Source organism: Acipenser ruthenus, chromosome 6, assembly GCF_902713425.1.
Source record: "Acipenser ruthenus chromosome 6, fAciRut3.2 maternal haplotype, whole genome shotgun sequence".
NCBI classification, from domain to species: Eukaryota; Metazoa; Chordata; class Actinopteri; order Acipenseriformes; family Acipenseridae; genus Acipenser; species Acipenser ruthenus.
Genome location: NC_081194.1, coordinates 69,161,844 through 69,381,305, shown reverse-complemented (window position 1 = coordinate 69,381,305; position 219,462 = coordinate 69,161,844). Strand labels below are relative to the sequence as shown.

The 219,462-nt window shown below is 38.1% G+C and overlaps 3 protein-coding genes and 1 long non-coding RNA gene across 7 annotated transcripts; 2 read left to right on the top strand and 2 right to left on the bottom strand.

Moving 5' to 3' along the window:
- Nucleotides 1-5,480: 5,480 nt before the first annotated feature.
- LOC117410346 (putative Polycomb group protein ASXL2) lies at nucleotides 5,481-102,137 on the bottom strand. 4 transcript variants are annotated; one of them, XM_034016778.3, is made up of 12 exons: nucleotides 101,966-102,137; nucleotides 51,684-51,766; nucleotides 43,250-43,358; nucleotides 37,893-38,031; nucleotides 30,091-30,209; nucleotides 21,029-21,149; nucleotides 17,560-17,700; nucleotides 16,781-16,944; nucleotides 14,872-14,968; nucleotides 13,641-13,746; nucleotides 10,724-11,444; nucleotides 5,481-8,049 (listed from the first exon to the last, which is right to left on the bottom strand). In XM_034016778.3, the coding sequence occupies exons 1-12, from the start codon at nucleotides 102,020-102,022 to the stop codon at nucleotides 5,683-5,685; spliced, it is 4,224 nt and encodes a 1,407-aa protein (XP_033872669.1). In that variant the 5' UTR covers nucleotides 102,023-102,137; the 3' UTR covers nucleotides 5,481-5,682. The 4 variants fall into 4 exon arrangements, with proteins under 4 accessions (XP_033872669.1, XP_058881720.1, XP_058881721.1 ...); XM_059025737.1 differs by having other exon boundaries at nucleotides 37,893-38,028; XM_059025738.1 differs by lacking the exon at nucleotides 101,966-102,137 and having other exon boundaries at nucleotides 43,250-45,300.
- Nucleotides 102,138-109,765: 7,628 nt separating this feature from the next.
- LOC131737331 (uncharacterized) lies at nucleotides 109,766-117,507 on the top strand. The gene is made up of 3 exons (XR_009328949.1): nucleotides 109,766-109,961; nucleotides 116,944-117,051; nucleotides 117,392-117,507. It is a non-coding gene; the product is annotated as an uncharacterized LOC131737331 (long non-coding RNA).
- An 843-nt stretch (nucleotides 117,508-118,350) lies between these two features.
- LOC117410348 (kinesin-like protein KIF3C) lies at nucleotides 118,351-169,742 on the bottom strand. The gene is made up of 8 exons (XM_034016787.3): nucleotides 167,947-169,742; nucleotides 135,677-135,778; nucleotides 134,035-134,157; nucleotides 130,609-130,727; nucleotides 129,767-129,883; nucleotides 125,670-125,778; nucleotides 121,354-121,532; nucleotides 118,351-119,940 (listed from the first exon to the last, which is right to left on the bottom strand). The coding sequence occupies exons 1-8, from the start codon at nucleotides 169,354-169,356 to the stop codon at nucleotides 119,808-119,810; spliced, it is 2,292 nt and encodes a 763-aa protein (XP_033872678.2). The 5' UTR covers nucleotides 169,357-169,742; the 3' UTR covers nucleotides 118,351-119,807.
- Nucleotides 169,743-183,353: 13,611 nt separating this feature from the next.
- LOC117410356 (ras-related protein Rab-10) lies at nucleotides 183,354-205,806 on the top strand. The gene is made up of 6 exons (XM_034016796.3): nucleotides 183,354-184,010; nucleotides 197,895-197,955; nucleotides 199,035-199,173; nucleotides 200,729-200,818; nucleotides 201,728-201,829; nucleotides 204,648-205,806. Exons 1-6 carry the CDS (start codon nucleotides 183,884-183,886, stop codon nucleotides 204,732-204,734), a joined length of 606 nt encoding a protein of 201 aa, XP_033872687.1. The 5' UTR covers nucleotides 183,354-183,883; the 3' UTR covers nucleotides 204,735-205,806.
- Nucleotides 205,807-219,462: the final 13,656 nt, after the last annotated feature.

The following is a 219,462-nucleotide window of genomic DNA, read 5'->3' as shown; positions in this document are numbered from 1 at the left end:
ACTCCTAGCTACCTTTGTAACTCTTAAATTGCTGTGTCTCCTGTAATTATGTTATTATTCCAGCAACCAGGAAATCATTAACCTGCTTTGCGATTTGCACTGGAATAACCTTATCTGCATTCTGCTGTGCTGTTACTCCTTTTTTTAAATACAATTTTCAATAATTTTGAGTTGTTCTCCTAAAATCTAAATTCCTTTACTCCAATAATTAGTTTTATTCATGTTTCCCAAAACCTACATTCACTTATGCTGTACTGTTAAGCAAATTATTAAATATTGAATCATCTGACTTGGTGTACATAAACAAAAAAAACATTTTAGTTGTGAGGCAACAGTTGTTCTTTACAGTTCTCATGGACCTAAATTCAGCCTGGTCTCGACCAAAACTAATCTGACCCAGAGCCAGCCCGATTCCCTAACCTATCCAAACCTGACCAGATGACTATCAAAATTCCAATGAACATGGAAAACAACCAACCCAAACCTCGACTTTCTGATATGAACCTGCAACAAACTTGTGACAAAGCAGTCAGGTCCGCTAGCAAAGCTTCCCAGCTGGAAGAAACAAGGAATAGAAATCAATCACATCTTGTTTACACAATATATTGCCCAATGTATTACTATAACACTGAATTATATTTTTTACTGGTTAGCACTGTTTAGGGATACTGACCATTCAAAAATATTTATCTATTTTTAAAAAATTAAGATTTACTTCACTGGTATTGTTAACGAGCATTATCTGAGGCATTCAAGAATCAGAACAAAAAGAATTGCGACGTCTTGCTTTAATTGTTAATGATTTTAAAACTTTTATGATAAAATACATTTTTTTATTTTTTTTTTTACATGTGCTGATTACTGTTTTACATTCTTGTTTAACAGGTAGCTTTACAAGAAAAAAAAATGAACTGGAAGAAGACATATTCAGAAATAAAAACTTTTTTTCATTGGTGATGCAGTAAAACATTTTTACATTCTCTAAAATAGACACTACAATCGTTCACACACACACACACAAATGCACGCACACACACACACAGCATTTGGAGGACCACCCTTCAACAGCTGAGCAATGTTTGTTATGGTTGGAATTATGTTGTGTAAAGTAATGAAAAATAAACCAGGAATGATCAGACCACCTTCTCTTGAAATTCTAGTGAGATCTGTCTACTTTGAATTTTAAACAAGCCACTGTTCGACAAAACATAAGGACAACAGAGAAACACTTCAGTAGAACTCTGAAACATTGTCCAATACCTTAATAATGGATTCAAATTAGAATATATGATAAACTCTGTCAAGCGATAATATAGTAGCTGAGCGCATTTTTGTGCTTGCAATAGAGAGCTGTTCAGACAAAAACAGAGCAGCTTTTTTACAAACCCAGATGGACGAGGGAAAGAAGATGGCAGAAGGAGGGAAGGATGGACGACAATTAGAAAACCCCAAATCAAAGGTTGCATGCCTTTTAACCTTTTAATGGAGAGGTTACAAAATGGTGCCAGGAATGAGGCAAAAAAAAGACAGGGGGTCTGATTTTCAAAGCTTGAGTTTTCAAAGCTTTGGTATGAAGTAAACTGTATTTTATGTCCACTTGTTTTACAGTGCCAGTGACAAGAATAATATTACCTAATGCTAAAAGTAAAGGTTACAAGATTGTGTAGAGTAAAAGAATAAACCGATGAGGGACATGACACAGGTAAGGTTTCTGGTACTCAGGCAGCGGTGTGGAGTTGTGGTTAGGGCTCTGGACTCTTGACCGGAGGGTTGTGGGTTCAATCCCCAGTGGGGGACACTGCTGTTGTACCCTTGAGCAAGGTACTTTACCTAGATTGCTCCAGTAAAAACCCAACTGTATAAATGGGTAATTGTATGTAAAATAATGTGATATCTGTATAATGTGATATCTTGTAACAATTGTAAGTCGCCCTGGATAAGGGCGTCTGCTAAGAAATAAATAATAATACGTGGGGATTCATTTTGATTTTGCTGTGAGTAATAAGACATCTTCAGTATGTGAAGAAAAATGAAGGGAAAACGTATTTTAATATAATTTATATTTCACGTTTGCTAGTGTGCTCATTGGAAAACATTTCTACAATTTTCTGAAAACTAGGCCCTCAATAACTAAAGGATAGCATTTCACAATTATGAAGAACAAAAATAATTAACAGTGTCTAAAATCGCACCAAAGAGTTTCAAATAGGAGCCGAAGTCTAGGTAGAGGACAATACAAATTACATAATTATAATATTTCAAACAATGTAATTTTACAAAGTAAAAAAAAAAAAAAAAAAAAAAAAAAAAAAAAAAAAACTTCCTTTACATTCATCACTCACTTCATATTGTATTTAAGTTTCACAATGAGGCCTGATCACCCCTTGAAGGTTAGAGAAAGGGTTCAAATGGCTAACTCTTCAAAATTCTCCAAAAACATATTTATGGGAAACTACGTAAAATACAGTCGATATTTACATGGGGATTATGGTTTTGACAGGACGGTATATTATACAGATGAATTATTGGGGACAGAGCCAGAGCAATTCCTTAGCTGTGCCTTTTTCTGAGAATGAATGGCAAAAACAAAACAAAACACAAAACAAAAAAACTCTTGTGGTTTTCAACACCATACTTTAAAACTTCCAATGCTTTGCAATGCATTAGTAAGACCTCATCTAGAATATTGTGTTCAGTTCTGGTCACCTCGTTACAAAAAGGATATTGCTGCTCTAGAAAGAGTGCAAAGAAGAGTGACCAGAATTATCCCGGGTTTAAAAGGCATGTCGTATGCAGACAGGATAAAATAACTGAATCTATTCAGTCTTGAACAAAGAAGACTATGCGGTGATCTGATTCAAGCATTCAAAATTCTAAAAGGTATTTACAATGTCGACCCAGGGGACTTTTTCGACCTGAAAAAAGAAACAAGGGCCAGGTGTCACAAATGGAGATTAGATAAAGGGGCATTCAGAACAGAAAATAGGAGGCACTTTTTTACACAGAGAATTGTGAGGGTCTGGAACCAACTCCCCAGTAATGTTGCTGAAGCTGACACCCTTGGATCCTTCAAGAAGCTGCTTGATGAGATTCTGGGATCAATCAGCTTCTAACAACCAAACGAGCAAGATGGGCCGAATGGCCTCCTCTCATTTGTAAACTTTCTTATGTTCTTATTATGAATTTTCCATGGTAATGTGCAATGGGCTGTCATAAAGCAGCAGCTTTGGTTAGTTAGAACCTTGATTTTAGGGTATTGTCTGTATGGTAGATGCCCACTCCATACCTTCCTCACTAAGATAGGGGTATAGGTAACCTTGGCTCTCCTAGTCCAGTCTATTGCAATTAGCCTTGCTAAGATCAATGAATAACCAATGACATGTTTGGAACAATGTTTTTCAATAGAATGGACTGGAATAGCCTACCCTTGAAGTACCTGGTGGTAATAGTCTCTAATTGGGGTTCAATTACTTCATTAACAGCTGCTGCTAGCCAGAGTTTCAATTTTTAGCACGACTGCCTTAATTCTTCAAGCAAGCCCTGCTATAAATGATTCCATCTCACCCTCAAGTCATTTTCAGCAGTACTTTTCTCACTACACTCTCATGTTTAACTCAAGGGCCAAGCAAGGCTTGTCTCAATGTAACTGCCAGGTAGGATGCAAGATAATATTTTTACATTTCCCTAGTGTTTTACAAGGATATAAATCTAAGGTTGATCACCAATGAACACGATTGTCAAGTATATATAAGTAAACGTGGATTTCAGGTATCCGCCCCAAGCATAGCACTAGAATAACATACAGTTCCCAAGGAAAACAAAAAACTAAATAAAAAATGGGACAGCCATCAGACCAGATATCAACTGAACACCCTGTATGTCTCTTAAATTAAATCAGCTACTTGTAGACAAGAGTTCTTATATTAAAATATACCACTTAAAATAAATTACTTGTAAGTTTTTGTTTAACTGGTAATGTTTGTCAGCCAATATTACTATCTGGACACCCATTCACATGATTTTGGTATAATACCAAAAGTAAGTCCAATTATTTAAAAAAATACATCAAAACATACTATAGACTATTTGTTTAGTAATGACATTTGAAGTTATTTTTATATTGCTCGACAGCATGCATACCCTGGATTTTTTGTAATGCCTTGCTTATAAATAATCAATATAGGAGGCTGTGTGGTCCAGTGGTTAAAGAAAAGGGCTTGTAACCAGGGGGTCCCTGGTTCAAATCCCCCCTCAGCCACTAACTCATTGTGTGACCCTGAGCAAGTCACTTAACCTCCTTGTGCTCTGTCTTTCGGGTGAGACGTAATTGTAAGTGACTCTGCAGCTGATGCATAGTTCACACACCCTAGTCTCTGTAATCTGCTAAATAAACAAATAATACAATTTAAGTTTGAGGTAAATGACAAGTGCTTACAATATATGATCTATATTGACTTGTAATATTAAATGTGTTGCGTGGTAAATTGGGTTATATAGCCACACTGATCTTGTCTTTTTACTCAATCTATAGGCTAAAGAATATAAAGAATCAGACAATACATCCCGAATGTCACACATTTTGATGGATGATATCTTACCAGGTATGCAATTATGCTGGTGATTAAACAACTCAGATATTACAATTACAATTCTGGATATATATATATATATATATATATATATATATATATATATATATATATATATATATATATAATATTACTGTTTTACATAAATACATTGCATAAAGGTAATTTTTGTTTTGTAAAAAGAAAATCTCTTAAAAATAATGTTTTTTTTATTTGATCACAATCAAAGTTCCTTTCTAATTGTGTATCTTTTAAAACACATCTAGCACTCCCTGTCTGTACACACTCCTGCCTGCATCCATCAGTATACTGTACAATGAGCACAATCACAAACCTTCATCCACAGCCTTCAACAGCAGTTTGGACAGAAATGGCAAATATGCACATACTTTTAATTCAAACTCAGGTCTGTAACTTACCACTCCATACCGTTTCCTAAAATTAATTGGCACTACAGGAAGTGATCAGTGCATGGTCTCAGCAAAGATGAATAACTTGTAATATGATCTTCAGCAGTAAAAAATATATGCTAAATAACCCACTTATCTGAACAAAACAATGCAACCAATTTTCATTTTTAATTTACTCAGGAAAGCAAAATTAGGATGTAATTCTCAGATGAGGTCAGCCAAGAATGCTGGCTAAGCCCAACAAGCCAATTGTCAAACGCGCAAATTACATTTGACAGTAATTACCATAACAAGAACACATGCTGAGAAAGGTTTAGAAAAAAAAAGGTTTGCTGAGAAAGGTTTTGAAAAAAAGCAGGGATCTGTCAATTCCATAAGTCTGTTTTTTTTTTTTTTTACTAAATATATATATATATATATATATATATATATATATATATATATATATATATATATATATATATATATATATATTCTTTTCTTTAATAAAATATTGTGCAATAACGATGTGATTCTTTAAGTGCAAAATCTGTCACAATTCACAAACACAAGTGACTCAAGTCTAGTATAAGGTGCTGTCTTCTTTATATATATATATATATATATATATATATATATAAAATAAGAGATTACAATAAATAATCCTGATTAAAACCAATCAGTGTTTATTTTTTTTTTATTTCTTATCGCACCACTAGACATGAGACGCACAGTTTGGAAGGGCCAATGCAGTCATCGTGACAAAATGCTCCACAACCCTTGCACATGATCATGGCTTTCAGCCTGCAGTAACAGTTTGAAGGAGAGTCCTCTATGCCAGAGCCTTCTGTGAAAGCCTGCATTGGTGTTGTTTCCCCATGACTGACATGGTCTAAGGTATGGCTGGCAGGAATTGTTGTGACAGTCACTGAAAAAGACATGACACTTCCACCACTGCTTGATACTGGGCTGTAGCCTGGGGAGTTCCCAGGTGCCTTGGAACTGTGAGTCAGGGCATGTGATGTAGACACATTGATTTTCCCACCATAAAAATGTCCAACCTCTGAGCTATGGTTTTCATACAACTTCCTCTGCTGGCGAATAGACTCTTGATGCTGGTGGTTTCCTGCAGAAACTGGCATTTGATAAAGTTCTGAGGTACCCTGCGGATGATTGCCAGCTTCACTGTTAGCTATGCTAGACTTGGATTCTTGGTCAATTTCTTTGGCTATGGCCACACCATCCTTGCTGGGTGACAGGGTTGAGTCCTCCTCCCTGTTTGGTAACTGATCTAGCAAGGCAGACTCAAGCTTCACCCTGTGATTGTAACTGACGTCAAGCAATGAATCAGATTTAATGTTACTCAGGCTCACTCCAATTCTTTCCACATCCAGAGGCCTCTGCTGCTCTTTCTTGACAGCTGAAAGTTCAGACTGGCCTGCTGCCAAATCATCAGATCTTTCAAATGAGTGTTGCTCTTCACTTTCCCCAGCAGTCATATTACCCTCTTTGAATTCCTTCTTCAAGGCAGCAAAGGGGGCATTCATTCCCAGACGGTTCTCCGTGTTGGCCAGTTGAGCCCGTTTGTAGCTCTCAGAACCTCTCCCATAAGTTGAGATGTTGAGAAGGTAATGGCCTGACATGGCGGGCTTGGAGGTTCTTTTCCGGCCCATGAAACCCAATGCAAATCTTTGACTGCTGGAATTTTCTTCTATTGGGAGGTCAAAGTGGCAGAACCCCTGTTGTGAAGGATGTGACACTGGGATAAAATGTTGACTCTGGGCCCTCTCAATGAGTGTCTGCAGTATCTGTTGCTGTGTGGTCTTATTGAGCATTTCTCTTTGTTGTTGGGCAAGGTCCATTCTACCCATCATCACCTGGCTTGGCCACAATTGCCTTTGTGAGTTGACTGCTTTTCCATAGAGTTCTGGGTAGGCTCTGGATTGATGCTCGCTGTTTGCCACAGACACTACCACTGTGGTAGCATTAGACATCTTCCCTTTATCACACGAGGCCACGATAAGGGGTTTCACCTCAATTCTGGTTAGGATTTTTGGAAGTATTTGCTCAAGGGGGACTTCTTTTCCTTGTAGAAGCTGGGTGACAAGTGGGTTGTTTGCAGGGATGGAAGAGCTAGTCTTGGTTACAGGCCCGTCTGCAGGATGGGTCTCTGGTGTCTTTTGGCTTGATGCTGTGGAGAAAATGCTGCTTGAAGTCTCAAGGGTTACTGCAATGCTAGAATGCGGAGACAAAACTGTGGCAAGGGGCTTCACCGTGGAGACAACAGAAGCTGACGGCTGTTGTACTAAAGGAGATACATATTTTTCCTTAGACAAATCAACAACTTGTTCTGTAATTCCTGCTTTCCCAGTTTTGTCAGTGTCTGTCTCACCATCATCAGTAACTGGTACTGTTGATGACTGTGTTGGTGGCTGAGTTACATCTAGAGCAGAAGCTGCTGATTTCGATTGCTCTTTAAAAGTGAAACTGGATGCTCCGCCAGACTTTGATGACTGCGATGAAGTCGATAACGGACTAGCTGTGTTCTTTGTGCTGGAATCCCCTATTGGAGATGTGGTGGCTGGTGGGGATCTTGCAGACAGCGAGTTGGAGGCTGTGCTAGTATAGCAGGCTCTGGCCTCTGGTGTGGAGGTTTGCTGTAATTGTGTTCTCGAGTCACAGCCAGTGGAGGATAAGCTCTTGGCCTGGGCCTCTGGACCGGCAAGAAGAATCCCTCCCGCAGCTCCCCTTCCTCCAGCTCTTCCCAGATCCGCTGTGATCCCCCTTGTACCCAACTCACTAACTGCATCTCCTGTGCCACTGGCCCCCTCAGGGCCACCTCCTCCCCCTGGCCCAGGGCCCGGCACGGCACCCCCCGAAGATGAAGCTGTGGCTGCTGCGGCTGCTGCAGCAGCAGCAGCTGCCCGCTGGGCCCTGGCCAACTGGGCTTTAGCCTTGATGTCGGCCAAGGTGCGTGCCCCTGTACGCCCAGGACTGGTGATTGGGGATGTGAATGGGGCCCTGGGAGAGACCTGACCAGCAGGGGCTTGCAAGATCCTTGAGACTGGAATCTGAAAGAGAAAAACAATATATTTTACATTTTAGATTTATAACACTTAATACCCAATAAATCAAAATGTGTCTTTAAAATGTACACATAGTAATATCTGGGGGATACAGGTAATTATAAAATGGGTCTTTTAAATACTCTATCCTGATTGGTCAAAACAGGTCACATGTGGGTGTGAATATTACAGCATATTCCCATGGGTTGAAACTGTTTTTCAAAAAGGGGTGAATCACTTGTAGATATCCATACACCACTAGAATTTTGAAAAAAAAAAAAAAAACAGTAGCCATATTTAAATTTATATTAATAAACATGATTAACCACATTTAATACATAATTTTGAAAAAAACGGTAGCTATATTTAAATTTATAATAAAGTTGACTGATGAGGTATATCAATTTTGATCTTTTGGGAAACCAAACTCTAGATGAGATTTTGGATGAGTCTGAATCAGACACCAACACTTATTCAAGTGGTGAAAAAAAAGTAATACACAGTCCACTGCCTGGGCAACGGGTGTGCTTTTTATGCCACTGTCCGAGTATTTCAAAATGCAAACAACATCTTTGTTGCCACTGTGAAACGGTACCGCAAATCTGGCATGGATACCTCCTGTCACTACTCCCGGATCACAAAGGATGATTAAAAAAACACTGTCAAGGTCTTGTGAGAAAGGTTTGTTTTGATGTGCAACTAAATATGGCCAGACGTGGCAAAGAAGGTCAGTGTGATTGTCCTGCTGCACTTCCTCAGACAACGACAAAGACAACAGTGAATCAAACACCATGTTGCTCGAAATCGCTTGCTGCAGCTCCACCTACTGTTCAGAATGAACATCTAAAAAGGGGCCTGTAAATCTTCAAAGCTGCAATTTCAATGGCAGTGTTCAATTTAACATCTATAAATAGTGCTTCTTTAAGTTTATTATTATTAACATAAATAATAATAATAATAATAATAATAATAATAATAATAATAATAATAATAATAATAATAAACATAAATAATAATAATAATAATAATAATAATTTTTTTTTAGGTCAGAGGCGGAAGGATTTTTAATAAAAATTACTTTTTTGTTAATTAAATCTTAATTAATCTTAATCTTGGTTACTCGGCTTCGCCTCGTGAATTATAACCCACCCAGGGCGTGTGGATATTAGAGTATATCCCACACCCTGTCGTGCCTTACTGCTTACGTATATAAAACATCAAATAAACTATTCACCAATAAACAGGCACACCTCCAGGCTAAAGTGCTAGTTCTAGGGCTGTAATGAAGGGCACATATTGACCTTCGAAGGTTCGGAACACATTACCTCATTTGCATAATATACTGGTGATGTCACCATAGCTACTATTTATAGTTGATTGAAAATCCTATTATCGTACAGGTAATCCATATAAATGGAATAAAACATTAAGATGTAGTTTAACGATACGTTATATAGAACAGTAATCATGTTTTTATCATTTAAATAAAAACACACATTGTTTATGTACATGTAATTGATGCTGCTTGCGATACTCATACACATACAGTAGTGTTGGATGACAATGCAATTTTCTGCTATCGGCTGTAAATTATCATGATCCTCATGATTATCGGCAGAATAAATCAAATATATAAAATTTCTTGTAACGTGTCTTGTTCTTGCTGACTTGTTTACAAAATAAAAAATAAAACAGTGTTTCAAAAAATGCTTTCCAGTTCTCAGCTGCTGAACAGTTTCACATTCCAAACACAGATCAGATGTCACTGTAACCCCCGGTAGGGATCTTCATATACAGCTCTTGCTAATTTATTTTTTAACCCAAAAAGTAGCACTGCAACCTTTATAAAATAATGATTCATTAATACTTACACTTTTTTTGCACAATGCAGAGTACCCCGATGTATCTTTATAACATTTATTCCCCTGGTCCCACACTATACTGCTGAAAATAAATGCTAATTTTCTCCAAAATGTAACATAGCTCAACGAAATTATTCAGACTGGGAGAACATCTTTTTGCAAACTGTAGATAAAACGAGAGGTTCTTTCTGAAACCTGTTTCTTGGACACTGTCTGTCTCTGTGCTGTGACCTTTCAACTGTGGTTTGTTTATTTTTTAAAGGGGCAGTGCTTTATTAGCCTACGTATTTAGTTTTTTAAATAAAAATTATTAGTGTTAGCGTATATTTTAAGTTTTGTACTTATTCTACTATAACACTTCTCTTACGTGTTGTACACTAGGTATTAAGTGCATATTTTATTGAAGCAATATTGCTGCTATAGGTACTCCCCCAGTGCTTTGGTATTATACCTTGCTCCAATGCACGGCGGCGCGTCATTGATAAAGAGGTGCTACGTATAACAATCTGGTAGTGGATTTTAATACAACAACTTTTGTTTAAGTAATAGGCATTATACAAAGATCACATTTTGCGGTGACATTTATAGTATCCATACGTTGTCAAACGATTTCTGTTAAAAGAGAAACAAACAAAATAAAAACATCTGCCAGTGCGTGAATGCCGCCTGACGAACCTTCGAAGGTTCAGAACTACCTTTGAATTCCTGGCTAGCGAACGAACCTTCGAACACAGCCCGAGCTAGTTCAAATACAACTGACTTGTAGTAGAAGTGCAGAGCTGCAGAACAGCTGCATGTACAGAACCATCTGTGCTTACCTTGAGTGGAGGGACCTTTGGCTCTGGAGTGTTTTCCCTGCTGTTGGGAGGGCTTTTGGGAGGGGTCCGAAATAACTGCTGCTCTGACACCCGGGGCCTCTTCTCAGGGCTTGACAGCACCTCCTCCTGCTGACAAGGGGACTTTCTCTTCAGTCCCGCCTGGGCGACATCCATTTGCTCTGCCTCCGGCATCTTCCTGAGTCTATCACCCTCTTGTTTGTCCACTGGTGTCATGGTCACTTCCATTTGGTCATGACTGGGCATTTTAGTGCTCTGTGGAGACACCTTTAGTTTGGATCCACCCTGCTCCTGTGAGTCTGTCGTCAGGAACTCTATGTCTTTTGCTTCTTCCTCGGTTTTGACTTTAACTGGTGTTGAAACTGCTTTTGCTTCAGCCACAACAGGCTTCTCAACTACATGGCTTTCTGGAGTCTTTTCATGGCCTGCTCTGGCTTGTGACCTCTCTGTTTTAAGCATTTTATCTCTGGGATTTGTCTTTAAAATTTCTATTGCTCCAGAGTCTTTCTTGTCATCTTTCTTAATTTCAGAGGCAGATTTTTTGTCTATTTTAACCTTGAGTTCCTCCTTGAGCTCAGCCTTCACCGCTGTCTTCACTGCAGACGCCTGCCTGGGGGCTGAGGGGGTGGGCTGATGTATGGTGGCCTCTGGGTTCTTCGTGCCTACTGTCAGCATTTTGGATTCTTCCAAGCTTAGACCAGAACTGAAAAGAAAAATAAATTAAAGCAAAAAAAAAAAAAGAATGCCAGATGTCACTCAAACCTAATGTGGTTCCTTGGAAAATTATGAAAAATGGAGAATGGGCTGGATAGCAAATATGATTGCTCAAACAAAAAAAATATTGTTGCTACTTTGCCAACAATTCAGTTTTCAGTGTTGCTTTCCTAATAGGTGCTATTTTGTCTGGTTTAAAAAAAAAAGGGGTCTGTTTTTGCTTGGTGATGGCAGCAATTTAACATTTTGCACCTGCAGATCAATACCAGAGCACTAATGTAATCATGGTGTTTTTAAGAATAAATAAATTAGAAAAGTCAGTTCCAGTTGTGTTTTTGGGTCAACATCACATTAATAATACGTCTATGTAGTGTGTATGTATCTCTTCTAATCGTGCTAACCAAGCTAAAGATTAGAGACTAAAACTGCATTAAAAAATATCCACTGCTGACTGGTTGTTTATTCTTTGTGAAGTACAGTAAATGCTGTTGTATCATTTTATTTTATTGTAACTCATCGATCATATCAGGGAAATTGGGCAAATACGTACAAATAAGTGGAGAAAGACGAAGATGGACACACGCATCCTCCGAAACCACTTCTTTTCATTTTGCAGGACCACCATGCAGCCACCTCAGAGCTACAGTGTCGGAGGACCACGCAGCTCTGGGCAACTTACAGGCAGGCCTGCAGGCAACGACCAGTCCACAGGGGTTTCTGGTGCGCGGTGAGCCGAGGAAACCCTGGCCGACCTAAGCCGTCCCCCACCTGGACGGCGCTCGGCCAATTGTGCGCCGCCACCCGGGAATACCCGTCTACTGTCGGCAGTGGAATAGCCTGGACTTGAACTGGTGACCTCCAGGCTATAGGGCGCATCCTGCACTCCATGCAGAATGCCTTTACCGGATGTGCCATTTGGGAGCCCTTGCAACAGACATTTTTATGAACAATATAGTCTGACCCTAAAACTGGGACAGCTTTATAACTTTGTTAACCATTAGACACACTGTCAAATGGTTATCCGTAAGTGCTTGCTATAACCTGGAATTGTATTTAGTAACTCCTTATATATACTCATGATTAATTATGTATTCCACCATCAAACTGATGGTTTGTGTAGCACAGCAACCAAACGGGCAATGCATTTTAAAACATGCTGTGCTGACACAACAAGAACATTTCAGCTTGTAAGGACTGTGCCTTGCACTCAGGCATTCTGCAACAATTTTAACAGATGAATGCTCAGCATCTTGTTTTTTGTTTCAAGAAGACATTAAACTATAATATTTACTAAAGCCACCGTGGAATCCTCACGAGAAAACAAATCTGATGGAAGTCAAATCTCATGAAGTATTCAGTGTACAACTAAGTATAATGAATTTAGAGCCAATATTTTGTGTGATCATGGCCTGTCATGTTAAATTAATTATTTCTGAGTTTGTTGTATAGAAAATACTAAACAGCAGTAGATTCTCTTGTTTAAATAAGGCAAAGTACTATTATGGGTTGTTTTAAGTTCTTTGTGTAATGTTTTACATTCACCATGTAACTTCTGTGTTTTTCTTGACTGAAATTTAATCTATAATGATTAGAATGACATGTGACCCTGCTGAATTTGAAAGAACTGATTTTGGAAACTAGAAGTGCATTAAATTAAAAACAGGCAAATTAAAGTATCAATTAAGTTTGCTCATCCAGACCAAACAAACTACTACAAAGAAATATTACATCCAGACCCAATTCCAGAATCAATGCTACTTCTAAAGTATGCACATAACCAAAATAAGAAATCTGTTGTTATTGGGGGTGTGGGAGCATATTCATCTTCTTGAGTCACTCTGCTCCTTTTCACTTACCAACCTCAGGACTGCTGATCCTGCCCTGAGCCAATAACTTATACAGCCAAGATTGGCCACAGAATAACCAGTCTCTCGCCACCCACTTTGTTTTGTTTTTCTTTTGAGGATTTGAGTCAATGTTTTGTATAGATGAGGTAGAAATGTGAATGTAATGCAACTCTGCTGTTTAGATAAGAACTAGTTTGTCTCTATTATTGGAGTCAACTCCATGCTTCTAGCATTTTCTCAGCATTTTTCTATCTGTAGAACATGGTAAAAAAAAATACTTAATTACAATAAAGACTAATGCAGTAAAAAATGCAAATAGTTTATCCAGCATAGCTTACTTCTCGCCATAGTATCTCTCGAAAAAATGTTCCTTCCACAGCTCCACCTTCTTTTCTTTTTCAATCTCCTGTCGTATTCTCAGTCGCATCTCTGGTGTGAACTCACCTGTGTGAAAGGAAATGAAAAAAAAACGAAATATCAACTGGCAGTTATTTCTCCTGAGTTCAAATACATTCAATGAGGAGTCTTGGTGTTTTTTTTTGGTTAAGAAGTTGCCTACACCTCTTTGAATGTCTTCTTGCTTGCTGGTTGACTGGCTACTAAGGGAGTGCAGATAATCATGAAATCTGAGTAATTCCCTTTGACATGTTTTTTTTTTCAGCAGGTATTAAACAAAGCAATTGCCCTCATCTATACAATTTAGTACCAATGGCTCCTTTCTGGGGGGGGGGGGGGAGACATGTCACAAAACTAGCAAAAGCTACAGATTTGTTGCGTACATGTGGTCTTTCCTTAGCCCTACCTTAAGCACTAATCACACTGACAGAATTATCTACCGGTGTGTAAACTATAATAAGTAAGATGAGACGACTTCATTTCTATGTTTCAATTTAAGAGTTAGCTCCTTCTACACTACCTGCATATGAGTAAGCTCGTCTAATCAAGGTTCATTACTGGCTGTGTTGTGCTTTTAAAGCAGGCAAAGCTAGAAGATTGCAGTAGTTGTTGGCCTTGGAATACATCCTTTTTAGTGTGTTGATCAATTATCAAGAAAATTAACTACAAAAAAAAAAAAAGACTAAATTACTTTCAGCCCTCATTAGTTCTGTTAGTTAGTGTTGTACTGTAATGCTAATACTTTTACTTCTGCTTATTAGAGGTTATGAAATGTTATTAAATGTTATTACTTCTTTGGTATGATATTCCAAATAACATTATAAACACTTTTTAAAAAACATGTATTATTATTATTATTATTATTATTATTATTATTATTATTATTATTATTATTATTATTGCACAGTTAAAGTTTTCTTTTTAATTATCTTTCAACGTGTAATTCAGTTTTCAACAATTTTAAAACCTATAATTCCATTTATTAGCACAGCGGCTACTGGTGCTGTCTCACCATAAACCACTATGCTCTATAGCACCATCTACTGAATCAATGACACATTACAGACTTTTTTTTCGAAAATCAAGTAAGACATTAATAATCAAATATGGACAATATAGATACATTTTATACAAGAGTACTACAGTATAATAAGCTAAGAACTTGATACTGACCCTCTGATAATCTGTCCTTCCAGGACTGAGCTGCAGATGTAAAGAATTCATTATTTAAGGCCGAGCTGCTCAACTTCATCAATCCATCAGCACTCACCTAATAGAGGAAGAGTCAATCGTGCAATCAGGTCAAACATGTCACAGCTTCAGGGGCGTAAGTACAGTGATTAACATACGAGGTTTGGGCTCTAAAGTATAGTCAAAATGTGCTCTATTTTGTGATTAATGAATAAACATTTTATGAAAAAAAAAAGTTCTGCTATTAATTGTTCTTTATTATTTATGAATCTTGAGTTTGATTGTAAGATCCTTGTCTGCTTTTTAAAATATGTTCTCATGAGCTTTTCCAGGTAAGTTCTCGCTATTAAAAATTGCTAGCCTCATTCTGAGATTTTATATGGAGTCATCTCCAGTTCCAGAACATCCAAATTATTCAGATCACTGACTGTGTTTATGGTTTTAGTATCCAGATGCCCATTTGGCATCCCTAATACAATGTACACGGGCAACCCTCCTTCACAGTTCACTTGTTTGAAACATAGCCCTTCTCCAGCTATGAAAGTCTTCCCCTTTAACCTCCCTAAACAGATCCAGTTCGGGCTCTGATTAAATCAGAAACAATACTGGAGCTAACCTCTGTATGCCTCATGAACTGAACGTACACAATGGGTGTCTTCTTAAGAACTTCCATTGAGGTTTGTTGTTGCTAAAGACAGGCATAGATAACTTGAGATAAAGTCTCAAGGTTATCACTGGAAAGGGTGGTTATCACTTAACATGACATTCTAAAATACTATTAAGTTCCTCTGGTGTTTCACTGTTACAATCCGTACTGCATCAAGCATGATTTCAATGCCAATGGTGTATCTCTTGCACTTGAGCGACAAACTGACTATGGAGTATATTATTATAATAAAAGGCACCATTTTCTTACTGTAAACACCCTTTCACCGTTTTCTTTCTCATTTAATCTTTGGTTGATACAACACATTTTCAAAAAACATTCACGCAGCACATAAAGTTTAGTGCAATTTAACATTTTTCACCCAATAGGTTCTGCATGTTAAAATGTTTTAACATGCAGAACCTATTGCAAAAATGAACTCTTCCAACTTTCATATATTTCAGGCTACATTTGAAGGCATCCTCAGTTGAAAGGTTCTATTAGAATATAATGAATAGATATTTCAGGCTCAACCTAGAGGGTACTAAACTACAGAACACACTTCTTGGTTCAATCATTTTTCCCCACAATGCTTGGCATAAATTATTCTGAAGTAGTGCTGTAATACCATTGAGTGTTTTTAAATGTCATAGAACCCAGATATGCATCTATAATAAATCGACATTATAACATAAATAAATAAATAATAAATAATAATAAATAACAATATTAAAGAGAAATTATACAATATGTAATTTTAAGAACAAACTTTACAATTTAGAAATACAAATTTCGTCAACGGCTTGGGCTATAGACGATGACAGACCAGGCTTAACAGAAGTAAGTGGTTATTCCTTGTAAAAATAGATTGACTCTACTAGCTAAAAGAGACAAAACATTTTTAGTCCACTATAGAGAAATTTAGCCTTTGGCTGAGGAGGGCCCCTTTTATTTGCAGCTTGTTTAAAAACCCTTAATGATGACTTTTCTAAACCCTATGAATCAACCAGAAATATTGTTTTACAGCAGCTTCACAAAGGCATCCCACAAAGGCAGATTGTGTTTAACTTACCTTTAGACACAAGTGAAGGAAATGACTTGCATGGTCTACAATAGAAATTAAGTAATTTTTGTATTACACTGAACAGCAGACTCAATAATATTACTTATTTTGTTTTACTGTAAATGTGAACATTACAGAATCAATAGAATAATAAAAAATATATATTGTGTGATGAGACTAACCTGCCTATCCACCTCTGGCAGAAGGCTCAGTAAACGCTGCTGGCACTCCGGGGGTAACACACAGAAAGTGTGCTTGTTTATCAAGGCCCGCAAGTTGGTGTTCACCAAGATGGAGTCTGGAGTTTCCACGTCGATCTCTGCACATTTTGAACGCTTCAGCTGCCCTAAACCAAACAGCAAATAGAAACCATACCCTTTGTATAAAAAGGAAAGTCGGTGTGCATAAGATGTTTTTCAAAGAGAAAGCTTTATGATAGAAGCCTTTCAATGTGGGGTTTCAATCGCTATTTGTTTTATTTTCAATTGTTTACAGAAAAATATCCAGTTTATGAAGGGTTTCTTGGTTTTCTTTTACACAGTTTGTGTTCTTACCTTGACTTAATAACTGCCTTGATCATTATTACTGGGTCACTTCACAAAGCCATTACTTCACACTACCACCAACATAGTACCATAGCACCATATTAGTTCCTGAATTCCCTGTGAATATTTTTTTCTAACAAAGTAAACATCTACATGGGCACCACAGTTTGCCTGTGAAGAAACATGTGCCACTAGCCCACTAGAGCAAAAAATGTACATAGGTATTGCAATTCAAGATGAGCCTGATCTTGCATCAGAAGGATTAGGATTTGTATGAAATACCAGATTTTATTGAAGGCCCACAGTACAACATATACTTCATGCACAAACAAACAGACTCACATTAAATATGGATGAAAACAGATTTTGTGCTTGAGGAGAAAGCCCAGGTTCATTTCTAAATGCCCTACACTCACTTGCATTGAGTCTGTCAGACCTCTGAGATGTTTTCTTGCCAGCTGCTGAAGAGGACTGGTCTGTTTTCACAGAAGACGATGAGCTGGAGGTGGAGTTCTGAGGGCTGGACGATCGTCTGTCCGACTGCTTCACCTCCCACCCTGAGAAGACACAAGAGAACACAACATATCTCAATAAAGATCAAGCATCCTCTTCACAAATGTAACTGATAACTGTAACAATAAATAGTTTTTTTTAAATAAAACTGCATAAAAGCTAATGCCTGATTAAATGCAGCCTAGCAACTGCCCCTTCCTGAAAGCTAAATATCACTGTAATAATTCAATTAACAATATATATCTGGCTTGGAGCCAAGCTGGGCCAGGGGCGGGGTTAAGGATTTTTGTCATTATGTTGCATCAGTCAGTACACTCCAGAAAGACAAACAACTTGGCAGGCAGCGAGTGTGATGAGAGAAAGGTACAGCCTTGGGACACTGAGGAAGTGCAGGCTCTAGTTTCTCTGTGGGCAGATAGAAGTGTTCAGGAAGATCTGGAGTCGTGCGTCAGAAATGAGAAAGTTTATGCCCGAATTTCTGACGACTTGAAGCTAATGGACATAAACTGGGTACGATACACTTAACTAACACACTCAAAAACACAAAATTCTACCAAATTTCTCATCCTTCACCTTTATTATATTAATATAAAGAAAATATAAGTGTGGAAAAAAAAAATTCTAAACGTATTTACAAAAATATAGTAAAACAAAACACAGCTGTACCTGTGCCACACAACTACGGCTCTCGTTGCGCTCGCACGGCTTCTTTTTTTAAGCACCCAAACAAAAAACAACAATTCTCCTTAAATGGGATATCTTTGGCAAATCATATTTTTAAAACCTTCATTTTTCCCCTTCAAAAGAACTGATTGAACTTTATTAAGTTGATATAAATTAGTAAAATTTGTGGATTATAAAAAAATTCCTAAATATAGTTACAAAATATATTGATACAAGATACAGCTGTAACGTTGGTCTATTAATTTTTGAACACCATTTGTTTGCGCACCTTTTGGCAAACTGAGTTAATAACAATAATTAATAACAACTGTCTTTCATTGTGTGTGACGTCAGTAGCACGGCTCGGCTCTGCAGTGGAAAAACAACCCAGGCTCCCCTTAACCGCACAGTGAGGGCTTGGTACAGCCCCAGCATGGCTCAGTTGTACAATGGAAAAGAGGCATTAGAGAGTGTTGCTGTAAGAAAGTCAGTGTGAAGCTTTGAAATGAAATCGTTTTTTTTTTTTTTTTCATAACTGTGCCTTCTTTGTAGTTAGCTTTGACAACAGGACTGTCTTAGTAAAGCTCAAAACCTAAACATAGTATTAACAGTAATATCTGCAACTAGCTCTTTAATACTGATTCTTCCCCTTGGAAGGATTTTGTACAATTAACTGTTTTTTCGACGATGTTGTAAGTGCCTGTAGGACTCCTTATAAAAATTCTGATTTATTTTTAGTCTTTAGGCTCTAATCCCCATTTTAGCATGAGATATGCATATTTCTCAATTCTGCTAGTTGGTTAATATCCTTCCAGATTGTGTTGCACAACTAAACAATATATTATTTAAATGCATAAATATAAAAAAGAGAAACTGATGCATAAACGATTATTTACAATACTATGATTTAATTCTGCATTTACATTATGTTTAAATTAAATATTATTATTTGTTTATTTAGCAGACACCTTTATCCAAGGCGACTTACAGATACTAGGGTGTGTGAACTATGCATCAGCTGCAGAGTCACTTACTTCTCACCCGAAAGACGGAGCACAAGGAGGTTAAGTGACTTGCTCAGGGTCACACAATGAGTCAGTGGCTGAGCCGGGATTTGAACGGGGGACCTCCTGGTTACAAGACCTTTGCTTTAACCACTGGACCACACAGCCTCCTATATATATATTAAACTGATGCAAGCTTTTTAAAATCACAGAAACATAGATACCATATAACAATGCCAGTGCAGTTTGTTTTAGCAATACCAAACATTGATTCTTTCAATTGAGACAAATGTGTATGTAAAATACACATGCATAGTGGGAGCAATTAGCCACTTTTTAAGAAAAGTCTTTAAATCGACATTCTGCAATGTAAAAAACATCAGAAGTCAACATCAAATGGACTGATGGAATTGCAGCATCAGTATGCTGCCCCAATTTTTCAATCACATAGAAAAAGCAAGTCATCATACTTGCATCATTACAATAGCTGTTTTCTCAGCTGCTGTTGAAAACCATCATACTCCAAATATGCTACACTTGTTTAGTTGTATTTTCAACTACAGCAATGATCTGTACAGGGAGGGGGTTAATAATCCCTCAAACTGCAGAATTGTGTTTCTAGCAGATTACTGGGACAAGAGCCGACAGTTTAGATTTCCATTTCTGCACGGATCTTTTTAATATGAATCTGCGATATCTCAGTACACTTATGTATTCTTGACTCTGCAACAGTGCTAGGAAATGGGAATTGCTTTTCAGCTTATAACATTGCATCTAAGTGAAAGGGACAGGTGTTGAAATAGTAATACTTCACTTCAGAGACCAATATCTTACTGATAACCTAACAGTATATTCCCAAAGGAAAGCTGAAATACCTTTCTAATTGAGTAGACTGTCATAACATTAAACCATAGATAGCAACCTGTTACCCGATGTACTGTGAACTGGCTCTGGAAATGCCAATACTACTCCAGCTAAAACAAAACTAGTATTTGCATCAATGATTTTATGAGTGAGTACTAAATAAGAGTAAATTATACCAATTAAGTCAAATTTTTAAATGCTGCTATTTAATATGAATACATTTTATTCTAAAGTCCCAATGAAAGTATGTATTTTTGTAACAGGGATTCAAGACTTCTTGTGCACTCTTTGCTAAATGTGGATACAGAACTCCTCCCAGTTCAGGTGAATCACACTAGTGTTTGAAGAAGTCTTTAGAAATGACAAGCAGAACAAAAGACAAAATAAGATCATGTCCATGAAAAGAATAATTGTGTTTTAAATACCAATATTCCTGCCTGAATTCTTTACTGACATTCAATCAAAATGTTAACACAATGGCATCTGGATCAGATGCAGATATCTGCATTCAATTACTCAGTGGAAGACTAGAAGAAGACATTTACAACATGTATTTAAGGAAGCCCATTACAGTTGCTCCATAATAAGCCTGTTCAGTACCCTTGAGAACCCCCCCGTGCACTTACAGCCTTGAGCCTCGGTTAATTAATTTCCAACACCCATACGAAACTGCTTAGTGAGCAAAAAGAGGGCAACATGCTTAGAATACAAATTTTGCTAAGCTCTGAATTTGCAGGGAAAGTCACGTGGCTCTGGCAAATTCATCCTGTGCATGTAAAAATGTTGTAATACAAAGCAAGGGCACAAAATCCTACACCCCAGATATATGAGCTGCACCTACCAGTTTTGGAAGCCGTCTGGTCGCCCATGTCTTTGACGGTCTTGAGGAGAAATCGTGGGTTCGAGGAAGCAGCCACTGCTCCCTGTCTCCGCTGGTTCTTCTGCTGCTGCTGCTTCAGGGCCTACATATGTGTGAGTGTAGAGGGGGGGAGGGGAAATATGTAAATTCTACAGAACGCAGTATCAAACCAACTGAATTCTTGCAGCACCTGATGCCTGTGTGTGTTGAACTTGATGCAACAAAAGAATGCCTCTGTTTGAGTGCCACACCTGTGCACAACATCTGAACAACACTGACACAGAATCTAAACTGTTGAATAGATTAAATGCTTCCCCAGATTAGTGCTACCAAAACAAATGTAATGTAATGCAATATTCTGCTTTCAATAACTTAATGAAATAATACTGAAATGTCGAAGTCTGACCTTGAAGGAAATCTGCCACAGTTAGTCGGCAAACTAACTCCACATGACAAATCTGTTACTTTGTAGCTCGAGCATATATATCATTAACACATACATTTAGATTTTTCTTGAATGGAACAATATCTGTACACCTTTTAATGGACAGGTGTCAACCAAGAAAACAAAACTGCATTCCCCTTTAAGGGACTCCTGACATACAGATGAACTAACAACCGCAATAAGTATGGCAGGTCACATTATAGCAGATCAAAAAGCATTCAATAAAAATAGAAAGAAATTCAATTGGAGTTGAACTCGAGGTAGTTCAAGATACCATATTAGTCAAAGTCAAGGTCACAACAAATGTGGTTATACCTTCTAGGAGGACTGGGGGCTCTCAAGACAAACAAATCCCCCGGTGTGCTTTAAGTGTCAACTAGACGGAGCTCAAGCACTGATGGGCCAAATTGTCTCCTTTCGTTCTTATCTTTTCTTATGTTTGTAACACAACAATCACATTGTAATTCTGGTTTTATTATTTGTATTACATTTTTTCAAGAAATAAAATGTATGACTGATTAGAAAAAAGTACATAACAATAATAACAAAACAAATATTAAATTCATATTTCTGAAATACTTTGACATATGGTTTAAATAAGTGACATAGAATAAGAAATATAGGACAAGATTTTCAAAACTCCACTGTTAATCAAGAAATCGGTATGTAACAGATTTTGGCATTTTCAAGCAGTCATTGTGCCGATTTCATTATTAAATAATCTTCCTAATGTGATTTCCGAAATTATGCTGATTTACGAAATAATGTTAATATCTTAACGAGCAGGGCTTCTTGCGACTATTTCTTTTGTTTGTGTGGGAATTTAAAAGCAAATCCGTGTTAATTGTGACCATTTACCAGGAGTTAAATTCCACTTGGAAAAAGAGGGTTTTAATGAATGAAAGCGTATATACTGTATGACATTTTTGGGTGTTCACACCTCAGATGCAGGTGAGGGGTGGGGTCCAGGGGGCCAGCCTCAGTGGTAGAAGCAGAAACGTTTGCTCTGCGATGTCTTATCGTGGCAAATTTTTCGATTACTTTATATTAAAGTCAGGAATGTTAGCCATCATGTCTTTTTCAATTGATAACATGGCTAAAGCATTTAATCATTTGGTTTTCATACATTAAAAAATGTATATATTATATATATATATATATATATATATATATATATATATATATATATATATATATATATATATATTGTTATGAGAAAATATGCCAGTGTGCTTTTGCTTTACAATCGCCATTTTATAATCATATGCTGATAGCTTTTTCTTTTTTCACCAAAGCACGGTTCAGAAAAAAATATACTGTGATATATAAGTGAGATGTTGAAATAAGACAAATATATTAAACACACCGAATGTACTCTGAAATTTAAATGTGTATTTATTTAAATTTAAGTTGGCCCTGAATCTAATTCAATCCCAAGTTCAAAGACCAAGAACAGGAAAAAATAAGACCTTAAATGGAAGTCACAATTAAGGCCAAAAAAAAAATATATATGATTTCCATTACACAAGAGTAGATGTTAAAACTTCATGCTGATTTGAACTCGGCTCTCGCCAAGATAAGCACCAACTAAGACGTAGCTTTACAGTAAACTAATGTGATCCATATGTGTCTCCCTCCATTTACGTTTCCTTCCATATGATGATGTAGATATCCTTCTGTCTGGTGTTAATGGCTGAAGTGTAATGCTGGCTCCAGGGATCAGCTTATTTTGCCTCCCTGGCGCATCAGCACACACAACGGCTGCGATGCTGGCTCCGGGGATCAACCAAAGTGCGGCCTCCCCAGCGCATCAGCATGACAACCGTCTGGATTGAGCTAAGTAGGGTACATCTCTGGGGTTTTCAAGTGGGCACCTTCCATCCTCAGTGTTTCGTCGACTAGCCCACGACACCTCAAGAGGGCTCGTAATACAGTAATTAACAAGCAGATTTTTAAAATTAATTTTCAGAAACCAGCAGATGATTTATATAGACCTAATAAAAGACTGATCAGCTACAAACAAACAGTAAAAAGAATTGTAATCTAAAAACACCTAGCAAAAAAAAAGCCTGATGCGGCTATCAACAAGATAAAAAAGAATATATATACAGTGCCTTGCGAAAGTATTCGGCCCCCTTGAACTTTGCGACCTTTTGCCACATTTCAGGCTTCAAACATAAAGATATGAAACTGTAATTTTTTGTGAAGAATCAACAACAAGTGGGACACAATCATGAAGTGGAACGAAATTTATTGGATATTTCAAACTTTTTTAACAAATAAAAAACTGAAAAATTGGGCGTGCAAAATTATTCAGCCCCCTTAAGTTAATACTTTGTAGCGCCACCTTTTGCTGCGATTATAGCTGTAAGTCGCTTGGGGTATGTCTCTATCAGTTTTGCACATCGAGAGACTGAAATTTTTGCCCATTCCTCCTTGCAAAACAGCTCGAGCTCAGTGAGGTTGGATGGAGAGCATTTGTGAACAGCAGTTTTCAGTTCTTTCCACAGATTCTCGATTGGATTCAGGTCTGGACTTTGACTTGGCCATTCTAACACCTGGATATGTTTATTTGTGAACCATTCCATTGTAGATTTTGCTTTATGTTTTGGATCATTGTCTTGTTGGAAGACAAATCTCCGTCCCAGTCTCAGGTCTTTTGCAGACTCCATCAGGTTTTCTTCCAGAATGGTCCTGTATTTGGCTCCATCCATCTTCCCATCAATTTTAACCATCTTCCCTGTCCCTGCTGAAGAAAAGCAGGCCCAAACCATGATGCTGCCACCACCATGTTTGACAGTGGGATGGTGTGTTCAGGGTGATGAGCTGTGTTGCTTTTACGCCAAACATAACGTTTTGCATTGTTCCCAAAAAGTTCGATTTTGGTTTCATCTGACCAGAGCACCTTCTTCCACATGTTTGGTGTGTCTCCCAGGTGGCTTGTGGCAAACTGTAAACGACACTTTTTATGGATATCTTTAAGAAATGGCTTTCTTCTTGCCACTCTTCCATAAAGGCCAGATTTGTGCAGTATACGACTGATTGTTGTCCTATGGACAGAGTCTCCCACCTCAGCTGTAGATCTCTGCAGTTCATCCAGAGTGATCATGGGCCTCTTGGCTGCATCTCTGATCAGTCTTCTCCTTGTATGAGCTGAAAGTTTAGAGGGACGGCCAGGTCTTGGTAGATTTGCAGTGGTCTGATACTCCTTCCATTTCAATATTATCGCTTGCACAGTGCTCCTTGGGATGTTTAAAGCTTGGGAAATCTTTTTGTATCCAAATCCGGCTTTAAACTTCTCCACAACAGTATCTCGGACCTGCCTGGTGTGTTCCTTGTTCTTCATGATGCTCTCTGCGCTTTAAACAGACCTCTGAGACTATCACAGTGCAGGTGCATTTATACGGAGACTTGATTACACACAGGTGGATTCTATTTATCATCATTAGTCATTTAGGTCAACATTGGATCATTCAGAGATCCTCACTGAACTTCTGGAGAGAGTTTGCTGCACTGAAAGTAAAGGGGCTGAATAATTTTGCACGCCCAATTTTTCAGTTTTTTATTTGTTAAAAAAGTTTGAAATATCCAATAAATTTCGTTCCACTTCATGATTGTGTCCCACTTGTTGTTGATTCTTCACAAAAAATTACAGTTTCATATCTTTATGTTTGAAGCCTGAAATGTGACAAAAGGTCGCAAAGTTCAAGGGGGCCGAATACTTTCGCAAGGCACTGTATATACACACTACCGGTCAAAAGTTTTAGAACACCCCCATTTTTCCAGTTTTTATTGAAATTTAAGCAGTTCAAGTCCAGTGAATAACCTGAAATGGTACAAAGGTAAGCGGTAAACTGCCAGAGGTTAAAAAAAAAGTTTAGGTTACCAAAAACTGAAAAATAATGTACATTTCAGAGTTATACAAAAAGGCCTTTTTCAGGGAACAAGTAATGGGTTAACAACTTACAGCTGTTCTGCAGCAATGGAAGTAAATTAAGCCTTGAAAGTTGATGCTAACAATTCCTACAGGTGTCCCAACTTTTGTTGATTACTTACAAACCCTCTGTCTGTATAAAAGCAGTGTTGGAACAGACTGTGTTACTACACCCTCTTAAGCATTATTTGGACAGTATTGTACTGCAGGAAGTAGTATATTGCTCTCATAATGGCGAGAAAAAGGCAATTAACAAAGGAAGACAGACAGACAGACCATTATAACCCTTAAAAGTGTAGGTCTTTAGAGAAATTGCAAAGAAAGCCAAGGTGTCAGTGAGTACAGTTTCCTACACCATCAAAAGGCACTTGGAAACTGGAGGAAACTCTGACAGGAAGAGGTCTGGCAGACCCAAAGCCACAACAGAATTCAGAAGACAAATTTCTGAGAGTCAACAGCTTGCGTGATAAGCAGCTCACAGGACAACAGCTTCAAGCACAGCTTAACACTGGTCAAAGTAAGCAAGTCTCAGTTTCAACTGTGAAGAGAAGACTTCGAGCTGCAGGTTTGACAGGTCGAGTGGCAGCAAGAAAGCCATTGCTAAGATGGCAAAACAAGAAAAAGAGGCTTGCCTGGGCCATGAAGCACCGCCAGTGGACTACTGAAGACTGGAAGAAGGTCTTATGGACCGATGAATCAAAATTTGAAATCTTCGGTTCATCACGCAGGGTTTTTGTATGCCGTCCAGTAAGCGAAAGGATGGTTCCTCGGTGTGTGACACCAACTGTCAAACATGGAGGAGGAAGCGTGATGGTCTGGGGCTCTTTTGCTGGATCCAGAGTCGGCGACTTGCACAGAGTGAGTGGCACCCTGAACCAAAACTGCTACCACAGCATTTTGCAGCACCATGCAATACCCTCTGGTATACGCCTAGTTGGTTAGGGGTTCATCCTACAGCAAGATAATGACCCAAAACATACCTCCAGGCTATGTCAGAACTACCTTAGAAGAAAAGAACAAGACGGTAGGCTTCAAATCATGGAATGGCCAGCACAGTCTCCAGACTTAAACCCCATCGAGCTGGTTTGGGATGAACTGGACAGAAGGGTGAAAGCAAAGCAACCTACAAGTGCAACACATTTGTGGGAACTTCTGCAACAGTGTTGGGAAGAACTTTCCGAACAATATTTGATTTCCATTGTAGAAAGAATGCCACGAGTGTGTTCGGCTGTTATATCTGCAAAAGGTGGCTACTTTGATGAGTCAAAAATTTAGATTAAATTTTGTTAAACAAAATGATTCCATGATTTCTTTTTTATCTCCAATTGTTTATTTGTTCTATGCTTTAATTTCAGAGTACATTGAGACATTAAACTGCGTAAATTTCAATAAAAACTGGAAAAATTGAGGTGTTCTAAAACTTTTGACCGGTAGTATATATATATATATATATATATATATATATATATATATATATATATATATATATATATATATATAAATAATATTAAAATACAAATATACTGTATGGTATATTTAATAACCGATTACCCCAAACAGGCAGTAGTGGTCGGTAAAATAACAACAAAAAACTAAGAAAAATTGCCAAACACAGCAAGATATTAATGAGCTTAAGTTAAGCAAAAAGGGACAGACGGCGCAAAACAAACTGTGAAAAGAACAAAGTTGAACAAATAAGAGTATCATAAAACATTAATATAAAGTTAGACGAAGTTAGACAAAGATAATTAGACTTGTGAATTTTATTTTAATATTTAAACAGCTAAAACATTTTCTGTCTTTCTGCAAAGTAACAGACCATGCAAGACTGAGAAGAGACAAAGTCGTTGTGCTGCTCATATTTATAGCCTTTGTTGTCTTGGCACACGTGTGCTGATCGCCTGATCACCGTGTTTGCTAACCAGCTGTGCTCCATCCAGACCGGTAGATGCAGCTCATATATGTTGTGCCCTTTTTATTTCCATTTGGCTGCTGCTTGCTGGTGGGAGAGCTGCCTCCCTGCATGCTAGTAGTTTCCATAACAGCGAATTATGCTTCCATTCATTTTTCTTGATCTCGTTAACATACATTTTGATTAACAAGTTCCCCTTATCTAGTCATTGAGACAGGAAGTGATGTAGATGACCTGCGACAATTAAGCTTTTAACGAGTAATGCATTCATTAACAACCTCATCGACTCAATTTCAAAGCTTTAACGGATTGATTTAATTAACACATTTCGTTTGAAAATCACTTGCTACTAAAGCTCTCGTTACTATATCACAAATCCTGCCCATAATCTAATACATTTTAAGTTTTTCCCAAAATGCAGTTATCAGAAATTACTGTCTAATATGTTTTGTATGTTTGGGAAATAAAATCATGAATTTGATGCCAAATACAGTTAATTTCTACATAAGCCCCAAAAGCATTTAGTCTAATTCTGAATCTTGCATTTCTCACATTCTGGGTCTAATCCAGGAACACATGTACAGACCTTGTAAAATATACTCTGTTGGTGACCTTGTATTGAATAAGTCTTAAGTTTTCATTCACATTAATTCTGTGATAATGCAGCCAGGATTGTTCTCATGAATAATCAGGAATATGTGTCCACAGTCTTCCTGCCATGCTGCTTTGCTGATTTAAATTGATTGAACTGGTGGGAATATAATATTGAAATAATGCCCTTTTCTGTAGATAAAGATAATATTTTATGTTCAGGCTGGTGGGTATGGGATATAATCAACTATATATAGGGGCAGCAGTGTGGAGCAGTGGTTAGGGCTCGGGACTCTTGACCGGAGGGTCGTGGGTTCAATCCCCGGTGGGGGACACTGCTGCTGTACCCTTGAGCAAGGCACTTTACCTAGATTGCTCCAGTAAAAACCCAACTGTATAAATGGTTAATTGTATGTAAAAAATAATGTGATATCTTGTAACAATTGTAAGTCGCCCTGGATAAGGGCGTCTGCTAAGAAATAAATAATAATAATAATAATGTTGCATTTTTCTCGCTTAGTGTATAACTTGGAGAGTAAACTGCTCAATGACTCAAAACCTTATCTGGAGAGCAGCCGTTAATCACTTTTTCTTTTGGAAATACCATCTGTCTACCCTTACAGAAGTGTCTTATATTAATGATCTCATGAAAATAATACGGTTATTGTGCAATTTTCTGTGTGTTCTGATAGGTGTGCATATCAAAATGCTTTTCAAGTGCACCCAAGAGTGCGGCAAAACGAGCTATAATTTCCAGACATATCTCCAAATGCTTTCCTCAAAGCATCATAGCCCCTTTCACACTGGCATGCTATACCCGGGTCGGGTCGGACCATATCTGGGTCGCAATCCGGTGTCATGCAGGTCGGCTATATGATTTCACACTGCTTTTTGAAAAGCATTTTGTCTCGCTCGACCTGGGTCAAAATGTGTTGACCCAAATCCAGAGGTGGGTCAAGCCAGGTATGACCCAGGTACGTGATTTCATACTACGCCAGATTGTGACCTGGGTAGCCAGAACCCGGGTCAGGACCCGGGTAGGAGCACCAGTGTGAAAGGGGCTTATTTTTTGAAGAGTCGACAATTATGTTTGTATTTGTGTCCGTCCCCAATTTGGTTATGCCCAATCGTAGCATTTTACTGAACTGTAGAAACACGGTACAGTACCAAAATTTATTATTCTTTTAATCACAGGACCTTTGAGAAAATTATCTGGGATAAAAAGAAATGGGCGATAGTGATTTTTAGTTCACTGTTCAGCATTTGACCCCTGAATATATCAGAAATGCTTGCAGAATATACTGTAAATCTTCAAGCACCTCCATGAAATTTAAAAAGGAGATTGAACAATACCGACAAAAGATAAAACCAAACTGACATTTTTGTACAATGAAAAAGTGCTGGCAGTCTCTGCACTAAGGCGGCTGCATTTTCAACAGCTCATCACTCACTTTTCTGCATGTAGTTAATATAAAAATCCCTCAATAATTTAAATATAGTAACATAAATCTAAAGTTATGACAAGACATACCTCATTGATTCTGACAGCCCTCAGTAGGGATAACTGCAGCTTCATACAGTGTGTTAATAAAAGTTGCTGGTGCTAGCAGGCATATGCATACCCTAACTTAAACCTTTTAAAAAAAATACTAAGAGGTGAAAAGCTGATGATACTAATTTTGCTGTTCCGTTAAATATGTTGAGAGGCAACTGAAACACAGGAAGTGAAATGGTTTTGCTGTGTCCTATTTAATGACAAAAATATGCATAGACTGCAATTCACACTATTGCTATGTTTTAAATACAAAATCCTTTATTTTACACAACAGCACAAGGACAATATAATGTAATACAATGCTGCCTGTGAATCATGAATCATTTCAATAGGGTAGTTTCTAGTGGTAGTCTATATAGATATATCTGATCGGCCAAAACAAGACACCCTTAGTAAAAGAGTGGTTTTCAGAATGCAAGGTTTTCCAAAGACCTGGGACTATACTGGCTGTTTAAAAACACACGTCTGGTAAATATTAGGAGCAACATAGCTAAGGAAAATGTTCATATTCTACAGCTGTGTACCAAATATTAAGACAATAACTCAGTGTTTTGTCTCTAAACCCCTGAAACTAACAGCGTATAAATTATCCAAGTAAACCACCTACCTGTTTGAGTGCTTTCTTGCTGTGTTTCTGTGACGGGGAGATGACCTTACTCGCTGTAATGGAGGGCGACTGGCATCTGGACTGAGGTGATGGAGGCTGCGATTGGAGTTTGGAGGGCACTGTAAAACAATAGAACCAAAGAATTAAAACATGCCTGACAAAGGTTCAGCTCAAACCTTACCAACGGGTAATGAGCATATCAGAATATTGGCACCAGCTGTAGTCAGTACAGACCAAAGTACAGCAACCATTTCAAGATAAAGACAGTAGACAAGGTCAACTCCCCTTTGCCAAATTAAAATAAAGGATTGTGCATGTGAGGTACAAAATCTCATTCACTCTGCAAGTTTTGACAAGCACATACAGTACTTTGTTTGTACTGAAGTTCTATGTGTGACAAACAGAACATTCAAAATTATATTTTTCTTACCCTTATCAGCTCATCGGTTAGGTACTGTCTTTTTTGTTTTCTTTTACTTTTTTGTTAATCTCAGAACAGCGTATGTAATATTTCTGTAAACTCGAGACAAATTTCATATGGTGAAAGCTAATTAACCTACCAGGTGTTATCGTCTAGAAATATCCTGCATCATCAAAATCTGCTGTTCAATCTCCCCTTCGCTTCTATTACTGTATTAAATTAATTCATTGCTCACTCACATTCATTTGTAACATTATACCGAGCTGTACAGGATTGAAGATTACAGACCCTTTTAGTTCCCCAGTGGCTGAACTATTTTTATTCACAGTATTGGACTTCCATTAATTTCTTTCATCCCGCTTTGCTGGTGCTTTCCTGTGTCTGCTGCAATGAAGCAGTGTCTTATGGGATTTCTCAGGCATGACAGTTCTGCCCTGGTAATTCATTTGTTTTGTTCAACAACTGAGTAGTACATATATGCAGCGCTCCAGATAAGCTTCGTAAAAGGGTGTTTTTACACACAGTTAAAATATGAATGATGCATGTTATTTAAATTTAATGCGTAACGAATACGCATAGCAATTTTGCTGCACAGCTTGAGTTTGCATGTTATCAAGCTTCTTGTACTTCGTTGGTTTCCGGTGTCTCAATGGTCAATTGTGAATATACTGCATGCGGTAGCTAGAGAAATGATGGGACAGCTTGTAGCCTGCCAGAAACACATGACCAATAAGTCCAGGTTTTCAATTAAAAACAAACAAAAAAAAAACATTTGGTTGAATCCATTCACTTGCAATGTGTGTTTGTGACTGGTGAATAACGGACTGGATTTTTGATTTTGGATTCTGGATTTCTCTGTGCTGTCTTATTCCCCCCTCAACCCATTCTACCAATTTATCTATCTGTCAACCACATTTCTGGAAGGTAAATCAATAAAATAAATACAATGTGCTGTGTTTGGAGAGTCGGGATGCTTTATATTGCTATAGCAAGGCGATAAATAAGGAATACAGCATTATAAATATATAGTAGGTGCATCTTTTGTTAAATACATCCTATCGGCAGCGTTGGAATTTTTGTACAGTAGTTCAAAATACAATTACAGTTAAAATGTAAGGCTAATGCTTACCTCATAAGTAGTTTCCGGTTTATACCACATTTTACTGAAAAATTACAGGATTTCTTTTTAACTGGATGTCTGTTTTAACCGATTTATAGCCGATTTTTGTCTATTCGTCAATATTTTCCTGGTACTATTTTCTAGGAAATACACAATATTTTGATTTAAAATGCTCTTTTATTTTGACTCTGACATTGTGATAAGCAACCCTACACTGTATCCTAGGATACAGCAGACGTTTAGATGTCAGAGGATCAAATAACATTCAAACGTGATTCACTGCCACTTCGCAAACACATTATCACCCGAATATGTTGGCCAATCAAACTATAATTATTGTGGCAATTTCTGGGCCTAGTAACTACTAGCTTGATCAAAAACTAAATTGAAATGCTTACACGAAAATATAATAATTTTAGTGAATGAGGAATGAGGAGAAAATGTAAATCAGTTTATTAATCTTCAAAAGAAAATGAATGTTTTGAAGTATATAAAAAGCAAGAATAGGGCTGGGTCAGAAGTGGGTCAGATGAGGCAGAGGATGCATAGCGCTGCAAATACTACTGCATACTAATACTATTGAGGTACATGTTCACACTGTCAATAAAATAACATACTGAAAGTGACACATTAAACTAAAACAATAAAATGAACTGAGAGGCAAACAATCCATTTTCATCCCTATTTTAATATATGTAAAATAAATTCCCTGATTTTTTTTTTAAAGATAAAAACCGAAAACGCGGAACACTACTCATAAGTCAGCACTAACGTATGTAAGGTAGTTATTGAAAGTACTCATGAGTTCAAGGTAAAGTTGTTTTTTGCTCACCCAAAATACATTTTACTCACATATTATTATTATTTGTTTATTTAGCAGACGCCTTTATCCAAGGCAACTTACAGAGACTAGGGTGTGTGAACTATGCATCAGCTGCAGAGTCACTTACAATTACGTCTCACCCGAAAGACGGAGCACAAGGAGGTTAAGTGACTTGCTGAGGGTCACACAATGAGTCAGTGGCTGAGGTGGAATTTGAACAAGGGACCTCCTGGTTACAAGCCCTTTTCTTTAAGCACTGGACCACACAGGGGTGATGTAAGTATAGGCGCAGTGCAAATAATTGTGGATGCAAAATTCAAATTGCAATGCGACTAGGCAATTATTTTGCACTGCGCCCTATGTAAACTTAAGAGCAAGGCAAATTACTCAAAACACACAAACAATGTGCAAAAAACACTATGTCGGAGGAAAGTCTTCTTGGTGCATGCAAAAAAAAAGGAACGTTTTCTGAGAAGGTGCTGAGAGTCCTTACGGCTGAGGTCCCTTGAAACAGAGTTGTTTGGAAAAGCCTCAGCCAACATGTTATGCAAATATCCTTAAGAAATTATATGTATTGGTCTGCCCTTTTCAGCATGACATCCAGAAATTTGCCAAGCACTCTGGAAAAGGTGGATTGGGCTATCCCTCCACACATTCCAACTGTGGTCTGAAATGAACCAGAGGCGAAGTAGTGCAGAGAACACAGCACTTTCACATGTGCAGGGATAGTGGTCCCTAGACTGACACAGGGGTCTAGCTTATCTGACAATTCAGCTATTACGTCCAGGATGACCTGCAGAGTGAGCCAATAATGCTTTAGTACCGCATCCTCCGGCATCCCAAACAATGTGACCCTGGGATTGAATTTGCAGGGTCTTCTTCGTCTTGCCCTCCTCCGAACGTGTTCCTGTCTCTCCTCAACAAGAGCCAAGTGTCTCCACATCAGGAAGTGTACCACAGCAGCTATACTGAAGCCAATGACAGGTCTCTGCAGGTGTGTGCTTTTATACAGCTCTTAATTACTCGCTTCTACAATGGTTGGACCTTGTAAGAAGAGATGTAAAGTTTTTGGAGGGTCAGCAATTGCATAAGTGCAAGGCAAAATCCTTACATCACATTATAATGTTTACGCCCGCTTAGTATCCAGATCTTTTCTTCATTTGAATGCATTTCAATATAATTTTTATGGATTAATGATGGCAAAGTGCAAATTTTATAGTGGGTACAGAACGCCAGGTGAACACCATTCTTTACACACACCGCATTTTTAGTGTCTGGTTGCTAAACACGATTTATGGCAGCATTATGGGGGTTTTGCACTCACAAATCACTTTGCGCATATCCTTACATTACCCCCATAGTGTCTAAATTGGACAGTAAATTACTCAATTACCCAAAACCTTATCTAGAGCGCTGCAGATATGAATATGTTGACCAAACTCCTTTATTTGCCATGCATCAACTCAATTCAACTACTGAACCTCTGTACCTTTGCAGAGTAAAGGCTTGCTAGGACTGCTGTTCAGGGAATTCTATGATAATTCTACTCTGAGATCAAGCTCACTAAAGCAAAGACACATTTCTTACAAAGACATTAAGACATTGTGGACATTAAGAACAAAAATTAAACTCTCTCAACCGTGCTTTGGTGAAAAAAGAAAAAGCTATATATATATCAGCATCGGAAGAAAATAGCTATCTACATTTTTGTTGGCTCAAATTAGTTACAACAATCACATTTTTATTTTGTAATTTCTTTTCATATTTTTTATAAAGTAATATTAAAAGACTTGGTATTACCAATGGAGAGAGAGAATTGAGTTCCTTCCTATATCTCACTACCATTACGCACTGGACTTACATGCGCAAAAAATGCCAGCTGCAGTAAGCACACTGCGGCCTAAAAATAGTTACATATCAGTAGCAATCCCTATTGGTCTTTTAAAGATGTTTTGTATATAGGCCTGGCTTAGTACTGTGCAAATATCAATGCTCTCAAGTTATCTGTTATTGCAACATCAGCAAAATCAAGCTTCCTGTGTCAAATAAAAAAAAAATATATATATTCACAAGATACACAAGGACGCCCAAATACAGTTGTTCCATTAAACCTAAATTACATGCAGAATAATAGCAGTGAAAATGTTTTACATCGAGGTTTTGGTTGGGGCTTGGAGTCCTCTTAAATTGCAGTATTACTGCATTGCAAATCTCAATTGCTAAAACAGCATCTGACAGGTACAGGTATATTATATGCAGCTATAAAATATTATTTTATGCGTGTGGGGGGGGGGGGGGGGGAGACATCTACAAAAAAAAAACAAAAAACCTACGATTAATTTAAATATACAGAATCCTATATTCCCACTGAAGTTTCCCTCAAAAGAGTAGATATTAAATGTGCTGCAAACTGGATCTATTAAGTTGAATATTCATTTTCAATAACTTATGGTATATAATGTCAATATCAAGTTTCATGATACTAGTGTCACATACATGCTTACGCACTTAAGTACACAAGACCACTTCCACTATGTCCACTTTGCTGTGGATTTCATTGCCATCAGGGGGTAGAAAGACACTATCAAATGTATAAAGTGCAATAATATACCCATCTCAACCCCTAGGCATTGAATGAATGAATAAAAGTCAGTGTGTTCAGTACACATTGATTATAATAGCTGGTGAAAGCTATATGATATAACTAGTCAAAATGGGCATAAATAAAAAAAATGGGAGTAAAGTTTTGTGAACAGAGCCCTTAAAACAGCCCTGAATGTTTTGTGAATTGGGCCCATAGCAACCCGCTCATTCCTGTCACTTATTTTGCAGGCATATCACAATACAGTACATGGCATGACTAAAATGCCCAAAAAGATGACGGCGATTGACTAGTCATTAGAACTCTGAAGAACCAGACTACAAAGCACCCATTAAAAACACTACCTAGTCTCACTGTCCATCACCAAAAAGCTGAATATCAATATGATAATGTTCTATGCTTCCTAACCTTGTGCTTTTAGAGTATCGTAACATTTCTAATGGTTCTCAAATACAAACACTCGGAATGACAGTATCTCAATTCAACCAGAAAGTGAAACTTCAGTTGATGGTGTGACATTTTAGTTTCAAAATGTCACAGGGTGACCTCCTTACAAGAACAAACCGAATGTCCAGTGCATAATAAAATGCATACACATGCAAAAGTGTCATAATTAATTTACAAGGATTTTAGCACACTGTAGAAACCCATCTAAGATTTTCGCAGCTATTATTTAGCATTTCCTATTTGTATTTCTCAAGATATTCTGAACTGGTTACACCATGTCATTTACCCCATTGTTTTTAAAGAAAATAAACCATTTTGAACAACCTCTAATGCAACTTACATCCCAGCTGATCTTGAAGCTGTTGTCTGTTCAGCATTTTTTCGGTCTTAGTTTCACTGCTAAAAGGCAGGCTTTTCCAATAAGCTTATTCTGTTTTGTAATTATTTTATCGTCTTGCTCGCAGTTGGCTTACCCAAATAAAACCAGTGGAGTCCCTGGTGCTTTGAAGTAAAGTTAATATTTTCTTAAACGTCTCTTTACATTTGTGCTTATAAGGAAGTGGTCACAGATGTTATCTGAAAGATTCTTCCGGTTTCATTGTGCATATGAGAAAGAAATGATATACCAAACTGCAACCTTGCTAAAATAAACTGTTAGATTGCCACAGTAACTCTTCTTGGTCATCATTGTTTTATTTGTATATTTTTTTGCAAGTTAATGATGTCCATCTGACTGGAATATGGTGTAAAGCCTGCTAGTTATCCAGAGAGCAGGTACAACACTTAAACTTGGGATTCTTTACATTGCCTTTCCAACGTACATCAACCTGCCTTAGAGCAAGGGTTGCTCTAATTGATGGCTTCCTTAACTGTCTGCAGTGGGGCAAATTATGCCATGTGTGACGGAGTTTTTGTGGATGTGTGCTGACACAATAAATAGGTTAGAGCAAAATACAAAGAACCATGAGATCTTGTGTTTGAATCATAGCAACTGAGAATTCACTATAGGGTATATTCAATTGTTCTGAACATCATAAGATCTAAATACAGCCATTGTTTAGTTTATTGAAACAGATCCCTGTGACGTCTCTGGTCAGGCTGTAGTAACTAGGAAGAGACTCGGAGGCAGAGAAGGCAAGTTTAAGTACTGGTGCGCACATTTTAATACATAAATAAACAAAATAAAAACTGTACAAACACTTAAAACACACTTGACAAAATAAACGGTATAAGGGCCAAAACAAAAGGCTGCACAAAAACGTAAACAGACAGGATGAGACAGCACAGAACACAGACAATCCTTCACCTCTCACCAACATCAACATTTAATACACCAACGATCACCTTATTTATACACCTGTGGCTGAAGCCTTAATTAATCATTTAAACATTTATTCAGTTGATGGCTCCAGCAACATTCCCACGTGTGTTTTTGCAGGGAGAATTTTAACTCCCTCCCTGCCACCCAATATTCCCTCCCCCCCACATACCTGTCCACTGGCAGGGCTTCTGCCCCCTGCCACACTGCCACCATCCCACATAGGTCTTTTGCATACATGCAAAAATGTATGCACTGTTTGAGATGCTGATGCTCATAACTATACTAAACGGGCCATATTTAAATGACTTTAAAGTTCTATTTTCATGCACATCATTAAATATATTTTGTACCATACATCAGCAGGAGAATTAACCCAACACGAGTGCAGCAGAAATGTTCACTGTGCATTGAATCAGCCTGTGAAAATGTCTAGCAGAATGTCTAAACATCCAATGTTTCTGCCCCAATAAATATCCATAGTACATGTTTAAACAGAAACATTTAATCCGGTCTTCTCAAGTAGGTTTGCTTTAATGTGGCGGTTACATGCCAGTGTGCAGGTTGTTCGCTCCACCTTCACGGGCCTTGGTTCCATCCTGATAGGAAACTAATCTGGGAAATAGCAGGGCTCGACTACAGTTTGGTCATTAGGTTATTATTATATCTAAATATATCCCCAACTGCACAAAGAATAGTTTAGAAGAAGGTATCATGAAAGCAGGTGCAACAGTTGCTTGTACTATTTAGCATTGTATTACGTGTATGGACTTCGATAGAAATTAAGTATAAGATGTAGAGAGGTTTCGTACATCCCCATTGCAAACCTATGGCAATCTAGAAACTAAAAATACCAAAATACAGCCCTCTCCTCCTCCAGACAGATCTGCAGCAGAGACTGTACTATAATACTTCCCAGCCAAAGGCAATGCAGACAGTAGGAAGAAATCTTTGGTCTTGCAGGTGGTTTTTTTGAGCAGTTTAAAACCCCACGTAAGGACCCATGCCACCTTATTTTAGGCAATATCAATACAAGCGAGTGGAAGCCAGGAGAATTGCTGTAGCGTTTACCTTTCCGTTTCCACTTGCTCTTCTTCATGTCTTTGTTGCTGTTATTGTTGTTCTCGGTGCTCTGTGAATCTGAATGATTGTCGCTGCTATCTTCAGAGCCTTCCTCCGACAACTCCTTTGCACTGTCTGATATGTCCTTCTGCCAAACAAGGACAACAGCCCACATTACTCATGCATGACACAAAATATACTGTATATCTGGTTCTTTTCCTTCTAAAATAAATAGCAGGAATGTGCATCTGTTTTCAGACATTGCTTAGTTACAATATGTTACTGTATGCAGAAGAGTGTAATATGTCAGATCTATTCTGGTCATAACCCCAGCCAATTTTGACCCAACGTTCTTTTAGATATATATTATCAGGTTGGTTACAAAACCCTTGACTCTTATCATACATTCCTCTCCTACTTTAACCAAAATCTAATAAATAACCCCAGGTACAGAGTGTATCGTTTCAGGAAAACCTAATTTCCCCTTTGCCACGGTCCAGCTGAACCCCCTACTGTACAGCACACTGTTCTGAACGGAGGTCTCCCACCTAAACTGTCCTGGCAGAACAAACTCGGGGGTAGATGTACTAAGATGGGCCAGTCGCAGTGCAAACATACAGCAATTTGCATTTTCGCTGTGACAATTCGCAAAGTATACATTTTGACGTCTGTACTAAGAGAAAATGTGTTAATAAAAAGAGCCGCAATATACTTCTTATCGAGATCTCTATTGAGAGTCGTGCGACATTGTTCAAATAAATAGTGGGAGTTGAGTTGTGGTTTTCTGCAGCAAAGGGTGCCCGAAAGATAACGTTTATACATGCAAGGGTGCAAGAATCAAAATAACATTGTTTTTGTTAAATGTAAACGTCATCTGTACAATGCATTCTGTTCCGTCTTCATTTTACCTATTTTAATACTGTTATATAGTATACAGCTTTTTTCACCCCCAAAAAGCTTTTCATAATCATACAGTAGCCCATTGCTAAACTGGACATGTTTGTCCGACATAAGGAGGTGTCTGGTTTGAAAACAATACAATAAAATCGCACACACATACATTTACAGTTCTCAATGCATTTGAAATGTAAATCATTGCTCTGAAATAACACAAATGTGTTTTGGGTAGGCTACACATTACATTATGTAAAAATATAAATCTGTACAGTAGGCCTATACAGTATACAGGAGGCAGTGTGGTCCGGTGGTTAAAGAAACAGCCTTGTAACCAGGAGGTCCCTGGTTCAAATCCCACCTCAGCCACTGACTCATTGTGTGACCCTGAGCAAGTCACTTAACCTCCTTGTGCTCCGTCTTTCAGGTGAGACGTAGTTGTAAGTGACTCTGCAGCTGATGCATAGTTAACACACCCTAGTCTCTGTAAATTGCCTTGGATAAAGGCGTCTGCTAAATAAAACAAATAATAATATACAGTACAGCAGTAAAATCAAGTGAATACTTGACGCACTTTTTTAATTTAGCCTGCAGGCTACCGGTAACACAGAATTGGTATACAATGCAAATAAAAGATTATTTTAAATTGAAACTAAATGATTTTAGCGGGTTTTTTTTATTTTTTATTAATATTATTTTTAATAGCAGCCTAGACAATTAACACAAAATAGATCTTGGTCCTATACAGATGCTCAGAATGAGCTGGAGGGCACATGTGTACAGTCTACTGCTCCCAACACACTGGGGAAGCCAGAAATGTCACAGAAATGTGTTTTCAAGGCTTGTAAGTACACCCTGCCTTTACTGAAAATTAGGTACTTGGGTGTTCACCCCAAAAATGCACTGAATACAACTGGCAACACAAGAGAAAAAGTGGACTTGGAAATGCCAGCAACAATTGCAACTGTTTAAAACGTGGTTTCAAAAGTTCTTAACAAATTTATGCAATTGTAAGTGTCGCCATTGCCGGTAGCTTTAGTACATCTCATTGTAATATTTGAGAACCCTCATTTGCACTATCTCCACCCCCTTTTTGCGAATTTATGCAAGAATGCTCATAATTACATATTCATCTAAGGTTGAACCACAAAGAAAAACTGCTGCCACAAAGAATTCCCTAAAAAGTCGCAAACAGCATTGCGCTTGTTTAGTACATTTCACCCAAGACTTCCAACTCGTTTGCAACTGGTTTGCGACCATTGCGACAAGCGCAACACTTTAGTACATCTACCCCTCAGACAAAAAGGCAAAAACACTTTTCTCCAAAAATGTAACATTGTATAGTAATACTTACTGTACACTCGTTCAATTTTCTAACAATACTTTTTTTTTTTTTTTTTTAATCACATGAATGCAAAAGATTTTTATTTTACTGAAACAGCAAACTCTCAGAGAGTTGCCACTAACGTGATATCCAAACAAAACCACTCAAACTAAAGGGGGGTGCTGCAATTAAAAACTCCCATTAGAATATTATCTTGGTTGATCTAATCGGGCAGTAAAATGGGTGCTCAGTTTACTGGCACTGTGTTATCGCTGTAGTTATCTACATAGATGTGGATGCAGCTGCTGATGCTTGTGTTAAGATTAAAACTCAGGATTGCTAAAACGTCCTTGGAAGGCATACTGAAGCTTTAAACAGATAGTATTGTAAAATATATTTGGCTAACATCACCCAGATCAAGGCCTACTGTCACACTATAATACTGGTAGTTTATTATTTGAAAATCCAGAATGTAATTATTAAGCCAGATAAAGCAAATCAAGCAAGGTTACAAAAACAAACAAAAAAACATGTTTTTATTCTTCTTTATGAGAGCAACAGAATATCTTCCATATCTTTATCTTGTAAAGCAGCACAATGTGGGTGGTTTTAAGACAAATTTCACCCACACACTTCACTGCTGACAATGTTCCCATTCAAAACTTCAGCCAAAATAAACATCTGGAATCTGGGAAAACATGTGGATGCCAATCAAGCTAGGCTGGTACTTAGGTTGAAATGACAAAGATTAAAAGTAGAGAAAGTCAGTTGTGCGTGAGTATGATAGTTAGAGCCAGATGGTCAGTTCAGAGAATTCTACTGAATAATGTGCACTGTGGGAAAACAGTGTAGGACATAAACCTGTGTTTTGTGAATGTGAATCACTTTTTTTTGCAGTGTTAAAATCAATATTACAACACAGAACTAGAATCAAAACGCTAGTAAATTCAATAGAGATCTCAATGCTGTCATTGTACAGTCAGTAAAATATATATACTGCACTGAGGGGTAGATGTACTAAAGTGTTGCGCTTGTCACAATAGTCACAAACCAGTTGCAAACGAGTTGGAAGTCTAGTGTGAAATGTACTAAACAAGCGCAATGCTGTTAGCAACTTTTTAAGGAATGCTTTGCGGCAGCAGTTTTTCTTTGCGGTTCAGCCTTAGATGAATATGTAATTATGGGCGTTCCTATATTGAGTTGAATCAGTATAATATGCACGCCTATGCTGTATTGAGAATTTTAAACATGATTCATCTTTGCCATTGCATTTAACAGTCAGTAAAGAAATAATTTCCATTAACCACAATTACTGCAGCAGTGGGTGTTGTGGTTCAACAAACCATGGTTCACTCTGTCGCAAAGTGATGTACTGGTTTACAATGAACACAGTTCATGGATGAAAATCATGGCAGTTCATTAAAGCTGTGTGGATGCATTACATTGAGATGTTCTGGTACACTTGAGGGTCAGTCTACAGTAAGTCTTCACAACTTCAAAGAACCTGGTACTCTCCTCAATGCAGCACACCTTCTGACCGGAGGATGATGATTCCCTGATCCAGACAGCAAATGCATGAGATCAAGGGAACATCTCCAGAGGCCTGTTTAATCCTGTAACTAACTGGAATCATTGTGGACAACTTGAGGAAAGACATTACATATTACCACCTGCCACCTGCATTACAACAGATGCAAGCAGTCAAAAATAGCACAGGACTGTTGGATACCTGGATACATAGTTCACACACCCTAGTCTCCTGTAAGTTGCCTTGGATAAAGGCGTCTGCTAAATAAACAAATAATAATACCTATACAGTAGCTGCAGTTTTACACTGTATACATGGTATGGTAAAGCTCAATGCTGAACACAAATGATATATTGTAACAAAGAATGTTGCTCCAAAAAGTGGAAGGCTAATGTACAGTGGCGAGTGCTATAAACTACTTTCTCCTCCTCCACAATTAACAGCTGATGAAACTTCCTGTCAAATGCTGCAAGTCGAGTCTCTGATAACTCACGGATAGCTCTTTTTTTTCTCTTTCTGCAGTAGCTCTTTTAACACATGTAACACCTTTTAATCTCATTTAGAGAACAATAAGCAGTTGAGCTACAACTGTAATTTCTCATCATACCGGGTAGTGGTCATAGTGGACAGCAAGTAACACCCAAAGTAGTTCTGCTACCTAATTAGTGGATTAAAATTAAGAAACAAAGCCCTAATTTCTGTGTAGCAAATCTGTTTTTCTTGGGCATGCTTGTCAAGATGGATGCCTTGTTTCAATGGATATTACTCTTATGTAGCTAGAAAAAAAGTATAACTTAACTTCATGAAATGCTCTGCAAAATATAAAACAAGAAATTATAAGAATTGAAAACCAGAAATGTTATTTTAATATACCATCAAAACACCATGAAATACAGCTGAACATTCACAATCAACTTTCTTTTTTTTTATTATTAGTGTTCAATTATAATTCCCACCCCCTCCTGATTTTCTCCCAATTTGGAATGTCCAATCGCTTTTCTCCTCATCACAGAAATTCCTCACATGTCTCAGGAGACCCGAAGATTCAGTGGGCATCCTCCAATCCCACGACCAAGCCAGCTTCCTTTTTTCACCAAGGAACTCGAGAGCGGATGTCAGCGAACTACCGAGCGATGAGGAAAAACAGTCCCTGCCAGATTTACCTCCCTGTCTCACTTCAGAGTCCCCAGCAAAGACTGGCCTACTTCGCACAGCCAGGACATGAACCTGCTCTATATGACTCACCCTGCGCACCATACGGCTGTGCTTCTACCAGGTGAGCCACTCGGGGACCCCTCAATCAACTTTTGAAATGGCTATCAACTGTATCAAAAGGACAGAGAATCAATAGCCTTGCTGAGATGTGCTCCAAACAATCCATATGACACTTAAAACATGGTGCACGTTTTTGAAAATCAAGATAGCTTATACTGTATTTAAGTGCAATAGTATACAGTGAATATAACAGAGCTCAGTACTTACATTACCAAGTAAATAACAGAGTAATAGGTAACCAATTCAGAGTAAAGAAATACACTTAACTACTGTAAAATATAGCCTGATCTCTATCTGAAAGAGAGGCCAAACACATCCCATACAGCCTTATTATTTCACACTCACCTTCAATGTGTAGACTCCCATACGACCAGGTACTTTGTAGAAAATTCCCTCTTCCCCTCGAGAGTTGGTGTGTAGCATTGCATTTAAACATGCCAGAGGAGAAGTCCCACTAGAAATAGGAATGAAAACCAATTATACCAGAACAAGCACAGGTACCTCTTATCTGTGAAAGCATACCGCATTCAAGTTTAAGGGTATATTTACTGTGCTTATTACAGTGTGTCTGTGCTATTATTATTGAAGCCATTAGGTAATCAAAACAGAAATAGTGTAAAATGGTTCTCCTGTTATTTGAAACAGTATGTCCTTCTTAATTCACTTGATTCTTTCACCCTGCTTTTTCCCCTTTACATTATTTTGCTATAAAAAGCAAAAAGCAGTATTAAAAGGCTCTTTCCACAGAATTGAGGTTTTATACAACACAACCCGGTTTGTAATATCCTGTAATTATTTCACAAACCGCTGCACCATGTACTTTTTAAAGACTGTCATGGCTAATTTTAGACAACAGCTGCAGCCTTCACTGACCTTAAAAAATTATTCAACCAACAAGGCTCAGTTCTGTACAGTATTTAGGTAAACAATACAGAAACATAAGTGGCTTATTTTGATAGCATGCTTCATAAATTATCAATTGTAACTGAATTGTACTATAGTATCTCAGTTTTCATTTCAGTACTGTAAAAATAATGATGTTTTTACTCCAAATCGTCATTCGTGCAATGTTCTTTTCTGAAAGGAAAAAAAAACCACTAATAATAATTCTAAAACAAATAATAAACAGTTTAAGATTAATGCATTGTCTCAGTAGTTTATTTCTGTTTTGGTATGTTTATTGGGTGAGTTTTTTTCTTTAAAAAAAAAATGTGTTAATGACTATTTAGAGTATTAATTTTGCAAGTGCTGCATTATAATTTTCAAGCCCATAAGGGAAATGAAAATGCAGACACACCCGTTATTTTCCCCAATTATTTATTTAACTGGCTGTTATTGTGTGCTACTGCTGCTGTTTTGCAGGATCCCTTGGAAACTTGATGTTGATCTGCTGCCTCTGCTCTACTCTCTTTGATCTCCTCTCTTCTCAACACCTCTCTGCTCTCTGGCTGTTTCCCCTCTACCTTCAAAACAGGCCTGCATCACCCCCATCTTAAAAAAAAAAACCCTCCCTGGATCCCTCATCCCTCCGGAACTACCGTCCTTTCTCCCTCCTCCCGTTCCTCTCTCGAGGACACCGTCAGCGCTCTGACATCCTGTTAACACAGTCTCTACTCAACCCCCTCCAGTCTGGTTTTTGCCAGGCACACTCCACTGAAACTGCTATTTAATACTAAATGAATCAGGAGCAAACTGCTCTGCATCACTCTCCATTCTGTCTCTCAATTTCCTAGATTACCTCTCCTCTAGTCACAGGACTCAGATGTATCCTTTCCCTTTGAGTCAAATTACATACAGTAGTTAAAATAATCTGCTATATTTTTCTTCATAATGTAAACATGTCAGAATAACATATCTGTGTGTGTGTAAAATGGTAGAATGTTTGGGCTTACAGAAACACACACACACACACAAGCACCACTCCTGAGTAAACAGCCCTGGAAAATAACAATGAAGAAAGGGAGGAAAAAAGGTTACTGTACCTCAGTCTGCAAAAACAGTACAATTATTCCTTGATTCAAACAAAGGAAGAAGACACATACTTGTTGTAGCTTTGATGCCTGAAGATTCAATTCCAAAATCCTAAGTGGCTAAGCATGCTAGATCATGTTAGAATTGCTGACAGCCTCTAGTTACAGACACAAGCTGAAGATGTTCTTAATTTGCAAAAAACAAAAACAAAAAAAAAACCTAAAGCTACCAAGGCAGACATCACCATGCATTGAAAATCATTCTACAAATGAATTGCTCTTTCTTGAAGCTTACAGAACTGCAAGTGCCGCATTGTCTTCATCTATTTATTAAGTGATGGGCGACATTTAATTTAAATCCATGCAGTTAAAGTGTGTTAAGAAGAGTTATTTTAAAACGGTTTATACAACAGTTTCTCTTACCTTCTGGAGGACAACAGACATAATGAAACAAAAAAGTAAAGAAATAAAATGTATTAGCCAATTAATGCACTCTAATACAAAAGCCAGTTTAAATTCATCATTTCAGTAACATTAACATTAAACTAAGGTTATGTCTCGTCTAATTGCCTTGTTGAAATGACAGTTACACCCATTAGCCTCTAGTGTAATCAGCATGTGTTGGAACGGTAAGGCTATCCACAGGGAAACGTATATGCCGTTAAGAGGTGTTAAGAGCTTAAACGTATGATTCTTACTTCCTATTTCAAGGACCATAAAACATTTGCAGAAGCGTCTGTTCATAAAGGGGTAATGTCCAAGGAACAGAGGAACTGTCACTACTGTAAAATCAGAGCTATCGGTCTCATTTTTATGTTTTATCATAAGTAGATAAGCGGTTATCTAGACGTGTTAAAATGTTAGTGTGACATTATACCTCCAATTATTTGTGCTATGAATGTCCTCAGCAAGTTTCATCACAATTGGACAAGTGGTTCCACAGATATAACACTTATCAGTGAAACAGGTATATACACCTATGATCATTTAGTTATGTTTCAGAGGTATAAAGTGTATTAAAGGCCTGGAAATGTCCTGCACCCTGATTGACTGCTGCAATTCCATTCCCACATGGTTAAAAGAGTACAACAAATGTTTTGGATCTCATTTTATTCCAATCAGGACAGTTCCAGATGTATACACGAATTCCTGTGGATTTGCTGCATTCTGCTGTAGTTAATGTTAACCCAAAATGTAATCTACTGGGCATACTATTCCCCTTCATTGTACAGTACATAAGTGAACTGTTCCACGTTACGATTGTACCACCCTGTTTCTAGTACAAAAGTTTACATAAAAAAAGGAAAAACACAGTTACCAGTTTATTGTAACCTAAGGATGGCAGCCTTGTAGCAACATGTTTCTAATTGGTGAAATAAAAATTCCCTGTTCCCTTTGGGGTATACACTAGTCATTACTGTTGCCACCCCTTACAGAGGAATGAGACCCCAGCATGTCTAGACATGACAAGCAGTGAGATGATGCTCTGTGTGCAACAGGCTGGCTGCTGATCCCATTGTAAACCATTCCCATGAGCCTGACTAGCTAACAGAAGCAAGGCTGTCATTTCTGTAAATGTCTTTTGTTCATTACAACAGGGGAAATTCCTTTGGCAACAACAAAAAATACCCTCCTAACAAAAATGTGCTGTTATTGTCATAAAGTAGATTACCACCAGAATAGCTCTGTTAGAAATGCAATTATAATGACCACTGGTTTTCAAGGGGAAGTTTACCTAACTAAACCAATTATAACTTCCTACCGCGTGCATACAAAATTGTTAAAATTTGATTTGCAGTAGCTTGTGTACGTATATTTTATTTGGGAACAATACAGTATGTCGTCCATGGTTCTTTTTCTCTGTGAGATGTAATGGTTTTGATACACCAGGGCAGCAGGTGCTGTACTCTATGTAGCAGTGTGGCAATGTGCCCCGCCCCTGTGTGCATATTATGTGTTGTATGTTGCGTGCGTGTGTTAATGTTGGTGTATAGTCATTGGTACACAGGATATAAACGGGTCTGTGTTTCACGTGTGAGTTAAAAGTGTAGATTTGTATTTAGGCACGAGGAGGGCACAAATCACTTCACGTGCTGGTTAAATGTAATATGTGAGCACGGGGTTGCACAGAATTAATTCACGTGCTGGGATTCAAGTGAATAATTAATTAGTAATTGAATCCCAGCACAACAGTATATATAGATGCACATTTCATTCAGTCGGGGTTGGGTGTTCGAGAGTGGAGAACGGGTGAGAGAGAAGGAGAACGTAAAGGGAAGTAAAATAATAATCTAGAAGTGTTTGTACTCACCGTGTTTGTTTGTCTCTCCGTGCACCGTTTGTTAAGTGTTTAGTACGTTTTGTTTGTCTTTTTATTTTGGCGTATAGTGCCATGTCCCGTGTTTTGTGTTAAAACCTTTTATTTTCTGTTCTGTTTATTAAATGCTGAGCGAAAGCATTCGATCAGCTTCACCAAACCACACCTCTCTGTCTGTTTATTTCCTGCTTCTGGTCTGACGCCACCCACTCCGGCCGTCTTTGTGACAAGCAGTAATGATATTTATTCCGGCCTCAGCAAGATTGCAGTTAACAAAGGCAGAAGTATGTGGTCTTCTAAACTCACGATCTGTGCTGAACTATAACCTAATCAATCGGATCTCTGAAATGTGTTAAATATTTTTGCCATGAATGCAATTTGGGATATTAAAAAACGTGAATGCTTTGACTAGCTATGTTAAGCTGGTTTGTAAACTAAAGGTACAGTATCTTTTTTTTTTTTTTTTTTTTGGTAATAATTAAAATGTCTACAGACATAGAGGAACTATGATACAGTCGCCACCACTTAAGGCCATTGCACACTGGATCCGTTCCATCATTTAGCATCTGTCATCTGAAAAAGTTGTGCATCAATCCATTGCACACAAGATGCGTTAATATCGTAATTCAGAGCGCTGATGTGCAGTGAAGGCTTTGTAGTAAATATACCTAGTTTAAGGATTTTAATAAAAAATAAATACAATTCTGTTGTTAATTCTTACATAACTTTGAACACAAAAAATGTTAAATGTAGTATAAACTTAATGATCAGCAAACACTGATGGAAGTTAAACATTTGCTAATTATTATGTTTCTACTAGATCTACAATAATGTTGTTACGCAATACATAAAAAAAAACCAACAAAAAAACATATATTACACAACACAGTTGTCATAGCATCAGAAACCATATGACCAATATTTAATTTTTCAAACACTCACTCCTGTAATAAATATATCTAAAAGTTGGGAAGCTAGCAATGAGCTACCGAAAATACTTTACCATAATGACCTTCTACTACTCTGTGTGTATGGAGCCAGAAATTCCATCCCTTTCATGTACTGCCCCACTTTTCTGACTGTTAAGCCCTGACCGCTCTTGGTTGCCCTGTCACACTTCTTTCTCTGATATGTGTCTCCAAGTTAGGCCATTGTTTGTTTACTTCCTCGAATACAATTGAAATAAAAAGTGTATGCTTGTAATAACCTATACTGCACAAAATCCATGTGTTTATGTATGTTATCAGTTCATAATTTCATGTTTTATAATACATATCATTCATGCCTCAAGTCCTCAGCAATGTCTTTCCCTATGTTTTCTTTTTTTCTCAAAGCCTTTGTAATCTTTGTTGGATTTATCATAAAGAAACAGGTGGAGGATCATGACATGGAGGTCTCCAGAGGTCGTGTCCGACCTGACGGTATAAGGTGAATTTTTGTTTGGTGACACACACACAATTAGTTTTCTATTTTGTTCAGGGAACTGCAAGAATCCAAGTGTCTTCCCAGTCGTTCTTCAGTGGTCAATGTAATTTTTAACACACATCAAAATTGGATCAAATCGAACTTGTTTCGATTCCAAAATTGACGCATCACCGTCGTATGACAATTACAGACTCAGTGTGCAAGGTGCAATAGGGAATGCACAGGATCGTTTTTTTCTTCTAAAGCTGCATCCACACTGGATGCGAGTGATGCGAGCAAATAACTTAGAAGTCACTGCATCAAATGGGAGTATCCACACCAGCAGAGAGTGATGTGAGTGACTTCGCTTTGAGAAATGTTCGCGTAGCTAAAATAGAACCTGTTTGGGCGACGAAAAGTTAATTTATGAGGTGCAGCAGTATCCATTATTTTATGATTGCAAATTGAATGACTACAAAGACATCCTGAAGAAAGACAATGCCTGGGTGGCTTGCAGGTGGTGTATTTAACAGCACAGAGACATTTTTTTTCCGATCATGCAAGTTGCATAAAATAGGTTTATTAATAAGCAAAAATAAACCGGAGCATACATGCAGTCTACATATCCAGCATTTAAATGAAAAATTTGCACTTTTGCTGGCTTTTAAAAATGACACAAAAAAGCTTTTTTTTTTTTGGTTTATTTGTTTGTTTTTATGGTAAATAACGTTTTGTTCACTAAATTGTTCTGTGGCACAAATCCGTGACAAGAAGAAGGTCTTTACATATGCATAAAACAAAGTTTTGTGGAGATTCACCAAACAAACAAAAATGTTATCAAGGTTCTACTAGTCTATACGTTGTAAAACAAAGCCAGCATTACGTTTGTATTCTATGTGACACAGTTTTGAAGATAAAAAAGAAGGTAAAAAAGCTTGCCAGATCGATCAATCAGCTGTTTGCACCTCGTTACTGAGTGATTACTCCTGTACTGTACCTTGGCTATTTAATCCCTGTACGCAGTGTGTCAGGTTTATTTACAGTTTGAAAAACAGCACTGACTGCAACAGCAAGCAAGCATGGCTGGAAAGAGAAAAGCGATGAGCATCAGCATGAAAATGCAGTGTAAATAAAACATCTGTGTTAGATGCTGTGCACTTGCTAAAGCATGCTTGGAACTCAGTCAACAAACAATGCACTTTGCTTCAAAAAGCTGGGGACAATGTGGGAATGAACCTGATTATGGACTGGGGAAGGGGATGGGAGTACTCTGTAAATAATGTGTGCTTGCAAACTGTTATTCTTGTTCAGATCTGTTAGTGCTCTCTGTGTGTTTTGGTGCTTCTGTGACTAGACCTGAAAGACAGCCTGTGTGTGAGTGTGTCACTGTAGGGGTGGGAGCAGCACTGACATGAGCAGTCAGAGATAGGGAGTGTTGGACCAATGAGTGAGGAAGGGGGAGGGGCTTGGGTGTGTTTATGGAGATTTGAGTTTGTGAGTGAGAGGAGAGGAATGATAGCCATTGTTCTCTAAAAGCTAAAAAAAATAATAAAGACAGCGGTTTCCTACTGCTTTGAACCGTACATGAATTCAAGTCTGCCACGTCAACACTGCCGCTGACTGGCAAAAAAAAAAAAGCTTGCTCCTCAGATCAAAATGCTATGACTGCATAAAACAGCACTTCTCAGGGGATGGGGAAAAAATGCATTGCTTTTCATATAAGCTTATTTTGGAGATTTAAGGCTTCTGGATTTTAAAACTACTTCCAATGTATTAATTAAATGTAACTTCTTAGCATATATATAATTTAAATAAATCCTAGCAGATGCAGGAGTGTGGAGTAGCTCTGGACTCTTGACCGGAGGGTCGTGGGTTCAATCCCAGGTGGGGGACACTGCTGCTGTACCCTTGAGCAAGGTACTTTACCTAGATTGCATCAGTAAAAACCCAACTGTATAAATGGGTAATTGTATGTAAAAATAATGTGATATCTTGTAACAATTGTAAGTCGCCCTGTGTAATGGTGTCTGCTAAGACCAGTCTAATAAAGTCAACAATATATTTTACATTTGGGACTGTCTATGCATGCAAGCTCTAATGAGGTCAGTACTAAAATGACCACTACTTTCTTCACCCGGAAACAGTGCGTTTATCAGAGATTTGCAATGAATCATATGTAAGGAACTTGTTGTTTTAGGGGGAAATAAATGACAGGTGCACACCCCAAGAGTATGGGTGGTAATTTATTTAAAGAAATTCCACCTTGCTCAGAAGATGTCAAATATTAATGTGTAGAAATGTTAATAAATGATAATTAACAACACATAACATGGTATAAAAAACAGATAAGAAATCTAATACAATAATCCGTCACATATCCGACTGCGGTGGGACCAGAATAAGGGCAGGTATGTAAAAAGGCGGATAAATTAATTCTGTTTTAAATACCATTATACAGAGCTGTAAGAATTACTATATTCACACAAGTATTGTTTTGAGATCCCCTAAATGCTTTGTTTAGAAAGATACTAATGCTTGTGACAGGGTAGCCGTCTGCAGTGTGGGTGCGTGCATTCACTGCTGAGTGACAGGCAGGAGATTGAGATGGAGGTTAAAGTTGATACGCCCCGTAGGTGAAGAGGAGTTATTTACATATCAGCACACTGAACAGCTCACGTGACACTACCAGCAATGGTTGTGCACGGAGCACATACAACACAGTGTACGGAAACTTTGGTAGGATCTTCAATCTCTGAACTAATTTTCTCTGTTCAATAATAAACTAACCTTGCTGAAGAGATTGATCATGGCAGATAAACAGTTAGGTATGGGCAGATACGCAAAGGATTACTGTATTATGCAAAATCAGACAGTTTAGATCATTAAAATGACCTTTATGCCCAGCGACGGTCATGAAAAGAAAGTATTTTTCACTGCCTGAGATCTTTGTATGTTTTTAATAAACAAATGAGGACAGAAAAGCGGTTTTGATAGATGGTTCTCGTTTACTGAAGGTGTGGTGTAACTTCAACACTATCACAGAATGTATTCCTATAATAAAAGAGACAGATCAAAGTGCATTTCTTACCTGATCTCTTTCAAACCCTCTCTTTGGATCACCTGAAGAATTTCTTTATGGCTCATGGGTGTGTTGGAATACTTCTCCAGTACCTGAAAAGCAACACAAACAGAGGGATTATAGACTTACGGGTGCCATAGATTTTAAAGCTGAGCTAATCTTAACTTCACTAAAGCAGTACTCAGTATACTGTATGTACTAAAGACTGAAGCTTTGTCAGAGGTATTTACTGAAAAGACTGCAGATGACAATTGTATCTATTCAAGAAGTCCTGTTTAAACTAAAGTCTGTTTTGACAATTTAAAATTAAATAACTTGCTTTCTCAGAAGTCACTTATTAATTTGCTGCTGATCATTTTGTTTCCCACTTTTGAAATCCCTCTTCACACGGCAGAACTACTGAAAAATTCTAGTAGCTCCAGTCTTGGTACATGTATAAGTTTAACCCCTTCGCTGCTATGGGGTTTTTCTTAAATTTGTGACTGAATTGTTTAAAAGTCACATTTCTCACAGGTCTCTAAAGGAAACCTATATATTGTTTTTTTTCAGCACAATCTGAACCTTTCAATGATATAATTTATTTAGGAATATCTGCTCAACTGATTGAGATATTGCAGATTACATGGGGAAGAAAATAAAAAATTACAATTTCTGTGCCACTTAAAAAAGCCCTAAAAAAGTAATTTCCTAACATGGTAATTTGTCAAATTGCATGTGTCTTGCATTGCTAATATGTTAACTATCTATGGAGAAAAAATAAAATAAAAATAGGAGTTAGTATGTTTCTGTCATGGCTGCGTCAACATTTGTATTAATAAATAATAATAAAAAACATTTAAAACTGAACATTGTTGGGTTAATATTTAAACTATACATATTTTTTAATGTAGATAAAAACTAAATTCAAAATATGATTTCAAAAGACTAAAACCCCCTTGTGGCAGAGCAGGGCTCTGCCTTTGGAAATATTGGCAGGGATGGAGATAAATTCTCCTCCCTGCCCAGGTTGATTGCGTCAGGTGGGAGCAATCAACCTATTAATTATCCAGTTAAGGACTTAGCCACCTGGCATAAAAGGAGGCCTCAGCCTCCCATTTGGGAGAGTTCTAGAAGGAGAGGAAGGAAGTGGTTTTTGAGTGTGCTGTGTTTTTCGTTTTTGAATCCAGTGAAGGCAACGCCCAGCCTGGAAGCCTTATTTTGTAAGTTTTGTTTTGTGTGTATTTTGTGTTTTGAACCTTTTTGTTTGGCCCTTATGCCTGTTTATTTTTGTTTATTAAAAAGCTTTATTTTGAACTTTCCAAACTGTCTCTGAGTCTCAACCTCTGTCATCCTTGTCACACCCCTACACATGTCCAAAATTTTGTAAGCGATTACCCACTCGCAGCCTACCAACATATTTTATAATATTATTATTACTGCGGATGGTGCAGCATAGCCTGGGACAGTATACAGCAATCAATAACGATTGATTCATTCTGAAAATAACTGTTGAAAATAAAATAAAATTTGACAAAAATATCTCCTGTGGGTCTGCTAAATGTTGTAGCCATCAAGATTTGCTCAAATCAAACCACTACCCGAAATATACTCTTCAGTTTGTTTGTTTGACTTACTGAATTCCAGACGAAACAACACGGAGAACCTCTATAGGCCAGTTTAGGCATCAATCATTCACCATTTGAGTGACGTGATTAATCCACCATTCACACGTTTTGAGATACTAAACCCTCCCACACATATCCTAAAATGTCGGAAGTGATTGGTCAAACACAGCGTGCCCAAGCACATGCCGCATATGCCACAGTGAAACAGAGACAGCATACAATAATCAATAGTGATCGATCAATTCTGAAAATAAGTATTGAAAGTAAGATTAAGTTTTCTAAAAAATAGTTCCTTAGATCCCCTAAATGTTGTATCCATGAAAAGTTGCGCCAATCAAAGTTCTATAAAAAATATAATACAAACCTTTTTGTTTGCTTGTTTGACTTCCGCAACCGACATTGAATAAAACTGAGAAATCGTATACAGGGCAGTTTACACGTCAATCATAACACTTTTTAAATGATGTGACCATGATTTCCATTACACGAGAGTAGATGTTAAAACTTCATGCTGATTTGAACTCGGCTCTCGCCAAGATAAGCACCAACCAAGACGTAGCTTTACAGTAACCTAATGTGATCCATATCTGTCTCCATCCATTTACGTTTCCTTCCATATGATGATGTAGATATCCTTCTGTCTGGTGTTAATGGCTGAAGTGTAATGCTGGCTCCAGGGATCAGCTTATTTTGCCTCCCTGGCGCATCAGCACACACAACGGCTGCGATGCTGGCTCCGGGGATCAACCACAGTGCGGCCTCCCCAGCGCATCAGCATGACAACCGTCTGGATTGAGCTAAGTAGGGTACATCTCTGGGGTTTTCAAGTGGGCACCTTCCATCCTCAGTGTTTCGTCGACTAGCCCACGACACCTCAAGAGGGCTCGACGGTGATTCTGGCGTCCCAGCATCACCCCCCTCCGTCCCCCACTCAACTCAGCCCAGCTTACTTACCTGTACATCAGCGTTTCTTTCTTTCTATTGTGCTTGAGATCCCCAGCCAGAATCTTTCCGTCTTAACCACAGCCAGTTGCTGCTCCTCTCTGCTGCTTCAGATAAGTTCTTCACTGTGCGACGCAACTCTTGGCCACTGAATCCGACGTCTCTGAGAAACCGGGTTGTAGAGTGTGCCACAAATCCTCGACAACCCACTTCCACTGGGTAAACCCGGACTCTCCATCCTCGCTGTTCCGCTTCAGTGGCTAGTTGAGCATACCGCAGTTTCTTCCTCTCATACGCCTCATCTACAGCATCCTCCCATGGCACTGTTAACTCTACCAGGTGAACAAGGCGTGCTGATCCAGATCACAAGACAATATCTGGTCGAAGGTTAGTGGTGGCAATCTCAGGTGGAAAAATAAGCCGTTGACCAACATCTGCCAGCATTTTCCAGTCTCTAGCAGCTTCCAGTTCTCCTGGGCGAGGATTGGTTTTAACACCTTTTCTTGGTGGTTGCTCTCCTGGGCGGAGGAATGTTGTCTTTTGTGTGTAATGTTTTGATGGAACAGGTGGCAACTTATTGGACCAATACATCATTCACATATTTTGAGAGCTTAAACCCTTCTACACTCACTGTAAAAAAAACTGAAATGATCGGATGCTCACAGCTGGCGCCACAGTGAGATTTATTTTACGACGTACACCGTACGCCCCCTAGCACTTTATGAGGACATTTTTAGGGCGTACACTGTACGCCCCCTAGCACTGAAGGGGTTAAACTTGGGAATGGGAAGTGTTTACTGGCCTCTTACTGGTGCATAATCCAAACAGTTTAATTTAGGAGAGTAGACAGCAGTTTACTTCACAGTAAAGGGATTTTTATGGACCTATTTTTCTTGGACCTGCTTAACACGTTCCCCCAACCAGCAGGTCACCTGAACAGCATGAGCATCTGAAAACCAGCAGACTACAAGCTCTGACCATTACTGGGATCTCCCAATGCACTGCACCTCGGTCTACATATAGCAGGGGCCTATTCGGGAAATGTTTTACTCCATGCCTTAATTATTTTTCAAGGGAAAAAATATCCAGTTAATGCTGCAGAATTCAGTAAAATTCACATGTGTTTTTGTTTTCTGCTTTAAAAAAAAGGGGAAGGTAGGAGTAAATTACAGACTGTTAGAATGTTTTTAGCTGGGATCATTTACCTGAACACTTTGTGGCAGACAAATAATAATAATAATAATAATAATAATAATAATAATAATAATAATAATAATAATAATTCTTCATTACTAAAAAGATCAATAGCAAAGCAATAAAGAGAAATGTTGCTATGCTCATGAGAAGTAGATTTAATGTATCGATATGGGAAGAATCTTTTTTTTTCTTCCTATTTTTTTAATTCATTAACTTGATATGTAGGCATGTACTAAAAAAGGGTGGGGTTATTTTTCTTTGTGGAAATGACTGCAGTAATGCAATCTCTATGGGCAGTGCCTGCATCTGCACTTTCCTAATGAACTGATGGAAGTGCTTGTGCTTTCTCCATGACAACAAGCTCCACCCAGAAGCACATCATTCCAACGCTCCAGGGATCCTGAAAGATGCCATCATTAAACCTCCACCTATTGTGTGTATGGGTAATTACTGCAGCATGCCATCTGTGGGTTTATGCTTTGGATCTGTAGAGATCACTCCAACATTAATATTGTAGTTACCTACCACACACATTCATACCTCACCAAACATTCCTGCTTTACCAAACACCTACAGTACAGTACAGATTTTGTGTAGAAAACAACTGTGCCCAACCAGAAGGCCACATGTGAAACAAGTCAAGATATTATCTACTTTTCATCAGAGCAAAAATTTTAACTTGTTTCAGACATATATGAAAAAAAGTAAAGTGTTACAGTAGATTAAGAAACAATGACAAGTAGGGACACATACCGTAGCTCTCCCGTATGCACTGGCTAATAATTTACTGTACACATCAAAACAACTGCAAAGTGTGGCACATGCTGGATTTAACAAAATGTAGGATAGGAATTATCAGGAACCTACAGGCTTACTTTTACACTACCCTGCAGGATTGATCCACCTAGGTCTGGACAGAGGCACGTTGGCAAGGTTGATTATATTAGAAAGCTAGTCCTTGTTTTGAACAAGCAGAAGGCTTTAACCTCTGTAGATGTATTTCCAACAAATCCTACCAACTGCAATCTTACCTTGTCTACAACCATCACTTGGTAGGCTTAAAATATCCGTAAAATGAAACAGGAACATGTTATTCCATGTTTTATTACAACGGTAGTTCCTTGCACCAAGTTATCAGCAAAGCGAGAGAAATGCCTGACTATACAGCAAGGATAGTTTACGTGTTTTCAGGGTATTGGCGCAGCAAAAGTAAATCAGCCAATTCACTTTTAATTTGTAGGTCCCAACACTCTTAGGTAAAATGTAGAAAAAAAAGTCAATACCTGTCATACCGTAAGAAAAATAAGTCGCCAAAGTAAGGTAAAAATGTCTTTCTCCTGTTTCTCACAACGTATTTTTTTGCAAACCCCAGGCACTTTTATCCATGCATATGTATATTACAGGACATCCGAGTTTAATGACAATTAACTTGTTTTGTCAACATGGAAATATAGTAGGGAACGCACTTATTGTGACATCAGTATAATTTATATTAAATTATTTATTTCTGTTTTAAAATTGAACATTTGCCTACAAATCTTTATATAAATACAAAAAAAAGGTCTGGTATACATGGGATTTGAACATATAATCTTCAGTTTGCAAGCGTGTTGTGTTACTGTCATCAGTGCTACACGATTTGTTGAGACAAGCAGTATTTTGAAAGATGAAGTCAGCCAGCTGAGAATTCTTGGGACTTGTATTTTTTAGATTTTTCATCATTCATCTTCATAATCAACATCATCATTGTGATCTTGAGCTCTGAAATGTTTGGTTTCCTGTCAGTGTAACATTAGTGGGTATACACTGTATAGGAATGACAGGCAGGACAGAAGAGGCAGAGGGGTAGCGCTATACATAAGAAATAGTCTTGAAGCCCTGGTGTTAAATCTGGACAAAGAAAACAAAGCCGAATCAATATGGGTCAGAATAATGGACAAAAATTCAAAGGGCATAATAATAGAAGTTTGCTATAGACCGCCAAATTCAGACGCTGAGCAAAATAATCTGTTATACAATGACATTCGAAATGCGTATAGCAAAGGAGAAGCCATACTAATGGGGGATTTCAACTTCCCCCATATAAAATGGGAAAACCCGGTGGGGAGCACGACGGACAAAATTGAAATGGTGGAAATGAAAAATGACTGCTTCCTAACAAAATTCGTCAAGGCACCGACTAGAGGGGAGGCATGACTTGATTTAGTCTTTTCAAATAACGAAGACAGAATAACTAAAACAGAGGTCAGAGATCCATTGGCAAACTCAGACCACAACATGGTCTCATTTGAAGTGATTTTGAAAACCCAAAAAGTAATGACTAAAGCTAAGGTTTACAATTTTAGAAAAGCAAAATATGAAGGTATGAAACAGAGACTAACAGAAGTATATTGGAGTAAAATAGAGAAAACATCCACAGAAAAAGGATGGCTGTTTTTTTTAAAAAAAAACGTAGTACTAGAGGCGCAAAACAATTACATCCCAAAAGTAGACAAATCTAAATCTAAAACAAAATGGCCAAAATGGTTTAATAGATCAATTAAAAAAAATATTCAGCGAAAAAGGCACTTTACAGAGCATGTAAAAAGGACCAAAAACAAAGTACACAGAAATATATTAAATGATTACTTTTCACAGGTTTTTACAAAGGAGGATACGAACAACATGCCCCACATGTCGACCTGTTCCTATCCAGTTTTAAATAACTTTAGCATAACAGAGGTAGAAGTGTTAAAGGGACTAGGAGCTCTTAAAATAAACAATCCCCTGGTCCGGATGAGATCCTCCCAATAGTACTCAAAGAAATGAAAGAAGTTATTTACAAACCGCTAACCAAGATCATGCAACAGTCTCTTGACACAGGGGTTGTACCGACAGACTGGAAAATAGCAAACGTAATACCGATCCACAAAAAGGGAGACAAAACCGAACCAGGTAACTACAGACCAATAAGCCTGACTTCTATTATATGTAAACTTATGGGAACTATAATAAGATCCAAAATGGAAAAATACCTATATGGTAACAGTATCCTGGGAGACAGTCAGCATGGTTTTAGGAAAGGGAGATCGAGTCTAACTAACCTGCTTGATTTTTTTTTTAGGATGCAACATCGACAATGGATAATTGCAAAGCATACGACATGGTTTATTTAGATTTCCAGAAAGCTTTTGACAAAGTCCCGCATAAAAGATTAATTCTCAAATTGAACGCAGTAGGGATTCAAGGAAATGCATGCACATGGATTAGGGAGTGGTTAACAGGTAGAAAACAGAAAGTACTGATTAGAGGAGAAACCTCAAAATGGAGTGAGGTAACCAGTGGTGTACCACAGGGATCAGTATTAGGTCCTCTGCTATTCCTAATCTACATTAATGATTTAGATTATGGTATAGTAAGCAAACTTGTCAAATTTGCAGATGACACAAAATAGGAGTGGCAAACACTGTTGCAGCAGCATAGGTCATTCAAAATGATCTAGACAGCATTCAGAACTGGGCAGACACATGGCAAATGACATTTAATAGAGAAAAGTGTAAGGTACTGCATGCAGGCAGCAAAAATGTGCATTATAAATATCATATGGGAGACACTGAAATTGAAGAAGGGAACTATGAAAAAGACCTAGGAGTTTATGTTGACTCAGAAATGTCTTCATCTAGACAATGTGGGGGAGCTATAAAAAAGGCTAACAAGATGCTCGGATATATAGTGAAAAGTGTTGAATTTAAATCAAGGGAAGTAATGTTAATGCATTAGTAAGCCCTCACCTAGAATACTGTGTTCAGTTCTGGTTACCTTGCTACAAAAAGGATATTGCTGCTCTAGAAAGAGTGCAAAGAAGAGCGACCAGAATTATCCAGCTCCGTGAAGTTGGCCCCCCTACAAACAAAACAAACGATGATTCATATATCATTCGTTTGTGCCGGTTTGTGCCGTTGAAACAAACGTTTGTGCTGCTGTAGTTTTTAAGATATTAACAATTCTTTTTTTAGGGCAGTGACGTCACTCAGCCCCCCTACGATGTCGGAATCGAACCAAACTTGTCTCATTCGTTTGTGCTATGTTTGTGCCGGTTTGTGCCGTTGAAACGAACGTTTTTGCTATCATTGTTTCCGAGATATTAACAATATTATTTTAGGGCAGTGACATCACTCAGCCCACCTACAATGTCGGAACTGAACCAAACTTTGTTTGTGCAGTTGAAGCTAACGTTAGTGCAGCTATGTTTTTAAGATATTAACGATTATTTTGTTGGGGAGTTATGTTGTCATTTTTTTAAAAATGAGTAATCAACAAGACACAAGAAATACATATGCATGTATGTGTTTGTTTGTACAGATGTTGGTATACCACCGCAAAATAGGTTACTTGATGCATTTCATAATACAGAATTATCCCAAAATGCAACAAAGCAAGCTTTGGTGTGCCAAAATGTATTCTAAAATGAATCGCTAATTTGGAAACATGTCAGAATGTGATAAGTATTTCACCACCGCATCCCATCTAGCCTCTCTCGTTTTACCTGCCTTTTAGTTTGCAGTTGTGTTAAAAAGTCAAATCTACTATTGCTTTTGCTCTGCTGCTGCTAATAATTAACTTTATGGACAAATAATTGAAAGAACGCCACAATGATGATTTATTTAGTTGCAGGAAACCACGCAACTATACGTGCATAAAGTTTATAAAAAATGAAGTCATTGATAATGGCTGCGATTACAACAGAAAAAAAGAGTCAAACCTCTGTCTCGTTGCCAAACGTTTATTTATTTATTTATTTATTTTTAAATAGAACTGATATCGTCATCATCAAGGAAAATATGTTATTATTATTATTATTATTATTATTATTATTATTATTATTGAAAACATAAGTATTTGAATAAAAACGTTTGGCACATAACTCTCAGCCACAGGCAATTGTTTATTTTTGCCAATCTAAATATTCTTATATATTTTTTTATATTTTCAGTTTTGATTTATTACCTTTGCATTTTATAAACATGTCCCTTTTCAATAAATACGATGTATTTTCTGCTATATGCATATGTAACCCTTATTAAAACTACAGTGCATGCAGGACCACATGGTTACGTAATGGGCAGCTAGGCTGCGTCTCCTCCTAAATATCAGTTTTGGTTTGTATGAATTACTGTGAATAAAACAACCTGTTGTTTTAGTGTACTCTGCGTTGCGTTGTGTTGTGTATTATTATTTGTTTGACCCAGACCACAATCACTCTGACTCAGACTCAGGTACAACAGAGTTTATTTTTGGCTCATCTCCTGCAAACGAAACCAAGTATAGCCGACAGACATCAGCACACTGTTGCACAGCTGGAGCCATTTTACAAACTAACTCCAGTATGCTTACGATAAGGTTACCAGCAAAACACCTGAAAACTATTTAGTACAATAATTTCAATCTTACTTTACTTGCCTAGGCCCTGAAATAACATTAGCAGCTAGATGAACAGAATCGCACTAGCTGTATAATAATAAAGACTCAATTTTAAGAAAGAGTTAACTCAAGATACAGCAGAGATAAACATTACAAAAGTAATTTCAAGTTATGTTTCTCTAATAATTTCTTACCTTTCGAAGTAAAATAACAAGTAAACAGATAATTATTCATTTGAACGTTAAGAGTGTAGCTCACCTGCAAACGAAACCAAGTACAGCAGACAAACATCAGCACACTGTTGCACAGCCGGAGCCATTTTACAAACTAACTCCAGTATGCTGATGTAAATTACCCACATGGAGAAGAAGAGGTATCCTTCCTGCCGAGGAAACAGGAAGTGTCCCAGAATTCCCTACCAGTTTGTAGTTTATTTGCTAACTTCTTAAACTAGCTGGCTACACTCTCCCGTTACAGAAAAGGACGCCCTTGTCTTACATGTTAATGCAAACGTATGTCACAACTGTTGCAAACTCTAAAGTCTCTGGGAATCCGCAGGGCCTGTTTCTTCTTTTTGGGTTTCCCAGATTTGCCTGCCCCTAGCAATCTTCTGGCAATATCGGCACTGTTCAGAACCTAGAGTCTCTGCGTGGTGCTCTAAACATAACCTATTAGGTGGCCTCCTCTGCCGAATGGAGCGACAGAGTTCGATGTTTCCTGGGGCCTGGCCCATGGCAGGCGGACCTGCTCTGGCCTGGCTACGGATGAGTAAAATCTCCGGGGTCTGGCTTGGGGCAGATGGACCCTCCGGGGTCTGGCTCGGGGCGGATGGACCCTCCGGGGTCTGGCTCGGGGCGGATGCACACTCCGGGGTCTGGCTCGGGGCGGATGGACCCTCCGGGGTCTGGCTTGGGGCAGATGGACCCTCCGGGGTCTGGCTCGGGGTGGATGGACCCTCCGGGGTCTGGCTCGGGGCGGATGGACCCTCCGGGCCTGACAACTCACTACCTAAACAGATGTGGTCTGGGTTGTGCGTTTCTGAATAGTCAGCCCCTATTTCTGTATCATGATAACCCCTTTCCCAGCTAAGCTGACTGTCATTATCGCTATCGTCTCTATCGCTGAGAAATGGACAGGTGCCCAAGCCCATGTGTCTGCTAGGTGAGAGTACAATTGATTTAGGGAGCTTCTCTATTCCTATGCTATCAATCTGATTCCCTCGGTTTCTTGCTTGTGACCCTACCTCTACATATAAGTTTTCCTCATCCTCAGAGGTGTCTATTTCAAAATTTGACCTTACGTGGCTAGTGTTCGAACCCTGATCATCCATACAGGTAAGCTGCTTGGTAACGTTTAATGTGAGAAACATACAGGGCATCAGTAAGTTTTGGTGAATAACTCTTTCCCCCCCTCCCGTTTCAGGACACACAACGTATACTGGCAGATCAGATTGTTTACGAACTACAATGTGCGGTATTTTCTCCCACTTGTCTCCCAATTTTTGTTTTCCTCTAACACTTTTATTTGCCACTAGGACACGGTCTCCTGGTCTCAAGGTAATTTATTTTGCTTTCTGATCGTAATACCGTTTCTGACGGCACTTGGATCTTTCAGATTCCAACGTTGCTTGCTTGTAAGCCAACTCCAGTCTACTACAGAGACTTGACATGTATTCCTCTGGCTCTGATTCCTCCTCCTCCTGGCATGGGAGCCCCAAAGCCAAATCCACTTTAAGACGAGGATGTCTGCCATACATGAGGAAGTAGGGTGAGAAGCCAGTGGACTCATGACGGGTGCAGTTATATGCGTGGACCATGGGTTCAACGTACTCCTTCAAGTTTGACTTCTGGTGAGGTTCCAGGGTGCCCAGCATGTTCAACAAGGTTCTGTTAAACCTTTCAGTGGTACCATTACCTTGTGGGTGGTAGGGAGTGGTTCTGCTTTTGGCTACCCCCATTACTTTCCAGAGTTGGCGCAGGAGACCACTCTCAAAGTTCCTCCCTTGGTCAGTGTGTATCCTTTCGGGAATCCCGTAATGGCAAATGAAATGTTTCCACATAACCTTGGCTATGGTAGCTGCTCTCTGGTCAGGAGTAGGATAAGCCTGAGCATAGCGTGTAAAGTGATCGGTAACTACCAGGATATTTTCTATACCCCCTTTGCAGCGCTCCAACGTGAGAAAATCCAGGCATACAAGCTCTAAAGGCCTAGTCGTGTGAATGAGATCAGGGGTGCATGGGTGCCCTGTGAACTTTTCCTTAGGCAGCATCTTTCACATGATTCACACCAGTGTTGGATAGTGGAAAACATAGCTGGCCAATAGCATCGTGCACGCATAAGATCTACGGTTCGTTCCGTCCCCAAGTGGCCCATGTCGGTGTGTAGCATGTTGAATACTTCCCACCTTAGCCTTTCAGGCAGCACCACCTGTCTAACTTCATTCCCTTCTGGCGACTTGAATGTTCTATGAGGATGTCCTCTTCAGACGTCAGCTTGTTCCACTGTCTCAGCATCGCTCTGACAAGGGGCTCCTCCTGCTTCCTCTTCCTTACACTTGGTGCCCGTCCAGCCTTGAAGTAACGCAGCACAACGGAGATTACTGGGTCCTTTTCTTGATGTCTCCTAAGCTCCTCCCTAGGCAGTCTGGGGATAACCTCAGCCCACTGACTGGGTGGTGCAGTGCTGGATAGAGTATTTCTGGTGGAGTTAAATTCCCCTTGGTCCGAAGTGCTAGCGGTATTGACATTACAACCGACCTTCAGTATGCTTGCAATTTCAGCTCTCGGCATGCGTGAGAGGCCATCTGCGTTCGCGTTCTTTCATGGGGGGTATTTTATCTCGAAGTCAAACTCCGCTAGCTTTGCAACCCACCGTTGCCCTGTTGCATCAAGGTGGGCAGTACTGGTTACATATACCAACGGGTTGTTGTCAGTCAACACGGTGAAACGGTGCTCTAACAGTAGTCCCTCAGCTTCTCAGCTACTGCCCACTTCAAAGCCAGGAACTCAAGTTTGTGAGCCGGGTACCTTTTCTTGGAGGGGGTGAGACTGCGGCTGGTGTACGCAATTACCCTCTCTTTGCCGGACTGCACCTGGGCCAGCACTGCACCTAACCGCTCTGTTGAAGCATCCGTTTGGAGGACAAAAGGAAGGCTGTAGTCGGCGTACCCTAAGACGGGTGCTGTTGTCAATCTCTCCTTCAGCTCAGTGAATGCTTGATCACATTGCCCTGTCCAACTGAATAAATCTCTGGTAATAACCGGAGAACCCCAAAAATTGCGCTACCTGCTTCCTGTCTGTTGGGGTCTTCCAGTTCCGCACCTGCTGTATTTTCTCTGGGTCGGTGGCTATACCACCGGCTGACACCACATGTCCCAAATATTTAACCTCTTTCCGGAGCAGGTGACACTTCTTAGGTTTTAACTTAAGCCGGAACTGGCGCAGCCGGTCAAAAACTAACTGCAGGCGCTCTAGGTGCTCGTCAAATGTTCGGGAGAATACAATGACATCATCTAAATATATCAGCACAGCTGAAAAATTTAGGTCTCCCAGGCAGTGAGTAATCAGTCTTTGGAAGGTGGCTGGTGCATTCTGCAGGCCAAAAGGCATTCGGTTGCACTCAAACAGGCCCATGGGTTTAGTGAATGCAGTTTTGGGCTTGTCGTGTTCAGCCACCTCTACCTGCTAGTAGCCGGAAGTGAGATCCAGTGTGGAGTAGAATTCAGCATCACCAAGAGCATCCAAGGCCTCCTCAATACGGGGCATAGGGAATGCATCTCTCACCGTCTTTGTATTTAGTTGTCTGTAGTCAATGCAGACTCAGATTGAGCCGTCTTTCTTCCTGGCCACTACAATGGGTGAGGCATAAGGGCTCTGACTTGATCTAATGGCTCCCGCTTCAACCATATCCTGTAGATGTCGTCTAACCTCCTGAAACTGGGCTGGTGGGATCCTACGGTAAGGCTGGCGCATGGGCTTGTTATCAATCAATGGTATTTCATGCTTGACAGCGGATGTACATCCAAGGTCGAACTGATTAACTGAAAACACATCAGAGTTCCTCCGGAGCAGTTCTTCCAGCTTTTCCTGTTGTTCCTGGTTCAGCACTGCTGCCTCCTTCAAATCCATCTCCGGAATGTCCGATTGAACTGGTGCTTTATCTGGCGGGGAAGAACTTTGTTGATCATGCGACGAACCGGCTGTGCTACCTAGATCTGGGGTAGGGTCAGAGGGAACCACTGTTTCTACGCTGCTCAGTGCAGAGATGCTAGCTACTGTCTGGCCCCTTTTTATAACAATATTGTATGTGCTTTGGTTGTAGAGGTGCACTAGAGTCCGCCCATGGACCACATCTGCCACTGCTTCTTCCACCACCATGTTTTTAATAAACTGTTTGCCATCTGGAGGTCCGATAAGTACAGTGTATGGACTCCTATCACGAGACCATGGAGCCTTGACTGTTATGCATCTGTGTTCCACAGGCTTAATTTTCACTGGCTGTTTTCCTGCATAACGAACTTGTGGCACCGTCTGGGGCTCCCTTCCGGGTGACTTCACCCTCACCTGTTGGTAGGCAGCATGCCAGGCTGGATGTTCATCTTTCAGGCAGCTAGGGAACTCTCTGCCCAGCCGTTTTTCTAAGTCCTGCTTGCTAGCCCTAATAACATTTGTTCCTAACAGAAGTGGTACAGACTTTCGGTACTGTGTCGCTGGCACAACGAAAACTGGAACAGCCGCATAGGTCTGGTCTAGAAAAGACAAATTCAAACGCAACACCCCTTGATGTGGGACCTCGTGACCTCCAGCCCCTTCTATGCGGATATCAACCTCATCTGGTCTCAGGTTTCCGAGGGTGGGGTGTTGGTGCCAAAACTCCTCAGTAATTGATGTAATCTGGGATCCTGAATCAATTAGGGCTCTACAGGGGACACTATTCACCACAACAAAATCTTCATTCATTGGGCCAACTAAACTGGAAGAATTTGTCTCCCCACTGCACTCCATCTGTGGCGCACTGTGAACACAGGTAACTATAGGGCTGGTCTTGTTTTCGTTGCCCTCCACTTGCCCCTCAGTGTCAGGCTGTACTAGTTTAAATGAGAATTGTTTTCTCCTACACTGTGCTGCACAGCATAAGCATTTGGCTGGTTACGGCACCCCCGAGCGATGTGGCCAACTTGACCACACCGATGGCACACAAAGGGCTCCTGGCGACGCGGAGGTCTCTGAGTCGCTGCTCCATTACCACTTCCTTGGCTACTGGTGAGGACATACCTGTAGGTAGTAGCAGTTTGTTGCATAACCATGACCTCCAAACGCCCCATCTTCTCAGTCTGCTGTCTCTGGTGAGTGGCAAGGTCCTGAACTAGGGTGGTAAGGCTCTGAACAGCATCACTTAACCCTCTTGTGGCTGCTGCTTCCTGCTGGGGCAAAACATTACTTTGCATGCTCCCCTCTGCACTGACTGCAGCCTGCTGCATGCTGCTAACACTCTTTGCTCTCACCTTCTTGTCGCCTAGTGAATTTTTCTCCCTCACCAGCTGTCTCAGTTCTCCCTGTAACTGCCTGAATGTAAGATAGTGAGGCTGCATGGGGGCAAGACGATCACGTACATCTTTCTCACTTATGCCACGCATGAACTGCTGGGTGAGTTTATAGTCCCTGTCTTGGAGTGCCCCGCCTCCATTTATTTTTTCTTCAATGCTCCTCAATAAGGCATCTAGCTCTATGGCATAGGTGGAGGCTGACTCATCTGGGCGCTGGTGTTGCTCATAAAAGTCTGCCATTGGGTCAAGAGATAAATGTCACTGTACTCAGCCCTCAACTCCTCAAAGGCTCTGGAGGCGATCTGCTGTTCTAATGGGAGGTTCAATACGAGCTTCCTTGCTCCACCACTCAGGTAACGCACCAGTGTGTCAAAATGTAGGGACTCTGGAACATGTGTAGCACTTAACAGGTATTGGATATCCTTAATCCAGTCTTCTATATAAATCCTGCAATCTTTATTATTGCTGAATAATGGCATACCTCGCACCTGATGCATCGCTGGCACATAGGTAGGAGTTGGGCCCACTGGGAACGTTTTGCATGTTGTCATCTGGGGCATGGCTCTGGTCTCCTCCTCCTCATCAGAACACCATCCAGATTGTTCTGTCTTCACAGGCCTTTCTGACCAGCCCTTTCTACTCCCAGACATCTTCTGTGTCCAGTCCTCCCTTTCCAGAACTAAACTGCTTAGCCATAGGTCTGCCTTGTTAGTAACAGCTAGTTGTTTACTTAATTATTATTTATTTATTTATTTATTTTTATCTCTTTTTTTTTTTTTAAATCCGTATTCACCTTTTATTTGTCTATTTATGTTTACGCTTCCCTTAGAAGCTGCCCATCCGAGTCACGGCACCAGATATAATAAAAAATGTAACCCTTATTAAAACTACAGTGCATGCAGGACCACACGGTTACGTAATGGGCAGCTAGGCTGCGTCTCCTCCTAAATATCAGTTTTGGTTTGAATGAATTACTGTGAATAAAACAACCTGTTGTTTTAACGTACTCTGCGTTGCGTTGTGTTGTGTATTATTATTTGTTTGACCCAGACCACAATCACTCTGACTCAGACTCAGGTACAACAGAGTTTATTTTTGGCTCATCTCCTGCAAACGAAACCAAGTATAGCCGACAGACATCAGCACACTGTTGCACAGCTGGAGCCATTTTACAAACTAACTCCAGTATGCTTACGATAAGGTTACCAGCAAAACACCTGAAAACTATTTATTACAATAATTTCAATCTTACTTTACTTGCCTAGGTCCTGAAATAACATTAGCAGCTAGATGAACAGAATCGCACTAGCTGTATAATAATAAAGACTAAATTTTAAGAAAGAGTTAACTCAAGATACAGCAGAGATAAACATTACAAAAGTAATTTCAAGTTATGTTTCTCTAATAATTTCTTACATTTCGAAGTAAAATAACAAGTAAACAGATCATTATTCATTTGAACGTTAAGAGTGTAGCTCACCTGCAAACGAAACCAAGTATAGCAGACAAACATCAGCACACTGTTGCACAGCCAGAGCCATTTTACAAACTAACTCCAGTATGCTGATGTAAATTACCCACATGGAGAAGAAGAGGTATCCTTCCTGCCGAGGAAACAGGAAGTGTCCCAGAATTCCCTAACAGTTTGTAGTTTATTTGCTAACTTCTTAAACTAGCTGGCAACACATACATGCAATTAAACCTTGAAAGGGCCGAAAACATTCCTTTTTTATTACGCACTGTTCAATAATATTTTCAATTGGCATTTCATTTTCAATGTGACATGGTTCCATTAATCGGCTGCCTTTATACTGTGATAGATGCAATAAAGAAGGAATTCCTGGAACGGGCAGACGTTTCAGTCAAGCATTTAAACACCTGTGCAAACGTCGAGGCAGTCGACTGCACATATTGAAAGTGAATCGAACTGTCACATTTTATCATTTAATAAAATATATGTTACATTTTATCATTTAATAAAAAGGGCTTCTGTTTTAATATTTTGTCTAGTGTCTTCTTGAGGTAACAATAGCGAAAAACTGCAAGTGAAAGTAATGTTTTATTATAGTCTGTAGGTGTCCAACAGTTACAAAAGTAACTGAAAAATAGTGCATTTTCTTACAGATTAAAACATACTGAGTTTTCAGCTTCATGTCCTTGAGCCACGTGGTTGTGCGACTGCTTGGTTCTTGCAGTAATTCAGATGAAAAGTGCCAAGTATTAAACAACACTTTATACACAATACAATGACAGAACCAGCACCTTCTGTAGACCAGCATTACAAAGGTTTAAAGGCATACTAAAAAAGTACTACAGTACTAGAGAAGTACTACACGACAAATACCACAAATGTACTTTAGTTTTCTATAGAATCTGTCAAAAATCATTTGAAATCTTACTTTTGAGCAAGTACCAATTTTTGCTGGTGCCTTTAATCAGTTTAACAAAGATAAGAAAATACCAGGGACCTTCTTTACCATTATTGTATCTTGTTTATTTACTATAATACCAAAGGTAAACTTACTGTCTTTAATTGTCTTTAAAATAGTTTCCACTTGGCTTCAGCGTTATTTAAAAGCATTTAGACATGCAACCCAGTCTCACGAGAGAAACGTTAACAGGTTAACGTTTCTGCATTTCTGCTTTCTGAGTTGGGTTGGGTTGGGTTGGACATCCTGGACATAAAGCACTGAGTCAGAAAATCATGGAAACAATGGAAACAGTCTGCAAACAAACGTTTCATTTTGAACAGTCTTCTTTGTGTTAGGATGATGAGATGATGGATGTAGAAACGGTTATCACACCGGTTGCTTTTAGTTATCTATAGTATTTTAGTAAGACCGTATAAAGGCTAATAATTAATCAGTATCATAATAGAGGAACATTTCATAAGGAATGTGTCGGGGGGGTGGGGGCTGATTTTTCGCGTGACAACGTCACAGCGCCTTTAGAATAACAGAATCGTCCGACCTGTATATTTGCCTTTTTTTAGTGACTTACCTCTATATATCAGCTCATTGAAAATATGTAAATCAATATGTGCTGAAAAACTTCTGAATATTTTTCTTAATTTCTAGACTTTTACTTGAACTGATTTGTTTAAAAAAAAAAACATAGCTACATAGTAAAATCCCTAGACCCCATACTGTAATACTACTATTGTTATACGATGCCTTATTGTTTTGTACATACTGTTAATAATAAGAAGAAGAAGACCATTCGTTAGTGCTAGGTCAGGTGGTTAGTGATGTGTTTCCAGAGTATACCTTTCAGAAGGGGGGGTGTAAACAGCACTAGGGAAGTAATTGTACATATTGGGGTTTTTCACTGAGTGTTCATAATGTACATACACTTAAGGCAAGAGGACTGAATAATAATAAGTAGAACTTGAAAATTTTGAGATGCCCAAAAAAGCAAAAATATTGCAACATTGTCTATGCATCCTCAGTGTATACTTGTAAAATGGTGTTAGGATCTGGCTCTGACCGGAATAAAGCTATGCCAGTGATGAAAGAAAGACTGGACTTTCTTCCGTTGCTATTCATATTTATTTTGTTAGTATTCACTTGTGTAAGCAGCGTCGCTTACCAAGTGACATATTCTTATCGAAGAAGTGTCAATACATATTGAAGGAAAGCAGCAGTAACGTTAATTTTGCAGCACTAATGCAGCACAAACGAATGACCCATATTTGATTTAAACCCGTTATTATAGGGAGACTGTGACCTCACTCGCTCTAAAAGAATCGTGAATAAATATTGAAGGAAAACAGCACTAACATTCATTTTGCAGCAGTGATCAGCACAAACGTAGCACAAAGGAATGCGACAAGTTTGGTTCAATTCCGACATTGTAGGGGGGCTGAGTGACGTCACTGTCCTAAAATAATATTGTTAATATCTCAGAAACAATAATAGCAAAAACGTTCGTTTCAACGGCACAAACCGGCACAAACATAGCACAAACGAATGAGACAAGTTTGGTTCAATTCTGACATTGTAGGGGGGCTGAGTGATGTCACTACCCTAAAAAAAGAATCGTTAATATCTTAAAAACTATAGCAGCACAAACGTTTGTTTCAACGGCACAAACGAATGATATATGACTCATCGTTTGTGCTGTTTGTAGGGGGGCCAACTTCACAGAGCTGAATTATCCCGGGTTTAAAAGACATGTCGTATGCAGACAGGCTAAAAGAACTGAATCTAGTCTTGAACAAAGAAGACTACGAGGTGATCTGATTCAAGCATTCAAAATTCTAAAAGGTACTGACAATGTCGACCCAGGGGACTTTTTCAACCTGGAAAAAGAAACAAGGACCAGGGGTCACAAATGGAGATTAGATAAAGGGGCATTCAGAACAGAAAATAGAAGGCACTTTTTTACACAGAGAATTGTGAGGGTCTTTAACAAACTCCCCAGTAATGTTGTTGAAGCTGACACCCTGGGATCCTTCAAAAAGCTGCTTGATGAGATTCTGGGATCAATAAGCTACTACAACCAAACGAGCAAGATGGGCCGAATGGTCTCCTCTCGTTTCTAAACATTCTTATGTTCTTAACACTCATTGTGGTCCCTGTTGGAGCAAGGAAGTACAGTTTCCTCTCTCGATACTGGTTGATGAGAGTAACATTATTTGTGGTCCCCACTGGACAAAAAGGAATGTTAATTTCTGAGAATTAGCTATATGCTGAGGGATAGCCTATATATTTAGCCTATAAAACAAGGTAAAAACAGGTACGCTGATGTGTTTCAACATGTTGTCTTCATCAGAGTGTATTGAAAGCAGGACTCATGAGATCTATTAAATGCACCCGGTACTCATTAACACCATTATCCGATTACTAGAAATAGTAATCTAGCAATCAATGCATTCAATTCACATGGCATACACTTAACAATCTTATTAAACATTATTGTTGATTCAACATCATGCAATTGTCATATTACACTAAACCTCCCAGAAGACCTATTGTCACAGGTATAGGTTCAGTTATTGAACCACTATGCCAATATAAAGACTTTTTTACAACCCTTTGTCCCTAAACTCCCTTCATTTGTTTCTGATACATGTGATGTTCTTAACCGTATTATTGAAATCAGGATGGTCCTCAATAATACTCTATTTTAATTCCAGACCCACTGAGGTTATTCCACTCTCTCAATTAATTATAGATTTACTTGACTTGTGCTTAAATTCCAATTATTTTGTGTTTGAAGGTCAGTATTTTTTCCAGATAAAAGGTACAGCAATGGGTGCAGCATTTGCTCCCAATTATGCCAATTTGTATATGGGATTTTGGGAGGAGAAATTCATCTACAATAATGATAACATCTTTTTACCATTTATCTCTCTATGGCTTATGTACATTGATGACTTCTTATTAATATAATATGGTTGGGATCAAAGACTCAACTAGATCATTTTGTGGATTATATTAATTCCGCAAATAGTCATTTAAAATTTAAATATGACTCTGATCTAGATAGAATACATGTTTTAGACTTCGAAATATCTAAAGGTAAAAACAGCACCTTACAAACTACTATATTCAATAAATCAACAGATCGGAATTCGTTACTGGCAAAAAGTCAATATCCTCGCTCACTGATGAGAAATATACCGAAAGGTCAATTCTTATGTGAAAGAAGGAACTGTAGCACAGTCACAATTTTAAATTAAATCTGAAGAAATGCACTCCAAATTTATTACCCGAGGATATGACAACCGTATTCTTAAAGAAACAATGTACAAAGCTAAAGATTGTGATTGAGAGATACTTCTTAAAAAGAAAGTTAAAAACACTAAATCTAACTATGTGTTTTACCTCTGAATTTAATTATTTGTCTAATGATATAAAGGTACTAAAAAGTGATCACTCCTTGAATTCGATAACAGAGAAACTGCCCAGTACTGCTTTTAAACGTGCAAAAAACATTAAAGACAAATTGGTCCATTCATTTATTCCAAAAGTGGACAAAGCATTTACATGGTTATCTAATCCATCGGATGGTAATTTTAAATGTGGCCATTGTGTCCACTGCTCAAATACTGTAATTAAAACTATTAATCACCCACGATCGGGTAAAAGGATAAAAATTCAAGGTTTCATTAACTGTAATACCACAGGAGTGCTTTATATGTTTACTTGTCCATGTGGACTGGTTTACATAGGTCATACAAAAAGAGCCTTAAAAATAAGCAGCAATTAGGAAGCAAAATCAAGAATATGCAATAGCCAAACACTATAGAAAAGCTGGTCACGGATCATCTCCACACTCACTACGATTTGTGGGGGTGGAGAAAGTATCTCTACCAGATCGAGGTGGAAATTTGATACTTTTGTTACTACGGAAAGAATCATACTCGATATTTGCCCTCCAAACATTACAACCAATTGGTCTCCATGATGGAGTCAATTTGTGTTCTTTAATATGAAATCTCTGATTTAAGTCAGATATGTCAATTACATTATGTCAAAGTATTTTCAATGCTGATAGTTTCTATTGTATGTATTTGTGGTATACTGTTGATTAAATAATATGACATCATGTTCAAATTTGGATATGTCAATTGCATTATGCTGAATCAATTATTATATTTATTTTTAAAAAATTACACTTTAATTTATGTGGCAGATTGCTGCTGAATATATGTAGCACCCAGGAGGGACACTTGTTCTTTCTGATCAGGGTGGGATCAGCCAGGCAGAATGCCAGAAGGAAAATAAACTAGACCACACTACTATGTCGAGCAATGAACATCGTTTTATTAAATACAGGTGGTAAACTATACTTAGCAAACAGGAGAGATCTAGAATACACAGTCACGGCAAGCGGTTTGAACTGCCTGTTGATTAAAACAATAACTTAAACACAGAATTACAATTTAAAACTAAAGGGCAGTGCTGCTCAATACCTGCACGGGGCTCACAAATAAAAAACAACAATAAAACCAATACAGCCCGTCTCCAGCGCTACTCTAAAACCCCAATGCCTTTTAAAATACTAGTTTAAAAACACATAAACGACAGAATTGAGACCAAAAGTGCAGGCAGGGAGATACACCTTTCAATTCGGCGACTCTTTCTTTCCTATTTGTCTTCCTACCACCCGTCGAATCAGGGTCCAATTCCTTTACTCCTGCTGGCTGCACGTTTATCTTCCACTCCAAACAAACCCAGGTTCACTTCACAATGGACAAATCAATCTCTCGAATGGATGAAATCAGGAATATTTATAAAAAGTGCTCAGCTTCTCCAAATCAATCAATGTGCACTTATGGAAGCTGCGAATAGGGGAACATTAACGTGTTAGTGTAATCAGTGCAAATGTGCCAACATAAACGTGCTTTAAACAAGGTGTTAAAATCAAAAAGACAACATTAAATAAAAAGTGAATATACTACAACAATTAATCAAATGTGCCTATTTTAATGTAACGTGAGCAACCGCGTTATACATAGAATGTTAGTGTAATATGACAATTGCATGATGTTAAATCAACAATGATGTTTAATAATATATTGTAACAGCTGGTCAATAGTTTTAGTGTATTGCTGTGTGTGTGTGTTGTCTAACAACCAAACCAGCTGTATGTAGAGGGGGTCTGTGTTGGCTGCACTGTGATTTGTGTTCTGTTCCGCCAACCAGCAGTTTGCATGGGACTGAGGGTCTGAGTAATTGAACCGTGTGTATGTAAATGTGGCCCTGTGTGTGTGAGCCAATAGGGCTCGGGGGATCACTATTTAGGCGCTTCCTGCGTGCAGCTCGGGGTCATGTTGTGGTTTTCATGTAGCTGTGTGGGAGTGTGTCCTTGAGCTGTCTATCTGAGCTAAACCATTTAATAACAGAGTGCCCATTTGCCTGCTGTTCCAACGCTTCAATAAAAATAGCAGTTTTCACTGCTTTAAACTGCATCCTGTGCTGTCTCCATTTCTTCCTGCTGCGGACCAGATATGCCGCCACTACAATATATAGCAGATTGTTAAGTATCTGGAATGACAATGAGTACCGGGTGCATTTAATAGATCTAATGAGTCCTGCTTTCAATACGCTCTGATGAAGACAACACGTTGAAACACGTCAGTGTACCTTGTTTTAATGAATAAAGTATGAATAATTGAGACACACGTTTGGGATATACTTTTATTTAGCGGGAGTTGCCATCTTTTCTCTTCGGCGGTGGCAACAGCTAAGAAGTGTTTCCTGTTTAACTTTTCCTGGGATGAAGCACCTTGTGTCTATATATATATATATATATATATATATATATATATATATATATATATATATATATATACTGATGCACAAAAGAAACGCAACACTCAGGTCTAATGGATTTAATCAAATATGTTAAATAGCTATCAAACAAAATCACAGAAAATGTGAACAAAAATATAGATCAAAGAATCATGGTAAGTTTTCAGTATAAAACGTGACACACTGTCAAAATGAAAACATTACAAAGTTAGTAGCGGGTATGACCGCCCTCCCTAGTAGCGGGTATGACACAAGCCTGGAAACGTTGACGCATAGACCTGCTCAGCTTCTGGATAGACTGCTGTGGGATGCTCCACCACTCTTCTTGTGCAGTTGCAACCAGCTGGCGAAGGTTGGCTGGTCATGGTTGTCTTTCCGCGATTACACAGCTGGATCAGTCAGATGTGATGGTCCTGGACTGGTGTGGTGACCTTCTGCGTTCCAGGACGTGGCCTGTCCCTCACAGAGCCGGTTTCCTGGTTTCTCTGGACTAGTCTGCTGATTGTTGAAGCAAAACATTTCATTCTCTGGGAAACTTCTCTCACAGACAGGCCACCTTCATCATGCCGATATCAACCAGACAATCTTCATTACTCAAACGGGGCGTGGTTGTATCTTTCGCTGTTCTTGCGTTAATTGACATAGTCTTTTCGAATGGCTATTCATACAGATTCTTAAATCAACTCATTTTGGCAATTTTAACTCAACTCAAATAACAAACACTAAGCATCTGGCATTTTTATGAAATCACTGAGCTCAGTATTATGTTATCCCAAGGAACAATACCACTTAAACAATCAGCAAATCTACCTGCTCACTATTTAAAATGTACTACTAAATTGGCTTGTGTTTTTCAGGCACAATAAAAGCGGATTGAACACATGAAAAACACAAGCCAAGTTAGTAGTACATTTTAAATAGTGAGCAGATAGATTTGTTGATTGTTTAAGTGGTATTGCTGCCCCAATTGTTTCGTCTAACTTACCTTGTGTTTTTGATTCAAGTTAGAAGAAACAATTGGGGCAACCTTGGCCCCCATTGGTTTTACAGTTGTGCCTGTTTGCTTTTTGTTGGGCAAGGCTGCCCCAATGGTTTCTTGAAACTTGGCTTGTGTTTTTGATATCTCCACTTTAAATGGCTGGGCACTTTTGATAACTTGGCGTTTTTTCACATTTCCAATGTGTTTTTGTTTCAGATTTTGTAACACAAAAACTGATCTGAGAAAAGGGCAGTAGAGTACAGGTGCAGTATCATATGGGTGCCAAAGGCTTTAGAGCTGACCATAATAGTTCTGACAGTAACTGTGTTCTTCTCTTCCATGACTCGAAATGAGCTCCTTTAGCTATTCCCACAAGGCATGGATGGTACAGACAGAATGTAATTAAATATCCATAATACCACTGCATCTCAATTTGAGCACTCTCAGCTCTAATGATATTGCAGGGCTCCAGAGTAGATGATAATAATGTGGCTGAGACAACACCCAGAGCCCCTGCTGAATTAAACCCTTGAACAATTATGACAAATTCATCATGCACCCTAAACACACTGTCAGGTGCAAAATTAATGGGAAGAAAGTTTAACAGAAAGGAGAAGCTTTTACTCTCTGGTCCAATAACCACAGTGTTTAGTTAAGTTTTACACAGAATACATTAAAATGCTCTGATTAACTACAGGGCCATCATTTCCCCACCTGGTACAGTACCATCCACCCACAGCCTTTGGTAAATGATAGCACATAATAGTGCTACAGTATAGTATACAGTAATTACAGACCAACTGCCAAAGCATTTCAAAAGGTTTTTTTGTGGAAAATAAAAAGAACATTCTGGATTTATGTGTTGATAAGATCCTTTACAAACAAAATAATAATCAATTAAGAAAATAATAATTATAGTGAATCAAGACTATATGGGTGCTTGTTTACATAATATGAGATGTTCAGGGTTTGGTCTTAAATTACTGTGAAGTAGCAGAGAACTGAACCAACCTGTAAAGCAGCTATTAATACTAAAGTGTGCATTATGTTACAGTATACAGTACATGTCATATTGAGCCACATGTGAAAAATCTGAAAAAATATTTTTTTTTAAATAATGCTATTATTTCACTTCAATCTTAGTTACTTTTAAATAGAATATAGAATAGAATTATTAGATAAACCGTACTCAATAACTACAGTATTTTGAACATTTGACAGTGTATTCTGTATTTAGATAGATACAGTATATGTAGTCATTGACTTCTTATGCATTCAGTCGTTGCACAGTGTGTAGAGAGCTACTGTACAATAGATCTGTGGAAAACATGATGGTATGGATTTCTACAGAACATCCCAATATATATGTAATTATTACAGTATATCTTCTTCCTTGCATATGGTACACAAATAGTTGTTGATACACACAAGAATGATCATGATAGTTCCATTTATCATTCCCCTCTGCAAATATTAATGAATGTACCAGGTGGCACCTTCATCACAAAGTAGTACGGTATATTGTATTTCATCGATACAGCAAATTGTACTGTACACCTTAACTAACGCTGCACATACAGTACTGTATCAGTTTGTCACACCAATTTAGAATGCTTGTACTAATTTTATTTAATTTGTGTTTATCAGAACCACCAACAGTACATAGTAAAATAGTTTATAGTGTGCTCCCTACTGTACTGTACTACTGTACTGTACCTGTCTGAACTTGCTATTGCTTTCATTCCATAGAAGTCTATTGGCACCAGGGATTCACTGAGAACAATGGGACTCTTATCACAGCAGGAATGCACTGTGTTGTTTTTGCAAATATATTTTTCTTCCTTTTGATCTGCTTTTGGAACCTGCATTAAATGTGAAAGAGATATCAACAGCGAGTAATGTAAATTTAATTTTATAGGACCTGACCAGGGGAACTTGTTAAACACTGAGCCGTGAAATATTTATATTTATTTATTTATTTATTTATTTATTTATTTTATATAGTGCCTTTCATACCATGGTATCTCAAAGCGCTCTAAAGACAGTATGCATCATGATCAAGAAACAAGACTGAACAGTAAAATCACACAATTAACAAAATACAATGATATTAATAATAACAATAAATAGCAAATATCTAGATAGGACAAAATAAAATAAATAAGAATAACAAATAAAATACAAAGTTAGCAGATAAAAATAGATAACAGAAACTTTATATCTAGATTAGGTTAAAAAAGCTGATCTATAAAAATTAGTCTTTAATCTTGATTTAAAAATGCTGACCGAAGCAGCATCTCTAATAGAGGAAGGCAAAGAGCTCCACAGCTTGGGAGCATTAAAACAAAACACACTTCCTCCTCTCCTTTTCAATTTTACCATTGGGAGGCACAAAAGTCCAGCGTTAGCCGACCTTAAAGTGTGCAGAGGTTTATATGGGGACAGAATCTCTCTTAGGTACTCTGGTGCTAAGCCATTTAGTGCTTTATATGTTAATAGTAAGATTACAAAATCAATTCTAAAATGTATTGGAAGCCAGTGCAATGAGGCCAACACAGGAGAGGAGTTATATGAGCCAGTTTTTTCATTCTAGTCAGAACATCAATCAGGAAACAATCACATACATCCAGATGCTGGGCACTCCAGCATTGGCCACGCTGGTAGCGGCAGTGTTGGCTGTGGCAAGGCTGACAGCGGTGTGGAGCACTCCGGCAGTGGCAACACTGGTGCTGGCAACACTGGCGGCGGAAATGCTGACAGTGGAAATGCTGGCAGTGGAAATGCTGACAGTGGTGTGGGGCATTCCAGACGTGCAGCTGGAGATGGCTCCCCCTTCTTGGGCGCTGGAGACGGCTTCCCGGCTACCCCTCCCTTTCTTCGGTACTCAGGCCGGCAGCTGTTACTCTTCCTACTGGAGGGGGAAGTTGACCACAAAATGTCCCGATCCCACAGGCAAGGCACCAACCTGAGGCCTCAAGAGCGGTGAGGTAGGTGTCCAGGCCGCCATCCCACAGAACTGGGAAGGAGGGGGGATCCGTCTTCAACGTTTGCGAAGCTGGCGTTTGGAAAGCCTTCAGGCAGAGCCATTCCTCACATGACTCCACCTCATGGTAAAAGTAGGCCTCCATGAAGAGGTGGTCTCCCCATGGGCACTCCTTGAAGCCATGCCCAAAGTCCCCACATGATCCTCACATAGGGACTCCTTCTGCCTCCAACTGGTGCTGCTGCTCGTCTTTCTCTGTGGTTCACCTTTTCTTTTTTTTTTTAAACCTGCACCACGTGTGAAACAATAGCGTCACAGGCAAGGCTGTTTCCACCCTGCCACAGTGCCTCAGACCTATTGGTATCTGGAGAAGTATGTACATTTTACTCTCCCAGAATATATTTAGTTTTTTATGCAATTTTCTTTACATAGGTTGCAGATACAATAATACAGTATAACTCTGTGGAAATCATTCTGAGAATCCTACTGCAAAATGAAGCTGCATTACGGTCCAGAGTTCACCTCTAAACGTGTTCACTAATCAATATGTACTGTACCTTAACATTTTACAAGACAAGCATATTTACCAAATTCAGCATCCTAAAAGGTTTGTTTACAAGTCAATATGCTTTTACTCAGCCAGACAGGTGGCAAAAGGGTTCCTTTTATCCACTAGTGGGGCATTTTCTGACTACAGTAATCTTTGAGCGATACATTTAGTAAAAACCTATCTCAGAGACACCAAAGAACCTCATTCAAATCAGTTGGAGCAGCTTGACACCCTCCTGATGAATTTTATCTTGTTGGCCAGGCTTAAAATTGAGATAGATAGGAGTGATGTAACCTCTGTGTTATGCTGGAAAGCATCAACCGGTCTGCTATAAGCCACTTAAGTTCAGCTCTCATGCATGTTCTTAATTTGTAGCAAAGTTTTAATATATTGAAGTATATTAAATATATACTGTTGAAGTGTAGCGCAGCAGTGTGGAGTAGTGGTTAGGGCTCTGGACTCTTGACCGGAGGGTCGTGGGTTCAATCCCAGGTGGGGGGACACTGCTGCTGTACCCTTGAGCAAGGTACTTTACCTAGATTGCTCCAGTAAAAACCCAACTGTATAAATGGGTAATTGTATGTAAAAAAATAATGTGATATCTTGTAACAATTGTAAGTCGCCCTGGATAAGGGCGTCTGCTAAGAAATAAATAATAAATAAATAATAAGTAATGTTCTTTAAATGTACAGTGTAGCTAAATAATCGATCCTTAAGTTTCATTTGAATCATGGGTTTTCTGGAGTACAGTAGATAGAAAATTAAACTTGTGCTACAGTCAACATTTGGACTATTTAGTGTACAGTTGAACATATCTGGTGCACTACTTCTAAATCATCATTCACCTACAGTATTGTATCCAATAATAGAACAGCTACAAATGTGAAAGTCTGACAGTAAACGGTTTTTGTTTCTCTGCGCCCTGTCCTTCATGTTAACGTGCTGAGATCAGCAGTTTTTAAACTGGTGCTGCGCTGCAGTATTTTGTAAAGTTCAATGCTTCAGTGGAAAGAGCTCGCTCGTGCTGATTCTTTTTTTGAAAACATATTGTACAGAACTACAGTTGATGAAACTTTTTATCTTGACAAGAGAGGAAACACATGATAACTCTAAAATGTTAAAAACAGTCACACTGTAGACTATCATAACAATTACTGCCCTGCGCTACACCTCAATAAATACTTTACCACCGTAGGCATTTATTCCATTCTGAACCAATTAGTCTCAAAACTATTTTTACCAGTTCAAAACAATATTGTTTAGTTTCTCTCCTGTAACATGTAAACAAAATGATTCACAGCTGTTTTTAGATATCATGCACACTGTAGAGTGCAGAGTGCAACAAACCCGAGCAGGATGTGATGCCACTGACACAGGAAGTTTCAGTTTAACAGGCAGGCAGAGATCAGATAAAAAACAAATTATGCGTTTTAAGAGCTCTTGCATATTTTTAAGTCCAGACTGGCAGGAAGAACATGCAAAATCCCTATACACAGCTTGCTTTGCTAGCTTGTCTCAGCACCACACTGGTGCTCCTACTGAACTCCAGCCTCTCCCCTCCCCACAGGGGCTGTGACAGACCTAATGAGTGTCAATCAGCACCAGGCAAAATTTTCAATAGTGTTGACTGACACACCTTGCAGATCTGCCACAGACCTGACTACAGTAAAACCTGTGTCATTTACACATGCTGCTACCAAAACAGTAAATTCAGCTCTGGTACGGCTCAGGTACCTTGAGTTGCTTATACACTGAAGATCCGAGCTGATCGAATGACGTCACGCGTAATGAACGTGCCGAGTCGCAGAGAATACAGAACGTATGGCAAAAATTGTAATGTTTTTTTTACTCATGCTTTGTCGTTCAAACATTTGCATGCAGTAAACTTAAACATATAAAATAAAGGCAAAAGCAATGAGGTAACAGATGCAACAGTCAAGATGCACCAGCATCATGATGAAAGTCAATAACCCCGCCCATGGCCTGCTTCGGCCCCGAGCCAGATTCAGATGTTATCGGGCTGGAGTTTCACGGTACGGTTCGGTTCGGGTCGGGTATATTGCCAGTGTAAAAGCACCCGACCTGTGAGGGTCCCAGGACCTCACGTGTCGAGTGGGCCAGTGTAAAAGGGGTATTAGCGGGACAGAATAGATTCAGTTGCAAATCAAAAAAAAGATGATGCGTTGCGAATTCAGTTTCACTTTTACAAACTATCACTTCACATAACTGCCCAGTTTAACCGTGTTAAATAAAACAAAACAAGAAAGCAAGGGATTAATATAATTACCTGAAAAAAGACTTTTTCGCAGACCTCCAAAGCCAGTTTGTGCTTGTATGTGTGTTTCTTGTTGTTATTTCTGTCTTGGTTTAACACGCGTGGTTCAAAGAAACCTGTTGGATTACTTTGGCATAGGCCGAGAAAGCACGGCAACAACTGTTTTTGGAATGCTGTTTTTGGAATGCTGTTTTGCAATCATTTTCATTGGTTTTCTTTGTATAGACACACTGATGTACCTGACATTTTTAATTTATAATGCCCTGACGTTAATAAAGCAACCTCAATGCAGTATAACGACTCCCTCTGAGATACAATATTTTTACATTTTCGATTGACCCCTGGAACCAATTAAATCAGATATTACAGGTCCTACTGTATATGGGAAGTTGGTACAGTTACTCCCTGTTAATTAAGCAGCCCCTGATTTTACCTGTGGAAGAGTGGGCAGCTCCTCCCAAACCCTCCTGCATCTCCTAGCACTTAACAAAGTAACCACCTACTAGGGAAAGCTAAAGAAATACTTTGCCATTTTTGTGGTTTAAAAGGGGCGGGGTCTACTGATCATGTCCTAGTCAGACCTAAAATGCATTTAGTGGATACATCACTCCCAGCAGAATAAACATCCTGACATTACGTTCATTTTCAAGAGAGATTGACGAGAACTAACTGCAAAAATACAAATGTCAAGAAACAAACGTTGTCACAACATGGATATAGAATATTACACGCAACACAGTCAACTACTGTATGAACTCAACAAATCTTATCAAGCACAAGTAACAATTCTGAGAAAATTCCTCCCATGTGATACAGTAAACGCTATCCTCACACACTGTGAAAGAGAAATAACGCAAGGTTAAATGTAGCAGGCCTGTCAGACTACCATTCCGATTGACACTAATCATCACAAAGATACAACAGCAACTGTTATGAGAACAGTATTAGGTACCAGGTGAAGTGTATCCGTAGTAACCATCACCTGCTGAATTTAATGCAATATCTTGTACTGTCCAGCACTGCTGAACCTGGAGTCATAACATACTGGCTAATAATAAATATACTACTACAAGAAGATCCAAATATACTCACAAATATACTTCCATGTACCTGCACAGTAAACTAGCATACAAAGTACAAAACAATTTTGCAAAATGTCACATGGAGCTAAAGCAGAGGCAGTCTTATTTGAACAGATGTATGCCTTTAATGTCTTTCGGTCCAATGGGAAGAAGCAGAGATCTCATTCAATTTTCCTAACCCACTACCAGCATCTGCCCCGGACCAAACTATTTATCTTGAAAAAAAAAAAAAAGTATTTTAAATTGCCCCAACTGGATTGGTACTGTGCAGTACTCTTTACGGTTAGTTACAGTAATGGTTGTCGTCTTTTTAAATCAAACCAAGTTTCATTTTAATCCCTAATGCCAACAAATGCTGAAAGATTATACTGTACTGTACATAATATAAAGGTTAAGATGTGCACAGATTATGAAACTGGCACCATCTGTTTCAAAAATATTAAACCACAGACAGCTCCAGGGAACATGGCTCCTAAATCTTGCAGTATATTATTTGCGGCAAAGTGCAGTCAAATGTTTAGTATACTTAAACAGTGTACCTCTATTGTGTTTTCTTTGTTTAGATCCGACGACCTTGCCTTTGAAAATCCCCTAGAGTGCGATGAGTATCACAAGGTCCCCGCTGAGGCTGAATGTTAATGAGCTCCCAGGTGCTGCGTTACACTGATAAGCCAAATATGACTTTGACATTACTGTAGACACTGAACTACAGTGGAAGATAGTGGTGAACATTTTCATCTTTATCTTTTTCTGCCCTTCTCCCTTTGATCAAAGTTTCCAATATATTAAAGTGTATTGAGAAAAAAAACATAATTGATATTTTACCCTTTTTATGATTAATGTACTTGTTGTTGTTTTTATGATGGTTCCGAGCAGCTCTAATAGTGAAATGTATTGTTTTTTCTCTATAACTATAAAGTATTATTATTATTTATTTCTTAGCAGACATCCTTATCCAGGGCGACTTACAATTGTTACAAGATATCACATTACTTTTACATACAATTACCCATTTATACAGCGGGGTTTTTACTGGAGCAATCTAGGTAAAGTACCTTGCTCAAGGGAACAGCAGCAGTGTCTCCCACCTGGGATTGAACCCACGACCCTCCGGTCAAGAGTCCAGAGCCCTAACCACTACTCCACACTGCTGCCCTAAAGTAGCTGCAATAATACTATGCCACAGAGAAGGGGGGTCAGTCAGTTGAATGGTCAGTCAGTATAAAATGCTCTTACAATTTGAGTACAAAAGAATATATAGAAAACAAATATCAATACATGCTAGATCTGCAAATATAGGCCTACATCTAAATTTAAAAACAGCATATTTATATATACAGTATATATATATATATATATATATATATATATATATATATATATATATATATATATATTGTAACACATCAGGGAGGGGGTTAGTATCCTCCCTGAAGAAAACATGTGCGTATGCACATTTTGTTTAATTGTTTTATTATTTTGGTAATTGTTTTATTGTTTAATTATCACCCGCACCTGATATTTATTGTAAATTAATGCCAGGCGCGGGGTATTTGAGACGTGCAGCTTGTCTGCACACGGCTGCTGAGTAGAAGGAGGCAGAAGGTGCGCTCTGCTTCCGAGCAGTCAAAGTACTGAATTAAAACGTTTGTGGGTTGCAGTGTTTTTATGACAGGTAAACGGCGTAGCCGTCCTGCGAGCTAGTCAGGGACCTGCATGAAATGTTTAGTTAGTGCTCAAAACGGAGCTAGGTGTTTTGTTTCGTTTTGTTTATTTATTGTTGTGTGTATTAAAATTAGCGCGTAAGCGCTTAAAAATCCATTTCTTGTGTCCTGGGTCCTGCTTTTAAAGGGGCAACGAACGACCGTGAGTGCCGGCCGGTTACAATATATATATATATATATAAAATTACAGCTGTCAATATCATAAAAGCAACTATTCATGTGATGACATAATTATATATATATATATATATATATATATATATATATATATATATATATATATATATATATATATATATATATTATATACACACACACAGTATGTGCTTTATTTGTTTATTTACTATGGTTATTATTCTACTGTACATTTGTTTACTGTAGGCTCTGTTGATGACGTGCTTGGCTAAACAGGGGCAACTCATCTTCAATCTGTCTCCTTGTTATATAAGCGTGCATGTCTGTGTGAACACATTGCACTGAATTAAGACCCACAAGCTACAGAATCTCAAAATATCAGATTCCATATCCACCAGCTCTTTACAATAAACAACAAACTATTCTACTACAATCAGCACTCTTTTGGTTTGCAGTGAGAAGCAAGGTGCGCATTAATGGCACAAAAGGAATATTCCGTTTACCATGTAAACACACAATATGAATGGAATAAGAGAATTCCGCCTGCATGTATACAGAACATTCGGAATATTCTAGTATTCCAAATACTTAATATTCTGAATACTTGTGCCATGTAAACGTAGTGATTGTCAGCATCAGTATTCCAGAATACCAATCAGAATTCACTGAACATATTATTGAAACAAGTCAGTTCTGATGTAATAAGTAAGTTTAATATTTAAAATAATGTTCTACAGTACGCTGTTGTTTGTCTCTTTAAAAAAAAAAAATTCAATAAATACAGTAACATGACTAGGGCCCATAAAACAGGTGTCTAAGCATGCCCTTGAACCCAACAACCATTTGAATTTAGTATATTAGATAGCATAGGCAAAAAACTCATACACTGGACTTATGAATACCTGCCACACAGATTGGCAGTAGTTTTGAGCCCCTAGCTTGAACCAGACGGGAGAAAAAAATGTATCCTGTTGTCTAACAAGGGGGTGATCTCCCCAGGCCAGAGATATGGAAACGGTACTGAAGCTGCATGGTGAAGCCTGGCACTCATCCTTCCTGCCCACACTCTACTGCACTGCACCTGCCCTTGCAAAGAAAGAAAGCTCAATTTCCTGGTACTGCCAAGCCCTCACCTTACACAAGCATCACATTTCTCACAATCAAACACCACCCAGAAAATGAAATAACCAACTTCTTGAAAGCACTCTGCTACATCATTAATTCCACCAGCTAATATGCAATGGTTCGTGATGAACCCATGTGCTTCGATAAACCCATAACTTACGGTATGATCTGTATCAATAATGTCAAATATAATCTACCCTTTAACGAGAGATTTGTTATATTGAAACCCAAAATACTGAATTGTGATCATCAGTATCCCAATATGCTTTACATACCGTAAAGAGCCGACTATAGCTAAAAAGCAAACCTGGTTTACAGTAAATTACTTGTTGACAGTTAGCTCAAGTCTTTTAAATGGATTCTTGAAATGTATTTGCTTACGATTGTAAGTTGCCCTGGATAAGGGCGTCTGCTAAGAAATAAATAATAATAATAATAAATGTTGCGTATGAAAACTTACTATCTGTCTCAAGATCCTTTAAGCCCAGCTGAAAAAGGTACTGGAAATGACGTTTTATTTTCTTTGCATGTCCCTGTTGGCTGAAACAGATTTCACTGTCCACTGTAAATCCCAAAAGGACTCGGACATCGATGGGTTTAAACCAACAGTACAGTGAATAAAGGCTAGCAACTAGCATATATTTAGCAAAGAAACTACAACTGTAAGATACAGGTCTAGTGGCAAAATGTTTCCTCGAGTGCCCAGGGCTAAACAAACTTGACCACTTTGTACTTACATGTCATTAAAGTATTAGCTGGCGCCCCTTCAATGCGCTTGTTTTATTATTATTTGAGAATAAATGAAAAAAAGAAGCGTTATAACCATTTAATCCTCCAGAGGGATTATTAAGGAACATTGATTTGGCTGAAATTGAAAACTGAGATAGTTCAGCAATACGAAGCTGCAGGCTTCAGACTCAGTTACACTGTGTCAGGCCTTTCCCCCTGGAAGACTTGTGGCATACAGTAGCCTACAGGCACACCAAGGATGTCTTAAAACCCATACAAAGATTCATTACAGTGAGCCAGGGGATGATTAAAGTGTAGACCCATTCCTCTGAGCTACAGTATGAGGCTATGCAATCAAATCCTGCTTAACTTGCATATCACATTCTCTTGTGTTAGTCATTAAAACAGACACTACAGTATCAAAAGACAATTTGGGGCAAATTAACAAGTGTCATCAAGAAGATTTTTTGATACTTTGTGAAAAAGCAACATACTGCTTGAGACATCAAAAATGGAGTACCTTGTTTCTTTTTGAGTAGTTTCACTTGGTTGCAGTCCTGTTTGCGCTTCTCCTATCAAAGGCGTATTAATACATTACATCTCAGTTCCAACTACACTATACAACAATTTAAAATTTCTTTAATTTGTCTTCATAAGTGATATTTTCTTTGTACAATCAATGGTACTGTAACGAGTGACATTTATCTGAACCCTCAAGGGAGATTCTTATTCACACTGACATATGGGAAGATATGGTAACTGAGATAGATCAAAATCCTGCCCAGCTTTATGTGAGAACTGCCATTTAACTGTACTATACATTACACAGATTATGCAATGTCAACAATATTCACATTGTACATTGGCAGGTACAAAACAGGGAACATGTTACAATACAAGGTGGGCACAATGAAATAAATGTTGGTACTTCCAGATAAGGTTTTGGGTCTGGGAGTAACTTACCCTCTAATTTTAACACTGATAGAGTAAAATGTATTTTCAGGGGGGAAAATGCAACATTACCTTGAAGTCATGAGTAATCTCGATAAATACTGTACAATCTTTAATGGTAGGCATTAAAAAAGAGCCTTCCATTTTAACTGCAATGCTACTTTGAACTACTGTACAACCATGTGTGTGTTCTACAAGGTTCTTAATATCGGCTAAACACATTTTTTTCAAAGTATCATACTGACTCTGCAAATTAATTACGTTACTTATATTTAACATTCAATTCTTAAAATCAGTGAACATGTTAAAACTTCTATATAAAGACATACAGATACATAAAATAAGGAAATGCATTAATAAGTTATAAAACAGTTTGTTTTATATTATAGGCGCCATTTTTTAGCGGTTGCCTCTAACGATGGCTCCAGTTTGATTTGTAGCTGGACTGGGATGTTTACGCTTCAACCTGTGTAGCTTCAAATGTTTCTTATTCTTACTGTGATTGGCTGCAAAGACAACAGGGCTAGCCAGGGATAATGTTTGTTGGGTTGGTTTTTCTTGTGTACAGTTTCCTAGTAACTGAAGACATTGCATTCTGGGAGATGTAGTTGTTAGTGGAAGTTTTAGGGGAGGCGGGAGGTGAGGCAGAAAAGCTGTGCAGCAAAATTGCAATGCGTATTTTTACACATTAAATTAAAATGTAGTGCTTATTTCAGATTTTTTATTGCGTAGAAACAACAAGAGCGCAGCTTATCTGGACCGCTACTTGGTACTGTACTTCCATGAATATAAACTGACAGTTTCATGTTAATTCATATTGTGCTTGATTAGAGTCAGAGAGAAGGTGGCTTGGGTAGGGAAGCCCCATTAGGGTAGTGTCTGAAATGCCAGCCCAATAAAAATGTTAATACTATAACATACAGTATTATCTGTATTGCAACAAATAATGATGACATTTGAAGTGTGAATTTGTATTTTCAGCCAATTAAATGTAAATATTATTTACAAGTAGGGGTGTAGTGATACACTAATGTCAGAATAAGATACTGTAAGTACTGTATCATTGTACATGTGATGGTCCAGATAGGCTACTTGTATGATACATACAGATCAAATGATCGTTTAATGATGGATTATTCAGTTAAAAGACCAAATATATGGAGAGTACAGTATGTATCCATACCAATAATAAAACACACTTATACTTCATTCAAGAGCCATCAACTACAATGAGCTACTGTATGTTATGCTTTTGTTCTTATATCATAATACAAAAAATACATACCTCTTTTACTAAACAATATATATTTGTGTAAAGAAAGTATCAGGATTTATCGAAAAACAACTATTTGTAAGTTATTAACATGTCTTGTTACTAGATGGTCTTGCTCTTTGTAATTCACTGGGAAACTTTTGCTGTAATAACATTTATTCACTGATATAAACCAAAATAGTTTAATGGGCCAATGAGCGGGAAAGAAAACAAACCATATTTAACTTCTGTATTATTCCATGGAGAGAAAAACTAGCCTGCACTAATAGCAATGGCACTGACTTGGCTCAAAAACAATGACATTCAGACTGCATGGCATCTAGTGCAACAACTTACTGAATAAAAAAAAAACACACTTTGCTTCCCTGTTGTCTATTAGGACCTTATCAGATCCTATTTCTACTATCTTTCCTCACAAGGATAATTACAGCATAAATATAATATACTGTTTTCCTGATACAGTGTTTTTTGTATGTGTGTGTATGAAGATCTCAGAAGCTATGCATTCAAGAGCTTATTTAAAACTGGTATTTCACTCTAAAAAGTGTTGATGGCCAAGTCAGACTCAATCTCATAGTAGCACAGCAGCTTTTGGCAAAAAAAAAGAGAATGTTTCATTCAACAACATTACATTGTCAGGCTAGTCCCTGCACTTTTTATGTCCCGAAGCATGAACACTTTCCTTTAAGCCATTTGGGGGCCCCCCTGGCGAGCTTGGAGGGGGCGGCCACCCCTGTCGCCCCCCCCCCCCCCCCCCCAAATGACGCCCCTGTTGAAATGAATGTCTGAAGATGCAGAAATAAATCCAGAGAGTATATCACTTCAGAGTATATTTTCTAGTTTCCCCACAAACTATAAATTAGGTTTGTTTACTGCTCAATGTAATCTCAATCTGATTTTGAGAACACATAACATTTCCTCTGTGTTTCTCAAAGTAAACCCTTTAAGAAATGGTAAACAGCATCCTCTTTTATGTCATAAAAGCTTTGTTTTAATAGGACGCAGAAATATACAGCATTTGCTTATTTCTTATGCAGACATTGCTCTTTTTTTTTTGGTTTTAGAATTTTAAAAAGAAAAACAACAAAATTGTCCGGGGCATAACCACTGCTACAGTACTGCTGACAAGTAAGAACAAGCCTTCCTATAGCTGTCCTCCTTTCTAAATACAATGTCATGCACTTCAGTTGAATGTAGCACAGATTGCATTTATATCTAATCAAGGGTATCTAATGGGCAAATCAAGATTTCTAACAAGATATTAATACTCAATGGAACCAGTAGAACATAGTAGACCTTTTTCAATTCCATACTTGTGTAAAAGTGCAAATGTTCAAGTGTTCACTCAAGTTGTACTCTGCTCCTTTCTGCTAGGTTTTTGCCCTTTCCTTTTTTCCTAGATCTGGGTTGCCCACCATCTTTCAAGTAATTATTACGATTACTGAACAGTTAAGCACTTTTGCGTATACTGGGCAAGTTGCTGGTTCTACAATAGTTTTCTCATCATTGCACACAGCAGTTTATAATGTGTGCATGTATAGAATTAGTAATGGTAAAAATAAAACATCTATTGCTGCTATTAGGTATTTCTATCAAGAGAATTGAGAAACAAGCCAAGAAGCGTTTAAAAGTCAAGAGACCAAATACAGTCTGGGAGGCAAATCCTGTAATTGCTGTTACTAATCCCTTAATCCCGTTACACACCCTTTAGACCAGTGGTGTCTAGAGGGTATGCAAAGGGGGACTGTGACAGTCTGGCTCGCAGTGGTGTGGTGGATGACGTCACGGACCAGGAAGTAACTGACTCCAAACAGTGGATGGGCGGGTGAAACTGAGTGCAAAAGCACTCAGCGTATTTAATAACAAACAAACAAAATATTTAAACAAAATACAAACAAAAGGGCACGAGGGCCAAACGAATAAATAAACAAACAAGTAAGTGCCGTGCTGGATTATCCAGCACGTATTAGCAATTGTTTTTTAAATATTATTCCTTCTCTCCGCTCCCCGTACTCTCTACTCCAACACCCCAACATCAAGTGCAGAGAGCTGCAGGTTTATATACTCTGGCCGAGGGATTAACTAGTTGGTAATTATCTTATTATCCCCCGGCCAGAGTCTGCACGCGTTTGGTAAGGATGCATGACTGTCAGCTATTTAAGTAATCAGTAGCTGATCAGCCATGCATCCTCACGGGGTTTTTAAATAATAATAAAAGACGCGGCGCTTTTACCCGCGCCGCAAACAAAAATACAAATAATAATAAATAGGGGCGGTACACTCCGCCACAGGGACCAAATCCCTTTGCTACTGTAAGTGAGTAGAATTCAAAAAAGCATTCAAAATGGTTAAATAAGTCCATTAAAAGTTTCAAAGTGTAATCATTTAATGCAATTAACAGTGTTATTGTTTTACTTGCAGATCTTTTAAAAGCATGTGCACAGTACCTTACTGTATATTAGCCTTGTCCCCTTAACCTGTAGGTTTTATGAACATGTTTAAATATACACAGTCTCTTGTTCACACTGATTGTGAAAATAACAACATCTTACAGCACTGTATATGGTTGGGGTATTATTATTAAAGGACAGAAACTCCATTGCAAATTCACCTTGTCTTGGGTCCACTAGAGGGAGCCAGTGACAGCTCAAAATGTCTTTTTTATTTAAAAACAGACTGACCAGCTCACACAAGTTACACCTAAATTAGTGGATTCAAAACTAATGCCATGTCAGCCTGGGTACAAAATAAGCTATACAGTATACTGTAAACCGTCAGTACTCAGCAATGGAACTGATCAGAACTCATCTGGTACACGCAGTTCACACTTTCCAAATTCACAAAATGACATCAACGTGGTGGTTGGAACCATGTGATGTACTGTCTTCCTCAATTAGCTACTGCATCAAGATGTTTTTGGTTGACGGTACCTCATTTACAGTGTTTATTTTTAACAGACTTGCACTACTGCTTACTGCAGGCAACACCAGAAGTTTAACAAGCTGATATGTGTGGGATATTGGCTTGATAAACTTTAGTGCTGCTCTGGAAATGACGGCTTACAATCAAGCCCTTTTTCTTCTTATGATAAAAATCTCATACTTCATACTTGCGTTAAGTAATGTATCCCTAATTATAAGCTCCCATGGTGGGATATTTATAATGCCCTGTATCTCACTGTATTATGCATTGTTCCTCACTATCTTGTAAAGCTGGTCCATTATGAAAGGCGCTATATAAAATAAACATTGATTGATTGATAATATGTACCAATAAAAAATACACATTTACGATAATGTTTACAGGAAAATGAAGGCAAGAGACACCGTGGTGTTTTTGTAAAGTATTATTGTAAATACGTGTGTGTGTGTTGGCACCAGTGAACTATTTATTATTTGTTTATTTAGCAGACGCCTTTATCCAAGGCGACTTACAGAGACTAGGGTGTGTGAACTATGCATCAGCTGCAGAGTCACTTACAACTACGTCTCACCCGAAAGACGGAGCACAAGGAGGTTAAGTGACTTGCTCAGGGTCACACAATGAGTCAGTGGTTGAGGTAGGATTTGAACCCGGGGACCTCCTGGTTACAAGCCCTTTTCTTTAACCACAGGACCACACAGCCTCCTACTATGGAAGTCTATCAGGGTCAAAATATGCTATTTAGTACATGTTTCAAATATTTAGTACATATACTGATATGGACCAATCAGAATACATAAAATACTATGTGTTCTAAATAAATGTAAATTAACTACACATTTTCTGTGTATGGAGCTGGTCGTTTTACAGTTGTACCTATGTAGTGGCTGGTCATTTTACAGTAGTACATAGGGGCTGGTCATTTTCCAGTAGTGCAGCTGGTCATTTTACAGTCATGCAGCGTAATTACAAGAGTAACCAATCAACTTCGGGATAACATCTTTTTAATTTCAGACACGAAATACACAAAAAGAAAAATTGCAAATCATGACGCCAAGAGATTTTCTTCTACGATGCAAATATAGATTTGCTGAGTGCTGCCGACTTCTTGAGACAGACCATGTTGACCGTGACCCGGTTCAGTTTGTATTAACAATGTACACAATCTTTTTTTTTTTTTTCTAATTATATTTATTTCGGTTTTACACTAAACTGCACTTAAATAAAAAAGGGAACCAATCTACTCGGAGAAAGGATCCTCAAGGAAGTTCAGAAGCATTTAAACTAGAAAGGAAGGGGGTAGAAATCAACAAAAAAAACAGAAGGGAGACCACATCAAAACAAGGGCAACAACTTAGGTAAGATAGCCATTAAATGTATTTCTCTAAATGCTATAAGTCTCAGAAACAAAATGTTAGAACTTGAAGCTGCTGCACTAACAAGTAACTACGATGTGATAGGTGTTACAGAAACTTGGCTATCTGAGAGTGATGGAGATGAATATAATATTAGTGGGTATACACTGTATTGGAAAGACAAAAGAGGTGGAGGGATAGCGCTATGCATATAAAATAGCCTTGAAGCCCAGGTGTTAAATCTGGAAGAAAAAAACAACGCAGAAGCAATATGGGTCAGAATAATGGACAAGAATTCAAAGGGCATCATAATATGGGCATGCTATAGACCGCCAAATTCAGGCACAGAGCAAAATAATCTGTGCCGGGATCTCAATTTCCCCCATACAAAATGGGGAAACCCGGTGGGGAGCACGACAGACAAAATGAAAATGATGGAAATGACAAATGACTGCTTCCTAACGCAATTTGTCAAGGCACTGACTAATAATGAAGACAGAATACTAAAACAGAGGTCAGACAACCACTGGGAATCTCAGACCACAACATGGTCTCATTTGAAATGCTTTTTAAAACCCCAAAAGTAATGACTAAAGCTAAGGTTTACAATTTTAGAAAGGCAAACTAGGAAGGTATGAAACAGAGACTAACAGAAGTAGATTGGTGTAAAATAGATAAAACATCCAAAGGATGGCTGTTTTTTTAAAAATGTAGTACTACAGGCTCAAAAAAATTACATCCCAAAAGTAGACACAGCGCGTTTAAAAGGGACCAAAAACAAAGTACTCAGAAAGAGTACTTGGAATTGCAAACACAAGTCAAAAAGGAAATTAGAATGGCCAAGAGAGAGATAGAAATCAATATTGCTAAGGGGGCTAAAACCAATTCCAAAATGTTTTTCCAATATTATAACAGCAAGAGAACATTCAAAGAGGAGGTTAAATGTCTAAGAGATACAAATGGTAAAATTATAGATGAAGAGAAAAAAATAGCAAATATATTAAATGATTACTTTTCAAAAGTTTTTGAAAGGATATGGGCAACATGCCCCACATGTCGACCTGTTCCTATCCAGTTTTAAATAACTTTAGCATAACAGAGGCAGAAGTGTTAAAGGGACTAGGAGCTCTTAAAATAAACAAATCCCCTGGGCCGGATGAGATCCTCCCAAAAGTACTCAAAGAAATGAAAGAAGTTATTTACAAACCGCTAACCAAGATCATGCAACAGTTTCTTGACACAGGGGTTGTACCAACAGACTGCAGAATTGCAAACGTAATATTGATCCACAAAAAGGGAGACAAACCCGAACCAGGTAACTACAGACCAATAAGCCTAACTTCTATTATATGTAAACTTATGGAAACTATAATAAGATCCAAAATGGAAAATTACCTATATGGTAACATTACCCTGGGAGACAGTCAGCATAGCTTTAGGAAAGGGAGATCATGTCTAACTAACCTGCTTGATTTTTGAGGATGCAACATCGACAATAGATAATTGCAAAGCATATGACATGGTTTATTTAGATTTCCAGAAAGCTTTTGACAAAGTCCTGCATAAAAAATTAATTCTCAAAAAGAACGCAGTAGGGATTCAAGGAAATGCATGCACATGGATTAGGGAGTAGTTAACATGTAGAAAACAGAAAGTACTGATTAGAGGAGAAACCTCAAAATAGGAGGAGTGGCAAACACCGCTGCAGCAGCAAAAGTCATTCAAAATGATCTAGACAGCATTCAGAACTGGGCAGACACATGGCAAATGACATTTAATAGAGAAAAGTGTATGAAAATCTATGAAAAAGACCTACGAGTTTATGTTGACTCAGAAATGTCTTCATCTAGACAATGTAGGGGAGCTATAAAAAAGGCCAACAAGATGCTCGGATATATAGTGAAAAGTGTTGAATTTAAATCAAGGGAAATAATGTTAAAACTTAATGCATTAGTAAGTCCTCACCTAGAATATTGTGTTCAGTTCTGGTCACCTTGCTACAAAAAGGATATTGCTGCTCTAGAAAGAGTGCAAAGAAGAGCGACCAGAATTATCCCAGGTTTAAAAGACATGTCATATGCAGACAGGCTAAAAGAACTGAATCTATTCAGTCTTGAACAAAGAAGACTACATGGCGATCTGATTCAAGCATTCATAATTCTAAAAGTATTGACAATGTCGACCCAAGGGACTTTTTCAACCTGGAAAAAGAAACAAGGACCAGGGGTCACAAATGGAGATTAGATAAAGGGGCATTCAGAACAGAAAATAGGAGGCACTTTTTTACACAGAGAATTGTGAGAGTCTGGAACCAACTCCCCAGTAATGTTGTTGAAGATGATACCCTGGGATCCTTCAAGAAGCTGCTTGATGAGATTCTGGGATCAATAAGCTACTAACAACCAAACGAGCAAGACTTGTAAACTTTCTTATGTTTTTATGTTCTAAAATATTGAGTTACTATAGTTAATATTATATTCAATGTCAGATCTTTCAACACCTGTTTAAAATTATATATTAGTTACAGTGGGGTTACCACTGAATTAAAGCGATTTCTAAGGTTCTGAAACCACCGGTTGATGCTCGTCTCGGAGGGTCCAGGTCTATCCATCTTTCACTAGACTTTACCCAGTGCCTAGTCCATATACCGCCACGAATTGTGCGGGAATGGCAGATGTATGGGTACTATTAATTGGATCATTTATTACACTTATTATTTTCTTTAAATTCATTGGTTCTCGTTTCATTTTCAGTGATCTGATTGGCCAAATTAGTATGTTTAATAATTAGAATTACAACACATACTAAATATTTGAAACTTGTACTAAATAAGGTGTTTTTGACCCGGATGGCCTTCCATAGTAAACACCAGTGTTGTACCTAAACTGGGAAAAAGTGAAAACTTAGTGATTTAATCTTAAAAATAAATAAATAAATAAATAAATAAATAAATAGATAAATAAATACAATTACAACACAATACTTTAGAAAGCATTTTTTAGTTTTAGTTTAAATCACTGGAAATATATACTGTAGTATGTGCATGCAGGCCTTTTGTTTAGTATATTTTATCTGCAGCGTAGGAATTAAAAAAAATAATAATAATATGTTCTGTTTCTGTGTTTATTTGCTTCACAGCCAAGCAAATAAGAATCATTGTTGTTTTGGCTTTTATTGTAAGACCACGTTTTTGTACAGTAGTTCAAAGTAACATTGCAGTTCAAATATAAGGCTACAGTTAATGCATACCCCATTAGTTAGCATTAAAGTATTTACAGTATTTAACTGATAGACTTCTGGCATGTGCCATTTACACATGCTGCTAACAGTACTGATGGAAACTGAGGATCAATGCTCTTAGCAGCACAAAATGGATTCAGTTGCAGGTCAAAAGAAAAAAGAAAAGACGTTGTGTTTGGAAATTCAGTTTCACTTTTTACATGCTGTCACTTCACGTAACTACCCAGTTTAACCATGTTAAATAAAAAAAAACAAGTGATTCATATAATTACTGTACCGTTAAAAAGCTGGAACAAGATTTTTTCACCGACCTCCAAAGCCAGTTTGTGTTTGTATACATGCTTTCTTGTTGTTTCTGTCTCGGGTTCACAAGCTAAATAAATAAATAAATAAAAAAGCTGTCGAATTACTTTGGCACAGAATGAGAAAGCACGGTACAAACTGCTTTTTGGAATGTCGCTTTGTAAATTTTCAAATACTGTATTACAGTGCTTTGTTTTGCAATCATTTTCACTTATTTGTATAATATACATGCATTGTTAATTTATAATGCCCAGATGTTAATAAAGCAACTACAATCTAATACAACGACTCCCTCTGAGATCCGATGTTTTTCCATATCCGATGGACCACTGGAACCAATTAAATTGGATACGGCAGGTTCTACTGTAATTGGCATGGTACAGGATCTGTGTTCTTCTTGAGATCATCCAGTCTCACAATTTGCACTAATTGGTACACTTGTACCCAGTCTCCCTGATGGGGGTACTGTAAAGCCTGCTCTCTCGCTCCCCAAGGCAGCAGTCCCTCCAGTGCAGGATTAATACACACTGGTACTGTAGGGCTGTGTGAGGAGTCTCCCATTGTACTATGCACACTAGAACTTCCTTTTCTTATGCTGTCAAATCACCACCTTTAAAGCAATAATTATAGTTGTCCCACATGTCACATGTTGAAAACATCGGTCTACTCCATTTGTGTATGAAAAGGAAATTTAGTGGAGCAATCTTTATATTTTGTTTGTAGCTTGAACTCTGCAAATTGGGGGCATTTCTTGGAAGTGTCACCTTGAAAAGTTAAACTGAAATCTTGATTAAATATTTCAGTTTTCTATTGGTTTAAAAATGTTCACTGTTTGAAAGCACCTGTCCAAAGCTTTCACATTTTCAACTGTCCAGATCTATATATTTTATCAGAGCAAGTTGTAAATAATGCTTACAGTCTTTAAAAAGGATATGGTAACTACTGCCGTATGCAGTACATTACATTAGACAAAAAAGCCAACTAAAAAGACATGAAGCAAATCCAAGCATAATGTGTTTGCTGCCAGCCTGCCATATTGTTCATGCACTGTAGTTTTCTGTAACCTTTGAAATATTATTTGCCAGTTTTAATGTCGTCTAATGTAGCTCCCACAGAGTATGAAATGTCCCTTTCACATTTACAGTGATACAGAAAATGATATATATACAGACGTGCTCAAATTTGTTGGTACCCCTCCACAAAAAACGAAGAATGCACAATTTTCTCTGAAATAACTTGAAACTGACAAAAGTAATTGGCATCCACCATTGTTTATTCCATATTTAATAGAAATCAGACTTTGCTTTTGATTTTTTATTCAACATAATATTGTAAATAATAAAACAAATGAAAATGGCATGGACAAAAATGATGGGACCGCTAACCTAATATTTTGTTGCACAACCTTTAGAGGCAATCACTGCAATCAAACGTTTTCTGTAGCTCTCAATGAGACTTCTGCACCTGTTAACAGGTAGTTTGGCCCACTCTTCCTGAGCAAACTGCTCCAGCTGTCTCAGGTTTGATGGGTGCCTTCTCCAGACTGCAAGTTTCAGCTCTTTCCATAGATGTTCGATAGGATTCAGATCAGGACTCATAGAAGGCCACTTCAGAATAGTCCAATGTTTTGTTCTTATCCATTCTTGGGTGCTTTTAGCTGTGTGTTTTGGGTCATTATCCTGTTGGAGGACCCATGACCTGCGACTGAGACAGAGCTTTCTGACACTGGGCAGAATGCCTTGATAGTCTTGAGATTTCATTGTGCCCTGCACAGATTCAAGGCACCCTGTGCCAGGCGCAGCAAAGCAGCCCCAAAACATAACCGAGCCTCCTCCATGTTTCACTGTAGGTATGGTGTTCTTTTCTTTGAAAGCTTCATTTTTTTATCTGTGAACATAGAGCTGATGTGACTTGCCAAAAAGCTCCAGTTTTGACTCATCTGTCCAAAGGACATTCTCCCAGAAGGATTGTGGCTTGTCAATATGCATTTTAGCAAATTCCAGTCTGGCTTTTTTATGTTTTTCTGTCAAAAGTGGAGTCCTCCTGGGTCTTCTTCCATGGAGCCCACTTTCGCTCAAAAAGCGACGGATGGTGCGATCAGAAACTGACGTACCTTCACCTTGGAGTTCAGCTTGTATCTCTTTGGCAGTTATCCTTGGTTTTTTTTCTACCATTCGCACTATCCTTCTGTTCAATCTGGGGTCGATTTTCCTCTTGCGGCCGCGCCCAGGGAGGTTGGCTACAGTTCCATGGACCTTAAACTTCTTAATAATATTTGCAACTGTTGTCACAGGAACATCAAGCTGCTTGGAGATGGTCTTGTAGCCTTTACCTTTACCATACTTGTCTATTATTTTCTTTCTGATCTCCTCAGACAACTCTCTCCTTTGCTTTCTCTGGTCCATGTTCAGTGTGGTGCACACAATGATACCAAACAGCACAGTGACTACTTTTCTCCATTTAAATAGGCTGAATGACTGATTACAAGATTGGAGACATGTGTGATACTAATCAAAGAAACTAATTAGTTTGAAATATCACTATAATCCAATTATTTATTATCTTTTCTAAGGGGTACCAACAAATGTGTCCAGGCCATTTTAGAATATCTTTGTAGAATAAGCAATAATTCATCTCTTTTCACAGCTTCTTTGCTTTATTCTATGACATACCAAAGGCATGCAAGTATACATGATAAAATAGCTTTTAATTTCATCACTTTTCAGGAGGAATGAAGCATTATTTCAATGAGCTGTAAGGGTACCAACAAATTTGAGCACGTCTGTATATATATATATATATATATATATATATATATATATATATATATATATATATATATTTCACATTGAAAAAGTGTTAAAAGCCTAATCATTCCTGTAGCGTGTAGTGCAATCCTTACTCTTTACTTCTGGTAAAAAAAATAAATACAGTATCCTAGATGACACAAACCTTCATCAGCATCACGTACTGTACTGTTCCTTCAATCTGACTTCGAGACGGACTGTACTCAGTTGGCTACTGTACCTTCCAACTACTGGTTATGCCATGTCCAGATTCAAACAGAGTTTTGGAATTGACCACAGTATGGGGTGCCAGACTTCCCTTTATACTGTAGCAATGGGAATTAGTTCAGTATTATATTAAATGTAATTGCTAATGGGAGTATTTGAACTAGCCAGAAGACCAAATACGCCAACTCTGCTACAGTAGATAGTTTCGGGTGGCAGATCCACATTATAAACACATAAGCATAACAATAGTGTTTTTTAAACCCTACATGAAGCCATTACACATTACTGTTATGCATATGTGTTTATAATGTGGATCTGCATCGGCCACGCGAAACTCACCTGTCTACAGATTAAAAGGCGACAATTTGTTTTTAACTGAAAGCACTTTGGAGATTATACACACAGCACAACCTAACTGTGTGATTTAAAAGTTTAACCAGCTTTCAATTGAAATGTGTTGGTTCAGTGAGACCTTAAAGGAAAATTATTCGGAACCGCTGTATTCGTACCATCCCTAGTAGGTAGCAAAACTGCCACCAATGCCATTTCACAAACTGTAATGGGAAACTTGACAGTAGCTATAGACCTTTCTTATGGAGTGAGGAATATCACTGTCAAACACAGAAATGTTGACTTTACTTTTACTTTTAATACATATCAATTGATGCTTCAGGGATCATAAATGTGATTAAATAAATTGTAGATGGGAACTTTTTTTGTTTGCTTGCTCCTGTGTATATTTTGTATAAGAAAGTATATTCTAAGGTTTCTGAAGTATTTTGTGGACAATTCTGTTATAACAATTATATTTTGTGTTTCCATTTGTCTCAAAGTTACTTAAATTCGGATGACTCAATATAATATAACCAAATGACCAGTCAGTCAAAAAGGGTCAGCAAACTGTTGTTTTGGTACAGACCGGTGGTTATATTTATCAATCACGTGTACGTACGCACAAACTTCGTTCTAAACTGTGCGTAGGCACAGTCTGACAGAAAGATTTACCAACATACAACCTTGCGTGATGGTACTTCAAGAAAAAAATCTAAACCCCATTATTCAGGAAAAAGGATACACCACCAATGCATAATGAAAAACAATTGCGTGCATACCTGAAATTTGACGTGTCTATATAATTAGCCTAATATTACAATTATTATCCATGCAGTGGTATCAATATTGACCATGAGTACAAACTAAATAGAAAACAATGTTGTTGTGAGTCATTGTGAATTACCAAAGAATATAATAAGTACAAACTGACGTGCAGCCTATTAACACGTAAACATTTTTACTATAAATTCACAGAATAATTGCAAACCACTTGAAAATGGCTGACCTCGCCCTTTGGAAGACCTTGCTAACGGCACTTTTCGTCGAGACAGAATTACGTTATTACTTCTTTGCACAAAGCACAGAAACACTCTTTTTGCAAGACACCACTTTCCCAAGGAAGTCTTATTGAAATTGTGCAATAAGTTTGGACCTAGGCTACACAGACCACAAGCGCACACATATACAAGTCCTGTCTATCTTGGCTTTTTGGCCACTGGTACCTTTCAAAGACAGATCGGAGACATAAGTGACATTTCACAAGCCTCTTTATGCACTGATGACAGTGGTTTTGGATCCCATCACTGCCGTTGTGTCCTCAGTAGCCTACATTCAGTTTCCTTATACTGATGGACAGCAGATTGAAATAAAAAGGGGTTTGCATTTAATTGCTGGGTTTCCGGATACCGTTGGTGTTATAGACTGCACCCAAATAGCAATTACAAAGCACTGACATTGAATTAATTTAATTTCGTGAACGGAGACAAGTACCACACAATTAATGTGCAGGTCACATGTGACGCCCGACTTTGTCTACTAAATGCTGTGCTAAATGGCCAGCCAGAACCCACGATTCATTTATTCTTCAAAACAGCAGTGTGGGCACTCGCAGAGAAAACGCAGCAGTGACAGACTGCTACACTTACCATAGGCTACACAGGGGCGTTTTAAATGCAAATTTCCACGTGCGAACAATTTTAGTGTCATTGAGATTTACTGACACGTATTGCTTAGAAACGTGCTTATGAGTGCCTTACTCAAGATTGATAAATCAGAATTTAACTGTGCGTTCGAACAATTTTAAGTAATGTTTTCCCCCACGATTGTTAAGTGTATAGCCCCAGGCACTTACTGGTGGTAACTTGCGCTCGTTTGCTCAGGCGCACTTGACACTGCTACCTTGATTGAAAAGGGTGAAACGGCTAGCTAAAGCAAAATAAGTAAATAAAAAATTAAAATAAAATAAATGTACATTTACGAGTTTATATGGTAAAGTCACGGTACTGCAGTCTACATAATTCTTGTGTACCCGTGTACACGATAGAATAAGTGTCATGCACAAGCAATACTTAAAAAAAAACAAAAACGTCAAAGTTTTAGCACAAATCTAGGTGCCGAGCCTGCAAAGCTTGTAGAACGGTATAAACATCATTGTAACATGTATGCGGTATATACATACTTCAATGGCCTGAGAAACAACTGCAAGGCCGTGTTCTGTTTACTGTACATGCAAGAAAGAATCCATTTGCACCAGCAGGTCATGAACTCATAAACACCATTACACAGTTGCAGTCGCAGGGTGAGCACAGGGCTCTGTTTGGCCACTGAATACGTACAGCAAAACAACAGCGAATAACCGTGCAATTTACCGTTTTGGCAGCCTCTGCCCAGGTCCGCCCTTTCTTCTTCCTCTGTTTCTCCCTCATGCCTGCAGTTGGGTTGTAATTACTATCTGGTCGGTGCCTGTTATTGCCGTATTTGTGTAAATATTGCTGTAGTTACAGGGCAGGAGCGACTGCTGCTGCCATATTGGGTTCTTACTGTAAGGGGCTGGTCATGTGACTGAATGGGAGACGTCATCTTACTGTACAAATCATGACAGCTGTGCAGAAGCACGCTAGGGTGAGCTGTGTGCTGTCGGGGTGTTGTTTACACTAACTCCCACAGTAACGCCTCCAGTTTAGCCTTCATACTGCAAGCACAGTTATGTCTTACTGGGTGTTGTTTAAAAAAATAAAAACATATTTTCTGAAGCTAAGTGGCCCACTACTGTAATACCATGCAGTAAACAAAGACACTATCTGTATCGCGTGTTTTACCGACCAGTGTACAATAATACCAACGTTACTTTATTATAATTAATCTACACTCACAATGGGAAATTGATGACCGTAACACCAAAAAACGTTTTTATCAGCATTTTATTCTTCTAAATATGCAGTTCTCCCTAAATAATGTCTCATCCCTCATAACGTACTTAGATTGCTACTGATGTTATCTAGGCTGTCTCATATTAGTTGTCTGACCCTGGTCCAGGCTTATCTGGTTATCTATTGCACTGTACCGGTCTTTCTGGATCACTGCATGTATCCCACCTGTTATTGGAGATCTGTCTCCTGGTCCCCCTGCTAAACACATGATGTGTTTGGTATTTAGTGTTGACAGTTCTTTCTAATTTCTTGCTTTACATATGAATATGTGATTTACATAGTAATTGACCATTTTATATTTAAATTCACAATATATGTGCAATATTATTGTATTGTAAATTGTATAGCTAGATACAGTGCTTGTACAAATTATGGAAACAAATGATTTACAGCAGGAATAGGAGTGTGGATTGTATTGGCCATTTTTCCTCACTCGGATCCCTTACTTACTAAATACCCTAGTATCTCTGAATAGATAATTTGCTCCTGTTTAAAATATGATAAGGATTTCAATGAGCAATCCATATCACAAATTAAGTGGTACCCTAAATATGGTTAATTTACTAACAATACTGAATGACAAGAGTGTTTGCTCTCTATATTACCCCAATTTTTTTTTCCTGTGTGTTAACTGCCAAGACTGGTACAATATTTAATGTAGTGTTGTCCTTGCAAGTCCTTAGTCAGAAATCTATTATTGAGGGTAACATTAAGAAAAAATGTCATACCCAGTCATATTTGGGGTACCACAGGACTTGTCGGAGACTCTTCATTAATATTTCTTGCAATTTTCTTTCTATTCAGGGATACCAAGATATTTAGTGAGAAAACAGTCTGAGTGAAGGTATCCAGCTATAAACATCCTCAACACCAGTTGTACTGCTTTCCTAGAAAAAGGAGAACCTTTTGCAGTACAATTTTACTAGATGTCTACTAGATGTCTTGCTCATTAAAATATCTAGCATATTTTAAAAGACGATTATCTATTCAGAGATACCAGGGTATTTAGTAAGTAAGGGATCTGAGTGATTAAAAATGGGCAATACTGTATAATACCCCTTGTCTTGCTGTAACTCATTTGTTTTTTCCATAATTTGTACCAGTACTGTAGACAGATAGATCGACAGGTAGGTAGATAGATAGATAGATAGATAGATAGATAGATAGATAGATAGATAGATAGATATACTGTACATACTGTAGAGCCAGTATGGAGCACTATGGTATGCAATGTCTGATAATGTACTGCAGCACAATGACCACCAGAAGGAGCAAAACAATAACAGTGCATTAAGCCTTGCATGGCAAGCTAGTTCTGTTAGACAAGGGCTCTTACATTTAAACCCCAATTCATGTCTCTGTGTTAGCTGTGACATTTGAAAGAAAGCAGTGCACTTCAACATTTAATTACACTTTGTCTAGTTTTCTTTGCAAATCTGCTGAATAGATACTATGAAGCCTAACTTAAAAATGGAGCTCACAGTCCAGACTGTAGCAACAATATTACCTTATGTCTGACCTTATGTCCTGAGAGGGTTATATGGGAATGAGTTATACAAAACTAATAACATTTTTTTTAAAATAATTATTTTCTCTATGATTCTCTCTTAGCCAATTGTTCTTGCTATAGATACATGTACTGAGACTGGCTTTATATGATCAACACAGATTGTTACCCATAGCAACCATCGTCTCTCATTTCCCAGAGAGACACGTTCAGCTTTGCGCTTGTTTATCACGTTCTGGTTGAGAATTTGCGAAACTCATGTCACAAAAATACTCAACTGTTTTGAAATAGAGCAGTATGGCTAAAAAAAAAGCATTATGACCTGTGAAGAGCTGTTAAGTTGTCTGAAAAAATTAGAGAACTTGCAAAATGCTATGCTGTTATCCAGTCTGGATTACGGTAATCTAGCATAATATAACACAAGATAACGGGGAAATAAACTGACTGCAATGCTAGTACAGACAGGCTCCATTTGCAGAAGAGACAGACGCAACTTGATATCAATCAGCTCAGTTAGCTACTGGAGATAGTTCATTATACAATGCAATTTGCAAGGCAGCAAGTTTTGTGCAAGGCATTATTTTTATACTTGCTTCTTTTGCTTTTGACTTGCATCTGTATTGTCTGCCATGTTCAATCCTTGTGTTGTTGTTTATAGGAAACAAGACAGTAGGTACACAATTATTAACCCACCTGCTGCAGCCCAGTTTTCCGCCAGTTGCTAAAAATGTAAATAAAAAAGTAGCTGAGGCAAGTAGTAGAAAGTTCATGGGGCAGGAGCCAGGGCTGCGAGAGGAAGGGAGTGTTTTTTGCAATTTAGGATTGGAGGCTCGGCCTCCAGACAAGGGAGAGAGAAAAGGACGGGCCGGACTCCAACCTAGCGAGCCTTACCTATGGAGTCGAGGCAAGCCCTAATGGCCTCCGGGCCCCTGAAAACACAGAGTCCTCTGACTATTCGGAGAGTCGGTATAGGTGTTGCCTCACGACTGGGTCCCAGTTACCGACCGGGTTCGACTCTCAGAGGACGGAACGGCTCATACGAAGCCTTGACGTAAGGAAGAAAAGAGAATCTGAAAGAACACATATAATTGTTAGTTATGGGATTCGAGCACTAAGAGTATGAGGGCCATATCCCAGGGGGATAAAGAAGGAAGACAGAGCCTTCTTTGTTGAGGCAAGCTATAGCGCATGAGCTGCGAAAGAATAGTGTGGCCGGTGGTCCCCTCTGACCACACAAAGAACCTGCAGAGTTACTGGAACTCTAGGTCGAGGAAGTGAGGCTCACTATCCCCCCAGAGAGGATCGACACAGAGGCACGCGGCATATGAAAGAAGTGAGGAGAAGGAGGGAGGAGGAGGGAAAAAGCAAAACACAAGAGAAAGAGCTGAGCTGTGACTGGGTTTAAATAGGGAGTCAATTATGATAGACAGGTGAAATTAGGAAGGGGCGAAGCCCTGGCTCACACCCCCTGAACTCCACTAAAGTTAACATCAATAATCACTACAACATTTTGAGAAAAAGAAAGGTTTCCAGGGGAGCAGTCCACAGAGCACTCTATTTAATTGATGCCTGATGTGTTGGTTGTATCCCTGAGACTACTTGTTATAATGACTTGAAACGTGGATGTTGTAACAACCACCAATGGGCAATTTGTTGAGTGGCTTTCACTCTGACCTCCTACCAACAGTACGGCTGTTAAGGTTTATTTCTCAATACAATGATTGCTCTAAAACAGCCTAATGAATTTCTGAGTTCACAGTCCTGCAAACTGATCGTGTGGTCCCTAGCAATGATTAAACACTTTCATTTCACAGATATAGATTGCACTGTAAACAATTATAGAGGCTGTTTTCAGCGACTATAGAGGAGAAAGCTTTACATCTCTGCACCTACAAATACCATCTTTAACATCCGCACAGCAAACCAGCCTAGATAGACTTCTCAGGGACAGCAATACCATCAGTGTACCATGCAGACCTGAGTTATCCTAAGGAAAAAAGCTAGTTACATTCTGCCACACTCTTCATTTATGTCAGACATAGTGCCAAGCTCGTCTTCTATGTCCATCTTTTTTCCCCATAGTCTCCTACTGCTACTGATTCAAATCCAAGCCCATCAAGACACAAATAATAGCCTGCATTAAAACACAGAGAATCACAGAAAACCCTGCCACCTTCAAAATGAACTGTGTGTAACAGTGTATGAAAACACACATATAGTATATTTAAATGTTTACTAAAACAAATAGTCTATTTTTAATGAAAACCTTTGTTAAAGTCTATATAATAGCTAATAGTAATACTAACTTGCCACTTACACGTTAAGTTTACTATGGTCTCCTGGACACCCAAGAATGTCGGCACCACATAAGAACAGAAGAACATAAGAAAGTTTACAAACGAGAGGAGGCCATTCAGCCCATCTTGCTTGTTTGGTTGTTAGTAGCTTATTGATCCCAGAATCTCATCAAGCAGCTTCTTGAAGGATCCCAGGGTGTCAGCTTCAACAACATTACTGGGGAGTTTTGTTCCAGACCCTCACAATTCTCTGTGTAAAAAAGTGCCTCCTATTTTCTGTTCTGAATGCCCCTTTATCTAATCTCCATTTGTGACCCGTGGTCCTTGTTTCTTTTTTCAGGTCAAAAAAGTCCCCTGGGTTGACATTGTCTATACCTTTTAGGATTTTGAATGTTTGAATCAGATCGTCACGTAGTCTTCTTTGTTCAAGACTGAATAGATTAAATTCTTTTAGCCTGTCTGCATACGACATGCCATTTAAACCCGGGATAATTCTGGTTGCTCTTCTTTGCACTCTTTCTAGAGCAGCAATATCATTTTTGTAACGAGGTGACCAGAACTGAACACAATATTCTAGGTGAGGTCTTACTAATGCATTGTAGAGTTTTAACATTACTTCCCTTGATTTAAATTCAACACTTCTCACAATATATCCGAGCATCTTGTTGGCCTTTTTTATAGCTTCCCCACATTGTCTAGATGAAGACATTTCTGAGTCAACATAAACTCCTAGGTCTTTTTCATAGTTCCCTTCTTCAATTTCAGTATCTCCCATATGATATTTATAATGCACATTTTTATTGCCTGCATGCAATACTTTACACTTCTCTACCTTTACCTACCTGAGGGATCGGAAGCCGAAAACGCCACCACTTTCCTAAACAAGCACCTTCCACTGTGGTTCCCATCTTTGGCGAACAAGAAGATAGAAGTTATGAGAGCACATCGTATTTACGCTGATAAATCCGGCACGAATGACAGGCCTCATACGCTAATATTTAACCTACTGCATTACTCAGAACATCAGCTAATATTGCAGTTGGCCAGAAAGGTGCCCCCCACCACTTTGACAAGACTCTCAGGTTCTATCTGGATTTTAGTAATTATACTGCTTAGCGCAGACGTGTATTTGCCCAGCCTCTCGCTCTGGCTTGTTCCCAGGGGGTGCAGGCCTTCCTCCTCTATCCTGCGATCTGAAAGATTATTTACGGCTCACAGACACATATATTCCACTCTTCGGCCGATGCACAAGCTTACCTGGACTCACTGGACATCCCTGGTTCGTCTCGCTCCCGGACCTCATGTAAACGAGCCTCTTCTCCTCCTAATGACGAGATGGAGTCTGATGAAACGAGAATATCCTCCCGGCGCCAACTGGACTTGTAATGACTCCTACTTCATCTGACGACCCAACCTTTAATAGCTACAGTTTAACTCTGACATTGGGGATCCACTTCCCTGGGCCTGGTTATTGTGCCATGACACCTTGCGAAGCCTGAGGATCATTGTCTGTGCCGCAGATAAGACTTATAAGAACGGCCGTTCACTGTAGGCCACGCCGGAGATCTTTTTTACCTGACCGAACTGGCAAGCTGAGTTTTTTTTTTTTCTTTTTCTTATCTTTCCCTTGCAATGAGATTTTCTTGTTGAAATTGTTAGGTTCTAACTTGCACCAAACGCTCCTTAGCTGCTCGGGTTAATTGAATATAAGTTGCATGTTATCTCTCCTTTGCTATATTGTCAAGGTTTTATATGGCAGGGGGAGTGGGTTTAAAAAATAGATTTTTTTTTTTGTGCCCGGCCCGAGTCACGGAATTTAGATTGGATGGGGGGGGGGGGTTGGGGGGGTACTACAGAAACTAATTGGGATGACATCTGGCGCAATGTAGGCCAAGCCTCCAAAAACCCTAATCACCAAATTTCCTTCACAGAACATATCTAACACCATGCAGACACTTTCAAATGAAACTTGCTCCCAGTCCTATTTGCCCACTTTGCCCCCATGGTGCCCTGGGTACCTTCATGCACATGGTATGGGACTGCCCGGTGGTAGTTAAATTCTCGAAGCAGGTGTCTTCAGCCTTGTCCATCATTCTAGAGAAAGAAATTCCTTGCTCTTTTTTATTGTTAATACTAGACGATGAGTCATCCCTTGATCTGACATCCCAGCAAAAACAAATTTGGCTAGCTGGCCTTACCGCAGCAAAAAAGTTGTTGAGCTGGCAGCCTCCCCACTCCCTTCCTCGGCATCAATGGATCCTTACGCTCTGATCCATGGTGCCCGGGAGGGGACGGTGCAGGCTTGACGGGATGTTGTTGTCCTTGTTAAATCTTTGTTAGACTCGCTCTGAATTAGATACCTGAATTCACACTAACTGAGACCTGAGACAGGGGAAGCATTGCCACCAGGGGGGGAGGGAGGGAGGGAGAAGGTGGGTAAAGAGGGACGGAGGGAGAGAACAGGCAGGGAGAGGGAGAGAGGTTGGGTGGGGAGAGAAGGAAGAAGAGGGCGGCTAGGGAGGGAGGGAGGGTAAAAAATTGAAAAACTTGGGGAATATTGTATGGGTTACATTACTGTACTGTGTTTATTGTACTCCCCAATAAATAAATAAATAAATAATTGCCAATAATATAGGCTACAAGCTGTTTTATACTACTCATAATTTGCTAAATGTCTTTTGCTATTGTATCGGTAAATCCATTTCAATTTTTTTTTTTTTTTTTATACCCATGAACCTAGAAGATGAACCTATGAACCTAGTGCATGTTTACAGGTGTCTTCTAGGCGACATATATCTGTCCAAAACACTGAAAAAAAGTGCAAGACCCAAACACAAGAAGCAGACCCCTGTTATTGAGACACCTGATAAAGTTTTGTTTGTTTGTAGGTATTGAGGGAGGAATCCAGCCACTGGCTGCTGGTACCTACCACTTCAAACCCTAATCTTAACCAGCTCCTGGCTTCATAAATAAATAAATAAATACTCCACGGTATATTATTATTACACCACAACAAGTTAGCTGCTGCCCTTCTTTATTGGTTTAGCATAATGTATTCATATGTCACATGTGTGACCCACAGTGTACCTCATTATCACTTTTGTAATTGTGTGTGTTTCACTTCATGATTTGATTTTGTATTTATTATTATTGAATTTCACTTTATTTTTCTATTTACATTCACATGTGTGTTTTTCTATTATATATTATTTGCACTTTGTTTTGTTTTAAAGACCGCACTTTTTGACCACAAGACTTTTTAGTTACAGAACACGGATTACGGGAGGTCCGTGTCCCCGTTGAAAAGTATTGGCTTGAAAAGGCAAACGGAGCTAAAATATTGCAGACTTTGTTTCCCTCCAGGAATGAGATACCGGGTGCGCCAACTTCCTCTGGACAATGATAAACAATGAACAGAATGACGGCTTGATTGAGGAAGTTGTGCTGCACCCGACACGATTGGTTCTTTTAGTTTTTGAACCCGCCTTCAGTCCTTTTTAAAGGCAGGGTTTTAACAAAGAAGAGGGCGGAAAACCAAATGAGTAATCAGAGTGCAGGAGTAAGGATGCTAGCTGGGTAGCCGAACGGAGCAAGTGGCTGCAGAGTGACAAAACGAAATCGAGCCGGAACGGTAACCCGCTTAACTGCAGCCGTGATTGAATGGTGTACTGTCTGTCTGATTTTAAATTAATTGTTTCGTGAAGAAAATAAAACCTGTGAAATTGCACAACTGTCCCCGCCCCCGCCCCTGCCCCCAGGATTATAAACTAAAATTAAACAAACTATTTAACTGGGTTTCTAGTGCCCATAAATCACTAGGTTGTGTAGCTGTGATTATTGAGCGGGTGTGATACATAGTCTAGCTGTGAGAAGTGCAGCCCTGCTGTGAGAAATCAATTTATAGCTTTTAATGAGCTGGGAGCCCCAGTGATGGCAATGTTTGCCTTACTTAAAAGCATCTCCATGTCTATGGAATGTGATATAGGCTAATTACAGCACTAATGGAAGCCATTGGCTAGAATCCCAGCTCAGTCATTAAATTAGGTTGAACTTTGCGTGAATCAGTTAATATTGCTATGCTTTAGTCCTACCCCAGTGAAATAAACCTTGTGCCTTGCATTGAACACACAGTACAATACATATTTATATACAGAGCCTTTCAGAGGGGCAACCTTGAGCATGGTACAAATTACTGTTATTTAATTACACTTCCAAAAAATCTGACAAATGCTTACTCTGGAATCATAAAACCTATTGTTTTTAAATGAACTGTATCAAATGTATAAAAGAAGATACAATTAATATCCTGATACAAACAAATACATTATAGTTTTGGATGTGTTTTGCAAAAAAAAAAAAAAAAAGCTGAAATCACCCAGATAATATTGTCATGTATTTAAATGCATTGTACCCAATGGATTGGATATGAATTGTAATTAGAGGAGTTCAATTAAAATGGCTTACCCATTGGTATAAAATCACCTTATTTGCATGGGCATCCTGTGGGAATATCACAGACATTGTTAGTTCATGTAACTTAAACATAAATTATACAAACATAATTAATACATTATAATTATTCAGCATAAATAATATATTCAATTAAAGATGACATTAGTTCTGAAAATTTCAGGATATGTAATAGAAGTCAGGGAGGTTGTTTGGGGCAAAAGCAAGTTAGAATATTAGTTTTACAGTTTGACACAATTTGATCACAAATGATATTTGCTAGATAAAACAACTGGTAATATCATAAATAACCATTTATTTATTTATTTATTTATTGCATTTATATAGCGCTTTTTATACAAAAGTATTGCAAAGCACTGTACAGTACATAGCAGAAAAAGAAAAAGAAAATCACAATACATTTGTATAGCATGTCACACATACAACTACCACAATCAGACCATTTAAAAACATATTTAAATAACAGTATACACATAATACAAAAGCAGCAATTTTAAAGTTATATTAAAACCCACTAAGATGAGAAAGCCATTTTATAAAAGTGCGTTTTTAGTCTTGACTTGAAAACTGTAACGGTCCCAGTTTCCCTGACAAACGAAGGCAGAGCATTCCATAATTTAGGAGCTCTACAAGAAAAAGCCCTACCTCCAGTGTTGCTTTTGTTGACTCTAGGAATAGCCAGCAGCCCCGCATCCTGTGATCTCAGAGTGCGGTTTGGAAGATACGGGGTCAGTAACTCCTGCAAATAACTAGGTGCTAATCCATTCAGAGCCTTGTAAATTAACAGCACAATCTTTAAATCAATTCTATACTGCACAGGGAGCCAGTGTAAAGAGGACAAAATGGGTTCACTTTTTCTGGTTTTAGTCAGAATTCTAGCGGCGGTATTCTGAACAAGCTGCAAGCAGGATACCACACGTTTTGGGACACCAGAAAAAAGTGCATTACAGTAATCAATTCTAGATGAAACAAAGGCATGCATTAGTCTCTCGGCATCGGATGCAGAAATAAAGTTTAGCTATATTTCTCAAATGGTAAAAAGATACTTTAGTAACTTCCCTAATGAGAGATCATGATCAAAAATGACCCCCAAACTTAATTTCTAGTTTAAGTTTTGATGAGAGACTGCAAGGGTCAAGCTTATGTAATCCCACTTTCCTTTTAGTTGGTTCTGTGAGCCCACTAGCATAACCTCTGTTTTATCTGAATTCAACATTAGAACATTCTGTGACATCCAATGCTTGATGTCTGTAAGGAAGTAGCTAATAACACCCAGATAGAAGAAATTCCTGCCTTTAGGGACAAATATAGCTGGATATCATCAGCATAGCAATGGAAGTTAACTCTGTGTCTGCGGATAATGTCACCTAACGGTAGCATATATAATGAAAATAAAAAGGGACCTAGAATGGAGCCCTGTTGCTACATACAATAATATGCACATGTTACACATGTGTTTCACTTTCCTAAGCTTCATTGGAGTTTGCTGCAGATGGCATTCATGATCAGCAGCAGTGAGTAGCAGGAACATGCCAGTTTAGTTCATTACAGAGCGAGATGGTTCCTGTGTACACATCAGAGTCCATTACTTTTCATTCCTTCATTTAGGGATAAATAGCCAAGTTATAGTTTCTGAAGAGTACACAGTAGGGTAAACTATGGAATAATTTAGTAAACAGTTACACAGAAATCATATTTTAATATAAACTGAACATGATTGGGCGACAGCACTGCAGCTTAAGTCTTACCCGTGGGATTTGAATAGAGAGAGGTTCTTGCAAAACAGCATTACAAAACTCCTCTTCATCAAGCTTTTGAATGTGACAGCAGTGCACAGTTTAAAAACTGAATATCTAAACCTGGCAAAGTCAAGAACTTTCGATACAGATCCTCACTTACACAGAGCTCAGCACTGCACTGTTTATCCCTTGGGTTAAAGAACATTTTCACATTGTTGAACATGTGACTCCTACTGGAGTAACACATGTCCTATTCATATCCTGACACTTTTGGGTGATCGATGTGTTCCCTAAATCATGTTTGGGGCATTTTTTTAAATTCGTTTTATCAACTGACTCTTTCCATTGGGTGTGGAACTGCTTTGATTCAAAGAAATGGATGAAGTAGTGCAATAAATGTATACTCTTTGTAGAAAGTAAAGTTTCAGGACTGGAGTAAACTTATTTTGAATGCCATATAGTTTGCTTACCACAAGACACAGGTTTTGCTTGGATTCACATTCACAGCTGGATAGCTTACAGTACAGTGGTCAGAAGAACCCTAGTGTTGTAACTAGTTGGGATCATTTGTTTTAGCTTCCCTGACTGCCACCTTGTGGCAAACAGATTTTTATTTCAGTGGATTTACATATTTCCTGTCAGTATGCAAAAAATACCCATAAAAGAGTAAGAACTAGAACTGCAACAATGAATCAGTGAATCGATTATTGAATGCCATGACTCTTATTTTATCCTGGTGTCCCGTATTTAAAACCTCAAGTGTATCTCGTTACCCAGAAACACTTGCTTTTCTTGCTCATTGTTAGACTAAAGATCTGCCATTTGTATTTGTTTTGGGATGAGAAACGTCAGAATTTAATGAAAAATGTCTTCTTGCTTTTTAATAATAACACTTTTGTCAATGCATTTATTATACAATAATATGCACATGCTTTCAGGTGTATTTTGTGAAGCAGCTACATGTTGTTTTTTTGCTTAATGAATACTTAAGTGTTCCCAATGCATCGATTTTTGTTGATTATTACTTGCCCAACAACAAGTGATTAGAAAATGGGTTGCTAATTGCATGTTTTGTAAAAACTTAAGTGACATGATCACATTTGTGGCCTCAGGGCTTTAAGGGGAAACATCACTTATTGCTACACTTGATACACACACTTGTCTGTCTATATATTGTGTTTACACATACAACATATATATAACATTGCTGCTACTAGAATTTTGGACCACCTAATTAAATTTCCACCATAACAGACAAAATGCACCATAGACGTAACCTGTATTTTGGCTGGTTATCAACACTGCTTATTGCGTAGCCTCAGACTTGGATTAGAAAAATGCCAGCCCCTCTCTCCTGGTGTGCAGATTTGTGTCAGTGCTGGTGCTTTGCCGCTTTCAGTGCTGGTGAAGTTTGTTTAAATACAACTTAATAAATGCTCAGCAAAGTGCCACAGAGATAATTCAAGCTGAGCCACAAACAGGACAACTGCTATTGGCCAGAAAGCTGGTTGTCAATCATATGGAAAGAGCCTGTTTATTCCATTTACATACTAATGCAGTGCTGGGAGGTTAATGCAAAAGATAACCTTTGAAAGGAATGGAGACAAGCCCCCACCCCCCTTCCCTGGAGATTTTTTCAGCTAATTCAGCAGTTAATAGAAATGATGCCTTAATGGAAAATGAAACTTGTTTTTATGAATTGTTATTTTACAGTGAGTTTATTTTTTCTTTCTTTAACAATTTAGTTTGTGCCATTCCAACCGTAAAATAGCACCAACATATGTGGTAAATCACACAAAGTTCAGAGAGGTTTTTAAAAGGCCTGGAAAAAAACCTTATCAGTCTATGTCAGGCCCTGCATGTCACCACATAACCGTATTTGAAGGAGATCAGCTTTATCATACTGCAACACACAGAAAAAAGAGAACATTTGTGATGGAGTTTTGTTCTAGACATAATAAGAAAAACTTTAACACACATTACTTTGCATGCAAATGTGGTGCTGCTCTGGATTTTTCTAGGTATGACTGACAGTAAAACAAGTTAAGCTTGTTTATACTGATAATGATGGTTGTGCTTTTTTACATTGCACAGGTATGACCTGGAGATAGGTCTGCCACATCTGAAGTTTTAGATTTTGTATTGCTGATCATAAACAGGGCTTGAACAAAAGAATGGAAACACATGGCACGGGCATGTGGCTCTTCTCAAAGGATACTATGGTGATAGATAGGACATCACTAGTGCGACATGTTGGGTCTGCTTTAGTTTTCAAGGGATTCTAAATTAGTTTTTAAAATAATTAAAATGTATGAAGAACTATAAATAAATAATTGCACAATAACATGCCAAAGTGCTTTTAAAGCATATTTATTTTATTTTCTATTTTTAATAGTGCTCAAATGATATTTCCATTTCCAGCATGAATTTACAGTACAGCAGAATTCCTTAGCATATTAAACAATAGCTAGAAAAAAAAAATTAATCTGATTCTGAACACATCGCTATGGAAACAGGCACAGAAATGTGGTCCTCTTCCTGCTCAAAATCTAAATTACAGATTTTTTTTTCCTTTTGTTCCCAATACAGTCTTCTCACACAATTGTGTCAGGTACAGCAGACTCCCTCAACGGGGCACACATATAAGCCAAGGAATTGAAACATACAGTATAATTGCACACAGAAATATTGAAACCCTTCTATTATACAAAACGTTTGAGAGGTGGCATTTTTTTTCCCCAGGTCAGAAATATATTTTCAAGCATTATATCAGAAGCACTTTCAGTGTTTATATTTGTTTGTGCGAGCAAGACATTTAGGAGGCTGTTTATACTGAGGCGTGCAGAATTAGAAATGCACATGAGCAATGGCCTTTTCTCCCAGCTTGAATAACAAAAAAGAACTGTAAATTAATTCAGTTCAGTAAAAAACACTTATTAAAATAAAGGCGTGGAAGTATGGAAAATCAGCAAGTTACAAAAATAACTGAATTCATCTGACATGGCACTGCTCAATTTACACCAAATGAATGTCATAATGATCAAGAATTACATGATCAAGATTAAATGTTGTCAAAGGGAAATTAGATGTCTGACACTCAAACTTACCATTAGTGAAGTTACACCATCTTCCTGCATATTTGTGCATCTGCAACTACAGTATTGTATTTAATTTGTTTTATTTATATTTATATTTATTTTCACACTCTTATAATTGATTCATTCATGTTTTTGATTTTTCTTTCAACAATTACTGGAGTAAATTAATGCAGTAATGGATGCTGATTTATGAGGCAGAGTAGCCACACACCATTGCCCAGTGCAGTCTCTGCTAGAAGATTAGCTGTAATATGAAACAGTGTCTATAACATCATTTATTTAGTGAGAGGCTTACTGTGCACGTTTCTGCCCTCACTGACACTCTCTTAACCTTCCCTTTATCCACTAATGTAATCCTAAGTGTATCCGTCCGATCACAATCAAACTCTGAACTGTGGGAGTGTGGACTTTCTCATTTTACCCAGAATAAACTTTCAAGTTTAAGATATCAAATAAAATGGTTGCACAGAAGTATAGGGCTCCTTCAGTTTTATCCTAGGAACTTGTATGGTTCTTTCCTGTTAAATACCATTTCACTTGCAAACATTAATCTCATAATAAGAGGGAACCCGTATAAGGGTCGATTTGTAGCAAATGAAACAGTGGCAGATCATAAGAATGCCACCCTAAATACGGTAATCTGTCTCTTTCACAGATTCACTCTAGTTTAGTGATGTTAAAAGGGGGAGCAATACATCACCCTTGAGGCGAAAATAAATATTCTGTAGCTGCTGCTGTTTCATTAAAATTGATTTCATGGTTGTGTGCCTCTGGAATGCTGTGTTTCAAATAGGGAGAGCTGTAATCACTGGTTACATTTTTGAAACGTTGAGGTTCTGCTTTGTCACCACTGCAACAGCTAAAAGAAACCAAGAAACCCAGTTGAATTAACTTTTTAATTTTATATTTACAGTGGTACTAAGAGAAATTTAGTGAGACATATGTTTGGACGCAATAGTAATTGAGTGCTTAAAATTATGAACAAACTACTACATCTACTGTATAGTATCTTCAATACCAGACAATACTGGTGCTACACAGATCGTACACTGCATGGAGTTTAAATTGGGACAGTACGAAAGAGTCTTTAAATTATTATTCATAGCATATCATTCTGTACTGTAGTTATTAGACGAAACGTTTCTTCACCTACAGTAACTCCTAACTCCAGTAAGTCAATGGCAATCTGAGCTGAACTAAACTAAAGCATGCATGTTTAGGTGAGCTGTGTTAAATTTCATGACAATCCCCCATCCTACACTTCATGTTAAAGACATAAAGTGAGCATATCTTTTTGTCATTTCAGGTGTTTGCAGGACAACGCCTGGCATCCATTCACTACTCTAAGGATCGAATTAACATGCCCTGAAATAACTCCAGTGTCATGAAAACACATCTTCATCTTTTCAGTCAAGTAAGAAAAGTTTAATTGCGCAATCTTTCCAAATCGACTCTTGGATATGTAAAAGGTAAAACCAAAAATCACTAGGAAAGTTCACAGCTGACTACTGAATGATATATTGAGACCATTAATTATTGCCAGCTTTTTAAATACCAACGCCCCAGCGTGGTTTAGGAGGAGCCTGGTTGTTCTTCCACTGCACAGCTCGAGATGCATGTAGATGATGCAGTATTAACAAGCGCTAGATTTCAATTGAGAATGGAAGATCCAAAAGGTTATGGTTGTGTTTTTCTTCGGTTTCTTTCTTCATATATTATTGAATACAACTGGAATGTACTTTTCTCTCCTCCAGCTTGCTGCTCGCCTTGTTGTTTGACTGAAGCAACGTAATGACAATAATCATGAACTCTGCCCCTGGCCCTGCTCGGCTCTGAGTCAGATTCAGATTAAGAGTTTCACAGTTTGGTTCTCGCTCGGCTTGACAAATAGCCAGTGGACAACGGGTATAATGTACTCACAGAATGGCTAGAGTTTATTAGGTGGCCAGCCTGTTGACAATGAATAAGGAAGCAGCAACAGTCTGCAGTGACGATGGTATAACCCAGTGACCTTGGTTACCTCCACTTTTTACTACATACTCTACTGTGCATTTAAAGGATGCTGTAAACATTCCTATCCATGGGCAAAAAAGAGGAATGCAAATGCAGTGTATCAACTCAAAGTGTTTTAAGAGAGAGGAAAGGTATTAAACACACTATTTACATGTAAAATTCTTAAATACACAAGATTGGAGGAATACCACAACTGTTCTCACATTATCTTCATTCTAGTCATCTCACGTAACCAATACCACAGTACATAGTGCCCGATGTTTCATAGGTAATTAAATAAATAAACCAAACTTAAATATCCTTTTTGAGGTTATTTCAAGTGTATATCGTTACAACATAATTATTCTCTATATACAATTTCTATATACACACTGCAATAAAAATGTGCAGAACATACCTTACACAACCAATTAAACAGACTTGATACCTGTCACCTTACAAAACAGGCCAAACTGTTTTTAGCCTTGTAACCTGACCAGAGGTATTGACAAGAAATAATAAAAAAAAGTTATTGAATTATACTGTGTATAGTTAGTGGACATGTTTATCACCAAGTGTCAATTAGGGACACATGTATGGTTGGAATTTAAAAGGATCAGATTTTCTTATTTCTTTGTATAATTTCACACATACTGTTGATAAACTACATTACTTTGAAGCGCGCCCTTTAACAGTACATCCCCTGCCTCTAAGTTTGTGCAGACTAGCTCTCATTTTTAAACGAATCTGCATTCACAAAGGTGATAACATTTACACTTTGCTGTCTTGTGCAATTTTAATAAAAAAGGGACTCAAGTTTTCGAAAAGAGTCACAAGAAGCTTTTGAAGGTGTATTATTTGTTCAACGTGGAAACCAAAACGATATTGATAATAATAATTTGCTGTTGTATATGGATATGAATACAAGTTGGAAGAAGGCAATTCTATGACAACTCATTATAAAGTGTTAACAAATAAAATGATATATATATGTATATATATATATATATATATATATATATATATATATATATATATATATATATATATATATATATATATAGGCAGGCTACAGGCTTATCTTTTAAAGCTTATGGTTCATCCCTTTGATCAAATAGGCTTTACTTCAAATGAGCTTTGGCCAATTTATGTATAATGGCTTGCTAAATTCAGTGGTTCCTGCACTAGAGGAATTGTATTCATTCAGTAAATTTGACCCCAGACATTATGCTATTCACAATGTTTGTCTCATATTCACAAAAAACACATTTTTTAATTTTGAAAGGATTTTTTTTGGTGTTTCAAAGTAATAGTAACAGCTTTGTGCAAGTAGCCATCAAGAAGGAATCAGATACAATGCCTGAATCAGTTCCTTATACAAAGCTGATGTAAACATGTTGCTTTCACAATTAAATACATCTTGTCCATGAAGTGTGATTCATTCAAAACCAATACGCTGAGACAAGCTTTGCTAATAGCATTGAAGGTGTAGTGACTATCTATCTATCTATCTATCTATCTATCTATCTATCTATCTATCTATCTATCTATCTATCTATCTGCATTAAAAAAAAACTTGTCTGGTATCAAATAAACATCTTTGAGCTGACAAAATGAATTTAATTTGAAAATACAGTAGTAATGCCCATGTAAAAAAAAAAAAAATGTTGATAAGCTTTCAAGGCATTTCAGGTCAGTGGTGCTTTTCACAAGAAAAACGAACAATCATAGAGATTATCCTACTATCAACAGCAGCCCTTGTTGACATGCTTGCATTGTTAAAACAGGGTAAACTATGCAGCCAATGATTTTGCAATGAAAGCTAAAAAAAAGAAAAAAGAAAAATCTTAGTACCCTTATAGAATGCGCAATGTATGACACATCCATTCACTTCTGTACACTGTGGAAGCCATCCTTTTGTATGCCATCAAAGCACTACCACATGCTAATCGTAAAGTTAAGGATCTGTTGTGCAGTACAGTGGAGCATTAAAGGCCTCTGGCTCATGTCAAGAAACCCTCCTCAAAAAAACTTTTCTTGCTTATGGTAGTAGTCCAGTGCTTCTAAACTTTGCTCTTCTGGAAACAAAAGTATAAAAAAAAATAACTTATGCAGATGCTGATTCAAAAGGAAGCTGGCGGCCCCTGGGCTGAAAGTGGCCTAGCGCAATTGGGAGCTTCACTTTGGACGCCAGGGTGCCTCTAATGGATGTGAGGATGCTGAGGGCCCTTGTGAACGGGGGAAGTACTGGGATCCAGAAGCCAGTGAGAAGCTTGAAGATGAGGAAGAAACTAATCTTGGTGGTCGGCACCTAGAAAATAAAAAGGGGAAACTGGTATGTGGTTTTTTCATCTTATTGGGTGACCAATAAGTTTGTTGGGGTAACTGTGAGAAACGTGAGTAACTGTGGTAATTCCATCACATTATATCGGTCACCCCACTCAAGTTTACACAAAATTTTCATATAATGTTCCGCATCCTACCCATATACTCACTGCAAAATGAATTTACTAACCAAATTTGAATGGTACTTCAACTACAACCAAAGTGTAGAAAGTGAATAATGACAACCCAAGTGTAAGGATATCACAAAAACAGAAAGTATGTTTGTTTGGATGACAATCGCGTGATGACCTGTGCAGTTAATACACTATATGGATAGGATGTAGAACCTTTTGTGGAATCTTTGCATATTGTCTGAGATAATCAAGTGAGGGCCACAGGTTGACATGACAGGGAGTGACTCGCTTTATAAGTGACCCTCAGCAAAGAGCCAGGGAAATACTACATTTTAAACAATCATTTTTTGCATTTCATTCAGTTGACATTAGATTTGTAGGCAACTCAACTAATAAAGGGCAGCAGTGTGGAGTAGTGGTTAGGGCTCTGGGCTCTGGACTCTTGACCGGAAGGTCGTGGGTTCAAAACCTTGGTAGGGGACACTGCTGCTGTACCCTTGAGCGAGGTACTTTACCTAGATTGCACCAGTAAAAACCCAACTGTATAAATGGGTAATTGTATGTAAAAAAATAATGTGATATCTTGTAACAATTGTAAGTCGCCCTGGATAAGGGTGTCTGCTAAGAAATAAATAATAATAACAAGAAAGCAATTTACTTAGCCATTTAGCTCCTGCAGACACATGAAAGTTCCAAAAGAACATGATACTTGAATGAACAGACTGTAGCCAATATTCTAACATTTGTCAGCTTGTTACAGTACAAATGTGACCTGTTCTGGAAAATCCAGCCAAAGTATGGGCAAGGGATTATTCTTGGTTTGCACCCTGCATTTCTGGCTTTTAGAAGTACCTTATTGCCATGTTTTACTAAATGAGCAGATGCCAGCAACCAGGCCCAAGCTAAAATCAATTCAGAAATCAATTCAGAAATCAACTGAAAACCTGCAGACTCAGGTGAGTTTAAATAACTCCTATAACAACTTGAGGCACTTCAGAGCAGACCTACAAATAGCCGGATTGCTCAGAATGATAATTATGTTAAGACTCGTCAACAAGGTATGTAATAACTTGAACTGGGCGCATGATAAGTGAATCTCTTCCCCCTACTTTGGGTGGGTTTTATCAAAACAGGTAACTTATTACAATCATATGGAAACCAATACAATATATTTTGCTGAGAAACATTTCCTGAAATGCTTTTGCCAGGATTGAACCTCAATCCTCTGAGCATGCTCAACAACGGCTGAGCTTCACTCTACTCACCATGACCTTGATTTCTTGACCCTGGAGGCGGCTGCGTGCTCTCTGTATGCAGAGTTATCCAGCATCAGATCCCTGCCAAAGCGAAGGGCCAGGTCGTGTTCTGGTTGAGCTCGGGGGAACTCCAGTTCAAATAAAGTGGGAGGAGTCATATCCAACTCCAGGAACATGATGTTCTCAGCCTACAATAAAGAGAGTTAAGTTAAACAAGGGAGAACCGAATGTTATGGGTCAGGATGTGTCTTTTCTCCATTGGCTCTAATAACCATGCTGTTCTCTTTTGCTCATAAGAAAATTCCAAAAGGATATGGGAAATAATATTTTGTTTCATTTTTTAGAATCCATCCAGTTGCCTTTCTTGGTTGTTAACTTCCAGATTCGAGGTGTCATACCAGATTTAAAAAGTAAAAGAGCCTTCTGTTAGAGTGGTACTGACACCAGCCTATTTTTTGACATTGATTTTTTTTTCGGAAAAATCTTAGAAATGCCATAACTATTTAATCACATAACTAAGTACCTGTCAGGACAATATAAAGTATTGCAACCCTGCATTAATTTGCAGTTTAAACATTGTATTTCCTTTTTCTGCCTGGAACTCAAACCTAGATACACAATGAATAAGTGGTATCCCACAGTGCCAATCCATGGCTCTCAAAATGAGTCTCCAAAACCATCATTCTACGAACGATTTCCTCTGTAAATAAGTCTTAATCTGATGCAGCCCCAGAGGGTGTATTTGTTCCACTTTGTTAGGGGAGTCAGTTCTGCAGCTCTGATAACAACAAGGAACTTAGTGGGTTGCCCTTCAACCTGCCCATCCCTCAACGCAGTGGTTATATTGACCAATGCATCCATTGGGATGCTCTTGAAATGGCAGTGGCTACATTGACCAATGCATCCATTGAGATGCTCTTGGAATGGCAGTGGCTACATTGACCAATGCATCCATTGCGATGCTCTTGGAATGGCAGTGGCTATATTGACCAATGCATCCATTGAGATGCTCTTGGAATGGCAGTGGCTACATTGACCAATGCATCCATTGCGATGCTCTTGGAATGGCAGTGGCTACATTGACCAATGCATCCATTGCGATGCTCTTGGAATGGCAGTGGTTACATTGACCAATGCATCCATTGAGATGCTCTTGGAATGGCAGTGGCTACATTGACCAACGTGTCCATCGAGATGCACTTGGAATGGCCATTTTTTCAGAAACCCCCCACTGGAAAGCACAACCCTGGTGACTAATGGGTAATGATTAGGGCTGTATTTCTTCACGGTAAAAAATGGCTGCCAATAAGGCAAATGTTTGCTGTATTTATTTTTAAGTGATAAAAAATATGTATATGGGAATTTTCATGGGGAACTATTTAAAAGAAATCGTGAAATCCGTGATAACACTGAAAAAAATACAGCCTTAGTAATAATGGATCAAGCAACATATTGTGACAAGCAGTAGTCATGCTGTGCTCTATTTCCACTTGGAGGAACTAAAAGCCACACATTTTACTCCCCCAAAAATATAAATCCTGCTTAACCTTAACCCTAAGCCTAACCCTAACCCTTTCTTTGCTTGATCGTTTGTGTCAGCGTAAAATCAATTTCAATGCTACCCACCAATAGCCTTGCAGTGAGTAGCAGATTATTCAAACTCCTTATCTTCCCCGGAGAAGATGAACACAGAGGATGTGCCTTACAAATTGTGGCTTTCATTAGCCCAGACAGGTGGAAATATGCAGTCGCACATAATTTATGTGGCCAATAAAAAGGAACACAATTTACAATCCTTTCTCTAGTATAACCATTTTAAATACATCATTTGTGTCTCATGCTCCAACTAACGACAAACTGATTTTCACAAAATATTATTTTTAACCTTTTTCTTTTATCAATACCCATCTGATTTTTTTTTATAAGACTTGTTTTTGTCATTGTTTTATGGGTGTGCATACAATTATTACTTGGCTTTCCCTTACACCACAAATATACAATTTAATTGGCGTGTGTTTTACATAGAACCCATTCATAGAAAATGTAATGATACAATATTTGGTCTTCAGGTTAAAAACCCCTAAACTAAACTTGTATTGTATCTGATGTTTGTTGAAAGTGTCTTTTCTGCAGCTTGTGGGGTGCTCTGTTTATGAGTACATCTATTAAAATTGTGTACTGTGTTAATGGTTAGATTATTCAAATTATAAAATACATTTTGCAATCACTCTATGAATATTTGTGCATGAAATGGAATGTTCCCTGAAACAAAGAACCTAAAAATTGCACTCCACTTGGGACATCTGCCCTTTAAAAAGCATAAATGAATGCTACTTATCATCCATGTGTCAGTAGTTTAACTTGCTGTTGAGCATGCTCATTTCAACTTTTAGAAATTATCAAAGCAATAATATATAGAATATTAAACCAATTGGATTGCCCCATGCAACACTAGTTTTAATTATTTTCTATAACCTGCTGTTTCCAAAAGGTGTGGAATGTTTTGTTTGTCTAACCTAAACCTGTCTTTGAGACAATAACATTTTCCAGTCTGGAGTGAATTCTGCTGGAATGCCATTGCCTATTTTCTCTGGCGTGACTGTTTTCCACTGTGCTGACTCCAAAGGACACCTTTCCTGCATTATTGAGAGAAGCATGCAATAGAAAGCTCCCTCTAAATCACACATGACATGACACATTTATTTATTCAGTACTGCCCACTGTACCGAGGGCATCATGTTTGCAGCAGTGCTTTTAAAAATAAAAGATAAAAGCCATGCAAATCAATAGTCATTGCAGACGTGCCATCAATACTGTGCTGACATCACCAAGCACACAGACTGCACTCTTGTTTCATACAATAGAGTCATGTTATTCCAGTAAAAAGGAAATCTGAGGCACAGCATATGGGACAAATAAAAGCAAATGTAGCACCAGCCTTCTTGAATATGTGGAAAAAACTCAATTAAACCTATGGGGCACTTCTCTTTTATAACCACAGTATATGCATTCTGACTTTATGTAATTGTTAAAAAATGCAGTATATCTTGTAATGTAGATTTACAGAAAAAAACAGTCTTTCAGCTGAGTCATGGGATCAGGCCCAACAGCAGCATGAACGCTGTGGGGAAGTATCCACTTATTTAGGGCGGGCTCATTTTGGAAAAAACAAATCAATGAGCTCGTATTCTCTACTATTTTACTTCACTGTGATGACAATAAACAAATAAATAAGCGGGCATCTACCGCTAGAACTGGAAGCTGATTGGCTGACGGTACTGAATCACTTGGGGGGTGGGGCATAACGCCGGGCCTGTTTGGGATGATGTTTTATTTATATGATCAGACCAAGACAATCTGACGCCATGTGTTATGTGCCACAACCCGCATATTATCTCCCTATTCTACACTGACGTGTTGCGTGCTCGGTTTTTAAGCTGTAACAGAAAACTCTGGAGAAAATCGCAGGATAAGATTCACAAATTATGTGGTGATCTTTTGTTACATAAGCCCAATCATTATGCCCAATATGTCTGTCCCTTTTAGATTCAACTCTACCTTCCTGCTTTAAGATATTCTTTCCACATCCTCCTGAACCTAATTAATACTATTCTTTTCAGTGGCTTTCTCATTGTGTGAAATAGTTATTCTGGAATTACATTTTTTTATTACATCCCCAATTTTTTTGTAGAGCATCAATGCTCCAGTCTGACAAAGTCTGCATACTGATTAAGTATAATGTGAAATGGCACAAATACAAAATACCAAATGAGATTAACGAGTATAAAAACACAAGAAAGCAATGAGTATAAAAGCAGAAAGAAATTGTCAGAGAATTGTCTGCAGTAAAAATGATTTAATTCAAGAGGCTGGTGAAACCCTCCTCTAATTTCTGTGCTGTCTCTCTGTTTAGACCAAGCAACAACAACACCTTCAACACAATAATCAAAGAGATTTGTAAATGTGACCTGAGACTTTTTCGCAAGGGTCACTGAGAAATGAAAGTGAACATTCCTGCAAAAGTACTACAAAAACAATATAGTTAACCTCATTGCAAAATAAACTAGTAATACCAATAAACAATAACTAAATAAATACAATAAATGGCAATTCTATGACGCAACAGTTTATTTAAATAATCTGTATATAATTTGTTCCCTTGTAATATCTACATTTTTTAGACTGTAGTGTATTAAGTAACAGGTACACCCAGTTCTTTTGCCTTCATAACTTTTTTTTGTTTAACTCTGAGGCTTAAAAAGGCCATTTTAGTGGTAAGTCCCCTGGGCCTGTTACCATCCCAGCAATCCCCATTCATCACCTACCCGATATCTAGGATGAGCTCCCATCGCTATGGCAACCCGTGCAAATTGGCTGATTGGTCTCTTGTAGCCCACTGCAGAGGCAGGCCTCTTCTTCATTTGACTGTTCTTGCTGTTAAAACAGGAACAGAAGTGATTACATTTTACACTGTATTAAAAAAAAGCAGCAACAAATATTGCCTTCTAAGGGAACATGTAACCACACTGTCATGTAAAGTATTACAGTGCACAGCATAACTGAAAGTGATGAATACAATAGGTAACAGTCCTTGTCAGATGTTGGCTCAGCTTTAAGGAAAGGTGGCAGCAGATGAAACCGTGCTGTTCCCAAGGTCAAACCTGATTACTGAGGGAACCTAATTAAAAAGAACAGTGGCATGTTTCAAACCAACATGCGATGCTGCAATTACCATAGCTTTTAAAATGGCTCAGCAACAAAAAAATCTGGGATACAGATTTACCATCATCAGTACATTTTATTATACAGTATACAGTATGTTTTTTTTTATAAAGTGGGCTTTTGTGTGCTTAATGCTCATGGAAGAAAAGTATAATGGCAGAGTAAACAAAACCGAAAAGACAGAAAGGCAGTGTGTTACACAAATTTAAAACTCATCATCTGCATGGATTACCTAACAAGGGGACTCGCCTAGACTGATTGCAATGTTTCACAGCCTAATGGAATTTCACAAGAGACAAAGTGTCAGCTTTTGTGATTTTCCATTCAGAATTTCAATACATACTAATTATGTATTTATTGAGAAACACTGACCCCCTTTTAGTCAATAAACAGTTCCCAATCACAACCTCTTCTACACTGTAACATTCTTCTTGTGAGTGTTCACGCTGAGAAGTCTCTGCTTTGACCTTATCAAAGCACGACACTGAGTTCGGTGCCACAGCACTGTATCATCTGGACTCGCCAGCACTACCCGGAGGCACACTGGATTAGATTTACTGGCCTGGAACTTATCCAGAGAATGCAAATAGTGAATGTGCCTCTGGGAACTTTCATTAGAAAGAAACTAAAAAAAAACAAAACAGGGTACAGTGATTTTCTGTTTTAATGCCAGAGAAGTTCATATTCTAACGATTTAATCAATGGTGGTATTTAAAACTCTTAGATATTCATATTTGGTAGATTAAATCAAATAAGATACCACAAAGTCAGAATTGTAAAGCTAAAAGGACGTAAACAACTATCCACGTGGCCAGGGCCGGCCTTAGGGCAAGGCGAGCAAGGCGGCGGCCTAGGATCCCACACCTAAGGGGGCCCCGCGCGCGTCACAAATTGTATGATGTCTTCAGAGTCAAAACAGTCTTGCGAGTATTATGTTGGCCCCTCACAAGTACGAGTCGGGCCATTGCAAAAGGAAAATAAAAAATATAAAGAAATTCAAGTCAAGCGGCAACAAGGAGCTCTGCTGCCGTTTCTAGACAAACCGGCAAATAAAAACCTGCTTCAGGAAGCACATGAATCCGATTCAGACTCTTCACAATAATCATCTCCAAAATATTGATTTCTGCTTACCAGTGCAACCTTACCACATTTGCACTTTCTGAATGACAAAGTGGACGTCCTCATGTGAGTGTACTTGATCATAAGAAATTTAGGTAACGCTAATTGCGTGGCATAAATTAATATTAAATAGATATGCAATTCCATATTAAATGAATGTTATATTAATATTTAATAGACATGCAATTGCATATTAAATTTACGTTAAATTATTCCTTGTTACTTTCCATTAACATTTAAGTCAGATTAACTGTATTTTTAATAAGAACATGTGAACAATGAGAAATTATTACATATTTTCAAGGGTAACAAAACATAATATAAATGGGTGTGATATGCAATTACATTTTCAATCAACATTTGGTTAACATTCAGCAAGGAAACCAGCTGTTTCATATTTATTAAATATTAATTTATGCAATTCCATATCTATTTAAGATATAAAGAAATATAAAGCGTTACCGAAATGTATTTTTAAAAAATGCAACATCTAAGGATTAGCTGTCTGATAGGCTTATCAATAGCCTGTCCCTCTTTACATTCCACCGATGAAAACCAAGACACGGCGCAGGACAGTGCAGCATAGTCTTTTAAAGTTTTACTGGAGACTTTTCTGAGTAGGCTACTATTCATCGATAATGAAATCAAGATTGTGTGTATTAAAGTAAGACGGACCACCACACCAAAGGTCTGAATAGGTGTCTGCGACAAATTAAATGTTTGGAAGTAGACTCGTAAATGCAGCGTGGTATAAAATAAAGCTGCTGCTTGGCTAGAATATTCTGAAAAAAACGTCATGATGTTTTGTTGGGTATGTTGTTTTAGTGTAATTTACACAGCAAAAATTAAAGAGCACTCAAAACTGCAGCTGAATGTGCATTATCCAAATGTGAAATATTACATGTGGATTTGATAAGTAGATCGGTCAGATATAATTTTAGATTTATATAAAAAGGCTAATGTTTGCAAACAGTTTTTTATTTCACTTAAGTGACAGCACACATGCAGTATGGCTTCCCTACTTGATTATTGAGGGTGAGAAGTAGCCTACCGTTTTATTGACTAATGTGTGGGGGTGTTTTTTTTTAAATTGGGATTTCTTTTGGGGGGGTGGGGGGTGGGGGCCCCACACAGACTAAGGTTGGCCCTGCACGTGGCTCCTGTACCACACACAATCTTTACTGGAGTATCTCTGGATAATGTACCATAACACAAAACCTAGGCAACTGGCTTGAGAATCATGTTTTATTCAACATATTGATAATCTTGTTCTAAAAACGTAATTGAAATTGGTAGTTTTGTTTAGAATTTTTTTTTTTGCTGCATGTCAAGCTATAGCCATACAGTAGTTTGCTGTACGCTTGCTTGGGATGGATACCATTAACACAATGAAGACTTTTTAACATATATTGATCACTATTAAAAAAAGAACTGTTGTAAGATATAGTTAGTGTTCTCAGACAGTCCCAAAGGTTTGCACATCGCTTGTTACAATGTCACTTCCTTATGAACTTCCTTGGAATTTGAATCAGTTTCCTGCAAACTTGGATCACTTACTCGACAATGAGGATCCACAATCACTGTGGTGAGTACAGAGAGAATATATATTTACTGTATAGAATCCTGATGGTGATCAGTTTTAAGGCAACACTCAAGCATCATGGTCAAGGCAACATATCTTTGGTAAAGTATGTAGCCTTTTGGTAAAAGTCTATCACCATTGGTCACATTTATCACTGCCCATCTTTGTAAATGAATACAGGCCAGACACTGGGACCCAAAATCTCAGCTTATTTCCTGACTCACTGAGTGACCTTGAACCAGTCACCTTCCCTCCCTGCTCCTCAATCCAGCTGCATCCCAATGGAAATGTAATGTTTAATCTCACTGGGACCAGCCTGGGTAAATAATTTCTCTAATAATTAAACCGCATTAATCCTTGCCTTTGCCCCATTTGAAACCTGCCCTAAATTAACAATTCTGAATTAATTCTCAAACCTGAGTTGAATTTTCGTCTGGAAGTGAATGATAATTATTATATACAAAGATGGACTGTGCTCATTTCCAGACATTAGCCTTCTTTTTTTTCAGGAGAGCAGACATTAAAGGAGTGTTAACCAATGCTTTAAGATCCCTTTCAGTCTACACTCTAACCACGTCTGGTAAACTAGAGAGTAGCCATTCCATTAGCCTGTTCTCCTGCAACACTGCTCCCAGTTGATGCAAAGAATATCATATCTGTGCATTTGTTTCTGGCCCGATTCTAGAAGCTTAAACTGTTATTGGCACAAAGAAAAGGACAAACACATTATTACGAAACAACTTAAGATGACTTACAAGTCCTTAAATAAAATGCCCAGGTTTATGATTGGTTTGTTATTTGGTGCATTTTCCTTTCTGAATAAATGGTACTAATGGAGTAAAGAGCTTTGAGAATGTAGCACAGACTGCTGCAGGGGGAAAGGCGAAGGGTAACACCCTGGCGACAGATGTACTGTGACAAAAGGGTGCTGAAAATTGCTACACAAGCTAATGAGTATATTCTTAGCTAATAAAGTATGAGAGCTTGGGCTGTACTCACTTTCCAGCAGGTACCAAGGGCTGGAACTTCCACTGTTCCTCCTCTCCATCGAAGACCAGCCTGTTCATGATCTTGTTCTTCTCCTCCGGAGGAATGAAATTTTCAATGATCAGGTACCTACAAACAAGAGAGCAGTGAGATATCTGGTACAGTACTATGTTAGGCTGAAGAAAGTTCTCTGCTGTTTCACTTTTTAGGTAATTTCACATCAACAAATGCCTTTGTGCTCAAAGCATGTCAGTCATTCGGGGAAGCAGCTAGTTTGTTAATGACAGGAAAGGAGGTATACAGCTATGGCCAAAAGTAACCTAGAATTTTAGGATTAATAAAAAAACTATATGAACATAATTTAGATATTTTATTTAACATCATGTAATCAAAGAAACTACGAAATTATATTGCGAAAGTCTACCAGAAGCCATAATAGTAGTTCAATATTTCATGTTAGATTACGAAATGTCACATTTTTCCATTTTTGTCAGTTTTTCGTTAAGTATATGGAAAACTACAAAGCAGTATGTTAACTTATTATTCAGCAGGTTTCATTCAACTTTATGAATAAAAATTAGTTAATTCTACAGAGTGCTGCAAAACCTTTGGCCATAGCTGTAGGAAGTACCATACTATTTTTGTTTAATTTAACTTACTATGGTTACAGATACACGTTTTAAAAAAGATAAATGTTTGTTTTTTGTTGTTTTTAAACTGTATATAAGAGACCTCCATAGCAAATGGATGTGCGCAACAATTACAATGTATGGAATTATTTCATTTGCTACAACCAACGTTAATGCTGTCAAGGATAACTATGAAGATGAGTGTAATGCACTGATGCGGCTCACTTGAATTTGAGCTCTCGAGTCAGCTCTGTCTGGCTGTGCTCTAGGTCCTGCCTGGCTCGCACATGCTCATCGTGGAGGTCCTGAATCTCAGCCTTCACCGACTGCAGCTTGGAGTACAGCTGTAAGAGGAGGAAATCCGAGACAGAGTTACAAAACACTGCACAAGCTCCATCTGCAAGCTCAGCTGCAGGCACAGCCTAGCTAACAAACAGCAAGCTTCTCCAAGCTGCCAATAACAGTCTTCCAATGGATTTGCATACTACTGAAGCACAAATCCCACAACGCGTACTTTGAAAATGCTTTATTAACACTTTGTAGAAGCTTAATAGATGATGTAAAATGTACTAAGAAGAACAAAAAGTCCTAAACTATAGAAACACATTTACAAATTTTAGGAATGTACAGCTATGGCCAAAAGTTTTGCATCACCTAGAATTTTAGGATGGAGACATAATTAAATATGATGCTAAACTTTTATTTAGCATCATGTAATCAAATAAACTACAAAATGATATTGCAAAAGTCTACCGGAAGCCATAACAGTAGTACAGTATTTCATGTTAGATTTCTGAATGTCACATTTTTCAATTTTTGGCAGTTTTTTGTTAAGTTTATGGAAAACTACAAAGCGGTATCTAATTCAATAAATTAACGTAACATTATTCAGCAGGTTTCATTTGACTTTATGAAGCAAAATGAGTTAATTCTATAGGGTGATGCTAAACTTATGGCAATAGCTGTAAATTGGTAAGTTTATATCTCAAACACCTGTTAAGTTAGTAAAATTAATGATAATGTTAATGTCAATGAACTAATTAGGCATTTATATCCATACGTAAACCTCAGTGTAATAATTTGTACTCCCGCAATCATCCAAACCTGATTCTCATCATCTGAACTTCGTCTCTACTTTGCTTCTTCTAGCTCTGGGCTGAAGGTCCATCTCATTCACTACATTTACATCCAGGTTAAGCATTTAAGAAGTATGCAGTGGCAGGTATACCACCTTTATATCCAATTGTTCTGAGTTGGGGTAGAGGAATAGAAACTTAACAGCCAGCTGCTATATTTATTGATTTTATTTATTTATATTGACTATTCTTTATCTAAGTAATATTCCTATCGAGGCTTAGCAGAAAATGCTATATGACATATACTGTATATTCAAGATACAAACAGGATAGAATGTAAACTTCTGACTTCCTATAATGTTTTTACCTGTTCAAACCATTTACATCTTTATCATAATTAAACATGGGATTAAAAAACAGAACCACTGCATGGGAATGGCCTGAAAAAAAAGGTTGAATAAAATGATTCTTTATCCCTGGTAGCCTACATGAGGCCTTATCACCAGAAGCCAGAACTTATATCCCTGCTCACCACAAGGAAATCAAGGGAAACACATTAAAGTACTTTTTTCACTGACAGAACACATTATTTTAATTGAAAAAAATAAATACCCCAAAACATTAATAATTATAAATGAACAATTCCATATATCATAGCAAGAATACCCTCCACATCAGAAACTGACAGAGGTTTGGAATGAAAGGTCTGTATGAGCAGTTTTAAACTGGCCAGTTATACTACATTGGTGGTCACTAATTACAAACTGGTCTCATGTAGGTAATGACGGACTCGAGCAGCGGGCAGTGCATTCAAGTTGTGAGGGAGGTTTGAAAGGCAAAAGCTCAGATTAGTTCTGTCAATCAAGGGAGTGTTAGTGAAAGGAACCCCGCTGAACTCAGCCCGTCTGGCTTCAGTTCCCTCTGAATTAAAATGTTGGCTATAGTCAGGAAAATAGCCAGAGATGGGTTTCAAATATAAACTGCATTCGAGGCTGAGCCAGTCAAGGTTTGGGTAGAAATGTGACAATGGTGTGTATAGACATCACAAGACAAACCTTTTTATACTGTTACATAGTATATCCAATGTGACCGGCAGGAAGGCAGCAGTAGTCCAGTGGTCAACATACAAAATGGGGATAAAGGGATAGTCTGATTAGGTTTTATAATACTGAAATCTGGTAGTTTATAAAGGTTCAGTGTCCCACAACTAAAAAATAAGAAGTACCAGGCAAACACCGACAATTACTTGATTTTTAATTGCATTTCAAGAAGCGTTTGATAACATTCAACAGCATCCACTGTCTTCTTCTAACTTGCAAATTATTTCTAAATCTGTCTCAGAAGAATACCCACTGTACAAGCTGTGGGTCACATTTAGTTCTGATGCCTGCTTGGCTGCCAGTTTCACACATAACAGAGGCCGGTTGAACGACAATTTTATCTGTCCATTAGTCAATCCAACTATGTTAGCTGGAATCATTATTCGTTCTTCAGTAGTTACAGACAAGTTGTCTCATACTTAAGAGGCACAGGGCATAACACGATACAGCATTAGAGAACCTTCCCTTAGGCGCTGCAGCATTCTGGTTGATAGTCAAATGAAGTCAGTTGCTTCGTATGTGCCCTTGATGAGAATAGCAAATCTGTCTTTTTATGTGAAACTGCTTTTGGGGACTGTAAACAAATGCTTTATAACTGCAACAAATGCAAAGAAGACTTAGGTATATTTTTTTGTTATATTTTCAGATAAAAGTGAGTATGATTGTGGGATAATACACCTGTAAGGTGGGTTACAGTTTTAGCTGCTATCTGCTCAGTTAGCTGCACAGGGTAATACCAGCGGTAACAAATCTATAATCAGCTGCTCAAATTATGGGATCTACTGCATGCTTACCAAAACATATTTTAATAAAAAAAATACATTTAAAAAAATACTGTTGATGGGGTATTTTTTGCCTGTTGTACCCCACTCAGACTGCTTGCATACTAAATATTCTTGAAGTAGACAATCCTTTGCTCTTCAAAATGATTTATATGAAAATGTAATGTTCTGGGAATAACTAACAGCTGTGTGTGGGGCCTTTATTCCAGTCAAAATTAATCACAAATTATATATTTATATAAACAAGACTATACACTAGAGACTAAAAGAATGGTAACACTTTACACTGTGTCACTAATTACTGTGTATTTACAGAGTAGTTACTTAGTAAATACATGTGTAGTACACATAATTATAAGGTTATTATGCGTAGTTACTATGTACTTAATGTGTAATTTTCTTGCACTATATATGTAAGCACACAGTTGCATCAGAAAAGGGTTGGGTTGGGGAGGTTAGGGTTAGGGTTATTTTGTGCAAAAATATGTACATATTGTTACTATGCATAATAACATTGTAAATATGTGTAAGTCCACATGTATTTACTAGAGACACAATGTAAAGTGTTACCAAAAAAAATAAGAAAAGAGCAAAATATCGTGGCAAAAAATGTCTGTGTGTTCAACCCCCCATCTATAGCCCAAGACACAGGAAATGGTTCAGGAAATGGTACATGGTTCTTGTCTGGCTCACCTTTTTCAGTTTTTTGGTTTTGATCTCGACCTCCTGCTGCAGAGAGGAGTAGGTCTCTCTGAGCTCCACTGTCTCCTCGTCCTGCGCCAGCACCTGCTGCTGGATCTCCCGCTCACGCCGCTTCTGTGCAGAAACAAGCCCGGAGAGACGGAGTTGGAGTGGAGCGAGAGAGAGAGATTGCATTCCTGATGCTACCCCACCATAAAACAGAAGCTTGATATCTTACTGGTCCCTTTCCACAAAACTTTAACTTGCCCTGCTTGTAAAACTTCTTGAAAAACATCTAGTGTGTGTTGTACATAATAATAATAATAAACCCTTTTTTGAAACATTCAAGACGACTGTCACAGCACTGAACTGTCTTTATTTTATCTTCAAATGGTAAACAAATTGAACTATTTCATTTTTCTATAGGATTGCCCAAAAGTCTGGATGTTCCAAATGAACAACATCATGTTCTTTCAGTTGTCAGCTCAATGACATGTTACATAAAGGATAACGTAGTTCCTTTGGGAAACCAGTGGAACACAATTTGAACTGGCACATATTGTCATGCTTGCTGGCATTCTCTCACAGAATGCATATGTCTCCTGGATGTTGAGACACATATATTTTACCCTCTTATCTTAGAGGGTGCTCCTTAGTTCCAGTCAGAGTTTGGATATAGTTTTGTCAATAAACAAAATGTGTCAAACTTCTTCGAGACATTGTGCTGCAAAGGCATATTTTCTGAGAAGATTAAAAAAAAAATTGTACCACATTAAACTAGAAACTAAAAAGCTAGAAGCTAGAATGTTTAATTACTGTTCTGGGTAGCTTATTTTACAGTATATACCGATAGAAAAGTAGTGAAATTAGCTTCCCACAAAAGAATGAAATGGCAGGTAATGAGTGGAACTATTTATTAAATTACAGATTAGTTTTCTCAGTGTGCAAGCAAACACTCTAAACTGGCATTATGTAGGCAGAATAAGGCTTTCCATTACCATTGCTTCATGACAGTGCCCTTGTTCCATCACCAGTACAGCTGTGAAAGTCCTCAGCACAAAGGAGAAATTATGCTTTCTCATGTATTTTTACTTAATTTTGTATCTTGTTACTTATTCTATATTCTATATCACAGGGTGTGTCCAATGCTAGCTGGAGGAATAGGAAGTTATTTGTTATATGCATCATGGAAATATTAAAAAACACACAGTACAATAACTGATGGGCTTCATGTCAACAATAGGCTAACCACATGCAAACACAACCATAGGTTTATATGGGTTTAAATAGGTTTTTGAAACAAAATGTGTACGGGTTCCTAAAGTTATTTCATAACCCTAACTTGACCTATGACCTGTAGGGCATGGGCAACACTATCAACACTAGGAGAACTAGGTTGCAGTTTGATGTCCTACACAGTTTTATTGGGGTCAAGATGCTAGCATGAAAAAAAAATAATACAGACTTCAAAAATTGTGATTGACAACCTTTTCTGACCAACCTCATGAAGTCTTGACCAGCAACACATACAAACACATAGGGAAGCAAGTAAACTCTTGTTGCTGCTTACGTTCAAATCATATAAAAAATAGGCTACAAGTCCCATTTATAGCAAACATGTATTTTCATTTTAAAACGGACATCTGGTACTGACCTGCTCAGCAATCTCTTGTCTCTTCAGTTCTAACATCTTCTGTTGTTCGTTGGTGTGATCCATGATGTTCTTCCCTCCCACCAGAAGCTTGCTTTCCATAGTCTGGGTTTAGAAAAAATAAAAGTGCAAAACATTCAATAAAGACCAAAGGCAATAATTTATTGAATCAGGCCACAGAATCATTTCATAAACACATTTAAACAATGGTGGATCATAATATCATCAACATAGTATTTATAAACCTGATCTATATATAAATCACTCCTGGGGAAACCTCCAGCTAGATGAATAGTTAAAGAGCAATGCTGTTTACCCCCACTGTTTAGATAATTAATAAAGCAACGTGAGTCTTTTTTTCATTAAGGTATACAAATGATTATATTATATTTCTGCCAGCTGGATCTCTTTGGGTGCAACCAGTGACCACAGTAAATACAGGCAAAATATTGGTATGCTGAAATAACCTTATTTTTCATAGCCTTTTAAAAAATGGAAGCTGCTCCTGTGATCGTAGTGAAAGTACTGTACACAAATTGGATGGAAAAAGCTTATTATCATAATTTTTGTATTCCACTCTGGAAAATGCTTGAGTAATAGTGTCTACATTTTACAGATGTAACACTGTCCACTACACTCCTTCATTATCCTCAGGTTACCCTTACAAGCAGGTCCTACGAACCTGCATTGGCTAACATAAAAAACAACTGAGATGAGCCATCTCATTTTTGAGGGTTGCAACGTTTCACACATTTTTTATTTCAGAGCTCTCTTCACAGCAGACTTCAGTCTTTAAAATCAACAAATAGTGAATACATATAGACAGCACACGCTAAGAATGTTGCGTTTCATCAAGTCGGATAGAGTTGAAAAGGTTTTACTGTAAAATGCAGCTGTCTCCCATGGAGAGCGTGTCATTACAATTACATCAACATAAACTACCTTCTTTGAGACTCTCACAGACTTTTGGTTAAAATACAGAAATTCAGCCTAATTTCAGTCCCTTGTTGTTGATTTTTAGATCCTATTCTAAAATTGTGTAGAAAATACCAATAAGTTTGCTATTGGTTCTACTTTATGGGACTTATTTGTTCAGGTTGTCTGATCTTATCTACACATGCAAACCCAATGAAACTTACCCGACTTGCTTAAATGCACATTTACTGTAGACAAGTCAACAAAGTAAATCAGTTTTACTGAAAATGTAACAGTTGAAAGTAAACAGTATGTCCTCTAAGAATTAGATTCAATATACTCAACATACAGTCAGCCAGTAAGCCAGCTCTCAGGATAACCCTAGGAATGTAGTCACTTGTTTTTTTATTTTATTTTTTTATTCAAATTATTGTAATGGAAAACATTTAGATGGCATTAAGTTGTACTTTTCTGATAATGAAAAAGGTGGACGATTGTCTTTTTCATATTGAGCTGAATGTGTCGCATGAACAGTAGACAAAAGTCTTATTAGCAAGGATTTAGGATTGATTCAACAGAAACAAGAACAGTGTAGTGTTAAAAACCTACATAAATAAAATACAAATCTGTGCGCACACAACAGTGGGGGTGGGGGGCTTTGCCGTTATGTTTACATTTTAAATGTTCTGCAGGGAGTAATCTGCTTACACACTGCATCGCCAGACATTTCTTCAAAGAGGCCTCTATCGATTTCTGTCTGGTCTTTTTGTGAGATATGGGATAATATGCATGCTGCTGTAATAAACACAATCTGAAAAAGCAGCCTGGTTTAACTCAGCCCGTCGAATAAACAGGTTCTAGGTTTTTTTTTTTTGTATCACCCACAACAAAACACAGTCATGGTAAAATGAAACCGATGAGAGAGTTTCATAAAATTATATTACATATAATCCTTAGAAATGAATACAACACTTTTAGGAACCTACTTTATTATAATGTAAATACTAAGCGATCAGGGTTTTATGTTGTAGTTTACGACACAGGCCTAAGTATTGAAAAACTGTTATTTACTTTTTTTAATGAGTGTTTTATTTTTGATAATATCAATATTTTAATAATATTTCAAAAGAACGTGTTCTAATGGGTCTCATGCAAGTACTACAGTAACCAAGCACAACCCTTCTCAGCAACTGTCATGTGACAAGGTCAGATTACAAGAAGGTCTGGCTTCAGGAATGATTATAAAAACAACCAAACTGAGAGGCATTGGCTTGCTCATAGCAGCTTCCTCCTTCAACACAGTTTTCCACCTGGCTACAGCTAAGTATTTTGCTAGATCACACATGGCTGAGCAACACTTCATACCTAAAACGTTCACAATCCCAAATCTTAGCTCTCATTTACAGACCACACTGGTTTTAAATGCCATATACAGTACATTATAGTACTTGAATTACACAAGACATTTTGTCAGTTTTTGAAAGGTGTAATGATGCATATCACAAGTATGTATCCTTCAGCAATATTCATCTTACCGTCTGCTTAGAACCTGAACAAAACAGCTGCAAACCACTCTAAAAAATGGTGAAACCTCTGAAGACTATTCAGATTATTCAGATGAGTAGAATTCCCCACACAAGATGCAGAACAAGAAAAACTTCAGTAAAGAGCACTGTAGCAGCTCTACTAGGATAAGAAGCAAGATACTTTAGATAAGGGATCATTAAAAAATACATTTTTCCACCAGTCCACCCATATAAAACCACGGTAAATGTGCACAGTCATTTTGCAGTTTCCATGCTTTTCCCATGCTAGGTATTTAATGCTTTACCATTCATGGTTGCTGTTTGCCACTGTTGCCTGTGCTTTACAATGTTTTCACAATACTTTTAGTGTGCTTTAATATGCTTTAGTACATTGGTTAAGTTCCGCAGTCACGTCTCTTATAAACTGGGAGCTGATTAACCTTGCCACTGCAGCTGAAATAAAACATAACTTGCATACTTCTGTCTTACACATTGCTATCAATCAGCTTTCCCAGCCATGCACACCATGAAGAAATGCACAGGGAGCAATTTGTTTAGTTTTCTTTAGACTTCCTGACTTAACCATTTGAGCAGAGCACTCGTGTCTCGTTCAATATTGCACTTGCTCTTGGAGAAACTATGTCTGAGATATACTGTACGTGGCCCATGTTTGTATTGCACAGATAGAGCTTTTGGCAAGCCAAATTAAAGATTGCAACGTTATCACTGGTACCCTCATCTTTGTGGACCCAAGATAATAGGATCCATGTTCCTTATGCTGATAGGTCAGGAAATTGTTTTTGTTAATTATGTTGGAGAGGTTTCAAAAGTAAACTGCGATGAACAAAATTCAGATATGTCAGCGTCTTTACAAAAAATGAGCAATGAAGGTATGTCAGAAGACGAAATCGAACAGGGCACTTCGAGAAGAGCTCAAATATACAGTTCAGCTGCCTGTAGCCGATATGTGCCAACTTCACATTTATTTGAAAACTGCAGCATATGTAACCTAGCTTCCTCTTAAACAAACTGCTGTGTACCACTACCTATCATCTGTGTACATGTACAAATGCAGATGCATCTTATCACAAGGCAAATTAATTAGCATGCTTACTGAAACTTAACCAGTGCACACACTTAACTCTCTAGACCAGCTAGCTGTGTCCAAACAAAAACTGGTAATGTCATATTGCTTCCTGCACTACTACATACAGGACAGCCCTGCCAGAGTCGTGAAGCCATTGATTATTAAAATGTGTTTTATTTTTTTAACTCCTACCTTTTCTCATTCCCCATGCATGGTGTTACAGTAGTTATGCAACAGTCAGGACTCGAAACTTTAGATTGTCAGCTTTCCCTTTGCCCCAGCACTGGAGTCTATGAGGGGGAAGATTATTTCCCTGTGTCTCAGCACTGGAGTCTATGAGGGGGAAGATTCTTTCCCTGTGTCTCAGCACTGGAGTCTATGAGGGGGAATATTATATCCCTGTGTCTCAGCACTGGAGTCTATGAGGGGGAAGATTCTTTTGCCCCTACTGCCACCCAGTTGTGTATTTCTCATCATCGTAGCCTATGACATAGAACTCAGTTGTCAGCCCACGGGTATTGCTGCAGTGCCTAAACCAATTCTACATGATAAAAATCCTGTGCTTCAGGATGGATAAAGGCACCAAAGGCATCGAACAAGTACAGGGAGTCCTGGTTTATTACATTAAAAATACAGTAATAAATTACGGCCTGACAATCTCCCTTGTCCAGGTAAATGTAATGTTGATTCTTAAGGAATACAGCACAAGGCTCATATACAGTTCTCCTCCCTCTTTGTTCTTTTCCCCATTACAGGAACCCTGAACCACCAGAACCTTCTGTTGAGAAGAATGGTAAAAGGACAGCACGAAGCTCTGCTTTCAACAGAACAATAAGGTACAGAGAAGCCTGTAAACAATATCTTCATTGAAAGGACTGTTTTGATTTAGGATTAAAACCAGAGCTTCAAATCATAGCACCATCATCACTTAGCTGCTGGAATACTGATAGCAGACCCATTTGTTTTATATGCAGTTGACAACGTGTATCGGAAGGTGATACATGGCATAATTTATAGGGGAGCTGTTTGATAAATGGACTATTAGCATCACTTCCTATGGTCCTCAGCTGACAAGAAAACACAATCCATTAAAATTCAAGTACCAGCTAGAGGCAAATAATAAAACTCTTTTCTTGTTGTAACTCAAGGAAGACAGAACATAAGTGACTCTTAAGTCACTTGCTGTGTGACCTTGGAGGTAAGTCAGTTCTTACTGTACTGTATATCTCTCTTACCTGGATATGACAGTGTGCACACTGTATGGGAGTACACTGTGTCTGATGAGATGGGCTATGTGGCACGAGAGCCTTACAGTCTGTATAGCTTTAGAGGAACTTGGATTGAACACACTGTGCAGTGCACCACAATCATTTGAGTTTCACCTGTAGAAATACAAGGTTTTGTTTTCAAATGATGATTTTATTGTACTAACTTTTTTTTTTTTTTTTTTAAATCATGTGATACCGTATTTTCAAACCAATGTAGTTTTAAAGGATGAATAACTAATGGTAATGTTTGTTAATATACTATTATACAATATATGTTTAAGAATAGTGTAAAAAAATAGTTTTCAGCCACTCATCATTCCAAATACATACTGTATGTGAACATCTTTCTTCAGTGTGATCTTTTTGGTTCTTCTTTTAGATTTCAAACTTGTTTCTTGTGCAAATTGAATGCAAATAATAACTACAGGTTGTCTAAGATACAGTAATGTACTATGCTTATTTACCATTAACCTCAGTTAATCTGTGAAGTTATACATAAAATGTGATGAATATTCTATCATAAATCATAAATTATAAGATAAACTATGTCATGTTTGGCTAATTCATTAATTCCACATTATTCACAACTTTCTTGTGTTTGAGGACATCCTGAAAGACTTTCTTCACTTTACTAAACAGAGTTATTAAAATGTATGACACCAGTTAAATTCAAAATATAATCCCAAATGTGTTACTTTGCTATGGTGCTATATGCTAAATTAAATTAAGTTTATTGTACAGTCCATATTCCCAAAGCTTCAATATGAATTAGTTTATAAAACAGTTCTTGGTTTCTTATGACAGACTAGAACAGTTTCATGAATAACAAACTTTTTTTTATAAAAACAAATCGAAAAATACTCTTTCCATATGTCTGGATAAGGAAAAAGAACAAATTTACTGATTTATTTTCTGCCGGACTGGAAATTGATCCTCTGCTCTGGTTCTAGACCCACAATCCAGCTTCAAGATAACAGAGCTTATTAATACAATGCTGGATTTATCATAGCCTATTGAGACTTCCCTGTTTTCTTTTTGTTAGCATATACTATTCACTCTTGACAGTTGTTTCACAGTAAAGAGGCAAGCCCTTTGAGGATGGAACTGGAAAGGATGCGTTTTCACAGCACATGACACAGGGGCGGAAGCGGGGGGGGGGGGGGCTTTGTTTACGATGTAAATCAGAGGAAACACTGTTTAATTTGCAACTGGAAATAGAAAAGACATTTATATATCGTAAAGATTAAATTAGATCTGATTAATATTCAAATATTATATATGTCTGGAGTAAAATAAACCATGTGCCCCCCAAATTACCTCAGAGGACAAAGAAGAGAACCAGTCTTCTGTAAATATAGTATATCTGGTGGCAGTAGTGACATTCTCTTCTCTTTTCATATTGAGGTAAAGATTGTGCTTGCCTAGTTTAATAAAAACTGCATAAGCGGTTCTCTAGATATATGCATGATATATGATATGTGTCCCAAGCGATATACTGTACATCGTTTCTAAGCAATAAGAAAATATACAATACAGAAAATACTTTCTACCCCAAAACCTGTTCAGTGCTGAAACTGGGGGTAAACCTGTTCTATGAAACTCACTGGGGGACGCTGAATAACAAATCTTTACACATTTCACTGCAGACTCTAAGATGACAGTTGTGATCTATTTATGAGCAATGACTACCGGTGATCTCTGGCTGAGATAGAGGGCTGGGTCATGTTTTTCCAGAAGTGGGATGGGGGAGGAGTGGGCATGCCTGCACTATGCAAACTAAAGCATGTGGTTTCATAGAGGGGAGGCTGACCAAGCTGACACCACTGATCTGTGGAAAAGTTCCCATGGTAATGGTACAGTAGCACCTTTAGATTTAACAAAACATTCTGCACACTTGCTTTCATAAATCCAACATCTGTACCGCACTGATCTTGTATTTGTTTTTTTTAAGTATATTCATGTCAACGTTGTTTATATATATATATATATATATATATATATATATATATATATATATATATATATATATATATATATATATATATTATATATATATATATATATATACATTTGTGGCAAAGTGGTTAACAGTGTGATCAATAAACAGACAGATGATTATAATCCTGGTGCAATGTTGTTTAATGGTTTTTAATCCAACTGCCTGATGGCGTAACAACAGTAAATAATAAACAATGTTAACAGGCAATACAGTGGTGTGTATTGCTCTGTTTAAATCCATGGTTGGTTCCCAAATAATAAACAGTCCCATTCTTATTCACCCACACCTAACAGAGACACAAACACAAACACAAGTCCACAGTGTGTGCTCGAGTGCTCGTAGTGAATATACAGTCCATAATGAAACAAAGTGCAGTGATGTTGTCCCGGTTGGTGCTGGCCTTTGGCGACAGCTCCAGATCGTGTTAGTCTATTAAACAATAACAAACAGTATTTTCAGACAAGACAAAAAAAACAAACACTCATATATATAATATATATAATATAATACAATATATTTCATAACACTGGTCCTTCCAGGTCGTTCCATAACCATAACTGAAGGAACCGATTACGTTGCTTCCTCCCCTTTTTGTACCATCATACATGACCCCTTGGTAAACGATTGTAGCCGCTCCTCCAATCTTCGGCTGCCACATCGTTTCCCTTCCGGGTCGATGCATTAGTGCACTGAAGCTCCACCCCCTTTCTAGATGACCGACTTCCTTTTAACCCGGGGAATAAATTGTCAGGCCAAACAGTCCAGGGTACTCTGTTTCTGTTACTTAGCGCCCTCACAGGTTGGGAGGGAGATTTACCACCAAGAAACATTGTCTTTCTGTCACAATATTTTATACAGTGTATTATAGTATTATGGCTGAGGTTAAACTGCAGCCCTACTGCAGTTTTTAAGAAATACCAAAAAAAAACGAAAAAAAAAAACAACCACTGTGATATAGAAATTGCATGTTTTTGGCAATTTCATAGGCACCATAATTAAATTGAATCCCAGCCACAAAAACAACAGTACAGGCGCTTCCCAGAATTGAATTATATAGAATTTTGGGTTGGCCTATTCAGACTGAATTAAGGCTCTGCTGAGAGATGCATACTAGTGCAGACTGGGATTCTAATGGGGCATTTTTGAGCAGAGACGAGTGCCCCTAACTGCCATCACAGTCACATCATTGTAAACGACTTTATAGACCTAGGCTGCAACTGAACAACAGAACTAGTTTCACATCCAATTGTTAATACTGACTGAGCCTCTCAGTTCAAACACATATGCTTAGTTTTAATTATAAAACTTTGATTAGTCAGATCAAATAACAGTAAATGGGAACCACCAGATTCATGAATCTACATAAAAAGCCCAGAGGAACTCCAGCAATCTCATTAGCTGTGAAGGGCTAAGCATAAAGTTCATTGTCAGTTTGTGCGCAACTTTGTAGTTCCCTAACTGATGAAACAGTGTTCCAGGATAATAATTAGAATCACTGCTTTTCAATTTCTTCACCTAAATGATACATTAAACAGCTGTCACTGCATCATGGGGGCACTGCAGTCTCTTAAAAGCACTTTTTTGAGAAGCCGGTCCCCCATTAAAAGACATGGGAATGTATTTTCAATATTTCTTCTCAATGAAGAGGAGGTCTTTGCTACTTTATTAATGCTCATAATTATTATTATTTTTTTAAATCTCTTACAAGGTCAGGCCCCGAAATTGTTCTAAATTGTTAGCTTAACCACTGTCTCACGGAAGGAAATCATAGCTAGTATCATTAGTAGCTTAGATCTTGTTTGATATATATACATCATTTGGTATACGTTCTATATCACTGGAATCAAAAACAACTGAAATTAAATCTTTTTTTTTTTTTAGGTAAATCAATTCTTGAAAAAAAAGGAAAGCAAGTGCGTCTTTGTTACTGTGTTCTGTGATGCACTGCCATTGCAGATAATACTGAATACAGTGTGTAAGACCTTGAAAGAACGGCCCACTGTTCTCTTCATATATCAATCACAGTAAGTAGTGAACCTTTATGATTTTGAGTTGCCCTCTCCTAAACACCGGTCCGACGTATTACAGACCCCTGTCCATTTAGAACACCCCTTAACCATGCTTTGTTATTGCAGTGCAAATAAAAATAAACCGACAACACAGACTTTTCTCTTAAATAAACAAGTTCTAATATCAGATAATCCAGCAGCCACTGCCAGCTAGATATGTTTACTGTGCTACACTACACTGAAGTGCAGTAAAACATAGGCTGGAAATGCATACGTGTATCTAAACAGTGCCTGAGATTGGAGCCCCTGTATTTTGCAGATCAGATTTGACTCCCACACATCCTGTACTTTTGCAGAATCCAGTTCACTTAGTAAAGACAAGCAACCACTACTGTATTGATTGGTACTTCAATTTGTCAGAAAAGTACAGCACAAGCACTGGTTATATGACATTGTGTATCCTTCACCAAAATGCAAGCTCCCCATTTATTAAAGAATAACGGTAAACTGGGATATCTTTTTATTTTTTTTATTTCTTTCTATATTAGTTTTTATGTATCCCCTGCCTACAAATAACTGTATTTTGTACATGCAGGCTCCTCCACTTCATGCACCCCCTGCTAGTAATAATAATGTATGTAAATTAAAGGATTTATTTACAGAGGTGTGATATATTAGTGATGTTTACCAAATTGTTTTCACATCAGTTATTTCAAATATAAATAATACATTCAAGTGAAGATGATTTAAATGGTGATGAATGATACCTGATAGATGCACTAAGGAGCATTTTTATCACAGCATCATAAAATGAACCATTATCAGCTTACTATACTTTATCAGGGATCCACTAACCCATACACATACTGTTAGACAATGAGCAATGCACCCATCATTTCCTGTGCCATTTTTTATGAAACAAATCCCATAAGTTTCAATCACAAGCAGCCAAGTGGCTAAATTGTATGCAAATTTTATGCAAAGCTGACTTGGCTGCTAACTGTCTCTTGGATACTGATTTCAGATTGTATTCAGGAAAATAAATCAATAGATTAAGCAGGGAGCTGTAATTTATTCTTGATTCACAAACTGAATCAAGAATGGATTCTGTTATTCAAAGGTTTACTACAGCACTTAAACATCCCACATACAACACAAAGACGATAAACTATGTGATAGGAGTCAGGAGCCAAATATTTATCTGATTGGGGCAAACAGTAGATGTTGTGATGTGTCAAGCCATTTTCAGCGAAAGGCTGTGACATAAATCAAAATGTACTCATCAAAACTGATGTATGAACAAGGAAATGTGAAACAAATATGTCAGTAACAAGCAACCCCCACCACGGCTGTAAGAGGTTGTACAGACAGACAGACATTCTAGAATATTCCCAGAATCTGATATTCGCAATAGCTTCAGCTAAAATGTAAATACCAAGTTTAATTGGATGAGCCATTCTCCAGCCAGATATATGCTATATGAAGTGAGATGTATGACTGTCTCCACTATAATCCCTTAGCAGGGGATTTCATTCTCTGGGGGGATAAAAAGAATCAAGACTGAAAGCACATTCACAAATTCTATATCTTTTCCTATCATTTTTGTAACCTTACATGACAAAAGTAAAGTAGCAGGTAACTCACTCGTTCATACAAAGGAACCCTGAAAGTGAAGTGTAACTGAGAGCTATGCAGACTGAATAATGGAGAGTGAACTAAAAGCATCTGTCTGGTAATTAGTAAAGAGCGAATTGGTGAAAACCCCTGCTCCTGATGGGAATAGCTTGCTGTCAAACTATTGCCCAGGAACTCATTTGACAAGTAACCATTTAAAAGTTCTCTGAGAGCACATATATGATTTATAAGGTCCTGTCCCATTCTCTACCTCACTCCCTTCAGTCTTGAATCGATGCAGTGCAATGAAGGATTTAAAGGTCTGATTTTCATGAGAACTATAATCATTTGTTTGATTGTTTTTGTGATTAGGGACCTGGACTTTAAACTACATTTATCAATTTTTTAAATCTTTAAATCAACCTGTATTTGTAAAATGAAATATTTCAATAACAATAAATACATATTTAGTTCTTTAATTCACATTTCACTGAGAATGACAAAGGGAAAACAATCTGGGCAAATACAGCACTCGCTTTCCTAGGTCTTGACATATGTGGCATGGCACTACAATGACGGAGCATCTAAATAAAAAGGAAATGAGAAAGCAGTTCTGACAAAGCGGTTCTCTAACAGACGAGCAGGGTGTGCAGTCTCGAGAACCTGGTGTCACTGTAGTGCTACTTCAGGACCTCTGGGCTACATTACAGAACTAAAACAACACAGCATTAATAAAAGGGTCAGGTGTTCTGTAGCTCCTACAGTTACTGATAGCACAGGGAGAGGCACATGGCCAGGAGAGCTTCACTATAATACATTAAAATTGTTGTGGAATGGGGAATGGCATCTCGGATCCATTTGTAAACAAGAACCAATATGGATATGTGACAAAGCATGCAGTCTGAATCATTGTCATTGATATGGATGGGGAGTTAGAGCAGCGGTGAGGAGTAGCGGTTAGGGCTCTGGACTCTTGACTGGAGGGTCGTGGGTTCAATCCCAGGTGGGGGACACTGCTGCTGTACCCTTGAGCAAGGTACTTTACCTAGATTGCTCCAGTAAAACCCAGCTGTATAAATGGGGAATTGTATGTAAAAATAATGTGATATCTTGTAATAATTGTAAGTCGCCCTGGATAAGGGCGTCTGCTAAGAAATAAATAATAATAATAATAATAATAATATGGCAGTGAAACTTCATTTTTATTGTACTGTAAAACACTGGTAATGGAACTTGACTGGGAGAATCATATAAAAAAAAAGCTTCTGTGCCCCTGTATACCATTGGTATGGCCAGAGGGTAAAACTAAATGTCAGTTATTGACTATTTTTAATTTTTTAATTTCACTAAATAATACTGAAGGACAAACTCAACAACACATGCTGGTTTGAAGGCAAAATTGTTTTAGTAATCATACAGTAGCTCAGGCCACACACTTGGAATGCGTTATTCCAATTAATGTCTTTGATATTCCTTAAACAACTCTAAAATAGCAGGACTTTCTTGAGAAAACTTGCTTTTTCTTATTTTACTGAACAGTCCAGTTGCTTCATTAATATACACTGCAGTGGGTTGAAAATAGGGCAAACATGTGAAGGCACAAAACAATCTAAATGTCAGTTAAATCTAACAACAACAGAACAGCCTCTCAAATGTTGCATTACAGTTATTGCATTTGAGCAGTGGGCTATGTTACTGATCTAATTAAAGGCGTCATGGCTCATTAAATTGGATCTATCACTGTAACCTAGCCTGTCACTATAATCTGTATCAACTGATTTCCACAATATGCACAATCCAATTACCTTTTTCATGACTGGCAGTGAAGAAAAAGAATGACTCCCAACAGTGTAAATGAGACCAAGATCAAACACATGTAACACTTACTGTACATAGCTGATTGTGACACTGGTCATACAAACTATTAAGAAAGTTCTCTTTATTAAAGTTCTAACAATAGAAGACACTTCAAAGTCCAAGAATGGGCTCCTACATTGTCCCTGCTTTCTCAGAGATCAGCTGACCTATAGGCTGCCTGCACTACAGCAATATAGTTTTACCCTAAAATATGATTCCTTGGCGTCTATTTGCTAAACAAAGGGCATATCAGACACGTGATGCATCTGTACTGTTGGGACTTCCACTTGTAATCAATCCATTTGATGGGGCTGATTCTCAAACACAAACCAGATGGACGAATCAGACTATAACTGACTGACATGGTCCCCTAATTAGAAATAGATTGTTCCGGTAACAGCAGTACAGACTACAACAGTCAACAGTGACTCAATCTTGATTCATCTCCAGCAGAATGGATAGTTGAGCCAGGATTATAAAATAATACATGATGCATTCAGGAATTTTATTTAACACCCACCACCCTATCTTTGTTTAATTTGTAGGAAAGAGAGCTAAATGGCTGATTTATTTTTTTTCATACTTAACAGAAATTTACATTTCCTGCTCGTACACTGTAACATATTACTGTACAAAATGACAAATTACAAATGTTATATGGTTATATAAACAGAATTCCAGATAGTCTGTCTGTGTGGTTTTCACAGCTCGTGAAAGAAATAGAAAACAGGTGGGACTGAATTTATATTAAACAGAAATACAAAACCAAATAAGAAATCTCCAAAGTAAAGCCACTGGAAAATGCACTATCAACAACTGATTTTTAAACAAGTTTCTCATAACAAAAAAAAGTAAAAGGGTGATAAGATGGTAAAATAAAGTATGCAGACCTGTCAGATTTACTGGAATTACAGCTAAAATGTATACAGTTCAAGGGATTGTATTTGTGTTTGTGTGACTCACAGTAAAAAACGATGCACTGTTTAGACATACCAGATGAAACATGTTTTACTACTTTTGTGTAGTTATAGTATATAAACCATAATCACTTTTTTTTAAAAACAAGATCATTGTGGTTGGTGTCTACAAGAAGTCTGCCATTAATCATGAATGAGAATAAACAACCCTGAGACAGACATTCGTCATCCAAAACAACAACTCATCATTTAAATTGATCTGGTCATTGGCCAGGGCTTAATTTGATCCAAAGGAAAAGAAACGGTTCATGGGCCAAGAGAGATGTGACTTGGATGTTTTTAAAAAAATCAGGGTTTAACAAGCCAATAATTTCATCTTCAGCCCAATGAACAGCTCGGTATGGGTCTGAAGTATCAGTTATCATTTTGCCTTCTTGTTTTTTAGATGTACTTTGTACTGCACTTCATTATAGGTTATGGTGAACTACCCTATTTCAGCTGGCCCTTATATTAAACAACTTCACCTGACCGTATATAGAATTCTGCTGGGTATATAATGGCTACCCTGTAAAAAACAATACAAATTGGGATTCCATTATAATACCAGTGTAGTACCCTGGTGAAATGCAGAACCATCAGAAGGCATCAACATTACCAGCAATGGTAACACAATTACTTTGGAACAAATATTGCACTATAGCCCTTTGTATTGATTCCTACTATTGTGTTACCATTACATGTCAAAATGTTAACACTGCAGCTCAGTTTTACCAATAGCTCATAACATTGCACCTCAGTACAGAATAATTGTTTTTATTATTATTATTATTATATTTGTTGAGGGTTTGCTACTGAGCCTTCAGGAAGCCCTATTCCGTTTGCATTTCCAGGCTTCTGGTGCCCTTTATTTTTAAAATTATGGCAATCCTTTGTACCAATAAGAAGCCATTCACACTTTACTTGGAACTAGAAGCAATAATACAGAAATAAAAAAATGGAATTGGTTTGCCTTCAATCCTACAGGAACCAAATACAATTCACACAGCGAGTAATATTCTCTATTTTGATTTTGATTATGTTTTTGATAAATGCTTCTGCATAAAATGGGTATTCACTAATTCTGTCATTTAGAACACAAAGGGCTCAATCTGAGAGCTACAGAACAGAGGCCAGACTATCTGAGTCAGGAAAGGATTTACAGGCTTTAGAATAGAAATCTCAAAGCTATAACGTATTACAATACTGTCTGGAGTCTTTGGTGTTCTTACATTACACCATTTTTAGAGGGATTCTTAAAACATATAGGGAGTGTTTCATAAAGCCAATGTTGAAAATAAAATGCAGAGATAGCTCTACTGCTCAACTTCAACTGCGCAGTCCAATATGGGAAATCCACAGGGTAACCATTAACATGGCCACCAAACACGGTATTGTTTTAAAATGAAAAAAAGTGGTAAAATAGGCCTCACATACGACAAGCCTGATATAAAAACAACTCAACAAGGTCTTTATGCCAAAATAAATTTCTAAATTTTGTTTTGTGATAGAAAACAAAAAAGTTATAGTGAAGAAATAACATAGATTTATGTGTTTCATTTTTCGTAGACAAAATATATTTTTCATCATTTGAAAGGTTTAAGTTACAAGTACGGTAATAAGCAATAAAACCCAATAAGTTGGGGTGGCCATATGTTCTGTATTGTGATTGCTATGTTCAGACACTGAAATGTATAATATGGAAAAAATATATAGAATTGCGTGGGCTATAAAGAAGCAACCATCTGTACCAATTAAGAGTAAGTAGACTGCAAATTGTGATTGAATACCAGTTAAGTAATACACAGAAAGCTTATAGCAAAATTAGCAGTCTACTGCACACAGCTTCAACCATAGGGCTGCAGATGGGTACATGGGCTTATAGAGGAAAAGAGTGGAGAGCCGAGTCTATTTGAGTCTATTTGAGTCTATTTGAGTCTATTTGAGTCTATTTAAATATGTGTATCTGTTGATGGTCTTCTAGAATAAATGCAAACAACAGTAAACAGGTGAATTTTTAAAAATGTATTTTTATCTGTAAGGTCAAGACTGGTATCAAAGATCAACACAATTACCTTTAGATTCTATGCACTGCGTTTAAGGTCACAAGCAGGGCCAGACAGATAAAGCAGCAGACTTCTTTTTAATGTCCTTTTAGTGCATGAACACAGCAAGATAATCTGATGCTGTGAATCCCATTAACTGAAGTATATGTTCCAAGTGAATCCCTTAATAAAGCTCTCCAGAATGAGATTCTCTTGCTGGAAGTGAAAAATGAAAGATAACAATCAATCAGCAGCCTCCGTCACTCCGAGAGCTCCTGTGCAGGTTGTGGTTCTGGGTTTTTATTAGCTGCCTCATCGCCTTGTCCTAGACCAGGCCTATTTCACTGGGCTGAGGTCAAAGTAGATGATATAGTAACTGTCTCTAATGCAGGCTTATGGGTTGTTTACCTCTGCAAGGAGGGCGAAATGAATCAAAATGCCAATTTATGATTTTTCTAACTGATTTTTTTGGCAAATACCATTAGAACTGGCAGCTTTATTTCACTTTGCTATGCTTTTACTATGGTAAACTTGTATAAGGGTGTTTCCAGTGCTTGAGAAATTTTTTTAAGGCACACTTATTTATGGAAATGTCATTCTGAATTTTTCCCACCAATAATAATCCCTGACAAGCTCTGTGTTGTTACCTGGTGCCTTTTCATGCGATTACAAGTTCAAATAAATTTCAACCTTTAATCAATTTTCCATTGGAACTGCATGTGGAATTTTTTTCCACATGAAACATCAATAACGCTTGAAACTAGTGTTACTAGTTTTTATTACTAGTGGTTAAGAGATGGTGTTTCTGAGAGCAATATACACATATTCCTGTGTTACAGACAATGGAACACCCTCTGACTACAAAACAATTAATTTTGCTCTATTGGGGTCCTATTACCTGTAACACAATCTGTAACATATAGATTTACAATGGAGGGCTTGTGGGAATGTTGCTATACAATGAAAGTAAATTCATCGAAAACTGTAAGACACAAACATCTGGTTTCACAGACCCTGAATAGCACTAATCTTTAAAGGTAAAGACTAGTGCTTATCAGGGTCTGTGAAATCAGCTGTCAGTGACAGACTGGTATGAAACTTATACAAATTATTTGACAAATATTATGGAAGTCTTTAGTATAACTACACTATGAATGAATGTTTTTTAAGTGTTGGTTATTACTATATTGTTACTTATATTACTTGCTAGATATGAGTTAAGATTTTTGAGAAGCAAACAAATCAAATAAGATCTTCTTTGTTATTGTTTTTTTTTACTATGTAATATGTTTAACAACACCACTAGGCGTGTGGATATTGGACCATATTTTAACACCCTGTTGAGTGTTACTGTGCTTATAAAATGGCCCCCCCACCCTACCATACCCCACCCCTCCCAAAGTGAATTGGTTCTCAAGTGAATCAGGCAGAGTGGTTCTAAAAGTTCCGAGCTGTGCTGGCATGGTGACATATCTACACAGGTTGGAACACTTGTTAGCCTCTGAGATTGCTCTGTCGAGCCTTGCCATTTTATAACATCAATTGCTGATCAAAATGGAGCAGTGCACAGTGCAGTGGGGTGAAAAGAGTCAGTGAGAAAGCTCGCTTTGTTTCCCCTTCCTTCTTCCAGTACTGTTTGGAGAGACAATGCATGTTTTCTCATGTTAACATGACTCATTAATGATGCCCTAGTGGGTCTCTATTGAGGTTGAGTGCTTTGATGGTAGAGGTCTGGTGATGCCCACGCACGTCATGGCCTGATTATCCACTCTGCAGCAAAAACAGCAGCTAGACAGGCAATTTTATACTGACCCTTTGGGCAGAGTAAAGTATTGTCAGTGCAATCACAAACTATACCATTGAACTTTCAAGTTTCATGGGGTCTTTAACAAAATACAAAGAAAGCTTACATTTTCTGTAGTTTATTTGTGTATATCCTATTTAATATCCTACTGCCAGGCATGAGTGTTTAATCTAATTTGTTATTGTTGTTTCTGCTTTGATAATTATTTACGTGACTTACTAACTTTGCTGTTTTTCAGCCATGGGTGATACATGCTTTGGAAAAGACTCTTTAGAACTTAAATTTCTGTCCCCGCTGCAACTGTGGCAACGAAGGAATCGACTTCTAGAAAACGGCCAGTGAACATGATACATCTTTATAAGAATTAGGGAATGTCCAGGCCATATAGTACAGACCTCCAACATACACAAATCTGTTTATTTTAAAACAGAACTACAGATAGGACAGACTGCACAAGGAAGTAGCAGAAAGTTCATCTTAAACAGCCTTCCCTAGTAGGGAAATGAAACAGTGTTACAATGTACTTAAAGATGATAACATACTCCAATATTATAAAATCTAATTGCATTCAGTTATTGCTATTAGAATTGATTTTTGGTACAAATGTCTCTTTATGTTTTTACGTGTTGAGTATGTGGTGTGCTATATTTTTTGAAAAACATACTGTATGCTACTGACAATCCTTCAGTAAAGGATCAATGTGGATCAATATTTAATTAATTGATTAACAAAGAATGAGACACCTTTACTCCATCCAAAAAACTCAAGTAAAAGTAACAATTGTTTTTACAAATGTCAGGAAAGTAAATAAGTCTACTTCTCAAACATAATAACAAATTATAAAACACTTGTACTGTTTTCCAGCATGTTAATCCGCTAACTGAGCAATATCATCATATTCAGAAATTCCCTGACTGAGGTTGACCATTTGTACAACATGCACGTTGTTTGTGATGCAAACAGTCATACAATAAATGTGTGACAAATTATGCACACCAGTCTTTCATTTGTAGCAATACTGGAGGATAGCAGGAATATCTCCGCCATTTAATAAATTAAAAAAAGTTTGTCCTTTCAAAATCATCCGGGACTGTGTTCCTCTGGTTTTATGTAGGTCAGGGCTCCTAGTTTCCATAGTATAAAATAGGAAATGGCTATATATAGACACAAGTTATTTTAAAGACAGGATATTGATTTTCTGGAAGGAGGCCAGGCATATTTTTCTTTTCTTTTTTTAAAAATATATTTTGATGTGCTGAAGTGTTCTCAGTTGGATAACCCGACTGAAAGGTGAACTTTACATCTTTACAAAACTTGGCAAGACAGAAAATGACCTCATTAAGAAAAACAAACTGTGTGACGGGTTTGTATCATCTCTCACTTTACCCTCACCTTCAGATAGCTGGTAACTTCAGAAGAGGACAATGATGAAGAGAATGGATTTACGGTACTATATAAGAGCTCCCAGATATTGTTTGATAGGAGCCAGGTGAGTCATCCAGTTTTAAGGTTTTCTTTCATTTTGGCCACTGTATCACATTTGTTGCTAGTCACAATGCGCAGAACATATTTTCAGGCTCCCACTACTGACCATCATTTGTTGCCACATTTGTATGCTCAAAGGTGTTAACTGCTGAGCAATTAATGACTCTGTATGTGTGTGTGTGTGTGTGTATATGTAACAGGGCGAGCAGCCCTGTACATTGTTTATTTATTTTTAGATCGGGGTCTCCCCCTCCGCCCCTGTGCAGAGTATTGTTTTTGTTTATTATGATTTATTGTATTATTGTATTTGTCGGCGAGCGCCGTGTTACTGTTTTGTTTATTTTTTAAAATGTGTCCTGGCAGAGGCGAGATCAGTGCTCGTCCTCTGCCAGGAGTAATTAATTAAAACTCGTGCAGAAGGTGGCCATCTCCCGAATGAATTAAGTGGTTTAATTTGTTGCTAATCGGGAGATGGTCACCTGTTATAAAAAGCCTGCAGCTCTTTAGATCGGGGTGGGTGTTTTAGGTAGGTGTCAGAAGGAGAGAGTGTGTGAGAGTAGACGGAGTTATTTAAAAACGAAACTAAATCATAGCATACAGGAACAGTGACAGCGACTGCCCAGCCTGACCTGTATGGTTTATTTATTTTGGATTTTGTGTTCGTGATTTGTTTTTGTTTACCCTTTTATTTTGCTCTGTGAGCGACTGTTTTCTGTTTGAATATTTTATTTATTTTTTTGGTTGCTTTAAATAAAACGGCGCCCGCGCCACTGCACAATACCTTTTTGTTTTTGTTGTCCCTTCTTCTGCCGTGACGTCAGACCACTCAGCCGTTCCTGTCACACGTGGTGGCAGCGGTGGGATTGCAGCGCCTCCAGGACGCAGGCAGAAGAGGGTACTGCAGGTTTTTTCGTTTTTTTTTCGTTTTTGTGTGTGGAGAAAAGGAGAGTGAAGAGGAGGATGGGAGGAAGGAAGATGGGAGGAAGAAGGAGGATGAGGGGACAGCAGCCGCTGCAGCAGCAACAGCCGCAGCAAGTCTGCCTTACCTGCCTGGTGGGGGAGGAGTGGTGTTTTAACTGTGGGGAGCCATGGCACATTTCCCCTCCCTCTTGTCTCCCCTCCAGCAGCTGTATTCCCAGTCTTCAGGGAGGGGGCAATTAACTGGGAAATGCCCCCGCTCCCCACAGATGCAGCAACAACTCAGCTGGCTTATGCTATGGAGGAGGGCTTCCCAGCTCATCTCCTCCTGTGCCTGCTGTTGTTGCTGCATCTGTGGGGAGCGGGGGCATTTCCCAGTTAATTGCCCCCTCCCTGAAGACTGGGAATACAGCTGCTGGAGGGGAGACAAGAGGGAGGGGAAATGTGCCATGGCTCCCCACAGTTAAAACACCACTCCTCCCCCACCAGGCAGGTAAGGCAGACTTGCTGCGGCTGTTGCTGCTGCAGCGGCTGCTGTCCCCTCATCCTCCTTCTTCCTCCCATCTTCCTTCCTCCCATCCTCCTCTTCACTCTCCTTTTCTCCACACACAAAAACGAAAAAAAAAACGAAAAAACCTGTTGTCCCTTCTTCTGCCGTGACGTCAGACCAGTCAGCCATTCCTGTCACACGTGGTGTCCTGCGTGGGATTGCAGCGCCTCCAGGACGCAGGCAGAAGAGGGTACTGCAGGTTTTTTCGTTTTTTTTTCGTTTTTGTGTGTGGAGAAAAGGAGAGTGAAGAGGAGGATGGGAGGAAGGAAGATGGGAGGAAGAAGGAGGATGAGGGGACAGCAGCCGCTGCAGCAGCAACAGCCGCAGCAAGTCTGCCTTACCTGCCTGGTGGGGGAGGAGTGGTGTTTTAACTGTGGGGAGCCATGGCACATTTCCCCTGGCACCTTCCCCATATGGCAGGAGGAGGGGACACAGACAGAGGTGAGGAGGAGGAGGAGGAGGCAGAGAGGAAAAGTGGAACGAGGGGAAGAGGAGTGGTGCACCAACTGCATGAGATACGGGCATGAGGAGCACCACTGCCTGGAGGTCTTCAAAGACACGGACCTGGAGTGGGAGGAACCTGAACGTCCTGCGCCTAAAAGGGAGGAGCCCGAACGTCCTGCGCCTAAAAGGGAGGAGCCCGAACGTCCTGCGCCTAAAAGGGAGGAGCCCGAACGTCCTGCGCCTAAAAGGGAGGAGCCCGAACGTCCTGCGCCTAAAAGGGAGGAGTCGGTGCGTCCACGGCCCAAGAGGGGGGAGTCGGTGTGTCCACGACCCAAGAGGGGGGAGTCGGTGCGTCCACGTCCCGAGAGGGGGGAGTCGGTGCGTCCACGGCCCAAGAAGGGGAAGGCCGAAGGTCCACAGCCCAGGTACCTGCCAGCAGAGGGGGAATACCTGCTGGTGCCGCCTCCATCTCCATGGGAGGACTGTGAGTCGCTCCCACCTCCGCCAGCAGAGGGAGAATACCTGCTGGTGCTACCTCCGTCTCCGTGGGAGGACTGTGAGCCGCTCCCACCTCCGCCAGCAGAGGGAGCATTCCTGCTCGTTCCACCTCCACCGCCCTGGGAGGACTGTGAGTCGCTCCCACCTCCGCCAGCAGAGGGAGAATACCTGCTGGTGCTACCTCCGTCTCCGTGGGAGGACTGTGAGCCGCTCCCACCTCCACCAGCAGAGGGAGCATACCTGCTGGTTCCACCTCCACCGCCGTGGGAGGACTGTGAGTCGCTCCCACCTCCGCCAGCAGAGGGAGCATACCTGCTGGTTCCACCTCCACCGCCGTGGGAGAACGACGTGTCGCTCCCACCACCAGCAGAGGGAGAATACCTGCTGGTGCCACCTCCGTCTCCGTGGGAGGACGACATGTTGCTCCCACCACCACCACCAGCAGAGGGAGCATGCCTGCTGGTTCGGCTTCCACCACAACCAGCAGAGGGAACATGCCTGCTGGTTTCCCTGTTGCAGCCAGAAGGGGAGGAGCCGCCTTCGCTGCCAGAAGGGGAGGAGCCGCCTTCGCTGCCAGAAGGGGAGGAGCCGCCTTCGCTGCCTGAAGGGGAGGAAGCCCTGCCGCCTTCGCAGCCTGAAGGGGAGGAAGCCCTGCCGCCTTCGCAGCCTGAAGGGGAGGAAGCCCTGCCGCCTTCGCAGCCTGAAGGGGAGGAAGCCCTGCCGCCTTCGCAGCCTGAAGGGGAGGAAGCCCTGCCGCCTTCGCAGCCTGACGGGGAGGAAGCCCTGCCGCCTGAAGGGGAGGAAGCCCTGCAGCCTTCGCAGCCTGAAGGGGAGGAAGCCCTGCCGCCTGAAGGGGAGGAAGCCCGGCCGCCTGAAGGGGAGGAAGCCCTGCCGCCTGAAGGGGAGGAAGCCCTGCCGCCTTGGCCGCCTGAAGGGGAGGAGCCCCTGCCACCTCGGCCAGAAGGGGAGAAGCCCCTGCCGTCCTGGCCGCCAGAAGGGGAGGAGCCCCTGCCGCCCTGGCCGCCAGAAGGGGAGAAGCCCCTGCCGCCTTGGCCGCCAGAAGAGGAGGAGCCCCTGCCGCCTTTACTGTCAAGAGGAGAGGAGCAGGAGCTACCTCTACCTCCACCACCACCACCACCATTGGGAGAAGTGGAGCTCCTGCTGCCGCCTTCATGGCCAGGGGCTCCCCTCCCGCCGTCAGCATCGCCTTGGGTCGCCTGTGTCTCCCTTGCGTCTCCTAGGGTTGCTGCCGGTCCTGCGTCGCCTCCCGAGGGTCCGCTGCCGTCGCCTCCCGAGGGTCCGCTGCCGTTGCCTCCCGAGGGTCCGCTGCCACTGCCGTCGCCTCCCGAGGGTCCGCTGCCGTCGCCTCCCGAGGGTCCGCTGCCGCTGCCGTCGCCTCCCGAGGGTCTGCTGCCGTCGCCTGGGGTCGCCAGGGATCCTGCTTCACCTGGGGTCCCTACACTGTGGTCGGAGCCCCACGGAGGGGAGCTGCCGGCCATCAAGAAAGGGGGGGAGGTCAGGAGACCAACTCCCCCAGCCGCACTTTCGCGGCCAGAGGTCATGTGGTCGGAGCCCCACGGAGGGGAGCTGCCGGCCATCAAGAAAGGGGGGAAGGTCAGGAGACCAGATCCCCCAGCCGCACTTTCGCGGCAGGAGTTTGGGTGGTCAGAGCCCCACGGAGGGGAACTGCTGGCCATGAAGAGGAGGGGGAAGGTCAGGAGACCAGTTCCCCCAGCCGCACTTTCGCGGCAGGAGAGAGTGTGGAGGGAGCCCCGGAAGAGGGAGCTGCCAGCCACGAAAAATTGGGGGGTGCCGGAGATTCCACCATGGCCACCCCCCGGAAACAACTTGCTTCCCCCTCTTCCGGGACATTGAGACTGAGGGGGGAGGTGGCCGTTGGGGCCATGTGTGCTTCGCACAAGGGGGGGGATATGTAACAGGGCGAGCAGCCCTGTACATTGTTTATTTATTTTTAGATCGGGGTCTCCCCCTCCGCCCCTGTGCAGAGTATTGTTTTTGTTTATTATGATTTATTGTATTATTGTATTTGTCGGCGAGCGCCGTGTTACTGTTTTGTTTATTTTTTAAAATGTGTCCTGGCAGAGGCGAGATCAGTGCTCGTCCTCTGCCAGGAGTAATTAATTAAAACTCGTGCAGAAGGTGGCCATCTCCCGAATGAATTAAGTGGTTTAATTTGTTGCTAATCGGGAGATGGTCACCTGTTATAAAAAGCCTGCAGCTCTTTAGATCGGGGTGGGTGTTTTAGGTAGGTGTCAGAAGGAGAGAGTGTGTGAGAGTAGACGGAGTTATTTAAAAACGAAACTAAATCATAGCATACAGGAACAGTGACAGCGACTGCCCAGCCTGACCTGTATGGTTTATTTATTTTGGATTTTGTGTTCGTGATTTGTTTTTGTTTACCCTTTTATTTTGCTCTGTGAGCGACTGTTTTCTGTTTGAATATTTTATTTATTTTTTTGGTTGCTTTAAATAAAACGGCGCCCGCGCCACTGCACAATACCTTTTTGTTTTTGTTGTCCCTTCTTCTGCCGTGACGTCAGACCACTCAGCCGTTCCTGTCACAGTATGATTTTAATTTATTGTATTAGCTGCAATGTCACAGCTAACAGGAAGCACCCCTTTCCTAAGTGTGTTATTTATTAATATTCCAGCTGTAGTGAGGTATGAGTCAGACTGTGACCGATATGTGGGAACAGCAGGACTCCATTCATGCCAGGAACCCTGTAGGATGTCAGGCTGAATTTATTGTTTTATTTATAACTCGTTTAACCTGGCACAGAAGCAACAGAAGCCCATAGAAAATCAGTTAACTGTTTCCCTTACAGAAGCCTTCTAGCACCATTTGGAAGTAGCTGCAATGACGGCGATACTTTTACAGAACATGTGCTTTTATTATTTCAGCGAATTACAGTTGTCATGTAAAATCAGAAAAGTAGCAACATAGACCCTATCTTATGTTATAAGTCAATACATGGTGTGTAGGGTGTTTCTTATTGTATATGCAGTGTCATCTCTTGCAGTTTGGTCGAGAAGACTTGCGAAATGATGTCTCTTATACAAGAGACACCCTACACTTCACTGGCAAATACTTCATTGTGATTGGTTGATTTCTGATCATTCAAATCCTACAAACAGAATGACAAAGTTGATTTTATCAACCTATACCACACCTGGGTAAGTCACAGTTGAAGAATCCAGAGGTAAAAATGCTCTAAAAAAACACTGGAGCCTAAGCCCTTCTCAAAATGTTAAATAAAGATTCCTTACAATTTTTTTTTTATTTTTTACAAAAACTCAAAAAACAAGCCTTCATGAGTCATTCCCTAACTTTTGTAGCTATCACTTCCCTGTATCATTCACCTGTCACTTCCAGCCACTGGAAACCCATCAGTATTGGCCATTTACACTGTGACGGTACACTTATGCAAACGAAGGGCGTCACAGCTGCAACCTTCATTATATTTAGTAATATAAAGCATAGCAAAGTATCTTGTCAACGATGAAATAAAGCGTCTTCTTGATCAAACAGTTGGTGTTGTTGTTGTGTTATATGGTTAAGCTCAGTTGTACTGTGATGTTGTCATGCTGTGCCTGCTTTATTTCCCAATCATTCCTAATTAAGTGTCCACAGTCTGGGTACTCTCGTCTTTATTATAATGTCCCTTTTGCAACCACTGGATCTGCTTCTCCAAAAATATCTCAATTAGAGGTAATTTGAAAAATGACTAAAATAGGTGTCTACTGTAACTCTTTTCCATTTGTAACTCACAGTTGCCATAGCTTCAGAGCAGGCAGAAATCACATTTGCACACCCCTAACGGTCATGTCTGAATCAATTTAAGGAGTCTTTGCAGAAGCTGCCCACATTGTTAAAAAAAATTGTAAGAGAAATAAATAGAGAGTTAAGCAAAAACAGCAGTTGAGAATAATACAAAACATACATAACAGGGCAGGTAAGAAATGATATTGTCACTTTAAGTGGGATTCCATTTTATTACTTATTTTGTTGTTTAGGTCTAGTTTTGAAAAATGAATAGGTGTTTTCCTCCATTAAAAAAGACAGCTAATTAAAAGACTGGAGTTACTTCACTCCAATACTTCAAGGATGTCTTTACAACCTGTGTTATGTTATTTATCTTTCATTTCATATCTGTTTACTATCCCTTTAACTTGTATTCAATCTAAAAGACAGCGTTACTCTGGTACTTTTTAGGTTACTACTGCTTCTCTCTACTGCCCAGGTTATTGTCAGTAAGGTAGCGCAGTTGTTTTTAACCCTCTCTGAATGTTTCGGCTCAAGTACCCCTTTACAATTTTCCCTCTACTGAATGGTACCACAGTTGCAATAAGAAGCAGAATAATCTGATAAACAAATGCAATCAATTTATTAAATATATAATGTATAAATTATTTAATATATAGTTTGGGACAGACACACTGTTGGTTTAGGACAGAATACCAAACAGTAATTCTTAAAACTTTTAATTACAAATCTTTGGATGCACAGAATCAAATGACGTATTTGGGAATCTCTTCGGAAACACACTTATTCTCTTTCTATTAGGCAAAGTTATTATAAATAATCCAAAATAGTCTGCACTGTAAATGTTTATCACATTACCATTTACTTCCCATGTCAGCATAATTATGTGTGCCATTTAAAATGTTTACAACATCAAAAACATAATTATTAAAGCCAACATAAAAATTATCCAAAGGGGCTCGGTACAACTTTCTGTCGCTTTGAACTTTTTGTAGACTCTCTTGTGTTTTCTTCCTTTGTTTTTGTGCCATGATTCTGTGCAGCAAGATATACAGTAAGACATGATTGCTGCCTCCCCATTTTAGAACTTGTCTCTCTCTCTATCTCTCAGCAGCAAAAGCAAATTATAAAGCTGCATTGATCTCTAGAGACCATTACTTTGTACTGGAGAGAAGCAATGTGCCCATTATAGGATAATGTATGACAGCTTCCTAGTATTAGATTTAGACAATATGATAGCTGTCGAATTAAGTTATTTGCTGGGGTCTATTCTGGTATGAAAGTACTTTAAAAAAACAGAATCCTGAAGAAAATTAGAAAATATGGCCAAGAACTATAGTATAAGTAAGGCGAGACACCCCACACCCACCCACGCACACAGTTCATATGTACACAAACAGATTCACACACAAACACTAAGGGCTACATGTACTAAAGTGTTGCGGCTGTCACAATAGTCGCAAAACAGTTGCAAAATGAAGTATAGGGTGAAATGTACTAAACAATACTGTTAGCGACTTTTTAGAGAATGATTTGCGGTTCAGCCTTAGATGAATATGTAATTATGGGCATTCCTGCATAAATTCGCAAAAATGGGGTGGTGATAGTGCAAATGAGGGTTCTGAAATAATATAATGAGATGTATTAAAGCTGCAGGCAACTGCAACACTTACAATTGCATCAATTTGTTAAGAACTTTTGAAAGCTCGTTTTAAACAGTTGCAATTAGCAAACCTTTAAAAAGCATTTTGAAAAACACTATCTCCTAACCGTGAATGCAGCAAGAAGGAGACATTGTCTTCAGCAAGATCGAGTGATTTGTAGCATGAGAAGAGAAGGTATTTCATACCCACATTACCCTCTTCGATTTAAATGAAGACCAAATTAAGCACAGGTACAGGCTTGGCAGCCACATAATTCTTGAGCTGCTGTCTGATTTAAAAGATGACCTGGAGTCTGTCACCCAGAGAAGCCATGCTATCCCTGCAGAGGTCAAACTAGTGTCCACTCTGCATTATCTTGCCTGTGGGTCCTTTCGGGGGACTGGCATTTCCTAGCCCGCTTTTTCTCGTGCTTTGCCAGTTGTGCTCAGCATTTTGAGGCGAACACCCAAATACCTATTTTTCCCTAAAAGCAGGGTGTACTTACAAGCCTTGAAAACAAATTTCTATGACATTTCTGGTTTCCCCAATGTGTTGGGAGCAATAGACTGCAGACATGTGCCACTAACCCCTCCAGCTCATTCTGAGCATCTGTATAGGAATAGGAAACAAACCTACCGTAAAACTTCAAATAATTGCCGGGTCTCAAATAATCGCCTGTCTCCAATACGCGCCGGGTCTGCTGGCAAATATTGTAAATAAACGCCGGGTCTCTATTAAACAGCGGGTCTCTGTCATTGCCATTGAAGATGAGGAAGATGAGGAGGAGCTTGAGCGTAATGAACTGCTAATAAGTGACAGCAATGAAAGTGACTCTAAGGATTAATAAATAATACTAATAAAAAATGTAATTTAAGGTATGCCTACATGTAATGCATATTTGTTTAATGCAGTTATTACGTTATTAAAAGTGATAATTTTAAGCGTGCTGAAAGTAGGCCAGATACAAACCTCTTGGTGTATTTTAACGTGTTTTGTTGTATTAACAATGTACAAGTTTGAGATTAAACAATACATTATTTTTGATAATGATACTTACTGCTTTTATTGTTCATTTCTAAAAACATTTTAGAAGTTTGTATTATTATTATTATTATTATTATTATTATTATTATTATTATTATGATGATGATGATGATGATGATGATGATGATGATGATGATGCTGTAAGCGTAGCCTACACGCTTGTGTTCTGATATCCACAGGGCTGTCTTTTAATGGATTTAACAGATCTAATTCTGTTTTTAAATATAAAATTTTACTTCTGTTTGTTCATTTTCCAACGTTTTGCATACTGTATCCTTGTTAACCAGTGCATATAAAAAGACACTAATAATACTTTCGCTTTATACTTGAGGGTGTACAATACAATGTAATTTGGTTATAAAACAAAACTGTTACTTAGTTCCCACTGACACACAACCTTTTAACAAAGTTGCTGGAATGTTTAAATTGAGTTACGATGTTGCTACAAGGCTGTGTGTTAGCGGCTTCTCAATGACCGCGTGAAGCATGTGAAGCTAGTGATCTAATATTAACACCGGTCTCAAATAATCGCCTGTCTCCAATACGCGCCGGGTCTGCTGGCAATTATTGTAAATAAACGCCTGAGGCGTTTAATTGAAGTTTTACGGTATTACTGAAAGTATACATTTGGCTTATAGGCTACTCATGATAATATGAATTAATGGTATAATGCAAAATTTGTTTCTGGTCCCTTGAAATTTGTATTAACAAGAATTGACTGTCCTCCTGTAAGTATCGGAACTTGTCAATAAGGCACAATGGTCTATTTTGTGTTAATTGTCTAGGCTACTAAGCATTTTTTTTTCAGAATCTCCAATTATTTATAATTTTCTCCCAATTTGGAATGCCCAATTATTATAATTTTTCTCCTTCACCGCGGCGATTCCCCACGGGCCAATCAGCGTCTTTTTGCACCCAGGAACTTGAGAACGGATGTCTGCAGGCTACCGGCCTGTGGAGGACAAAGACCAGCCCAGCAAATCTCTGCCCCCAAGCTCACTTGGCACCTGGCCTGTAGGGGTTGCCGCAGAGAGGTGAGGAGAAACAGTCTAAGCCGGATCCCACCTCACCAACCCCAGTGAAGACCAGCTGCCTCACACAACCAGGATTCGAACTTGCGATCTCTGGTTGTATGACTCACCCTGCATGACGTGCGGCAATGCTTTTACCAGGTGAGCCATTCAGGGACCCCCAAAAATAACAATAATTAGAAAAAAAACACTAACATCATTTAGTTTTAATTTAAAATAATATTTTATTCGCATTGTACATCAACGTGTACAATGTAGCATATTATTTATGTTATGTTACTGGAAGCCTACAGGCTAAAGTAAAAAGAAAGTGTGCTAGGTATTCATTTGATTTTACTACTGTACTGTATACTGTATAGGCCTACTGTACAGATTTATATTTCTACATAATGTAATGTGTAGCCTACCAAAAACACATTAGTGTTATTTCAGCGCAATGATTTATACATTGAAAAAACATTGAGCACTATAAATGTATGTGTGACAGGGTAGATGGAATTCCTGTACTGAAAAGTTCACCTTCCACCAGCAAGGGGAACAGGAGGAACCTGGCCATCCAGCAGGCTCTGGCAATTACAGGGTTAACATTCCGTAGGAGTTGGCCTGCTAGGAGGCTGGGGGAGGGGAACGAGGTATACCTGGTTGTGAGCCCAGGTAATCGGGTACGGGGCAGAGCCAAGGTGTACAAAAGGGGAAGCCTCTCCACCGGTCGAGGCAGTATTCCTGGGACCAGGGAAGCGCTGCCATGTATGCCTTCAATGCCTTCAGCCTAATCAGGCGCCTATTGCTTCAGAAGATCACATAGCAATAACTCTGGACAGCAAGGACCCTGCCACCAAACAGAAATTGCTTCAAGTACTCTTTACTACATACGTGCGCTTCTGCCTGAGACCTGGATAAATAATTTGTAAATAGACATCTGTATTGAAAGGTGCAGTACCCATTTAATTTTGACCAGTATTTATTTATTTATTTTTTGTAAATAAACTTTGTTTGACATTTCACCTGAATACCTGAACTCTTTGTGTGTCATTTCGAGGCCTTCCACAGTATGTGTGTCCGATTTTATTGTATTTTTTTTTAAACCTGTCACCTCCTTATGTCGGATAAACATGTCTGGTTTCGCGAGGGGCTAGTGTATGATTAAAAAACGCTTTTTGATAGAAACATATTTTTTATTTGGGGGTTTAAGGTGGGGGCCCCACTACAGAATCTGATGGGATTAAACTGCCTTTCATTATTTATTCAAAGAAATGTTGCATGACTCTCTTAATGCCAGACAAATATTTAAATTAGTGTATTGCGGCTCTCTTTATTAACATATTTTCTCTTATTATTTATTTCTTAGCAGACACCCTTACCCAGGGCAACTTACATAATGTATACTTTGCGAATTGTTGCAAGAGAAATGCAAATTGCGGTATGTGTGTGCTGCGACTGGACCACCTTAGTACATCTACCCCTGGGTGTTTTGGATCTCCAGCAAACCCTTTCTAATGCAATCACCTTAAATGTGAATCTAACCCCAAGAGAGCATTACAGGCCTACCATCTACCTTCCTAAGGGTGTCAGAAAGGCCAAAACTGGATAGTCAACCTTGGACTGAAAAGCCATTTACAGAGGATGGTTTGAGACAGGAAAATGTTAATGAATAAGGAAGAAATGGGCCATGAATACAACAATGATACCAAAGTAGTGACAGGTTTTTATGTATTTACTGTACATCAAGCCAGGCAGATGCACTATATGTATGTGTATGGAGAAGCAGCCAGGCTGCACTCAGGGGGTGCAATAAAAGTTTGGCTCTGCATTACTAACGCCGCTATTTGTATAACTAGCAAGTTTTAAGAGGATTATATTTTGGTGGAAACAATTAGCATGTTTGTTGGACATTGCAGCAAATGTATGTGAAATGTATACTAGTACTTACATGCTTATACTGTATTGACATTGGACATTTCAGCTTGTATAATTTTTTTTTATACTGTCACTAAGCTCTGCTGAAGCTTGCATGGCATCTCAATCTAATGCACCACAGAGCAATGTCACTGAGGTGGTGGGATTCTGAGTTCCCATGAAATACATATCAGAGGCAGTGGCCATTTAATCACAGTAAGAACTGTCCCTGATCAAAGCCTACTGTATATTCAAACAAAAAGATTAGAAAGGCTGTATCAACTGTTTTTATTTTTTCATATTATTATTACCCTGTATTTATCCAGGAAAAAGCAGGTTTCTCCTTATGAAAGTTTACCGCACTACTTTTGCACTGTATTTGTTTTGTTTTACCCTGCTTCTCCAATACATTTACCATAGTTTACCCTTGTTTGCCATATTTAGTATTATGCTTTACCATACCTTTATGTGCTTTGCAATACTTACCTGTGCTTTACCATGCTTTCACTATGCATTACACTTTTATACTTTTATAAGGGTCAAGAAGAAGAGGATTTGTGTGTCCTCCCCTCGGCTTTCTTTGCTGGAAAGAGAGATTCCCTTTCTACTTACAAGTTGACAGACAAGCTGTATTATCATTTTGTACAGAAAATGAAGGACAAGTGAATGTTAAATATTTATTCTAAAAGGGACGCTCTCATCCAGCTCATTGTGGGATTCTAAAATATCTGGACCAACATCGAGGAAAGAGTTAAAAAATATAAATGAAAATACTGCAAGGGGGTACAGAATGGGGACATTGGAGCAAATTTTGAAATCTTAGTTTACACCTTTAAAGATCAAGTGAATTTCATAACATTCTTAATATCACTGCAATGCCATACTCTAGTATCTGGATATTAAAGATGTGTGTATTCAGAGAAACATTTATTCTTGCAAAACAATATGTAAAGTACTTCTATTGGATTAGATATCATTGATGGTTTGTTAATTAAATACAAATTGCTTCACATTTGCTAAATTTCCCAAAATATAATATTCTGAAGATTTTCCTTCCTTCAGAATGTCCTACAACTCTATTTTCTTTCTCAGAATTCCCTCCTCTTTTACTACTGGTATTTATCATTATGCACAGGCAAGTCTAGTCTGCTGCCAGAATTTCTTCTTCTCTTCACTTAAGTTGCTACTAATCTTACCCATCTGTGGATACACTACATTATATGGCACATTTTTACATGTTTATTTCAGCACCTTTCAAAACACCTGTTCAATATGTTCAGCCCGAAAGAAGAGTGGCCACTCATTCAGCAAGTAGGCCTGGCCCTTGAAATATATGTTCTGGTACATAAGTAAACAAGCGTAAACACTCTATGGTCTTATCGGGCTTTACATTTACTAAATAAACTCCTCCTAAATACTGTAACACTTAGGCCTCTTCTTTGAGTTTTGGCAGCTTACCTAAATATGTGTGTGTTACAGCTGGACAACGGCTATCCATCACCTGGGACTGCCAATAATGTTTTACAAAATATGCCCATATAACTATATTTCCCATTCACAAAGGTGTTTGTTTCTGTTTTTTGGCTCACTGTGCTACTCAATTTAGCTTTTATGGTCAGTTCCATAAGATATGCTGGATGTACACAATAAAGGACAAATGACATTTGAATAAAACATAAAACTGCTAAAAAAACAAACTATGTCCCCTAACAAATTAACATTTAAGCAATAGTATTGTAAGTTAAGACCAGAAATGTTATCTGGGTCAGGTGGCCTACAAGACAAACCAGCTGGAAAGCAAATCTTTGCCCATTCCCATTGTGGTTGGTAAGTGTGTCTGTATTTTTGTTTTAGTAAGTAACCACAATATGTAAAAGTCCAGGAGAAAGATGGTGACACTTACCTTAAATTTTGAAGTGAGCATCTCTGTGGCCTCCTGTTCTCTCCTCAGGTCATCCATCATTCTCTCCTTCTCATCCAGCAGTTTCTCCTTCTCATCAGCCACCAGGCTGCGGTCATCCAGGATGGCTGCTTTCTCCAGTTCCAGCTTCTCCTCCTGCTCCTTCAGGTAGTCCTCCACATCCTTCTCCACACTATCATCTGTCTCATCCTCCCCCTCAATGTCTGTGACCTCCTCCCCATCCAGCATCTTCTTAATCCTCCGGCTGTTCCGTCTCCTCTTCTTGGTCAGCACCCCCCGTTTCTCCAGCTGGGTTTTCAGCCTGGCGATTTCCTCCTGGAACTCTCTCAGCAGGGCGTCTTTGGGGTCCTCATTCACACGCGGCTTGTTTTTGATGTTCTTGGCCCTGTTGGCATACCTGAGGGTGGTCAAACTCTCTTCATAATTGTAGGAGGCAGGGCCCAGGGTGGCCACCATGATGGTCTTGGCATTGCCTCCAAGAGAGTCTTGCAGCAGGCGGGTCAGTTTAGAGTCCCTGTAGGGTATATGGGTGCTTTTGCCGTCCACCAGAGCAGATATGACATTGCCTAAGGCGGACAGGGACAGATTTATCTTAGTGGCTTCCTTGAGGCGTTCTCCCCGAACACCAGTTTTGCTCTGCCTCTCACTGCCAGCCAAGTCCACCAGGTTCAGTTTGCCCACCCTAATGTGGTTCTCACTATCTATGCCAGTCTCACTGCACTCAACCGTGATGACAAAAATGGCATGGGACCTAGAACTGTGCTCATTCATGTTGGTGAACCCAATGGACCTGGCTTGGTTGCCCACGTTCATAACATGCTCTATCTCCTTGACGTTCTTGGTCACAAAAGAAGACAGATCTTTGATGTAAACTCCAGAATCTGGGTTTTCTTTGAGCTCTGGTTTCCTGGACTGGTCTTTGCATAAAAGATCTCTGATTTCCTCTTGGTATATTTCTAGATATGATGCCCTTACCAGGTACTGTTGGTTTTGGGATCTGGATATATGGGTGAAGATGTGCTCAAAGGAATTTGGGATAATACCTCTCTTTTCTGGATCCATCCATGCACCTTGCATGGTGTACGTTTTGCCAGTTCCGGTTTGTCCATAAGCAAATATGGTCCCATTGAACCCCTGCAACACGGAGTCTATAAGGGGTCTAACGGTTTCATCATACAGGTCGCTTTGCTTTGAGCTGGCATCATACACAGCATCAAACGTGAACGTTTTCAGCAGCTCTCCGGGTGCAGCTTTGGGGTTCCGAACAGTCACCTGGCCTAATTTCACATCCATATTCACAATCTGTTCGTGACCTGCTGCTTCTTCTTTCCGATTCAGAGGGCGACATCTCACCACCACTTTCACGGTCTCGCAATTTTTCACTTTAGACATTGTTGTTGCTTATTAAAATAATTGCAACCCGTCGTTTAACTTTAATCGGAAACGTCAATCATAACAATGGATTCACATGCGATCCCACAATAAGGTTATAACATAACAGTAACAGCAATCCTCCCGTTCTGCATCCCCACCGGCTGAATGCAATACAAGTCAATTCAATACGAATACCAGCCTGCTCAAATAGCCTTCAAATGACAAGCCCCGGTTCTTAAAGAATATATATTTATAAATCCCTTTTTCTGATTTGGAAGATAGTCCGTAGATGCTGGCAACGCCTATATTTGTGTTAGGGTCGTGCCTGTTCTGTACGCTAGTCGGTGTAAACAGCTGGTATTTTCACGGAGGAGGATGCTGCTGCTGCGGCTGCTGCTCCAGCTTCGGCTTTTTCTATTGCTACTACTGGAGGAAAATTCAACCAGCCAGGTTCTCTGGTCCAGCCCACCAACACATTACCTCATTTCAGCCCCCACCCAATTTTACTGCGGATCCGCGACCAGTCTAGATTTGTGGGATTTGTAGGAGTTGCACATACTGAGAAAATATAGGTTGCGTTCACGGAGATCATTCTTAGAAGATCATTGGCTAAATTGGTCAGATTCTGCACACAATCTGCGCAGAATGATCTCCGTGAACGCACCCATATTTGTAGCTAGTCAGTACAATAAGTACACATATTATTTTACACACAGTTGGAATATAGTACTGCTGTGTTATCCAGAAGAAATCTACTGTTTAGCTGGCAGTATTTCATTGGCAGGTCATGTGGAAATTACTGTACTGTATAGTTACAGTTTAAAGAAAATCTTTTTTAGTGGAACAAAACCTTTTTTAGTGGAACAAAATGTTTAAAAACATTAAGTGTTGTTTGGAAATGTTTTATTTTACAATACATATCCTACATAAATAAAACATGTTATAATTTGAAAACTATATGAAACTGTTTCTCTACCCCAAAAAAGTTAATGAACAATATTTTTCTTAAGCGGTATCCCACTCTTAGATATCATATTGTCCTAATTACATGCAGAATTGTTGAACTGTATGTTAATTTATGTATTATTGTGATATTATAAAATGCAGTCAAATATAAGACTTAATGGCAATTAAAAAATAAACAAAGAAAGAACATCTACCGTAAATATTTATGAAAATAAAAAATGAATCAGAGGATATTTGACTTGTTACATACTTTTATGCATACAAAATTCTACTCGTGGTAATTGTGAATATACTTTAGTTCCGAATTAAAACAATTAACAATAAATAATGCCTATAATGTCTCAGTTTATATATCGTTTTCACACAATATAAGTGTAAAAGCAACTCCCTCTGCAGGCACTGAACTTTGCACTGCAGGATCCAAAAGAAATAAGCAGTCTAACTTCCATGCAACCCGTTATTGACTATGGGAAAATTACTTTATTGGATATTTACGCTGTAGTTACTTAAATATGTACTTAATACACATTCTTATCATTTTCTCCTGTATTAGCCAATATTACATTGTGTCATAAATCAAGATTTAATAAAACATTGAATTAATGTATAACATTTAATATACTCATTTTTCTTACGGTGAACACAGTCTATTTAATGTGTTTTGCAGATCACCAGTTCATTATGAACTACATAGTCTGTGCAGGGATCATCCCTTTTGAGAAATGAATTTGACACCTGCAGAAACTAAAACGCTCCCCCTGGTGGTGAAACCCAATGAAAATGACAGTAGTGTATATTGGATATTTATTTATAAAGGGAACTATTCACAAAAATTATGTTACCTACAAAAAATATGCAACTTTATGATCAAATAGGAACACATTGTAGGCAATCATATCAGAACAGGAATATATGGTAGTGAGCATACACTGGGATGCTTCCAGGCTACAGTTAAACAGGTTGGTCACGTTTGGCGTGTCGGGTTCCAGTATTAGTTTTCTGTCACGTTTACGTAGGAGTACGGCAGCTAATGGTTGCGCACTAGTTTGTGATTAGTGAAATCTGTGAGAGACTGCTGAATTAAGACACTTCATTTGTAGTGGGTTATGTCACAGAAACAAACTTGGGAGGGAGAGTTTGGTGCTTTGGAGTCGAGCAACGGGATGGAATGTTAGTGAAGGTATATCAGTTTATATATTTAGAATATCTCGGGATATACCTGAGCAAGGCAGAGTATTATATTAGGGAATTTGGGATTTTTGTAGGAACCTGTCCTTTTTTGCATGCACATATGGGTGGATGGTAGTCGTGACGATCTACTTTTTCATGATAATACTGTATTAGCTTTATTTGTAGGTACATCCATGGCAGGGAATGTATATTAATGTTGTGTAAAACTAGGTTGTCTAATTTATCAAGTTTCAATAAAGGGTCTCTAATGTCTTATCCAAAGTTTTTTGTTCAGATCTTATCATTATCTAATGTAGTGTCCATCTAGGCTGTCTCATTATAATCCACAACGTGGTGACCTGTCAAAATATTTATAAACAAATATCAACCACAAACTTAATTTTAACACTCACTGTAACTATTACGCTGCAAAATGCTAAAATAAATAAATAAATAAATAAATAAATAAATAAATAACAAAATTGACAGATAGGGGGCAGTAATTCCTTCTACGGACCAAATGGAAAGCCAATTTAGTTTATGTCACTATTGCAATAAGTCTTGAAATTACAGGAAAGATTGTACTTAATATCGTGTGTTGTTTTAACAATTCTGATTTAGTTATGTCACATTAAAGTTATAATTTATACTTTTGGGGGAATAGGGGTGTGGCCCCCAGGGTTATTTTATCAATAAAAATGACTGAGAAACATAATTATTCCCTTGAATAAAAAGTCTTTCTGCAGTAAACAAAGGTCAACTACATTAAATAGTTGTTTTCCAGATTTTTGCATAAATGTAAGTGTGACATACTGTACAGAAGGACAAATACACAAACAGGCGACCGTATGATCTGATACTGTCAATAACTGGTTCTAAACAATGTCATGTTTTATCACAACTGGATCAGCTGTTATCCATATAATTGAAAAATGTAAAGTGTGCCATACATACGACTGCCTTCACTTCATCCCCGTCACCCGGAACTTCATTCCCTGCAGGGGGGGATCAACACTCATTGAACCTGTGTGATAGCCATTCACTTCAATCACAACCATAGTTTCAAAACTCAACTGCACTCTCTATCCAATTAGTTATAGCTTAACTAAACTCATTAATCGATATGCATAAGGTTAACAATTCTCTAACATTTCAAAATAATCTGCATCAACTGCATGATCAGGTTACTCTTCTTTAGATCTATGCTCTTGTGTTTGATTACTGCATGCCACATGCATCATTCTGTGCACTTCAAACAATTTAACATTCATAGTCTGGCAGCTGTTTTATTATACTATTTAGGAGTTATACCATGCAGCATTTTGACAATGAGCGTTTGAATGGCATGTGGAGAAGAGCGGAATGTTCATGACCCATGGAAAATGTAGGTGACTTGAATTATTTGACAGGATAAACAACTAAAAAATGCATTTTCATGATCACATGATCTGTGGTAATTGGCTTAATCCGCCAGCCTGCCACAAACTCTCTGCTTACAATAGCAATTAATCATGTTTCCTGTCATCTTATCCACGCACTGCACACTCATTGACTGGCATTTTCAACCAGCTTCTTTCCCTGAAATGTATTTTCCTTGGATTAGAACTAACAGAACGAGCAATAAAACACATTATTTAAACAATATTCACATTTCTGAACTATATATTCCAGATAACACATTATTTTAATAATAGTATACAGTTTTACTAACAAAAAGCTAGCCTTAAAATTGTTTTTTGTTGTGAAATTAGAGAAATATATTAGTGTTAACATACTTGGACAAACTGAGCTGCAACAGATAATTGTGTTATATGGTTAAAGTTGGCAATTGAAAATGTTTTCCACACAAAACTTTTCTTTACAAGTTAGGTGATGGTATAACAGCCATTTTGCCCCCACTAAGTGGTACCACCAGTAGCGGAGCCAGCGAGGGGACAGAGGGAGCGGCCTCCCCCCTTGGCCCTATATGAAGATTGGTGGGCCCTTCGAGTGGTGGGTATTCGAGTGCCCCCTCGTACATTTATTTGCTTAATAAAGGTGGTAAACACGAATAAAGTATAAACTGTTGATAACTTACTGTACAAAATTCAAGTTTATTGTGAAACCACAATACAATCACTCCTCTCCTTCATCTATTACTTTTCAACATCGTCCTCGCTTTAAATAAACTGTGTTATTGTTTACATTACGTATTACGTGCACACACACTGTCTGGAACTGTGGAACACTTTTGTCTCACTTCCTCTGCGTATGTCAGAAGACCGTGTGACTACTGCCATTAAAAATGAACCAGGTTAAAAAGTGTAAATCCGGTGCTGAAAAGCGCAGAAAAAAAGAAGCAAAAAAGTTAATTTCTACAGCCTCCTGTTAAAAGTCAAAGACACCAGCTGATGATGATTGGCTTTCCAAATGAGACCCAGGCTTCAACGAGTGGATCTGCAACAGTGATATCTGAACGGGCCTCTCCCTCAACCTCCGCAGAAGACATTCCTGCTCCTGTAAGTGATTCTGATATTGACTGTGAGGACAGATTGCACTTGCACGATAGTAAATCAGAAGAGGAGGACGTGGTATTTAAACTTAATACACAGGAACCGTATCCGACAGATCCTTACCTTTTTAAAGATCAGCCTCTGATGCCTCCCACAGTGCGTGCTATAATCGAATTTGGCCCATACCAGCTTGGCTTTAAAGACAGCTATTCAGACTCCTTATGACAATGATCATTGATGATTGAATGTTTCTTGGTACAAGCGTCAGACAAATGGCATTTGCACCGTAGACAGGCACTGGCTCGTTTACTCGCCAAATTGGGCAGATCCTAATCATGGTTTACCAAAATTTTGAAAGGGTACAGAAAAGATAGAAAAGCATGAACTATCTATAATCCATTGCGAAAGCTGAAAGAGAGTGGTGAAAGCCGAAAGAGAGCATATATCGAAGAATCGTCAAATGCTAAAAAGGCTTATGGATGCTACGCTTTTCTTAGCAAAGCAGGGTTTGGCATTTGGAGGCCACAGAGAACATGCTGTATTGTGGGCCCAGGGCACTAACAAGGGCAATTTTCTTGAACTTTTAAAACTGCTATCAAAATAAGACTCTCTCTTGGACCAGCATTTAAAGCTTTCCAACACAAACCTAACTTATCTGAGTCACCACACACAGAATGAGTTAATATCTTGTCTCACACAGGAACTTTGAAAAATTATAACTGATGAGGTCAAACTTGCACGTTTTTTTTTTCAGTTATTGTGGATTCTTCTATTGATATTGCCAGAGTGGACCAATTTTCTTTATCGTTGAGGTATGTTACTAAAACTAGACACAGCACTGAACACTTTATAAAATTCGATGAACTGACCAGCAGTTGTGCTGAGGCGTTTTATGACTTACTGGTAAATACACTCATGAATGAACTTGGGCTTAATGTTAACTTCATGCGTGGGCAAGCTTAGGATGGAGCCAGGATAATGTCCTGTTTAATTATTAAATGCTGAGCGCGATCACGCGCTCAGCTTCATCAAAACCCCAAGTCTCTGTTTATTTCCTGCTTCTGGTCTGACGCCACCCACTCTGGCCGTCTTTGTGACAGTACCATATTTGGTTCAGACCATTGACATTATGGAACTGAGTAGTGGGCACCAGGTTAGAGACATCTGTAGAGCCTCCCCATCCCCTATCAAAGCCACAACACAAAATCATAAAAGGAGGACACACTGAAAATAAATGTATTTGTATAAGATAATGCGTAGCCAGAGGGTAGTTGTTGAGGTCGCTAGGCACAGAGTGGACTGGAAACAGTACGTTGAAGTACAAACAGTTTATTTTGGCGCCACAAATAGAAGTCAGAAGAAATTATTATATACAGGAGCATATAAAAAAAAAAAAAACTCTGGAATACACTAAGCAAAAGTAATAAACATCTATGGAGTACACGGCTACTCAAACAAAACTAATACTACAGCTATGATGGGCTCCCTCACAACAAGGATACCATCTCTAATACTAACTCCCCTTTTAAAGGACAAAACCTGATGCCGCCCACAAAACAAACAGGTAAGTACATTAATTTCATTCTTTATTCCCCTTGACAATCAGTTATTGTTGCTTTTACAAACAACTGTACCATATAGGAAATTATTTTAACAGGAACATGTTAATGCTAACAATCATGTTTATTTGCATATTGTCCGTGAGGGTTATTATTAATAGTAATGGGGAAACGAAAATCTGTGGTTATTCTTATGTTGTGATGAAGTTCGGGAGCAGCTTCCTCACAGAGCCCTGTTACAGTATTGCTTGTATTCAGAAGATCTTCAGATTTAAATTTTTGACCTCCTAGTTTTTGGATTAACTCGTCAGTAGGGGCTTATATTTTCATGCCATAAACTGCTGTACCCTACCATACCATTTAATTGCTTTTTATACCATAAAATACTTTCTTGATGCTGTTCATGTGAGCTTTTCCATCTTGATATTGTGACAGGCTGTTTCAGGACTTCACTTACTTTAGTGCTTTATCTGTCAGAGCAGCTGGTAGAGAACTGACAGCACAATACAGAGAGTTGTTGAGTGCTGGTCACCCCTGATGGCTCCGGATTAGATGGTTCAGATCCCTGTGAGTCTGAAAGAGTAACAATCCCTTGAAGCAGAGCAACTCACTAGAGCATCTAATTATGCTGTATAAGATGCTATATACATGGTATCTGGTAACATTTACTTTAGTAGGATAGTTTTTCAATCCAAAAATGTAATTGATCTGCAGATCTACATTATATATACCCCCCCCCCCCCCCCAAAAAAAAACACTTATTTTTTTGCTTTCTTGAGCCATGCGAGGTCGATTCCCAGCCTCCAACCAGTTACATGGCTGCTAGGTGCCAGGAAGAGACCATGAAACACATCTCACTTGTGGCCAGAGCCAGATTGGATCACTGGCCTCGGGTGAAGAGCATAAGTGAATTAGCCTACTGTGGTCCATAGCCCTTCCTGGGTACAGACACTGTGGGTTCATCGAAAGACCTAAAATAATAGCTTGCGAACCGTGGAACAAAAAGTCATCGAATTATACTTGGAAATTGATCAATGAATATGCTCCCAGTTAAGCAGATAAACCAAAATCTTTTTTTTTAGATTTTTTACATGCTGCTTCAGTGTGACACAATCCCTTAACAATAAATGGCCAAACCAAAATCTAGCAACTTAACAAGCAACTGTTTTGTTTTATTGCTTCTCCATAAAAGCAGCCTATGGAGACCAGCTTCCGCAGACCTCAAACAACAACCAGGTGGAATAGGTATGACATATGACAAAGTTCAGGAGCAAGGCAGCAAAGGGCATTCGAGTTTAAACCTGGGTTTCAGCATCAATGGATTAGAGCATTGGTTGTAACCAGGCTATATTTCTCAGATGTCAGAAAAAAAAGGTTTTCACAATGGAATTAATGTGGACTTCAAAAGTATTAAACTCAGCTTTAAAGATTTTTCACTGTGAAAGATGTTGAAGCAGATGACCATCAAGGGAGATAGATGGAGATTGCTCTCATTAATGATAACACCCCATCAGAAGTCATGGCAGAAGTAAACGGCATACTGTTTCTTTTTTTTTTTACTTGGTTTACTTGGTCATTTTTTGATGTGAAACCAAACAGCCCTTTTTTTTTAGTTTGCTTGCATATGAAGTTATTATGGATAAAGATGTTAGAGAGCATGACATTTCTCCTTTTTATAACATTAACAACAAGCTATTGGCTGTGCCTTGACTTAAACTAACTGCTGTCAGGTCCTGAGAAAAGATTAAATAACAGGGGAAGTACAAAAGTACAGCCTCCCTAGTTTTTCTAAGGCTGCAGGAGAACATGAAATAGAATATTAGGGTGGAAGCTTACCATGAACAATTGGGTGGACAGTCTAGACAACACTTAATTTATGTAGGCATCCACCCCTTGTGGTATAAAATGTAAGGCTGTGAATATGCATGAAATGGAAACTCTGTTACTTACTTAATATGATAAATATACACCATTGAGAATAGTGCGCTGAAAGGGGTTGACAGACATTTTCCTGCAACCCATGACTGGAAGTAATACCGGTAATAACAGTATAATATGTATAAAATAATAGAAGAGCTTCAGTGAGTTAAAGGAAAATAATTCCATCTCGAGTTTCGAGATGGAATTATTACCCGAAGGTTGTCCCGAAGGTTGAGTAATTTATAAACTGTCACAGAAACCCCAGATGGAATTGTTTTCCTGCAACTCACTGAAGAGGCCCATCTATTATTTTTTATAATACATGGATACTCTTGTGATGCTGATATTAAAGAAGACGAGGTTCAGCTGTACAGTTGGGTTTTTTTTAAATGTAATGTTTCAGTGCTGTACAGACGTTGTATGTCGTTATCCGTTGGTGCTTCAGCTTTATTTGGATGATTGCCTTTACCTTGTTTTAATTTCCTGTTCCTCTCTAGTTTCTCTGAGATATGTACCAGCTTTACATCTTTGTTTTTTAAACATTTTCATTTTATTGATCATTAAGGAATATTTTTGTACTGTGGGTGTGTCGAGTGATTGAAAACAAGACATTTTGTGTTTGAATTGAAAGTGATGGTCTCGAGGAGTTGAATGGGTCAAAGTTCAAGTATATTTTCCTCTAGAGGAATTACCACTTTTTGACGTCACTACTGTGGTTGATATTATGCCTTTTTTTTCGAATGGCTCAGATGCAAATATAGCCTACATTCATGTATTATATACTTCTGTTTATTGTATACTGATCACTCCAAGTACTCTTTTTCAATTAAATGTTTTCATATTTAAAGTACTAACCAAAGCTTTAAAATCCATTATTTTATGTTATTAATACTATCTAATGTTGAAGATGTTTTTACTTTAATTTGGAATATACAGATATGATAATAGATGTTGCTGTTGCTTCAGGATCACAATGGCCGAGTTCAGTTTTGAGCTAATCAGTTGGTCCAGGTTGATTCGCTCCCATTACGGATTCTGTCCTCTGACGGTGAGATGAGGTTAAAAACTCTATTACCACAAATGCAGATGAGCCCTGTTACTTATCTATACATTTGCTTTTACCTCCAGAGGAGCTTCACCATACTGGTAGAATTATCATCACAGTACAGAGCATTAAGAACAATAAATTCAATAGCAAGAAGTGTATGAAACATGCTTTTGCATGTTTAGCCCAAGTAGGGTTGAAAATTGCATCCGATTTCCTTAAACATCTGCCAGTTGCATATACATTTGAAGTCTATAGATTAAATTATATTCATTTTTTAAAAAGCCCTAACGTGTACAGTATGTAATTATTGTGCTATTGTTGTTGTATTATATGCTGTACCACTGATGTTGTTTCAGATGAAAAGAGTGAATATATATCTCGCATACTTGTATTATTATGTGTTCTCTGTAATAAGCAATCTCTGCTCCAAACTCTGATATGTGGACATTTGTTTTCTTATCAACCCCATACTACCTGAGCTGACAGATACATCTCTCTGCCACACCTACTCTTTGTAAGCATGCATACACTTGTCTTTCTAATCCTCATTTGTACATTCTTTTTAGAACTGAGGGCAGCTTTTTCAAGGGAGGTTGTGTTGATCCGGCTGACTTTATTTTAAAGAGCAACACAGTATGGGTATATTTAATCAGAGGTAGCACCTATTTTGTTGTTGTCTAGATTCACTTTTTATCAATTTATCATCCCATCCAAATCACACCCTGATGACTTTTTAAAACTTGAAAGTTTAAGACCTCTGTGGCCTCAACATAGCTCTCAGATAGTGTCTAACCTCCAAATACACCTGGTACACAAGAGTGTAGCCATTAACCTGTCCCCTGGCCCCTACAACACCGTGTCCCTAGTAGATACGATCAGCATATGATGACTGAAACAGAAAAAAATACAAAGTGAGGTGTAACCTGGTCCTGTAGTCTCATTTCAATAAGATGGCTATTCCATGTTGGTGTTCAGCTGTGCAACAAATAGACAGATCATCTTCTTATAACAACCCAAGGTTTCAAATGGCTTGAAAGTAATGTTTCAATGCTATGCAACATATACATTTTATTTAGTTATTGCACGAAAACCTGAATAAATATTTTATAAAGGAATCAAAACATAAATCAATAAGCCCCCATGTTAGTAAGACAGAAAACCTTCTTATGAAGTAAAAAAAACAAGTACAGTCCCCCCATCACCAAAGCCGAAGCAGATTAGCAATTTTTAATTTTTGTATTCTTAATTTAAACGGAAAGAAACCAAACGAAGCATTCCCCAAAAAGGGAATATAGGGTATCTGATATAAGGAATTTCTTTATTAATGTATTCATTTTTCATCAATGACTGGTACATATTATGAATACATATTTGCAACACAGAAACTCAAAGATAAGAATGTTCTTATATTTGAGTCTTCTGATTGACTATTAATAACTGACAATCATCCTCTTATCCTACCTCAATGAAAGTGCCAGCTTACATGCATATTTTTACAGACGAAGACGCTCGATTGCACTGTTAGAGATGTTTTAACACCCAGTAAAAATTAAGAATAATATTAATAGCATGAATATTGATATAAGAACAATTGAGAATCACGCTCTGAATTTATTGGGGAGTATTACATACAAATATGTCGCACTATAAAAGGCAAGCCAAGAAAAATGTGGATAATTGGTTCACATATTCATCCTATTTGAAAATATGGGGGCTACATTAATACTGTAGATTATTGGGCGAAAGGTAACACAGTACAATATGTGAATATGCTAAAGGGGATTCCAATACTGCAGACAAGAAATACAGCCAATACAGTCAGAGGGATGGCATGTTAATGTTACTTTTGCTCACAGCTCTTCATGTGGTGGGTGGGGTTTGAATAAACACGTTACATCAAGCCCAAACACTGCTTACCTGTTCAACAGAGATAAAAGTACACAGGCCTGATATGATGAGCAAGACCTGGGTGCAGCCCGGCTGTTTATGTGGCAGGCTTGGCTTCATAAAACATTGGGAAATTGGAACGGCTGAGGAAATGAAGAAGCTGAATTGGTTATTTATTTGTTTAATCTGCTCTGTTTTCCAGCTGTTGTTTTTAATGACATTCAGCTGCTCCAAACTACAATGCAAGTTCACATAATCTACGTATTGATTACAACTTCTAGCATTCCTGTGAAGCAGCCTAACTCAATAATGGCTTTACTTCTTGCACTCCTTCAATTTCTTTCAATGGCTGAAGATGTCTGGTTATGGAATCAATGATAGTAGACACTGAATGGACAACCCCAACTGCCCTGTCCTAGCCTCAATGGTCTCATCAACTTAAAAACATGTTTTGATCATTTGTGTTGACAGGCAACTGCATTCTAGCAATCTACAGGAACTAAAAGGTGTTCTCCAGGACAACTGGCAAAACCTGGACAAAGGTGTGGCACAACCAAATCCTCTCATACCTAGGTTTATCCAGACACTAAAAGAACTAATGAGGATTCAAATCACTGACCTCTTAACTGATCTGGCTGCAGTACTGACTGTCTGCTGAAGATACTGCCATGTTTAGCACAAAGTTGCTTTGATGGTCTTACTCATTAAGTTCCATTACCTGTGTTGTCCAGTGAAGAATAACCAATGAATTGCCACATTGTTAACCTCTGTCCATATCAAAGTGCTCATGTGGGATGTCCCCTACCACTGATATACATTTTGTGTCACTTATAATTAGCCCCCACTGGGGCTGAAATCCCCTGTGAAGTAAATATCGTGGAGTTGGTAAGTTATTGTTCTGGGGATACATGTCTGCCATCCATCCATCAGTATGTGCAATACATCTCATTGTCATTTCTTATTCTATATTATTCTGTACATAGTGCTGATATTTCAGAGTCATCATCATTTTAGCATACACACTGCATGGCGGTGGCTGTGTGTTTACTGACATACTTTTTTTTTTTTTTTTTGCCGGCAGTAAGTTTCCACATTGTGGCGGCAGCATCCCCAGTAGTACTGGTCACGGAGGCGTGTCGGCGTCTTATTGATGCCGAAGTGCCCCACTCCGGGCGCGCTGTGGTTAGCTTGGAGCACAGTGCGCTGGAGTGAGGCGGGCACCACCAGTTGTAGGTGAGCTTCCCCAGTGGCAGGAACTTGCCATCGGCAGTGTAGAATGCCTTCCCACATTTCCAGAGTAGCCCACTGGGACCACAGTCTTTTTGCGGTCTGGGAGCAGAGCTACCTCATTCCAGTCAGGCCGGTGATCCTCATCCTTCCACCTGATGAGCAGACCGAGCTCAGGGTCTTGCCGTGACTGCTGCACAGCGGAGACTTTCTCAGGGTCTGCGGCGATTCCCTTCTCGCTGACCCGATGACCAAGGAAGGTCGTCTGTCTCCTGAGTAGGTGGCACTTGTCGGGATGTAGTCGCAGTCCAGCAGCTTGGATCCTTTGCAGCAGGTGGGACAGAGCCTCAGCGAAGGTCAGGGCGTGCACCAGCAGGTCATCCAGGTATACAACACACTCCTGTCAGGGAATGCCGTCCAGTGGCCAGGGCGTTGCACAACCCAAACGGCATGACAGTAAACTGCCAGAGGCCCTGTCCTGTAGAGAAAGCAGTCTTTGCCTTGGCGTCGGGGGCGAGCTCCACTTGCCAATAGCCACTTCTTAGGTCCAGAGAGCTGAACCACGAGGATCCAGCGACTCATCGATATGGGGAAGTGGGTATGAATCCTTTCTGGTGACCACGTTCAGGTGGCAGTAGTCGATGCAGAAGTGCAGACCCCCATCTTTCTTTCCGACTAAGATGACAGGTGCAGCTCACTCCCACCTCCAGCATTTCTTGAAGGATCTTCCTGGCCACCTTGGCCTGTTCCTTCTCCCGGGGATAATTGGCGGTGCAGCACCCTTTTATAATGCAGCTCTGCCCCTTTATTCTAATCGGGTACCGGAGCTTACACACATCCCATTGGTCCTCAGCCATACACCAGAACCAATGGGCATAGAAAAATAACAGCCAATAGGGACAGACAAACAACAACCAATTACAGGGGGACGCAGAAAGCAGTAAAGAGGACAATAAGTGTTTTCATTTAATGTAAAAATAATATTTCTTTTTTTAAAATCTGGTGTCTTTTTGTCTTATTAATATGAAATAAATAACGTCTTATGTGTAAGTCTAGGTTAAAGGTTTTTCATCAATCCCAGGTTTGTCAGTAGGGGTCTCACTGGTGTGAACCCTGAGGGGTTGACTTGTCTGCTTCATTTATTACATGTATAAATCAGACCGATTTACAGGAGGTCAATGGATATGCTGTTCAATTATAAGTGTGCTCAAATGTTTATATTTACTTTTCATTTAACGATTTTCTTTTCTTTTCTTTTCTTTTCTACATGGAAAGTAGACAGCACATACGTGACTTTCTAAAAATAAGCAAACTACTTCTGACAGCGCAGACTAACCAACAGGTTTTACCAACACCTACACAACATACAAATCCACCCCATTTTGTCTGCTGATCTTCGGTACGCCTGTGCTTTGCTATCTACATGACATAATCCATTTAATTCGCCGACGGGTCATCATCACGTCAAAAACTCAAACCTCAAATCCAGCACACCCTAGGTTTTTGAAACAATGAAGGCTATGAAACTAGCGCCATTTTGGATCTACCATGTACGGCATTGTGTATACAGTAGTACGGTACATAAAGTCAAAATGGCGAACATACGTGTGTAGTTTCAAAACGTTCTCACCTCTTCAAACCCTAAATTGGCGATTTCGTGGCTAATCACAAGCCAGCTTCAGTCAGATAGACACAAATTTAGACCAATGAGTTGGCAAAGGGAACGGCGAAAGGCGGAGTCGAGGCGTGTCACTAAAATCCAGGGTGTCGTCTAGGGGCTCCATTCGAAGGCGACGGCGGTTGTCTGTGTTTGAGTGTGAAATACATAGACAGGGAGAAACGTATCTGCAGCTGAGTAAACTAAAGTTCGAACCTTAAAAATATAAACTATTTGCTCGATTCCCGGACTAGAAGCGTTGGCATGTGGGGGGAAAAACGAGACTAAATTAGCGAGTAGTTTGAAGAAATTTTAGTAAGTCTGGTTGAGAGGGGAGCCATTTTGTCCCGACTGAGGGAAAGAAAGCGTGAAAAAAAAAGAAATAGGGTTGGAAATAAACCAATAATATAATAAAAACAACAGCTTAAATCTAGAAAAAACACCTTGCGACTCCCTTTATTTTGCAATACTAAATCGAGGATTTGAGAAGGAAGGTTATATACGAAGCTGTTAATATAAAAAGGTTTTTATTTTATTTTATTTGTATTAATCAGATCTCTGGGTTGTTTTGTTGCTTTCTTTTGAACGAGTCAGTTTTTTAAAATTTACACTCTATTAAATGGCGAAGAAGACGTACGACCTGCTGTTCAAGCTACTCCTAATCGGAGACTCGGGGGTAGGGAAAACCTGCGTCCTGTTTCGCTTCTCTGACGACGCCTTCAATACAACCTTCATTTCCACTATAGGTAAGATTTCTGTTGTGTGTTTTATATTTTATTTATACATTAATATAACACTTCCCATCACTCGCCTACCAGTTAACCACCTAACTGTACAGTGAGGGTAAGAACACTCGCTGTAGTGGAGAAAACCGACCGGTGTCTCTTACTGTTGCTTATGTGACAGCATCTTTTGTAATTTGACTGTTAATAAAATATCGTACATAGACATAGTTGGTATTTGTCACCCCAGGGAAATTAAACCATTGTCTCCCCCCACCCCCCAATGAATTCTACCCGATTTATGTAATAATTTGTCAGCATAAACGGTAACTTTAAAGGTTGCATCGTTACCTCCTTAGAATTATTATTGTTGTTTTGTCTTGAAGTCAAAATATGCCCTTTTAAGTTTTAATGTTAAGTTTTTTATGGGAACGATTTTAACTCTCAATACAGAAGCTAGGCTTTGTTATGTCACGTTTGGCTGTAGTTAAAATTGGAAACTCAGTTTATTGGCAGGTGTGAATATATATATATATATATATATATATATATATATATATATATATATATAATATATTCATGGCAATTATGTATCCTTAGATTTATTAATGTGAGAATTAACTAATTTGTTTTTATTTGTAATTTAACATAGATCACGTTAGTTCGGAAAGGCCGCATTGTCATCTATCCAAAATGCTGTATTCATATACATTCGTCCATCTGAAGTGGGTTAATTGTAAAATAATTGGGTACTGAATGTACCTTACATATACATTGACCATAACTAATGTATGGACCGACGAAATAGCTATAATATTTTCACTGGCTGCCATCTTGTCTCTCAATATTAAATATTTACATACATGATGATGTAAAGATTTGGGACCCTAACATGTACTGTGATGCTGTGTAATAACTTTGTTGCTGGCAGTGTAATTAATAATAAAATAACCAAAGACAGCATGTTTTGCTTTAGCTTTACCAGCACACTATTGATGGTTTGACAAACAAGAAATTACACCTTTATGTTCAGCAGTCCACTTCATAAATGCTAAGCACAATAATAATAAATTCCCTAAATATGACAGTAGTTTAATATTAGATTGCAGCTCAATGTAGATCCTTGGAAGATGCAGTTTTCCAAGAACCACACTGGGAATCAGTGTTCATGGTGTACCAGTTCCCATTCTGATGTATTTTTGTGGAAGTAATGGGAGGGAATTTCTCAAATTCCTAAACATTTTAAAAATTAGTATTAATACATTTAACCATTTAACCTTTATAATTAGGAATCAATGACAAAAAAACATCACAAGAAGTTATCCAATAGAGCAGTGGTTCTCAAACTTTGTTGTTTGTGGACCACCTGTTATTTATTTTTCATCTTGGCTGACCACACAATAAACCGTATAGCTGACTGAAAAATAAGCACATAAAAAACAAAAAAAAATCCCACTATAATACTAAGACTAACCGTAGGCTTACCTTACTGTGTTTTAATGCGAACAGTGGGCCTGTTTCTGTGAATAAAGTTATTTTAATATTGGGGGTTTAAAGAACGGTTCTAGTTTACTTTTCATTAACATAAACTGAGAGAGTGAAAATAAGAGAGTGTGTTATTTTTAAAATAATTACAGCAGAAATGTATTTGTGAATTAGTTACAATACACCCATGAGGTCCCAGCACAGTCGGAGGTACGAATCTCCAGCTATAATCTTTATTTATAAAATGGAATGTTTGAATGCTGCACACTGATTGGCTGTTGTTGATTTTTTTACCCTGCAGGTTAATGTACAATGCACTGCAGAACTTATTTTTGCCGAAGCACAGTTTAATTAATAAATTATCAATACACAACTTATTAATAAATATACACATTGTTGTGAGATGACTTTTAAAGTTTAACAAAATGAGTGACATACCTTTTGTCAAATATGATCTGTTTGGCGGCATGACAGGAGAATGGTTAGAGTTACAAGAAGCAAAACCAAGACACACAAAGATTTAACACGTCAACAACTGATTGAAATCGAGGAAAAAAAATTCTTGGGCAGCTGGTGTTTGTATTGATTTGATGAAACATAAAGAAATTGTAATCGACTTAAAAAGTTTGCCTTAAAATGTAAACAGTCTATTACGATAATTGTATGCTTTATTGCATAATTCGGCTGGTCAAGAGTACTCCGTTTTGTTACGTTAGCCTCCGTGCTGGTCTCAATCGCTCCGTAAACAGTGCTGACATAAATCGCAATGATATCCTGTTAGTTACCAAGCTTTTACAAATGCCAATAATGTATTTTTGTATTGTTGGCTTCTCCAGGTCACTGTAGTAATGCATGTGGACCACAGATTGAGAACCACTGCAATAGAGTGCTGTTACTTAACCAATAACTTGGCTAAAAAGTGCATTGCATGTACAAGGAGACAAATTCCCAGTGGAGAAATTCTGACTTTCAGGACTTCATACTAGCGAGTGGGACTGTTGTTTCCAAGTAGGTGATGTCAACAGTGCAGAGTTATTGGGATGATTTTCCCATTAGCTTGTCTGAATAAGCTGCTCCTTTAGCTCCCCTGATAGCCCTAGTTTTGGAGCCAGAAAGTTGAAGTAGTTGTAAACAAGCTAATTATAGCTCATATAGCCTTTTTCCAATAAAAATTTTAAATGAAAAATGGCCCTATCCGATGTTTTAGTGGTCAGAATTTGAGTCGAATGCAGCATATCTAACAAAATGTTATTGTCAACCATTCTATGAACTGTTTGTCCACCCTGTAAAACTGTTTTCTTATTAAACATTATAAAAGCTGGCCTATAGGTCATGCGATCTGGCAGTTTCAAATGACTGTCATCAGAGATCCTGTGATTGTGATCTGTAATATGTTCCAAGCCTGCCATATCTATAGTTTGAAACATCCTGGCAGTATACAGAATATTTGTAAAATGTTAAATGAGTAAGTCGATTTAGTATTTGATTTTGAATATTCTATTCTTCAGAATGCATTATTCCGAATCAGATTTTTGGGTACTGTTAAGCAGGTTTTGGTCCATAAAAACACAAAAAATCCAATCCTGTGTTGTATTCAGAGTTTCAGACACATTCTTGGAGACACAGAGAGCCTGTGCTCATGTATTTTTTTCATACACAAGCTTTGATGTTGACATGCATAATGGATTGGTATTCAATGTAATACATAAATTCCAGTACATCAAGTGAATAAATAAATATAGCAGGAGTAATTCAGCATCCCTGTGAAGGGTGCTTATAAGAATTTACAAATCTGCCTTTGAGATGTTGACTTCATACACTGTACATAGCTGATTCTCCCTGTCAAGTTCGATTGTGAGGTATCGCAAAAAGAAAAATCAACCCTTTTGTATCAGTGTCTTGACAGTGTCAAAGCCTCCTGTATCAGAAACCATACAAAGGGTTATGTACTGTAAACCTTGCATACTAAATGCATAGCCATGACTGACTTCCATTTTTCCAAATATGGACACCATATTGAGACAAATTGACTAAGTTTCTATTGTCTAGTGTCTAAGTCAAGGGGAGTAATTATTTTGAAAAGGTCAAAATAATTAATTCTGCCAGGAATTAAAAAGCAATCAGTAGACCCTCAAACTTAACAGTATTTTAACTACAGTACAGCCAAATACAGTGAAAAAAAGCCATTCACTTCTCAGACATTTTTTTTTTTCTGACCGGAACCGCGAACATCTTTTAAACAGCAGTCAGAAAGAAAGCCTAAAATGGATTTCAGCAAAACACACAACCGTACACAGGAGTTCACGTGAAAGATGCACAACTGTGTAGTGTTCAGTCCTTCAGTCCACTCTGATCCAAGATATTCCCGGGTCCATATTTTCCAGTTACGATCTTAAGGACTGTAAGCTAAGGTTTTACTGATAAGCTAACCAAAGTTCTGTTCCGTACTGACATTTCAGTGGTTTTAACAGCGATAGTCTGGAGGTCTGTATACCTTGACTTTTTATGTTTGCGTATTTGTGATTTATATTTATTTAAAAAATAAACATATTAAACTGTTTTGAGATTAGAGAATTATGTTGTAAAATCATGAGAATGTTCTTTTGACAATCGTGGAGAAGCACTGTGCCCTTTCCCTGTTTGGCATATTTTATTATATATTTTGTTTTTATACCAAGTGTCATTGGCCATTTCGTTATTTGTTCTGAAGTTGTGCGATAAGCATAACTTAACATGAGACTTGCAATGGTATTACAAGATAAGGAAGTGTACTTTTATCTCAGTATAATGATAATTCTTCAATTTGTTCCCTGAATTTGATGCATATTGACCCATGGAATAATGCCAATTGTACCTAACTGACAATGGCCTACCCCTTCCAGGTTTTCCACACTTGGAACACACATTTCCAAAATCTAGAAAAGTATAGTAAGATGATGGTATGATGACACATTCTAGAAAAATATAGTTCCATTCTGGGTGCCAGCAGTCGTCGTAAAGGCATCAGTCTACCAGCAATGTTAAATCCCCCAAAGCGTTTTTTTGGGCATTTAACTTTTAACATCTCTCTAAACTCCATGACCACCTGTGTGAAAGTTCATTGCAGACAGTAGAATAGCTTCAGACAATTATATTCGTAAAGCAGCATGAAACTTGCTGTTTTCGATGCTATGTTTTCCGTTGACCTTGCTAATAAATCTTTAAAATCAGTCGAACTCTTTACTTCAATTCCTATGCTTGTTTTGTGTCATGTTTCTTGGATATTCCTGCTGTAGTGCTTCTGCTTTAAACACAGCAGTTCAAAAGAAGCTTAGTTCATGCCTATAAATGTTCTAGTTGTTGCTGAACAAGAAAGTGCACATATTGACTGTGGGAACATTGCTGCATCACTTGGTCTATGCAGTGTTCGCGCTAGGCCACGCCGCTTCGCCAATGGCCCCTTGAAATAAAAAAATGTCCCGCTGAATTTCTCTTAACGCGTCCGTGTGTCCCACTCCCCAGACGCAATACCAGTAAACATTATTATAAATCACACTCTTAAGGATTAGACACACAAATATATTTACAGTGAAAATAACTTATTTTCGTTAAGTATAAAATTCAACCCCCCTTTCTCCCTGTCTGAAAATGGTGTGGTCCAGGATCGACCGTAACGTGATAAAACTATTTATTAAAAACAAATGTACATCCTGTAAAGCTTGCAGCACTAGCATATGTGTCCTGAAGCGTCGTTAGTAAGTGAAGAGTTGAAACAGTTGCTCTGATTTGGTGTAGGAAAGGTATTACTAGCATCACTGTCACAGTAGGGGGGGATTTGTTCCTGAACTTACTTGCATGAAGAAATGTATTTATTTCTCTTTTTGCATTGCATCCGTGTTTGCCGCGTAATGAGTGAGTCTGAGTTCGCTCTTGTGTCCAGAAACTGAATTTGAAAAAGCCTTGGCTGTTTGGAAACATACAGCTTAAAGCTTTTTACAGGACCATTTTTCAAAATCTGGCTGCGAGTACATTCGTATATCAGGTATTGGAACTGTTTTAAGACCACCTTGGTGATTTCTGGTCTGTAATGCTGATGTTTGAGTGACATATTCACAGCCAGTGCAATCAGCAAGTACAACAGTTATTTTTACAGAGATTAGCAGGGTTTTCTTTTCATCGTCTACAAAAGAAAAATTGTACTCGACCCATACTTTAAGCAAGTTAGATGTTTTTTTCGCTCAGTTCTAGGCATATACAGTTTCTTCAGATCTGTTCTTGAAATAGACTTTTTATGATTTACATAATTTGAGCCACAAAAAGCTGCATATTCAGCTTGTAGATTTTAGGTGTTTGTTTGCCTGACGGAATTCTGAATCTTTAGCGATATCAGGATTTTTATTCCAGGGGTGTTGCTGAAGGTAACAAAAGTTAACGTATGTACATATATTGCACTCTAAAGGTTTATTTAAAAGAGTATTTTTCTGATAGCCCCAAACCTGAGTGTTACACTGTATATAACGTCACTCTGCAAAGCACATCTGACTGTGGTACTGGTGTTATATACAATTACATTAAATGTAAAACTGATTCAAACAAGTGAAGCACTGTATGTGTTTTATTTGTATGCACATACATATCAGTTCATTGCTTTCACATTTTTTAAACGTTAAAAGAAAAACTATAAACTAAATAAAGTCCTGAAAACAAGATTCAACACTATTCTCAAAACAGCAGGCTGTACACTTTTACACTTACATTTGTGTGGCTGTTTCCCCCAAAACAAAGAAACATAGTTCATGACTTTTTAAATTAAATCAGCAATAATACAGTATTGCATCTTTCTTAACAGCTTATCTGTACAAGTTCCACCTGTAGGGTTCCACCTGTAACTTGTAACTTATGTTTCTTATCAATAAATTCACTTTTACTGTTTTAACTGTCTTATCTCTTCACACAAAGTAATACGTTTTTACTTAATTAAAAAAAAATGCAGCTACCAACAAACCCCAGACCCACAAGCAAATAAGAACTTGAACTTGAAGCATATGTGGAAGAACATACTAAGATAGAAACAAAAATGATATCCCTCGTCCCACAGTATATAATGAGTAAAAGTTAAATACATGAATCATCTTTTTATTTGCTTTTGTGATTTCTATATATTGTGTATATAAATCAGTGGTCACAAACCCAAAATAAATGTTACTTTTCTTAACATTAATATAGTGTTTCAAATATATATTAACTTAATAAAAGGTCTTCATGAATTTATATAACAAACATGCACATACTGTACAGTGCTAAAGTGTGCATACTGTAACAGTTACATCTCTGCTGTTTTTATGTATTGTTAATAAATACAGTATTGGAGTACACTTGTGGAAATGTAACTTAACTGTCAAAGTTGTTTTTAGGCTTCTTGTTAACGACAGAAAAGTAGGACAGTATCCCACTATGCTTTTTATCAGACATTACTATCAGTGGTGTAGTGGGAATAAGTGTGGAGTTGAACAGATAGATTGAACAAATAAACATGAACAGATTGATTGCTATTATCTTTTCCAATGAGCACACAGAGAGGCTGACATATTGACCCCCTCACTGAAGAAAATGTCCCCCTAAAATTGAGAGGGGGCCACATTGACCCTCAATCGGTAAGTCCTGAAGCAAACACTGCTATGGCACTTCTCTGAAATTTTTTGGATGGGGGAAATGTAAGGGGGCTTAATTCAAAATAAGATTCCTCTGCTTAAAATAAGCCGTTGATCAGAGCTGCACTGGGTATTTCTTTCTAATATACAAAGTCACATGCGAGCCATTTAAATTCAGTTTATCAGACTATTGCTGTATTGATTGGATTGGTGGCTCAAACCTTCTTTTGTACTTAATTTTTATGTGTGTTTCTGTTCTCAACCGTAGCAGTATGTTTTGAACTAGATTTTGCCCACAATGCAGTTTTATTCATTATTGTTCTCTGTGGAAGAGCTATGAATGGGGAGCTTGAATAAAGTATTTGTTGTCTATGATTTAGGGTTTTAAGACTACTTTGTATTGGTGAAATGATTGCTTGTGCTATGCGCTTTCAGGGCTCAAAGTTGGCCAAAATCTTTAGGGGCATCTGGCTCCTAGGTTTTAAAATTTGGTCGCCAAATAAAAAATTTAGGGGCCAAGTAAATACTCTTAGTTAAAATATTTCAGTGATGCCAGTTTTCCCCCATTGATTAAATCTACACTCTAGTGGTTTTTATTAAGCAACATGTATTTAATAATTACTTAAGTCACTTCAAACGGCACCCAAAACACTTTGGATTTCAGTTTAGCATTTTATGGTTGCAGAACATGATATTATAACTTGCTCTATAGGATATTGACATGAGATTTCCTGTAACCTGATTGGTCAACAAGCGTGCTTTAATCCACGGCCCGAATATACACAAGGTTCTGCCCAGGAATTCTGTACAGCCGGGCAGCAGAACATTATAGCCGGAAAAATAAACTTGCCTTTTACCTTAAATATATAATATGACAAAGAATTTGAATAATGTGTTGTCTTTTGTTGACTGTCTATTTGCGCTTTTTTATATTCTACATTTTCTTTTTCATTACTGTTTTTTATTATGGTGAATGACCGTGTTTATTTAGGCACTGTATGATTTGAATGGGGAAAGGTTTATTGGAGTTCACAAAAAAGAAACATTTTCACTTCCTTTTTAGCTTAATTACTGAACTTACTGCTTCATTTAAATTGTTTTCTTTTAGGTTTTCAGTGCATTTTGTTAATGCATGTCTATTTGTTTTTCACTGTTGTACATTTTTTGAATGCAACTGTTCATTTTAACCTTTTTTTTTTTTACACAACAGTACTCGCACAGTTTGGTCACCATCTTAACTGTTGCATGAAACTAGAGTGTAAAAATCCAGCACCTCTGCACTTAAGCATTTGTATATCAGCTGACAAGTTCACCAGATATCCCAGCACGCTTTTCTTCTTAAAGGCGTACAGTCTCTAAACATGAACCCCCAATATCTCTCACAAGCACTTGGGTACATATTTTTATGATATCACAATAGGAATACTCTTTTTTTTTTTTTTTTTGTGTGCGTATATATATAGCTATTATGTAATTATATATATATATATATATAATCACCTTATGTGTTTAATAAAGTAGCCCTTGCAAATCTAGTATTAGGCGGTGGATTGTGTCGATCGCCGGCTTATTTTGAAAACCCTGTATTCATTGTCACTAATTTTGCTTTGAAAATATTCCTTTTTTTTTTTTTTTTAGCAGTCATTTTGAATGTTTTAGCCTCTCGAAGTGCTTAACACAGAAAACCCGCCCCTTATAGTAACCGCATAGCAACCTCAGAGCTGCTGAAAACAAACCAAGACAGATGCTGTTTCCTTTATTAATTGAAGAGTTGTTGCCACCTATTTTTAATACAATGCTGATGAGTTGTGTGGTTGTTGGATGCTACAACCACAACAACATGAAAGACAAGCGGCTGTCATTTCTTTAACTTCCAAACAGGCGTTTAAGCCCAGATAGAAGGCTTTCTGCTATACATCGGCAGCATGAAGAAGGGTCTAAATGGAGTACACCAGACTCAAGAACCATCTACAGCAAACGTTTTATTCATGGTGTACATAGTTATACTTGCAGAATACACAATTGTAACTTACTACTTAAAAAAAATAAGCACAATTTGGTAACACGTTAGTAGTGTGAAGATTACTTTTAGTAGTAAGAGCATTATGCATTAATTTACTCAATGCTTTTTTAGTACTACGTACTAGTTTACCTACATTAACATTAGGTAGTCCACGATTAGTGATAATCACGGTCCGTGAAACCATACAAAATCACCCAGGTTCCTAGTTTAACATATAACATATATAGATAGATGTATGATTAATACTGTAAGATTTCATACAATGAAAAGATTCGATTTTTTGGGGCTTTAAGTCGGCAGGTAGTATGGACATTGCTTTAAATCTGCAACACCTAATTTTAGTTTATCTTATTTTTTGGGGTCACGTAGGTTTTCAACATAATTAGCCATGTCCACCGGTCGGATGTTACACAGCTTGACAACGGTTTGTTTCAGCGGCTACCAGTTGCTATGCGGAAGTCACTTGACTTTGCGCAAACCTATTGAGTTGTTTACGGCGCCGCTGGGATACTGAACAACTGGCTACCAAACCACGCATGGAATATTGATGTAAATGTTTGTATTCATTAACAACAAAACTAGCGCTTCATAAAATCGGAGAGGAAAAAAAAACTATCAGCGAAACCAGGTTTTATTTCCTACCTGACCACTCCCACAGTTGCAGATTGCGAATGCATATTAAAAAATGATCACAGAGACTAATTTTGGTCGCCGCTGCCGACCCACAGCTTGCAAATGTAGGTCACAATACTTTGGATTGGATAGTTTAAAAGGCAAAGGCTTCCACTGTTTAAATAGCTCCTGCTCAGCTTTGCAATGGACGGGTATTTTTGGATCCTGTGTCATTTACACTGACACAGTAATTATGCTGTAGACGTTGGATGGCATAAAAAGGACTCTTGCAATGTACATTCTGAAGGGGGTTAAAGCCTTAAATACCTTGCCCTATCTAGTTAAAGGCATGTACCACTGAAGTTGCTTGAAATTTATTTTGTTGCTTTTAAATTGTTAGTTTATCCCAGTGAGTTTTCAGTGAGGATTAAAAGTGTTGGGGTATTTTTTTGTTTTGTTTTTAAATGTAACCAACTCTAGTTTTGCGTTGTCCTTGGCTGTTTTTTGTTGTTTCATACAACACAGCAGTAGCAGCTGACAAACCAATTGGACTTAATAGGCCTAATGATCTCAGAACTTGTATATGAAAACATGCATATGAGTATGTTTTACAGAAAACTGTGCATAGACAAGCAGCTGTCTGTTATACAGTATACATACTGTAGCTACTGTATATAAAACCTTGGTTATCAAAGTAACATCTTGCATGTTAAAATAATTAATGGGCAAGTCATAGGGGAATAGGGGTGCCTTTCCTCTGTGGGGAAACAGCATTTTCATTCGGCTGGGTTTAGAGAGAGCCCTGTTTTCCACATACACAGCCCCTCTCATACATTCTATAGCACCATGCCAATCGCCACACACATCTCTGAATTGCAACTGTGGTGCTGGATAAGGGATCACAAATTGTATACAGTGTTGGTCAGCTATAATGCAAATAAGTGTTTCCTGGTTGGGCTTTGTGTAGTAGTTTGATATCACTCATTGCTTTGTGGAAGTGGTAGTAATTGTGCTGAGGTTCACTAGTTTCTTTATTGTAGTTATCTTCATAATGTCAGATTTATATTTATATGCACTAATACTAAAATGTGATTTTTATCTCTTTTGTATTTTTTTTCTTGTATATTAATAGCAAATTCAAGCATTGTTGTACTTTTTAAATTTCAGATCAGCTATGAAGTCACTTTAAAAATTCATAGGGCTGTGTTCGAAGGTTTGTTTGCTAATCAGGAATTCGAAGGTAATTCTGAACCTTCGAAGGTTCATCAGGCGGCATTCGTGTACTGTCAGATGTTTTGTTTTTCTCTGTTAACAGAAACCATTTGATGTGTGAATACTATAAATGTCACTGCAAAATGTGATCTTTTGATTTGTATAATGCCTATTACTTAAACAAAAGTTGTTGTATTAAAATCCACTACCAGATTGTTATACGTAGCACCTCTTTATCAATGACGCGCCGCCGTGCATTGGAGCAAGGTATAATACCTAGTGTACAACACGTAAGAGAAGTGTTATAGTAGAATAAGTATGAAACAAAATATATGCTAACACTAATTTTTATTTCAAAAACTGAGCACTGAGTTGGCTAAAGCACTGCCCCTTTAAAAAAACAAAAAAAACAAACCACAGTTGAAAGGTCACAGCACAGAGGCAGATGGGGTCCAAGAAATGGGTTTCAGAAAGATAGACAGAAAGAAGACAAACATAAACCCCTCGTTTTATCTACAGTTTGCAAAAAGATGTTCATCCAGTCTGAAGTATTTAGTTGAGCTATGTTACGTTTTGGAGAAAATGACCATATATTTTCAGCAGATTAGGGTAGGCGCATGGGAAAGATACATCGGGGTACTCTGCATTGTGCAGAAAAAGTGTAAGTATTAATGAATCATTATTTTATAAAGGTTGCAATGCTACTTTTTGGGTTCTAAAATAAATTAGCAAGAGCTGTATATGAAGATCCCTACCAGGGGTTACAGTGACATCCGATCTGTGTTTGGAATGTGAAACTGTTCAGCAGCTGAGAACTGGAAAGCATTTTGAAACACTGTGTTCTTTATTTTGTAAACAAGTCAGCAATAACAAGACACTACAAATATTATATATTTTATTTATTCAGCAGATAATCGATAACAGAGAATTGCATTATTGTCCAACACTACTGTATATGTAGGAGTATCGCAAGCAGCATCAATTACATGTAAATGTGTGTTTTTATTTAAATAAAAACATGATTACTGTTCTATATAACATATTTTTAAACTACATGTTAATGTTTTATTCCATTTATATGGATTATGTGTACAATGATAGGATATTCAGTCAAATATAAACTAGTAGATTTAAACCAGTAAATTGTGCAAATGAGTGTGTTGAAGGTTCAAACCTTCCTTCTGCAATGTGTTCTGAACCTTCGAAGGTCAAAATGTACCCGTCGTTGCAGCCCTAAAAATTCAGAATGTGAACTAAAAGATCAGTGGGCCCAATTTTTGTTACATACCTGTTAAAAGGTAATGATACCGTTTTATATTAATTGTATCAAAATAAATTAACCCTCTGCACTCCTGATTAGTCTCATCACAGGTGCGTAGGAGACCGCATGTCAGAATGAAAAATAGAACACTCCCGTACACTGTATTTTGCCAAATCTCACTTTTTTAATTCTTTAAAAGAAAATAGAAGCTAATGTTTTGGTCGTAAGACTTTCGTCAGAGCACGTAAAATTAGTGTCATGAACTAGACTATGCCACTTTTAAGGTGACACGTGCGGTACTATAAGGAACTTTTGCATTAAATTTGTTTACTCTGTAGATCTGACCTAACTTAGCCAAGTGGCCCCACCCTGGGTCCCTGGGCAATTGCCCTGTTTGCTAGCCCCTGAAACCGTCTCTGTTTATGTTATCAGTTTGGACAAAATGATAACACTTTAATACAATGTAGAAGAGTATTTCCTACCATTTTTAGTTTTATTCTATTTCAAATAAGGGTATAATGGCAATTTAACCATAGTCAAGTTAGTTACAGTAAAAAAAATAAAATAAAAAAGGTAACCTGAAAGAAAAACATAAGTATCAAATATTTCTAAACAACTGACCTGAAAAACTGTTTCCAAGCTATTTGTTTTGTAGAACTAAATGTCAAGATCCATTCTTGTGGGATTGGGGCAGGGGAGGAGTGTATACTGTTGAGGAAATCCTGACCTTGAATAACTTGTTTGGCTGTCTCTGTTTTAAAACACTGCAAGTAGTGATGAGTCATGGGATAGAACTGAATGAGATGAACATGTGTGAGCTAACTTAAGAATGTATTGTTTTTAAACCACCCGTGTCCTTGCTGATGTACTTTGACCAGATTTGGTTAACTGTACATTAAAGCTGTAATTACGGCAAGTAATTTTAAAAATGTCAATTAAGAAATGTGTGTCTTGGGGGTGCACATGGTTGGGTGAAAAATGTATCAAGTATTCTATTCATCCAAAAGTACTGTTCATTGCATTCTTCCATTTGGCTTTTTGGTAATTCATTGTGTGGGTGTTTGCATGCAGCAAGCATGTCTTTCTCCATTACTGTATCTAAAATGTAATGTCCACTTCACAGACATTTAAAGTAGAATGCTTTCTCCTGAAGACACCCCCTATAAACCAACACTGCAGTAATCCAGTAGATTTTACCAGAAAACAGAATTCCTTCCATTTTACACAACGTCTCATCTCCTTCAAACTATCACATTTCCTGGCTTCCTAATATTTGTACAATATCTACATTTTTGCAATTCATAAATGTTTGCTTTTCAAGATTGTAACCTGAATTTTACAAATTGTATATCTGTATTCATACTGCATTTCCATTTCATATGTTCCAAACATGAAGTCCATTGTAATTTTGAAATGCGAGTCTGTAATTTGAAACTGTGGCTCTGAGGTCCAGTTACATCTGTGTTTTAGAAATGTGTTTTTGCATGTTTTATTAATTTTTTACATATGTGATTTCTGGATTGTGTAAATGTAACCTGACTTGGTTTACTGAAGTACAGCTCGGTGAATAATTGTCCATAAAAATATTTGTTGTACTCTTCTACTTAACTTTTAAAATATAATATTTGATCACTGGCCACTTGTGCATATTCTGAAGCAAATGAATTCTCGCTTGCATATTTTAGGAATTGACTTTAAGATCAAAACAGTTGAACTACAGGGAAAGAAGATCAAGTTACAGATATGGTGAGTAGTGTGTTTTCTTGTTCTGTTTTTGTATTGTCAAATGTAACATTCACCTGTAACCTATTATGGTTGCAATTTTGTGGTCATGTGAATTTTTTGTTTCCAGATTGACCAAATGTTTTGAAGTATTCACCTTCATATTTGGTACGCATCTTTATGATCTCTAGGTCAAGATGGGTCATGTATATCATACAAGATAGTGTCCGTCACTTTCTCTGAATTGCAACACATTTTCTAGTTTAGTACTCAACTTCAAATCAACCAATATAAACCATGAAGCTACCTGCAATTGTTTTGCTTCAGGTTTTATGGCCAGGGAGAGAGTCCAAGGATATGTTACTGGGACCAGCAGAACAAAAAGCTTATCTGCAAAGGTGGTTGGATACAGTATATTTTTTCACTGCCAAATACTGATTTCTGAAAATAGAAATTATGTGTTTTTGTAACAGTAAGCTGCACTATAGAAAAACTGTACTTTAGCTTTTATTGCCGCACCCAAAACATGAGCTATTTGTTTAAAGATGCCCAAAGGCTTGTTAGTAATAACCATGTACTCCTGCATACATGTAAAGGGGGAGGGGAGTAGTTAATAGCTGGACAGTATTTTGTCTGTACCCCTGATCCCATGAGACAACGTATATCAAGATGGATTACTTGGTGTGCATATAAAATTATCGTATTGGACTCTCTTGTTAAGATTTAAATGATGGGGGAGCATGAATTCATTCCAACTATAGTGCAAGTCATTTATTCATCACTCAAGAAACATTTGATGGACTGCATTAAGCTACCATAATATAATGCTTTTTTGGTCATACACCTGATGCTCAAAATAAGTTTGCTGTGGAAAAAACATCTATCTGTCACAGAATTTGTATTTCTTTTTTAAACATAAGCACACAAGGTTTTTGTTTTTAACAAACTCCCATTCAACCAGTTTTGAAATTTAGATTATGCCATTTGGAAGACTTTGTTTGAATGTAATATTGGATAGACTTTGTACTCCTATCCCAGCGAATGGCCTATAAATAAATAATTAACATATATAGATTACATTCTGTTTTTCTTTTTGTGAACAGGGACACAGCAGGGCAGGAGCGATTTCACACCATCACAACTTCCTACTACAGAGGTGCCATGGGAATCATGTTGGTGTACGACATCACAAATGCCAAAAGCTTTGAAAACATAAGCAAGTGGCTGCGGAACATTGATGAGGTAATTCGGTCAGTAAATGCATTAATGATCATGAAGGTGCATGCTCTGAATCTTGGAGTAAATTTAATAGAGTACAATTTATTATTATTATTATTATTTATTATTATTATTTATTTATTAGCAGACGCCCTTATCCAGGGCGACTTACAGTCGTAAACAAAAATACATTTCAATTCAGCTAGTTGGGGAGTGGTAGAAAGGCTGAAATATCTGAGCTATTGTAGATTTGTGACTTGGAGTATTTTTATTTATGTACACTTAATTTGTATTGATGTACATTCCGTGACTGATTTGATTTAATTACTGCCAAATATCGCCTATTACTTCTAGTTTTAGTTTGTATGTGTACAAAAATGAGTGTGCCTATCATTTTAAGCATACAGAGCTGTTCATTTACTGCACACACTTAACTTGGCACACACTACCTTTGCAAGAAGACAACACTACTGTAACTGATTAAAATAGGTTTGGTGACTTGTATGTAGATTTGGGTAAGATGCTGGTCCACATACTAGAACAATATGTTTTTTTTTTGTTTTTGTGAGTTGCCTTTTAATTAGGATCAGCTGTAGATCAATTTTCATGTTTCAAGACTTGGTCATATGAGAAGTGAAACTGAATGTTACCTATGTTATAAGTTCTATGTGTTTGGTTTGTTTTCCCGTGAGGCTCTACTGCCCAAAAAGAGGAACTTCCTTTACCTTCAGTTCACACTTCTCTTCTGAAGAAGAGACACTTGTGATCTCGAAAGTGTCTTTTTTATATAAATATTCTGCTGCTACTATCCATACTATTTTGAATTATTTTTGAAATTATCTTCCTGATATGAAATGGGAAGTACCTTTTTTTGAGAGTTAAACTACAGTTTTACTTTTGCTTGTATTTCCTAATGGGTGTGGAAAATAGCTATGTTTTTGGGTCTAATGTATGGTTGCAGTCAAGTGCAATCAGGCATTAAGAATAATTCTATTAGCACAGCTAGCAATCAGGAGAGCAGGTGTTCGAAGGGGAAAAGCATCAAAATAAAATAGATTACTCCTGTGAAATGTTACAATCCATTTAATTATTTATTCATTGTTTATTCTGTTCATTTACCACACTTGGCAGCATTGTGTGTCTGCTTGTTACTGGTAGCATTTTTTATTTTTCTACAACAAGGAGCAATAGGAATGTTGCCAGGATGAAATAGGATTAACATACCCTCCAGATTATGAACAGTTTAGTTATTCAGAATCCTCATGCTTTATAAATCAAACTATCCTACTATCTCATAAATCATTTAGGATGGCACGTGTTCATTTAAAACTATGAACCTAATTGTTCTGAAACCCAGGACTGGGTCCAAGAATAATGGGAGTTTCTAACTCTGAAGTATCTTTTCTGGGTATTTCTCTTCCCCAGGATGCTTGACTCAAATACTTGTGTACCGATGACTGCATCCAAAATAAGTTTTCTGTTTTATAGATTATTTTAAATAACTTCACTGACAATCACTGTATGTACTATTTTGTTCAATTTTTAGATGTCTTAACCACAATGATTTCTTCTTTTTCAGCACGCAAATGAAGATGTTGAGAGGATGCTGCTAGGCAACAAGTGTGACATGGAGGATAAGCGTGTGGTACCAAAGGCAAAGGGAGAACAGGTATGTGAGGGGCCTGTAGTAAGGTTTCAAGCCTTCAAGCAAATGTGTGTGTGTGTGTGTTTCTCTCTCTCTCTCTCTCACACACACACACACAATGCAGCGATACCCCAAACAGCCGAAAGTAGGTTAATTCACTGTCCATGTAATTCTCTACTGGTACTTATTAAACCAAAAGAAATAAACAAAAGGATATCTCAGAACTATGAATGGTGTCATCTTTTATAACAAGCTACTACAGCAGCGGTATCCAGAAAAACAAGGTCAATGCATTTGTTCCAACAAACTGAAAAGTGACTAAGCATCACATTCCTGGAAGCTTAATGGTATTTGATACCATTTTTGGTAGGAAAGCCTGAAATAAAATTCCCTGTATTGGTGGTACAATGAATGCTTAGTGTTCTGATTCAGCACTGCTCCCTCATGGGACTGTTTTGAGCTAAACATGGTGAACTAGCATTATAAAAGAATGTATTTGAATACAATTCGTTACAGCAGAAGTTATAGTTTTTTTTTTTGTTTGTTTTATTTTTTTTTGGCGCAGTGTGTTTTGAAGGCAGCTGTTTAAAAATAGGAAGCAAAATTGCATATAAATGAGAGGAACCACATTATTACCGAAGTGCTGAAGGTGACAGTCTTCTTGTAGACGTAGTCACTGGAGATGCTAAATCTGAGTTTATAATGAATTGGGGATGTAACGGTTATGTATTTCCCAAAACCAACCAAAGTTTGGTAAAACTGGTTGTCACTGAACACTGCTATGATTAATACTATTCCTTACTTAGATTTTTTTAAAATATAAATTGGACAGTAACTGCACAATAAGACTTGGCTTATTTTTCTTGTATTTATCTGCATTCTTGCATTATTATTACTGCCACCTAGGTTATAAAATAATGTTCTGTCTTTCAGATTGCAAGAGAACATGGCATTAGGTTTTTTGAGACGAGTGCAAAAGCAAATATCAACATTGAAAAAGCATTCCTCACATTAGCAGAAGACATACTTCGAAAGGTAAACGTTTGTTTGGGCAGGTATTGCATATGGATACAGTCTTTAAGGGTGTGTTCACACTGGATCTGTTTAGAGGGTTTGGTCCGCACTCGGTACGGTTCAGTACGTTTGGTGTGCAGTGTGAACAATAAAGTCCGCCTGGGAAACTAACCGTACCGAGCCCATCTAAAGAAGTGGCAAACGAACTATACAAGGTAACCTGACTCGGAAGTAAACATTTCGTGTGAAGTTTAGCTCATATTGGAAACAAGTAGAGCAAAAAACTAAAAATGTCTTTGGCAACTATATTAGGGTTACCACATCCCGTGAAAACTTGGATTGTCAGAGTTTCAGCCTTAATTTTTTGTCCCAGTCAGAAAAGGAAAAGTGTAACCGTCCCGGTTTTGCTATTGTATTTGTTTATTTTTTGTATGAAGTAGGGGTGTATCGATAAGATTTTCTTGGCCAATACTGAAAGCCGATGGTTATCTACCCATATCGGCCGATACCGATAATAAATACAGTGCAGGTAAACTACTAGAACAAGACATTTAAACTGTTTTATAACTGCTATCGTATTGTTGTCTTCAGATATTTAAAAAAAAAATAAATAAATACAAACACCGCTATTTTTAGACTTATTTACTGCATTTTGGTCGCACGTTACACAACACTGGGAAAATGAGTGTCCGTGTTCTTGTGTCATTAGTAAGCGCGCCTGACCAAATATTAAATTCTGTGCTGGAAGAGATTCAAGCTGAATATCGGTGTACTTTTTCGGCTAAAAGAACAAAAACTGCTGATAGCCGATTGTGTCTTTTTTTCCCTTACAGACGTGCTCAAATTTGTTGGTACCCCTCCACAAAAAACGAAGAATGCACAATTTTCTCTGAAATAACTTGAAACTGACAAAAGTAATTGGCATCCACCATTGTTTATTCCATATTTAATAGAAATCAGACTTTGCTTTTGATTTTTTATACAACATAATATTGTAAATAATAAAACAAATGAAAATGGCATGGACAAAAATGATGGGACCGCTAACCTAATATTTTGTTGCACAACCTTTAGAGGCAATCACTGCAATCAAACGTTTTCTGTAGCTCTCAATGAGACTTCTGCACCTGTTAACAGGTAGTTTGGCCCACTCTTCCTGAGCAAACTGCTCCAGCTGTCTCAGGTTTGATGGGTGCCTTCTCCAGACTGCAAGTTTCAGCTCTTTCCATAGATGTTCGATAGGATTCAGATCAGGACTCATAGGCGGCCACTTCAGAATAGTCCAATGTTTTGTTCTTATCCATCCTTGGGTGCTTTTAGCTGTGTGTTTTGGGTCATTATCCTGTTGGAGGACCCATGACCTGCGACTGAGACAGAGCTTTCTGACACTGGGCAGTACGTTTTGCTCCAGAATGCCTTGATAGTCTTGAGATTTCATTGTGCCCTGCACAGATTCAAGGCACCCTGTGCCAGGCGCAGCAAAGCAGCCCCAAAACATAACCGAGCCTCCTCCATGTTTCACTGTAGGTATGGTGTTCTTTTCTTTGAAAGCTTCATTTTTTCGTCTGTGAACATAGAGCTGATGTGACTTGCCAAAAAGTTCCAGTTTTGACTCATCTGTCCAAAGGACATTCTCCCTGAAGGATTGTGGCTTGTCAATATGCATTTTAGCAAATTCAGTCTGGCTTTTTTATGTTTTTCTGTCAAAAGTGGAGTCCTCCTGGGTCTTCTTCCATGGAGCCCACTTTCGCTGAAAAAGCGACGGATGGTGCGATCAGAAACTGACGTACCTTCACCTTGGAGTTCAGCATGTATCTCTTTGGCAGTTATCCTTGGTTCTTTTTCTACCATTCACACTATCCTTCTGTTCAATCTGGGGTTGATTTTCCTCTTGCGGCCGCGCCCAGGGAGGTTGGCTACAGTTCCATGGACCTTAAACGTCTTCATAATATTTGCAACTGTTGTCACAGGAACATCAAGCTGCTTGGAGATGGTCTTGTAGCCTTTACCTTTACCATGCTTGTCTATTATTTTCTTTCTGATCTCCTCAGACAACTCTCTCCTTTGCTTTCTCTGGTCCATGTTCAGTGTGGTGCACACAATGATACCAAACAGCACAGTGACTACTTTTCTCCATTTAAATAGGCTGAATGACTGATTACAAGATTGGAGACATGTGTGATACTAATTAAAGAAACAAATTAGTTTGAAATATCACTATAATCCAATTATTTATTATCTTTTCTAAGGGGTACCAACAAATGTGTCCAGGCCATTTTAGAATATCTTTGTAGAATAAGCAATAATTAATCTCTTTTCACAGCTTCTTTGCTTTATTCTATGACATACCAAAGGCATGCAAGTATACATGATAAAATAGCTTTTAATTTCATCACTTTTCAGGAGGAATGAAGCATTATTTCAATGAGCTGTAAGGGTACCAACAAATTTGAGCACGTCTGTATCGGTGCCATGCCGATAGGCTACCGATTATCGGTGCACCCCTAGTATTAAGTACAAAACTGCATCAGTGTGCTCTACAAGTTAATAGCAGAGTAATGTATTGGGTTGTGTTGGCACCATTCAAAAATGAAATAAACAATTGTATGTATTATTTGTTTTATCATTCTGGCTTTTTTTAACATGTGTTGACTAGATGGCAATATAAATAAAATGATGAGTGCGGCGGGGGGGGACAGAAAACAAACAACAAATGCCTGACAGTATAATTTAAAACAAGTACACTTCAAACAAAGTAATTTAACACAATATAGATATATAATATAGTGCAACTCAAGTCAGAGCCATCCTAATCTTATTGGTATGTGTTTCCTTGCAGACGCCTGTAAAAGAGCCCAACAGTGAAAATGTAGATATCGGCAGTGGAGGTGGAGTAACGGGGTGGAAGAGCAAATGCTGCAGCTGAACAAGTTCTTCTCTCTTCCTCATCTCTATCTCCTCTCTGTCTCGCAGTCTGTTTCTGTACTCTAGAAATAAACCACTTTACCCACCTTAATCTTACCATCCCATACCTCCTCGCCCTATCTTAACTTTAACCCTCCTTTTGTTCTTCCATTCACGACAGCTTGCTGACAATTTAATTATTTCAAAACAAATGTGTAGATAATGAAATCATGTTATTTCTTTGTTTTTTTATGTACCTTCTCTGATTCACCACTACATTATTATTATTATTATTATTATTATTATTATTATTATTATTATATATTTTTTTCTTTGGTTGTATTATAGTCAACTCCTGATCAACCTCAGCAAATTTAACAATGGTTTCAAATCTGCAAACAATTTATCAGAATAAAAAGGTTAGAATTAAGTTTTTGTACAATAGTGGGATTTCTGTGATGTAAAACTGTATTTGGTCATTGCAATTTGTATACAAGTGCAAAAGTGACAAGAAGACTTGTGTAGAACTTGGTTGAACTTCTCTAGGTGGGATTTAATTTGTCCTGTGCCTTAAGTGGAATAGAAGGAGCATTAACTCTGACCTAAGAGCCATTGAAGAGGTATATCAACTGCTCAAACTTAAGTGTTAATATTCAATTCTTACTGCTTCACCATGGGTATTGATATTTGAATTTAACTCAAACGGAAGTGCAGAAAAGTTTGAATTTCTTCTGGATAGGAAAAACACATTACCATTTTATCAAAAGCAGTTATTTTACATTTTTGTTATTTTTTTTCGTAACTTTTTGCATGCTGATTTCTTCCATTTGGAACACTTTGTAACAATTGCAAGTATACTCTTTAAAGAAATAGCACTAATTTACACAGTAGATGGGAGGGGAATAAAGTTTGAATGGCACTCCTTGGAAATTCAAACAGTTTTGCAGATCCATTAAAAATAAGCTTGTTTAAGTATTTGTGGTTTATCTTTTTTTTACTTTTTGGAGGCCTATTGCATGTACTAGTGATGTATCTTAAGTGGGGTAATGTTGCTGTTATTACTCCGTAGTAATTAAACAAATTGTACAAATCTCCGGGACCTGGACCCTTGTGGACATTGAGAACAAATCATAGACTAGATGTTTGTGCCCTCACCCCCACCCAAAACACACCATTTGAATGCATACTGACAACTATGCAGATTATACATTTTTTAAAAAACCTGTTTTTGCAACAATTGTTTTTTTTTTTTCTTTGCATGTTTGGTTTCAGATTTACTTTTATATTAAATTAACTTGTTACAAATTAATTACAAGGGCAGCAAAGGTTTGTATGAAATTCAAGTATGTGGTTTTAAAGCAAAAACATAATTAGCTGCAAAATTAAGCCAGTGCTTGTTAATATAAGCTTGCATTGCAAGTTATTAGTAGTACAATTACTGTCATTAAGTCAAAACTGTGTTCAAGGCATTGGTGTGACTTCATCTAAAACAGTGGACCCAAAACAGAATGGGGTTGAGTTTTGGAAATACAAACATGCTGCACAGCAGTGCTTTTCTGTTAAACCTGCACCTTATGCAATTATAGAAATGTTGGGGAATACAATGTAAACTAATCTTTATAGGCTCCTTTTAGAAGCTTATGTTTTTTATTTTTATTGGTTGACCTAGCTTCTCCATGTACTTTTAAGGGATCCTGCATTGAAACAGTGTAAAGAACAAGAAGTCACATTCATAGAACCATATTCCACTCTGGTACTGGAGAATAGGGGTTTAGCTTTATTATTTCCAATTAATACTAAATATGTCAAATAGACTGAAATATTTCTAGGTGTTTGTTATTGCTGTTGCATTATATGCACTTGAAATGGCTTCTGGTTTCAAATAACCACTTGCATCTTTTTTTAAGAGGTGCAATTAATTTTTTCTTAATATCTAAACTTTTAGGATAATGTATGACATGCTACATTGCACAGTATATGATGATTGAGGAATAACCATAGGTGAAGGCAAGATCTTAATGGGAAACTCGTTTCTGAGTTATTTGACCAGATCTTTGTGGTTACCTGTTACTACCAATGCACCAAAAAATCACAAATACTGAAAAGCATAGCAACAGTTCAGAAAGTGAAATATATATATATATATATATATATATATATATATATATATAATGGCAATATTCTCATTTTTAAACTTCATGCATCATAGAGCTCATCACATAAAACTGATCACTGGTAGCTTGAGGAAGTTCTAGTAATACAGTTGATAATGAGAGCACAATGGGAAAATGTTTACATGTGTTTTTAAATCTGCATTGTCTGGGTATAATGGACAATAAACACAAGTTGTATAGAAAGCATTTTTCATGTCAAATACTGTACTGGATAGGTCATAATATAAGGCTGTATTTTTTTTTTACGGATTTCATGATTTCTGTGAAATTTACCCATTGCCGTGTAATGTGTAGTTCCCGGTGAAAATGTAAATTTCTGAAAGAATAGTGTAAATATACATATGTTTTATCACTAAAAATAAATACAACAAACGATTGCCTTATTGACACACTACCTGTTGCACTGCGTTCAGGAACCAGGCAGTCGGTTTACTTGGCTTCCAGTAAATTATTGAACACACTGCAGAGCTGCGTGATTTCGTGATTTCTTTACAATGTGTTCAACGGAAGAGACACCCGCTGCATCAAAGATTGCTCTGTCCAGTTCAAAAAAGGGACATTTCTTGTGTAGTTATTTTTTACTTATTTATGTTTTTATTTTGTTTGATATTTCACTGATGGTGAAAATAGAATGTCTTTAAAAAGTGGATAAAAAAAAAAAAAATTCTACAATTTAGAATTGACTTTTTCTGATAAGCGTTTAAATATTTAGGAACATTTGTATAATACAGATAATGATCCATTTTGAATGTAACTGCTATTCTGCTTTAATAAATGTTATGTTTTATCGAGAAATATCTTGAAATACCTATTTTTTTAGACTGAAATGCTGTGAAGCAAGCCATATTTTACCGTGAAAAAAATACAGCCCTTGTCATGTATTACACTATTAGACCTAATTTGTACATTACACCCAGGTAGTATTCTATCTGGTGCTAATGGAGGAATAATTTGTATGTACTTAACATGTCTACATAGTTAATCACACTGATCAGCAATTCATCTGGTCTCAAAAAAGTATACACCACCTGACCTTGTATGTATTGGCTAACAATGCTATTAAGCTGATGTCCTCCTTTGGTTGTGTATTGAAGAAAACTGCAACATTGAAATTAATACATAACTTCCAAGTAGTAATTTACAGTATTTGTCTTGGGTATTTGTATTAATACATGCCATGGTCTTACAGTATAGATTTAACCAGGCTTTCACTGGTACCATACCAGACCGGCCCATTTGTGCAATGGAAACGAGATAAAGGTACTATCTCAGGAGTAGAGCACTTTAACAATATGCAAGAGGCATACAGTTGAATACATTCTGAAACTTGTACTTTTTTTTTTTTTGCATGGTTGGTTCCACAATTGGTTTCTGTTAAAAGGAATTTCAAATGAAATCCTTAAGAAAAAAAAATGGTACTGTTATGACTGTGGTGTTGCAGTCACTGTAAATGGAGGATACCTTTATAATTAAGCCTGTGCTTGTTAGTAAGCTTGCATTACAATTTATTGACCGCACAATTACTGCCATAAGGTGTGAATCAATGCTGTCATTGTGTTCAGTGCATTCAAGTTCGACAAAGTAACACCTGCTGTAAATGGGTTTGCCACAAGCCTGGTCCTTTTGGTATGTAAATATAATCCCTCACTATTGTGAAACATACAACTGCATATAAGTAGATAAGTTGATCAAAATAAAAAGACAGAAGGGGCCTCTTTGTCCAACTGATTACGTAAGCCTCTTTTGACACCTCTAACCCCTTCTCTTAAAACTACTAAACTCTTAAAACTCTCTCTCTATATAAAATGTATGTATACAGTGGTTTGCAGAAGTATTCACCCCCTACCAATAATGTCACATTTTGTTAAATTACAAATGATGTATGCACAGTTTAAAAAAAAAAAAAAAAAATTTAATTCAAAGCTGTAGTGGTTAAACTGTTTATATGAGGAGGAGGTTAAATGTCAGCAAAACTTGCAAAGAAAATGTACAAAATGAAATGTACTGGTTGTATAAGTATTAAGTCCCTTAAGCCAGCCCCTTAAGTCAGTAGTTGGTAGAAGCACCTTTTACAGCAATTAGTCTTTTTGGATAGGTCTCTACTAGCTTTGCACAGTAGGATGGTGAAATTTTTGCCCATTCTTCACGGGACAAATGGGGATCATCAAAGGACTGCAATCTTCAAGTCTCGCCATAAATTTTCGATTGGATTCAAGTCAGGACTTTGACTGGGCCACTCAGAACATTAATTCTCTTGTTCAACCACTCCACTGTGGCTTTGGCTTTGTGCTTCGGGTCATTGTCCTGCTGAAATGTGAATTTCCTCCCCAGTTTTAGAGTCTTGGCTGATTCAGACAGGTTTTCTGAAGAGAAGCATCCCTATAACATGATGCTGCCACCACCATGCTTGACAGTTGGGATGGTGTTGGCTTGCGCCAGATGTAACGCTTGGAATTTAGACTGAAAAGTTCAATTTTTGTATTGCCTGACCACAAAACCTTTTTCCACATGTCTGCAGTATCATCTATGTCTTTTTTCGCAATCTCCATACGTGCTTTAAGATGAGGCTTTTTGAGTAATGGCTTCTTTCTTGTCACCCGTCCATAAGGACCAGCTTTGTGTAGGGACCGGCTTATTATTGATGTGTGAACACTGACTCCAATCTCAGACACAGAACTTTGCAGATCTCTCAAGGTCATTGTTGGCTTCAGAGTGACATCCCGAACCAGTTTCCTGCTTGCCCGGCTGCTCAGTTTGGGAGGGCACCTGCTCTGGGTAGTGTCTGGGTGGTATGATGCATCTTCCACTTAATGATGGACTGTGCTGAGGGATAATCAGTGCCTTTGAAATTTTCTTGTACCCTTCTCCTGCTCTGTGCCTCTCTACCACTTTATCCCTGACTTCTTTTGAAAGCTCCTTGGTCTTCATGGTTCCTTTGTTGGATCACTATATGAATTGCAGCTTGAAAGTTTTTATATACCTGAGGGAAATTATCTACAAGTTAAACCACTTGGAGTACACACAGGCTGAAACCATTTCATTAATTTTGTGACCTTTCAAACAAATCATTTGCACCTGAGCTGATTTAGGGCTGCAGTAGCAAAGGGGTTGAATACTTAAGCAACTGAGATTAATCTGTTTTTCTCTGTATATCTTACTTATTTATATTCTATATGCATTTTGTAACTATCAATGTGGAGTAGTTTGTGTAGATTCTACATATAAAGTCTAATTTGAAAGCGTTGTGGAGTACGCTCATGTGCCAACATATATATATATATATATATATATATATATATATATATATATATATATATATATATGCACTACTGGTATACAGCCCAATATAATATAAACCAGTACATTTGGAACAGTTTCTGTGGACATATAGGACTTCTGTTCTTGGTCCCTGCATACAACTCCCAGCCAAATGACTTCCATCTCTTGCTTTTGAAATGCTGTTATTGTTAACAGCATGATGACTTTGCTGGCCGATGATTTCATAATGGAGTACAACTGAAAAGCAGGGCTGGTCTTGATTAATTGGATTATTTATTTATTTATTTATTTATTTATTTATTTATTTATTTTGGGTGGTTTCCTGGTCCCGGATAATCTTGGAATACCTGATGCTACCTTAGGTAAGGTAAGATGAGTGCTAATCACGGTCTGTGATTGATGTACAGCACAGTTGGCTTGGATTGCAACCTCCCACAACTTAATTTGTATCATTTTGACATGATAAGATATGTTTGGGATATAATATGTGATGCTATAAAACTTTGGGTTATAATATGTGATGCTAGAAAAACAAAATAATGGTTACAAGAGAAAATGTAAATCAGTCTATCAACCGATCTGTGCCAGGGCTTCTCTTACCAAATGATCAGCACTGAAATTAAAGTGGATATGTAAATGTTCTATGCTTAGTGCAGCAACAACTAGCCATTCTTAGAATGGAACTACCATGGTAACATTTTAATTTTTGAACACACATTAGTGATATCACAAATGCTGTACTATTGTACTAGCACACTACTTGTGTGCAACTGTATCAGGACCACTGCATTATTCATGTTGCCATTGCCATTGCTCAGGTTACATCATGGTGTAATACACTTAGTTACATTTTCCATTTTTAACCACTAGAGGTCACTTGCCCCTTTTAAGAGCAACCTATCTACTAAATGCTGCATTTCTAGCCTCTTGAATTACATCCATTCAGCACCAGTGACAAGTGGGGGATATTTATTGTGGAAGGCAGGGGCTGGTCTCTGATCTCAGCAGCTCCCAGCCTTCCCTATTTGTAAAAGAAAAATGAAACTGTTGATGTTAAAAGAACTAGCATTGACTAATACATGCACATAGGCATTCTGTTACAGTAAATAACTGATTAATTTAAATCTGTCTATAAATCACACCGGTCTGCAAGTAGATTTTTGGAATAGTAATATGCAGATGGATATGCACCTGTTTAAATACTTTTTCATACATACTTAACAGGTAGGTAGGACATATATATATATATATAATTAGGACTGCTCTGATTAATAGATTAATTGGACCGATTAAACAACTAAATGATAGCAGATTGATTTTTAAAAAAAATTTAATCGTGCAATTCTTTTTTTGTATATAAAATAAAATCAACCTATAGAAGATCTGCATTTTCTCCGCTGCAGTCCAATCATAAGTGAGCGGAGGAGGGTAATTTCATGCGATATTGCTTATTATAGAAATAGTTATTGAGAATTATATTCGAAGTAATATTTTGCTTTTGAAGTAATAATTGCTTTTCACAATTTTTTTTTAAAAAGTCATAAGACATTGTAGTCGATTTGGTTACAAAAAAAATTTCAAGAACTTTCTCAGAAAAAATTGAGGTGTACACCAGAAACACCTGAACTGATGAAGACACCAATTCCTCAAAAAGAGGTAATTATGTATAATTACTTTCTCTGATTTCTGACTACGACAGCATGTTAAGCAACTTGTCAGTAGCCACAGTATTCTCGGGTACCTGTGACAAGATTCCGAACGTCTTACTCTCTTCGGTGCCTCAGGTTCTGCTAGATTCAGAAGTACAAGAAGGAAGCCAAGTACGTAGCTATGGAAACAACCGATATTCTGTGAAAATGTGTTACATTTACTAAAATAAAAATAATAAATATGCTTTTAATAAGACAACATTCCCATTGGCTTATATATATATATATATATATATATATATATATATATATATATATATATATATATATATATATATATATAAAATCTTGAATGAATTGGCATCTATTGAATTGAATGGAAAGGCAAGGGCTGGATGCGAACCAGAAACCATACAGTTGAAAGATGAACTCTAAAGAACACGGTCTGGTCCAAAGGTAAGTACGTGTCTAATGCTGATGTCAGTGCCATTAACTCGTCAGCGGCTAGCAGAAGATTCATTTGAAAGGATTGCTGCACTCTGGTAAATACCTTTAATTACAAAGTCTGCATGAAGGAACAGCAGAAGAATGTTTACTTACAGAGATATGTTCCTGGAGCACACTGATCATCAATCACCCCACATCTCACTACTTAACTATTGTTCTTTGTGGCTGATGGTCTGGACGAACAGTAGAACCAATAGCGGAGGGTTCAGATTTAACTGAGCTACACAAACATATCCATCCCTCAGTTGCTTGTACATGTTTACTGTGAGGGAGATAGACAGCAGACAGATGGAATAATTCTGTGTCTGGAAGTCAGGAGACTTTCTGCTTATATAAATATTCGTGGTGCAGCTGTATTTGTGCATATATTATGGCCAATTCAACCTATTGCTTCCCATCCACAATTGAACATAACCAAACAGTGGCGTTTGCCATTCTTTAAAGATGAGTGGATCAGTGGTGGATTGTGCTATGACTAACAGGACACACTGTTATGCTCCTTTCAAACTCTGATAAATCCCAGCTTCTGCTCCTTTTTACTAACAACAATATAACAGCTAAGTGCTCTACACTGCATTGGCCCCTAATACATTGGAAACGTCCTGTACAATATAATAAGGTGATTATACATAAATAGATTACTGTAGGTAAAAATACATGTGAATGGATGTTTCCAAATTAACGATCACCATTCAAGCCACTAGTTGTGCGCCTTTCACAAGTCAATTTACAAATCAAGGCTGCTGCATGTTTTAGAAATTATTATGAGAATCAAACCAAAGAGACTGATGCTACATATTTATAGTTGCAGTATCAATTACTGGGTACCATTATTACCAAATTATTAAACCATTAAGAAAGGCTGTCGATCATTACAAAACAGTTCACTTATTCCACTGGGGACTAGAGAAAACGTTCAGAGTAGTGCATTGTAATCAATGACTCTAGAGCTGTATACAATGTTTTAATAGAAATGCTTTAACACGTGACGGACATGAAATCATATCCAGTGAAAGCATTTAGGAAAGAACAAGAAAGCATGATAAAGAATATAATATTATCGTCCCATACTTGTTAGATATTCTAAGGCACAGTTTGGTAATTGTTTTGTAATGAGATTCAGTCCTTGAAGAGCATCATCAGCTGTGTGTTTTAAATGGCTAACCGAAAGACAGTCTGATGGTTTTTCTCAATTAGATAATACTGCAGTCTGAAGATGTATTGATTGTCTGCAGCAACCTAATTAGGAAACACCAAATAGTGTTCTTGTAGTTTTATGATTACTATGGATCCTACTACCAGTCACTGATAAAAACCTCAGCAGGCTTGTTTTACAACCTGAAGCACAGAGTGGAGCTCCAGAAAAATATTAAGGCAGCAAAATTCAAGCAATAACTTTTGTATTTTATATGTATATTTACACTATTCTTTCAGAAATGTGTATCTTCATGGGGAATTACACATTACATGTCAATGGGTAAATTACCGTATGTGGAAATCTTGAAATCCGTAATAACAGTGAAAAAAAGGCTGTTGGAGGCACTGAGAACATTCCTTTATCTAAACATTATTATACCAATGCCACTACATCCACATTCAGGGATTTCTGTGTTGTTGGAAACATTAATCAAGTTTGCTTCCTCTATGGACATAATTATTATTATTTTTTTTCAAAGAAGCGCAGGGATTGTAACCCGAGTGTGTCCTGGATACATCACAACCCTTCCACTTTCCAAAATTCATCATTAATATCTGTGACAAGAATAACGGCAAATGTTGTTTGTTGGCACAAAATGTGCTCGGGATGTGGCTCCCTGTCAGTGGTTTCTGAGTGGTTATAATTTTATTATGTTACTTTCTATAACCCCTACAGTCCCAATATTTACCCTATAGAGAACTGCTTTTCACAATTCTACACAAGAGTCATTTTATTTAACATATAATTTTCGGTCCACATTTCATATATTTATCATCTTCAGATGGTATAATGTGGTATTTTTTAATTTTTTTTCTGTTGGAAAGATTACTAAGGACCTGCACAGGAGGATAACCGTTTAATACTAATATTTTAGAACAACAGCAATAAAAAAGGCACAATTACCAATTTCAAAGAGAGTGTAGCAGTCTTCCCTTCCTCTGGTCTAACAAAAGAGCTTTAAATAAGGTTTCTTCTACGTATCCTTTGGTTACATCGCTCTTCAACAATTCTTTCATTTTGTAACTGTTCTCCAGTACAGCTTGGTATCCTCCTGTACCTTTTCTCTCTTGGTCCTTCGAATTTTCAAAGGTAAACACACTCAGAATCCATGCATTCGACACACACACCCTGCTAATAAGAAATATTGCTCCAAGAGATTACAAGACACAAACAATATATAAAACCTGAATAAGGAATCTGTCTTTATCAGTAACTTTCCACAAACCTGCCTTTACATTGAAAAGAAAAATACACAGACAAAGCATAACCACATATAAAATAGGAAAAGTAACACAAAACAACACCTCATCTTGTAACATGTAGAATATTTTAGATCAGAATAACATATTTCTTAGTGGATCACTAAACTGATAATCTCTACTACAGGAAGCAACAGTTTCTTAATGCACCTCATGCATGATGCACATTTCCTCTGATTCATCTAATGCAGCCTTCTGATCAATAACTTTCACCAATTTGAATCCTGTTCATGACCAGGGTGATGCAATCATTTGGCCATCTTAAAATCCAACCAAGACTGGTGACTCCCATTCAATAGTGAAAGCACATGTAATCTAATCTAACTTGACACAACTACATTCCATTCCAATGCTGTGCCTGAACAGTTCAAGGAGGATTGCAAGAGTACATATTGCAGCCACCATTAAACGTATATTGTATGCTTTGTTGTTACACACACATCGTCTTCTTTTTGTAATTTGAAAGACAAAACAAAAAACTCCATTAAACTTTTATTGGGGATTTTTAATATTAATATATATACAGTTTTTTATCACTTAAAAATAAATACAGCAAATGTTTAATGACTATCTGTTACACTGCATTTAGGAACCTGGCAACCGGTTTAGCTTGCTTCTGGTAAATGATGGAACACACTGCATAGAGCTGCATGATTTCTTTAAAATGTCTTCAATGAAAAAGACACCAGTTGCATCAAAGATCAGAAATATTTCTGCTAAATATCACTCTGCCCAGTACAGGAAGGGGACATGTAACCTGTCTGTTGTTATTTTTACTTGTATTTATGTTTTCATGGTGAAAACAGAATGTCTTTAAAAGGTGGACATAAAAAACTAAACATTCTACAATTTAGCATTTACTGTGTTTCAGGTAAGCATTTAAATATTTAGGAACATTTGTTGTATAATAACTATTGAGAAAATTATCAATTTTGAATGTGACAACGTATTTGTTTCTGCTTTAATAAATATTTTGCTCAATTGTGAAATATCTTGAAATACCTATTTTAGACCGTGAAATGCAGTGAAATAAGCCAATTTTACTGTGAAAATAAAATACAGACCAGCTTATAAACATCTGCATGTTCTGCCTGCTGTTCTGCAGGTCCCCAGCATGCTGTGCCATTGAGCTCTCATGTTGCAAAATTATGTTTCTTAAGCAATAGTGCCCGTTGATGGAGGCTCTACCGTGTGGCAGTTGACCACGACTGGAGTTATGTGCCCCAAAGGAGCGTGCCAAGATAGAAAAATGTGCATAGTTAACCAGGGGAGCCCAATCCCGTGCTGAAGTACATAACAGCACATAGTCAGCTCAAATTAAAAGGTCTTCATTCACCACATTCCATGTGCAGGTGAGATGAAGCATAGCCAGTTATTTTGCTGGGAGCTCCCTTAATCTCTCTTCTTCAGATAAAACATGTGAAGGCAGTGTTCTATCTCTTTATCTTGTTCCTCAAGATAAAATAACTGAAGGAATTGAGAATACATTGAAAATGTATATGTATGTCAAAGTTTGCAACAGAAGAGACAACTATCTTATTGGAGTTTTTGAAATATGTCTGCTCATCCTGTTTAAAAATTCCTGACCCAGGTGAATTAGGTATGAACAGCTACCTCAGAACACCAGTATAAGCAGTTTTGCAGATTGGAGTACAGATAAAATAAGTGGCTCATCATTTTCCTCTTAGATCAGCAGAGTGCACTATCCAGCTGGGTTATTTCTACAGCATGCATGCTTTAGGTCTCTAAGCAGATGTGGTCACGGGCACTATAAATAATCCCACTATGTCAAAAATAAAACATTTAAATGATTCTGGACCTTATTTACATGTCTGTTTATTTTTATTTGAAACTGGACTTTGTGAGGCAAATCTATGTAAACCAATTGACTGACCTAATGAATGGCCTGAAAAAGAAGTATACTGTTTAGCTCTCCAGGATACATGTACCCCATTTACACTAGCCACTTTTAAGTCGGCTTTGAGGTGGCTTAGCTCTTTTTTTTGTAGTGTAAACGCAGCGATCCTTGGTCCAGCATAGCTTCAGCTATCCTAAAACTGGCCTGCTCCAGAGGGAGGCTCTGCAACAGCTTTGGTCTGTTTTTTGCTGTTCTGTGAACACATTGGTCCCTGAGACTGCTCTAGTTTGCCACACCCCCATTCTCAGCATCAAACAGGCACAGATAACAGCAACAGGAACAACCAAAAAATATATTTGACAGAACGCAGCGGATTCGAAATAAACAGACTTTTATATTTGTACTATAAGACATTTCATTTGTCAAAATGTCTTGTTAGATAGGTACCTCATTTAAGATTTACCAAAGTCACAGACACATATAAAGTGTCAAATACATTGTTATCGGACAATGGGCAAAGCTTGAACATGAGTTATTTAAAGCATGTTTTTTTTTTATAGCCTGTTAAATTAAATTAGAATCCATCAAAATAGATTCTAATGGCTAAGGTTAACCTAACGTAACATTATTTAGTCTAAGATTAGTTCTAATCACCAGGGTCTGTGAAACCAGTCGTAAAAAAAGACCCAATATTAAGACTGCCTCCTGTATGCAATGATCTCTGAGAAAGTAACCTGCCATCTGGAAATGCAAGCCCCCATCTTATAGTTGTGCTCATGTTGGATGCACTGTGTCCACTGCAAGCCACCCTTGTATTGCTTCTTTATGCACAACAACAATGACAGAGGCAGAACCCTCTATTGGGGTGAGAGGTGGCAGATTCCATGCTCATTCAGTCTTTTGTGCCACATTGTGCAGTATTGTGTGATGGCTGAGTAATGGAGCAGCTGTTCACTAGGGACTGGTCTGTAATCATTCAGGTTCTAATCTTCTGATCACCACATAGCCTAACCTTTTCTCTATCTATAATAGCTCACACTTACCTCATAGCAGCCTTTCTTTAATGAACTACTGTACTGGAAAAATAAGGTAGGTTGCTTCTGTTTTATGTCCCAATCTGTTGCATACTGTGCTTGTTACAAAGTCAAAGAACTCCCACTTTTCCACTACAGAGGAACCACTTTGTTTTAGGAAGATGTTTAATCTTTAACTAACAATTCCAGGCATATAAGTGTGTGCTTTAGTCTATGTTTACTCCTCTTGTATGAAAAGAGAAAAACACCAGTTGATAAAATGTAATCTGCACCTTCTGAGATTCTTATTACAAGTGTTGTAACCTTAGCAAAACCTTATTTCACAAAATAGATGCGATTTGGTGGAAAGACCTTCATTTTGTAACTTTAACATTGATTTTTCAGTTCAGTTTCTTTGAAAGAAAGAAAGAACGTGTAGGGGATTGTTGAATACAATAATGTGGGTGCCATTTGTAATGGCATGTGTTGTAGTCAGAAACTAAAGAAACTTGTCTGACATGGTGATGATTTGAACAGAGAACTCCGTGCCAGTATGACCCCAGAGCAATCACCTTCTTAACCCTTATAAATCTATAACATCAGGAAACAATCACAACCTACTGGAAATGACTCAGCATCTCAAGAGGCTTATCCTTTTTCAAATAATGTACTTGTAAAGAGTTGCCTCATTTCCTAAACACATCCAGGGTCCCAGGCATGAAAATATCCTGATAAGAATCCTGATAACTTCCTCACTTGTTCATAAAAACAGCCTATTGCCACATACCTGTAAACTACTACAGTGTCCACCCAATTCATAATTAAAAAATCCATCCAGCACACAACTGATATTGTATTATACAGTTGCACATAAATAATGATTATATAAAGCAGTAGTTCAATCCATTATTTATATATGGTTAAAGTAACATTTCTCATGAATGATCTCACCCCAGTAGTAATGTCTGAGATATGATTATGGTATGGAAACCAATTTTCTACATTGCAGTCAATGATCTCAGACTAATAATAGCTAAAGGCGTCAGATCCGCATAGCTGAGGAAGTGCAATGTGTTAGCAGTGAAATGTTGACTGGATTGGCTGCACTGTTTTATGAATGAAAGCAGGGGGCTGATGGTGCTTCAGTGAATAGCTCTGCTGTTTCCCTAGATCCACCTTTTGAATATTGTAATAACCTGACAAATGCAAGGCCTCAGTTTACAGAGTTAGGGTTTAAAAGTTCAGGCAGAAGAAAGGATTTAGCAGTATACATGTATATCATATATCAAGGTTAACAACTGTTTATTTAACCAAAAATAAAGACCATCTTGGACTTCCCTACCTAAGTTAATTTCAGTTCAGATTCCCATTTTTGGGTGCTTCACATATTTTAACCACACCTACATTCTGGTTATGCTTGTGATGTAATTCCAAGGGTCAAGAACCCCCTGGTCATTGTACGGAAAACATCCATCACTAAGCAATGCCGTTTTTAATACTTTTCTAGGGCTTACACTACACAGATTGCTATGTCAGTAGATCTGTTATATTAATGTTATGTTAATATAACAGCGGGTTATTAAATAGGCTGTTGTTTATGTTTCGTAAATAGCATCCTTTGAATATTAAGGAGGGAGCATAAGTATGATAAGATCCTGGAGCCATGTCGGAAGAAATTACATTTGTAACCTGTCAGTGTGCTCTGTTTTCGTCTATACAATCGTCAAGCCTGGCCTAATACATTCAAAGATTAGCATGGGCTGCAATGACAAACAGAGAAAATAATTAAATTAGGCCAGTCTGCAAGAAAGCA

Excerpts from the sequence above, each read along its gene's own strand:
- LOC117410346 (XM_034016778.3), bottom strand. The coding sequence starts at position 102,022 with ATGAGGGAGAAACAGAGGAAGAAGAAAGGGCGGACCTGGGCAGAGGCT. Across the intron at positions 51,767-101,965 it reads GGGCAGAGGCTGCCAAAACG|GTACTGGAGAAGTATTCCAA; the intron begins GTAAATTGCACG and ends GTTGCTTTTCAG. Across the intron at positions 43,359-51,683 it reads GAGGGTTTGAAAGAGATCAG|TGGGACTTCTCCTCTGGCAT; the intron begins GTAAGAAATGCA and ends TCCTATTTCTAG.
- LOC117410348 (XM_034016787.3), bottom strand. The coding sequence starts at position 169,356 with ATGTCTAAAGTGAAAAATTGCGAGACCGTGAAAGTGGTGGTGAGATGT. Across the intron at positions 121,533-125,669 it reads GAGCTCATCCTAGATATCGG|GCTGAGAACATCATGTTCCT; the intron begins GTAGGTGATGAA and ends TCTTTATTGTAG. Across the intron at positions 119,941-121,353 it reads GTCAAGAAATCAAGGTCATG|GTGCCGACCACCAAGATTAG; the intron begins GTGAGTAGAGTG and ends TTTATTTTCTAG.
- LOC117410356 (XM_034016796.3), top strand. The coding sequence starts at position 183,884 with ATGGCGAAGAAGACGTACGACCTGCTGTTCAAGCTACTCCTAATCGGA. Across the intron at positions 184,011-197,894 it reads AACCTTCATTTCCACTATAG|GAATTGACTTTAAGATCAAA; the intron begins GTAAGATTTCTG and ends TGCATATTTTAG. Across the intron at positions 197,956-199,034 it reads AAGATCAAGTTACAGATATG|GGACACAGCAGGGCAGGAGC; the intron begins GTGAGTAGTGTG and ends TTTTGTGAACAG.